Here is a 269,827-nt window from a genome sequence, read left to right as displayed (position 1 = left end):
GAACCTGTGACAGCCAAACGTAGCAGATTTCCTCACATCCTCGTAACTGCTACATGAAGAAATCTTGAATGAAGAATGTGTATCTGACAAAAAGACAACCTCCTCTAAAATGGAGTGATACTACATAGCCTACAGGTTCACAAGCACACCCACAAGCATAGTGCATGTTGATATATTGATGAAATACTATTAATTCCATGTTTTTGTCATCACTAAAGTGTGTTAGGGTTTTAGTTTTAAATACATTTTGAGGAAAAATATCTCAGAGAGATTAAAGAAGAAGGTGCATCTGAGAATGTGACTTTAATACAGCACAAGTAGTAAACTATGAAGTTACTTTACTAGCAGAACAAGTTGTTAATTTTAAATAAAGGGAAAATTTGTTTTCCACCTGTACTGAAAATTGTCTTAAGAACTGTGAATCTTATTTTTACACTGCTAAGCACCTGCCAATCTTACACGTTCCAAGTAAGTTGGATTATCCCACACTGTTGAAAAATGAGATCTTGTAGAAACATTACATGTGCTTTCAGTGAGTCAGTTTGGAGTAGTTTCAGTCTTTACTGAGGTATCAATGATTGCATTTCAAATATAGTCTGTCTTACCAACCTGCCTGTAGTCATAATTCAAAACTGGAGTCTGAATTAGTTCCTCTAAAGCAGCAAACATTATAACCGCCTCACCTCGAGAGGGGAGGCTAAAGGAAGTGTGATGAATAATAATGGAGGGCAACCCTTTGCAGCAAGAAGAAATAGCCACATCGTGCTCAAAGGCAAATCGTTGGCTGTGAAAGTAGACTGGGATGAACCCTGAACACTCCCCATGACCAGCTGAAATCCAACAAGCTTACTGAGGCAACTGAAAGCAGAATTTGGACTTTAAGACCATCAGCAAGCCATGGTTTCAAGACTAGCAGAAGCTGACTGCTTCTACGCTATGTATAGAACAACTGACTGTCAGGACTCTTACCTTCTATTTTAAGCACTTTTGTTGCTTCATGGCTGGAGCATATATGACCTTAGGGGAAATTTTGCCATTTCTACACTTCTAGAAATGCTGTCCCTCAGCTGTCTTTGTGCAAGGCTCTCTGAGATCCTTACAGGATAAAATACACTACTGGGGGAAGTAAAACCTACCTAATATAATCAGTACCTATTGTTTCATTTTCCAGGTGAATACAAGGAAATTCTTTACTCCAAGGGCGGTGATGCACTGGCACAGGTTGCCCAGAGAAGCTGTGGATGCCCCATCCCTGGAGGTGTTCAAGGCCAGGTTGGACGAGGCCCTGGACAACCTGGACTAGTGAGTGGCATCATTACCCACAGCAGGGGGGTTGGAGCCAAATGATCTTTTTAAGGTCCCTTCCAGCCCAAGCCATTCTGTGATTCCATGAATATAAGAAATGAATATTGATGTCTGTACTTGAAGGTTTAATGAAGCCATTCCTGGAACATTAAGGAAGGAAAAAACCTTCTCAAACCACAGATGCCTGAGGACACCTGATTAAAATGACTGGGTGAAGACATGACAGGTTAACAAAGCCCATGGTACAGACACACTGAACCAACCAATAATCTCTGAGGTGGAACACAAAGCCAATTTAGAATGGATATAAGCCAGCAGGTAGCTCTTATTTGGGCTGCTAAAATGTGTGACAGCCTTTTAATCCCTAGTCCCTAACCTCTTTAAGTGGGACATATATACCACCACAGCAAGGCACGTAACACAGCAATACTGACTGGCTTGAGAGAGACAGTCTAGTTACATGACAGTTCAGTTTACCAAGAATTCCCAGTACATCATAAAAAAAAGTAAGATTTTAAATCTGTGTGTGACAGGAAATTTATGATGTCATATGTTTCTAACAAGCATCTGTTTTCCCTGGGTGGCACCAAAAAGTTAGGATGTTGCCAAAGGAATGATTTTGTCAAAAAGCTAGCATGAGATCTCACAGCACTGCTTTTGCATGATACCTGTTACACGGGGATTAAAGAGTTTGGACTAGGGGCAAAAGAGGAGAAAGTGAGACATGAAAAATATGCAAAAGGTTTAACACCATATACCATAAGCAGATAAAAATAGATGCTGGAGGGCATTTTGAAGGCATAATATTTTGTGAAATTTTTGAAAAGTATGAATCAAGGGGATTTCAAACTAATCCAATGGTATATTACTAGGCAAATCTCTACATTGATTTTTTTTCATAAATTACTTTGGTTTCAACTTCACATTTTTCATTATAATCAATATCAAATAAAAAATCCAATCAATTTCCAACAAGATAGTACTTAGTCTTGGAAAGAATAATCTTGTGATGATGAGTTATACCTATGAACTTCACTGAGGTAGCCAGAAAATGCAATTCATATCAGTAAGAGATTATTTTCCAAAATAAGACTATATATTTGTTCACCACTTCCAATAAAATACACTTGTTGAAATAATTTGTGCATTTTCCCAATGACAAATGAACTCAAAACTCCTATAAACATTAGATCAGGGTATTAATGTTTAAAACATACCAATTGTAGAATGGAAATGACTGTGCTTGCTGCATGCTACATGGAACACCTACCTGTAAGAAAGCAGACCTGAATCTGTTCTTTAATTGCTGAGATTCAGCTGGTGGCATTGTGGTGACCTCTGATCATATAGCAGAAAAAACACATTTTTTTTTTTTTAATAGAAGAATGATCATAATATGAAATATGCTGCGCCATTTATGATATGTATGTCCATCTAATCTTAGACTATTCCCTTCCCCTGTGACACTTACCATAAGTACAATGCACTTCATGCACTCTGTAGATGTATGCTGGAACCACATTTCAGTTCCGTGTTACGTTACTTGGCAAATTCAGTTAAGAATATGATTATATCGTGTAATTAATATATTGTAAAATACATGCTTCTTCCATGATGTTAATTGGGTTTAGCCAGCTCTACTTCACACTTTACTCTTATTCTCTATCTTGAAAGCTGTCAGAAAAAAATGCTTCATTAGAGCTCATTACTGCAATATACAATTTGAAATTAACAATTTCTCAGGGAACAGAGTGTTTCAATTGATGCTAGTATGAAAACAGACCTTCTCCCAGCTTCAAACATATGTTGCTTTTATATTGGATGAAGATGATTTAGCAGAAGCAAATATGTGTTGTGCAGATCAGGTGGCTGAGGCTTTTGTACTATTTTATTGCCCTGCTCTGAGCTGAACTTACACTGAGCAGGTTAGGTGATGCTAAAGAAAACTAAACCCTGTAGGCAGCTGAATGAGTTCACAAGATATCACATTAAGGAGCAGGAAGTCAGGCTTCTGAGATGACAAAAAGAGTATCCAAGGGAAGTGAGATCACTAAGAAAAAGTGGAAATTCAGATGGAAGGCAGGAGCCTCTCTGTGGGACACAGGCCGGTGGAATACAAGATTTAAGCTTTTGTATTTCCAACCTGCTATCATAAATTGCACAGATTTTTCTGTATTAAAAGTAATTTGTAGTGCCTGTTCTAATAACACTGGTCTTTTTGGCCTTAAAAGCCTTCCAGTCATCCTTAGTGAGCTTGTTATAATGGCAGCTTTAGACAAACCTGCTTCAAAATGGTGGCTGCCTTGGTGTCCTGTCACTGGGGCATGTCTCATTGTGGCAGTTCAGTGCTGCATGTCAGAGAGGAGAGCACCTAGAATATTGCTTTTCTTCAAATACAAGTTTGTGTCATAACATATGACTGCAGAGTTTATGGACACTGCAAATATCGTGAACCATGAAAAATGAAGATACTACCACTTACAAACAGGATCAAAACAGAAATTATTCTTCACAATTAATGATCAATACAAAGCTTGCTTGCTGTCTGCTAAAAGTAAATGACATTTTCACCTACAAACTTTTGTAAACAAACATTTTTTTCTTGAGGTGAAATCAATTCCTTACTTGTTGGTTCAAATGTCCTGGTTCATTTCTGCTTACCAAACTCTGAAGTATGCTGTGAGAGGGAGGTGCATCAAATGAACTGTCACTGACTCGTGAAGAAATCACTCTCTGTAGGAAAGGCAAAAATTTAGAATCAATAAGAAAACAACACATAGCAAAAGGACTTTAATGCCAGGAGAACCTTAAAGTTATATTCTATGGACTAAGTAAGTCCTGCCAGGAGGAACATGATGTTGAAGCTGCTGTTTTCCTCCTTCTCATTCTAACGTCCTCTTTGGAGCATTTGTACACATTTTCCTTCATGCTTTAGACCTTGCTCTTTATCTTTGGTCTGTAACTCCACATTGCAACTGAGTTTACTATATAGAATATATCTTACATACATTGCATACTTATTTTCTATTTTCTTTTCTATGTCTATGCCAGTTTTGCCCTCCTTCCAGGTTCGCACTTAACTGTTGGCTGTGGAGCTGCTCAAAGCCCTGAAGCCTCCCCTGATGTCCTGTGCCAACTTCTCCTACCACCCTACATCGTCATGCCTCTCCACTGCCTCCTGTATCACCACCAGTGGGACCCCTGCTGCCAGGCCTGGCCTGTGCTCTCCTACACTGTAACGCTGTGCCAGGGCCACAAGCATTTCATTCTACACAGAATGACCACCCGCTACTCCGATCTCTGCAAAACTTCTGGTTATATCATGTCTGTAAAAACAAGTAAAACTAATCAGGAAATAGTCACCTGATCATTGAAAAAAAAACCTGCTGTCACACTGAAACCGGCTAAAAATCATTCCAGGCAGGCACAGGAGATTTGAAAAGCAAGCCTGACATGCTATACTACTGCAGTGTTAGTGCATAACTATCAATGGTGATAACTGTACTTATGAGGCTACAGGTTACATAGAGCAGGCAGCAGCATGATAGAGCTGCATTGGCTTCAGTGAAGTTTTTTTCCTTCATATCAAAGATCTATTACCAAAATTGCAGAAAAAACAAACCTCCTGCTTAACTGCATCTGCGTTTTTTTTTTCCCTGTGTGAAACTATGCAGATTTATTTTGACTGCTTTGAGGAAAGTGTGAGTTTCCTTTTAGACAATGCTTTTTCTTTTCACGCTCAGCTCCAACATCCACACTATGAAAGAAGAAACACAGACTTTTATCTTAATGTGTTCATATGAGATTACATAAGGCAGCACAAATGAGTGTAAAACCCAAGGCACTGTACTTTCATTCATTGTCTATCATCACATCCAAGAAATGGATTCTCTCTTTGTTCCATTTATTTAATTTTTGCTTGCTTTGCACAAAACCTCCAGAAGTTACAAGCTAGTAAGAATCATACCCCATAACTTCCCATTCAAGCCTCAGAAATGTTGGCTTCCTAAAACTTCCATTCAAATTGATGAGCTTCCTGAGTACTTAGCCACAATTAGAATTTAATCCTGGATTAAAAGAATACAAAACAGCAGGAGGAAATCACTGAAAACATAAATAATCTTAACCTAGCTTTGTGCTTCCTTCAGCTGATACTGCATAGTTGTTTACTGGTGTAAGTTGCTATTATAAAATATATACTATTAGATATTATGAAGTCTTTAATACTACATTCCAACAGATGCATCAGCAGATGTGTGAGCAGATAACAGAAGCCTCTTATAACAATCAGTCTGGGAGACTCGCAAAGAAGCCCTGGACAAGCTGGTTTCTTCTGCTCTCACTTTTTCTGAAGTAAACCAGAAAGAATGCATCCCCTCAGGATGCTGAAAAGGAAAGACATTTTTTGCAGCTGATGCTTGGGTACCTGCCACCGGGGGATGCGCAGACCCCAGACCAGGCTGCCCACTGGCTCTCACCTGGGCACTAACAAGGGGATGCAGAAGAAAGTCATGAATGGATGCTGTGAGGGGGAAAGACAACATGGTGGAAAAGAGTGCAGAAACAGGTTTCTGTGCCTGGAAGCTGATTTTATTACATCTAGTAAATAACACCCATGGACCAAAAACAGAAATAGTGGTAGAGGAAATTGTACAAAGCCAATTTCTCCTATTTGCAGTAGCATCTCTGGTCATCCTTTCCCCCTGTGAGGAAACAAGGGAAAAGTGATCAGCACACAGAGATCTGTGAGGCAGCGAGTCCCAAGGCCAGCTGTAGGAACTTCTGTAGCTTGCCACTAAAGAAAAGAGTCCTGGGACTCTGCTGTGCATGGGAGAAACTTGCAGGCTGCTCCTCCCCCTTTCTAGCCAGCGTGGCTACCCCAGTGTCAGGATTTGTGGCTTCTTTGCCTCTTCTTTTACCATTAAGGTCAAAATTTGCCCTTCCTGGCAATTCAGGTGGATAAACATGTTGATTAAATTCATCTTGAATAAACTCAGGCTAAGCACACCCGTCTCTCTGACCACAATAATAAACATTGTTCAGCACCTCAGCTCACTGCTGTTGATTACAAACATGATTTCAGCAAACACATTTATGAGTTGCTTCAAAGGAGCTACTTTTGGCCTGGTGGGATAACTGTGACTTGTGTAGGGATGCAAGATCACAAAATGTTATTTGAGAGAGAGAAAAAAAACACAAACACACAATAAACAAACAGAAAAGCTTAGCCACATCTCTGGCTGCAGATAGCCGGCAGTGTTCAATTAGCAAGGTCTCAAAAACAAAACAAAACAAAAAAAAAACCACCAACAAACACAGAGGGCACTTAGAGCCACATGCATTAGAACATATGGTAACCTTTAACTTCTGTAGCCCACCACAGCTAGGCCATTTCTAGTTTTGGCTGCCGGACACTGTGCTACATGGGACAGTCACAGTGCAGAGTAAGACATAGTGGGTGGAGAGGTTATTGCAAGTGAACACGAAGGCCCTGCTTCCAGCTGTCAGCAATGCACTGCCACTGACTGCGAGAAATGGGCATGCAGATGGGCTTGCAAAGTGCTGGTGCCTGAGAAGATTAAAAAAGACACCTGCCCTGACCACCACACCACTGCAGAAATTTAGACACAAGCAATTACCCATTCATTTAAGACTATTTGAAGCAAAGCAGGACTGGCAACAGCCTCTACCTTTTTTCTTCATGAGAAAGGGGGAATATAGGCAGAGTGCATCCGGAGTCATTCTAGCAGGAAGATGTGCTTTGGAGAAATCACTGTGGTGGCAACTCTGACTGCAATGCTCTTTCACAACTTTGTTTATCTTTCCCCAGACAGCCCATCTCATAAGAGATGAAGAGAAACTTTGTTTAAATATGACTAAGATACTTTAAGATTTGAGATGTTTAATGAAGTACCACAGCCAAGTATATATATTTTTTTTCTTAAAATAGACTTTTTTTTTGATACATAAGAAGACATTGAACTGAAAAGCTACTTTTCTCCACATAAGAACATCATTGGGAATCTTCTAATAACTCCTGTCATAACTCATCACATTGTAACTGATAAAAAAGTAAGCTACTATTCAGCAATTCCAAGGTCAGCATTAAAAACAAGCCAATTTTTCCCCAGCTCTGTAGAAAAAGCTTTCTCAGCATCTAATAATGCCAAGTGAGAGTTACTAACATGTTTTCCTAACCTCTTTTGTTAACAGTACACAAAGGCAGGGCTATAATTGTATCTGGCTATGTCCTTCACCACAAGGTTGGATCAACAGCTTTTACAGAAGACAGACACTATCATCTCAGCGATCTTCAAGATGTCATCACTGTATGAAAAAAGTGTAGATGCCAGCCTTTCTCAAGGTAAATACTGACGCAAGGCATATCTAAAACCAAAAATATTCATAAGATATATATATATGTATATTTAACTTTCAAGTATTTTCCATTTATGTTGATCTACTTAACAAAAGGATATTTTCACTGCAGCTTTGAATGAAAAGACCAACAACAATACCACCTGAGAATTACTCACAGTACTTTGCCAGGGTCTTATTTAGGGTAGGTCATAGGTATCAGTAGCTTGTGCTGAAGAGCCATACAGGGCTACAAACAGCTCTTGAATGCATCTGTCTGCCAAAATAAAGTTAGCATTGCTAGAAGAGAGAAATACTCAGCACAAGACAAGCCCTACAGAAGGGAAAACATTGTCTCTTCTTACTCTGGATGGTTCTAAAACACCAGTACTGTTTGCAGGCACTCTGCTTGGACAGCGCTTTAGGGAAAAAGAAGGAAGCAACTGACTTCTCAGAGAAGAAGCAAGATGAAACAGCTCCAACAGAAATTTCAGAGTGGCTCTCCTGAAAAATACAGCCTGATCTTGCAAATGAATGGCAAAGTTCTTCAGTACTTCAAAAGAAGCAGCATCAGCTTCTCAGGGATGTTTGCTTGGCGTATAAGTAAACAGGCCGCTTATTTGGGTGAGGGCACATGCTGCCAAGCAAGGTCAGAGGAGGTGAGTTTACTCACATCACAAATGCACAGCCTGACACAAAGTCGAGCGGTCAGGCGCTGCACTGCATTGCCCACTTGTGTTCATAATCCTCCAAGGAGGTCAGCCAGGGCTGTGTCTGCTGAGAGGGAAAACAGAGCCTGTCCCTGTTTGCAGATGCACAGAAAGTGAGCTTTCAAAATGCTGTCAGCCGATCCTCGGGTCACTTTACTGATGTAAACTGGAAAAATAAAGCCTAAGATTTGAACAGCACTTTTCACCATTAGAGTGCCAAGGCATTCCACAAAGGGTATTTTATTTGCCCAGGAAAACCTAGCAGATCCCTGCCAAGTTCAGGGCTTGGTCACACATCACCCGAATGTCCTGAGCCTCCTTGGCACATATGGTGAGTTTGAGAGAGATCTTTCTGGATAGTAGTCCAGAGATCAAATGTATTTGCTTCCTCATAATGTTTTCAATCATATTCTGTCATTGGAGAAGGAGAGAGGATCAGGGATGCTGAGGATTTTCTCTAAAAGCCTACCAATTAATGACCCTTTAACAACCTGGCTGGAAGGAGAACCTAGTAAAACTGTGTTAATGATACTCCTTTTCTTCTCCCAAACATCAACTGAAAGCTTTTATTCCTCAAGTAAAAGATATGCACCCCACCCCATCTTTCCATGTGCACTGAAAGGGTGAGCAGCTGCCTCTGTGCATGTTACAGGCACTGATCTGCAAAGGGGGTGCAGGGCTCTGAGGGCATTCTGAGACACCAAATTCCTCCTATTTGGATTGGAAGAGACCGCACTGTGAAGCTGGGGCATGCATCTGCAGTGGTGGAGATGGAGATCCCTGGCTGGAGGCAGCAGGAAAGGCTGTCTCTGCTGGGGTGGAGAGCTTGCTGCTTGGAAATCCTGTCACACTGCTGCACTTTGTTTTCATTTTTAAAATTGTATTTTCTAACAAAAAGGCTCATCCTTTTTGTACATCAAAATCCTACATATAGTAGGACTATATATCCTACATACAGTAGGACTTTCAAAAACCTGTTTCATTTCACTAAAGTCCTCAAGAGGTGCAAGGCTATAAATCCCCTTCAGCTTTCACGTAGTCTTACTGAACACAGAGCTATCAGTGTGCAGTGCTGGGGCAGGTCATTGTGATCACAGCTGATCAATTACATTGACCACACAATCAACCAGGGACCAGTAGAAGCAACTTAAGAATCCTTGATGTAAAAATTTACAGCATTGTTACAGGTGAGATGACACCAAACTAGCTATAAGCAAATGTATGTAAATTTTAATATGCTGACTGGCTACAGGCACTGAATTCTAGGGAAATCCAAGGTATATCATGGCAGGGCATTGCACTGTAGTGACGAGATCATTTAAATGATCCTAAGGCACTGGAAATCCAAGTCTAAAGGTAGTAAGAATGAAATAGGTATTTACTGGGGAGCATTAAAATGAGATTACATACTTCACTCTTAGTATTTAATCCCCCTTCTCCCCAAAATGAACTCCTATACAAAGAACTATATATATTTCTCAGAGCTCACTCCCTGGGCAAGCTTTTGTGGCTAAGTGGTTTTAAGTAGCAAATTATCATATTGTAATACATTATGTAAAGCACTATTTTCATTAATAATGGATAAAAATACACAAAGGCTTTCCTGTATTTGTCGTATCGTCAGAGTGATCTAGCTTGGCCTTTCTTTCATCATGGAATGTAATCCTAGAACCGAGAGAGGATGCTTCAAACGTGTCCCCTTGCTGCCATCCTGTGGCAGGCACATGCATTTCAGCTCGACACCAGAGAGAAAATGCTCCTCTAAGGGTGTTATTTTACAAAGATCTGTTATCAACTCCTACTACTAAATGCCACAGAAGGAACGATAGTCACCTGCAAACGGTAGTTTTCAAATCTTAGAAAGCCACGGGCCATTGCAGCAATTCAAGCAAAGGTGACTCTCCTTAGCAGAAAATAAGGATTAGATGTCAGGGGGCTCATGTTTCTTAAACTGAGAGGCACTGCAGCATTCAGTGGTCTAATCCAGAAAGGTTGCTAATGCTATCTTATCTCTAACCTTAACCATGCCAGACAGACAATTCCAGAATAAACAGGAGGATACCCCCTGTTCCTCACAGAAACTCTTGTAGTGCCTTCAATTGGAAAAGCCAACAGATGGCTGCATCCAATACTAACACGGTAGTACTGGTCCCAAGTCTGCATACAGAATCCTGCCTAAGCCACACAACACTCACCATAGAGAAGATTTGAGAGGCACATAGGTGGGATGACACAGTGCCATCTTTCCCCCAGAAGGATCAGGGTGGGTGAGAACTTCCTTCGGTGCCCTCTGGTGCCCCATTATGCCCTCTGGGGAGGGAGCAGGCATCCCTCAGAGACTGCCAGAGCACCACCTGTGGCTGCTCTAGCACAGCACACGCGAACATGGTCTGCGTTGCCTAGAATCTCACTGCCAGGCCCTTACCAGCGATCAAGCCTTTGGCTTCAGGCCAACAGGAGAGCTGTCTGCAGGATTTTGGTGGAGCTTGCAATACCACTGCCCAGTTTATCTACGCACAAACTGTTCACTTTGGCAGCATTGAAGAAGCCATGAAGCAATGCACAATTTAGCAACCTTTGCAGGACTCCTGCTCTCGTAACACAGCCCTCAGACACCACCAGGAACAACTCACAGGCACCAAGGTCTGTACCAGTCCTGCCTTTGATGCCAGTCTGAATGCCCCAACTTCCAAGAGCAAGGCCAGAGTCTCTTCCATTCTGAAGATAACAGGTTCTGAGGGAGTCCAAGTGCCAATTCACAGCAGAGTAAATACCACTTTACCATGCTGCCCAAATCCTCAGTGGAAAAGGTATTCAGCCAGATCATTAAACATAAGGCAGAGGTAGGCACTAGGAAGGCTGATATGGCATGTGTCATCTCTGTACTGTGAAGTCTGCACAAAGATGATGAGAAGCCATTCTAGACCACGGCAGTACCATGCCCACATATACATGTGCAGCCCAGACTTATTTTCCTCTTAGCATGTGACGACAGAGAAGGCAGAAAAACACCCAAATCCCTCTGTACTCAGCTGAGAACTAGATAACAGCCTCCACAAACCAACCAACTTACTCCAACACAAATCAGGAATTTCAGTCCCCCAGCACCCGCAATTCTACTCTCTGAATCATGCACAACCGCCTCTTTAATGCTGCTCTCTTCAATAGACCCTTCCCCTCTTCTGTGCTTTGTACTCAACAGCCTGAGCAGCTGCGCAGACCACATGTCCTCCCTTCAGCCTCCCACCTGCTCTGCCAGCTCTCCTCAAAGCTAGCAGCTCACCTCAGCCTTGCTTGCCCTCAGGGCCAGCAACCCCAACACGCGCTCGCTGAGTCTGAGCCTTCCTTGCTTATTCATCAAGTTTACCTAACATCCAGCTCCCTCATGCTTTTCCCTTCTTCAAAGACATGAGTCTTAGCTACTTATGTTCTATAGGATATTTAAAAGACAAGGGGCTTACAGCTTGTTAATAACTGAAAAGCCATCTGGGCAGGTTTGGAAGAGCAATGGAAGCTGAGTGGACCTGCCATGTTGTCCTTACTGAGGCACTGAGCAAGCATGAGCCACTGAGGTAGCCTCAGGCACGGGGGCGCGAGCAGGCATAGGAAGGAGCATAGGCAAGGAAAGGGGCATGAAGGGCCACGCAGAAAGAAACATGGGTGAGGGAGGGAAAGCAGGCTACTGTGGGACTTAGTCCTGCCCAGGAAATACAGGCTGAAAAGAGGTATAGGCCCAAACAAACAAAAATGCCTTTTTGTCTGTCCTGCCACTTCATCTTCTGAATACTGCTGTGTGTAGCACTGAGGATTTAATCTTACCTTCTATCCATCCACAGCTGATCTCCACAAAGTCCTGGCTGGGCACATTCATAGTGGCAAAGAACACGTCTATCTTCTGACATGCTGTGATGCCCAGGCTCTCAGCTGTGAGAAGGGGACTGCTTCTCATTTCCAGAGAATGAAGTTTTTACAAGAGAACAAGTGCCTATCCCAGAGTGGCGTGCTCTTATCTCAAGTTCCTGAGTTCCTGATACTGCTCTGACTACCGCATTGTATAAGGAGAATATGGGTGCTAAAGGCAACTGTAGTGCCACAGGGCCTTCTGGTGCTGGATCTTCTTTAATCTCAGATATGTAATTAGAGGGAGCAATTGCACAATTTTAAGTGGTTCTGGTGACAACGAGGTTTAGATCAGGCTGATAGAACTGTTCCCTTCACACATCAACTGTAGCAGTCAGATGTACGTAGAAGGAAGCAGCTCTATACTCAATGGTTTTCATGCTGTCAGTGGCAGACAACAATAACTTCTTCTAGAACTGAAAGTGACAGAGGTTCTGCATTTGTTTTTCTCAAATTTATCTCAAAGACAATTCTTATTCCTCAGGTTATAAGGAAGTGAATGTAGGTAATACTGTGGAGATGTTTTCTGATGACGAAATAGCTGTAAGGTGTTTTAAAGGACTTCCATGCTAATTTAGGTATCTTCCAGCCCCAGTTTCCGAAACACACAGATAAGCAGCATGATCTACACGGGGCCTACTTCACACAGTTTTTCTTATGAATGTAATACAAACAGAAGGAGAAACATCCCTGAGAGCAGTCAATGATTTGTCTATGGAGAAAAATATGAACTGACATTTTAACAGCACTAACACCATTCCACCCTACAGACTTGCTGTACTCCAGCCTACTTGAGCTGTGCAATGGAATATTCTTGAATGTCAAAAAGGCAGTCACTGGGAAAATCTGGATTGTTTTCTTTGACTTGGTTAGTGCCCAGATTACTGTCAAGCCCTAGAATTGTGCATGTCTGCCTACCAGGGGAAATGTATACAGGATCAGAATTTGTTTTCCCTATTTTTGAAAAAATGTGGGCATTCTCCAGACATACTCCCAATTAAGAAAACCTAAATGTTTTACCTCCTTTGCAGAGTTTTTCACCCTGTTGTGTTAAATTATAACATACTGTTTCCAAGAAATACATACTTGAATTTAGAAATTTGCATGCAAGACTAGGGAAAATTAGAATTCATGTTTTATTCCATAACGTTAACATAAAACCCAAACACAAATACTGGTTTAAAATAAACAACAAAATAACTATGAGGTCTGTTTCAATTAGCATCTAGTGCAATGAGAGGATTCTATTCAACATCTGAAGAGTATAAGGGGAAGAAAAACAAACAGACAAAATTCAGTAGCTAATTCTCCCAATTCATAAAGCTTCTTCACCAACTATTGTTAGGACTGCATGCTGATCAGCTGATAGAATTGTCACTGATCAATACATAAAACCAAAAGGAAGTCCTCAATTAGATCTTGGTTAAAGGAATGCAAGCAAAGGAAAAATATACTTCATTTCACCATCAAGGACAAAACACTTAAAAAAAAAAAAACACAAACCCCATCCCCGACCCCACCTCCCTCAAACAAAACAAAAACATAACAACAAAAAAACAAAGCATTCCTTCTAATTCTTCAGTGATAAGAAACTCTCCACAAGGAACATTACTAATGCTTCTCCATCATTAGACATGCCCTACGTAACCTTCCTAAAAGTCACTGCTACCTGCAAAATTGTAGACACCTTGAAAATAAATTGCATTATCTTAGTATTACAACAGGTAGATTTCCTTTATAACAATTGGAACTTAACTTTAGGCTTAAAGTAAACAACACTGTGCCCCCAAGAGATGCAGGAAGCAAAATTCATCTGACGTGATTCCAGATCCACATTATCCATGTTGTACTGAGATTTCATTTTCTACGTGATCAATTTCTGGTTTCTTCATATATTATGGTGACTTCATATCAAGGGATAACTTGGAGTTAAGTGTGAAAACATCAAGGATTAATATTGCTATCAAAATGAGAAAATGGTACCAACCAGGCCCACAAAGATTGTTTTTATTACAATACAGCCCCATCACCCAAAATAAAGGACACACTTTATAGAATGACAGGACAAGTCAATAAATTGAGGTTGTGGTGCATCAGAGCTAAGAGTACTTCACTAGAAAGCTTTGTTTACAGGTCCTTCCTGACTGAACTGGGTAGATGCTGTTTTAAGTGAAGCTGCTGACCTCCACCGCCCATTACTGCCACAGCTGGAGAACCAGGCTGTATAGCGCAAAGACTCTGTACCCCTAAGAATTTCAGGAATTAAACCCCACATCTTAAAACGTCCCTTTGGAAATGAGGGGGCTGTGCAGAAGTATCAACACACTTACCAACACTGTTGGAAGCACGCACAGTGCCATTTTCTGCGCTAGCTGTAGTTTCTAAGCAACACGCATGCAGAAAAAATATCCAAGGTAATCTGGTCTGAAAGCAAGAAAGATGTGTGCTACTGCTATAAAATGACCAATCCAAAATTAAGGATACAATTACCTGGCATGGTCAACAGCAGATATTCTTTACCACCAGTTTCCTATACCAGCTAGGTCCTTATCTTCTACTATAAAGGAACCAGTATTGTCAAGTTCCTTTCCTTAGTCAAGAAAACATACTTAAGGATTCTTCACTACCTTTGACATGCTTGCCAGGTAGCCCTTCACTCAAAATTTCATTCTATCAGTAAGCAAATGATCTTATCAAATGCAATAGCTGAATTGCTAAAAGAAAAATGAAAAAGGTTGGATTTAAAAAAGGCTATTAAATTATACAAATACCTATCTTTAAGTAACTTGTAATTCACTGATGTTGAGCAAACATTGCTTCTAGGACTCTTCATATTAAAAATTGAACACACTTCGGTACAAATGCATTTTTTCCAAATCTCAGGTATTTGCCAGCAAATACTCTTGTGTGACCATCTTCCAGCTATCACACACAAACTAAAAGGAATGAAGTCATCCAGCTCACTGAAAGAATGCAAGATTCAACAGAGGATCTCAAAAAAGTATGCATTACAGAGAATCTGAAGTACATAGCACTCAGCAGAAAAGCAGGCTTGCTCGGTTCTTTTTACTCTTATGTGTTGAGATTTAATTTTATATAGATATATATATATATGTATATATAAAATATTTGCCATGTAAAACATGGCTTTGGCAACTGTTGTTTAATGCCAAGATTTTATATACAAGGAAAATGGGTCTTTTTCATAAAAAGTACCTGTTCAGATTATAAGTCTGATGAACGGCGTAATATACCCAAGCAGATGTTTCGCGCACTGAAGCTGGTGTTGGTTTTTAGCATTTAGTTTTCTTTCAAGTTTTATTATGTATTTTGTGATTAAATCACAAAATGTGTCTCGCTGCAACTAACACCACAAAATTTGTCCATACTTTTTGCAATTATTTTTTTCCCCCTCATTCCATTTAAAGATGCTTCAGGCCTCAGAAGCACATTAAAAAAAATCTCTGACGATATCTCATTTGGAGACAAAATGTGTTTCATAACATACACACCATTTTAAAAAAAGGTGAAAAAAAATGGAGTCATCTCCCTTAGTCAATTTTCAGGTATTGATAGTAAAAAGCAAGCATTTCTGTATAAAAACATGCCATAATGAGCTTCTAACACATGAGCTACAGAAATAAATGGCTTCTTTCTTGCTACAGAAACCACTAAGGAAAGAGAACGAAGGAACGATAAAACGTTCCTCATGTATGACACACTTACGTAGAAGACCCATTACTGCCGATTAGGCTGGCAAGATGGCCATCAAGGAAGAGGAGATGGAGGGAGGATGAAAATTTTAAGATCTGATAATTTTGGTAACAGAAAGAGGGACAAAAGAAAAATGCCAAGATTTTTAGGAAAAAACCCAAAGCATTATGAAACTATTTACAAACTGACTGTGTTTTACTGACCAAAATGAATCAGCTTAAAGAAAGACAAACGATGATTTTAAACAACTGTTTGAAGAAAAGACATTTATCTCTTTATAATCTTACCTGCCAGTGTTTTCACATATACAGTACTAAAATCTGGTATAGAATTAATAGGAATTCAGACTAGAAAATAGCTTTTTTTTTTTTTTTTTTTTTTTTTCTCCAGTAGTAGTCCTTATATTTCAATCTAATCTTTAAGACTGGCAAAATGGATTTGTGACAAATATTTAATATTGAGATTCCGGGGTATGTTTCTTTTACAGGATTTGCAAAATACATTCCCATCTGTTTGAACGCAGATACATCATCATAGAGGAGACAGTGCATACAATTTGTAGTAAAGTTTGAAGATACACAATGACCAAGTCTCAAGATAATACTAACTTGGAATCCAGGTGCAAGGTTTTTTTTTTTTTTTTCCAAACTGTACATGTATTTTTAAAAAGATACAGCCTTTCAAAATGTTTATATATTGAAGCATATTCATTAAGATAAAACACCTATTAAAAACAGTAAAATAATAGCAGCAATATGGGAGAATATCTGAGCCACATGAACATTAATAAAATAAAAACAATTAAATATGACATATTACATTACACTGATGTTTTTGTTAGGTAACAATGATACAATTACTTATGCCAAATCATTAAAGAATGCTGTTCATAAGTTCAGTATGAGAGCAATAATGGTGCATACTTCAATTTAAGTTACTGTTTAAAAAGAAGTGTCAAAAATGAACTTCCACCAACACTGTTCTGGAGTGCTTCCTGAAGAACACATCTGAATCTTTTTTTCAGGTTTGGACTGCGATCATTTTTGCCATAGGAACTGAGGATGGTTTTAAATATTAATTCCTTAAAACTAGTCTTATATTTTATTTACATTATTCAAAGTTTTCTTTTCCTTCCAACAACAAAATGTGCAGGAGGATTTACTACATGCTATACAATGTAAAAATAGACTTTAAAAAGCCAGAACAATGTGAGTAAAACTGTACAGTGTTTGTTCCCTGCTCCAGTTCATTGCACTATTAAGTTAAAATGGATGAGTTGTCATGCCCAGAGGATGTACTGCAGGATCAGAAAATCCACACACACACAGAGGAGGTAAATGCCTACTGGTTTAGGTATAGTACCAAATGGAAAAACAAAACAAAACAAAAACTATGAGTTATATCCATGGAAAGCTTCTCATCATAGAAAGGAGCACGGTTAATTCTGAAAGGCAGCCCTCTTCATGTAGGACACAGAACTGCAAAAGACCACAAATACATTTGGGTAAATATCAGCGAAGTTACTCTGTAAAAGAAGTATATTGCTTATACTAAAAACAATTAAGTGTTGAATCCTACCCTACCAGTAACACAATAAAATCTAGAAATTAGTTGAAATTCACAATTAAGATACCATCTTCTTCTTAGAAGGGAATTAAATGACACAACCCACTATTTTTAACTAATATTATCCAGAAATGAGTTAACTAAAGGTCATGTCTTAAACAGTGCTTTTTGTGGCATCCTATTAGAGAATGGAACATTAAATACAAGGTGACACATGCATTTATGTTTTAAAATATGCACTGACAATTTGGGATTCTAACTCTAGTTTCTAAATCTGGTGCATGTACTTGAATCACACACAGTGGGAAGACAAGACATGTCCTTCACGTGCTTCTCATTCCTGTTTCACATACATGACAAACCTCTGAGCAATCCAGCTTTCAAACCAATGCTAGCACAACACAAAAGCAAATAAAGAAGTCAGGTGTAACAAACAGAAACTTCAAAAACAAGAAAATAAATATTCCTGTTATATGACATACTTGAGTACTTTATGAATAGAGCAAGGGTTAAGTTCTTGTTTTATTAATTTAAAACAATAAACCTTTATGTTTGTTTGCTTGTTTGTTTTGCCCTTACTAGAAGCCTAAAAGATCAGACAAGTAATAGGAAAACAAGCTGCAAGATGAAAACTGATTCTACTTTCAAGACATCTACATTCAGAAGAAAAACCTAACAGAAAATAATATTACACATTTCATTTATGTTACTCACTGGCAACATATAGCATATTTTTTTTTAGCACTATATTTTTACATTGCAATTAAGGACAACTGGACAAGAACACAGAGCTTAGTAATAGATCTATCTTAAAGCAGTTTACTGTCAAGATACATCTGATTTCAAAAGCATTTATTTTATCTATCGGTATGTGCATACATATATATATACACACACACACTAATTATGCTTTAAGACTGTCACAGTTATTTACACTTCACATTTCCACTTGAATCGAGGAAAAACAACTTTGCAGGGATACAGTGAATGATTTATTCACAGTTTGTGTACTGTACTGGTAACAAGTTCTATTCCCACATAATCCCACTTTATTAAGTTAAAGCTGCAAATGTTGAAAAATGAAGTGAAAACTAATAATCCTGAAATAATATGTCTAGACGTGATACCAGACAACTTATCCCTAAAATTTTGATCATGTATATGATATGTATTGATCTGCTTCTTTAGTTCAATTTAGGTACTGTGGCTTTCTGCAGATTTCCTCAGATATCCCTCCTTACCTCCGTAAAAATAAAATTAGCTAATTCCCATTCCCACTATGCCTTCTTCAGCTTCTATTTTAAATCTGTTGTGAACCCCAGCAGGTTATCCCCATATTGTTCGTTCTTCTCATCATGCCCCCCAGATCGATAGGAGCTACTGTGTGTATACTTACTGGTATGCAAATACTTAAAAGCTAAGTGGCCAGCTGGATGTTGGATTTGAAATGCCAGTAGCCTTTAGCCCAGTAGAAACAGTGATTTCGGTCTTTCTTTTACATATATGCAATTCCATAAAGTATACTTGTGAAATGAATATTTTATTTATTCCTGCATCCCTTCTCCTTGTCACATGAGGATGAAATTGGCAAATATTAATCATGAAGCCAAAGAGACATACAACACAACTGCATTAAGGAATTTTCTTCAGAAAACAACCTGAACTTGGATACTCCGAGGAGTATAATAATAGTGGCCCGAGGAGTATAATAATAGTGGCAATAATGTTACTATTTGTTGCATTATTGTTCTTGACAGATAAATCTTAACAAACAAAAGGATTACACTATATAGGTAAGAAGACCAATAGCTTCTAGAAAAAAAAGAAAATCAATGGATATAGTCAATAAAAACATTCTTTCATGTAAGGAGCTAGCACATTCTTGTTGCGACTCCTAAAAAAAACAACAATGCAACTACAAGATATGACAAGAATATCTCCATCTGTGCTCCCCATTCTACAGTTAATTTGTGCACAAGTAAGTTTGCTTGCATAGGCCTTTTAATAGAAACAGATGCAATGTTTTCAAAGCACATTGCATTTGCTAAACTATCAAAAAAGATCAGTCGAAAGACGAGGATAATCAACATTTAAATGCAGTCAGCTATCTAAGCTGCCAGCTCCAATCTGAAAGCAAGCTTTCTAAGATCAAGAATTGAACAGTGCTGGTTTGACTTCATTGTCAGCAAATGCACCCCCACCCTCTTTCAAATCTCAGTTTCTACTTCACAATCCCTAGTGATAAAATATAGTAATAATATTAATGTATTAAAGGAATCATATTCAGAAAAATGCAAGGACAATTACAATTGCTGATCAATTCCACATTAACATCTATTTCTATTCTAAATCTGTAAAATGTAGTATGAACAACACACTGTTGGGAGAACTACTACATACTTGCAAAGCAAAGCAAATCACTATTCTACACTGAATGTGTACATTGGCCAGCTTTCAGAAACGTACCTCTGAAGAGGTACTCCGTATGGAATAGATCCAGGGGAGAGCTAATTGATCACTGGAAAAAAGGGACTTACATATAAGGACAAAATTAAGTGGAATACATATATATATTTATTTTTAACATTTTGGGGGACACAAGGGGGCAGCAGAAATTGGGAAAATATGCTTAAAAATTAAAAAAAAATAAAAAAAGCAGACACCTGAAATCATTTGAGAACTAGTTAACCTGTTCAGAAATGCATATGAAGTTTTCTTCCTTCCTAACATAAAAAGGGTAATGCCTCAGCATAAAGAGCTCTGAGTTGCGTTGGCTTTTTTCATTTCTTTGTTATACCTCATTTGCACAGCCAATGTTCTGCGTATTTCTCCATCCAGTGTTTCAGATGCATTAGGTGCCACTTTTGCATATCTCAAGTTATGAAAAAGAAAAAAATCCACGGTAATACAGAAAGTCAAGAGCAGATCTAGTTGCAGATCTCTCTCTCAGTTTGCAACCCCATGCCCCAGCTCTTGACCAAAATGCCTTGCCAAAACAAAGTTACTCAATCATCATTAAATGAAGATAAAAAGCATTAGATGACACATATGGTGGGGTTGGTGTGTCCTCCTACATGATGCAAATTTAGTCTTTCACAAACTTTATAATTATTTTTACATTTAGTTCAAAATATTCAAGATAACACTTCTATAGAACGCTTAAATTATGAAAAAAGAAGCAAAAAGAAATTGAAGCAAATTTATATCAGAACAGCAGCACAAAGATTCCTTGTAAAATTAACACTTACAGCTCGATCTTATGATTCCATTCACCTTCCAGGTTCACAGCATTCTTCTTTTATTAGTCCCATTATATTATGCCAACAATACTACAGAAATTGTTAGAATCACTTTTTCACTGATACTTGTTCTTCAGCTCTTGATTCTAAACAATCAAAGTAACTTTTCAGTGGTAACTGACAATATCTGGGTGTTTATTATTATTTCTGCAGACAGATACAACACCCACGTAAAACTAGCATGTTCTAATTTTTTTTTAAGTAACAAAATAATTTAAGAGTGCCGCTTTAGGAAAATCATTAAGGGTCTTTAAAATATTTATTTGCTGTGTAAAATGTAATATAGAGCTGGAAAGCTCATAACTATGCAGACAAATTCCACTCTAAATTTCCCATAAAGCTACACAATTCCTATTGTCACATATAATTTACTGCCTGCTTTTTGTTGGAAGATTGGGGAAAATAATCCTCAAATTAAAAAAAAAAAAGTTAACAGATTTTAACTACACATCTTTGGTGATATAACTCACAAGCTTCAAAAATTCATTTCTTGATTAAAACTTAATAAAAAGAGATGAAATCCATTCAGTGTAAGACAATAGCTGGCTCACAGAGTAAACAAAGGCAAAATGGATATAATTATCACTACACCATACAGGCGATTACTGGGTCCAGAACTTGTTATCCTCCAATTTCTTTTGGAAAACAAGTTTAAACCCCTAAATCCTTATAATCATTTTCACCTTGCCTAATACATTTTTAATCCTTCCAGTGAAGGAAACAGACTCTTGAAAAAGCAGGTCACTCCTTTTATCTTTAAATTCCGGGGATAGGCTGGAATTTCAGATACAAAAGCTGAGCTGAAAGTTCTTTCAAATGATTATTTAGAATATCTGATCTCCCTTTAATAAGCTCTAAACATAACTTTTGGACAAAAGGCAGGTGTCTGGAAGTACTCTTCCATGTATGAAGTCTCAGTGAGGCTTCAGGCCAGAAGCATTAGCAGCAGAAAAAGAAGAGAAACAGATCCCAATTATTTCTGAAGTTATAAGATTTTGCCAGTTCTACAGGATACATCTACATCATAATACAATGCTGCCAGGTGAACTAGAAATATTTAACAATCTAAACATAGCAATACAAAGCTCAGTTAAGGCTACAGTCACAGAAAGAAAGATTCTGTGCTGAGTAGCTCTGCTGGCCACTCTGCAACCAGACCCCCAGAAGAGTGAGAAAGCCTTAGCTCCTGATTACTTAATTCAGTAATCATGATAGCCGAGGGGAAATCATCTCCTCCTTTCAGTATGAGTAATGTGAGCATGAGATTACTCTTCAAACTCCAGTCGTTTGTGTTCTACAATTTAGAGATAACAATGTTTCCTTGAAAGTATACAAAGACCTGTTTGATCCAACACATTTAATGTGAGCATGATATTTTGTTTTTGGTGCAACTAGCTGGTACGACACTCCTGATGACTTTGAAGTCACAAGCATGCAGAAGTAGGAATGAACCTCAGCATCAAGCTTCTTAGATCATCCTGCCCTATGTCCAGCTAATCTGTTTTTACAAGTCTTCTATGCAGAAGATTCCTGTTTCCCAAGGCATCCATTTCCTTCTCAGTATCCAAGTAGTTAAAAAGCTTTTCTAGACAGCTATTCTTTAAAAAGAGGAGATGCTGTAATGAACACTATCCATTCAGTTTCTACCAGATGTATTATGATGAAAAGCAAACAGCTTTAATTACTGCCAATGGGTCATCATCTTGGGTCAAAAATTCTGCCTCACAGAACTAAAGCTTAGTGCCATCACTGTTAAAAAAAAATCTTCAGCCTAAGTGGCGCTCAGCTCATAAGCAAATACGTGTCTAACACAAGAAAGATTTTTAGAAAGGCTAAGTAAACAACGGAGAAATCAAAGAAATCAACTGAAAGGACCTCAGCGTTCTTTCCATATGTGGTAGTTCTGCAATGCTACACAGAAATTAGTAATGAGCCTTTTTCAACACAAAGTCTGTGGAAGCTTCTAGAATACTGTGTGGCTCTCCTTTCAGTTTTTCTGAAGCAACAGCACACTAAATTTCATCCATAACTTTAACCTGAAAGTATTTTCAAATCTCTTTGAGATGTGTGGTTACCATCTTTGTAAGAAATAGAAAAACCTTTTAAAAGACACATGGGAGAAATCAAGTCAAATTTTTATATTTGAAAAAAATAGCAAGACTTGGAAAGCATGACACCAAAAGAGAAGAAAAACTTTGCAATGTATGAACTTGAAGTAAAACATTATATATGCTTGGGTGGCAAATAAAATGGCATCCATCATTCCTTCAGTACAGCTGTTTGTTTAGATCTTGGGAGTTTGATGCATATTTAAACACTAAAGAAGATGGGACCACGTACATGCCAATGATTAAATAAGAACGTAAACATTTTTAAGATCTTGGCAAAAAATCTCAGAAGAAAAGCGTTTAACGACCTGGAAACTACCTGGAACAACTCCTTAGAGCTAAAGCAAGCAATGATTTTCAATGTCTGGTATTCCGTTAATAAAAACAATGCACTGGAGGCTGTAAAATAATCCATTACTACACAAACTTTAAATAAACGTTAAATAAAAGGTGAAGAAGTATAAACACATAACTGTAAGAAATAAAATAATATTGATCAGAAGGTAACACTTTTTTAAACAAAGCTATAAGCACTTAATTTAGCAAATGCATTATGATACATAGTTTGAGTTCACATTCTGTATCACACAGGTTTTTAACTACACCCATTTAAGTTTCTAAGCCATACTACTCTGCTCTTGCTGATGTCATTCAGCTATTGAACATACATCACATGCTTTGCTATACTGTATTATCATGAACAAAAGAAACACTTTTTATTTATGAACTCACCAGCCCCTGACATAATGAGAGCCTTGTGTGATAAAGGAGCAACATAATTCACGATTGCTGCACAACTGTTCTTTTCAACTGCACCTTGTATGTTGAGTAAGTTCATTTTAAAAAAAAAAAACAACAAACAAACTTTGCTAGGAAGCGTACTCACCCTTTAAAATATAGTCTGTTAACAAGCCTGGCACTTTCTCACTATCCTCTTTCATGGCATGAAGGACTGAAGAATGAAAATAAAACAAAGAACATTTCAGATATTTAGTCATAAATTAAAGACAACACTCCTCAAAAAAACAGTGAAGATGTTTCTACTACTCTAACAGGTATTACATATTACACTAGGAAGAAAACCCTCCACCTTTCACTTGTGTAATTCTCACTGAACTCCACAATAAATGAATACTAGAGACCCATTTTACATGGTTAATTAATTACAATGTCATCAGTCATAACAACAAAAAAGCACACCCCCATGAAAAATGTTGCCTAAATAAAATCACCATATTCAAAACCGAAATATACTAACAATACTGGAGGGCTGGAGATCTTAGGTTAAAAAAGCATGCTTCATTACTTAATTTCTCCTTTTATTCTTCACCCGGAATCATGCAGTAATGCCATTATTCTGGAGAAACACTGCTGTAAATGACTGGCTGAAAATGCTCTCCCTCCAAAACAGTGAACATTAACAGCTGAAACCTTGAAAAATCATAAATAAGACTGAATTTGAAGATTTTTGAGATTGATAACAAATTTAAATTATACATCCTTGCGTATTTCTGAAGAAATAAAAGTGTTTGTAGTAAATCACAGGGAAGGGCACAGTCTCTAATCAAAATGTTCCACAAAGAATCAAATCTCAAAGAGAACCTGTTGGAATGATAATCTAAAGGATGAAAAGAAGGAACAAGTTTTATGACAGGTGTATATTTGTGCTAAGTTATATAATACATGTAGTTAGGTATCTAATATGTTTAGCCTAAGCTGCCTTCTTAAAACCCTAATCTCCTCCAAAATAGCAAGAAGGAAACTGTTTTCTAAGCTTTCACTCTGAATTGCAGCTGAGTTAGATATCTGAAGCAGATTACACAAATATTCTCCTAGATGACGAGGAGTTCGTTCCACAGACCTTTCCTGATCTTTTCAAAGACTTAAAAGAAACTAATTCTGAATGTGAGCTTCCTGCCCAAGGTTGTATCTGCATAACATGAGGAAAATCAGAATATTTAGGGCTATATGTGTTAGAGTAACTCATGGCTTTGCCTACTTTTTAGAGCTGTTCTTTTTTTCCAGGAATTTAGTAGATGTGCACTGCAAACAAACACTGTCTTAGTTAAGTAATAAAAATGTTTAGAAGACATTGGGTTCTTTTTTACCAAAAAGGATGCTGCATTTACCTCAGAGAATTCCCAATACCCTCAAAGTATTCTTATTCTGAAGCTTTTAAAGCTCTTGCCCACTCAAAGTTTACAAATACTTTCTCCAATAGCTGCTTATTAGCTACAAACAGTAACTTTCAGAAAATTACTGCAAAGACTACGCTGAAGACTTAAGTAGCCCTCAGATATTTAGGCATCAAGAGACTCTTAAAGACTACACTAAACAGCTTCCTGGTAGACAACAGAAATTTAGCTGCCTGTTACAGGTTTGAAGGCTCAGGGAAGGATCTCATCAGTGTATTTAAAACCCTGAAGGGAGCATGCAAATTGGATGCAGCTGGGCTCTTTTCAGTGGTGCCCACGGACAGGACAAGAGGCAATGGGCACACAATGGAGCACAGGAAGTGCCACCTAAATGCCAGGAAACGCTTCTCTACTGTGCCAGTAACAGAGCAATGGCATGGGTTGCCCAGGGAGGTTGCAGGGTCTCCCTCTTTGGGGATCTTCAAAAGCCACCTGGATGTGGTTCTAGGCAACCTGCTGTAGGTGGCCCTGCTTGAGCAGGGGGTCCCGAGCTCTCCTCCAACCTCAGCCATTCAGTAATTTCTCTCATTTAAGTTTAATACCAATCACTGTATTCAATTAGAAGATTCAATTTTTATGTACTACATCTCTATGTAGTATGTAAGTATGTAAGAATGTCAGGAATTTTTTTTACTGCTGGCTTATGGTACAAAATTTAAAAATTAAAACGGCACAAAATTAAGCAACTTGACACTTCTAAGCTTGTCTGCTACTCCATAATCAAAAGCAATGACAATTCTTTAAGCGCTCTTCACACGATTGAAAGAACCAGAGCACAGAATTATCCTGAATAGCAGAATTTCATAAGCTCCAAATTCTTCGTGTGAGACTGAACTCCAAATATAACGAGTGTTTTATTCCAACTTTTATGATGAAGCAAAACATGATTGTTTATAACTACAGAATAAGACAAAGTTTTGGACAACGCTTTCCAATATTTATTCTCTCTTTCCAGGAAATGAACAACCAGTTTCTCACTATTCTTCATCCACCTATGCAGCTGAAAAGTAGCTTCAGAAGTCATTAGATTCAAAGCCCTGCAGTGTGATATGCTCAACCTTTGGGCAACCTGACTTTGTGAAATAAGTCCCTGCCTACAGACAGGTGGTTGGACTAGCTGATCCTAGTCCTTTCCAACCCAAACCATCCTGTGCTTCTATCAAATATATCAGGACATTTTACCATCTGTTTTTAAACTGTTCCTATAAACTTTAAATGAAGTAGATGCCATTGATTCCCAGAGAAGGTCTGCTGCATTTCATCATTTTAATAATACATATATATATTTAAAGAAACAAACTTAATTTTCATTTAAATTAGAGTAAAACACAGATGATTTAGAACTGATAATTAAATTTGAGAATATGGCCTAAAAAAGATGGGAAGAGAGGTCTACTTAGAACACTGTTAACTCAGGCTTGGTTTACACTTCCTAATTACTAACGTTTATTAACCAATCTTCACTCCCCCCTCAAATCACCAACAGAGAGTAGCAGGCTATCTTGAAGGCAATCAATTACAATTAAACTATTAATCGTAAGTGTTCCAGCATTCAAATTTTTCTTTAAAATTCACTACAGTAACCTCAGCAAGTTGAAACAAAAAGGGGTATTTCAGATTCTATATGGTAGCAGAAAGACATCACTGTTAATTCCATGACATATGGTGAAGTATTTCCATAAGGCTCCATCTGTGGAAATAATATGCAAACCTTTCCTTTCTGATACATGCAAGTTTTTAAGCCTTCAGGGTTTCAGAAAATTGCTAGAAAAGCAATATTCTACGAAGGCTCAGAAGACCTCAGAAGATGAGGAAAAACTGGCCAAAATGCATGGTTAAAAATCATGCAAATTTACATAAATGCCATAGGGAGAGAGGGAAAGAAATAACTGATTCACTGGTTGAAGTAACCACGGTTCGAAATAAAAGGAAGATAACATCAGTGAGGGGAATTTCATATGCTCACTTTTGGTTAATGTTTGAAGATCTTCAACAGATGGGGGTCCATTCTTCTTCTCATATGGAATGACGGTCGTTAAATACTGTCAAATGAAAAACAGAGTTACTTGAAAGTCCTTTAATGCTATTTCTGTTACTTGACTTTTGTGAATGCTGTAGCTATTAAAATTGCTAGCCGCAAATAAAAGCTTTTCAAAAGATCATATTTCACAAATGATTCTACCTCTCATACCCCAAAGCTATTATCACAGAAGCCAAACTTTTTTTTCCAAATTACATAAACATCGCTTTAAAACCCCTGCAGCTAAACACTAAACAAGCAAAAAAAAAAAAAAATCCAACAAACAAAAAAGCTGTATATAATATCCACTGGGTTTCTTCCTCTGAACCTAGAGCACAGCAATAGTGAAACATAATAGCAAACATCTCTCCTCTCTGCTTTCAAGAAGTCAACCCCATGTCCTTCATACATTTAAAGCACTTCTTACATTGAAACAAAAGCTGGAAGAACAACTACCTCAGCCCTTCCCCTCAAACAACACTACAAAATGCAGATGGATAATTTTCACAAACCATTGTATAATATAAGCAAGTAACACCAGTCATATCAAAAATCAGAAAGTAGTTCTTCCCAGTAACTACATTTAAAAACAATTAAAACAAAAATAAATATTTCCAGGTAAATATTTATGTTGCCTTCAAATCACTTGCGAAACTGATAGCCATCAGCTTTCCATCAGCTTTTTAAAGGATTCCAGAGCACAACTGATGGAGGCTGCAGGGGATACATGAAATAAGGTGTTCAGGTTTGTTCAAGCGTGTTAACAAGTATTTGAAAAACTCTTCAAACTCAGCATATGCTGTGTTTGAATAGTCTCAGAAGAGCCAAGGGATTTTCCCAGTGACCGCTTAAATCTAAGTACATGAAACACTCCCAGGATCTTGAACGTTCCCAGCTCTGAGGTTGATCTGTCCTCTGCACAAAGTAAAATAGTCTACACTACAGTTAGGTGAAAATGAACAGACACCTTTCACCTTCAGACCTTATATACTTCCAACCAAAAGGAATAGAGCAAGCCTAATTAAACACGAGAGCCTGTAATTTGGATTTTTATTTCAACTCTGTTTTACTAGTAAAGTATGTTAGCAGATAATATTAACCCAACTCCACGTTTCTTCTGTTTACTCTTTATTGAAATCTTTCATTCTCATCAGCTTTTCAACAAATATAATTCATATTTTTTTCAGGATTTTTGTATCTGGAGTACAATCAAGACTTCCTTTGAAATCCTTGAAGTAACCCTGTTGCTCTAAGACTTTTATTAACTGAATTTAGAATACATCCTACTATGTAGCCTATATGAATGTATATTCTTGAAGAGGTCTGCATTTTAAGAGTAGTGAAAGCACTGGAATTTTTCCTAATGAAAAAGCTTCCTGAAATCTCCCTCAGATCGATTTTGAAGAATTTAATTGGAAGCTTTTTCTGGGTTAACAGATACATCGTAGTGGATATAACAAGCTTTAATTTCATTCAGTTTGAGAGATGTGATTCTCCATGTAACAGTGACAAAATACATTGTATACCAGGTCTCCTGTAGCAGCAGCAGCACTTCAGCAAGAGTCGAATGTAACTCGGACTTTGGAGAAGAGGTTTACTTTGCAGAAGGACTGTTTATGTTGCCAAACCCAGCTACAACCATTGCTATTTTTACAGTGAGATCAGGTACCTCATGTCCAAGCATATCCTTTGCCTAAAAGCTGGACAGACTCACTCCTGTGTAACACTGTATGGGCTGTGCTGACACCTCACCAAAAACTTCATGCAAACACAGAGCACTTTACTCCTTCCCTACTACTGTAGCACTTTCTCACATCCACCTTGCACAACAGAGGAAAGTATGCAATGTTTCCAAAGTAACCATCCAAGAGACAATTTTCAGTTTTTATTCCATCAGATGTAAACAGGTATCATTAGAGACCCGCATTATTCCTAAAAGTAAGAAAATCAATAGCTAAATATCAGGCTGTTAAATCTGCATATGACAGAGATGAAAGTAGATACATCAACTCAGAAATCAGATCTCAGGCTGTCATTTCCAGCCTTCAGAATAAAGCAGTGTTCTACCCTTTACCTACACAGCAAATTACTGCAACATGTTTCACTGGACCAAATACACAGCCCGTTCTCCTTCCCCTGTAAACTCTACCTACCAATTTTCCTTTACAATGAAGAAATCAATGATTACATAATTTGTTTCCTATTTTCCCCAAATCACCTTGTTTTTCTCACCAGTACTTTCCTGCTGTCCTTATGACAGCACTATTAAAATCCATTCATTGAATTGCTGTGTGAAGGATGACATGTTTTGAAAAGGAAAAAACAATGTCTCAAGTATAGCTTACTGACAAGCCCAAGTGTTAAATCTACTGTGACCTGTACATTTTTGACACAGATTTGACAATATGATAAGCAGCAATCCCCACTGTAATCCGTAACCCCACATAAAAAAATGTTCAAAATGCCTAAAAAATGAAATGAAGATGACTAGCCTGAAATTCCTTCTGGAGATATGATCACAGAAAGAACTGCCAACATTTTGATGCTTTTTATGCAGTATTTTTTTCCTTCTCCAACTGCACTATCAGATGGGAACTGGTGGTTCTCACTGGAAGTTTCTCTTTAAACTCTACCATCGGTAAAGACACTGAAAAATTCTAAGTCATTTTTTCTCAGGTCTCAAAAACAAAAAGAAGAAAAGATTAAAGTTTTTAAAAAGGAAAGTACCTGCCTTACCTGCCTACCTGTCAGAGTAGTACTACCCAGAAAATACTAAAGGTGGCAAAATGACTGAAGAGAGCTCTGAAATAACTGAACGTGTCAGGAGCTTTACGCTGTGATTGAATGGGTAGGAACTTCTACCTTGTAAGGTGTACAAGAAATTGTCTGCCCTTATGTTTTTCATTCAACACAACTCCAGATAACTCCTCCCAGCTGGCAGAAAACACCTGAACTTGAGTTTATAATGAAAACCCTGAAAAACCACTCAAATGTTCTGAGATCTGCACTAAACAGAATTAGATTAAACTCAGCCATTATTGGGCATATAATACTTTTTCTTCTTTCTAATTTGCTGCAGTAAGAAAAAGACACCAGCATTTTAAAAGCAGGGCTGCAGTTTGGTAAAATGACAAAGGAAAAACAAACAAGTGAAAAAACGGTAGGTATTACAAGCACAGGAGCTGCAGGCAAAGTTTCATAGCATTACCTAGAAAGCATTTACAGAAAAAGCTCTCTCAATTAACAGACTTTAAACAAATGCCATAATAAAAATGGGCTTCCAGGACTAAATCAGGGAAGAGCTAGTATCACACTTTCCTACCATTCTCCACTGTTTTTCATTTTAAGCTCTTGTTATTTCCATGATTGGCTTTAGGATGAGGGAAATGAAAACAAAATATATCCCAGCTAACAAGGCTATAGTATAAGATAAATCAGGGGAAAAGCACAATCATTGTGATGAACATTATTAGTAAGTTAACTGGAAGTGTTAACCCATTAGTGACATTGTAAATAAATGAGTAAGATACTTATGCTTAGAAAGTTAGGAGGCAGTCAAAGAGAAAAAGGTGAAGAAGTCTGAGAATCAAGAGAGGGACTAGCACAGCTGCATATGTTCACTTTAGGAAAATATATTATATTTAAATAGCTAAAATTCTGCTCTTCACCTGTATCTTTATTAGTAATGGTAAAGACAGCAATAATAGCAAAAAATAAAAATAAAACCAGCACAGCTGTAATGTGACCAGAATTGAGATAATGTAAAGTGACAAAAATTCTATTGGGTTAGTCCTATGCATGTGTTCAAGATACTCAAAGCAGATGATAAATAGCTCCATCTATGTATGCATTCATGATCTCTTATACATATACACCTTGCTAGAGAAAGAGGTTAAATCCATGATTTAATCTCATGATTCAGGAATGACTTTAGAGCTGTCTAACCTCCTGAACCTATCTGCAAGATACGCCAGCCTTCCAGACAAAGGCTTAATCAGCCACAACTCCTAAGCTACTGGTCAGTTTGTTGCCTGAATGGACTTTGGACTTCTCATGAGGAAGAAAAAAAAAAAAAAATCTCACTTACCCCTCTTACACAATTACACAAACTGTAACAAGTAGGGTATGCATTAAATAACGCAAAATACCAGCATTTCATAACTTGTGCTAAATACAAAAATGTTATAGTTTTGTAATATAGTTAAGTATTATTACGGAATAAATAATAAAAATCTTAGTATTTAGGTGTATGTAACATCTACAGTGATGCCCACTGAAGCTGGGTTGCTGTGCTGTACACTTCAACATTGAAATAGTCATTGAAAATTTGCCTTTGGCTTATGTGCTTTTATATCAGTAATCTGCATTGCATACATTTAACATCATGCAGTTAAAAGCATGCTGCTTTTAACATCATGCAGTTTTCAATGGCAAAAGGACATACAATATAGTTTGTGCATTTTGCAGATGTTACTCTGTTTTTAAACATACCAACTCTGAACATTAGAAGAAAAAAACAATTTTTATTCCATTGTAGACGTTACCAAAGTCCTTAATGCTTAAGGCTGAAATAGTGTTTCTAACTTGGTATATATTCTTTTACTGGATATTAGAATTTTACAGACATGCAATAAATCTGAAATACGTGTTATGCCAAAACAGACTTTTAGTCTGGTGTAACAAATATGGGTTAATATTTCAGTGCATCAGGACTGAACTGTCTCAAACTGTTGAGGAAAGGAGAGACTGTTGGCTGATCAGAGTCCTGAGGCAGGGAAAGACTATGATGCCAACGTTTTTACCCTATTTCCTCTGTCTTGGCTTTCATCTTCAACTACTGGCAATTTTCAAGATCTCTGCTCCTACCAAAAGTGCAGGCAAAGAATAAGGAAATAGAGGATAGCCCAGCACCTGTTTCTCTCCACCCGAGTTTCCAAACGTGTGGCGGAAGCCATTCTGTATGACATTTGAGATCCCTTCCATGCTGAAGCGCTAAAGGTAGTGAAAACATGGCAGAGAGAAAAAAAAAAAAAAAAAAAAAAGGGACAGAGAAAAGTTCAGAAGACTATTAATCAGCATTTATCAAGACTGTAACAGTAAGACAAATGACAAAGACAAGCTCTAAGGTGTATTTCAGCACATTTTTGATTTTTCATTCATCCACTAAGTTGTTATTAATAAAAAGCAAACCTTACAGTATCAACTATAATGTACATCCACATAAAAACATTAATTACATTTAAACAAATCCTCACAATGCAGACTTTTTCTTTAGATTTGAGACTTGTGTTTTAAGGTTCGTTGTTTCGTTTTTAAATGTACAAAGCAATATTTTTTCAACTTCAGTTCATGGCACAATCTCCTTTATTTTTGTGTTTGAGCGATATACTTCTAAAACTACTGATACCATGATACCATTTTTTTTTTTTTTTGAGATTTTAAGCACCTATCAGAAATATTGTTCAGAGGCAATCATTTCAGTTTCTACCTCTTTAAAACATTTTATGCCTTCATGCTTCCTTTTCCACAACTGAAGCAACAATTATTTGTCAATTGTATTCCCCATTTTTTGTCATATGATAAAATGTACACAATTGGTTCAGAAAAAATATTAATTTCGAGCTCCATTACATAGAATCCAATTGAAGGAAAATTGATATACAATCCAACCACATTTTTCCTCTTGCACTTTGTGATTCTTTTTCCTTGCAGAAGAAAAGCAAAAAAAGAACAACTTTAATGTTTGAAGTTAAATATAACATTCAGCAACTGGCAAGAATATAAAAAGAAGAAACTGCCAAGCTGTTGACAGAGAGCAGTATGATGTGCACACTTCAGCACACTGAATGTGTATCTTTATGAAGAGGGGGAATAAAATGTGCTGGAATACCATATTCATTTGCTTTCTAAAGCACAATGAGGTCAGTAAATAAAGACACAGATGTTACCAAACCTATCTTAACTCTTCCAAGATATCCTGCTTAAAGTAATTGGTATCTTCAAGACCTGAGTATTTTTAATTACTCCCAAGCTTGCCCTTGTGAAATAAGCCAAAGTTTTGGAAGTAGAGATTGGAAATTGAGAAAGCAATTTACCCAAATCCTGTATCAAAAATAACAAACTTTAACCTGTATTTATTAAAATCTAACTAGAGTATCTACAGAAGAACTGATTTTCTCAGAAAATAGTAATTTAATCCTATTCCCAAGTACTGTATTTAAATGAGACTTCATTATAGTTTTAGTGAATATATTATTTTATTCACCAAAACTCTTCTTAGCAAGGTCATCTGAACATACAATTACTTGTACGTGTATTCTTTGCACTTTAAAAAAATGTTGAAGGAAAGAACCTTGCACCTTTGCTTCTGGATGAAGGTTCCCAAATCTACTTAATAATAGTGGAAGCTGCTTTCAAAAGAACCACACATGCTAAGCCTTATTACAGTCTTATTTGGCAGCTAGTTTGTTCAACCCATCTCAGGAAGCAATTGGACACGTACATCTTGAAGCAACTAAACTTGAGAGTGTCTTGCATTGGGACCACATGCATTTATATTTGAAAGCATCATTCACGACTCTAAACTTGAAACTAAGGTAATAAATCACTTGACTCAAGTTTCAAAACCAAGTACTTTTCTTTCTAGTTAGAATAACTTCACTGTATACACAAAGGATATGAGTTTGGATTAGAGTTGGTAGATTTTTCAAATTTACATAAAATGCTCCTAATAGAAGTGATAAAGATTAGCAGAATTCCACCTGCAGATACGAGTGTATCAACTAAATATTTTAATTTAGTAAACATTGCCTAGATCTTAATATATTGTTTAATCAAGTCTGTCCACATTATCTTTCCCTTTCCACAATTTAAAAAAAATAAATACAAAGAGATCTTCCAGTTCAAGACCAGAATGAACATCAGGACTGTTTTCTGTCAGGACCTGTCTTTCAGACAAGATCAGAATTATCTTTGCGTTACACTGCAGTTATCTTATTCTCATAAGTTTAGAAATGAATTCTGAAGAAGAATGTTTCATAACAAATGTTTATCACTTAAGTTTGGAAAAGAAACTTCTGAAGCAAAACTGAAGCATTCTTTCTGGGATTAAGCCAAGATCCCCAAAACATTAAGCATGTTTTCCATATCCTATAGGAGATGCTTAGAAATTCTAACAACATCATCCCATGTAAAATTACACTGGACAGATAAGACAGACAAAATTGCATTGACAAGATAATGACCTAATTTCTCATTCTCTACCTCCTATTACTCAAACTCAGTTTGAAAGACGTTTTTGCTTTTGTTGCTATGTTCAGCAAAGAACAAACCAAATTACTTCCTCCATGTACATCTGCATTAAATGTTGGCCTCACGCTGTCTCTCATTGGAGACAACTTTACCACGGGGTTCAGAGGTACAGGGTAAGACTTATTTTTCTAGCCCCAAATTAACATGATTAATAAATATCTGAGCAGCTACAATAACAATACTGATTGTCCTACAAGCCTAATAGTGGTACACGTCTTAAAATTTACCCTAAACCCAAACAGATTAATAAATTTACTTAGTCTGATAATAGAACACAAAGCAGAACATCAAAAGACAGTATTTTTTACAAGAAGTGCATTTTGATTCCAGGTGAATTTGCAAACATCAAAATTCCTTTTCTGAGTATGAGAAGAGTATAGTATAGTATATTAATGCCTCATACAAACTTGAGGAAAAAAAATATCTGTCTGTGAATGAATGAATGGAAGGTATACCAGCTACCTTGTTCTAATCTAGGACTATTACTTTTCCATAAGGAAAAACAAAAGTTATTTTGAATGTACAAGCAGTTATAAAAATATTCTTACTGTTCCGGGCATATGACCTCTTTCTTGTTTCCCATTCTGGGGGCTACCATTTTTCAGCTTCTTTTTCTTCTTTGCCGTCTCTTTGTGCTCTCTCTGTTTATTTTGTACTTCGATGAGGACAGAAATGAAGCTGTTTTTCACTTCTTTCTCAAACTCCAGCTCATCTCGTAGTGCCAACTGCTGTACAAGTTCCTCAGAATAATCCTTAATAGCAGTCTCAATTTCTTCTAGCAGTTCGTTTAACTCAGCAACAGACAATCTTTTTACTCCTATAAATAGTTCGTATAAAAAGCAATCTGTCAAGATTTTAAGCATATGAATATATTCAGGAATTGCATGAAAAAAGCACTCTGAAATTTTTCTAAACAAAAAATTCAGTTCTAAAGCTACATAGAATAAAACAATATTCCTAAGGGAATAAACTTATCACACAGGAAACTGGATTAGCAATAAGGTTTTTTTAAACTTTCTGTGTATTTCTGAGAAATTAGAGACAATCTGCAAATAGAAAGGGAATGCCATAGTTAAGGAAGCTGAAGTAAGCACTAAACTTACAATACTAATATCTTTGTTATTATTTTCCATTGGCACTCACTGTTCAAAATAAAAGATCTCCATATTTTCCTACAAAACAATCAACAGTTTGACGCTGCTGGAATCCTTGGATACAATAATACAGAAACTGTGAACACTCTGTGAGGGAATCTTCTTAGAGATATTGGTAAGGTGTGCAAGCATATTAATATAAGATCAAACTTTTACAGTAAGCTCTTTAAATGCCTTTAGCATTAAAAAACAAAACAAGAAGCCTCCAAGTTTCCTTTGTCTGGGGATTGTGATCAAAAGCATGGCCTCTTATCACCTGAAACAGGGGGCCTAGAGGCTGATAAGCTCATTTCAAGCAAAAATAAGTACTCGTAGTTCTGAGAAAGCATGGGTCTGCATTGATCAAAGATATACCAGAAGCCTGTAAAATGATGGTTTAGAAACAAAACAAACCCTCTGGATTTGCATTTTAAAGATACCATTTAGTAACACACTATAGACAGTGAATTAGGACCATGAAGAATCTTCTGAGGCTTGCTTGGGTACTCGCTCCTTCAATTACATATGGTGTACATAGGGAACTGTTAAGTTCCAGATGCTATGTCAAAGGACATCATTGGCATTTGAACAACAGATAGTCCTGGTTACACTGGAGAGTACAATCTAAAGATACTGCATAAGTGTTTGTGATTATTTTGGTTATGTTCAAATTTTATGTTCAAAAAAACTGTTGTAAGGAAAAGTGCTCATGGGCAAGTATTAAAAAATACAGATAAGCCCAGGGAACTACAATAAAATAGAGCTCTCAGAGAAAAAACAAAACAAAACAAAAAAAACACACATTAAAAAAGGTAGTAGGTGAAGTGTTTCTCTCTTAAATTACAGTGGGGAAAACTAATTGGAGAAAGACCTCCTTTTCCCTTACCAGAGAAGCGACGAAACCTGTTAGGGCAATTCTCCGGCAATGAGACATTTTTTGGGGGGGGTAGCTTAAGGCCTTAAACTCTATAAACTAGAATACTGTGACAGTACAGTATGCTAAAGGCTCTAAGTTTCAAGTAGTTTGAACTGTCCACCACCTACACTGTTGCTTAAACCATTCTAAGCATGCAGTGTGCGGGTGATAAGTCTCTGTGCCAAACAGCATCTCAGCTGTGTTCACAGTCATTGCATACCACAGTAGGTCTTAGCACAGCGCTAACTTTTTGCAAAGTCAACTATGCTTGTCAGGACTTGCAAATAACATCAACTCAAACGTAAGGAGGAGAAAAAAGGTAAATACAGGATTATCTGGTGTATGGGGGTGCAAGGGACATAATAGGCCCTACAGCATGCGAAACAGAAAAAAAAACATAACTAAATGTAATATGCATTCCATACAGAGGACAGACTTAAAAAAATATTGGTTGCACCACTGTTTTATTTTATGAAAAAAGAACAGTGAGAGCACCAGTGAGTCCCAACACTTAAGAACCAGCTTCACAGCCAGAAAACAATTGTTCAAAACCCAAAAGAGAGGGACATTTTACCCAACCGCAATCTTGACTTAAAATTGATCAGTTGTCATGATCAAAGGCTACAGAGGTGCTACACAGAAACTAGTCACCTGATACGGGTGAGTGAAAACAGAGTAATTCAAATTCAGTAGACCACCTGGATTAAATCTTAGATTTGTAAACTAGGGGACTAATCTGTGTAACCAGAATCATTACATTCTATTTTTGGACTGTCTTAATACAAGTATTTCCCCAAAAAAAGAGCAAATACAAACTTTGATTTCTTTCTTTTTGTCCTAAAGAATAACACCTCTGACTTGTCCTACAAAGGACATACTCAGTTTCCAGGAAAAACCTGCAAGAAATGTGGAGATATGCAGACTAATTCTAAAGTGGCTTTGCACATAAAAAAGGTAGCAAGAGCTTTCCATAAAACAATGATCTGAGAGATGTGTAAGCAGATTCTGAGAAATTGGTGAAGCAAAGTTAAATTATCTGCCAAAGTAACTCAAGGAATTATTTGGTCAAGGCTGACCTTTAATCCATAAAGATGCAACAGAGAAGATGAGCTCCTGAGGCAAAGCAAAATAAATACGATATGGAATACAAAGCAAGCTTGATTAACTCCAAACCTAAGGACATATGGAACTGTCAGAAGAGCAGGAAGCCCTGCTGAGCAAGATACACTTTGCTTTCACATTCGTAAAATTTATGTGTTAAGACAGCTAAGAGACCAACCATGAAAATGGAATCTCCTCCATAAATCTGAAATGTAGCAGAAACTGTAAGTCATGTCACAGAAGGTCAGCCAGTTTTCTGAATCATCTGTAGAATTTATACTGCTGACCCAGACTACAGGAAAGAAAGCAGCAAACTTGTAAAAGGTCACAAAGTAGTAGGACGTGCTAGCAGATACGTTCCTATCACCTTCTAAAATAGATTTTGACAAATAAGCAGATGAAACAAATTTCCATCATGAAATTGATTAATCACAGGTTTCTTTTGCAAACAAATACAAATTTTACACTTAAGCTACATATGTAATTACTTCTTTTATAAAAGGAAGAGCAGATTATTTCCTCTGTGTAGAAGATGACACAAAGTTTTTTAATTCTTAAGTTTTCTGAAGGGGAATGGAAAGGGTGGAGAGAGAAATGGTCATGGCTTTAGGTAGGAAGAAAACTACGGTGAATCAAGCTTCAGTCCATTATAGATGTTAGTTTTATTTTTATTCTAAATTATGAGAAGTCTTCTGTTTACATTCTAATTCTAGTTTCTCCTTTTAGAAGAATTTAAACATTTTGAAAACATTGTTGGATGCAGAAATTTCATAAGAATGAGTCACTATAGATCAAGTACATAGCAATCTTACCCATTAAAGTATTTTCAATAGACAAAATACTAAATAAATATCACTTACTCTCTTCATAGCTGTTGTTTGTACTGGATCTTTTGAGTGTCTGAATTTCCTGGGAAAGTAAGGAGAGACGATCAGATTGAGTGGGCGTTTCATCATCTTCTGGATCTGGTGATTCCTGCATCATTTCCTCTATTTCTTCAATGACCTTCAAAAAAGAAAATTCTTATGAAAATCTTCACTGCAAGAAGAGAAACAGCCTGCAATTTGAAGCAAATCTATTAAGAGCTTAAGTGTTTTTTTTACTTTCAATTAGTATAGATGTTGCTGGACGAAACTCATACTGAGACTGGATTCAGAAGAACAAACAAAATTATACTGATATTTCCTCCTCATTCTCTGAGGATATCTTTTCCTGGTGTGTTGGTGATCTCACTACAAGCAGTGTGTTGAAACCATACAACTATTTCCATATGAAGGTATACAGAGCTCTGCTTAAGAGAACTGAACTGGAATATGCAAGCTGGACTATCTCTCCAGAGCATTCAGTTGAAGGGAAAACAAAACAAAGTCAATTACATTTTTTTTCTCATACCCCCAAATTTCACTATACTTCTCTAAGCAAAAAACGGTTGTGTACTTCTATAGATACCTCTTTTACAGAAAATTCAGTACAAATGGAACAAAGATGACATTAAAAAACATCAAACAAAGCCATCTATTGCAAATGGAATTCTCTGTTCTCAGTTCTTTAAAGTCCGAATATTTTTCTCTCTATTTCTTCCAACATGACAAAATCTTCCTGCTAATCTGGTACTTAGATCAGAATGGAAAAGTTCCAAGATATGGCTATCAGAAGAAATAGTACTAATATTTCCTCAGGGCCATCCAAACTACATCCTCTTTATTATTTTTTTTCTTTATACTATATGGCATATTATTTGTTCATTCAGATCTGTATTAGTTTATTGTTCTCATAATTGTTTTACCATTAATACGAAATTGCTTCCAGACAAAATGAAAATGTCAGCCAGAACAAGTTCTGTATAACCTGATAATCTGCTGTGCTTATGTGAAGTTTTATGAACTGATCCATCATAACCTGAAGCTGATTCCCTTCCCTAGGGATAAGATCTGAGCCAGATAGAAAGTACAAGAACAGAAATCCTGCACATAAAGAACCTATGTTCATTTTTATACTGAAAAGTATGTCTACAGGCTAAATTATTAGCTGAGAATAACAGATCAAATTCTGCAAGTTTAATGGCTGTAGACATTGTTCAGATGCACCCTGCAGTAAAAGGGCAAAGACAGCTCAAGCAATCCCAGCTCTTGTACTCTGAGTATCCATGCTCACGAGAATTCAAAGATAACCACTAACAAGAACATACACTCTTGCATTTGCTTACTTAAGCAGGATCTTAGTGGACAGACATTAACCTCACTCAAAAGAGCAATTCTCTAGAGGGCTTAAATCTGTGGATTTGTAACAGAAGCCTTCAGTCACCAAATGCTTAGTAGAAAAAGTGTTGATCTGCTCTCACATTAGCCAAAAGCTTCAGAGAATTCTCAGTAACCGCAAAGCCATACGAGGATATGAATGTCCATGCTGTCAGGCTGGAAAACTACAAGCATTGCAACAATGCCACCATTCTGAAAATATTTTGTCTTCTTAATCCATAAATTTAATTTAGTAGTATTTCTGACTAATTAGTGGTAAGAAGGGTATAAACACTTCAAAGACTCTGACTATCAACCTCACCTGAAGAACCAGAAGTTTTTCAAATCTGAATGATGTTAATGGTATCTCACACATTAGTACAACTCTAATAAAAGAACAATTAAGAAGCTTAGCTAATGTAAACAGCAAGGAAGAAGAAAAAAAGGTAACTACAGATGAAGAGAAAGTACTACACGAACAACAGTGTCTTGCTGAACACTTTACCTGTTCTGCTGTGAATAGTGGTTCATCATTGATGCAGGAAACAATGATGGAATGCATATCCAACTGTTCCCTCAGCTCTTCGTCATCTGACAGATCAAGGTTTAAGTTATCATTTACCTAGAAAGCATGAAAATTTGTATTGTTATATAACCTAACACACATGCACGTTTATATGTATAAATATGTGTATACAAATTAAAAAAAGGGAATCTAATACTGAGTTTCACACAAACGATACATATTCCCTGCCCATAGTAATGAAATCAACAATTCTTGCTGTCAAGTACCTGGAAACTGAAGTGCCTTAATAACTGAAATCAAAACTGTAAATGTAGAAAGTTAAAATAGCTGTCACTTTTGAAAGATTTAAAAAAAAAAAACAAAACAAAAAAAAAACACTCTCAGCATTTAAAGATCTTGTACATGGTGACACACTTATATTTCCAGGGAAAGCTGTCAATCCAATGTAGGTATTTAAATCAGGTAGTTGTCTTAAATGAAGACACAGGTTTCAGTGTGGGGGAGGAAAGCTACATATAATATCTAATATTATACAAATCTGTTATTTTATGTGCTTTTATAGTTCTACTTTTCCACATAACGAAATACACTTTGTTGTTGTTTTAAAAATAGAACATGTTTATTTAAGTCTGTGCCTTAATCGGTCAGGTATATTTTACTCTCCCACTGACATATTACAGCTTATTTACTAAGTGGTTTGCTTTTTCTGCACTTTATCTGTTACTGGATTCCAGCCAAACCAGCCTAGAAAAGCTAAAGTCATCTGAAAACACAAACTTTGTATTCCTTCAGATATCAGAAGGAAGTCAGATGTCCCAGATTCTGGACAAAATTGAAGAACAATGCAGTAACAGGGCTCCACTAAGAATCTTTGTTCACCTACCACGTGGATACATTTAAGTTTTGTCATTCTTTAACGTCTGCAGTGCTGACATGGTTAACAACTATGAGATAGTCAGCAAGGATAACAGCATAGCTAGAAGGAGGTCAGTTCCTCCTTCTCCTCCTCCTCCTTCTCCAAAACAATACAGTGAGAGACTACCAGAATATATTCTGATAATATAGGCTAATAAACCTAAACCAGCCCAAGCTACAGCTGATACCCAAAGGACCATCCAGCCACTCTCTGTGCCTGTTTCTGCCCTCACACTCCTACTCATTGTGCTGGCAGTAACATTTTTTGCAATCTAGGGGAAGATCTGCCTAAAAGTAATCTAACAGAAATATACCAAACAAGCAATTGCGCAATCCTGTTCCTTGTACTGCTGTACAAGACTTCCACCCAGCTGCTCCTTTCACTGTCAGAGCCATACAAAAATATTCACAGGTCTGTGATGTGAACCAACAAAGATCTGATGAATCAGCCTCATTCACCTGACATTTTTCTTCCTAGAACAGGAAGAGAAATACCTCAAGCACAAGTCCAATGGCATATTATTAGTTTCAAATGCATCAAGGAAACGTTGCTTAGCTGTTAGCATTCATTGTAAGGAAGTTAAAACAAGCTACTAGCTGGTCCATATGTGCTGTCATATATCCAGAAATACTGCTGAAGCAGACAAGTAGAAAAAAAAAAAAAGTGTGCTGAATGCTTCCAAACAGATGGGCTTTACACATCAAAAGACCTGCCAGGTGGAGTGAAAGCTGAAAAAACTTGAGCTATATTTAATTCATAAACTAAAATTTCCTCTACTGGCAGCATACCTAAGATTCTTTCTAATTCATCAAACCAACTTTACATTCATGTAGTTCCATCATAATTTCCCACAAAACTTACAAGAAATATATTAAATATTTTATATTGTAACTAGTTTCTTATCAAGAAAGCCATGCAGTCTTTCAGTCACATAATACAATTACAGCACATGGGACTGCAGTTGTTTTTACTTCAAATGTAAGGATCTAATTATTCCGAAACCATTTAGACAATCTGAGCACTCTATTAATAAAAATTAGAACCACGAGTCGAAATCAAGAGATGATCATCAGACTCAGAGAAAGACAAAATGAGTTCCACATTGCCATCTTCCCCTGAAGAACCCCTAAGAGTCAGTTTTCTTCTGATATCCTTTTCACCAGAACAGCAACTACTGTGGATTTCTAACGGATTTCATAACTGTGGATTTCTAACGGATGGCAGAAATCAAAGCATTAATCTATTCTCACGTTAGACACCAAGGCATTTTTACAACATAATTCAGCTTCACCACTTTTAAAGATAAACAACTAATTTCCTCAGAAGACCTGAGATGAGAACTTTTCCTAGCTTTTCTTACCGAAGTGTTTTAATCCACTTTTAAGAATATCAGAGGACAAACCCTTCTGTAAACATTGCTCTAGCTCTTCCTTCTCTAGAAAACTATTTCACTTGTTAAATTAAAAAATACAAAACAAAGCATTACACTTCAGTGACCCCTGGGTTATCTTTTCTGTTAAAGAATCTACTTCAGTCTCCACCTGTCTGCAGAATGAGATCAGCTTTGAAAAAGTCCACAATGGATTTACTAAATCAGAATACTCCCTTTTTCTCCTCCCTTACACAGAACATTGTTCAAGATAAAACAGATAGGAGAAAGATTTGTACAATGAGAAAGCATTTCACATAAATGTTACCTCTAATGCTCTAATCTAATTAACATTGGCCTCTAATAAACGTCCATCTAACCCTGTATTACTCCAAGCCAAACAGAAGCAAACATATACCAATGACTATCTTTTTATTATTTTTTAAAATCTCATGTCTAATGTCAAGCAAAATATTTTAAGCTATTTAATAGCAACACTCCCTAATACAAACGCTAATTGCTTTATTTTCCTGCTGAGTATAAAAGATCCAAGAAGTGGTATTTTTTACTGGTATCAGAACTTACCCCTTTTTCTGAAAGATTCAGTGTTGGCAAGTGCAAAGCTCTGGTGTGGGAAGATTTCCAGTCAACTGGCATTACGTTACCATAATTATCAGTCAAGGCATTCCAGATCCTGGAAAGAAGAATAAAAATGAAGACGCAGAACTTAAACAATAACTGATCAGCAGTAAGTGCATCTGTAATGATAATATATTTTAAGTAATGACTACTAAACATTAATCTGCAAGTTACTATTTTTTATCAAGCTCTGAAGTCAAGTGACAATGGTTTTCAATAAACCTCATTTATTTCTCATTTTAAATGCAAAATTTAAGCACAGGAGTAATATAAAGCAAGGTAACAAAGAGACGACCTCACTGCTAATTATATAACTATACTCAAAATCTTCCTAGGGAGTGGGCAAGCCCTCCCCTAATGAAATTTGATCTCAGCTATAAATTCTTTTCCTAGTATTGCTCTTGTTTTCCTCGCATTTTGCAATTTAAAATTAGGAACTAGCAGAGTAGCAACTAGCTGAATAGCAACATCTGAGCCAAACTTCTATTTTTATGGCCTGCTTTAGCTACTTTTATCATACTTTTTTTCCGCTCTCTGTTTATCACTGAATAATAAATATGCACAACTTATGCTAAAATTTTACAGTAATTTTATTTTATCTAGAAGTACTTTTGCTGTTCCCAGTCCATCACTCTTGTTCACAGTTGATCTTAATAATGTCTACAGTATGCAATGGACTCTAGGCTTGCAAATGCAGTCCTGTTCTGGTACACCAGTTCAGATTCTGAAACTGAGCAGCCCCGTCAGGTCGTCTCAAGTCAACTAACAAACCCAGCCTCTAACCCTGGCAACAGCAACTTGCTGTTGATGCTTGTTTGGTGTGGTTGCCTAGCTAGGATCACAGGAGGTCAGAGGAATGCCTGAGCCAGAGACAGAAGGGCAGACAGAGCCTCCCGCTGTACCACATCTCTGATTCACAGCTCTGTGTACTTACCTCACTGTTTATACCAGACACCCAGTCATTTGCTGAGTGGCTTTTCCTTTTCTTGGAATGAGACATATAATTTAGTTACCTCAAAGTAACAGAAAAGCTGCAGTGTGACTGTATAATGAAGGCAAACAGCGTTTCTAATGATTCTATGATTGTATAATGAAGACAAGCTAACAGTGAAGTTTACTGTACGAGAGAATACAAATACTAGTAAAATAAAAACAGGAAGGCAGCAGAGGTCAGAAGTGGTCTATTGCTGAGGGGACACAGTAGTTATCACCGCCGCAACTCGGCGATCCCCTTCTCCATCAGCTTTCCATCCCTCCCCGGTTCATCCCCCGGTGGTGAAGCAGCGCAGCAGGCAGCCGAAGGCACAGCACCGCCAGCCACCCCGCCAGCCGGAGCGGTCCCCTCTGGGTCGAGGGGCACCCACCCAGGCGGCTGCAGGCCCCAAGGCCGGGCCCCGAGGCCAGGACGAGCCGCAGAGCGCCCTGCCCCGCCCCGCCCTGCCCCGCCGGCCCCACGTCCCCGCTGTCCCCTGAGGCCTCCCCGGGCACCGCGGCTCCCCTCTGTCCGTCCCCCCGCCCGCACTCACTCGTCGTCCTGCAGGGCGCTCTGCTCCGTGAGGGGCCGCAGCGGAACGCGGCTCTCGCCGCCGCCTCCGCCGCCTCCGCGGGCCTGCGGGGGCTGGAAGCAGAGGGACAGCCTCGCCCCCAGGTCCCCCCCGGCCCAGCCGCCTTTGTCGCGGCCGGCCTCGGCGGCGCCGCCAGCCTGCGGGGGCTGGAAGCCGGAGAAGTCCTGCCAGTCGCCCGGGTCCCGCTGCGAGGCCGCCGCCGCCGCCATCGCGGCACCTGGAGGCGTCCCCCTCGCCGGCTGCGCGCTCCCGGCCCCGCGCGCCCCCGGCCGTGCGCGCTCCCGGCGCCTCCCGCAGCTCCGGGGGCGGGAGGGGGAAGGAGGAGGAGGAGGCGCGTGACGGGACGGGGCTGCCCAACGGCCGCTCCCAGCGGCCGCGGGGGGCGGAGCGCGGCGCGCGCGAGGCGTTGGCGGCGGGAGGCGGTGTCGCGGGGCGGCGCTGGGGCCGCCCGTCAGCTCCGGCGCGGTGTCCGGGCTGCAGGCGAGGACCTTCGCCCCTGGCGGCCTGCCCTGAGGCGGTGTGGGGAGAGGGATCCGCTTCCAGGGCAGGTGGCGGCTCCTGCCGGTGCCAGTCTACGGGAGCGGAGGTGTTTTAAGGGACGCTGCCCTAATTTTGTGATAAAATAAAAATGGCCAGTCGCTGCGTAATTTCATTGTTGGGCTTTGGCTGTGTAGAATCACAGAGTCATTAAGGTTGGAAAAGAGCTCTAAGATCATCTGGTCCAACCATTGCCCTACTGCCACTATCACCCACTAAACTATGTCCCTAAGCACCAGGTCCAGCCTTTCCTTGAACACCCCCACCCCCAGGGACGGTGACACCACCACCTCCCTGGGCAACCCATTCCAATGCTTAACCATTCTTTCTGAGAAGAAATGTCTCCTCATTTCCAATCTGAACCTCCCCTGGTGCAGCTTGAGGCCATTGCCTCTAGTTCTATCGCTGGTTATCTTCAAAAGGCCAACCCCCTGTTCTCCACAACTAAGTGAGCATCTTTGACTTGCGCAAGCAAAGAGACAGCCACAGGAAAGCCCTGAGGCTGCAATAGGTCCTCATGAGGCAGCAAGTAGTGGCTGAGCACTGGGAACAGTGGGACCTAGTAACTGAGGCACAGGGTTGTTTTTTTTGTTTGTTTGTTTTTGTTTAAGCCTACTACTTTTATTTATTTATTTATTTATTTATTTATTTATTTATTTAAGTCTACTACTTTTATATTCCTCTGTAAGCTTTTGGTATCCCAAAATGTATTGTATTCAGTTCCAGGTTCCAGATCCCTCCCTACCAGATGGGTATTGAGTGGCTCAAACATATGCAGAGAAGACCAGTGAAGCTGGTGAAGGGAGAAGAAAGCAAGACTTGTGAGGAAGGAGCAGCTGAGGGAACTGGGGCTGTTTAGTCTGGAGAGGAGAAGGCTGAGAGGAGACCTCATCACACTCTGGAACTGCCTGAAAGGAGCTTGCACAGAGGAGGGTGTTGGTGTCTTCTCCTAGGTGACAAGGGATGGGATGCGAGGAAGCAGCCTCCAGTCATGCCAGGGGAGGTTTAGATTGGATTTTGTGAAGAATTTATTCACAGAAAGGGTAGGATAGGCATCTGAACAGGCTCTCCAGTGACATGGTGATGTCCCAGCCCTGGAGGTATTCAAGAGCCATGGGGACATGACAGGGTTTGGTGATAGGACATGGTAGGTCCTATGGTTGGGCTAGATCTTGAAGGTCTTTTCCAACCTGGATGATTCAATGATTCTAAGTTTCTCTGCTAACCTTCCTTTGTTTTGAGCCTTAAGTTTTTCATTCTTCCCACCTGATGTTTGAAAAGAGACACAGCAGACAAAAAAAAATAATTCCCTGTTAAGCATTTTTGTGTCATTCAGGTAAAGACCTTTGTCTTATCCTGCTCATTTACAGCTTTTTCAACCTGTCAAGCCCTAGTCTGTATGGGCATTCCAAATAGAATCCTTTCTGATGCTGGTAGTAGGGCAAAGGAGGTCAGGACTACTTAGAGTGTTCAAATGTGGCTGCACCATCATTTTACACATTAGCATACAGTTGTTTCCTGTTCTGTTCACATGAAAAACCCAAATGTTTGTCAGTGACAGTCTTCCATAGACATATCAGGAAGGAACAAAAATGCTGGAACAGTTAACTAGAAAGGGAAATTTCTGCAAATTTAGCAGATAGAAATGTAAAGCAATGCCCAAAAATAACAATCTGTCCTAGTCAAAATCATTTTGCAATAACTACTATTGCTTGGGCATTTGAGATTATTAAAGCTAGCTTTCTAAGAACATGGACTCATTTTCAAGTAGCAATCAAAACAGCAAATATGATGCTAGTTCTAGGGTGTACCACATTTAAACAATGAGGATTTTTTTCTGTTCTTTTGGCCTTGACATCAAAAAGGTAGAGTAAGAACTACAAACAATGGCAAGATTGGCCAAAAAGTGTGGAACAGCTCTTGGGCTTTTTAGAAAAAAAATGAAGATGCAGGTCGCTAAATTAATGGGTGGTATGTAAATGATGATCCACTGCTTCTTTGAATGCAGAAAGTAAAGGGTATGAAATAAAACCCTCAAGGGGGTAGGATCAAAGAAAGAAAAGGAGGCCATTCTTTCCACACAGGAAGTAGTTAAGCTGAAAAACTCCTTCTCTCAGAAAGATACATACCAGAACTTTACATCAGTTCTATTAACTTACAAATTAATTGAAGAAAAACAGAACAGAACAAAAAACCACAACATTATAGGCTAATAAGTAAATGAATAATCTGTGAACCAGGAAGTCCTTGAAGTGCCAATTATGATTCCTGAGACCTTTTAATGACAGGACAAGGGGGAAATGGTTTTAAACTAAAAGAGGGAAGATTTAGATTGTGGGGTTAGGAGGAAATTCTTCACTCAGAGTGTGGTGAGGCTTTGGAACAAGTTGCCCAGAGCGGTTGTGGATCCCCCATCCCTGGAGGTTTCCACCAATCATAGAATCATTCAGGTTGGAAAAGAGCTCCAAGATCATCTGTCCAACCATCCCCCTACCACCACTATCACCCACTAACCCATGCCCCTAAGCACCAGGTCCAACCTTTCCTTAAACACCCTCAGGGACAGTCACTCCACCACCTCCCTGAGCAACCCGACCCAATGCCTGACTGCTCTTTCTGAGAAGAAATGTCTCCTCATTTCCAACCTGAACCTTCCCTGGCGCAACTTGAGGCCATTCCCTCTAGTCCTACGAGAGTTATCTACGAGAAGAGGCCGACCCCCAGCTCCCCACACCTTCCTTTCAGGTAGTTGTAGAGAGCAATAAGGTCTCCCCTGAGCTCCTCTCTTCTCCAGACTAAACAACCCCAGTTCCCTCAGCTGCTCCTCATAGCAGTTGTGTTCAAGACCCCTCACCAGCTTCGTAGCCCTTCTCTGGACACTCTCCAGAAGGCCTTGATGTCCTTCTCGTACTGAGGAGCCCAAAACTGAACACAGTACTTGAGGTGCAGCCTCACCAGAGCAGAGTACAAGGGGACAATCACCTCCCTAGTCCTGCAGACTACACTATTATTCAAGGCCAGGTTAGATGAGGCCTTGGGCAACCTGATCTAGTGGGAGGTGTCCCTGCCCATGGCAGGGAGGTTAGAACCAGAGGATCTTTAAGGTCCCTTCCAAGCACAGTCATTCTATGATTCTATAGGACAAGAATTAGGATTCTTGTCACAGCACTGTAGGATTGCCTGTGGCTGTCTGTTACAGGTATGACTAGAACAGATGGATTCAATGTTAGGGCAGAGGCCTAACTGTGTGCTTGATGGATTGTGCTTTATGGAATGCTGAAACTATTTGGAATTCCACGAACCCCTCCAGTGCAAAAATTCTTCAGTGCAAACCCCAGAACATTCGGTAACCGCAAACTGCCCTTTACCCACAGTATTTTCTGAACTGTTCTGATATAAGTTCAGCATGACAAGCGTATGACTTTGTACTCAAAGGGGAAAAAAACACCTCACCATAATATAAAGATATAAACTGTCTCAAATAAATATGAAGATTTAAGAACACTCACATCAATAGGTTTAAAATTTTTTATTGTGCTGCCAAGAGCCAAATTACAAGAAACCGCCTTACAGTTAAAAAAGTAAACAAGCAATCTGCTGAACCGCAGTGCACTCCGAGTGCCACATATGCATCTATTTTTTCAGAAAATTATATCTGCATTTCTCTTACAAGAGCACAACAGGAACCAAAGTAAAAGAGTGTAATGGATACAGCACATAGGATAAATCATATCTTTAAAATAATAATAATAAAATAATAATAATAAAAAACATTTTACACCATGTCCTATATCCTGCTAATATTTTCAGAATATGGCCTTGATTGTAAAACAAAAGCAAGCATTTACAATTTCTGGATAAAGACTGCTTACTCTTATGCAAGGAATGGATGTCTTGTCTTGACAAAATCTTTGTAGTAACTGGACAGAAACATCTCTGTTTCAATATCAGATTGAGTATAAAACACTGGGGAGACTACATTTTTTCTTATTGGTGGTTGGAAACTGAAGTTATATAAGCAGAAAAAATGTTGACCCTTAATGATACACCTATTTTTTTCTTTGATGCAAACAGCTAGAACACCTTTTTGATATTCTAAAACAAAAAATTGTTAATCTTCAGATTAATAAATTAGGTCATTATAATAATAAATTAGTTTTTTTTTTTTTCAGTTTTAAAGTTCAGCAACCTCTGACCAAGTATTTACAACAATACTTGAGAGTTCCTTTACAAAAAATACATTTTCTTTTCACATTAAGCATACTGGGTATCTGTGTCTCTTATGACAAGCATTTGTAAAAGAAAAAAGGCAATGCACAAATGGGTAATTAGTATAAAAGTGCCAAGACCTGTTTGGAAAGTTAACATTGTATTATACAGTCAGAGTTATAAATGAGGCAAGCTACAACAAAATTCCAGCTTAATGTGGACAATATTCCAGTAGTTGTTTCAAACAATTGTTTGAAAAAAAAAAAAAAAGAAAAGAAAAAAAAAAGAAAGAAAGAAAAAAAAGAAAATCCAGGAGCTGATGGTGTTATTCTATGGAGCTGATTAGTGCTGCATGTATATTGTCATCAGTGTCTCTAGCCAATGCATTCATTAAAAAGCCTTTTTAAGGCTAAGCAGGAAAAGAAAAATAAGAAACACCCTGAAATGTAGCAAGTAGCAAGAGCAACGCTTACTGCTATAATCGTGCACGTACTGTACACACGCAAACACAAGAGTGCACACACACACACGCGCACACAAACACTTTCAAATCAAATCAAACTGTAGGTAGAATGAGATGCTCTTTTCTTGTCTTTTCTAAACTCACAAGCGATTAAGCACTGATATGGAATGCCTGTTTATCTGTTTCTGCTCTGGGTAAAATCTCTCTCAGATAAAAATACATTCAACAAGAAAAAAAATAGAAAAAATATATACTGTATACATAGTATTTTATATATACAGTATATATATGTATAGTGCATATACACATGCATGTATATATACGTATGTATACCTACATGCATTTGTATATACATATATATACACAAACATACAAATACTTTTTGTTGTTTTTAGCATAATTATATTTACATAAATATTCCTATAATGCTAAAGTTTAAAGAAGCATGATCTCCTTTTTTTTCTGAGCTTCAAAAAAGGTGCTTGAGTAATATACAATTAAAATTAAGCAGCTTCCTAGCATGGAAGTAGTTTCTAAATCTGCATACCAGTAAATAAGAACATCAACAGGAAAAAAAAAAAAAACAACAACCTTAAAACAGTCTCTTTTTTTACTCTCTTTTAAGCAAGAGCTTTGTCCAACAAAAAATATTTTTCCTTCTCCTGTATGAACAACCAGAGATTGATATAAAATAACAAAACAAAACCACAACAGACAAAACAAACAAACAAAAGCCCCTGGAACTGCATGGTGTTCTTGACTTTTCCTTCCTTCAATACTGCTGTCAAAAGATCCAGTGCTCATATCAGGAATTACTTAGGCCTCAGTCATTTGCTAACTCTGCCAAAGTCTGGCTAATCTAGCCAATCAGCTTTGAAGAAAACAAAACTAAAACAAAAACAAAAAGCAGCACAAGGTATAATTTTATACATCCTTAATAAACCCACCCTTTATTTTCTGCTATAACCTTTTCCTTGCTATTTCATTAACTACTGCAGCTTCTCATCATATAGAAAAATATTTGCAGCTACACCACACCTGTGATGTGACAAATTCTGTTCTATGAGTATATTATTGTAGCAACAGCTGGAAAAAAAAAGACCTTTTCATATTTTTTCACTTGGGGTTAGGATTTGCTGCAACAGATGCAATTTCAGAGCAACAAGAAAAGCCACTATCCTGCTGCTCGGCAGTATTCTTTATTCATTTTCTCCACCAGCCAAGCATGACCAGCTTTTCTTCTCTGAAGCTTCCTTTTACTTTATTGCCTACCCCTAGCCCCTGATTCCCCCTCCCAAAAAACCTCTATAGCTATGTTACAAGCAAATACACCTTAACAAGTTTTAAAACTTTGGTTCTAAGAAAACACTTGGTCAGTTATCTCAAGGAAAAGTGGGAATGCTTTTTCTGGCACATTGCAGGAGTCAGAGCTCATCCCAGTAAGGTCTTAGAGCTGTACATGTAGTCACAAATCCAATACAATCCACTAAGCAAGTGCACAATTCTAGTTTTATTTTAATAGCAGACTTAGTCTCTCTCTTTCTTAAATCCTCGGTAAGGGTGCAATTCTTCAAACTGTTTGATAGAAATTATCTGCCTGTAGGTTGTTCTGTTTTTGCATGCTGTAAAATCCACTGTATCTTGAATCTGGGTCTGCAATTCTTAGCATCCTCTGCGAACTGTCCACCTGGACCATGGTACCTTTCTTGCAGTCCACATATACCAGTTGATTGTTTAGACAGGAAGGCTGTTAAAACAGAAAGAGAACACTGAATCAGTCAAAAAAATATTTGTATTCAACCCATAACTTAATGTTTGTCGTCCATAAACACAAAGGGAAATCGAATTGGGAATGAAAGCCTGGACTCTTGCTAAGCTTGGTAAAGGTTTATGTCTGGCACAATAATATACCAACATGCTCTTACAAACCACCATTTTTCTTCTTCTCAGTGAAGTTCTGGTATTCTCTTATCCCACATGGACTGGTTAAACCATTATCTATCAGTCTACCAACACACAAGGGCTTCAATTTGTTGCCTTGGATGCGCAAGAGGTTGTTTCCAAGACTTTAACAGCGTCTTTATTGCTGATCATGTTCAAGAATGTTTTGTTCCAGTTTACAAATCCACTAAGATAATGGGAGAGATTTTTTTTATTTTTATTTTTTATTCATGCAACTGAAATCAGGTAGTCTCCCATGTTAAATGTGAGATTGTGATAGGAACAATTGTATGGAAACCAGTTGACTCAGAGGCGAAAAAACAGTTTACAACAAAACCAGGAATAAGAACACAAAATGAGGCCTCCTTTTTACAATATGAAAGGGATATTTTATGTGAAATGAAGGAGCAGTAGACAAGATCTCCCATTGCTAGGCTAAATTTGAGAATGTATAGCAGAAATGCAAAATCTCTCAGATAAATGTGGAAAAAACTGTCATTCTTGGTAGAAAAGGCTGGGCTTCAGCAGTATGTTCTCTTCAACAATGTACCTGTCTTCGAGTGTATCTTATGCATCATCCTTTAAAGACCACTTCTTCTAAAGCTCTTCAATACAAATTACCCAATTCTGTAGACTAGCTATTACGTATTTTAGTACCTATATGTTTACTTTTAGATTAACATTAAATGTCTTTCTTTCCTTCCTTCTTTCTTTCCTTATTTCCTTCTTTCTTTCCTTCTCTCTTTCTCTCTTTCTTTCTTTCTGAGAAAGCAGAAAGAAACTCTGATGACAAGAGTCAGCTATGGACGAGAACATGCAGCTATAAGGGCACAATGCAGCATGCTCCCTTCTGAAGAAATGTAGCTCCAATCCGAAAAGTCCTAGGAACCACTGAATGTGGGAATATATTTGCTCAAAAAACTAATTTATTTAATTCCATTAGCATCAGGGAGGATGAGAGAAATGAAAAGCTACATAATAGTGGTTAATGATTTCTCTGTTATTTCTGGAAAAAGTGAAAATCTGAAATACTATGTCTGGCAAAAAAGGGACAGCTTTGTGGGACTGTGTTATTATTGGATAGGCTGAACAACAGTGTTCAGTCTGTGGTATTTCTAGTATAAATAAATAACTGTAATAAAAACCTTTATTGGTTTGAAATTTATTGAACTTTTTGTAAATGGTGAACGTTACATTAAAATTATCCTTCCTTGAGGACTGAGGACTTGGGTATTTCTGCCCAGTGTAAGGAATTGAAGTTTTCATCTTTTTTTTTCCTTTTTTTTTTTTTTTTTCTTCATTTTCCTATAGGAAGTACTTATAAAAGTTTCTCTCAGTGTCATTCCAGTCAAGCGAATCACTTCTTTTATTCACATGCTGATGTAACAAGTGGAAACATCGGCCAAATGTAGAATTACTGATTATAGTTCCTCAGTTAATAAGTTGTGATTTTCACTTCAGCTTCAGACACTTTGTCGCATAACACACTTGGGTGGAGAGCAGCCTTTCTGAGAGTAAATCCATTAGAGTTAGAAATGAATTTTTAAATGGATTCCTTAAACTCAGAAACTAGCATCATTTACTTGGCTTGAAAGACTGGAAATGGAATAAAGTTGATTTTTCATGCTTTCTGTTTAACTAAAATTGAATTCAACTATATGGTCTGACTGTATTTGCCATCTTTTCAAAAATGATTTTTTTTTAAGAATGTTCCTCAGCAGTGAAAGAAGAATATGGACAATCCGTTTTTAAAACTACTGTATTACTCTTCTACCTGAAACCGAAGAAAAGATGCTTTCAAGAAAGACACTTCTCTCAAATGTGTTCTAAATTAGAAATATTAATATATTAGATGTATGGACAAAGCCTGTCTGATTAAAACTATGAAGTGTGAGAGAGATAAACTGGGGAACAGTTATAAAGGGAATTTGAATATAGAGTGAGGCCTTTGTCTGCTGATGGAACTATTGCTCAAAACAATACAATGCTTTTTTCAGTGTTCATTTCCAAGCTTCCTGCTTCTTCCCTTTTTTAATTTATAATTTTAGAACACTTAGTAGCTAGTTTTTTCCCCCAAATCTCTTCAAATATCAATCCCAGAACCTTATGATGCAATTATTAGAAAATGTGATAAACACTACTAGTACATACAATATCTGATGTTGGGTAGTTGCACAATATCTGATGTTGGACAATTGCTTTCTGAACTTTTATCCACTTTAAAAGTAAAATGTTCTCTCAAGAGATTGACTGCAGATGGGAGTTGCATGCATTTATGTATGCACACACACACAGGGTTTTTTTTTTTTGAGTAGTTTTTTGGGGGGTGAACTTTATTTCTATGTAGTGACCACTCATTACTGTGTAGTGCAACAAATTACTGCTTTTCATTTGACAGTGAAAATAATCCTTCAGGAGACTAAATAAATACTAACAGCCTGATGGGTATGACATGGTTTCAGGCATAAGGAAAAAATAATTTAAGAGAGTGATGTGAATTAAATTGCATCTCACAGAATATAGGAGTTAATCTTGTTTTTCAGAAAGGTGAGAACCTGGAAATAGGCATGAACATGGCACCTTTGTTGGAGCTTTGTAGCAGGACACTGGAATCCACTGCTTTTTCTGATTGACGAGCAGAAGGACAATGATCAGTAACAGTGCTATCGTGATTGGAATTGTCACCAAGGCAACAGAGCTGACTGATGCATCTTCACTGGGGTGCGGTCCACTTCCACTTCTGTACTCTCCCTGGAGATGATTCATGTCTGCAAGGAAAACGTGAGCATTTGTTAGTAATGATAAATAGGCCATGACCATAAAGAGGAATCTAATTATAAAAGTTCCAGTCACAAATCCTGTCATTCACATGAATTTGGACTTTTTCTCCTTTAATGTGATCTTATTTGGAACAACTGAAATTGGAACAACTGAAAGCTAGTACTTAGTATAATATATTAGCCTGGAAAAAGTAATCAAAAAGAGAGGAAACTGGATGAAATCTAAAGAAGGAATAAAAAGCAACTCCGACTTAGTTGCATTCACTTCATTTTATCTGATCACAACTGAATTCCCATTCATACAAAAATCAGGCTGTGTTTCTATGCTGTGGAAAAGCTGGAAGCCTTACAGTGATTTATTTTTTTTTTTAAAGCTGATAAGACAGTGCAGACATGTATTCTCATTTGCTGAGAACATATCACAATACTTGCACCACTCAGCCTGTGAAAACAGACTACTGGCAGTCTACTAGACTCTGTTTTTTCATGTAATTATAGAGCATTCCCACATAGTTTTCAGTGTGCGTTTACAAGTTCTCAGCCAGGATAGATGCAAACCAGCTACCAATGCCTATGAGAAATGGAAATGTTGCTGTTGAAAAGTGTAGCCTTCCTCCTAGCCATCAAACAGCAGTATGCTATGAGATGATCCTTGGTTATAGCAAAATAAATACAAGTTTTGGTATTGCTTCAATTAGAAAGAGTTAACAAAGACTGTGACATAGTGTTTTCCCCTATCCCAGAATAATGATTCCAGTATAGTTGTAAACAAGAGATGGTTTTACATTATTAGTTGTGCCATTATACCTAAAATGTTTTGTTTTTTTTTTTCCCCCATTCATTTTTCTGTGATATATATTAACTTGTGGTACATTTTCCTGTTTTTATTTTTCAATACAAGAATGGCATATGGACCAAATCAAGGCTTATCAACTCAAATGGCATGGTAACAGCCTGCTTCCTACTTTTTGTATAAAAAAGACACTGCAGAATCACTCCTCTTTCATCGTTTTATCATATCCTTAATTTTATAGAACTCCATCACACCAACACAGATGTCTCTTCCAAGCTGAAGATGTAATGATAATGAGATCAAATTGCATAAATACAGTTCAGTAGACTGACTCATTCTAACTCAAAACAAACTCATGTAACAGTTACTGCACTAAGGAGTATTCTGTATTTTTCAAAGCATTACACAGATGGTACCAGAATTGAAAAAGTGCGTTAAAACATGGGGAATAAACACAGACCTGAGTTAGCCCTGTTTATCTTAGATCTTACCTCTGTGAATGTGGATGATGTCATTTTCACTTGGTGTTGGCCAGTTTGGTACTTCTTCAATGTCTCCTCGATGATTTGTCTTCTCAATAGGGATGTTAGTAGGTTCAGGTACATACATCTCTGTGAAATCAGATAAATATCTTTCACAGGCTTCATAACTTTCTAGTGCTGCTCTTAATTCAGAAGATATGCCTGGCCATCTGCTTTGTCCTATGAACCTTTTCATTTGTTTTATAATTTTCACTACAACTATGGGATTTTGTTTTGTTTTGATTTGACATAACATCGTTATTTTGTGTTACAAATTTTCCTCTGTTTCATCCTGTATACAGAATACATGCCTGCTGCCATAATCATTATCCTAATGTTCAGCTACTGCTGAATCTCCCTGGGTGTTCTGCCAGTAGTAGTTACCTGCAGATTTAAGGGCAAAGACCTGTAGAAATATGTCAGGGCTAGCATTAAAAAGCAGTTGCAATTCTTATGTCCCCTGTGTCAACAGCTAAGAAAATTACATATACACCAAGGTAAGATGATAAATTAGGAATGTAATATTTGAAAGGTAGTGAGAGACTTAGAATGGACAGAAATGTTAATCACTGACAGAAATTGCAGAGGTGTAAAAATATTAATTTCCCTACATCACTGTTGTATTTTCATAAACGTGTAAACCAACAGAAAGCAAGGTCAAACAACTACTTTTTCAGTCTGTATTTCTTAGAATAAGTAAAATTCAAACTCAACATTTGCATAATATGTATATCTGTCATTTGCTTTCCCTGAAGTCTAAATGTTTGTAGTCTCCTGTACACCATTCAGTATGGACTGATGTTCAAAAACCAATTAAAAAAAAACTGATTATCAGTGCTGGAAAGCAGCACTACAATAATCTGGGTGGTCACATCACATTACCTGGACACATGGGACAGCAGCTTCCCTCCACGTTGATGGGTTCAGCACAAGGGAGGGGTGGGCAGCTGACAGTGGAGCAGAGCGTCTGACCCTGCAGGCAGTAGCAGTGTGTGCAGCTGTCAATGTCCCAGCGTTCCTCATCTGCATATGTTTTTCCATTGAAGTGGCAGACCACTTTCTTTGGTACTGTATCTTCTGTTGAAAGAGAAGAGTAGTGTGATGGTGTGGTGATGGCCAATTGCACACAGATCTGATCTTTTCCCCAAATACAAAAGTGAAGCAATAGCTATGAAGAAATCCCAGCTAAAATTAAAAGATGCTCTCCACATTTTTCAACAAAGATTTTTCAGAAGCAGTATAATTTCTGCTTCTTTATGAAGTACTGGAGAACAAGTCCTACGAGGAGCGGCTGAGGGAGCTGGGCTTGTTCAGCCTGGAGAAGAGGAGGCTCAGGGGCGACCTTATCGCTCTCTATAGGTACCTCAAGGGAGGCTGTAGCGACGTGGGGGTTGGTCTGTTCTCCCACGTGCCTGGTGACAGGACGAGGGGGAATGGGCTTAGGTTGAGCCAGGGGACTTTTAGGTTAGATGTTAGGAAGAACTTCTTTACTGAAAGGGTTGTGAGGCATTGGAACACGCTGCCCAGGGAAGTGGTAGAGTCACCATCCCTGGAAGTCTTCAAAAGACGTTTAGATGTAGAGCTTAGGGATATGGTTTAGTGGGGACTGCTAGCGTTAGGTCAGAGGTTGGACTCGATGATCTTGAGGTCTCTTCCAACCTAGAAATTCTGTGATTCTGTGATACTTAATTTGCCCAAGCTGCTGCTTCTCATTTTCCTCATGCAAAAGGCTAGAAGATGGATGACTGGGATATGATGATATCAAAAGCACTGTGAAAATTAAGAGAAACTTTTTTGTTGATGTTGTCTGATTAAGACTCCCAACTCCTACACTTCCTTCTCTTTTCCTAGTAAATCCTATCTAAATAACAACAACCACCAAACAAACAAACCGCTACCTACAGTTCTAATTACCAAGGTTCAAGACAGACAAACTCTGGAATACTTGAAGAAAAGACTTGGCAGGATGCTGAAGAGGTTGAAGCAACTCTCAGGTGACATAACTAGAAGAGCTCAGACTATTTATTATGATAAAACAGTTAACAAGTGTATTTGATTATTCTCTGTAACCACATCAATGGAAACCCCCAAGAAATTACACTCAGTATATTTTCTCATGGTTTGTATTATATAAATTGGAAATTGGTGAGATTTTAATCCTAAAAAGCAAGGTTCCAGGACACCTTCCAATGACTTTTTAGATAGATTTTGACATGTTGTGTAATAGAGACCCAGACATGATGAAGCAAGCAGGTCTTTGAGGTGGTCTCAAAGATGCAAGTCTTTCAGGTGGTCTACAGTGTATCTTCTGTTTCACCGAGAAGACAGTCATGAACTGTGTAGCCTCGGACATTTTTTTTTGCTGCTACAGCATTTTATACATTATCAGAAAACCCCAAAAGACAACAGCAAAGCAAACGAAAAACAAAAGCCTCACAATGCACAGCAGAACCCCCAAAAGACAAACAGCACCTCATTTTCATCCTAGCTTCTGTCTTTTTCTGCCAGATGCAGAAATTATGAAGAAGAGATATGGTGATGATATTGAATTTGCAGATTAAGCAGATGCATGAGATAGCAGAACTAAATCACAAAATAACTTATTAAGCTCTCAGAGAAGTGCTGATATAAGTTTAATGTTCATACAGATTGTCTATATAAATAGGTCAGCCAGAATTACCTCCCAAATATAAATATAAAGCCTTATTAAACATTTTGGCCATCGTTACATATTTTAATTAGTGACAACATAAGACACTGACATCCAGAATAACAAGGTTAGCAGTCAGCAGACCAGTGTCACAGATCGTAACACAGTAAATTCAAATGCAAAAGTAGATCAGTAAGAAGAGTAGTACTGAGAAAATACTAATGAAAGTATCCAAACATCTTAACTGTTCCAGAGGGCCTTGGTACAGGCATCCAGTGGCTTCCATGGGTTTAAGTATGGGTCTCAACCAGTGGAGACCTGTGTAGGTTAGAATGTAGGCTGGGATGAGGGTGAGGAGCACAGCCTGAGCAGTCCTCTACTTCCTACTATGTATGCAGAACTAAAGCTGAGCGTTTCCTGTGTGACTTCTTCAAGTCAGCAGCCTCGATGGCTGGAAAAGTCCTCTGAGTTGGTCAGGTTTTGGTGAGTTTATAAAGAATGCATGACAATTTAATACATACAGTCAGTGCTTTTTTTTTAGAAAAATGAACAAAGATAAACTCAGAGCAACAGTATTGCACCTGTGAACCTTGAAAGGAAAGTCCTTTAATTCCTAAGAAAGCATTATCTTGTGCATCTCTCCTGCTTGGTGTCCACCTCTATGAGGGTTTATCACTACACAGGATTTATCTCTAACACAGGCTAGACCACCAGCAGGTGCTCAAGGACAATGAAAACAAAGGAGAAAAACTGTAAGAAACCCACATACAAAAATGCAGTTCAAAAGACAGCAAAGCTCTACCTGTCTTTTCAAATTTCCTCTAACTTCAGTAGGAAATCAAACACATCTGGTAAGCACACAGTCAGTGCTGTTTTCTGCATAAGACTAATCTTCTCTTTAATCAAATGGATATCCCTTTATCCTTTCTAAAGTAAAAGGTTATCTTTCCAAATTAATCTTCCTTTGCACAAGAAAGAAGAATGTTGAACATACAGGAGGAATTTGAGGATTCAGAAAAGCAACAAAGCATCCAAGGCCTGCATGATTTTGAATTTAAATCTATACTAACTAGTTTGACATAAACAAGATCTGGACCCCAAAAGAAGAAAAACAAAACACAGTGCTAAAGCCAACATCAATCTGAAATTCCAAAAAATGAAGGCCTGTTACTATAGTTTGCCTACTTAATACTTGATCAGCTACTAATGAAAAGAGAAAGGAAGAATATCTACCAAGAAGTGCTTCAAGAAATGATGAGCAGAACAGTGAGAAACAGTACTAAGGCTCACGTTCTGACTACTGGTTTCATTGCCACACACTTGTATACACTCTATACCTTTCTATATTAAAACATATTCTGGATTAAAATGAGCATTATGGTTGCAAAGTCTATATCTGGAAGGAAAGCCTGCAGAGAGTCAGTTGTCAAAGGAATTTTAAATCCTCCCACTTTTGTATGCAAGCCATAATGAAAAGAGTAGTTATAGGGTAAAATAATGCTTTCTCCTCAAAATGCCTTCATCAGGAATCCAAGCAGGGTTGCATGGGCAACTGAAATGTTGATACTTCCCATCTTTTCCAAGCATTTCTCTGATGGAAGTCCTTACATATGCTATAGAATTGCATTACCTATTGTTAAAGATATATATATATATTTAAAAAAAAAAATAAATAAATATATATATATATATATATTTTGCTGCAGCAAATTAAAGATTTTGAGAGCTGTATCAATGGTACATATCTGAAAGAACTTCACCACCTTTCTGACACCTTTCTAATGAAGAATTGTATTGTTAATAGATGGCCAAGTTGGGTCACATGTTCCATTAACAAAACTCACAGCCCATTAATTTTAAGATATACTTCTTTACTGAATTATTATCCGCTTTTCCACCCCCATTACTATTGGAAATGTAGGCTATGGTAAATTCTGAATGCTTTCCAGCAACGCTACAGAAATTTAATTTCAGAAAGTTCATTATAGAATTCTTCTCTATTGGCACCTTTCATCCTTCCATTCTACAGCCACTGTACTTACTGCAATAACACTTAAAAGTCATCTGTAAATAAATACTCTTATTCAAAATACAACGAAAAAGTAATCAGTAATTTCAAACTATGCTAGCTTAAAAAATGCCTGGCTATTTTCACCATCTACAGCATCTACCATTTACTTCAACTTCTAATTCAAAACCAGTGTGTGGCCCCTATATTTTTTTACACATTTTTAGTATTTCAAAATCTTATTTCCCTTATTTTTTCTTAAATATTTGTTTTTGCCTCTTATATAACTCTCTTTAATAAGATAGAGAAAAAAACAAGACATTCAATTTCAATGCCTTAACACTTCTGCATTCTGTGACATTTCATAATGCTTCAGCTTATCATTTTATGCAGTTATAATTAATCTTTTAATAATGGTATTGAATATCTTGTATAATATATATGTTATCTGGTAGATATTCCTTTAAATTAAATACTTTTTGTGTAATGTTGTCATGCAGTAAGATAAAATTACCAACTAATTTTTCATGAGGATTTTCTCTCATTTGTATGTGAATTATGTTTTTATCTTCCTGCATGTGCACCTCAAAACTGCAAGTAATGATCCTCAAAGCTCCCTATGTAGATTTTATACTTTTCAGTTCAAAAGAAGGCACAAACTGCCAAAATAGGTGGAATTTCAATTCAGAAATAAATCTTCTTTCTTATTCCCAAGAAGGGTATAGCAAGTGATCAACTATTTTTATTTGCTCACCAATACAGTAAGGACAACACTGTCCCTTTCTCAAAACAGGTCTCTCACAGGATACTGGTGGGCAAGACTCAGAGTAGCATCTAATCACACCATCCATGCAAATGCAGCTAGTGCAGACGTTGGGCTTCCAGGACTCAGCTGTCAAAAAGATATCTCCTTCATCATTTTTGCAGTAACTGGGCATGCTCTCATTGCTTGATGAAGAGGGTTGAAGAGGCTCATCTGTAAATATAAACAGATTAAGTTATTTAACTTGCAGTAACTAACTTCTCTGATATTTCTTCTACATAGGGTTCAATCTTCACATGCATGCCTATTCATTCTCTGCACTTCTCATGCTAAGGTCTAGAATAAAGTTGATGTAGACCTTTATTGAGTTTACTAAAAAAAAAAGGGGGGGGAGGGCAAAGTTATCATCATATCGGGAGCAACCTCTCAGAAAGGGACTTTAAATGTTCTAAACTGAATGGCATACAGGAATTCACCCTTAAATTAGAGAGTAATTTAAAATTACTTAATTGTAATTTAAAATTACATTTCAAATCTAAAACTTGAATCACAGATGTGCCATGTCAGTTCAAGGCCTTGAATGATGCAAAGTCAAAAGCTGTTATGCTGATGTCATCTTCAGCAGACATATAGGAGCTGATTATAAGCTGTGGAGAAACAGATGGAGCTTGACCAGGCTTCATCTTAATGCCAATGGGTGTGCTTTAATTCTCATGCACTCAGATGGGGGGCTATTTCTCCAATTAATCTGTATTTTAACAGACATTATAAATCAAGAAATATGACTGTAGGTGCAGAGAACATGCAAGAAAGAAGAAAAAAAGATTCATAAGGGTTCTCAATCTAACTATGCAAGATAGGAGACTAAGCTTCTCATGTAGCCAGCGAAGAAAGATCTACTTCTCCAAACTGTATTTTGAAGGTAAGCAAAATGAATGTTCACCATTAATAATAAGAAAACAATAGAAGTCACGAGAACTTTTTCACTGAAAACACATAACCAGGAAAAGATTATCTCCCAAACTAACCAAAACCCCGAGGAAGAAGTAGCAAAACCTAACTTTTTAATTTAAAATTAGATGCTTAGATTTGTTTTATATAAAGACAAATATTTTCTGAGCAAGTTCACATACAGATCCTGGGTTTGCACTGCATTTCCACTGCAATAAACTCCCTCATTTGCTATGTAAAATAGGAATTCACATTTACTTATAATTGTATCTCTTTCCTCAGGGAAAAGCAAATCCTGTTACCTTCTAGACACTATGAGGCAGTCTACTGCTGGGCTGGAATGCTTTGATGTTAGTCAGTTGCCTTCAAGTCACTCTCAAATCACATCAGGTTAAGATAAAAGCAAACACAAGTACTTTTGTATCCAAATCCCACATGTCTAACCCTTAAATTATTGGATTGTGCCCTCAGAGATGATGTCCAAACTTCAGGAACATGAATAAAATATTAGGTAACTCTTGCATATAGTCAAATTTTGCAGCTGAAATGGTGACTGCGGACTTGCACTCCAAAATTCTAAAGACATGACAACACAACTGCGTACAACAACCATGTATGCACTGATACATTTAATATTTGTATCATAAATTCTAAGATCAAGAAATGACTCTGATGAAAGCTGGTTGGTAATACATACCCGGACACTGAGGACAGCAGGAGTCCTGTGTGCGGGTGGGGTTTTGACACAGAAGAGGAGGACAGACTTCAGTCTCACACAGGACTCGTCCACTGTGGCATGTACATTGTGTGCAAGAATCAATATTCCACGTCTCTCCTTCTACAAAGTATTCCCCACCAGGAGCATGACAGATTGAAGGACTGGTGAGCTCTGGCTTCTGCACAATTATTTCATCTGGAAAAAACAGAATTGGAAGATAAGCAAAAACAATCAAGACTCAAATGATTAAAAAATATAACCAACCTTTATTTGATTCTGTTATTATTGAAAATATTAGGATTAACAAAACTGGCTATTAATACATTCTTAATGAAGCTCTTTTGACTTTGTGTTACTTACCTGTGTCTTACAGAAAATGTAAAAAAAGAACAAGAAACAATTTGGGAATCAATCTGAATAAATGCAAGTTAATATAAATCAGAGATAAGCAAGTATTCTTGACATTTCAGAAATAAATCAAACTAATCTGTAACATAGGAATGCCAAGAAACAATTGTCATTTTCTGAAAATGTATACCAACTGGACAATTTCTAAACTGCTATATATTGCATAACTGCAATCCCTGAAAGGATGGATAAGTATGCAATCAGTCTGGGATCTGGGAAGATTCAACTGTGTGCCTTAAAAATCCTAATTGATTTGTGTCTGTAACATTTGGTGCCAGATTAAAAGCAAGAATAAAGAAATCCTGGCCCTTAAAAACTTAAAAGCACTTAACACTGGTAGAAATACATCATGAAAGAGGATTGTTCCATAAAAACAAACAAACAAACCAAAACAATGACAAAAAAAAAAAGTCTGCAGTGATAACTTCATAAAAATTGAGCCCAAGGTGAGCGAAGTGTATAGACTTTTATTTTCAGTGACTATGTCACCAAATTAATCTTAATTCCTTTCCACACAATTAATTACATTAAGTCTACAACCCTAGCTAAAGACTCATCCAGCATCTAATGTAGGCAGTTAGAGGCCATAAATTTTGGCCATGGACAACATCTGCACAGCCTGATTAAGAAGTTTCTCTTCCACATAAGGTATGAGCTTCAAAACAACAACGCAACTTTGCAATCTACTTTTTTAATAAAAGAGTCCCATATCCTTTTGAGGACTATGCTCTTACCACAGGGTGAAAATTGGATTAGAGATTGACATTTGTTGATGCAATCTAAGAACATACATCATCTTACAGCCTAAGGAGGATATACTCTTGTGTCATATTCAGAAAGAGTATTTGGGTACTTATTTTGTCTCAAGGATTTCCTGTTCTTTCCAAAAAAATTAAAACTGTTCATAATTGCTTGAATCCCGATAGTGCTTTTTTACTATTGTTCATATCAGCATCACAAGCCTCGCTGGTCCTACCTGTAACATGACTTCCAATGAAGCCAGAGACAATATCATTATATTACAAACAAATCTATTCAGCACATAAAATATTGTAGGAATCAATCTGAAGTCAGGCGATATTACTCTTTTACTCTTTCCACACTGTAATAAAGGAAAGTTCTTTCATAGATGTATTCCATATTATCACTTCGTATTACAATTATACTGGAATGCAACATTTATTGTACTTGGCTGTCCCACCTAAAGAATAAAAATAATTTCCTCCTGCTGGTGGCATAGGAACATTCCCTCAGAACACACAATCATGATATTTAAGTGCTTAAGACGTCTCTTTAAATGTATACTTCATTTATACTTAAACTGAATGAATTTTAATGTATCATAAAACACCACACACACATGAAATGAAGCCCAATTACAAAGAATACAGAAGAGGTCACATTACCTGGACATGATGGGCAACACTGCCCTGGATGTATGGTGGGGTTGCCACAATTAGGAACAGGGCAGGTGATCAAGGCACACATTTCCCTTCCGTTGTGACAGTAACATTCCCTGCAGCCATCATGCCAGCTCTCCTCATTTTCATGTCGGCGCCCATCCATTGACAGGCAAGAGCCTGTTTTAACTGGAGGCATAAGAGAAGCGGTTGCCTCTGCAGGACAAAAGGAAAATGTTATTTCCTAAAAAGCTTAGAAAAACATATACTGTATACCTGGTTTGCATTTATTTTTAAAGCACATATAAGATCAAGTGATTAATAATTCCATCATTTACACTTAGAAATAAAGTAAACTTTAGACAATGCAAAGGTATACTGAAGGGGATGGTAAGCCATAGTAGAACTTATTTCCTTGAAAAATTTGGTACTGGCTAAATAATGTAAGGGGAAAAAATGAAAGGTAGCAGAAGGAAATGGTTGAAAGCACAGTGCATATTTAAAATGAAACAGAATATTTTTGTACCTTACAGTGTATTATATTATCTATAATGTGAATACCTGATAGGTGGTAGAATATGGAAGTATTTAGAAGAGCTAAGAATGGTCCCATACATACATACATAGTGAATGTAAAAAGAAAATTACAATCAGGTTCTAATGGGATCAAGCCAAATACTAGAAATATTTCATAAAACACTACCCGCAAGAAATTATGTGTTTTAGTTACTTATAAGTGATGTTTGGAAGATGACTGCTCTGACAATTTTATCCCTCATTCCTGGGTTTTACTGCAATGAGAATGCAGCAGTTGGAATGCTGTGGTACTTGCACGCAGCAAGAACAGACAAGCTTTCGGTCTAGGGAGGATAAAGTCTCATTTGTATCCTAAGGGGGTATTTAAGTGCTGAAAGACTCAGCCTCAGTATATTCTTTGTTAATCAGCAGAGTGAATTTAGAGCCTAATAATCCCTCACCCACATCATTATTATGATGAAGGATTTTGGATCACTTTGTCAGTGAGCTCTTTTTCAGTGGTACATCAACACTTATATATGTAAGGTTATTTGTAATAAAGATGCTTGTGCATCTTTCTGTTTAAAAAAATGATGCAATATGAAAAGTAGTAGTGTTAAAGTGCATTTTTTATTAGTTTTCTTTTCTCTCTTTTTATTTATTAACATATAGGTGAGCACTTTATCTGTGATGGATCTATCAATGGTGGCGTAAGAACAACAAGCAGATGTTATGAAATGGTTTGATACACATTATCAGAATAAAAACCCGATAAACAGAAATTACATCAATACACTATTTTGTGAATTAAAAAACAAAAACAAAAACAAAAACCAAACAAAAAAAAAACAGAAAAAAATTAAAAAATCAAAATGGTATTGAGTAAAATACTTCTAAAAACAATTTTAATCTTATTTAGTGAACAGAAACACTATGAAAAAGTTACATATAGTTACTACACATTTATACGGTATAATACTGAATTGTATCACTGGAATACTGTCTTACATTAAAATCATTATTGATACATGTAGATCATGGATGAGAATACTCTTCCTTAATAAATATTTTAAATTTTCTGATGAACCCATCTCTTGGTTTTAATATATTCTTATGTATACTCCTAAATTTGGAAAAGCAAACCATGCATATAGGCAGATACTCAAGATTAACTCAATAAATTGAGATTTACTTAAAAATTGAAAAGTTAAAACAAAGTTGCACAAAGGAACACTTAAAGTGGAAACCAGATGTCCAAATACAGAATAGGAATAACTGCGTGGTGAGCTATGGCTGAAAATAATCTTGGAATTGTAGTAGTTTACAATTAAAATTCAGGTCACGAATGTGACACTACTGAAAGAAAGGGAAGTTCAGCTTTAGATATCATACAGGGGTGTCATACATTTAAATGTAGCACTACTATCTCTACTATTTGGGAGGTTATGCTGATGCGAAAGTGAAATATCTAGCTCTAGAACTGCAATGAAAGATCACAAGAACTGGACTTATTTAACTGAAAATAATATATTTAGGAGGCTCTAATTGCAAAAGCATTAAGTAATTAAGTATTGCAAAAATTCTAAAGGGAATGGTGATAATCCCTGAATCTGCTGATTTTAGCACAAGAAGTAACCAGTTTAATTCTTTAAAAGGGAGACAGAAATATTTTAAAAAATCATTTAAAAATGCCACATATTTGTAGCCACTGAAAAGCACAATTTAGAGTTTGATGTAGATTTTTTTTTTTCTTTTGAGATTGGAAGTTCTTAAGATATGAAACTTTAGATAAACATCTGTCAAGGATTATCCAGATGCACTTGACATTATGCAAGGGCAGAGAAATGGACTCTTGGTTTTCCAGGAGACTATCTCAGCACTGTGTTTATATGCTTCTACTTTTTTTTAACCCTAGCATAAGTTATTTCCAGGAGCAATTACCTAAAAAGTGAAGCTATTTCACAGGCAGATAATTTACCAATCTGTACCTCCATTCAGCAGTTATCCTTTCTTACTTTTTTTTTTTTAATTTCCAATTAAAAATTAATAATTTTTAATTTCCAATTAAAAATTAATAATTGGAAATTAAAAAAGAAGTCATATTTCAGCTTATAACAGTGAAATCTCTGCTCTGCATTGATGCAAGGCATACTTCATTTTTTTTCATTATTTATTTGTTGATGGAGGTCCTAAGATATACCTTCTTAAAAAGTTAAGAATGGAGTCATTACACAAAGCAGTAGGAGGATATTCAAACTTACTTGTCTATAGCCAGAAATCAAAACACACAAGCAAGAATCAAAGAAAGCAAGCATGAAAGAGCAGTTAGGATGAGAAAGAGCCTGAGTACAAACAAGAAGTTATTAAATGCGACACATGGAGCTGAGTAATGAAGGAAGTCTAAAACTAACACAAATCAAGTCAAAAATGATTGAATGTTAGATCACTGAAATGAAAAAGACATAAAACAAAAAAGAGTAGTTGTTACTTTAATAGCTAGCAATGGCAAATATTTCACAGAAAAATTAATTGATTTGTTGCATGAAAAACAAAATGTTCCTATGGCTATTTGAGACAAAGGGGAAAAACAGATGCTTTCTTCTACTTATAAAAAGAACATTAAACAGAAGTTGCTATTACTTTGATTACAAGCTATTTAATAATAGCAACTTTAAAAAAAATGATCTCCATTATATTTAAAATCAACCACATAGATTTTTAATGGCAACTATTTTGATTTATGCATGTAGAATTCCTCTAGTAAAAAATTAAAACAAATAATAATGCTTTATGACAGCTATCATGACACTTTTTTTTGCTAGTATGAAATCAAGGAAAATATGAGAGCAACACAGATAAACTTTATGTGCAAAAGACACATAAAGAGACACATAAGAGACACTAATTTGAGTTTTAGGATACTGAGTACATAAGCTAGAAGAATTGCTACCTCATACCTTAGTCTACCTCATTTGAGTCCTCTGTAATTTGATACAGAGCAGGTAGGAACCTTAATAATCAATGAAATATAAAATCTATTAGGATTTAAAAATGAAAATATTTTAGGACATACTGTTTTGCAGTACTTTATCCTTCTAAAAGATTCAATGCTGTAAGATGATACACACAAAATACAGCATTTGCTGCCTGTAATGAACTATTTTGCCATTACATATGAGTAAGTTAAAAAAGAATATTAATAACTTCACTAAAAATGGCTTGAGACAGTAAAAGATGTATTGACTACATCGATATTGGTGCCTGCTTCACTGCTTATACAGAGGTGGAAAGGGCTAATGGCCATGGCAAAAAACAAGAAAAGCTAATCTGCTCACTTTTATGACTTCACCATTAACAAAAAAAAAAACAACTTGAAGATAAGTTAAAATATCCAAATTTCATTAAAAAAAACATATCAGTGTATATATAGTGTATTTCCATATATTATATATTAATATATTACTATTTATATATATATATAATGTACCTTTATACAGAGCTTATATGTTCTTTAAGTAGTCAAACCACTCACAATTAATGACAGAAGCATTCTGAGACACCTTCCCAGCAGTAAAGTACTCTGGGGTGATCCAGAAGATAACTCCTTTAAAGCTCAGGGGTCAAAACAGTTTCAGAGAACATCTGTGTAAACTGATGATTCTGATGCCCCTCATAATCTAGGTGAATCTATATTGATATCCTTCCAGCCTGGCCACTGCAGACACCTGACTCTCTGTTTTACAGAGGGTAAAGAAGAAATCACACATAATCTGAAAAATATCTCCAACTTGTTGGTCTTACAGTAGAATGGACCTATCTCTGTGACTGGAATATGCAACAGTGTATTTTGTGCAGACAAACACAAACTATTTCACTGGTAAACTTCTCCCAGTAGCTGTTCAAACCACTTTTGGCACTGCATTTCACAGAGAATGTGTTACTGAACTGCTTTGCTTTATGCTATAGACCCTGGAGTTCCCCCTAGCACACTTTCTATTATTTTTATAGTAAACCTATTAGATCTATTTTATTGTTAAGAGAACAAGGCATGCATACATTTTTGTTTTTACACATAAACAGAATACCTCCTAGGGACACCATGATTATTATTTTTTTTAAACAAAGGAGCAGCACATACAATTATCTCCACTAAAGACAGAAACTGCAAGAACAGAAACCAGATGAAAAGCACTTTTGGGAAAATTTCAGAAATTTCAGAAGTTCTTAAATTAGACTGTTAGAATTTTACATGGATTTATGGTACATATCTTTTATTAGGATAACCTCCCAGACAACGAGCAAAGCAACTTTCAGACTTGCTTATCCTTGAGCAGACTGACCAACACATACTACTTTGAGCAGTGGCTCCTTTGAAGAAAGTTGAATAATCTCCTCCACCAGTTACCATATTTCAATTCTTACAAATTCTGTGGAGTATTCCTTTTCTTTTGCTCTGGCTTCCAACAGCTTTGAAAACAAGTTGTAATTATAGATGGCAATGCATTCACACCTACCTCTGCACTTGCAGATAACACACCCATGGTTGTTCTGCTGGAAGCCCATTGGGCAGATTTTACCACAAGGCATTTCTGGGCATTTCTTACACCGACAGATTTCACAGCCATGCTTGTTCTTCCTAGACGGTGGAATTAATTTGTAAAAGGTCAGCAGGACATTTTACATGTCTAAATGTCATGATTAAAATAAAAGCAAACTCTAAAGAATTGTCTGAACAAGAAAAGAAAATTGTCTTTAACATTCACATTTATGTTCAGTGAGGTATGCAGGTCTCCATTCCCTGCATGTTCCCCATTCCCCATGCAGCTGGCAAAAGATCTGCATTTTGTATTTTCAAGCCATGGCAGATAATGAAGATGTATGTGCTTATGACTGCTACTGATGATCTTTTTTTTTTTTTTTTCTTCCCCATGGGAAAAGTAGAAATAATTTCTAAAAATGTGAAGAAGTTGGAGAGGCAAGTGGGATTATGTTAAATCACTATGTTTTTATAAAACAAATTATTGGTAACTTTTTCTCCATCAGTAGGTAACATATAGTAGATTTCCACTCCTGCATCTTAAAACTGAAGATATTTCTGAAAAGGTTAACATTTAATGCTAGAAAAATAAACATGACTACTTCTGATTTTCCACCCCCAGTACAGTTTAAAAAAGAAAAAAAAATCAACACACTTTTTTCTTTAGTCTTGAATTAGAGACCAAAGATTTAAATTCAATTAGAGACTTGTCTTCTATTAAGACCCATGCTTTCGATGGTTAGAACAAGCCTGGAAGTTAAATAAGGCTTGCTATTTTAGAAAATAAATTGGCATGGTAGCAATAAAGAACAGAATGAATGTATTATATAACTGCAAGTCTAAATCATTTTAGCACTGAAGTGAGATTTGAAGTGAAATGATCTTAAAATACAATTTTTACACAATTTTAGCTCTTTATGCTACAAAATATTACATACATGGTTTTCTTTAAATATTACTCATTTCATTAACATCAGTGCCATTATTCATATATTTTGTAGACAATGACAAGTTTAGGGTGGCCGTATCCTTTCTTTTTTTTTTCCTTTTCTTTTTAATAAAAAAGTACAATAGTATTACTAAAAACTTAACGTTTAAACATAGCAACCAAGCATTGTGTATAATTAAATTGCATTTTCTATCTAAAACCAGAATTTCAATTGAAGAGGATTTTCAAATTAACTTCAGAAAACTTTGAGTTCAGTTTCTTTTATGCATACAAAAATGCAGGTGAAAAACCATCCTCAAAACAGGATTTCGAAATCACTAGCATCAGCTTGAAAACAGTTTACTTTTAAGGCCTCTTTGTCTTACTCCTAGCTTCCATTCTGTGCCTATTAATATTTGCAGTGCCTTCTAAAATTATTTTGCCAGATAGTTCAGAGAGATTTACTAATATAACCATTTTATGTATATTTTAGTTAAAAAAAGAGGAAAGAAGTATGCATTTCAGATTACTGAAGTACAGAAAGCACACAGAAATTTTCCTCTGCAGGTCAATATATTAAGTCAGTAATAAAAACACAGTAAAAATTACTGCTCTTTATTGCAAGCAGCATAATTCTGTGAGACACATAACATTATTTTTATGATGCCTTTTATTTGAAGCTGAACCATGTAGTGCCAGTCCATGGAGCAGTCATGAAGGGCATGACATTTGTTTCTGATCTCAAACAAAGCTTGCAGTTGCAGACACCTTCTCAAACCAGCCAAATAATATCATGTATAGCACAGTATCAATATCTTAAAATTGAGGGCCTTGTGCAGTATCAGGATCATATATCATTCTCTGCTTGCTAGTATAGATCACAGTTCAACACAGATCATTAAGGTTTCCAGTATGTTCCATTTAAAGTTATAAAAATACTGTCCAGTTTGCTTTAAACAAAAAATACAGTTTATGTAATGAAACCAGACAAACTTACTCAGTATGTAAAAGTATTTCTTCTCAAATTAATTTTACTGGGAAAAGTATTCTACAATAAAATTGAAGAATACAACAGTAAACTTAATACCTTCACGTAAACACAATACATTAATCGTAAATGACTCTGATAAGTATAGTTCAGAACAATACTTATCAGCAGTAGAAAATCATTTTTAACACTTCAATGTGACTTCTGGGTTGAGGCTTCCAGTGAGGAACATAGTTGGAATGAAAGAACATTTAGACCTTGGTTCATGAATATATTCAAACTGTTTGTGTATGAGCCTAAAAAGCAAATGGCAATAGACACTAAAGAGACCTTATCTAATGGTTGTCTCATATTATATTTTTTGAATAGACTAAAGTAAATGGCCTTGAAAATAATAATTTATTCATACACTTGCACTACTAAAATTAAAAAAAAAGCTTTTCCTGTTCCAAGCTGAATGTTATTCAATTGCAGTGAGTAAAAAGTTTTAAAATACAAATATAAAAGAGAAATAAATGTTAAGATATCCATTCTTTTCAAAATAAAGGCATTATCAAATCAATCAGACTATCAATATTAGCCTCATCACTCTTAAGACGGTTTGCAAAAAAAAAAAGTTCTATTACTGAAGCAGGAGCAAGCCTGATTCTGTATCTCAGGTAACAGATATAGGATTCTGCTAAATGGTATTTATTTTCTTTGTTTTACTACACTGCTATTCTGAAGATATTTTCAAATTATGCTAGGGATGCCTCAAGGATACATTTGAGCATCCTTTCTAATGTAGTTTCCTCTGAACTTCATTAAAGCTGTGTACTAAGAGGAGGACACAGCACATTATAGATTACCATTACAAATAAAAAATCTATAGCTTTTATGAATGAATGACAAACATAACTCTGAAGTGAATCATAAATTCATAAAAATGCATAAATTCACACAGTAGTATGTGAATAACACTTTGAGTTACTATGTTAGGAAACTTCAATACAAAGCTTAAGACAACAAATTATATATGAATATACTTTGAAGCTCAGCTATTATGAGTTAGAAATTAAACTTATGAAAAAGCATGCAGTAACATGGAACTGATCCGTCAAAAATAACGTATTTTGGTAAAATATATATAGAAGCCACCAAGCTGATTTCAAATATATTTCTGTGACAAAAAATTTGCCCCGTTTTTGTCACCTGTTCCAGAAGTAAAGAAATACAGGAAACACTCCCTTTTCTGGATAAAGAACTCTAGCAGCCATATGGGTTTTGAGTTCATTTACAAAAACTTAGATAAGAGAGACACTACTGTTCTTCACAAATCCTGTGAAGTAACTATCAGAAAAGAAACAACAATAAAACTAGTCCACCGTTATGTTAACATTAAAAAAACACCTTGAAACATTGTAAAATCAAGTGAAGAAAATCAATGGGATATAAAATGAAAGGCTGTCACAACAAAACATACCAACAGAATTTCAAAAAGCTGCATGCAGGAGACATCTCTTTTAAGTAGCTTTTTCATCTTGTTCAACAAACATTCTTCAAACAAATTTAAGCACTGTTTTGCTTCCATAATCTGATCCTGTTTGTAATCTAGTTGCTATTAATTTGTTGATCAAAATCTATTTCCATAAATTCAGTGCTAACATTTCACATCAAGTACTGACATTTCTACTTTCACACATTTTCCTCAATTTTGGATGAAGTAAACACAACTCCATATTCCTAGATTTTGCATACTTTCAATATGCATGGAGATTATTAAATATGCATTCAAAATAAGAATACGTACAAGTATCCAAAGGGACAGTACTTGTCACATACAATGGGTTTGCATTTCTTAGGCCGTGGGCGGCACTGACAGATTTCACAGTTGTGGGCGTCAGTCTGGAACCCAAAGGAACAGTCCAGGGAGCAGCCTGATATGAGGCCGGTACACAGCTCCTCTCCTGTGGAGAACACAGAGATGATCACAAAATGAATACCGTTTATACCAGACAAATGCATCTTTGGCAGGCTAAACCTTCTGTTCGTCTTTTCTCACAACTTTTTATTACTGCTAATCATTACCTTCTGACTGACCTAAAATATTCGACTGAGTTCTACAGTATCAACCCAAACCATGTGAGCAGATACATTGAGATGTCTTCAGTCCCAGTCAAGAACTTGGAAAGTATAATCTGATGCCTTATTCTAACTTGATTTTGTGAATTTATGCACATCCAACCAATACCTGTGACTATAAGCTTTTAATAAAGCATTTAAAATAACATATACTTTTGACACGTTATATGAATTTAATAGGTTTCTTTTCAATATAGAACATCTTTTATTTCTACTCTCCTTATTTTAACTAGAATTGAAAGCCTGGAATATCTTAACCATTATTCCGTACTTAGAATGTTTGCTGTCACCTGTTTTGTGACTAATACTTTTTTTTTTTTTTTTTTTTGAAAATATAACTTCAATACCAGTTATAAAAGAGGTGATCTAAGCTTAGAGATGTTAGTCTGAAAGACCTGCTTCCTGAAATCCACCACCATGTTTTGTTAGCTTGTATGGCAGGGAGGGAGATGCTGGATTTTCATTTTATCCATTACAGAGATACATAATGGTCATTATGTTCACTTTCACTGGTGTTTAGTTTAGTCTTACTGAGAATTGTTAGTTTCTTTTTGTTCTTTGTGAAAGAAAAAGTTCTGGAAAAATCACTCAACACACTTAGTTGTCAGACTTAACCAAATGTAGCCAAGTGTTTCATAATTTGTTCTACCAGGTTAATGTTCATTTGGTAAAGAAGGCATGGAATATATCAAAAAATAAAAAAATAAACTCGGTTATAACAACTGATCTGGTATAAATTATCACATCATCTACTAATGCTCAGAACTGACTGGTGAATAATTCTGGAACTGCACAGGTTGCATTGATTCATTTTCTTAAGTGTACTTTGCCACAGATGAAGTGTTCAGGTGGCTGTGTATATCATCAGGCTCATGGAATATAGGTCAAGGAACAATAAGGTACAAATGCAAGGGGATTGGAGAAATGGGTAGGCTTCTCAAAAAGAAAAAAAAAAAAGGAAGAGCTAGAAATAGAAAAATAAATTCAAAGAAGTAGAAACAACAAGAACATTTTTTTTTTTTTTTAATATTCCTTTATTTTGTGTCCAGATTTGTGTTAAGTGTGGTTCACTGTCAAAGTGTGGTTCCCAGGTTTGAGTATGAAGTAAAGATAGCAAAATTATGAATGTTGTGAAAATCATAAATGTTGTGAAAATCATAAAGTAGATTCTGGTCTGCTTTCTGACTTCACATCTAACCATTTACATTTCTTTTACTGACACATTTTTAAAAACATGAAAATTACATGCAGTCTCAAACTGAAGTACCATCTGGTACACATACACACTATGTCTGATGCATAGGTCTCCTGAAAACCCTAGTCCACAGCTTTAAACATGTTATTTTTCCAGAAAACAGAGCAAACCTGTCAATTTTACAGAAGTAAAGTTTAGCTGTAAAGGAAAGAAAGAAAAAAAAAAAAAAAGAGGAAAAAAAGATGCCAGGCATAAAAATTCAAATGTAAATAAAATTCAGTGCATGTAACTGTCACCCTGACAATATCTCTATAGCCTTAGCTATATATTTAAATTCATTGTTAATAAAATAATCACAAGTTCATTAAGAAGACAAGTAAAAACAGATTTCCTACCAAGATTTTGCATTTCAAACAAGAAATACTAAAGAATAAAAAGAACTGTTTCATGAATGTCAATTGCAATCATCTAAGGACACTTATTATTGAAATATATTAGGAGGTTATTTGTTAGGGAAGCTTTTTCCAACTTTGCTTAAATAAATTTCATCTGGAAACTGAATCCCAAATTATGGAACATATTTGCAGAAAAAAGATCTAGCCCTAAATGGGCTAATAACTGCTTCAAGAGCATATCCGAAGCAAGCAGTCTGAAGGAGAGGAAACACTTCAAAGAAGCTAATGCAGAAGGAAGACTGCCTTGCAGAGTTCCGGAAAGCTGCATTATGTGCTTACATGTTACTGTAACTCCAACAGCATAGACAAGCTTCTTGATTACAGAATAAGCCATCCTTCTTTCTCTGAATGATTAGTTATGAAAACATCACCTAGGAAACTAAACTAATGGTTAGACTGGGGGTGGAAGACTAGAACAGAAATGAAATGATGAGTAGGAAACTGATTAAAGAGAAGGCACCTCTCATTATGCTGCTTAGAGAAATATGTGACTGCAGAGTAGAGCTCTGCTTGAGAAGTAGAAACACAGTCATTGATTTTTCTTAGGAAATGTGAAATGCCAGTGGGGTAATATCTCTACAGAAAACAATCCTACACAACGCAATAGGGGGGCTAAGGGTGATAAAATAATAATAGCAGGATGAAAGGTAATACTGAAAACGTATACAGTTACTCTCCCCACTGAACAAGAACTAAAGCACTAAACAAGAATTTGTGCTGTAAGCTGAGAGTTCAGACACTGGAGATTGGTTGATCTCAGAAGGATGCTGACATGATGTGACCTTAGAGAGAGATGAATGTATTCCTGAACATCTCAGACTAAATATGACTGTAATATAACTAATATATAACTATATATAACTATAACATAATGGTACTTTTAACATAAATATACACACACACATATAATGTGAGGACTGGCTTTAGCTGAAATATAAAAAAAAAATATGAAAAAAAAATTCAAAAATTCTGAGAAAATGTCAACTGAATCACTTACAGCAAAGGCTAGCACAATAGAAAAGGTATCCTCATCAAACAATATCAAAATAACCTGCTGCTAGGAATGAACATGCACTTGAGGACACACATGCACTGAATGCTTATAGTAGTGAATCCAGCCAATAAAACTCCATGCAATGATTGCAAAAACAGCAGCAAAGTCAATTGCCTATGTTCTATGTTTCTAGTCAGTTTTTACTAGACCTCACAGTATATTGTCAAAAGGTATTGCTTATAGACTTTGACCCTTTCAAACACTGCAATTCTAACAAAAACTCTCATTTGTAAATAATGTAATATTTGTAGATAGTTAAATGTATTATATGCTGACATGGATATGGGAATTTCAAATTACTAGATTCATTTGGATCAATTTAAGATGCTGCTAGAAAAAAATAGGAAGGGAAAGAATAGCTGAAGATGAACCAATCTTCCAGAAAGATCTGAGGATTATTAATGAAGAAACAGAAATACTAGCACCAGTTTCTAGGTCCAGTCACTACTGCCAATAAACTCCTTTTAATGTATTAGTTTCTTCCCCTTTTCTTCACCCACTACCAAACATGGTTTCACACACACAGACAGTAATAAAACAAATATTAGAGTTTCAGAAGAGCATGATGCTGTTTAAGGAGAATCTGATTGGGATCTGTGGGATGGGACAAGACTGTCAGAAGAAGAAAATCTTGTCTTAGAAACAGGTGATGAGACTCTTCACAGTGTACTGCATGCAAAAGAAATGGTCTTTTCTTCTAAGTATCTTATTCTCAATACTAAAAACAACTCGTCTAAAATGTTTGTCCAACACTGTAAGACCTAGTCACATGCTGCCAAAGGAAAGACAGGTAGGTATGAAAATCAAAGCGTAAGAGAGGTTGATATACTGTTGTCACATACAGCTAACACTCTGCAAACAAGATAACAAAAATTCTGTACCAGGATATGTAATGCTATCAATCTTTGTATTTGTGAAGATTCACTCAGAACCCAGATATTTCAGATACACCGCAATCTCTCCTTCTCGGATATGAGACCTCAGAAGCAGCATATCTCAAAATGAATCACAATTCTTTGGCCTAATTTCAAACCATCTGATGCATGATGTATTCCTGAGTTCATAGTACTCACATCCCCACTTTGCATGAGCCTAAGAATATTTGGAATATTATAAAAAACTTCTCAAAAATCAAACTGTTATGTAGACCAAATTTAATTTCATGAATTACATGTTTGGGTCTAAAAATGGTCTTTCATTTGAACGTCTAACAGCTTGACTGTAATTCCAGCTAATTCTTATTTCAAAACAGACTTCTCAGTTTCTTTCTTCTAACATATAAGTGGCACATAAAAAAATCTAAGCTCTAAAACTAAGATATTAATTTTTCTCCAATTTATTATTTCACATATGGACACTGAAAATCTTACTCTGAAGACTGAAAGTCACCTTAGTCTAAAACTTTTGAAAATGCATTCCAGAGATGCATAGCCTTTTGAAATACTTTTAGTTCTTAACCCCCTAGTTCACAGAGAAGAGAAAATAACTGCTGGGAAATATTAATAGATATTTGACAGAAATTATGTCAGTATTTCAACTTGCCTTAGGTCAGTGTCCTTTTTTTTTTTTTTTTTTTTTTTGTAGCATGGCTACAGAAAGCTATCTACATACCTTTACCATCATTATTTTCTTGACGCTGAGGCTAGATCATACCAGGAGAACTGTTTCACAGTACCTTTATAATTAAGCACTCCTCAGCCGTCCTCTCGGTGTGGATTGCTACTGCTGGTTAATCTTCAGGGGTGGGGATCTGGGGAGGCAAATTTATGAAGGAGAAAACTAGGTTACTTATCAGTAACTGGAATTCTCTGAATATATTGCCTCCACAGATCCACACTAACCCTCCCTCCTTTCTTTAGAATTAAATCATGATTCACAATAGCTGGATAAAAATGAAGGGACTGGGCACTGTGATGCTAGAAAAAAAATACCTCATGAGTCCACTGAGGCAAATTACCCACTTGGATACCTACTCTAAACAAGTCTAGGATTCACACACAACACATGAATTCATGAAAATGGATTTGTAGCAGTGACATCTCAAAGGTGGAATTACTGGAAAATGATTAAGCTTCCACAACCCTTTGAGCAGCATGTTTTTTTTCCTTCCACAAGTCAAGAGAATTTCTTATCTGCTTTTATTAAATATATTGTACGCATTACTAAAACCAATACATTGTTGTAATCTCTAGAGATCCCCAGCAAAGTCTTTTATACTAGCGAGAAGACAGTAATATTTATTTGGCATAAGCTGTTCATCATAATTGCATCTTCTTCAGGGAGTACTTCCACTATCTTTCACATGTGCACTCACAGTTAGGATTTCAATACTAACTATTTCAATACTAACTAAAGGACTATGTGCCTTTTTTCTGATTTAAGTGGTAATTATTATTATTATTTTTTTTTTAAGAAACATGCTCTGTCCCTGATTTTCTTTGGCTGTATTTCACTAACTGATGTCTAATAGATATTCGTTTTCATGTCATTACAGGAGGGTAATCGAACAACCTTTTTCTGCCAGGTCAACTCTATTATTCAAAAATCCAACATACTCTCTCCTTGCACTAAGGAAGTCTAATGGACTTTCCCCCCCCCCCCCCAGAATTTGTTGTTAAATGTGACAATGGGAGAACATTCTTACTAAAATAGAAGAATGTTACTTCATTCATATTTTACTTTTCTATTTTCAAGAACTTTACATTGTCTGAAGCTTTCATTTGTGTGACTGATGTGTGACTACTTGTCTCACCTTATGTCAATATCCAAATAAATATAAATTATATATCCATTATTTAAATGGACAAAATTAACACTGAGAGAGCTTCAAAGTGCTCAGAATGCGTCTCTGAATAAGGTGAATAAGGTGTTTTGTTGTTGTTTTTATTTTTATTTTTATTTTTTTACATAAACAGATTAAAGGAAGCAAATATTCAAATTTTGGCTAGGAAGAGTGGGTTAAGAAAAATTATCCAAAATTCTGTAACTACTGAATGATGAACACAGAAGAGACAAATTGAGATATATTCTCCCATTGTAGCCCCTGCAAAAATTTCCTAATTTTTTCCCTCATCAGCACACCATACATTTTTTAAAAGCTTTAACACTGCTGTTTAGAGACAGGTAGATGCACCCACCTAACTTTTCTCAAACCTTCTAATTGTGTGCTCCAGTTTTCCACAATTTCTTCTAAAGGTCTCACACCAATTCCCAATTCACTGTTAAACCCAAATTCTGCACTAAAATTCCACTCCTCTCCATCAGCTATGAAAGGAAATGTTATGACCCAACAAAATACTGATGTTCATGCTGCAGATGCCTGCTAGTAACAACTTTTTCACTCCATGATAGGATATGTTCTACACATTTAAGGTATCAGAAATTCTTCAAAGATATTTCTGTATTTATACGGAATGTATTTGGATGGGATGGCTTGTTTTATGTCTATAGAACTGTGCAACCATATAACTTAAAAAGAATTCTAATTTTTGAATACTGATTTCACCGATTGTGTTGACAGACAAAACAGACCACAACACAATGTGGATGATGATGATACACTATAATGTGCATGGAAAACAACTTATCTCTACAGCCTTCTAATTGCATTTGTCCAAAAGCAATTTGCAATTAATGAAATTACATGACTACTGCATCCTGTAACTGCAAAGGTAAGCCCTTCTGTATGAAGCCAACTAATTTTAAAATTTACAAAAATACTCTAATTTTAGTAAGACCTGAAGGGTTTAAACATACTAAAGCCAAGCATGTTTTCATTTATACCCTGAATAGTACTTCACATTTGACTCATTTGGGGGTAAAAGATTGTAGTCTATCACAGAAATCACAGGAAAGACTTTAGAGGGCTTTTTTACTTTCCATGAATACATTATAGGGAATAGACAAGAGAAGATAAACTACCAGCCCTCACTGCAGGCTCTCAGTGACAAATGATATACTGCTCAACAACAACTTACAGGTTTTAAATCTTAAATTACTACAATTAGCACATATTATTCAATGTGCTGGTTAGTACTCTTTGGAGCAACAGGAGTCATGCCTTGAAAACATCTGATTACTGGCTTTGTTTTATTCTCCTAAATTATTCTCCTAGCCTCCTTCCAAAGACATTGCAATCCACTCCAGTCCTCTCTATGAAAGCACAGGCCTAGACACTCCAAACACAATGGCAACTGCTGCACCTATGATGCACAATGATTATTTTTTCTTGCTTACTTACTTTTTTTCTACTTAATTCTTATTCTCATATCTTTTTCCCTAATGCTGGAATACTCTTTTGGTTTCAGTGATGGTGTTCTGCAGCAGTGTCTCCTATTAACAGGATTATTTTTTTCCCCTTTTATATCATGTAGTGCTTCTGTACATTCCCACTTAGTGTTATCATTCCTTTTCCTCAATCATTTTTGGTTTCATCTCTACTCACTACAAGTTTTTTTTTCCTTATTAATCTGTGCTCACTCTTGGCTCAGTGGTCGTTTTTGTTCCCCCTCCCTTCTCTAACAACCGTGGTCTGCCTCTGCTTTTTGTATTTTACCTTGAATGTTTTCATTGCATGCTTTCACAGCATGTTTTTGCATTCACTGCAAAAACAAGAAAGAAGGGTAAATTACAAAGTAAACTTGTATTAAAATCATTGTGTTCTAGAAACGTTACCATTTTCTTCTTTCTTCCTTCTCTCATTCTATAATTACGGTATGAGAGAAGGAAGAAAGAAGAAAATGGTAACGTTTCTAGTTCACTTGAGTCAAGCTAGATAAACTTGAATCTAAATTGCAATAAAGCACCAAAAAAGTTTTGTGATATCATACTTACATAATTATTTCAAATAAATCTGCTGTACTGATTTCTGGCTCTAGGAACATAAATGAAGGTAACAGTGAGGAACAATTTATAGATTTGCTGCATGTTCTTCCTTTTTTCTTTGTCATTTTGGTTTTATTTTGACTGAAATAGCTTGAAGCATGTATATTGCAGAGGAAATAACTAAAGAGAAATTGGCAAGAACAGAAACTTAATTGGAAGGAGATTAGTGGAACTAGGAGAAGGTGACTTCAAACGGTAATGAGAGGTACCTTCTTTACTCAGACACTTTAAATCTGACTCATTTGAACAGCTCAGACCAGCAAGGAAGATGTGGGTGCAGTGTTAAGATACTGATGTTCCCAATTTAAACGTAAGTCCACATGCATCTACATGAACTTCCACATAATTCTTACATTTTTAGAGAGCCAAGATGCAACTAAACTAGTTTGGGCTTGAAAGTACAGAGAACTACCACAGTACGTTTTCAGCATATTTGACCTAAAACTGTTTTCCTCTCACTCCTCACTCACATTTGTCCAGAGCCTTGCAAGCGAGAAACATTACTTGACAGAAAAATTCTATTCCTGTCATTTTGACTGATATCCCCCAAGTGATGAAGATTTCCAAGCTGTTATTTTTCTTCATTTCTTTAGAAAATAAAGGTTTCCCTTCTCTGAATAACTTGGGAGATTTTTAAGCAATCTATAATTCAAGTTTTTTAACCAAGAAAAAGGATGACAGACAAATGATACTATTAGGTTTGCTCCTGACAGTTTGCTATTGCAAAATGAAAATAATTGCAAGCAAATCCAGCACAAGAAAAATTCCCTTGAATAGGTTCTTAGGCAGTATTTAATCAGAAACACTTCAAGCAAGAATAGAGGTGTCCTGGGATGTGGTAAGCGTACACGTGTGATCTGGTAATCTAGGACAAAAGAAACAATCCTTTGGAGCGACGGTCCTCCTGTGCAACAAACTGGAAGGCAGGACTGCATGCATAGGTGTACATGTTGACATTTACTGAGTATGTCCATATTCTTTTTTGTGTCAAACTCCTGTTAGCAAATGTTCCCTGTGACCCCGGTTAATATATCAGCAATGAAAAAATAAAGGAAATTCAAATTACCATGGTAAAAGTAGAACTTTCTAAATTCTGACTAAATTCTGATTTTGTAAGTAAAGGCATTTATGTGATAGTCTGGATGCAATAAAGTATGTGCCTTATCTAATCTTGCAGAAGATATTTTCTTTTCTCTTAACCTCTGGTATTTTTGATGGATCAACTTACGATTTCGTTTCAAGGCACCATTTTTGTGTTGTATGAACATTTTTAGTTCCTGTGCCTGAGACTGATCATTGATCCCAATGATCCTTAGACAAATTTTTTTACCCTTCTCTAGGGAGGATGTGCAAGGTGTAGCATAACTGCTATTCCATTTAGTCAAGATGCAACACACTGGCAAGAAGCTGGCTAAATGGCATAGTGGAGAAATCAGAGTAAAAAGGATGTGTGACAGCTATTTTCCAAAGGCTTCAAGTATCACAAATCCACCTGATCTAAAAGCTGTTTTATTCATTTTTAAGACCATAGCTTGTTAACAATGAAAACCAAGGAGAAATGAAGTGAAGAAAAAGTTGTTCTGTAAAAATCCAAATCTCAGCTGGGCTGGACTGATGTCTCTTAAAAACAGGCAATTTATTCACCAATCTCTTTATCAGCCTTCCTTTCCACATCTACTGATGAGGGATTTGCATATCCTTTTTCTTAATTATAGGATGTACATTCAGCTTTTTTTTTTTTCTTTTTCTGTTCTGATTTGTTTAAAACACATTCACTTCTTTAGATCAAAAGCTAAAAACACATTTATCAAAATCATTATTCTCAATAATTTTTGTTAATTTACTTAATAAAATAAGACATAACTAATAAATCTGAAACTAATGGCATAAACAGCACTGCGTGTTTTATAAACAGGGGAAACTCCTATCCATATTTCAAAAGGTAGGAAGTAGTTCCTCTGGAAAACTGTGAAAAGTCACCCTTACCACAAATACAACTCATCATTATGGTAATATGGAAATAATATCTTTGATTACTTTATTGCTTACCATCTGTTTATTTGTTATTGAGATGTCCTGTCCTTTACCTTATTGAAATGGAAAAAAACCGCACATCTTCTCAGAAACAAGTTAAAAGTGCCAGGACAAAACCTTTTATTGCTCCTTAAGCAAAACACCAAGCCAATCTTAAAACTCACTCGCTCAGATCAACTAATAGTGTTACTTTGATTGTTTCTTCTGTGGATTCCTAGAATGGTCACACAGGTTTAGAAAGTGACTGAGAACAAATGGACTGAAATAAGAAGAGGTGAAATGGCGTAACACTTGAACTGTGGAATCCTCAGAGGTTACAAGGAAGCTGCAGAGCTACAATAAAATTACACAGGAAGTTTGAACCAACACCTAGGCTGGGCTGGTGAGCACAGCAATACGTCCTCCAGCTGAGATGTCCTCCAGTTCTCTGTTTGGCAATTTCAAGAACAAACCTGACCTTGCGTTATAGTTCCTGTGTAAACATTGAATTCCTAAAGAAACACATTGAGAAAATAGTTTTTTGCTACTTTACTATGAAGATGCATCATTGATACATGCAAAGTTCTCACAATCTCCAATGATTTTCATTGGGGAAAAAATAGATGTTGAATTAAAATTTGCATAAATCTTAATTCAAGCGTACTTTAAGTTCCAGAAATAAAATTATATATGTATATGTTTGTATATATACAAACACCCCCTAAAAGTATCATTTTCAAACACTTTTGATCCTCAAAACCAATAAGCTTAATATAAGTTAAAACAATAAGTTAAAAAAAGGCTGTTTGGCAATAAGGAGTTTTTGAAGTGCACAGGCTTGGGACAGAGTGGCTGGAAATCTGTGCAGAGGGAAAGGATCTTGGGATATTGGTCAATGCTTGCCTGAACATGAGCCAGCAGTGTGCCCAGGTGGCCAAGAAAGCCAACGGCATCCTGGCTTGTATCAGGAATAGTGCAGCCAGCAGGAGCAGGGAGGTGATCGTCCCTCTGTACTCAGCCCTGGTGAGGCCACACCTCGAGTACTGCGTTCAGTTTTGGGCCCTTCAGTACAAGAAGGGTATCAAGGCCCTGGAGCCTGGAGTCCAGAAAAGGGGTATAAAGCTGGTGAAGGGCCTGGAACGCAAGTCCTATGGGGGAACTGTTTTTTTTTTTGTCTGAAGAGAAGGAAGCACAGGAGAGACCTTATTGCTCTCTACAACTACCTGAAAGGAAGTTGTGGGGAACTGGGGCTCATTCTCTTCTCACAGGTAACTAGCGACAGGACAAGAAGGAATGGTCTCAAGTTGCGCTTGGGGAGGTTCAGGTTGGAAATTAGGAGACATTTCTTCTCAGAAAGAGTAGTCAGGCATTGGGACAGGTTGTCAAGGGAGGTGGTGGTGTAACTGTTCCTGGGGTGTTCAGGAAAAGGTAGGATGTGGTACTTAGGGACATGGTTTAGTGGTTTATATTTGGTGGTAGGGGGATGGTTGGACCAGATGATCTTGGAGGGCTTTTCCAACCTTAATAATTCTATGGTTCTATGATACCTAGATGCTCTTGAACTCTTTACAAACACAGAGGAAAATGGAACATAGAAGTCTAATAAGACTTCAAAAGGGGACACTATCATGAATGTTAAGTCCCAAATTATTCCTTTTTTTTTTTTTTTTTTAGTTTAGCTGTTATTTTTCCCTGATTTCAGACATTTGCATTTTTCCTCCAAACACATTCCTAGCAAGCAAACAAGTAGTGTCAGAAATCAGCAACCTGTCTTCGCAAGATGAACAACTAGAAAGCACATGTATACTACTATTACAACACTCTAAAATTATGAATGAAGAAAACACCAGAATATTAACATTTTCACATACAGCTAGATATAAAACGTATAAGTCATTTTATTTTTGCATACTCACTAGTTTTGCACTGACAAATGCGGCAACCATTTTGATCCAGTTTGAAATTATAGATACAGTCTTTTTCAGTCAAAGTGCAGTTCACCAAAATCTCACAGGTGGGTGGACCTATTGTGATGTACGTTGGTTCTAAATGTAAGAAAAATAAAACAAATTTGAGATCACTTCAGCATTTTTTTTAGTTCATAAAAAGCAGACATGGTGCAACAGAAAGACAATCATTTTTAACCAATTTTGCTTCTGAATCATGAATATTCTTGGCACTTAAAAAATTCAAGAAACAGGCTTTGTTTTGAAGTGATATATGCATTACAAACTATAAATCTGCATAAAATAGAAAATAGGAGACAACCAACACAATGTTTCTGTTCACTATGAAATCAGCATTCTTGCATGTGCAGTTTAAAACTGAATGCAAAATACCTATTCTGCCCATTATTTTGCCAGAAGTATTTCACCAAAACTCCATGTAAATTCTTAGGAACTAAGTAACTGGAGCTTTCCACAGTGCTCAGTTGATTGATACTACCAAGATGCAAATCAAAGCGTTTGACTCAATAGCTCATAGCTTTCCTTATGTGAATAAGATCACTTTTACTTAAATTTAAAGCACAAGAGACTGAATACCAAATGGGAATGAAAGATACACAGTGTATGAAAGGTATCTTGAAGCCATATACCACGACCATTCATTGAAAACATCACTTCTTACACAGCATAATTTGCAGTACCAAATTGCATTTTTTTTAAATTGGGGATACTATTGTCAATTATTAGATATTTATGTACAGTCTAATGCTTTATTTTGTACACCATTTAAACATTTTGGCGTATGAAATTGTTTTTGGTACATACAGTAGCCAGAAATATTTGTGCATTTTATTATACAATGTTACTATAATAAAACAAAACCCAAATATATGAAAATAGCAAGCAAGCTCAATACTACCATTAGAAAACAGGATACAGAAAGAATGAAAAATCTGGTTTCTGAAATTCCTTCTTGCTGTATGAGACTGATTTTGTCTATCTCAAGGGAGGCTGTAGCGAGGTGGGGTTTGGCCTGTTCTCCCATGTGCCTGGTGACAGGACGAGGGGGAGTGGGCTTAAGTTGAGCCAGGGGAGTTTTAGGTTAGATGTTAGGAAGAACTTCTTCACTGAAAGGGTTGTGAGGCACTGGAACAGGCTGCCCAGGGAAGTGGTGGAGTCACCATCCCTGGAAGTCTTCAAAAGACGTTTAGATGTAGAGCTTAGGGAAATGGTTTAGTGGGGACTGTTAGCGTTAGGTCAGAGGTTGGACTCGATGATCTTGAGGTCTCTTCCAACCTAGAAAATTCTGTGATTCTGTGATTCTGTGAATTTAGTTATGAACATTATTAATATTGTACTAAGCATTAGGAAACACAAATTGCACAACTTTTAAATAAACAAATGTGAGCTTTCAATTCACTGTTTCAATTGTTTGGGTTTTTCTTGTTCTTCCATCTCAAGAGAAAAAGTCTTTAAAGCAATTAAGTTTTAAATAAATTCAAATAGATAAAGTGATCAATTGTGAAAATATGGAGAAGTAGTATACAAATTATCAGGACAATAAAATACTGTTTTATATAGATTTTCATGGACTGAAGATTGCCATATCTTACCACCTGCCATCCCCAAATCAAATACATTGAAAGGCAAATTTTGCTATCCTTAGAGGCTGATAGTCCTTACTCTCAGATTGAGAGTGAAACAATACTCAACGTTTATGAAGTTGCTAGAGTTGCTACACAACCAAAATACAAAATTCCCTGCTTATTGGTTCAGCATCCAGCAGGCAGCTTTTGCACCCGTGCTTTCCAGTGAAGTGAAAATTACCCCATTACAAGAATGTGCCTTTCTGTTTTCATTGTCTTATACAATTTTCTGCTTTCATAGCTTTCCCTCATCCCTTCTCTTCCCTTCACAACAGTTTATGCAGTGGCTGAACATTTTTAATCCTTTTAAAATTAGGTCAGCTAAGTACAGAGTTTGAAAGAAAAAACTGCATGATAGGCACTAGGGGGAAGTTGGAAGACTTCAGTCTTCTCTCTCAGAGATCATAGTTCAGGTTCCTCACTTTTCTGAAAGTTTTGAAATACCATTCAAATTCTGATCCTTGGGCAATTTTTGCAGGAGAATAAACATACACGACACATATCACGTGTATAAACACCAACAGCTCTGTTTAAATACAGGCTGGGAATTTGCATAACAGCTTCTATGTGCTTTTTGACTCTAATCACTTCTAATTTAAATTATTTTTTTCAGATTTTTTTTTTTTAATTTTTATTTTTTCCATTGTATGGCTCTTTGCATGTACTGCATGGAAGAGAAACCATAATGAGCATTTTATTTTAGAATAAGTGAATTCCCAAACTAAACTTCTTTTAATCTCAGTGGACTCTGTTTTCAAGCTCATTCAATAATCTAAAGCACATTCATGCCTAATATCTAATATTCACAACTTCAAAAAAACATTAGTTTAGGAATGAAGAACATACCAATATACAGAAATAGCATGATATACTGCAGAAATTCCATTAATTAATCCAGTCTGTTTAGAGCAGAATATATAAACTACCTTTGCAAATAAACTAATTCTTAGCATCTGGTGCCTATTTTGAAAATCTTCTTTCCTACCTCACTGTTTTCTTTAACTAAAATATCATAAACAAGCAAAAGACCAGAACAGATTCCCTGAAGCTACACTGGTTAATGGCCAGACGGCCCAAACCCTATACTTAAATGACAAAAATGCCACAGCACTGCTTATAATCAATGGTAGTTAAAAACACTACCAATCATTGGAGCACTAATGCTATCCAAAGCAAAATTTGTGGATGTAAGCTGGAAAAGTGAAGCAAACAGTAGCCTTACTATTTGATTTTTTTTTTTTTTTTTTGGTAACTTTTTGAAGTTCTGTTTTGTGTTTTGATGCTCTTATGTCTTGGTTACCAGTACACCAATTTTGAAATTTTGCTACAAGCAGCAATATAGTATTTCTTAGCATGGACAAAAATAAACTGTTGCTATTAATTTTAAAGATTTTTGTTAGTCTTGTATTTGTTGGAGTTTATTTTGCTGTTACCTCTCACTTTTGTTTCTGCTTTCAGCATCCTGAGAGCTTCCAGGCAAGCTTACAAATCTGTTTTTGCCTTCTGCCCCTAAAGGTAAGCCCTGAGATACAGTAATTTTATATGCATGCCTGCTTCTCAATGAGCTGCAAGTACAGGACAAAAGAAATAATTTAATTCCCTACCCCCACATGTGCAAAAATGCAGTCAGAAAAAAAAACTATCAAACCTTTTCACTTCGCTAGACAAGACTCAACAAATAAAGCCAGCTCTGCTGCTGCCAGGCTGCTGGTTATTTGAATAAGCAAGCAGTAGTTAGGCTTGAAAAAGCATGTATGGCCACATGATCCGATTTAGGCTTTCACTGCTGCTCTCAGTAGAAAGTGCAGAAAAAAAAGATCTAGTGCACAAATGAACAGACAATGGTGGGAAAAATGTGTGCTGTTTCTGTCTGTGTGTTTTTACAACAATAAAGCTATATTGTAGAAAGAGTGAAGAAGAAAATAAAGAGAAAGGGATTGAAGAGAGTCTGGATGATTCTTTTTTTTTTTAATAAAACAGATTTTGCTGATGTGAAGTATCAGATTAAATGCAGATTTCTATTAGAACATCTTGTTGCCATATATACTATCTCTGAGCATGAAACTTTCTATGCTGAATTTAAGTGCAGGGGATTATTAATTTGCTTGCTATAAACTTGATCAACATTTTGAACATTTATTTTTTTTTACACTTTTCACTTTGCTATAAATACTCTTCAGCTAATAACTGAAATTATAAAATTGTAAATCAAGGAGGAAAAACAAAATCATTGTCTGCATGTCCCATCCCAGAGAAAATTTTCATTACATTAGGTTTGAGAGGAGTAAATAGACAAGACAATTTTATTGTCACACAATCTGTTAACATTTAATCATACCATAGTTGAGTTTGCTATGTGACATCACTGCACATTCTCTTCCTCCTCATTTCAAGATGAGAAGTGATGCTGCTCTCAGGCTGAAGGCAGATTTAAAACATTATTTGAAATCCAGACCTATCTGAGGCACCAAACAGAGCATAAACAAGGATACAAGGATCTGCCATTTTATTTACAAGTCACTTCAAAATTTTTGAAATCCATAGTAGATATTTCAGCTGCTGTTTGTCTATCAGTCTGCCCCACTGAACCAACTCTACAGTATGTGATCAAACCCCTGAAGGGGTTGAAATCAAAGTGCATATTTACAGGGAGAGAAGGGAAGACAGTGACATTCAAACAATACCTGGAACTGGCTTTATCAGTGCCTACATTAGCAATACTGTCACAAAACCTGGCCATCAGAAAAAAAGGGAAGTTGTCAAGGTGGAATAAGACCACTTTCATTGACATTTTTCTACCCAGGATATTTTGCAAGAGAAAGAAAAACAGTCCTCAAACCTCTCTTTTCTGCTATTTTCTGATGTTTGAGACCATCCACTTCTCCCATGAGTGATGTGACATACCTTTTGTCACAAAGAGCAGTTTCTTCTGTTGAAAACGTGAAATAATATGTGTATACAGACACACAGAAGAGCATGGGATGGTGCATCTAGTCTAGAACTGTGGCTCTGACAGTGGCAACAGCCACTGTCATATGTATATGTTGTTACACTTGGATGAGTACTGGTATGCTAGGATAATGCTCTGCTGAAGTATTCAGAAATTGAGAAAAACTGATGTATCCATGTTTCAATGACACGGGGGGGAGGAGGGGGGAGAAGTTTCTAAAGATTAGAATTTTATTATACACACAGTTTGAGCATTTAAAATTATCAGAAAATAAAGAAATAAACTAAAATACACTGTTGATTGTTGAAGTCTTGGAAAAAAAAAATCCAAGACCATTTACTGCAATCTTCTTGAATTCTATTTTTTATCTGAATGGCAAAGTGAACAATTCATTAAAGATTTCAATTTTCCCTCTAATTTTGGAGATTATCTTTACAAAATTGTTTAGTTAGTTTTAGGAGAATTAAAACAAAAACAAACAAACAAGCAAAAAAACCAACAACCTCTACAGCTGATATTGGATTGAAAATTATACAAATTTTCCTATCATCCCCTTAAATTATATAAAATTTGAACTTAGGACATTGAATTCATATCAGCGAAAGGATTCCACTGATATGCCATGTGTATTACAAGAGAGCACCAACTGTTCAGTTTTGGTTTGTGTGAAGGACAAGACGTACCTGCAGAGCTTGGCAAGTACATTCGGAGAAGTAATGCTTCCCTTCTATTTAGGACTTGTTCCACATCTGGAACAAAAGAGAGGCTGACATACCAGAGCGAGTCCACCACAGGGCCACCAAACTGGTCAGAGGCTGGAACAGGTGGCATAAGAGGACAGGATGGGAGACTGTGGTTGTTTGGCATGGAGGAGAAGGAGGACAAATGGGGGATTCTTCTGCTGTCTTGTAACTTCCTGATAGGCCAAGCTCATCTTGAGAGTGGTCAAAGGTATGATGAGAGGCAAAAAATACAAGTGTGAACATGAGAAATTACAACTTGAAACAAATTTGTTTGATCCTCTTCGACACCCATGTGGGTGGTCAAAGGCTAGCGTACTGAGGTTGTGGGATCTTCATCCTTGAAATTCCTTGGAACAAGGCCCAGAACAGCCTGCTATAAGTGGACCTGCTTTGAGCAGGAGGTAGATAATCCCTGGTCCTTCCAACCCGCATAATTCTAAGAATTTCAATTTCACACAAATTCAGGACATCTCCAGTGAAAGCAGAAATATCCTTGATGGATCGTAATCAGGGAAATACATACAATCCATGGATTAACAATTCAGTTTCTGATTGTTTTTGTATTGCTTTTACCAAATACTGATTACCTTTCTAACTCAATAAAAATATATGCTTGTCTAGTATCATCTCTCTGAAATTTACACAATGACTTAAGGAGTAGCTCTCTATTCAAGAAGCAAGATTTCTTCCAGGCAGTTAAAACAGAGCAATTCTCTCTGAAATGTTATTTGCTGACAGCAGCAACCGGCTTTAATTGGTGCCATTTTTTTTTTTTTGTTCTCTTTTATGTTAATACCTTAAAAACATCTTATTTAGCCTATTATTATTATTATTATGACACAGAGAATACTTAGAACAAGCTTTTTTGCTTTGTTTAATTTGGAATGTAGCATTTAAAATCAAAACATGCTTTGTTTCAGACTTTGAGTCAGGGAAATTTCCCTGTGTCAAGGAAATATCTACTCCTGGCTTTTTCAAAATCGGTTTAAAGTACAGAAGTAATTGTTGTGTTCTTTTTTTTCTTTTTCTTTTTTTTTTTCCCTTCTGCATGTTGTGAAATTTTCAAATTCGCCAATTCAATTGCTAGATTTACATTATTAAATATGAATGAATTTAAAAGCAAATACAGAACTTTTACTGCTGCTTCTAATTGACCATTAGACTGGACTGCTGTGTATCTTAACCTCAAGAAACTAGACATGTTAGGACAGGTGTTTGACACTACTGAATCAGTCCAGATTTTAATTCCACTTGCAACAGTTCTCCTCTCAAAAGAGAAGGGAAAAAAGCTGCTATTATGATAAAACTATATTTCCTTCACAAAGAAGTACAACAAAAATATAAATCAAACATGTTCATTCAATTACTTTGTTTGATTCAAGCACAATGGTTATCCCAATTAAACAGACACAGAGGGGTCTGATTTCTTCTCTTAATCATCTTCATCCATGCTCCCTGTGCAGCTCAACTCAGTATTGCTCTAAGCACACATACGCTTGAAAGCTACTAAAGTTTGGTGTAAACAGTCCCAAACATATCAGAGTATTATTTACATACGCCTATATGTAAATATTATGTTGTTTATATAATAAACTACAACACAGAGTATGGTTTGATATCAGTCAATAAATACATATCAAATAAAATATGGCAAAGAGAGGATACTTTAGACCCTGAAACTGCAAACATTTTATTTATATATGTATCTATATGTATCTTTTTTTTTTTTTTTTTTCTGGTTACATTTTATACGTACATTTATCTATACAAAACCAGCATTTTCTGCTAACTTCACATTAACAAAGACATTTAAATCTGCATCATAGAAACATGCTCCATCAAAACATAAAATTATAAGCTCTATAGATACATTATTACAGAGCTTTAAAATTATCTCCTTTGAATACCCCAAACACAAAAATTTAAATGCGATAATTGTAGCATGAGAAGTGGGATTGTACGCTTCAACACTCTACGCTAGAACTCCACAGCCCCATTTTTCATATTCCCATCTTGTTAATGTGAACTGGTTTATAGTATAGCTAAAGGCAATCAGATAAAATAGATTAACTTATTGTGTGTATTATTAAAAAGGCTAGAACATGGAAACACATTTTCAGGGTATTGCACAGAGAAACTTTGTATCTACTGGTGAGCTCTACAGTATATTCCCCCCCCTCCCCCCTTTTGGACCACAAAAATATTTATCGATCACAAAAAATAAAAAAAAAAGATCACAAAATCCTTTGAGTATAAATGGGAAAACAAATTAATTAATTCCATAAATGAATACTGCCCACTGATACTTCCAGTACTTCTAGCAATAATTAACTATTAAGATATATATATATATTTTTTTTTCTTCATTACGAAGGATAACAAGAAACTTTGCATAAAGGCCTTATTGTGATCAGCCACAAACTCAGAACATAACTCTGAAGTGTATGCATTTAATTTACAATGACTTTTAACCCCAGAGAGACGACTCATAAAATAGCAGTGCGTTCAGATTTGGCAGTGACCAGCCCTGCAACACTTGGAGAAAGTGTTAGCTATACATGAAGAGTAGTCAGCTCAGCATCTTATAGTGAGTATGAAATGAAAGCATTTTCTGGGGAAGGAAGGGAGGGAGGAAAAAATGAGTCAAAATCACATTCTATACGTGAAGAAAGACCTCTAACACCAATAATAAAGGGCATGCTTGTATTTGGGGAAAGTGAAATAGCTCCCTCTTCTGTAGTATTTTATAACACAAACTGTCTCTAGAAGGATTAATCCTGGAAAACCAGCATCAACTGATTTACAGAAATATAGTGCATTCAAATATTTACTACAAAAATTAAGAAAAAAAATTGCAAGTGAACAGCAGTCTAACTCATTACTGAACGTTTTTACCTGTTAACTGGCTAAAAACTGTTCCTGAAGGGTGTGCTGCTCAACAGCCTTTCATTGGAGTGTATATACTTGTTTAAATTTTGTCTGCTGTCCAAAAAAGTTAACTGCAGCCTACTAAGCAGCAGCATGTGTGTTTACTTAAGCTTCCTGTAAAAACATTCATATCATTCCAAGAGTGACTAAATGTTTTCCATCCTCATAGTTAGAATTCCAGGCTTCCCCGCCCCTTCAGTCCATTACATGAAAAGTATCAGTCCCAAGTCCAGAGCAAGAGAATTTCCTTCCTGGGTTTGAAATCCTTAATGCCTTGAAGGATTTCTTTTTTTTTCCCCTCCCAATGTTTAGTTGTATTCAGTGCTCAACAACTCAGCGTTGAACATTACATTACATAACATAAAAAGTATTCAAGGACTTAATAAGATATGAAAATTTTCTAATGTCACAAAGAAGTAGTAACTTTTAAAATATATTCATTGATGCTTCCAAACATGGTTTGATTCATCAGAAAGACTACTAATTTCAAATTTTATTAATACAGTTAACCTGTGTGTAAAATCATTTTTTCCCCTCAAAAGTAACTATTATAGTCCTAGATTATTTTTATTGTTGCAACTTGAAGAGGCCTCCCATGAATCTATGCTGCATGTGTGTGAAAGGGTCTTTTTTTGCAGGAATGTAACCAAAATATTCACAAGCCTTCTATTCCCAAGATGATAACTTAAAAACTTTTGACTGTTGTAATCAGTTTTTCCAGTTTTCAGTTTAGTAGACAAGTATTACCTTCAGATATATTTTGATAACAGTTTTTTGGACAACTTTAGGTGGATTGAAACTGAGAAATAACCACAGTGATCAAAGCAGAATAAATTAAGCTTATTTGCTAAGAAACAATCATGAAGGTAAAAAAGCCATTCAATTATCATTACTAGGTGGGCTTACAAACACTAAATTAGTGTGCATCTGGGCCAAGTCTATGAATGCTACAGGCACTGAAAAGAATTAGATGATCCGCAAGGTTCTTTAAAAGTAAGACATCCTTAGCTGCATTGATACATACATATATATATATTCACTAGCATTCCTTGATTGTTCGTCCTTTCAACTGTCTTCAGAAACAGTTCTTTCAACAGTGATGATATATCACTGAAAACTAGAAGATTTTTGTATACCAGTCTAGTGCTCTTGACTTTCTTAAACTCAGAAAGACTTTTATTGGCAGTAGGTTTCATTGCACCCCGGGCTGTGTGATTTGACAGTCTCAGCTGTCTTGTCTAAAAAAGCTACGCTAAAACATGATCTGGCAAACGTAAGCTCAATTCTCTTTAGCACTGTGTTTGCGTCTCTTAATTGATTTTGATTACAAGATGGGTCCAGACCTACAGTGCTGATTCTGAACAATAACTTACACTTCACGTTCTAAGTAGATGCCTGGGCCCAAATCTTACACCGGTGAACACTGTTCTTTACCACTGACTTCATCATGAATGAATCAAATTTCTTTTCACGGGACTGTGCTGCCTGTTTTTACTTAATGAAGTGTTGGATACGCTAAAGGAACTGAACTGAATTATGTCTCAGCTAGAGTTTGAAGCCCTTTATTGATGAAAATGTTAATTTCTTTTTGTGAAGATAAAGTGTCAGCCATAATGACAGCGAAGTAATGCAGGCCTTATTCATGAAAATCCTCTGAGAGGACCTTGTCTAACACTTAATTTCTCATTCACAGTTTATGCTGGAACACTTCCACCTGTACCTGAGGGCTCTCATGCAGAACAACTCACTGGGAGATGGCCAGCTACTGTACATCAACCAACTTTGCTGCAACTTTCCATATCTATAGCGTTAGTCTGGGGGAGAAGCAAGGAAATGTAATTGACCTTAGTCTTTCCTAGGGGACGTTTTTGGCATCAATGGTAGTACTGAGCACTTGGATTTATTATTTTTGTTTCAAAGAACCAAGCATTTTCCTACTACCCTACCCACTATTTATTTCCTGTGAACAGGACTGCTACTCCTATTTGCAGATGACTGCAGATGCAGATGGCCTGAGGGAGACATGTTTTTTTCTATCTTTGTAGCTTGTTTGGTGTTATTCATATGCTATTACACATTGACACTTAATATCTATTTGAAGTTCCAGTATCCAATTTTTCTTTTTTTAATTCATTAAAAATGGAATTGCTACTAGCATCCACATCCATTTTATTTAGGAAATGAAGCAATTTTTAACCCAACAGAGAAGCAAACGGTTCTGTGATCATTAGCACTAACTAAAAACTGATTTTCTATGGATCCATTTCATGTAGTAGCACAGATAACCAGACTGGCTACTGTGAAGAACCTGAAGAGAAATGAAGTACAAATGCATACTAAAGCTTGGCAGTCCCTTGTGGCACTGAAGAATCACTTTGTCCCCTCTACCTATCTGGCTGTTTTCATCAAATCTTAGAAATGGGTTATCTTTGAGACTACTGTGTGTTGCAAGAAGCTATTGGCTGTACTGTGGGGAGAACACAAAGGGCCAGTATGATTACCTAAGGCTTGGTTTTTATGAAGACAGTCTAGAAAACAAAGAAAGAAAAAACAGACTAAGTAGGTAATAGATTAAGTAAACAAGGGCAAATCCCAAAGGACCAATATCATTACAGCAGCTATAGAAGCTCTATAGAAGCATCCATCAGAAGCTTAAAACTAATTCTTTGTGCTTTTCCCATCCCTCACCAGTGAAGGGAGGTGCCTGCCTTGAAAAACAATATAAGACTGAAGGGCTCAAGAATGGGGGTTGGCTGACAAAAGGAAGAAATGGCACAGAAAACCTCTGGGGTTTGTCTAGAACTACCACTTTTCTGCAAGGGAAGAGAGTTCCCTTTGCCAGAAGGAGAAGAATGCTGTTCAAAGCATTTTAGCAAGCTTATGGGCTTTTTCTTTAAGAGCATTCTGATTAAACCAGCTTTGCAGCTTCTTATCCTCTGGTCTCAGTGTCTGACATTGCCCTATCTTGCACCCCATCCTTTCCCCCCCCATCCACATGCCTTATTCCACGGCCCTCACTTTCTGCCTCTCCCCCTGCCCAGACATGCTCTCCTCTAGCCACCCCCTGCTCCCATCCTGGGCTTTTATCTGTACACATCTTGCACAATCACAACCCATGTGCATTGCTGTGTCAGAAAACTGGCAAGAAGTGACACACGTGGACCTACTCTAACCAGAGGTCTTGCCAAAAGCCCTTTGATCACTTTGATGTTTACTTCAAGAAAAGACAACAACTGCATATTGTTGAGCAACAGTCGTCACCTGCATAAACACTGAAAACTGCACACAAATTATTATTACTCTGTTCAGTTATGTATGCAATTTCCTGAGAGCATCTTCTCTCACTGAGGCTGAAAATACAAGCTGTGATTCCCTGAATGAATCAAAATGACAATCTCAGTCAAAACATTCCACAGAAGGAATTTTGTTTTCCTCAACTTTCTGCCTTCCTCTAATACACATCTTCCCTTTTGCAACAAAAATTATTTTTTTCTTGTCTTATCTTCAGAGGATACTGCAAAATATACTGCTTCCTTTCTTTTTGCACCAACCTTTTAGGTACTTTGAAGACTGCTGTCTTCTCATTCCAACTTCATCATTTCCTCTTTATGCTAAACCAACACAACTCAATCTGTCATCCTAGGACATGTTTTTCAGAGCTTGTACTGTCCTTATAGCTCCCCTTCAGAGTTGTCACCTTGCTTGAATGCTTTTCAGAGGAACAATATCCAGAAAAGGACCAAGGGCTAGAATATCACACTTACCCATAGCAAAGAGAGCAATACAATTACTTCATGTCTTGCAAACTGTACTTGTGACCATAATTTCAGCTTGTCATTTGCCCTCTCAAGGCTCTAGTTCAACTTCTGCCCCTTTTATCACCAAACGTCTCAGGGAAAATGTTAAATGGGGTTTTCAGGAGTCAGGACTCATGAAGAACTTCCTCCAAACACAGCCCAGCTGATTTTTCCCTGGTTGAATTCATTCAATATTTTTCCACCTAGTTTCTGCTTTAAAACAAACAAATTCATACTCCGCTCTCCAAGATACTGGCTGCCATTTCTAGCTTTGTTGTCTGGAGATTACATAAATTCAGCTTCTATTCAATTCCTGAGTTTGTAGGTTTGCTAGTGAAAACATCAAGCAGACCTGGTCCCAGCACAGGTGCTAGCAGATGCTAACCACAGTGCAACTCAAGAAAGGCTGTCCAGGGACTTGAAGACTAAAGCCATGCATACACAGCCGGAGCACTGAACTCCTCCCCTACAGAACCCTACGTTCCTGCCATTCCTCCCAGCTGGTCTCTGCTGGCAGCTCCAGTGTAAAGGATTTGCAGCCCCTCACTCAGCCACCCGCTCCTGCATCAGCATAGAAGATGCAAATACAGGAGGGGCTGGGGGCAGCTGAGTGATTACCACCTTTTGCAAGCCCAGCGAAGCCCAGACAAGCTTTTGGAAAGTTACACATTTCTAACTGCTTGGAATGCTATGTCCAAGCAACACTGAAAAATGTATCATGTGCATAGATAGCCCATGCTATGGAAATGTATGCAGTCTACGAAGACTAATTAAAAAGGGTTTATTGCAGAAAACTGAAAAAAAACTGGAAAAGAGACTCTCCATTCTAATAATTTGTATTAAAATTGCCATTCCCTTAGATCTTTAAATTGGAAACCTGTATATATATCTGTATGTCTTCAGTGTCTCCCATCATTGAACTCCGGTTTTCTCAGTTCTCATAATTCACCATAATTTTCTTCATGAAGTAGTGTGAATGTTCTAACAGTCTGGATTTATTGTGTTCAAAGGACTGAACACATTCATGTGCTGACATTTCTCGGGATACTTATGAAAGCAGGTATCTAACATTTTGTGATTAAACATTTTCAAAATATGAACTTATCTCCAACCAAACCAGGACACACTCTGATAAAACACTTCAAGAACCTACGTTCACAGAACTTCTATGACATTGTACTTGATCTCAACTACAAATTTTATATGAAAGTATAATTCAGGAACTTCATCCTTATGCAGTTGCAGGAACGTAAACTTCTCTATAGGAACAGATATCTCTTTTCATTTAAACCGATTATAGAGCAGCCAGCAAGTAACTGAACTGGCAAAATTGTTGGTGCAGCAGTATTTGCATGAAAGACAGGGGAAAAGTCACGAGTGGCTGATACTAATAAAGATTTGCTCTAGATGACCTGTAACCAGGCCAGATCCACAGGCAGCTTTGATTTGAATTTGTCAGTCAGTTCTATGGCCAACAAGCCATTCTATCCCTCAACACTCAAAATAAAATAAATGATAGAAACATCTTTGACTAAATATTTTGGTTCACATGCTAAAGAGCTAATATCTGGCATACTTAAAGTAAGCTCACACAATTGAAGTCAGCTGCTGGCATGCTCGATTTGTTTCACTTGTAAACAAAAGCCTGATGAGAAATAAACGCATACTTTAAAAACAGTGGTAAGCATATTAAGTCTCTGACTTATTATTCTTGATACGATGGCTATTTAAAAAAATGGAAATATGGGCTTTAATCAGTCCATCATCAACTAAACTGACAAAAATAATAGAAAGTTTTCAATAGGCATCATTCTTTCTTCCTGCTTTAGAGATGAAGCATAATTAAGATTCTAGCAGAAAAATATTTGTTTCCTACAACCTGTACAAGTCCTCAGAAAGTGAACTAGTTCATGTAAAATAAGCTATAAATATAAGAGAAGAAAAATAAAGTAAATTTATGATGAATTTGCAAAATACAACTTAAGAATTATTACATATGGTCATTTTAAATCGACACATAAAAAGAACATTATTTCACTATGGTGTACTTTTGTTGACCAAACATTTTCACTGTGTGTGGAATGTGAGTGAGAACTTGGAGGCAATAAAAGGGAGGTCTAAAAGGAGGTATGTTTACCCTTACAATGACTGGTAAACTGCTGTCTCAAAATCACTTGCTAACTTTACATTCATTTTATCCATTTATTGAATATAAGTTATGCTGCATTATGCCTTGCACCCCTATCTCAAATAACTTGCAAATATGATACTGAATAGCATCAGTGATCCCAGAAATTAGCCCGTATGAGATATGGATTTTGGTTTTCTACACTGAACAGTAGGAGATAAGAGATGTAAATGGATGGAAAAACAAAATAAAACAATAAACAACAGAATGGGGAACACAGGACAATGGGTTTAAGCTATTAGTGCAACATTTGATGCTTGAGTTTCTATTCAGTAAACATTTCTGCTCATATACTACACTGCAAAACTAAGGTTAAGCTATAGTTATGCAGATTTAATGGGGTATTATGCAGAGAAGCATCATGGCTGACACTTAGGGGATTTAATTTGGAATATGCTTTCAGAGAAAAAATTTAACAAATTAAGACAGATATTCAATCTTACCCCTTGACTGTTTATGTGGGACTATGTGCTATCAAAGTAACAAGTAAAATGTGGTGCCTTTAAGCTAAAAATTGCTGAAAATACCATTCAGTATTACTCGCCTCCAGATGATGCACTCAAAACCAGATGACTGCAATTAGGCATACAGCACAGAACAACTAGCATGACATTATAAATAGCGAAACTCAGATTTTCTGAGACAAAAAAAATAATTGACACAATAATCTAATTTAAATATTGATTCCATTACACTGTTGTAATATGTCAGTTAGATTAGTTCAGCTGGAAGGGACCTTCAAAGATCACCTGACCATTCCAGAGCTATCCAAAAGTTAAAGCATATTACTGAGGGCATTATCCAAATGTCTTTTGAACACAGACAGGCACGGTGCATCAACCACATCTCAAGGAAGCCTGTTCCAGTGTTTGACCACATTTGTGGCAACAAAATGTTTACTAAAGCCTAGTCTGAACCTCCCCCGGCTGAGCTCTGTGCTGATCCCACACATCCTGCCATCAGTGACCAGGGGGCAGAGCCCAGCACCTCCATCTGCACCTCCCCTCCTCAGGGAGCTGCAGGGAGCAGTGAGGCCACCCCTTGGCCTCCTTCTGTCCAGACTGGACAACTGGTAGAGTGAACCTGTTTACCTCACAGTTGGACAGTTAGGCCAAAGGATGCCGTGAAGGACAGCATCAAAGGCCTTACTGAAACCCAGAAAGATTATGTCCATAGTCATCCCTTCATCTACCAAGTGGGTGACCTTATCACAGAAGGGCATCAAATTACTAAGGTAGGACTTTCCCTTGATGAACCCATATTGACTAGGTGTGATAATAGCTTTGTTCTTTAAATGCCTTTCAGTATCCCCCAGGATAATTTTCTCCATAAATTTTCCAGGGACTGATGTTAGACTAATAGGGCTGCAGCTTCCTGGGTCTTCTCTCATGCCCTTTCTGTAGATGGATGTAATGTTGGCTAGCTTCCAGGCAGCGGGGACCTCCCTGGGCTCCCATGAACTCGCACAGATGCCACTTCTTCCCTGTTTTCACAACCTTCATTGGCCACACCCAGAGCCTCATACCTATTCTGCAGTGGAAACTGAGCAGGCAGACATGGTCTCCTCTTGCAGCTCTATGCAGTAACTTGCATCCACTCCTCCATGTCCCTCAAGTTGCTGCCTTTATCCTGACAGAGAGCAGGTACTGGGCCTGTCTCAGTAGTAGCCACACCAGGTTGGTATGTGCATATTTAAGGCATAGCACAGCTCCATTGATTTATCAAATTTTTGGGCTCCCAGATGCTTCTCAGTCTCCCCACCTCTTCCTGAAGCTTGGCCACCAGACAGAGCAGTTCAACTGCCTCATGCTGGTGTGCTTCCTCTTGCCCTCCATCTCAAGGAGCAGTACCAGGCACAGCCCAAGAGCTGGGTGGTTGCATGAGCTGCTTGGAGCTCCATCTGGTTGGTGGCATTAGTTCTAATGGGTGATGGAGGAACAGAACTAGAAGACATGGCTTCTGCCGAGTGGTCACCATGTGTTTAACGTGTTGCTGTCAGCCAAGAAGGCTGTCAGGGCTGCAGCCCACACCTGCTGTGCACAGCACACACAGCCCAAGATTGTCAGGACTCAGAAACTCCCTCAAATACCCCCTGGGACCCCATGAACCTTATGTTCTTCTCAGAGTCCTGAGAAAGCTGCCATTACAAATGATGGCAAACAAACTTTTACAGACTAAAGTAGACACTACATTTGCTTCTAGGAGGAAAAACTTGTCATAGTACAGAATTACCTAACCAAGTCCAGACGAGCTACCTTGCATACTCTAAAAGCACTAGTGGCACTAGTGTGGTACATTAATGAAGTGTCCGCTTGGCTGCATTGGGACATCATAATTATCTCAGTCTGCTGTAGATATGCTTTTAATCCAATTGTCCCTCATCCATTTTCTCCAATCTGGAACGGGAAAAAAGATATTTGTCCATTCTCACTGGAGAAAAAAACTCAACGTATTGAAAATACTTCCAAAAATCTACCTCTCCATGCTACCTTCCTAAGCTTGCACTACTCATAAACACTAAATAAGGAGTGGTGACAGCACATAGTCTTTGATACCCATCTGGAGAGGATCACTGGGGATTAAAATCTGTTAAACCGCTTCCTCATCATAAAATTAATTCAGTGTGAAAGTAGTAACTCTTTATACTTCACATGCAGATTTTATACATTATCAGACACCTTCTTCATATCCTGTGATGTGAATTTTGGCATGAAAAAGCACCAATAAGAAAGCTTTAAGCTCCTCAGATTTCTCCTAAAGAGCAACTACTCAATGAACTTGGATGGATACTGCAAACCAAGAAAGGCCACAAGAAGTTATACAAAATTAATTTCATTCTATCAGAGATGGAACAGGAAAAATAAGTGGCAGCTTACTAAGCCTGCACACCTGAAAGTATTTGTACACTACGAATACAGCTATGAAGACAGATCTAGAATTCTGATTTAGAAACTGAATGATCTGGTATTTTTCACAATGAGCAACTACCACAGAAAATGCAACTCTGAACATATATGTATTTTAAATATATAAGTTTGAAACCTCTCACATTTTCATGGCCAGGCTGGGCAAGTGTTTGCAATATAGTTAAAATCTCAGTCTGTTATATCAGGCGCATCTATTTCCGCAAAATGTAATTACGTTTTAAACTCTAAACATTAAAATCTATCTCCCAGTTAACAATCATCCTTTGTAAGCTTCAATGAAATAACGATGCTTTAATTTGTACTATAATTATGCCCAATGTCCAACTACATTGTGCAAAGATCTTGAATCGTCACTACATGATACTGATGAATACGAAATGAGGAATAACTCAATTATCAGTAATACCATTTGATGAACATTTTGATCCACTAATTCCTCCTATATTTATTATTAAGCTGTAAGCATAACTAAGTAAAATTAGTTAACAATGCTGAACTTAAATGACCTCTTACTATGCATTATTGCACCCAAGGCATATTGAGCATGGGCACATGCCATTGTGGTTAAACCACACTGTAGTCACAATTTAAAAATTAGCTACCTTCCCTCTAGCCCCTGTGCCATTAGTTTATTAGGTCACGGGAAATGCTGTACCAAAACTATAAAGTAAATTAGGAACTAGTAGGTAAAAAGTAGCCATGGCAGAATAAAGCATAATAGGGAAATACAGATCTCACCTTCACATACTGGGCAGCACTCTCCAGGGACTTTGACGGGATTCAAGCAGCTCTGTCCACAGGCTGTTGCAACACAGTGAGCATCTCCATTGATACACTGGCAGAAAGTACAGTCATCCTCTCTCCAGCGGTCTCCATGAGCTTGGATCTGACCATTGGCATAACAGCCAGCAGGGTTATTTACAGGGTAAACTGGGTCTGAAATGAGAAGTTGCAATAGAACAAGAAGTTTTAACACATTTTTATGCCTAAATTTTACATGCGAATAACTGCAATAACAGGATATTATATTAGTTAAAGAAGATATGTGAAGCCACTATCAAACACTAAGAACCACACTGTGGCACACAGAGATTAAATAATATAGGTAACAATTTAGATATTTTAATATTGATATTTACTGTTGAAAATGTTAAATTAGCTTATACTGAGCATTCATAAATTCAGTGTTCTATTTTTAAACATTTCAACTCAAATTTTGAATTTAACAAGAAGATCTGGAAATGAAAATGCATGTACAGATGGCTGGGTTTTATTTTTTAAAAGGCTCAGTTTTTGATTTTTCTGCTTTTGTTTTTCAAAACTTTTTTTTTTTTTTTTTTTTTAAACTGACTCCACAGATTCAAAATGAAAACTGGAAGCATCTCAATGAACTACTGCAATGACTCATGTCAACATGTCACTGAATGTCAACATTGCATTTTTCCTACATGAAAAAAAAAAAATCAACGAAACCTGGGATAATACTCTGAAGTTTAGTCAACCATCTCTGAAACAAAGGCAAAATGAACAGCAGTTGCTAATAGCTTTTGTCTTATTATAAACCATTGTTTCAGTTTATGACACTAACAAACTCTGAAAATTCAGAGTGAATCTGCACACAATTTCTATCTGGCACTCACTCTTACACTGAATTTTAGTGACAATCCCCATTTTATCAAAAAGGGTTAAGTTATTTCAAAAGCAGGTAGCTTGGGGAACATAAGACTTTAAAAACTAAGATGTTTCTTAATCTCTTAACTTCCCAACTTACATGTTTTGAGATTTCCTTGAATCTATAATTAATTATTTTGACCTAATCAGAAATGAAATCATATGCAATCAAATGAAGTGAACTTTGTCATACAATTCATGTGTGGGATTCTGATTAAGATGTCACTTATTAAGATGTCTTAATAACGTGAGGTATTAAGAAAGAGATCAGAGCGTTTTTGGTTTTTTTTTTTTTTTCCCTTTTTAATTGCTTAAAGGAACCAGGAAAATTACAATACATTAAAAGGGAGCCAGTTGACTAGACTTACTTAAGAGAACGCATGTAAATCAAATAGGATTTATAGTAGAATACAACAAATTTTACCATTCAATCATTCAGAAGTGAGAAATCAGACTCCTTGATTTAGTGCTACAAGCCCTAGCACAAAATCATGCACCAGAAATGTCATGATTTGACAAAAAAACCTGCAATTTGGCCTTTTAATCACCTCAGCAGAAATTACATCACAGCTATTACCTGAAAAAGGAAGTTGTACTAAATAACTGTAAATTATCATCATTATTTTATCTACCTGTCTTAAAAAAAAAAAAAAAAAGCTTTAATTGCAGGTACAATACTAGTCTTATTCAAAGGTCAAAAGATATGGAAAAGTTGACTTTAAATACTGTATGATACAGCAGAACAATGTAATGACAAATAGTAAGATTGTTGACTATTTAAATCACGAAACTAAGAGGATGAAGGATATACCTAGAACCAAAGTCCAAATCTAGACAAAAATTTGAGTATATCAGAGTGCCCAGATACAGCACATATATAGATATATTGTTTATTCATTTTACTGTCATGACGCCCAATCTCAGAAGATTTACATAAGTGAATTACAGGAAATAAAAACAGATTTTATATATATTATAAGCTCGGCACCTTATAGAGCAATTCAGCAGTGAATCTGCACTTACTCAGAAAAGGTTTTACTACATCAGACATGCCATTGCTAGACTTTTTAAATCTTTCATTAAATAATGGTATAGCACTGAATCTTCATCATCCTGGTATTTCATTATCCAGATGTTTTTTGATCTCTGGAGTGTTCTGTTAGGCAGTAACAATCTAAGCTGCCAAAACCTCCAATAGCATCTTTCAAAAGTATCCTTCCAAGAGCCCCCAAAAGTATCATTCACTATATGCTGTGCTTGTTGAAAAGATCTAGCTCCTGTAGCTGCCTCTTTTAGACTTTATTTATTTTTATTTTAACACAAAGTTCTTAATTTTTATCGTTATCTATGTGGAATTAAGCACAACTACAATGGATATTTTGGCTTATTTGCTCCACAAGGAACTACAGGAACACTGAAATTAAATTCATAGAAAAGTGTTTGAAAGTGACATTAGCAGCTAGATTCTTCTATTAGATTTCAGATTTCCAACTTTTTTTTTTCTCACTTTTTTTTTTTTTTTTTTCTCTCGCAACTTATTTTTGGGACACCATTCCCAAGTTTACATTTAACCACACAGACCAGGCGTGTTTCACAGGCCATTGTCTACATTGTGGCCATACCCAAACCCACGATGGGGCAAGATCCAAGTGCACAGCAACAGCCCTTCATCTTCCTACCGTGGATTCCTGTTTGAATTCTGGCAGAAGATGTGTCAAATACTTTCTAGTGTAAGCAAGAGGGTCAATGTGAAATTTCCCACATGATCTTTTTTTAGGAGGACTGCAGTCCTAACATGCAGAAGAGCTGGCTGTCAACAAGGTGAAGGAGGAAGAGAAAAACACTGAAGCCAGATTACTGCCTTGGTTCTTTGCTATAATTGTATACATTTCTGTAGCTAAACAGAAGAACAATGACTGGAAGAAGCAGGCTGCAAAATGACAGATACAGTCTTAGACACACTGCTGCTGTTTTGGAGGGGTCTAAATATCTCATGCAGAAATTAGCAACAGCTTCTGATGGCCTTTGGGAAAAAGGCCCCCAAAAAGTACAGCACATGTGGCCATGTCTAAGAATGTTCTAATCCAGAAGGGAAAAGAAACAGCTCTATAGGAAAAGGACAGAGTGTCAACATCAGAGAAACACCACAAAAATATAAGATATTGTACTCAGACACAGCAATCAAGAAAAGTAAAAATAAATTGAATTAAGAAACAATTGGCAAATTTTACAACAACAACATGAAGCACTTGCTGGCTTATTTTCCTTGAAAGGACAAAATAAAAAAAAGCAGCAGAATTAATAAATAAAAAGTATTGAAAAGATAGTGTACCTTCACACACTGGACAGCACTCTCCTTCTGGCACATAATACCTGTCACAGTGTAGCTCGCCACACTGGGCAGAGAAGCAAATAGAGACTCCACCTTGACACCGACAGAAACGACAAGCATCCATTCGAAACATGTCTCCATCGTAATATTCCATGCTGTTAAATATGCAAGTTGGCTTCACTTCTGAAAGAAGAAGAGAAAATAAGCAATGTCTTTTATGGATATTGATAAAGAAGAAAGTTAAATTCAGTTTGCTACCAACAAAACCAGAGAAGGAGAGAGCTGATTTTTTCCTTAAAAAAAAAAAAAAAAAAAAAAGGCACACAGTATATTTTATTGTCTGTTTAAACAATGGAAAATATAAAATGACGGAGCATTGATGGAGCATTGGAACAGGCTGCCTAGGGAGGTTGAGGAGTCTTCTTCTCTGGAGATATTCAAGGCCTGTCTGTACGCCTACCTGGGCAGCCTGATCTGAGGAACCTGCTTTGGCAGGGGGGTTGGACCCGATGATCTTTTGAGGTCCCTTCCAACCCCTACAGTTCTGTGATTCTGTGAAAATGCTTTTCAAAATTATTTTCAAAGTTATTAGTTGTTTACAGTTAAAATTCTGAATTTTTAAAATTAAAATAATGAGGGAAAGTTAAGGCACTTGTTTTCTACATCGGTGCTAATTTTTTTTTCATTCTGGATGAGCCAAAAGTTATTTCAGCACAGCTTTTTTCATATTTTAAAAAGCAAGTTTCTGATGTTTCTTAAGTGTAACTACCCTGTCTACAGGACTCTGGTACACACATGGATTAATTGCATTAGAACTGTCCAATACATAGTTATTATTATTATTTTTCTTTTATGATTATGTTCCAGATTTTGAAACTGATCATGGACACCTCACAAAGCCTCCTTAGTGCTCTTGGACTTTGCAGCTATCTGCACACATACAAACATTCCTACACCTTCATCACCCATTGCCATCAGAGCATGTTCGGTTCAACCAGCTATGGATGCACACAGAATGTTGTACAGCTCCACAGCCTATCACTAAGTCACTGAATTGTGGTGACTCAAGACACTGTAGAACAACTATTCCACGTTAGTCATTAAGAAATCATTGTGTTACAGTTTCATCATTATATTATTCATTGAAGCCTCCTCGCTCTTTCCTACTATGGAATAACTACTAATTTTTTGGCCTACTCTGAAACTAGCCCAAGACACTTGAAAAACAGTACCTGAAGTAAATTAGTACCTATTAAACAGATGTATTTGTACAGAAGCTATAAATCTATCAGCTTCAAAAGCCAAAAGTTCCTAGAACAGGCAGTTACTTTTTTCAGCAACAAAATAAAAATTAAAAAAAAAAAAAACAAAAACAAACACAATCAAACTGTTGATAAAAACATTAAATTTCATTACATCTGAACTAAACATAGCAAGGGAAAGAAAGGAAGAAAGATGTATAGTATATAAAGAATGATGAAGAGGAAAGATGGAAGTGATGAAAATAAGTCACACAGGAAGGTGAAAGTAGATACCTATGATTTTTATTATTTCCTGAGAAGTGCCAAATTTCTGTAGAGAACAAACCGTCACTAAAAGCCTGAACAACAAATGTCAAAACCGTACTGAAAAATCCCTCTTCAATATGTTAATTTATAGTTTTACATACGAATATCCAAACCAGAGCATACTTAAAGCCATTCCACATTTAAAAAAAAAAAAAAAAAAAAAAAGCAGGCAATTAGGCAATTGCATATTATTAGGCAATCGTTGATTCCCATAGAATACACGGAAACCTTACATGTGTAATATCTAGCCACATAGGGCTCAAAATTATGCCCACTTTGAGTTCAAGTGTTTTTTTGGTTTTTTTTTTGATTTTTTTTATTAGTACTCAAATCTCACATGGGATATGAAAAAATATTCCAAATTCTAAATTTGCAGAATCCCTTTGAATCCTCAATTCTGAGGGCTGCAGACTCTTCAGCTAAGTTGCTCTTGACATTACTATAGATTTTCTTTATAATTCTAAAGCGGTTCAGTGACTCTAGCATTTTTTCCTCACACACCTATGTTGAGCTCAAGTCTCAAGTCATTTAATGATTGTAAAATGTTAGGGTTGAAATTTAAAAGTACCCTGAGCAATGTTTGATTTTATATGCCTGTTCTGCCTTTGAGGCATAATGTAGAAAGCAGTGTTAAAAAAAAAAAAAAAAAAAAGAGTAAAAAGAGGAAATACCACTGTGTCCAGGAAAACAGCTATGACCTCATTAGAAAGCTATTCACATAAACAAACACTTGAGAAATATTTCAAGTTTATGTAGCTCAAGCTGCTAGTCTAAAAACCTTCTCAAAAAAGGAAAAAGTGCCAAGAACTCAAAAGGCATTTAATCCATTTACTCCTGACTTAACTCTTTTGATTGCAGCTTTCCAGATTTTTACTTCCCCCCTCCTCCAAAGAGTAGATCTGAATTCCTGCATAGTTAGGAAAGTAGAATTATCATTTTCCATTAATTAACATTAATTTTTAAAATGACCAAACAAGACCAAACAAGTAATCGTAAATCCTGAAAAGATACAATATATTTACTCCTATGACAAAAAATGCCATAGAATGTCACTACGTGTGTATTTTTACAAATGATACTTATGCTAGTATATATGCACACTTATTAAATGACTGAGCTACCCATATGCATCCAGCTATGAGACAAGGATTACCGTTGTTAGATCTGCACGGTCTAAGGACTCAGTCAAGCCAAAACAAGCACAGTAAGAACTCTAGCTTTAAATATTCATAAAGTAAAAGCTTAATAAAAGAGCTAGCATCTTGCTGTGTAATTTGTACCAACACATTTCTTTTAGCAAGATATACTGAATGATACTCTCAGTTCTCTCTTGCTTGTTTTTGCTCTAAACGGCACTAATTTTATTGCTTTACTGACCTACATATGGCAGCCACGAAGGAGAGAAAGAATATAAAGCCATCATTAAACAAATGCATCTTTTCCTGAAAGGCTAGCAACCACGAATTCATTATTCTATTAATAAAGAAAATGCTGCAGGTAGAATTCTTCAAGTACCTAAGTTTCCCCACGTGACAAAGTGATTGCAATCATCTTGCACAACACCAAGACCAAGCAGTTAAAGCTGCCCGAAAAGCCAAGTCCCTCTTCTGATGCCAGCTAATACAATGACACAGTAGGCATGAGACAGCCAGCCAGGCCATGGATTCGTGAACACAACCTCAGTGTTTGCCAGCTATCACATAACCCATGGCAGAAGACTGACCCTGAACAAGCATGGGTCAACCTGTGACAGGAGCTAGAGCAGAGCGGATGTGACCCAGCATGATGAAGAGTTCATGCTGCCTTTTTGCTGGTTGTGATAGGACAGATGATACCAGATCTCTGCTCTGATATAAAGTTAAACATGACTAAGAGAGCATACTTGATTTGGCATTGAAACTCCTGTCCCAGAGTTAAATCAGGAAGAATTCTGGCACAAATTTAGCTCTAGAGATTGCCTCAGTTAGCCACAGCTGTTTTGTTCAGGAGCAAGAGCCCTGAAATCAGACTTGCACTGAGCCATGCAGCCTCACACTACACAGACACAAACAGTGCTCATTTCTGAAGACTTTTATCTCCAAACTGAACTGCAGACAGAAACAAGTTGTTTGATCAGATCAGTGTTCTATGGCATTTTACCTTTTACTTTTAAATTTAATAACGTTCCATAGGCTGAACTAATCCAAAATAAAACTTCTGTTATTGAGACTTGTGTAGCTTTCTGGTACTGGTAATTTTGACTACAATCAGAGGGCAGCTCAGAATCATGTGCGAATTTTGCAACCCACTCTTTGCTAGACAGTAGCTCTGCACACAGTGAGTGCATGAGATTCTCAGGCATCAGCTGTCTCTAGGCAAGTTCAGGCATTTTCTTCTGTAGGGGCAGAAATTCCAGCCTGTCCGAAGCGGAAGAGAGATTCAAAACAATCTTCTGTTGTTTGAAGGATGAGAAGGTTTGTGATTCCAGCACTTTGGACATTTCTTTAGTACACAGAAGGATTTGTACCAGACTCCTGAAGGGAACTGGTGCAAGTGCTGTGAACTTTCCATTAAATGAAAGGGAAGGAAACTGACAAACTTTATTCCTGTCAGTATAAACAAAATACAGAGAAGCTTTCAGTTTTTCAAAAGCTGTGCTTATAAGGAGCTTAGAAAAGAAAAGGATACAGTTCATTTGAATTTGCCCATAACAATGTTAAAGGACAACACATTGTACGCTTTTGTTTGCCTGCAAATATATTTAAACAAGTTAGGTGGAAAAAAATATTTGGCTTCTTACTCTTCGGACTGTATTACTTTGTTCAATAAACTTCCCATTAAACACAACTGCAGGACCACTCTGGAAGTCCTTTGGTCCTGCATATAGGAACAGTGATTAGGACTAAAACAAATCTGTAACTATTATTATAAGTCAGTGCAATTATTTATACATGATTTTATGTGATTATATATATACAATTGCACAGTTTGAAGGAAAGAAACACTATTTTGTGGCACCTGTGGTCTGTAAAAGATATTAAAAACCGTAGGAAACTGATGTATAGTAATCACAGAAAAACAGATTTACGTAGTGAGGCATCTAGTAGAGAAAGTCCATAGCATCACATTAGAAACCACTTCTGTGTTCAGATTCCACAAGTTACACACAGTGGCTATATTCAGCAAGATTTGTTTTCTCTGTCTACCTCACCAGCCTATCCCAACCCATTAATCTTTAGACAACTTCAGAGGAAAGACAGTTATGCAGGTTGATACCGCTGTCTTTTTATCATTATTTAAAACACAGTAGACAAGACCTTAAGGTATAACCCTGAGAGACAGAAGGCTTATTTCCAAGTCACCACATAGGGTAGAGGTGAAATCATGGAAAATAGCATGGAAAGATATCCCAACAGAAGCAGCTCTACCTAAAACATGCCCAGCTTAATATTTTCTTTAAAAACATCAGTAATGGAGGAACTGCAACCAACTAAACAATTCTACAGTTCAAATACTGTAACTAAACTCAAATTACATCATGGGTAATTCAGGTTAGACAGAAACAGGAAACAAAAGGGAGCGTCCTAGGTTTTATTACTTTTCCCATCTGTAGGGTATATGTGGGTATATGTAATACAGTTTATTACCTTCCTCTAACCTGCAAATTTGTTGCTAAGAGGACCGATTCTGGGTGTCCCTGCCACCATCTTCTCCTGCAGACTAAATACACTCATTCCTGTCAGATTTTATTTTTCTTGATAAGTTCATGCCATTAAATGTCTCATTGTTTCTGTGGCTTTCCTCTATGCTATCCCCCTTTTGCCCATACAACCTTCTAGAAAAGGAACTTTTTAACACTCAGCATTAAGTTACAGCCCTAGCACAGAAAACCACCTGGATGGCCAAAGGAGGAGCTGGGGCCACCAAACACTGTGGCTGTGCTCTAAACACCCTGCTACGGTGCGAGATTTTCTAGATAAAATGCCAAGAAATTCCTGGAAGCAAGCCATGTTCTTTGTAAGGGAGGAATACATTTAAATCCCAGTAGTCTCCGTCAATCTATCACAGAGAAAATACATGCTGTGATCAGTTTAGCCCTAGGCATGTTAATAGGACACAAACATCTGCAAAAATCTCAGCACCATTAAAAGTACTGGCATAGCTCATCATTCATCACAAGTCCATCTGTGTGATATGCCTCCAGTGTATGAGAAAAACTTAATATTTCAGGAAAAAAGACCTAAATATGTTAGCACAAGGCCCTGATTTGGCATTATTGCTAAATGATGATGCTCAGCAGTAGGATTCTAGCACAGGTCTAACCATCTCCTCCTGTCTTAAAAAAAAAAAATTAAAAAATTAATTCTAACCTTGTCCTCCAAAGTGTTGGTGACTTTGTTGAGGTTTAAGTGTGTACTGAGAGTCAGAACATAACTGGAGACATTAGCTTACCAATAGAATTCCCTTTGGCAAAAACAAACAAACAAAAAATATGACTTCACCAAAATAAATACTAGAAGTTACTTTACTGTAGTTTTAAAACCATACCAAACTGCACCATCTAGCATTTAATATTCTTTGTACATGACATACCATCAGTTCCACAGAATATAAGTAGTACCTTGGTTTTCATTAATAAATGAAGTAAGTTAGACTTGGTATTTGACTGGCCTCCAGTTTTCTTCACCTTCTTTTTTCCTTCAATTTTAAATGTAACTGGTAATGGCACATATTGTTTCAGACACTTTTCCCAATTTGGCTACAGCGAGTATAATCCAGGTTCAGAGGATCTAAAACATTTGACATAGCTTGGTAGACTAGCCTGCTTTTTCAGTATACTAGACCAAATTCTCACATGACTGTGGCTGGTGATTAACCTTGATTTGCAAATACCGCTAAAATGTTCTGAGTCAAAACAAGCAAACGTGAAAAAACAATAACCCGCCCCACAAACACTAATTCTTCATTTCTTTTTGGAATGATGTTATCTTCCTTTTATATTAATCTTCCATTTATTATTTACTTCTCCATTTGTTTTCTTTTGCTCCTTGAAAGCGATGTTTTGTGTCTTGATTTTTCTTACAGATTATCAATTCTGTGCTACCTGTACTCCCATTTTAGCAAGGTTTGTATTCAACTACTGTTTTTGAAGAAAAGCACAATTCTCATTAATACCATTTGTTCATTCTTTGCTTTACATACAAACCTTCCAACTCTTTGACAGCTTAACCAAATAAAAACCTGAACTTCAAGAGAGCAACTTGATTATCTCTCCTGCTCTACAAAAACAAACAAACAAACAAACAAACCGCACCATTTCACAGTTATGTTCTATCTTTGCATTCTCACGTAATCCCCTCTAGTCCCACTGGTATCGAGTCTAGAACAGTCCTTCTCGATTTGATGTCAAAAATATCCTGAACATATCCCAGTAACTAGCTGGACAATCTCCATGGTTTTTGTTTTAAAGTAGGTCTCTATTTAAAGTAAAAAAAAAAAACAAAAAACAAAAAAACAAAAAACCAGCTCCTATGTTTTTAGATGCCTAGAAAGAAATATGCAGCAATGTTTAATTAGGCTCAGGATTATATTTAGTTCTTTGCTCTAGGACAGACTCTTGCCCTGGTCGAATCCTTATTTCTTAAGAGTAAAAGGCAAATAATATTTTTCTTTGTCACGTAAGTTTTGTAAAGATTAGTGCAATGAATAATGAATGGGATCCTGACAACTGATGCCTGTGGGGTGTTCCACTTGGACTCTAGTCCTTCCTCTATAGTGGAGATTTTCCTTGCTGACACAGTATTCCCCATGTAAGATTCCTTTTAGTATTCATCGATGCTCCCTTTAGAAATAGGTGATTCATATTTCCCTTTAGAAATGACAGCATCACCTTTAACCTTTTCCACACTGTGAGCTTAATAACAGAATAACAACTGCTGTGAGGAGTAATTGCATCAACAGGTGACAAGAAGTGCAATTAGAGAGGGATTTAATTTCTCCTGCAACACAGTATCAGTACCATACAGACTCAAGAAAGCCAAGAGGTTAAGAGAAAAGAAAAATGGCTTATGTCACTGGTATTTTCTCAAATGTGAAAAAAAAATAAAGAAGTGGCTATGGAACAGAGGTTGTGTGTCACATCAGGTGAGCGAGCATGATGATTTAGGAGCTCACTTCCATAACACCATATGATCAAGGGTATAGCCTGAAACAGCAGTATACATGTAGAAATGGTCACAGTTTCAAGTCCCAGTGGAAGTTGTCATCCTTTTTTCCCCATATCAATGCCTGTTACTGTTGGGCATGCACAAGGTACTCCCACTCTCAATGTACAGGGCAATGGAAGTCCGGAGCTCACCTCCTGGGGCAATGGAGCAGCAGTGGCTCCACAGCCACTCCTGGCAAGGTCAGATGCTGAAATCATTGCTCCTACATGGCTGTGGCAGAAAGCAGTCACCTTGGACCAGTTGGATGCAGTGACTACCAGGACCACTCTCACACATGCAATTTGTTGTCTTTCATAAGATCAACCGAGACCCTTTTAAACTAGCTGCTGCATTCAAGGAAACTTACACAAAAGTGGAAGCCCTGACTGACAGAAGCAAGCAGCTGCAGGATGCTCTAGCAATATGCTCTCAAATTTCTAAGGCACAGCTCAGTCACTATGTGCTTTAGCGCAACCTACATTCAAGAGGCCCATGCGTCAATAGCTAATTAGAGAACAGGCAGTTTGGATGCTCTCTTGTTTCCAAACATTTCCACTCTCGCTGCACATGCAGCTTTCAATCTCTTTAGACTCATTTGTTGATGCTTGTAATTGAATGCCGAATCATTTTTTTTTCCTTACAACCTCTCCCATGAGAAAAAGCAGCACACCACGATTGGCAGACAAAAATAAATGAGTAATAAATGTTGAGTGGATCAGGAGAAACCTTGAATTCATTTCAATATAATGCAGGCTTTGAGGAAAGGCTGCATCTTGGGAATCTCTTCCTCAGTTTTCCCCCATATTTGTAAAATATCCTATCCAGGATCCTCTAGAAGGAAAGCAGATTCCAATACCCATGCATTAATTGTAATGGTGCATTACTGTAACCCACAGCAGTGTTTTAAAAAGCATAAAATTATGTCTCCAGCTAGTATAAAAGCTTAATGTAAAATATTCTGTTTTCTGCATATATTCATAATGCTTAGAATCTAACACAGAATTACTAAGAAGCATCCTCTTTCTGTAGTGTATTTTTTGCTTATCACCAATGAGAAAGTTTTCTAAGCATTTTCTAAATGCTGAACAGCCAGTAGGTAAAACTTATCTCAATAACAAACTCCAGTTCCAATAAATTGAAACATTAGAACTGTTTCCAAGCAGGATTAAGCATTATTTTGGTGATAAATAATATATACACAATTTTGTGACAAACTACAAGAAACAGAAGATTACACAGGATGGGGAGCACAAGGACATACACAATATAAACTGGAAGCAAGAAAACAATGATGAGCGTATTGATTGACTGCTGTTCTTATAATGAGGAATAGGGTCATAGGCCAACACTTCCAGGTTGCCCAAAGCCCCATCCAACTTGACCTTGAACACTTCCAGGGATGAGGCATCCACAGCTTCTCTGGGCAACCTGTGCCAGTGCCTCACCACCCTCATAGTGAAGGATTTCTTCCTAATATCCAATCTAAACCTACCTTCTTTTAGTTTTAAGTTAAAGTAAAGATGTCCTATTAACAACACTCCCTGACAAAGAGTCTCTCCCCAACTTTCCTGTAGGCCCCCTTTAGGTACTGGATGGCCTAAGGTCTCCCCAGAGCCTTCTCTTTTTCCAGGCTGAATAACCTCTGGTTTTGTCTGTATTTGTGTTAGGGATTGCCTCAGTGCAGGTGCAGGGCCTTGCTGAACCTCATGAGGTTTGCACAGGCCCAACCTCTCAAGACTGTCCAGGTCCCTCTGGGTGGCATCCCTTCCCTCCATTGTGTTGCCCATGACACACACACAGCTCTGTGTCATCAGTAAATAACAGCTCCAAGATCTACAAAGAATGACTGCTGCTGAGGTTTCTGTCACCATCAAACAACATGCTTTTCTAAGACAAACTGACCTACCGTTAGTTTGAGACAGACTGGTTACAAGGAGAACCACGCAGAACCTACAAATCTTTCACGGAGCTTCCAAAGAAGTTTTATATTAAATTCAGGAAAAAAATGTTTGTGAAACAAAGACTGATCTATCCACCAAATGCTAACAACAAAGACAACCTACTGCTAATGGGGTCTCTATGCTACATGTGTTTTGCTGCCCTTACACAAGATCTACCCCCTCAATACCAGCCAGCTGCTCTGCAACAGCAGGCTCTTCTCTACCCTTTCCAGGCTGCCTTCCCAACCTCTCTCTGCTATACCACCCCATTCACACACACTTGTAGTAAGTGGTACAGAAGGCTGACCTGCTTCAACGCAGCACATCATTAGGCTTACTTAAAAACACAATGTAGTTACCCTACAATACACAAACTGGATTATTTTTTTTTATTATATATATATTTTTTTATTCCCCCCACCTCCCTAATTCTATCATTAAATAGATACTATAACAGCAGGAAAACTATATGAATGTCACTGCACATGTCCTATTTTATTAAACCCTCTTGCCTGTTTACAGAGGTCTTCAAACCCAAGAATTAATTGAATTAGTTGGTAACACTGATTATTTAATGTATACCTATAAATCTATAAATCCATTAACTTGGATTTGATTAAAACGCGCTCTTTAAAAAGGCAGCAAAACTTAATTGGAAAGGATGAAGATAAGGAATTCAGTATCTCCCTGAGTTTGTGCCAACAGCTAGCCACCCTCACCGCTGAGAACAGTCTGTCCTAGATCTTACTGATTTGGCTCTCATTACATTGTTTAAAAAAAAAAAAAAAAAAAAAAAAAGCCATCAAAGTGAAGAAATTGATTTAAGCCTATCATTGTAAAGTATTTTCTCCATGTTGTATTAACAGTACACCTCTTCTGCACTTGTTCGCATTTCAAGACCCTTCTGAAAGCCATGAATCAGATTTTAACATTTAAATGTCAGTCTCATGAACAAAATTCCTGCCTCCTTTTCTTTTTAAACTAAGAAAAGTAAGGGTAGGGATATACATATAAAAATATATTTATCTTTATATAGAAATACATTAATAATGTTATTATTATGTATTATTTAATATTATATAATATATTTATAACATATCAAAATGAACCTGAGCACTCTAAAATGCACTTGCAAATCCCCAAACTATAAAGCAGTGCAAATTAAGTTTTATGACCATTTTGTCTTTTTCACCAAGCATCTGCCACACAGCTCAAATGTGGCACAGAGAACTCTCCTAAGCAGGAGTTTTAGAGTTGTTCTCATCTTGTTGACATATATATATGTCAACAATATATATATATATGAATATATATATATATGAACATATATATATATATAAAGGTGAAAAAAAAATGAAGGTTTAATATATATATATATATATTTTATGGAAAGAGGATAGTTGTAGGCCTGAAGGTTTAATATATATATATATATTTATATTTATATTAAATTATATATAAATTATATTATATATTTATAATTTATATATATATAAATATATATATATATATATTAAACCTTCAGGCCTACAACTATCCTCTTTCCATAAAAAAGCATCATTGATAACTGCACATTGAATATTCTCAGATCTAAATATACTTAAAGCACTCTCAGGTCACATCATACAGCGTTATTTTTAAAGATCTGATTGTAACACTAGGAACCATAAAGAAAAATACCCCTTAAAACAAACAAACATATTTAACTGACCAGGTTTCTCAGAAAAAAACAAAAAACCAAAAAAACACAAACAAACATACAAAAAAAGAGGATTTTTTTTTTAATAGTTTTCATACTTTCCCATAATATTTTAACACTGATGATTTAAGGACATAAACAAGACAAAAGATTATCCTTTTCTACAAACTCTGGTTTCCTTCTGTTTCACCTTTCTGCTTCCTTCTCCTCTTTGGCATCAGCTTTTTTTTTTTTTTTTTTTTTTTTTCTCCTTTCAATTTACACTGTCCTCATAGGCTAATCAAGCCTATGAGTCCTTGGAGTGAGCTACAGGAAGGAGAAAGGCAGTGATACACAGGGCAAGAGTGCCAGGACAGTATAAATGAGTATAATCAATTTCTCCTCAGAAATAGGGTATGGTAATGATCAAGGACAAAGAAAAGTGGGCAACCGAAACAGCTCCATCTAACACCTGATAATGAGGTATCCTGCAAGAACTGTGACAGCTGTACCCAAATAACTTGCTACCTGAAGAGAAACAGCAATGCTAGCAAGGCAGTTGGTACCTCAGAGACTGTTTAATGCCGGTAAAGACATCAGAAACTGGCTTAGCATTGCTCAGAATACCAAGTGCTACCTTGCAGTGTGCCACACAGTAAATCAAGTGCTAAAAACCTCAGAAATTAAAATGTTTTTAATAGAATGCCAAGAAAATGGAACAAAGGAAAATTAGTATTATTTTAGTATGACAGACAATATATAAACAAGCAAATTAGGTAAATTGCATTTATTTCTATAGTATCTACAGTCCTAACCCAAGCTGATTAAAAATTAGTCTGGAAGCTAAAGAATTTGTGATTCTTTCTGATGTAAATTATTTTATTCGTATGGAAAACATTTATTTTTATATATATAATGTAGCTTACAACTACACAAACAAGGTAGGTATTGTATGTGCTAAGTATTATTTTAAAACTAGTACTTAAGTGTTTATAATAAAACTACATGCAAATATTACTTTCTCCTGGAGAACTACATATATTTTATACGAATGTTTTTGTGCATATGCAGCGAAGAATGCAAAAATAAAAGTTTCAAGCATATGATACATGCATTACTCAACAATATTAAATATTACTTAATAAATATTAATTAGTAAATACTGAACCAGCATGTAATTTCTTATGCTCAGAAATTATCTGAGCATGCAACATTTCAGAACGGTTTTTCTCCTTCCACTGATCAATAGCAAAATACCTAAGTCTTTACCCAACTCATCACATACACCACGGAGCCATCCTGAGATACAGTCATTTGCATGACAAATTAATTAAAAAAAATATATTTTTCTAAAAATTTACATCTGTAAGCAAAAAAAAAGAATCTGTCTATTCCTACACTTATTTACAATTTCAAAAAGTTTTACATCTAAAAATTACTTTGCAAGTGCCTTTTTTTTTTTCTTTTAGGCAAGCCCAACTGTCTAAATAGTATGCACACGTTTACAGTTCTGCAAAAAGCACTTCCAGTGTTTAGCAAATAAATAAATAAATAAATAAAAATGTCACTTCAAAAAGAACTCCAGTGTTTGCTACTGGCAAAAGAGCACTTGGAAAACAAGCAGAAAGGGAGACTTTCACTAAATTTCAAATTCCCTGAGGTTATAGGGAAAAATGCTTTAGAAATTGAAGGAACATGACGACTTACAAATGATACATTTTCCCACTTAAATATCTTCAATAAAACTTCAAATTCCTTCTTACTGAATGAACTTCAAGGAAATTATCTCTCTCTTATATCTTGACAACATAATAAAAATAACCAAATACCCAGCATCTCCCACAGACATAAAATCCTCCTCTCCAGGTACAAGAGAAAACTTCACGTACCATTGACACATTCAAAGACATCACAGCACTTGCCAGGTGTTCCATCTCCACGTGAGACTATTTGGGGAACGGAGCCTGCCTCGCACATGGGGAAACCACATAAACCAGAGAGACACTCGCATCTGAAACCAAAGAAAAGTAAGGAAAAACCCATAAGTAAATGAAGCCACACATAAAGGAAAAGAATAAGCAAATGGAAAACGGAAAGCTATAGCATAAGTTCCAATATTTATATTTTAGAATCATCTCTTTTCAATCTAATGACCAAGATCATTTATCAACCTAATTTTTTATTTTTATTTTTTAAATAATTATTTTAATCATTGGAACTCTGCTGGGTCAAGCAAAAAAAGGTTGTATTATACTACTTCAATACTCCAGTAGCACAGGTAAAAATTCAGGAAAATATTGTTTCAAGATTGTTTGAAAATAACAATATTCTTCAGATTTGTAAAAGCAGGCTTCTCCTTCAATTCCATGAATAATCAAACCTGATGAAATACTAATAGCAGTAACTACACCTATTCAGAAGAAATAGCATCCTCACATTAGGAAACTGTATTATGCCCAGTTTTACATACGGAATAATTAAAGACATCCTGCAGAATCATTACATTTAAGCTAAATGAAAATAACTGCAGGTGTCTTCTCCATGCAAGTAAAATTTAGTTATTTAAGAAAATAGCCTAAAGAATTAGAAGACAAAATGTAGATAAACAGCAGTTGCATTTATTTCCAGATTCTTTGCTTTATGATTACCATAATTGTTTAGAAGTCAAACACTTTAAATTTTCAATGAGTTTACATTTAACACAGTCCTTGCCCCAAACATTGGGCATACTAATGGAATAAAACAGCAATGTTTCCATAAAAATGAACACAGTGAACAAAAAGAAATATTCAAATATCATAGCCAAGAATATCATGGTATAGCACTTAAATTTTCAATTGAAGTTGACAGGATTTTTATTTAAAAAAAAATGTAGGTTAATTTAGCTTCCTACAAATACATACAAACTTCAAAAGGAAACAAAAAAACTGAGCAGATCTTTTAATTACAAATTAAAGAAATTAAAATAAGAACTCTAGCTGTTAATAACTACTGCAAATATATTTACACGTTCCAAGACAACCCCCAAATTAAACCATCCATAAGAAACACCATCAGTAATTATTGGGCTGTCTTATTCTTTTTTTTTTTTAAAGTAAGAAGATTGATTCTCCTCTACTTTGACTGTCTTGCAAATTGCCCAACAGCCATTGAATCTTAGACCACGGCTCAATGAATGACAAAGGTTCTCTCAACGAAGGCTCTCCCTTTAAGTCTCATCAGCATTGGAAAAATGTAAAATTCTACATTGAAAAGTATTACTTAAAAGGAAATTTGCATGGAGTACAAGTAATCTCAGAGGACCTTTAACATACTATCATAAAAGTATTTTTTAAATATTTTATTAGAGCACTATGTTTTAGAAAGGCAAAAATAGCTTTATACCTTTATATACCTATAGCTTTTATACCTATATACCTATATCTCTTATACCTATCATACCTTTACTTTTGACATTTTTCCCCAGAACTTATTTGTAAATTTAAAAAAAAAAGTGGGAAACTTTTATTTTCTGTATGTCTTTGTCTTTGTCTTCGGAGAGGTAGAGGGAAAAAAAAAAAAAAAAAAAAAAAAGAAGCAACATTGCTTCTGCTGTATGGGATCAAAAAAAAACCAAAGGATTTGTGACAGTGGCTTCCCTTTAAGATAACTCAGTCCCTCCTCTCCTCCAGCATGACAATGAAGGTTTAGGGTTGGGATGGTACAAAGCACAAATGAAGAAAAAGATGTGGGATGCACACCTGTCAGAAATGTTTCTTCAAATAAAATTACAAGAAAACATTTATCCCCCCTTTGTTTTCCCTTTTCCTTATCCTACAAAACCCAGCAGATATTAGTGGAAAATATTTTCAAGAGTACCAGCAGAGGAAGGCTGGCACCCTTCCTCTTGGTGCCCTTCCTCTATGGCACCCTTTGGCCAAAAGAAAGGAAAAAGCCAAGAGTACGCTAAGACATGCAAGTAATCTTACAGAAATCCATACTATCTAACCTTTTTCTGCCCCAGTAAGAAGAATATAGTTATTGAGGAAAAACAAAACAAAACAAAACAACAACAACAAAAACACCCCTCTGCACCAACAAAACAAAACAAACAAACAACAACAACAACAAAAACAAACAACAAACAAAGCAAAAGAAGCAAAAAACTCAGAAATCAGCCAATTAGCACTGTCAGGCTCAAGAAATTGGTATCTTAACCCATCCAACAGTCATTGCTTTGGAAGCTGCTTTTCATTTCCAACAATAAAACCCTGAAATAAGTGCCTACATATTCCTGATGAAGAAAAAAGTGTTTTAAAATACATATAACAAAACATGTACAGACAAAATCAAAGTAATTTTATAAACCTTGATAAAAAAAATAGGTTGCACTTCAACCACCCTATGTTGAATACACAAATAACCACTGGGAAAATACACAGATCAAACTTCATATAAGTCCACGCTTTTTTTTTTTTTTTTTTTTTTTTTTCCACAGAGAAAATGGCATACATCTTGTGAGCTGAAAGTACCGCTCAGTCATATCACCTTCACAATAACCTTTACCAGACATGACTGTGTCCTCTCTATTGCTTGCCTCACAAACTATCATGAATGACTTTTGTTCCAGGATAATAGAAATGGTTAGATTATTAACTTATATCATTTTTGTTCTCAGTCAACTGCTTTTAAAAATTATCAGCCAAAAGTAAACCCATAAAACTGACTAACTTATGATTGACAATCTTCTAAAACATGTGCTGAAAAAGAAGTTTAGAAGATTGTTGGGAGCCAATGTTTCTTTTTTGCAGAAACAAATCCCTTCCAATCAGAATAATCAAAACTTAGCATACTAATTCAAAAACAGCAAAACAAAACAAATATAACAGTGTAAGCAAAATGAAACCCCACCCTCCAAAGTTTTAATAAATTGACTTCCCATTTGGATTAAAAAAAAAAAAAAAAGTCCCTGCATGGGAGAATGTCAAAGCAGATGGACTTAAATAGTTTGCATTCTTTTCAGCCAGTTCTGCTAGGAAAATCTTTGACCATCTTCCAGGCTATTAGCATGGAAAACATTGTTTTGGAGACAGAAGTCTTTCAGTAAGAAACCCAAGGAATTCTGGTAGCTGAGCACAGCTGTAGCACTGCCAGAACAACAGCATCTGGAAATTCTGAATAAGTGATCCAGTTCTTAATAAGAGAGCAAAATCAGCTTTATAGTACTAGATTATTTCTGAAGTGCTTTTTGGAGAAGAGGGACGGAAGAGAAGTTGTATTCCAGCTTTGTGCATCATCACAGGCAGCTATCCATGTGCAGGGTGTATCTTAGCCTTGCTACTGAGCATTATGTTTGGAGAAAGGTTAGTAGGCTGGATTTGTTGTAAGTCTGTTGATAGTAACCATGCCCCCTCCCTAAATAATTTCTGTAAGATTCAGCAGTTCACAATGTTGCCTCTGAGCTGCTCTTTCTGTAACCATAACTTGTCTAGGGAAAGCATGCACAGCTTAAGTTACTATAAGAAAAGCTTCCAGGAGAGAAGGCAAATTTACATGTTGCCTAGTTTCTTTACAAAGAAACTAGGCAACATGTAAATTTACATCTACACTACTGTAACATGAAATAGCACAGGTACATAGACAAACTGCAAGATTAAAGAGAGGTCAGTATTTGAGGTACTAAGAATCACTCAGTATCTCCCCCTCACATACCTTATTAGCAAAGACTGTAAAGCAAACTCATACATCAGAATACCAGCAAATACCCTAAAAGAAGTAAAGTCAGGACAGAGGAACATGTCCTTTTAGCAAGTAAGGAGGACAGTCCTGTAAGAGAATACAAAGCATCTTTATAACGGCCCAGAAAGAAAAAGAAAGAGAATCAAAAAGTCATCCAAGAGATGCCACAGAGCACAACCTGAAAAGGTGGCAGGAGAGCCACGAAGAAAGCAAGATGCCTAGCTAAGAAGTCAACTTTACCAAAGTTTGACAGAATTTTTGAAAAAACGGACTGAAACTGTCAGGCAAAAAGAAACTGTGTCCAGTTCTTCAGGTTAAAAAATAAAAATAAATAAATCCTAGAAATTTCAAAAACAGCAAGAAGAGCTTCAGTATATAAAGGACCAGACGCAAAACTACTCTCAAAATCCAGCTGTGTCCATTAACCAATGCTTTACAGACTGAGAAACATAACAGCTTCAATAATACAAATGACCAAATGTTCCATTTGAATTTCCTGCAGTTTTTAAATTCTTCAAAGCAGAAATAATTTTATCACTTGTTTTTTGTTTTCATTTCTGACATAATTTTTCATTTTTTTCATTTATATCACCAAAAATGTAAAAATTAAAAGGATGAAGAAAAAAATAATCAAACAGAGCACTTCTAAATGACAATTTTTATTTAAAATCTAATTAATCTTGGTTCATTTACTTCTGTTATTGAATAGATGAAAAGAGAGAAGGGCTTAGTAGCCTCAGAAAAGCTGTTTTGATGGTTAAATCAAAAGGGTTCTCCAGGCCCAAGGCATAATGGCTATGAAAATATGAACAGGCACTCTAGAGAAAAAAAAAACTTAGTACCAGTGTATGGGAAGGTTGGAGTGGGGGTTAGGTGGGGAGAGGGATATTTATTTTAAGGATCAAAACAAAATCAAGTCTGAAGCACTGAGACTGGAGAAATGCATTCCTGAAACATACGTCACATTCCTTTGCAGGTCTTATCACAGTCCTCTGTTTTTGGTCCTCGCAGGAATCTAATACAAGTTACATTACTTTTAGTAGCACTTGTGTTAGCTAAATGTAAGAGAGAAAACTCCCACGGATCTGTCAATAATACTAACAACTGAAAGATACTCTAAGAGAGGGAATATTCAGAAGAGAACATTCAGCATTATCAAAGGTTGGTGAAATGGTGGCAAGGAAAAAGATTAAATGCAAGAAAGATCCTCCCTACCATCAAGCATATGGTATAAGAAATGATGTTATAGCAAAATGAAATATTAACATGACAATCTCATGAAATCAACAAAGGATTCTGTCCATATTACCTGCACCTGAAGCCACAATGCCATTTAAGTAAGCAGTATGTTGAGTTTTAAGCTGGAGAAGTTACAGCTTAAGGAATCAACCAAATGCTAGCTTTAGAAAATGTTAACTCTAGTCCTAGACAAATGCATCACTGCAGACGAAGCCATTTGGACACCTCCATCCAATGGGTTCAGATAGATTTTTTTTTTTTTTTAAATCTTCAGACATACAATTGGAGAGTTTTAGCCCATAAGTTCAGGGTCACTGCTTTATACATTTTGCATTTTCAGTTTTGAATATATGACTAAGTAATTAAAATATTCCTTCTTCTTGGATAGCTTTTAGTATTTTATTTTGGAGATCAATAATTAACCCGCAGAAGGAGATGACAGATGAACTGTGGAAGGTGAATATAAGAAGTATTATTTGACCATTTCCAAATGCTCAAAAATATTTCATTGCTTTTATATCAACTAGATGTCTCATATGGAAGTGCTTCCTATTCTAAGTCTCCAGGGGGGCTACTTACCTAGAAATCATACCTAGTATGCTCCCAAGTAAGAATTCTCTTCCAAAATTCTAGATATATGCATAGATACGAGTGTTATTACAAACATATACCCAATAAAATAGTGCATTTTTCCATTAGTATAGTGTATAGATATATATAGAAGTATATTTATTTATAGGAAACATTTAGATATTACAAAAGCTGATTATCTAGCTTTTAATTAAATATACTGCAAAAAAAAAAAAAAAAAAAGGAACAGATTTCATGCATATTTTCTGTATTATTACTGTTAGGAACTAGGAAATGTGCTAAGGAGGGGAAGAGTTGTAAAATCATCATTCACATCAAGTAGATTATAATCTTTCCAGGGTTTACTAGAATGCAAACAGTTCATTTGACCAGATGACTTTATTTCATCATTTGACTAACATTAAATTGTCTGTTTTCCAGACAAATGAGAAGGGAAAAGAGAACGGTCACAAAAACGTCGTATCGTGAAACAAACAGACACACAACCACTGGCCAAGTACACTGATATATGTATAGACCTTTTAGAATTCATCAGTACATGAATAAAACAACATAAGCCAGTCCAACCTTGCATTTTTCTCGTATTTTACCATAACAGATTATATTTTTATCTTAGATTTTTTTTTTTTAACCACAAGATTACTGTTTCAGTCACCGTTTTCTTAGGTTTATCAGCCTCACCTTTCATAATATCATAACATTTCAAACCCAACGATTGAGTATACCTAAAAATTGTTTCCATCTTCCACTTAAAAAAGATACAAATTATGAGGGTCTGGAACTGGATCAATTCACAGAAAGGACATTTGTATCAACTCCAAGCATTTATTGCTTTACCAAATTAATAATGTTTTGTTATGGTACAGTGCTCTTTCTGTAACATATTAGGAAATATAATTCCAAACCCTCCTGGCCACTTCTTTTTCTCATTTAAATAGAGTTAAATAAATAAATAAATAAATAATATTCCTTGGTATGTTGCTGTCCTGAGATGATTTCTCCTCTTTGCTCTATGCTGCTTAGCAGAATAACTTTGAAAAATCATTCTCATATTTAAGTCAAAAAGGAACAAAAATCACTCAAATATCTCTCAATTCTTTGTCAAGCTGAAATACAAATGAACACCTGTAACAAGGCAGGCTGAAGAGTCATCTAGCACAAATTCCTGGCTCAAAATATTTGAGCTCACTGGCTTGTACTAAGTAAAGAAAAAAGGTTTGGAAAAAGGAGTGGCAAGTACCACTACAACCATTTTTCCAGGACATCAATAAACTGCTTCATCAACATAGCATGAAACATAGCTCTGGGTTCCTTCTGAGAAGATCCGTGAGGGGCTGAAACAGTTCCAGCAGAACACATCCCAGAATACACTAGAATGACAGTTGTGATCTTTACAGACATGGTCTATGCTCTCAAATATCAGGATCTTGGTAAGTAAGTTAGTAATTTATTTCCTTCTCCCATAGACAGTGGTCTATTCAAGATACCCAGGAAAGAATATGTCTCCCTAAAACCAAGTAATATCTTGCTGACTCAAGATAAGCAAACAACCTCCACACCCTCAAAACAGGCAAACAAACAAAAAACAGAAACCAAAACACATATTATTTTTAAATTTATCTGATGATAATTTGAGGTCCCCCCTTTCTTCTTTGAAATAAAAAAATAAATAAATTATTCCACATTTAGCTTCTCCATGTCCTTTACAGTAACTTTTTCATATCCCTGAATGCAGCTCTGTACAAGTTTAGGAAGGATACATCAACTAAGACTCTATTTGGCAACTGTTCCATGCAGTGATCATGCCTACTGCCATTCTCTTCACTAACTTCACTGTAAGTTTTCATGTAAGATGGGCCAGAAAGCTAACTGTTCAGAAGGGGCAAAAGTAACCTTGGTAAACGTGGTAGTTTATCTTCCAAATGTATTCCGTTAGGAACTTCATTTAAAATCTAGTCCAGAATACTGCTCCAGAATCCCAGCATTTCTGAAACCAAACTTCTCCATTCAATTAATCAGATCTTATTCATGTAGCAGGAGCCACGCATGCAAGAAATGTAACCTTGTTCTAGTAATAAGTTTCTCGAAATTCCACAATTAAAATTTCAAGGAAGAGTAGTTATTTTAAAATGGTTCAGAAATCTTCAGTTTTGCTTCTCAAAAATTAAACAATTTAAGAAGGGAAAAAAGAAACAGTATTTTGGGGCTGTTGAAAATTATCACAGTTCCCTGCTGTTTTCTAGAGAAAACAGAACTTCAAACTTTTTTGACACAATCTCAGTAACATTAACATTATTTCCGGCTCTGAGTATTGTCAGAAAACTGCTGGGAAATTCTCATATCTATATCCCTTCTAAACTGCAAACACACAAGTGATAATTTTATTGCTATTTTATGTATATGGGTCTCCCTGGACATACAGTTGTGAGTTTGAGAACAACTGTCAAATACATTATTGATCTTTGTGTTACAAATACAAATTTGCCTGTTCGTGTCAGCAACTATTCTGAACTAAATCACATATTCAATTACCAAACAAATTAATCAGCTGAGTAAGTGGAACCAACAGAGAAAAATGGTGTGGGAAGTGAGCAGAGGAGGGAGCAACATTTAGAGTGTTCAAGGTATACACTAATCCTTAGACTGACCAGTGAAAACTAAGATTTGTAACAGAAAAATGTCCACCACCTTGCTTATTGTAAGCTGTCTGAGTTCAATGACCAGCTTGCTTTGCCACAAAAGAACAAAACAACAGATTTTATAGACATCAAAATATCATTCTGCTTCCAAGCATAAAAGCAAATTAAAGTAACTCTTAATTTTATCTACCTGGATTAAAATTTCTTTTTAAATTGAAATGTGAAGGAATAAATGTAACATTAACAGGAAATGGTCAGAAAAATTACTAGCTATACTTTTTCATAAAAACTGTTATATAGAAAAAAGCAAGATGCTTGTATACCTATTATCAACACTTCCTTCCCCTGTGCAAAAGCTGTCCCTCTCCACTCCCACCCACTTTAGGAGTAACAGGCACCTTCCTTTAGGCACCATTTTCTTGCAATTCAGTACTTTCTTGGAGTTGATAGAAAGAGTGTGGATGTATATTTATAACCTATAAAATACAGGTGCAAAATGCTGATCTTATAAAAGATGCATGCAGTGATCCTTATATTTACAGTTTACAGCTTCTCCTGCAGATTTGCATATTTCTTCTGACAATATTCTCAAGTTTGACAGTTTTTGACACTCAGAAGTCAGCCATACTCATAAACACTCAGCCTCCATAAACATCATTTCATTGTCTCAAGAGCTTCTGTTCAAGTTTTACTGATGAGGCTTTAAATTTTATTTTATTTTATTTTATTTTATTTTATTTTATTTATTTTATTTTATTTATTTTATTTTATTTTATTTTATTTTATTTTATTTTATTTTATTTTATTTTATTTTATTTTATTTTATTTTATTTTATTTTATTTTATTTTATTTTATTTTATCATCTTTGTCTCATTTGTGGACTTTAGGAAAACATGGTTCCTTGCCAAAACAGCCCATATTGTGAAACTGGATGCCAGAGGTACAGTAACTACCATCACTCTGAGAACATCTAGGAATTGCTGAGACAGCTGTGCTAAGTGAGGAAGAAGGGGATTGCTCCATCGTTGAATCCAGCAATTCACTACATCTTCTGAGAGGCCAAAATGGAGAAGATGGACCTTGACAATGGGCCTATATAGGTCACGCGTGCCCTGCTTTTATTTGCTCATTGTTTGTGCAAATAAAATGCACAAACAGCAAATGGCACTGAATAACACTTTTTCACTTAACATTTGATTGAAGAAAAATGGTTTTCCTGGAAAAAGTATTTTCTGTCTCCTAACTTTTGAGGATTTCTCTTTAAAAAATAAAGTACATTAAATTGCCTAAACTCCTAATTCTGGATATTATGAAGCTTCACAAAACTGTAGTGGTACATTTAGACTTTTCATCAACTCTGTTAAAATCCAATTGCAAGCCTGAGCTTGATGTAGGATGGCTTCCACTAGCATCAATGGAAGCCTTTCCTTTGACAAAAACTACCTCTTCAGTAAGGAATAATCTCCAAGTCAACACCACATATTACAACACCATAGTACTTCTATTAGTAATTCAGATGGAAAAATGGTCTGATAAATTTAAAGTACAGTAGGAACAACCTGAGCAAGATGGCCATGATAGCTAGGAAAACGAAGTTCCAACACACTGATGAAAGAACTGAAGGCATGGCAAAGCTTCTGCAGCACCTTAACATGCTTTTGTTAGACCTCAGGTCCAGCTACAAAGGTTATTCAGAAGTCAAATCCTGAACAGAAATCTCAGGAAGATACAGGTGCTTGGATTTTGTCTTACCAGTTCCAGCAGAACTTTCCTGTAACAAAAACTGGGATCCACAACCACTTTCTCTTGGATACCATTTCTTGATGGGTGGAGGAGAAGGATCTAAAAATTCTAAAACAAATACAAGGGAGACCTCTGTATCAGCAAAAAAATGCTTAAGAGAGGTGACTGGTACTTGGGGAAGAGAGAAAAATTACATCTCCTGAAAAATCATGACTGCTCTATAAAGAAGGTTGGTGAATCCTGTACTGAACACTCAAACAAATGATATTTCATAAAATTAAGGTCTTCCAACAGTAGGAAGACCAAAAAAAAGAATACAGGCAAATATGAAAGAATCATGTTACAAACAGGAGCAAGGCTGAAAAATCTGGTCCAGACAAACAGTTGAGAAGAACTAACCACAACATCTCCTACAGAATGGGACAGATGCACAGATGATCGGGGACTCAGAGGCCACCTCTACAGTTGCTTTCAGAAGAATAACACTATCCAACCAGCCATGTCTCATACCCTCAAATATAATGCAAATAATAGCTCAAAAGAAAACTTACAACTATAGAACGCCCAGGTATGGCTCAGGTGGCCACCATAAAATAAGAAGAAAAGGACCATGCTGGTTTATGTCTAGCTGCTACTAGGATTCCCTAGACACTGGTATAACAAGAAACACAGAATACATACCAGTGGCTGGTAGATCTAATACAGTGACAGGTTGTGGACACAACAGATGTTACAAAACAGGATAAAGTACCTTAACAAGCAATTGCTTACTGGTTAAAGCAATCTAGAAAGATAACAAAATAATAAATTTATATCTAAATGGCTTCTGAAGAAATATTATTTTTGTAGAAACAGTTGCCATAAGATCTGCTTCATTTCACTACAATGAAAGGACAGTCAAGTTGGCTTGACTGCTATCTACAAGTTTTCTAAAAAATAAAATCAAAAATGCTAATTATAAATTTCTCCAGTGGCATCCATGTTGTGCCCAAGACAGCTAAGTTCAATTAGAAACAAAAGGCTACAAATAATAAATCAGGTAATTTCTTCCTTTAGAATCAAAGTCAATCTAGTAAGGGTATACAAAACTTAGAGACTGATATACATGTAAATTACTACTATTCTTTAATGTTGCCTTCAGAATTGCTAAATAAAGCATATGATTATTATTTTTTTAAATATATAGTACAATACAGATACAAAAGACTGTTTCTTTAATATTTTATTATTATTATACATATATTTTACTTTAGGTATGATAATAAATTCTGGTTTTGTACTGTTTTAAGTAGCATTCAATTTCCACGTAAAACATAGCTTAAAATAAACCTTGAGTAAATAAATGATTGGCTACCACATGCAAGTATCACTCATTTTCTTTAGCTGTAAAAACTGTAATTATCTGAGAATCTAAATGAACTGTTGTTTACTTCTCTTTACCAAGATATATCTTGATAAATTAAGTACATTACCTGGTACCAGCACTAAAATTTACATTTATTTCCAAATCAACATTTTTTAATGTTTAAGCTTATAAATGAAATCAAAATTCTTCTGAAAAATTTATATGTGCAATTCAAAAAATGCAAATAAGAATGCTAAAAGTTTGCTTTAAGTTTTATCATTTGTTCAAGAAAAGGATCGAAGTAAATTTTTGAAAATCCTCGTGTTAATAACAAAAATGTAAAACATAGCAGCTTTCCTACTCATCAAGTATCTACAGGTTACTTTATTTCTTTCCTAGAACCATATATTTTAAATGGAAAAATCTCTCTTTATATTGGGAAATAAAACCCAACAAACAAATATTTACTGTTTGGGATATTAGATTCAACTTTAAATGCAGACATATTAACTGGTATCCCTTCTTATGCTATTTAGCTTAATTACTCTCTAATATTTTTCTTCAATATGCAACTTGAGTGCAACTCAGATAATTTTATTGCTTTTAAAGAAATGTAAAAGTTTAAACACAGAGTTAAATACTTTGCAATGTAAGTAGACTGACTGAATTCATTTGTGGCTATAATTTACAAATTCTACACTACTGCATACAAAATAAAAGTGAAAATCTGTTTTCTTACACATTAACAGCTGAATCATTGACAAGTACTATATAAGAAAATGTATCTTGTTAAATTTTAGTGGGAGAGATCAAATTAATTGATCTCTTCATAAATACTGTAGAATATCATCATATTTTCATTAAATTGAGTATATTCGTGTTTTAAACACATACATTTTAGAATTGTGCTATGAAACAAAGTAGTATTTTCTTGGAAAATTAAACAGCTGTCCTCATACTATGCTTTTTATTTATTTATTTATTTTTAATGTGGCAGCGTGGGCTTTCCAGTTAAAGCTTTAGGAATGGGGAAAACAAAATACGCATGTGAATTGCCCCCCCAAAAGTAGTGAGTAATTTCTACATTGTAATCACTGGTATTTTATACTACCATCCAGAGAACTAACACTTTTGCTAGTTTTTTTGTTTTGTTTTGTTTTGTTTTTTTTTTCTTCTGTTTTTGACACTGAAAACCAAACTCTGGCATTGCCATTCATAGCAGCCACAGATTGAGACATTTTAATTGCATATGAAGTAAAACTAACAGGGCAAAGACTATTCAAACATAGAAAAAAATCTATGACTAATTCATTGAAGAAACTTTTTCAGAGGTTTTCTTCTAAACAATAAGCCTATAGTCCTACTCCTCCACGCTACTCTATCCAATTGAAAGTTCTGCATTTGCTATGCTATCCAACCATCTGTAACTAAGCGATGGTGAATTGGTCTGAATCAAAAAAATCTTGATTCGCTCATCCCTCAAGCCTTGGAGTCTTTTGGACTCCAATTTTGCAAGAAAATAATGGAATCTGTCAAGAGCCCTTCTTCAGTTTTATCTGAAATATGAAGTGATTAATCATCATGACTTATATTCCTGTTTCATTTAGATAAATTTAACAGCTCACTCCTCTTAAAGTTTGTTTGCAATTTGTTATTTGTTTCTGCTGAGGTTCATTTGCATGTTCTTTCTCTTGTCCTTCCACTGCAACCTTGTAGCTTCTTTTCTGAAGCTAAGACTGAGACACATGACACATGACTTGAGATTTTGATAGACAAACACATACCAATTATTTCTGAGCCTTTTCTAATCTAGAACGTATTTGGGCTTTTGGTGTGATTTTTTTAAATAAGTAGGTCAAGCGAACATCTTGCTGGGATTTAGTGAACATACTCCTAAATGTTTCTTTCTTCTCAGGAAAACATGTTATATTATCAGCAAGATGTTGACTCATTGTGACTGATTCCCTTCCAAAATCTGGGGAAGATGGGTGTGGGAAATATTTTTCTTCAATGTTAAGGAGTTTGGGAAAGTGGAAACATTTCTATTTTGTAAAAGTAAAGCTTGTAATACAATATTAATTAGACCCCTCTAACTCCCCCATCCTGCTTTTTTCTTTTTTAGCCAATACAAGGAAGAGGACTAGTGAGTACAGAGCACAGAAATTGAGGGGAATGAGCTCATATGGCCAGATTTTTAAAGCAAGTTTAATATCTTAAAGACAGAATCAAGTTTCACAAAACTGTAAGAGCAACACTGGCTGTATTTATCTATAATTGCATCCTTTAATCCTTATCAATTCAATTTTTTATCATTTTTTTCCACCAGTTTTCTCAGAATTGATATCAAGATAACCAGGCTTTAACTAATTGTTTTTTCTTCTTTCAAACATTGGCACAGTACTAACACCTCTCTTGTTCTCTAGAATTTTCTTGGTTTACCTGTTTTTTATTCAAAGCTTGACCAAGAAGTGACAGGAAAAAAAAAAGATCTTAACATGGAGACAGAATGCAGAACGCAGTAGCAGGAATATAAAGCTAGAACAGGGAGAAAGGAAACCCACAAAAGAATCAGTTTACTAATGACTGTAATAAAGAGAGCAGTCAAAAGCATAATGAGGATGTAAAAATATTTAGTGTGATGTTACTTGATCGTACTATTTACTCTTCTGCATATAATTCCATGAAGAATGTATAAAAACACGGGAGCAATAGAGACAAAAGCCAGTAGCAATCAGAAGACAGGCCCTGTTACAGGCCATTCTTCCTAGATATAAAAAAAGAAATTTTGATAAAGAATTTTGCACTTACAAAAAATTCTCAATGATCTGAAAGATTTGAAGAAAATTCATTCATGTCATAAAAAATGGATACATTAATAGGATATGAATTGTTTTCCAAGCATATTGCAAATAAGAAGTTAGACAGGAACAAGAAGCAGGACATACATTGATCTGCTCCTGTTGTATGTGAAGTTGTCAACTGTTAACTGAGTCAGTGACAGGCACTCATTCATCATTTACCACGATACTCACTGCTCTCCACTTCTGTTGTTAAGCTGTATTTTAGTAGTAGTAAACGAAAACTGTAACTTTTGAAAAAGTCCTAATAAAAAGTTTGATGAAGACTAAAAACTATGATTTTATGAATCACTCTTTCCTTTAAATTAATTACTCTTATATGTTTGCAAAAACATACAATGTCACTCCTTTTGAATTTAATTCTAATGATTAGAAAGAGCTATGATACGGATTTACGTGGTTCTGAACTGAATTACAGTCAATGCATTGCTAATATTCACTATGTTTATTAAGAAATTCCCAAATCAAAGAAAAATGCCTTCTTTTCTATGGGTAGAGTCATTTATCCATGAACATCCACTTCCACTTTTTCTATAGATTTGAAATGAAAGGTTCATTAGATATTAAGATCTTCACTTCAGATATAAAGGTCCAATGTTTCCTCAGATCCTATCAGTTTCTAACCGGAATTCAAAGAATTTGATTTTCATGTTCAAAAGTAACTGAACTTAGTTTCCCTTTCTGCTCTCTTTTCATACATATGCCTCTCTTTCTCTAATCTTCATCTGCTCTTTCTTTTTGGCTGTTCCTGTGTCCCCTGTGTTCCTTTATTCACCCACACTTCAACTACTGTTCTTACCACCAGCACATGAATGATCACTGCTGTGCTTCTGAAGGAAGACAGCTTCTTATAGAAGCTCATAGAGCTTCTAAATAATTAAATAAATTGCCAGCAGGTACACAACATGTAAAACATCTACATGGTCTTAATGCTGCTAGATTTGTCTGTCCTTCTTCCCTTCCCGCTATCTACTAACAAGTGTGTTATTGGTTATGCTGAATTAATACACTCCAAAAATCTAGAAACCTGCGTAACAGCTCTATCAAGTAACATAGGCTGAGACATAAGATTAAAAATAAGAGTACAAGACTCATGTAATTGTTTCAACCTGCCTGCAGACTAAGCTATGCTAATTATGTTTTTTTGCAGTTTTACACATCAAGGAGGACGGAAATTTTCACTCACACACACAACAAACAAACAAACAAAAAGCACACACACAAAACACTCAGAAATTCTGACCTGATCATAAGATTTCAGGAGCTCAGAACTCATCTATCCCAGTCCTGATCCCCTGTTACGCTCTGATCCCAGTAATACACAACAATCAGATTTCCAAGTGGTTTCAGGGCAATTCAGAGTTATTTGATAATTCACACACTCTGAGCCTGCTTGTACAATTGCGGTTTTGGTGTTCAAGAGACTGTTTTTGTCACTTACATAACATACAAGCAAATGTTAGTTATCACATTTAACACATAGCAAAACAACTGGCTATATTTTTAAATATTATCAAAGAAAGAAAAAATGACTCTTTCAAGGACTTGTTTGCTCTAAGTGTTTTATGTAAGATCAGTTCTCAAGTGTGCCCTAGAAATTGAAAATATTTTCAAATGACCATTTTTCTGAAGTAAATGAAGTTTGATTTTCTTGGTATTGTGTTCATTAATAGAAGGAATGCTGATATTATTATCTACAAAGATGAAAGTGGATATTGTCCATTTCTCCCACCCAAGCAATAAAAAAGTAAACCACAACTTTTACCAATATATTACACTGCAGAAATATAAAACCCAATTTTATTTTTTGAAACAAAAACAATTTGACCTATCTACCAGCTTTTAACCCAGCAAGTTAAAAGAAAGTTGAAAGTACTAATTTAACATTAATGTAAATTTTAGATTGTGCAAAATCTGTGAGTGTTAATCTAAACTAGAAACATAGGAAGTTTTGTTTCGTTGACTTTACAATCTACCTTTCTGAATACAGTCCTTACAAGCATTTAAGTCCAGTTTTAAACATGCTTAGTTGTATTGGTGTCAATACTGGCGAAAAATACCGGCTAGTTAAGATCTACATTCTCCTGTGCAATCTTGACTAGCCAGGTCAGCTCTGAACTAATACTGTAATTACAAATTACATGTAATGTACAAAACTACTGTAATTCCTAAGAAGTTTAATGAGAATATCTTAAACAATAAAGGGAGAATACTGAGAACTCATACCATGTTCTGGTCTAAAGTTAAGAAAACAAAGGAAAGAAAGTAACTCTGAATGAAAGAACATTAATAGTATTCAGTGAATAAAAATAATAATTATTTTGTAAATAGCAAACTACTACGTATCTTATACAATTACAAATACAATTTATCAAATTTAGAAAAATATTTTCAAATATTTATAGACAGGATTACTGCATTACACAAAGTTCTTCAGATTTCTTCTCATGTCTTTTTTTTTTTAAATAAATGCGTTTTTAACTCTGCACATAGTATGAGACCCTCATAAAACAGTTGCCAAGAAATCACCATATTAAACATATACACAAAGGGTACCGAGTGGGGAAGATCTCTCATCCATTACACAACTTCTGCTGTTTTCTTCTTTCTGAATTCTTTACAAGTTTATCAGTTCTTTAAAATCTCACAGGTAGATAGGGATATGACAGATTATTATGGTGTGAAAGATTCTCATAAAAACAAACAAACAAACAAACAAAAAACACTAGTTACACATCTACAATAAATATTTTCTGTTTTGTGCAAAAATATTTTCAGTAATGGTACTTTTTGCTTGAATTAATATTTATTGGGCATATTGCTGAATTAGATTTTGGGAAGTGTGTTCTAAACTCATAAACTGAAATTATGGTTCAGAAGTTTGCAACAAAACCAGTTCAAAATTGTCCAACTTTCCTGAATTTGTAGTAAATTACTCCTACTTAAACAACAGACTGAAGTATGATGGAAATGATTATTTGAGATTTATGTTTCGCTATGGTTCCACTCAGCCATTGACTGTCAGCTTATTATAACAGTTTTCTACACACAAAAATGCTTTATTTTCTTTAACTGAGAAATATTTTCTTTGGCAAATCTTCTTCCTTTTCCTTCATTTAATTCTTTAATGTCAAAGTCCTTCAGAAATTTCTCAGAACAATTTACTTCTGTAAAATGAATTGAATACACTGGAAATCCACTTAATCTAGAGACACAAGCCCTTCAAAGTAATTTAGTAAAACTGTATGCATTTGCACCGAGAAGAATCTTCTGCTTCAAAAAGATGGATTTACTATTTCTATGAGCCCGATAAACCTTTAACCTACCTCATAGATCTTCTATTCTGTAGTGCCTCAGAGGTATGCCTTCTAGTGCCTCAGAGGTATGAAATGTTGTCCTATTTTTATAGTACTTACAAATTTTAAAAAATATACTCAGCCATCCAGACACAAACCTTGTGGGCAGGGTACAGCAGCCATCAGCCGTCAGCCTGACTTGGGTTTCATAGCTATCCAGTGGGCAAACCACTTGCTGAACAGGAGGGCATTCCACTGTGCTGCAATCCACACTGAACACTAAAGAGGAAGGGGAGAAGAAAGTTCCTTTTACTCATGCTTTCGAAGTTTTTGACAAATTAATTCACCTTAAGCAATGAGTTATGCATCAGACTTCCACCCCAAGTCAGAAAAAGCATCTGCTGAATGCATGTTTGGTAGGTGACATTACAAAATGACTTCCATTCTCTTTAAGACTCAGGAAGCAACTGAAGTATATTTCTTAATAATAATAATAAAAAAGTCATACAGGCAACCTTAAGCAATAATTAATGTAATGAATCATATTAGTTACTAGAAATATACTATGTTACCAAGAATGTATTCTCCGCCCCCCCCCCCCCCCCAAGTTTTTAAAGAAATCAATAATAATATTCTTTCATTTTTTTTTTTACTGATTAAAACCTGTTTAAAGAGTAAAATACCTAGGTTATAGAAAATGAGAGAGCGAGAGAATACACCGTGGATTTGTCTGTACATGTACACTACATTTTTACAGATTATTCTATTATGTTGTGTTGTTCAGGTATTTTTATATGATGAAACAGAAATGCAGACTACCAAATCTATCTTCATTGACAAGTTGAAGAATTCCACAGAACTAGTAAGACTAACCGACTATTTTTAGAAAGAAAGAAATGCTTAGAAATGCAAAAAAAAAAAAAAAAAAATCACGTTGAATATACATTTAATCATGCTCAGGGAAGTTGTAACATGGCTTTATCCTATTTAGTCTTAAATCTCCCATGTTAAAGCAAACAATACTAGCTCAGGCACTATTTGATAGTCCTTATCATTATTATACTAAGAAAGTACAGAATAAAACAGGTTTTCATTTTTATAGAAATAAGCTACCTACAGACTGAGTAAGCAGGATGAGCTGAATGTTATCAGACTGAGTATGATACAGTAAGATATTACTGATTAAACTTCATTTCAGTATTGACGTTAATGCAGTGATACAGCAGCTTGACAATGTCATGCCAAGCTTTTTGCAAGAGCTGATCATTTGCTAAGTGTCATTATCTGAGTTACAGTCCAATGTTTTTCAGGTTTGATTCTCAGAGGTACATAGCCGTAATAATTTAATTGATCTCAACAAAACGTCAGTCTCAGAATTACCCCTACTTCACATATTTTGATAAGAATCTAAATGAAAGCACAAATTCAATGAAACCAGGTTTTAGCTCATCAAGATTAGGGCCAACAGCCTTGTCCTCAAGACCATTAATTTTCAAAGCATGTGAGTATCTGTGCAAGTGGTATTCAGAATCTGCCTTTTTCCAGGTATTTGGGAAAAAGAGATCTGCTAAATCAGGGCAACCTGACAAGTTCAAGGAAGTTCTTTCTGATAAACACAAAACTGAATTCAACTCCATTTTGTGGAGCAATGCAGGAATTTACTAAATTTAAAGGGAAATATATTTGTTATCAATCTGCACTACTATGACTATCAAGTTAACTTTTCTCTTTGTAAACCTACAAGGGTACTTACTTTCTTTTATGACAGGAATACCTAACTTTAGAATGTTTTGCTTGAAAGTCAAGTTTCATGAATCTCAGCTAGCAACCTTTCCAATTCTCTGGATACAAGGCCGCTACTGCCTCATACCCACTTTGGGAAAAAAAAAAGCCAATGAGTTCTATCAATGTTCTGCTACTACAGAGCTATTTCTGTGTCCATCTTTCCATATTCCAATAACGTCAGTGAAAGGAAAACAAAACCAAAAAACACTAGAAAACTCTCTGGTCATGCCTTCAAGTCTCAACAAAGGTGCTGTTTCTTGCTAAGTATTTCATATTCTTCCCAGTGGTTACAGTGTGCTAGCACATGACTCATTGACACTGAAATATAGCAAAAACCATCCTTTAGTAAAAGAAGTACAAGCATAAGAGAAATTAAAAAACAGACAAAACCCCCCAGATCAAAATATTCAAATAGAAAATTCTCATGCAGTGAAGCGGCTCTAGTCACTCAGTGGTTCTTCTGTCTGGTTTGACTTACCCCACCCTGCAACTACATTTATTGCATCATCAGAATATAAAGAAATGTCCTACTGGGTCAAAACATTACTTTATCTAACCAGGAGTTTATCTCCAGCAGTGGCAAAAAGAGATGCTAGTTAGGGGCACATGAGTTTTGCCACTATTTATGACATTCCTTCTTATTCCAGCAGCCTCCAAAATCATTGAATTTGAGATGTTTTAAAGTATTTAAAGTAAATATAATAAAGTAAATATAGTAAAAATATTAAAGACTCAAACATTACATTCATGTACCTGTTGTACATTAACTTGTCTATTTAAAAAAAAAAACAAAAAACAAAAAAACTTCTGAAAAAGGTTGCTCTACCATCTCCTGCAGCAGCAAGATCCCACCATTTACTACCTGCTCTACTTGCAAGTATTTTATCTTACACTGACCTCTTGCACCAGAGTGCCCTCTAATTCTTGTAAGGATTAGTAGGATTTGGCGAACAAAGGGCCTACACTGAGTTTATCCACTACCCTAAGAATTTTATAATCCACACTCATACCTCATCTCAGCATTCTCTCCAGACTGAGAGATCTCTGCTACTACATTATTAGGTTAATCACAGAATGACTGAGGTTGGAAAGGACCAACAAAGGTCATCTGGTTCAACCATCCTGCTCTGACAGGCCAACATAGAGCAGGCTGCCCAGGACCATTTCTGTATATTGATGAGGTCTCCCCTGAGCCTTCTCTTCTCCAGGCTAAACAGTCCCAGCTCTGTCAGCCTTTCCTCATAAAACAAGTAAAGAGAGAGATTAGAAGCAGCAAAAAAATGCTCCTGCTTATTTCAGATTTAAATTGGTTTCTCAAACTTGAAAAAGTATTTAGCCTAACTTTCCAATAAGCAAAAATATTGTAATGTAACAGAACGATCTATATTCATATTCTTTATTACTTAAGATTTCCTTCACATCAGCTGTACTGCCATTTTAAAAAATGATAGCAAATATTTGCCATTGATATACTAGTTTTGTTTTCACGTTGTTTGCTTTGTTTTCACTTTAGCTCCAATAATTACATAAAGTGTGCATTTCATGAATAGGTTTATTTCTAATAAATTTATAAAACTAAAAATCCAGTCTAAATTAAAATTATCTTTGTCGTTCCTAGAAACATTAAGCTTTAGATGTCTAGTTTGACTAATAAATCACTTAAAAACCTCATAAACGTGTTGGAATTTCCTATCACTGAAGATGTACTTGATCAACATTTGTTTATGAATCTTCAAGAGCTGTCTCATGCACTGAATTTGTAACTCTTAATTACTTTTTTTTTTTTTTTTTTCCCTATGAGAATGTAGGGGAAAAACTAACATGTCTACAGACCATGCCCCAGCCGTAGTAGTATGCAGCCTCTTCTGTAGACTACTAAACCTAGGATCTCCGATCATGAAACCATTAATACTTACGAGAAAATAACTTTACAGTTATTTAAATATATTTATTTAATTATATTTTTATATATTTACATAGAATATATTAAAATAAACATATCAAGTTTCACCTTTATGTATAGTGATTGCTTTTTAAAGAATAGCATATGCAGTTCAGGGACAAGATCCAAATAGCTGCCTATGGATATAAAGGCCCAGGATCAAGGCAGTATTTGCAACTATGGTGCAGCACATTGTCTCAGCACAGGAAAGACTTCCCTCCCCATCAAAAATCAAAACTTTCTGAATGTCTCATGCAAGTACATAAAGTAAGTTTCTACAGCAGCTAAGAAGCATCATATAACATCCTTTCAGTTCAAGATGCACTTCAGATGGTTATTCATTCATCACAGAATGCAAAGTGACTACATTAGGAAATATTAATTTCACGTTTTCCTTCAGGAGAAGGAGAAAAAAAGTAAAGCCCCCACCTCCTTCCTCTCCTCCACACTGTTCCTTGGAAAACAAACAAAAAAAACCAACAGGATCCTGGAATACTTTCAAATATATTTGTGATTTAATTTCTGTTTTCTTCTCTCTATGACAAACAATCATCTTTTTTATATTCCTTCACATTTTGGATCATACTAAACACAACAGAAAAGATAACATTCTCAGACTTTCAATGCAGTTGTATCACTGTCCAAATCATTTAATTACCTTTCCTACTACAGATGCTTCCCAATATGGACACTGATTTTACTTATTTTTTGTTGTAGTTTTGGCAGTTTTCTCCCTCACTGTCATTGTCAGCTTATTGGCCACTGGCTTATTGGCCTCAGAAAAATATCCGAGAATTTTTTCTCATTTATTTTCTTGAGTCCTTTCCCAATCTCATCTCCTAAATCCTTGCAACATCAACTTCTAACAAAGTATCCAGAAAAACAAAACAAAACAAAACAAAAAACAAAAACAATGCATGCACTATTTTTGTAAGTAACAGAAGAAAATAAATTTATATAACTGTACTTCTCTCAACTATATATATAAAAACTTGATTTTGTTGACCCTTGTCCTTAGCGCAAGAATGTAAAAATTGCAGACCCAATATTCAGTGCTGAAGCAGTGCCATGGTAGAGCACAAGTTACTTCCCTGTGCTTCCATTGTCTAATACTACTTACTAAATTTAACCGCTGAGCTCAGACTTTCCATCAGGCCTTGACTGCATGGGCTACTCAACTCCCAATATACAAAAAAACGTTATCAATAAAGGAACGAGAAGTATCTGTTGGATAACTGCCAAAGTAAATTGTTTGCCTTTCTTTATTCAGAAGTGGCAGTCAGAGTTGCTATTGCAGCTTCAGCAAGATATATTTTCGATTAGATCTTGACTCTTAAAAAAAAAAATGTTTAAAACAAAACAAAGAAATCATTAGTCAGTAATGTTTTAGCTTTCTTAGGAAGTAAGACAGATACTGCCTCAAACTTTTTGCAGGTTATTTTTATTTTTACTGTTAGCATGTTATGCAAATCCATTTAAGACCATGATGCTGGGGAAAAAAAAAAAAAGTGACCTTTTGAGAATACTTTTTAAGGACCATAACATCCAACTTAAAACTGAATTCCATGCTCATTCACTGAATTAATTACTCATGAAAAACTTGTTATACACACCTTGTAGGAAGAAAGTAGGTTGCTCATGGCACCACACCAAACCAGTGTCAGTACTGAGGTTAGGAAGAGGATCAAAATAAAAGGAACTTTTGTACTGAGCGTACCTACACTCAGTAGGTACCACAACTGTCATGAGAGATTTGGAGCAACACTGGGTCAAAACATTTAAATCAAATTAATCTGTCTGTTAACAGACAGGTATTACTAAGCTACTACTTCATTTAAACTGTATAATAATGCTTTTCATCACTGTGTTATTTCTAATGAAAAAGAGGTGGAAAAGTAGGTGGATTTCAAAATGCAAGATTTTATTTTTATACTAGTATTTAGTGTTAATGCAACCACTTCTTATTTTCCTTTCAGTAACTCAATGATTGATGAGCAATCATCAATCATAGTATTTTAACATGCAGTTCTCAGCAGAAGAGTCCAAACAAATGCCATTGTGAACTGGAAAGCAGTGACATCTTATTTAAGGAGCAGAAATAAACACAACAGATGCTTTAATTCCACAAACCCTTTCTATTGGCATAAAACAGCACTGCTGTCATACTAAGCAGTGCTCCCAGCCTCTGGCAATCTGTTTCCACCAGAACCCCTTTGCTGGTGCAAGACCCCTGTGGAGGCTGGTTATGGAGATACACATGTGAAGGAAGAGCGCCCTGATAGTACCACTTAAGAATAAGATCAACAGTACAGTATGGAGAACAGTTTTCTCTGTTCTGCATGTAAACTCCATAGATGTGCTGACACTATTCAGCAGAATGGGTGACATCAGTCCCATATGAAACTCTGCTGCAAACACTTACCTACGAAGCCTTACACAGTCCTTTGCCCCATTCATCTTCAGCAACATAGTATTAAAAACAGAGGAAAAATGAAACAGAGCACTGTTCATTCAGTTCCTCTCTAACTCTTTTTTTCCCTACAGTTCTTCAGGATACCAAGTCATTTCTAAAGGTTCAGTGTTTATTATCAGGCTTACTGTGCACTCTATAAATATTCCTGCCACTTGAGGAGCATTATTTGACTCACATTATGACCACTGTTTTAGCAAAAATACATATAGAGAACTGTTATATCCTACTACGTATATGGTAGTACATGTATATACTCATGTCCGTAAATGGCACAAAATCGTATAGGAGAGGAAGAATGGACTAGATAGTTTCCAGAGGTCCCCTACAACCTAAATTACTCTAGAAGTCTGTGAGCCTATGAATATACAACCCTAATAAAACAAGATATTTTACTGACTGTTTTCATGGATTTAAAAAAAGAAAATTAAAATAAAAACTATAACATCGAACATGACAGAACAGTTTAGAAACTCTGAAACTTGTTGTTTTTTCTGACTTTCAAAGTTAAAAATAAAAAAAATCTGAACTTTTCACAAAGAAACATTACAAAAAATATTTCAATATTTGTTCAGGCTATAATTTTCTTCATATACTCAGTACAAATTATGTTGTTTGTACAAGTGCAGTTTACACTCTTTGAAAACACGGTTCCTGTGAAAACTGAACAAAGGTTCAGATTTGCCATTAAAAAGAAAAGCAAAAAGCATTCTGTGGTAAGGAATCCGTAGTCTACTAACATTTGTCAGTATTAACCTACTCTTTTCTCCATCTTTCAGTCTTGTGTTGACTTGTTTTTCCTTTATGATCTTCCCACTACCCCAAATAACCAACAGAATAAACATCTAGATCAAAGTTTTTTGTTGTTGTCATTGTCTTTTTTTTTTTTTTTTTAAAAAAAAAAAGCAACTAAGATAGCTACTGAAGTCTAACTTGACAAAAATCAGGCTACGTAGTAACTAATAATTCCATCTGTAACAGTACTTTTTTTTTTTTTTTTTTTTTTTTTTTTAATTACTAAAACCAAGGCACCATTAGCAAGTAGAGGCCCCACTACTGCAGTTTATAGCAAATTACATCTTTCATCACTCATCTTCACCCAGACACACAACAGTACTCACCTACACTCCTCAGCCTCTTACCCACACTCCAGTTCCAGCTGTCATCAGTCCTGCTGGCCTCCTTCCCTATCCCCCCAGCCTCAGGCTTGTGTATGCACCCAAGATACTACCCTTCTCTTTCACTCTTCCTTGATCCTTCAAGGATTGCTGCCTTCTCTAGCCTCCTACTGTACACCGCATAAATCACTCAACTCTGGGATACAAAGGAAGTGTTTTTGTTTGGTAGCCAAGGACTCAAACTCTCTGCTCTCCCTTAGCCTCTGTTTCTAATCCCCACTCTATACTTCCCTTAAATTCTATTAGTTTCCTTCTCCAATCTCTCCAAACGCAATCTCTCCTTTACCCTTCTAACATGCATCTTCCTACAATTAAAACTACAAAGTACTTCAGAAAACTAATATATAGTCATATAAACCCACTAAACTGAATTAAGCATCATATACTCAATCCTAAGATTGTAGAAAGCATGCTACAGAAAGATCTTGGGATCACATTTCACAAACTCAGAAGAGTTACCTCTTAGCATGTTGTATGAAATACCAAAAGTAATTACTCTACCGTATTTAGCTCTGATGAAGACTCACCCAAAATACTACTCTGCTTTAGGATATCACATTTTAAAGAAGTGTGGATAAACTTAGGAAAACTTAGAGAGGAACAGCATAACAGTAAGTCCAAGGAAACTATGCCATAAAGAAAGTTTACTTGCTAATTCTAGATGAAATGCAAGTTAGATTGATAAGATATTCTGGAGCAGACTTTTTATGAAGACTTGTTTGCCACATACTCAAGACAGAATATGAAAAAGTTCCCTTGAATTTTCACACAGGTAGATTTGCACTGAATTTTAGGAAAAATACAAAAAAGAGAAGCACTAGAAGAGACATAGACTGTACAACCTTCTTCTGAGGAGGATTTAAGAAAACATTTAGCAAGCATAGGAAAGGCATAACAAACTCGAACCTGTTTGCAGATGATATTTTAGATTATACTGTTTTATATCCCTACTTTTATTACTCATCTTTACCAAAGCCTGGATCAAAAAGCACACTAAATTATATCTTCCACTTCATCAAGAATAAGTCACAAGAAAGGGTTATTTGTGTTCCCATGAAATGGAAAACGGGTAAACACCAAAAATGCTGTAAAGTGTTTCACTATGCTTCTCCACAGTTGTTTAACTCTCAAATTTTTAAGGGTCATCACCTTGTAATCTAGAGAAATCTTAAGGTTTAAATTCTAATATTTATGCACAATATATTCCTACTGTGAAAAAAAAAAGTATACCCTAATCTTAACAAAGCGTGTCATTTTCATTAGTGTTGTGTTTTGAAATATAGCACTCTCACTAAAGATTAATTTTCCCTTGTTGCTCAGTTTAAATATTATCTGAAGAAAAAGAGAGAGTAAAATTTATTATTATATTTATCTTTTTTCTTTTTAAATGGGCATTGCTCACAAATATAATTTGAATTTTGAAGAAGAACTAATATACTATGTGGGCTTCATTATATGCAATTACACTAGTTGTGCATGTTAGATAGAAAAAAAAAAAAAAAACAAAAACGTGTCCACTTTTACCTGGTTTGCATTCATAGAGATCACAGCATTCTCCTGGCTTTCCTGATGCCTTAGAAACCAATATATTCAAATAGCCAGGCTGGCAAACCTTCCTCAAGCAGCCTGCAGGGTTACACACACAACGGCTTGGGAGAGGACAGCATTCCCCAGGAGGAGCATAACCTTCAATCAAGATGGAATCTTCTGGACAGCGAGGAGAAAACTGGACCTCACAGCGGGCCTTGGAGCAATCAGGTTTCTCTTCTGAAAGGGAGAGAAAAATCAGCATGCCACATATGTCAGTAAAACGCTGTTCTGAAGCTGTAAAGGTGGGCTCAGATAAAGATCCTTCTATTCTTCCTCCCCCAAGTCAATAAATAGAAAATTTCTGCTTCTGGACTGATTTTCAAAATTAATGGAATATGCTTCAGAACATCTTGGTATTTGCAAGATGGCAAATATGTTATAAAGTATCATACAAAAAAAAAAATCTAATTTGTGCTATCTGCATGACTGCTGAACTCACACATCAGAAACAGCAAAGAAACTACACATTTGGCCATGACATTAGGAACCAACTTGTCTCATCATGCACAGCCCTGATGTTCATGCCTACACCTTCAGCTTCCTAAGGTTTTCCATAATGAGTAACTGGTGCTAGCTGATTGATTTATTAAATTAATTGACCTAAACCAAGACTTCACATACTCAAAAAGGTATTTAAAAGTTTAACAGCTAACATATTTGAAGAGTTCATACATTAGCAGATTTTTTTTCTGTACATGCTCCTTGTGCTCATATTCAAAGAGTTCCTACAGCTTTAGTGGCTTGAATATCAGAAGAGAAAAAAGGTTTGAGGCTCTGGCTGCAGACACAACAATTAAAGGAGTATTGAGGAACAAGTTCAACAAGTTGGTGGGAATAGTGACAGACTGGACAACACCAAGATTGGCAAAGAGAGAATGAAGATGGAAGGAAGTATTTGGAAAATTAGAGAACAGTCTTCCAAAATTATCCCATTATCAAAAACAATAACAACAACAAAAACTCAATTCTGGCAGAAAAGTTGTGTTGTACTCTCCAATTTCCCAAGCTACACTAGAAAAAATAAATAAAAAATCATTCCCATGACTGGTTTACTCCATAATGGACTATAAAAAAACACTTGTTCATATCCAAGAAGACACCACATTGCTCAATGCAACTGAGTGTTTTTAGAGAACAAGTGGATAAAACACACTCAGAAAAGCAGTATTTTTAGGTAAAGACAAGATAGTGACTTAGCATTTTAAGTATCTGTATATACTGCAGGCATCCTTTGTGGGCCTAACCAGAAAAAGAACAAAGCAGAAAACCAAGACCCAAAATTATAAACTGTTTATAACACTCCTTGGTTATCTGCAGGTTTATACACTAGATGGTTCTGCTACAAATGCCACCAATTACCCTTATAAATTAATCAGCTACTTTGATTGTTGTCATTAAAGTTAGATGCAGAATATTAGAAAGAATAAAAAGAACACTAACTTTATTAATCTGATTATTTTATGTCATTTTCAAAGTTAATCTCTAATGAAAATATCAATGATTGAATACGACATACCAAGTATGAGCATCCATAAAAAAAGTCAAGAATATCTTCTCCAAGAATTTAGTAACTCACTGTTTTGGACTTTTATTTTATTTTATTTTAACTGAAATTAGTGGACATTGCAATTAAAAAAAAGAAAGCAAAAGAGCAAATGTGAAATTCTGTTTCCAAATATACACTAATTGTCAATAATAGCTTTTTTTTTTTTTTTTTTTAAGGATCATTTTTATACTTAATTTTAGTATATTCTTTGGACTTCAATTGATGATGAAGAATCAGAACAGTATTTCATATGTACATGGCTGATTGTTTTTTTAATCTAGTGTCACTATTACTTTTGTTCTTCATCATCTCCCCCCCCCAAACAAAAAAACAACAAAAAACAAAACCTTCCTTACTTCTACTCATATAAATCCCACTTTCATACAATATTCTCAACCTACATACAACGTAAAACATTACCATCCTAGTATACAAATGAAACTGAGCAACTGGAGTAACAAGTAAATTCACCCAAGTCAACAGACAATTTTCATCCAGGTTCCTAACTCCAGCCCACATCTGAGTCAAGGGCAGGAAGAGCCCTTTTTCCCAGACCATGACATGATTCAGTATTTCAAATATAATGTGCTTTTTTCCTTTAGCAGAAAGGAGCAAATAGCCAGAACAATACGCAATTGGCAATATTTAAACTGTTTTCTTGTAGAGTCCCTACTTCAAACTTCTGGAAGCAGTCTGATCTAAAACGTGAAATTCAGCAGCTCCCGAATCAGTATCATTGTATTTTTGCTAAAACTTTATAATCAGTTAGCACTACACTTGCGTAACTGTCATGAGCCTACTGGCAATATTAATAGGTCACAGTTCTGTTTTACTACACTTCAGTAAAAGCTGATGAGGGCTCCTCATTTTGATACCAAGTCTGAATGGAAGACATTACCTTTAAGCAATCATTTAAAAAGTTTCAAGGTTTTTCTGCCTGTTATCTTAGTAACTTTAAGCTTGCAAATATACCTATCTTCCCTATTTACAGGAATAAAATTTTCTGCAAGGCATATTTTCAAAATTAATTGTACTCCATTAACTTAATAGCTTACCTTTTCATTACTTAATCTAAAGAGCAATCAAAATAATATTTGGCATTTATTTTGTAAACAAACTCAAAAACAGCCATAAATGCCACTGCTTTAACAGGATTCTTAATTTAATTCCATTATGTATGGTTACTTAAGATTCATCAAACCAGAGGAATCACTTAACAACTCTCTTCTCATTTATTACCAAAGGCTTCTGGCTCTTACAAAAGGGACATGTAAGAAAATATCTGTCAGAGAAGAAAAATTTAAAATATAACAGACTTTCTCAAAAGACTAAAAGCAGCATTCCACAGAAAACGACTGTGAAATATTTTGCTACATTACCCCTTTCATACACCAACCAGGGACTATTTCAAAGTGGCTTCTCAATAGACCACAACAAAAACCTGTTCCTTATCCCTCAGCATGTCCAGAAACAGAAGAACTTAATTTTTCAACATAGTGTATCAAACATAAAAAAAATCAGATTTTCAAGGAAATGAAGGACTATATTCTTGTGATTTTTGATTAAATAGATCAGCACAGCAAATACAGAAGATATATATTCCTCAATAAAGAAATGGCATGACACACAAATTACGTGGCAAGAAGATACGTGTGGATCAAATTCTCCTAATCCATAAGTCCCTCACAAGAACAATTTCATATAACCACAACTACACATAGAAAGAGAATACAATTCTATGTTAAAGCAGATGTCTCATTTTATAATTCAGAGTTTGTAGTCAGAACAGTTATAACATTAATTAAAATATATATTCATAAAACATTGTTTGATCTCCACCCTTGAAGCAGCTGATAACTGGATGAATATGAGCCAGAAGTGTTCTCAGGTGGCCATGAAGGCCAACAGCATCCTGGCTTGTATCAAAAATAACATGGCCAGAAGGACGAGGGAAGAGATTGTTGCTTTGTACTCGGGCACTGGTGAGGCTGCAGCTGTATTCAGTTTTGGGCCCCTCACTAGAAGAAGGACTATGAAGTTCTCGAATGTATCCAAAGAAGGGTAACAAAGTCGCTGAAGGGTCTAGAGAACAAGTCTTAGGAGGTAGCTGAGGGAGCTGGGGTTGCTTATCTTGGATGAAAGGAGGTTTGGGGGAGACTTTATCGCTCTCTACAACTACCTCAAAGAAGGCCGTAGCCAGGTGGGGGAGCGTCTCTTCTCCCAAGCAACAAGTAATAGGACAAGAGGAAATTGCCTCAAGTTGCACCAGGGAAGGTTTATGTCGGATATTGTGAAAAAAAAATCTTCACTGGAGGGGTTGTGAGGCATTGGAACAGGCTGTTCAAGGAGGTAGTTGAGTCACCATCCCTGGAGGTATTCCAAAGATGAGTAGATGCAGTGCTTTGGGACACGGTCTAGTGGCAGAGTTGGCAGTACTAGGTTAGTGATTGGACAGGATGATCTCAGAAGTCTTTTCCAGCATAAGAGGTTCTATGATTCTATAATAAGGTAACCATTTTAGTAAGAGCTCCTAGAACTCACAAATTAATTTAACAGAGTGAAGAGCTGTATACACTTTTACTGTTTGCTTTTCACAGAATCAGTTAATAGAAAAAGCATATACAACTTAACCGCATTTCAGTCTCTCCTTTAAAATGAGGGGAAGAGGGGGGAATTAAAAAGGAGAACAATGAGTTACTTGTCAAGGATGCGTCCATCAAACTTCTCAGAATTTATGTCTGAACAGATAAGCCACAACCCAGTTAAAAATAAATAAATAAATAAATTAGTTGCCTGCAAATGTTGCTTTCATGTTCAACCAAGCAGCATTTCAAATGACTACACAAAGAAGAGACACTATCAGTTGGTTTGCTGATGAGCCCTCTCCATGGGACACATTCTCTTTATAGTCTTTCATCAAACACCACTGAAGCTAGAAGCATTCTGTAGTGCTCAAATCTCACCAGGCTGAGCCAACAAAAAATCTCTGCAGAGATAAAGGAAGAGTCTGGATCAATCAATCTCAAAGTTATACAAACTATCTATTCAGAGACAGTCAATCTTCCAAAGAAATTTGGAAATGTATCTGGAAAAATAACATTAAAAAAAAAAAAAAAAAAAAGACCAGAAAATCAGACAATCAGAAAAACTCACGTTAAAAAGACCAATAAATATCCTATCCTTGGAAACAAAAATTCACTCAAAAAGGCAACCTTAAAGACCATTTAATAAAAAAAATAAAATACCAATAACAGTGCTATTTTAAGGTATAAATTAATTCATATTTCAAGACAAACATAGTTTTCTGTGGGTCTGAAGGTTCAGTCTTACTTCCTGTTACTTTGGATTACCCTGCAAAAAGATCCTGCCATTACTAAGTATAGCACAGAGGACAACCTAGAAATAACAAAATAACAAGAGAAACCAAACCACCTAAGTTACAACATGCTGTGTGCTTTTAAAATTAAGAGGGATCATACATTAAAAAAAAAAAAAAGAATTTCTCAAAAAACATTTTTCATTTTAATTTCAAAAACCACAGGAAAATTGTAACACTTCCCAACTCAAAGCATAGTAACATTCAGGCTGCCCTTTTGTTGCAGCCACAGTATATCTGTTGTAAAGTGCATGTAGCGGAAGGGGAGCAACCTTCAAAGAACAGAATGAAAAGAAGAAGTCAAGATAATAATTTTTTTTTTTTTTTTTAATTAATACTAGAAAGAGTCAGTCATAAAACAAGAGCTCTAAAGCTGGAAGCAAACACCCAAATTTCTCAGTTTCTCTATATCAAAAGCACCTATATATTTTAATATGTTTCCCATGAACTTATGAAGTTGCTGTGGGGAAGTGAATGTACAATGGCAACTTACTGGAGTCTTTATTTCACAGTCAGCACTTAGACAGAAGGCCTTTACCTTCCTGAAAGGTTTATACAATACTGGGCATTCAAACCGGCCACTAGTTGGCAGTATTTTTATTAATACTGCCACTGAATACAGGAAGTATAGATCTCGGGAATTTTGTTTGTTTGTTTTGTTAAGTACAGCAGTTGTAACAATCCTCACAAGACACATAGTACATACACCCCCGTCTCCCAAACACATCTTGGCCAACACCAAAGTGTGGAAATCAAAACGGTTCCTGAAGGAGAATTAAAAACATAGCTTTCACCTCTGTATCAAATTCTTTTCCTTCATTATATTTGCATGCTCTGCTTTGACACGCAGAGAAAGTATATGCCAAGTTGAGTTAATGGGAAAAGCAGAGCAGTGAAAGCATTGGTCAGCACAGTGAAAGGATCTTACGGTACTACGTCATGTGGGAGAAATGGAGAAGAAAAGCCACCGCAGGGGCAGGAGGCTGCTCTCCTTATTCTTCAGGTGAAGTGAAATGGATCTGTGCTTTTCTGGAAACCTTTTCAGGGAGTGATTTTTATCATATTGTCAAAAATTCATGTGACCACAGATGCCTTTCTTCAGTCACCATAGAAACAAGGACAGGGTGTTTTCATAGAAGGAGAAGGTTAAAAGAGAACTGTAGGAGACTTGGGTCCTAATGCTTCCACAGAGATACTTCAACTGTGCAGCTGGTCTCTAAAAAATAAGTTTTTAATATGTGCACACATGCATACAGATAAATATACACATAGAGAGATTAAAACTTACTTTTTCTGTTCATCCCTAAGATGCACATAGTATAAGAGTTTTGGAATAGTTAACTTCATATCTAATAGTTTCATCTTTCAGGGAAGTTCAGACCAGAACGTGGTTCATTAAAATGAACACCTTGTATGAGTAAGCAAAGTGACGCAATAAGATCAGCGTACGTGCTTTGAAGACACATGCTGTGCAGCTTTGCTTTTTTGTTTAGTTGTAAACTGGTTTTGTGAAATCTAGGCTAAAATACAGCCAATTTTACAGCATAGCCTTACAGCCGCCATTGAAACGCATCACAAACAATAGGCATACTGTACCGTTACACAGTGGCAGGAAGGAAATATTAAAAGGATTAGAGATAAACAAGAAAAATGATTACCCAGCTAAAGCAGTCAGACAGACAGGGATCGATATCGGAATGCAAAATACCCCAAAGGATTTTCGAGAATCAAAAGGACAGTTATAGTAGATTAAAAAATGAGATTACCTTACACATACAATATGCACAGTCCTGTATACGGATGAACTGCTACAAATAAAAAAAGGAACAAGTGCCTGACCTTTTACCTAATACTGAACTTTATTTAAAATCCATTCTGTTTTGTAAATGAGTTTTATTCTCTTTCGAGCATTCTGACACCCTGGATTTTACATACCACATGATTGAACAATCTGTCTGACCCATATTATACCCTAATCTTGTGATTTAACAGCAACAACCAGCATTAAACATGTGCTAAAAAATACAGAGACACAAATTTTACTAAATATACACTTTTCAATGTACATCTTTGCAACATGCCATCCTCTATGGATTTTTCAAAGATGTTTCATTTCAAGGACCAAATAACCATAAACATGGCTCATACCTTTCAAGACAGACAGAACCAGTCAAGTAAGGCAATAATCCCATTTGGACAGCAAAGCTATAAGGATGTTATATTCCACTTCCTCATTTTATTTTCCTCTATTTCAATACTGAATATATATAGATAGTATATACATATAATATATATATAAATGTATACATAAATATATACGCTTACTACATATATATTTATATATTTTTCATATATATATTATATTTTATAATATCATATTATATAAAAGTTTATAACTCAAAAAAACCCAACCAACCAACCAAACAAACAAAAGACACCAGAATGGCAGTCAAGCTGTAACTCAAGGTGTTGTCTGCCAAGGAAAGGGCTTTACCAGAATCAGTGCAGATTTATCAGACATCAGACGTCCTTTCATCGAAACCCAACTGCAAGTTCAGTGAAACCAATCTTGCTTGTGGCATAATTCACACTTGGGTTCATATCTCCCAGTTCAAAGCACTTCTGTGTTAGACCAAGACCCACACAGGACCCAAGAACTATTTCTGCTGTTAGTCCATTTCATGTAAAACCTCTTTCAATGAATGCATGTTAACATTTTAAATTATATACAGGAACAACTTGACACTGGAAAGTGTGAATCAAAATATGTTGAGGGTAACATTAGCTATTTGACTCAACTGTAACAAGCAATACATAAAGAGAAGGAAATGAGTCCAGCCTGCTCCACACCAGACAGGGAAGCATGCAATTCCAGGGATATGATCCATGCTACCAGCAATTGCACTGCTATTAATCAAGTCAAAGCGCTTTTGAACTTCAGTATTGAAAATCATTCTGATTTCAGATGGAGAGATGAGTGGATAGATACCTGTAGTCAGATTTACAAAAATGAAGCACAATGATGTGGTTACAGATTTGTCGAGGTACTCAGTAGACACTGAGCTGTTGGGTTACCTCTGCTGTTTAAAAAATAAAAAATTAACACCATCAGAACTGAAATAACATTGTACATTATTTCTTTATATAAGAGAACAATTTATGCTGGATGAATGATACTACTACTACTGGCCAACGTATTTAGTTGCAAATCAATGGAAATTTCAAAACACAGAAAGAATATGTAAACAGTAATTAGGTGGTCTCAACTACACAGCCAAGACTTTAAAGAATGCCAGAACACTTTGGAAGTTAGCCCAAAAAGAATATAATAAATTTTCAACCAGTATAAACCACATTCACTTCAATGACTTACAAAAATGTACACTATGAGTAAGTTTACCTAAAGGTAATTAATAAAGCAGTAAGTAGTCTTTATTACAATGATAAAAGCAGCTGCAAAACAGTTCTGTATGGGTACCAAATTGATGACAAAGCACAACTATTTGGAACAATTCCGCTTAGTATAGCTTAAAAATTTTATATATATATATATATATATATATAAGCTAGGTGACATCTGGAAAAATAATCACAAGTATTCACCGAAGGAGAAGGACTACTACATGCAACTTGATGTGACAAGAAGAAAGGGATTTAAAATTGAGCAGGCAACTTATACTCCACAAAGGGCAACAACCACTGGAGGTACTTCTGAACACAAAGAGAATAGAATTATGTGTTGTACCCACACTTGTAATTGCCCACACCGAAGGCACTATTCTCAAATCATCAAGTTTGCTTCCTAACCAAAGTCAGAAAATGTAAGCATAAGAATGACCCAGAAAACACTTACGCTTGTGATGTTATCTACAATTGAAATAAATAACTGAACTTATCAATAAATGAGAATTCACATGCATAAGAAGTTAGCAACCAAGATAAAACTCGTAACAGCAAGAATTAGACTCTCTAGAACTAGATTTGAAACAAAACAAAAAACAACTGAGATGTGAAGATTAACTTAGAAAAGAAAGTTCTGATATGAGAGGAACACAGCTTTCTGGTACTACTGAAATTGAATCAACTGCTATATTTTTCTTTCTTTCTTTTCTTTTTCTCTCTCTCTTTTTTTTTTTTTTTTTTTTTTTTTTGAAGTTAATCATACTCAATAAATTTAGGATATGTGGTTTCTTCACATTCTCTGGTCTCTGCTACTATTCAAAAATAAACAAACAAAAAACCAACCCCCCACCTCAAAATAAGGACTTAAATGCCTTACAATACTTTTCACGAGGAAACTCCACTATGCAAACTAGCTTTCCTAGCTATTATGTTCAAAGAACCTCTGTATGCTTATAACCAGCTTAACCACATATTTCTGAAATTCCTTTACAAAAACACTCAAGATACATAACACTGGAAAAATGAACTCTGTGCAGCATTTCATTCTTTTCTCCTCTTTAATATTCTAAGATGCTGTAATATCAGAAAGTAAGAAAAGAGGCATAGCATTCTTATTTTAGGCAAACAGAAGCTGCCTACTTTCAAGAGCGAAGGCCAATGCCCAAGTATTTCAAGACATTTTTGTTTCCCAGTTTCTGTGCTTCATGTCTTCTCTTAACTTCTCTAAGTTGGCTTTTAAGTTCTTCTAAATACTCTTCTAAATTATAGAATGTAGCATTTCTATTCTATACAATGCTCTATACTACCAGAGATCTTTCTGAATTCTTATTTTTTACTTTTTTTTTTTTTATGAGTATTTTTGAAATGTTTGTCTCCTAGAATGAATTAAAATACTAACTACAATAACTATTACTTTGCAATTCATGAATTACCAAACTTCCAATAATTTACCAAACAAAATTTCTTTGTATTAGGACTACAGAAAAACTGCTCTATATACCTTAAGAAATGTGACAGCAAAGCAGAAGGAGCAATTACAATTTAGGGTAAAATCTATACTGGCACAATGAATTCTTATGCAAAAATCCTTGGTGCCTTGCAGTGAAAAAAGTCTCCAATATTTGTAGTTTGATTCCAATTACATAAAAAAAAAAAAAAAAAGTTTGGCAACATGAAAGAATTTTCTAAACAGCTCGGTCCACCAGGAAAAGCACATCTGTGGGGTTTCCTTTCTAAAGAAATATAGATTTACTTTTGCAGAGAAATGACACTTAACAAAACTGCAGTTAAGATTATTTCACAGAATACAGAGATGGTAGATATTCCACACAAAACATTTGTCTCTAAAGACGAAATCTTCTAATAAATAACACATCTGAGACTTCAGATGTAAGAAGAACAATTAAGCAGTGAACAATTAAGATTCAGTTGTAAGAGATGTTAAAACACTTTGGTTTTTGGGAGGCAATTTTTTATATTCAATGTAAAAAATAGGGAATATTTGAAATACAATATTCTATGCATATAAACTTTCTTGAATAAAAGGACCACATGAACTAGGAAAAATAATGTTAAGTGCTTAAATGTTACACAGCTAATTTTGTTAATTTCTAAACTACTGCCTGCAATACCTGTTTTAAGCACTAGGTTTTATGGGTTTATTTTTTCATACCTACCAATCACACAAATGCAAAAACAAACAAAAACCCTTCTTTATTACAAAAAAAAAAAAAAAAAAAAAAAAAAGAGAGAGAGAGAGAGAGAGAGAGAGAGAAAGAAGCACACAATTTTATTTATAGCCTAGGACCTACACAGTTTAAGGTTGAGAATACATCTGTCCTACTGCTGCACAAAAGTTTTTTAGAATCAATTGGAAAAATAAACACGTAACTGCAAATTTGAGAATCATATTACTCTGCTTCCAAAATGCAGTAGCATACAAACCAGAAATATATACGTATTTAGGTTTAAAAGAGTCACATGCACATGTGTATATATTTATAACCAGCCCTCAAACAGAATCAAGTCCACAAAGAATCATAGTATGGGGAGTCCAAACAAGTTTCTCCATTCTGCAATACTACCATACAAAACCCAATGTAAGAAGATTATTTTTAAAACAAACTGAAAAGCACGTAATAGCCACAGTTTTTATTCCACACATAAACATGTCCATAAACATGTGCCTGCAAAGGGCTGTTCAAGTACCTAAACCAAGTGCTCAGAACAGACAGTATGAATGAAATACAGCTTTGTGTCTACCCTGTATTATATACCCGCTGCCAGATATCTCCAGCCTGTTGCAGCATCCCTTATTTTGCCTCAAAGTAGCGACATCACAGAGGGAATTAAATGACAAAACTACAAAAAAGCAGAAAGTTAGAGCTTACGCAGCACTGAGCTTCTGTGAGCACCAGCACAAGAATTTTGCTGACTGATGTAGTCATTAAACTTGGACCCCTGTATTTCAAGCTGGATGAATGCCATCACCTTTTATTATGAACAAAAGACAGCGAGTCTGGAAAAAGATCAACAATACTACTCCAAATATATAAAAATATTCTCTCGGTTTTAGGATATTGTCGACTGCAATGTTCTTTAATTGGATTCAATTTCTGATCTCATTTAACGATACCGCTGAGAGCTAGAAAGCTCTCTTCCAAGAACTTAAAGGGGAATCATCTAGAAGACTACAGGTGTGGCAAATAGTTTTTTTTTTTTAAATTTATTTATTTATTTATTTATTTTAAGTGGGAATACCAAACTACAAGAATACCACAAATTATTATTTCATTTTGCCTCTTTTTCCCGTGCTTTCCTTATGTTTTTCCTCCTCATTGTCCTTGCCTTTTAGGGTATTGATTTATTGTTCATGGTCTTGTTAAAGCAAATCCCCGAAACTATCTACTTCACATCTTTTCTAATTTTTTGCCTTACTTACTATACATCTTTAATAGCATAAAACAGTAACACACTTGGATCTGTACAAAATATACATACATACAATATATACATACTAAATGCTATTTGCTCTTAAACATCAAAGAAAAGCTTATTTGTGGCATTGCGCATAACAACTTCCACTATGCAACTAGAAAAATCAAAACTGAGAAATTCAGCTGCAGAAGTTTTCAGTTAACACACTTTCCTAGGGCAGTTTGAACCTTTGAGTGTAGTGTTTACAAGAACTAAAATGCACATTACACACCTTTGTGAAACATGATGCATAGTGATGATGGTTATTGTTAGGAAACTGCAGATATGGGTATACTTCGTAAATGCAATGAATCAAGTTAATATTATTTCTTGTAAGGTTCCCACGACTGTATTTCCTGCACAGGTTTGGGACTGTCACGCCCAAAGACCAAACTTTGTGTAGTGCATGTTTCAGGAGCTGGGCAAAATCAGTGTACATTACTCCTATGCAGAAGTTTGCAGAGCATAATATTCAGTGATCAGAGACAAGTCATACCAGAATGCACCTTGTGAGACACCAAGCTGGGAAAGTAGGATTTTCTGCTGAATTAAAGAACTATTCAGAAACTAGTCAGTATGAGACCCTGATCCATTAAAGTAATGCTAGCATCTCCAAAACAGAGGAAAGCAACCCATTATGTATCTGAATAATTGACAGACTCCTCACAGAAATCTGGAAAACCTCTACAAGAAGGAAATGACAAATGCAGTTTTGAATGAAAACTGCAGAGAACCCCAAGGAAGAGACTGCTTCTGCCAACTGTTATGTCATGATAGTGATTCTACCTGGTAAACACACGCTGGGAGGTAATGCAAGAAGGAAGGCCAGAGTTGTAGTTGATAGCTGTGATCAAAATCATTCTATCACCCAAACAAGACTAACGAAAAATGGGGAAGAAAAATATTTGAAGTTACTTGCGAACACTAGGAAATTATATCTCAAAAGATGTAATAACTGATACAGACACTGGACTACTCGTATAACTTGAGGCAATACATTTCTTTAAGAAACCCAAAAGGTTAAGAAAACATTCCTTTCTACAGGCCAAGCTAAGAACTGGTAATGCAGAAGTCAGCAAAACCTGAGCAGTACTAGAAAGAGAAGCCTGCTGACATCTAATGAGGCAACTGCTACCAAGCATCTCTTGCTAGAATATCAGACTTTGACGCATGCATTCCAGAGCAGAGTTATACTACTTTAAACAACACTATTTTCATTGTTTTTCCCTGTTTGTCTGGAAAGAGACATCAAAGATAATAAAATCTAGTATAGTTACATGATGAGGTATCTCACATGTCAAAGATACCTCCTCCACTGTACACCTCACTAAACAGCAGTCTTCATTGCTTTACAATAAACCAACAGACACTGAAGTAAAATAGGAAGAACAAAAAATCTTTCTGTATTAAATTGTTCCTACCTGGTGATATTGATTTAATAGTTCCCATTCAAATTTTTCCAAAGAAAAAAATTGATGTGAGGAAAAAACAAACTTGAACTCAAAATGCTACACATCACCAAAAATAACTGAGAAAGTCAGCAACATTTCAAATCCATGATATAATGGGAGCAATAGCAGAAAAGCCATTGCAAAGTTTTGGATTAGTGCTGAACTTCCCATCTGAGCTTCATCCTGTTTGTTATAATTTCTTTTCTCAAACTAGACATCAGTCTAATTTTTACTGAAATGCTTGCCACTGTGTATTTTGCATTACTCAGACAACGATACATTATGCCTTTTAAACACCAGAAAGAATGGAACAAGTACCTAGAAGCTAGCAGACATTTTGTAAGAGTGGTGGTAAAACAAAAACACAAAATAAAACAACAACCAAATTACTTCTCCCCTCTCACCCCTCCCCTCCCCCCAAAACAGCACTTCCTAAAATGATTTATCATTAAAAGATTCTAATGCTGCAAGTGGCTCATCTATTTCAATTCCTCCTAGCCAATACTAATTGAACAGTTTTAACATTCATGAACAGATCTTTAATTGAAATGATTGTAGGTGTTAATTTTTAATAAAGGTGGTATTAATTAGCTGAGTTTTAAACAAGATTTTTTGTAAGCACAATTTAAAACACATTTTCAAGGAAAATGATTTCATTTATTCTCTATTTCATTTATTAGTATTCGTTTATTTAATTTATTATTATTCATTTCATTTATTCTTTTTCAAGAAAAAAAATAAATATTTTTTTTTCAAGAAAAAAAGAATAAATTCAAGAAAAAGAATAAATGACATAATGTACCATTTAAGTATTACTGCTGATGATCAAACGTTTATTTTCTAATCTTTCTCCCAGTCTATGCATTGAATGCGTTTTCTCAACACAGAATAAATATTTGCTTTCATGGAAGGCTGGATCAAGACTTACAAGATTTATCAGAGATCTCTGCAATATAACCACATAAGATAGATGATTAAGTAATGCTGGTATTTCAATAACACCAAAATAGGATGCAAATATTTCAACTCTGTCACCTGTGAAGCACACCTCCAGAATCTCACCAATGTAATGTAATAATCGTAATTTAATAGGAAAAGTTAGTTATTTTACTCTACCTTTCTTATACATGCATAACCCTCCCTCATCAATGTCATAGGTGAATACTTTAAAGGAAGCAAATGGAAATCACTTTAATTCCAGTGGGACTGAGAGCACACTCAGTAATTTTGCCAATGACACCAAGCTGTGTTGACATGCTGGAGGAAAGGGATGCCATCCAGAGGGACCTGGACAGGGTGAACATCAGGAAGTTCAACAAGGCCAAGTGCAAGGCCCTGTACTTGGGCTGGGGCAATCCCAAGCACAAATAAAGGCCAGGCCATTATTAACAGCAGCCCTGAGTAGAAGGACCTGGGGATGCTGGTTGATGAGAAGCTCAGAAGGGGCCAACAGCATGTGCTTGCAGCCCAGAAAGCCAACCGCATCCTGGGCTGCATCAAAAGAAGCATGGCTAACAGGTCAAGGGAGGTGATTCTCCCCCCTCAGCTCTGCTCTCATGAGACCCCACCTGGAGCCCCGTGTTCAGCTCTGGGACAACCAACATAAGAAGCACAGAATACAGAATTGAAGTGCTCCCCTGCCATCCCCCCGGCAGAAAATAAACAGATTATTGCCCTTCACAGTGACCTTCCACCTATTCTGTGGGGGCTCAGTAAGGCTTAGAACAGATTCTGTACAAGGCAAGCCCAAGCTAATAATAAGCAGTCTACAATTGCTCTCAAGAACTATAAATGTTGTTACATAAAATTTCTGTGCATTTATCCTTAGGTGAGCTATTTTAGAATATGCAAGGTAAGTTTGAATCCCTCTGCTACCTTTTATGAGGATATATATGTAGTCCCAAAGCTGGGAAAAAATCCTTTCCAAGTTTTCCAGTTGCAGAGTAGTAATACCAGTCCAAAGGGACCTCTGGAGGTCACCTGGTCCCATCCCTTGCTCAGAGCAGAGCTGATGGTAGGTTAGCTCAGGTTGAAGGAATCTTGGACAGCCCCCAGGACAGTAGTCCCACCCTCACTGAGAAGCCTTATCCGCTGGTCTGACCACCCACCCACATCTAACTGGAGCTTTCCTTATTGCAGCTGCTGCTATCTGATGCTTCTCATCCTTCCTCTGCACACCTTTGAGAAGCACCTCGTTCCACCTTCTCTGTAACTTATTAGGCAGCTGAAGACAGCAAAGTCTCTTCTTCTCCAGCTTCCTTTCCTTAACACCTGTACACCACATGCCCCAGCCTCCTACTCAACCATCCTTCTTGTATTAGGGAATCCCAAACTGGGTACTGTTCTTGAGATAAGGTTTCTTGAGAGCTGGAGGGTATGAACGTCTCCCCTCCTGGCCCTGCAGTACAACCCAGCGTGCAGTTGGCCTTCTTCACCGCAAGGGCACACTGCTGACTAATGATCCCCTTGCTGCACTATCAGTCTAGGTCAGGCTTAAGTCATTATTCCTGTCTGTGACATGTAAGATTTTTTACTCAAGTCGTCATGAGACTAGAAATGTCTACAGCCAGCAACATCTTGCCCGCAGCCCAGTGTGGCCTTTCTGTTGTTAAGAAGAATATCTAAGGTAGGTTTTTGTGTTCCATCATTGACATCTGCTATCCAGCAAGCAAATAGAAACTTCAAAAACTTGACCTTTTATTTATTTATTTATTTATTTATTTATTGAGCTAGATGTTTAAGACCGACAGCTGTGGTAAGGCAAGTTTTAAAACATATTTTTTTTTTTAAATCTAGAATTTGTTTTTTAGCCTTCTTCCCTCCATCTTACATCTCTCAAAGCTGTTCAAACATTCTGAAGTAGCACTAGTTTATGCATTGAAAAAAAATTAATTTTGTCTTCCATCCACAAAATACTACTTCAGAAGGGAATTTACTTCCTCCTAATCATTGCCTAAGTTCAACCTTACCTGTAGTAGACATATTCTGATTAAACAAGAGAAAATTTTCAGAGAACTGTACTGCATTTATTACTCTATTAATATAGAATAATTTATTATTTTTATTAGGAATTTCAGCTTGCTTGAGCTATGCGGAAAAGAATTCTGCTTAGCACTTCATCATCAAGCCTGCTCAGTGTGCAATATAGTCTTCATACAGTCAGATCAGATACCCTGTTCCAATCTTGATCTAAATATTAACTCTAAACTTAGCTTAATTTGACATTTGTTAGCTAAGAGAGTACCATATGGACACTAATGTGCAAAAAAGCTTCTTTCTTGAGTGGACATATACTCTTGAATAATTTGCTGACATAATTTGATCTGGGAGGATACTGCCAGAAGAATTAGAGTGAGCTTCAATGACCATCCCTCTCATTTTGGTGTTTCTATTTCCAGTATTTGTGCATGGGGTGGAGAGCAGCTGTAGGGGGGAGTATCTGCATTGCATAACAGCTGAAGAGAAACACAAGCAACTCTTACCCCCAACTCCAATACAAATCTGTCACAAAATATTTAATTTAAATTTATTTGAACTTTATCTGCTTCTGAGCCAAAAAAAAACTAGACACAAGAATTTGGCATTGTCTAAGCATTATCCTCTCCTCCATCTTCCTTCAGCCAGTTCAGACCCTCTTCAGATGCACGCTCTTGTCCAGACATGTCCAAGACCACCATAGCCTTGTTTATACAGGTCAAGCACAAGGCACATCCTAACATACCAAGCCTTGAAACAACAGGTTACATTCTTCCACGTAAACACACCCACCTATACGAACAACCCGGGTTGAATAATCAGAAACTTCTTTTTACACTGAATGACAACTTCACCACACATGTTGTTTACACATCAAACAAAAATGACCACACAGAATAATTAACAGATACATATTTATTTATACCTACATTGGGCTTGAAAATATACATAACAAGCCTATAGCATGTCACCCCCAACCCCTCAACAACTCAATATAAGTAAGACTTCCAGTATGAAAATATTTTCACTTCTGCTACAACACACTTGCCTTCAAAAAGACTTGGTTGTGATGGTCACTGAAATAGAACTAACATGCTGACATTCATGCTCAAGCTACCTGTTTGCCTGGTAATACCAGACGTATATATCAACTTTGCATACTGGTTCTCCAAGAGTGAATACAGTTGATTGTTATACAACATAGCAACGTAGTAATGATTTGATGAAAAAGAGAACAATGTATGTTGCACAGTAGCCAAGAGTAAGTAGGAAATAGCTGCTACACTCAGGTAGCTCTAATGTTATAGATATATCAGTTCTGTGCTTCAGGAACACTATCATATTACAATTAAATAAAACAAGTGACATTTTGTGCCAGTGGTGCAGAATGGAAGTTCTGCTTCGTAACTTTACAATGCAAAGCTGTTTCTTTTAAAGATATCAAATACTGTTTGTGTGTGCATAGATGTAAATAAGATTCAGATGCAGACTGAGCACAACCAAGTGTGTAATGCACCAGACTTTCTTCCTCCTGAAGAACAAGAACACTGGAACCTTCTCCCCCCAGCTTTTTGAAATCAGAATTACTTGCAATATTTCTTAAAAGATAAAATACATATTTATTGCACTTTACAAGAAAATTTACTGAGGAGATATTGACAGGAGAATAGAATCCTGTCCATTAGAAATAAATACTTTGCATATTAACCAATACTGAAACACCACCTTCCAACACCTATGTGGAGTGGAAAGATTGCAACTGTAGCAGGTTCTTTGCAGTCTCAAATTTACTAGAGTGATACAACTTCATGAGCAGTAGTACCAAAAGGATTTCTGTAGTATTTTAGATTCCAGAGCAAAAAGTCAAAGCAAAATGAAGAAGCAAAATGTAAAACCCAACATGCATACGGTGCAGTCTTAAACTAAGAAAGACAGGTTTTAAAGCATGCATGAAGGAAATAAATCAGAAAGTCAATGGCAGACACTGAAAGCCCATAAGAGTCTAGATAACTACCTCACCTTAACCTGAAATGTTCAGCAGACAAACTTTGCAAAGCTTTGTTTTGATGAACCTTCATAAATGAACTGTAGTTAATATCAGAACTCAGTTTACAAGGCACATCATTCTGCTGAATGTTTATGTGGAGTACAGCTTTATCCACCCTGAAGTACACAGTTTTAATAGGTTAACCTTCCCTCATTATTCTGAGATATTAAAAAAAGGATTAGAGTTTATTTAAATACCATGTTTCCCTATTAGAGGAATGTTTTTGCTAATGTTGTCATACCAGCTCTATCCACACCACATTCTGGATATCAGCTTATACATTTCCAAACCTCACTACAGCTGACTAGTATAGGAGTAAATACAGAGACATTTAAATCTATGATAGAAGTAGGAAAACCTTTTAATATATATATATGTTATTTATTTACATGTCTTGCCTTAATGTTAACTTTACTTGTACCACATGTAATTCAAAGATTGTTGAGATGACACTTCTTTTAAAAAGCTGCATTTATTTTGAGCATAGAAAACAAATCTGATTCACTTTGAATTGAAATATTTAATGGTATTTATTAGATTAACTACAGATTTACAATGCTACAAATAACTTCTAACAGTAATATTTTGCAAGCTAGAGCAACTTAGAAATTTCCATCTGGACAAACATTGTAGTGAACCAAGACCAGCTTATTGGGTATTTGTTAACAAATAAGTGAAATTTGTTAACTATTCCTAGCTTGGATTTCATAGAGGGAAGGTGCAAACACCCAGACCTTCCAGAATCTTCCTCTTCCCACGTCCTCTACAAATGCGAACCCCTTATCACCCTTATTCCCATTCTTCCTTGGACTTCTTGCCACTGTTTCCTTTATCTTCAATCACATTTGTGTTCCTCATCATCTCCCTTTTCCATATTTTTTTTTTCCCTTCAGATCCCATTCCTGTTTTATTCTGTTCAAACAAGCTCTTTCGGCATGTTGTACGGGCATAAGTAGAGCAATGAGAGCACAGAAGTCTGCCCTTGCTTTCAATCCTTATACCTGACAGCAATGTGGAGCTACAAAACTGCATGAAATCCTCCTTAGCTTTCACATATCCAAAGCACATTGAATCCTCTGAGAACTAAAATGGGAGCCTTTTTCTTAAACCTGTAATTGGAAAACATTTTTCTTAAATCTCTGCTGAAGCTTTGTGAATATTTGTTCAAGGGTTTATAGCCCGTCCAACTACAGTGTCTCCTTCGACAGTTAATGTCTTATGAAAGAAAAAAAGGCAGTTGATAAGAAAAAGAATATGACTATAATGAATACCGATTCTCTATCAATTATCTCCAAGTATGAAAATCATGAATGTCAAAGTTAAATCTGATTTACTGCATACTGGTGGCAGAATGTTTCAGTGAAAATACTGCAGGAAGTTTTTAACATGTGCATCGCAATGTATATAGAATAAACACACTGGATTGGCCATCTTATAAATGATTTTAGGTGATAAACTTGCCTACATTTAAAGGCACAAAGCCCAGAACGCACTGTTAGCTGAAAGCATACTTGAAAGAAGCAGAAACCAGAGAGACAGCCAATACCCTGTGATAATGGGGGAAATTGCTTTAAACTAAAGAAGGAAGGGCTTTAAACTAAAAGAGGGGAGATTTAGATTAGAGGATAGGGGGAAACTCAGAGGGTGGTGAGGCACTGGCACAGGTTGCTGTCCAGAGAGGCTGTGGATGCCCCACCCCTGGAGGTGTTCAAGGCCAGGGTGGATGGGGCTTTGGGCAGCCTAGTCTGGTGGGAGGTGTCCCTGCCCATGGCAGGGGGGTTCAAACTAGGTGATCTTTAAGGTCCCTTCCAACCCAAGCCGTTCTATGATTCTATGTTTTATGATTATCTAATTTTTAGAGACAGTGCTATAACAGAGAGTTAGCAATAGCAAATATGCACCTGAAACATGATATAGAACAGAGATCTGACTGAATTTAAGGGAATAAAATACCCAGTGTATGTGCATTTTTGTTCCACTCAGAATGTCTGTACCTCAAACTGAATGTAGCAGTGCTTTAATGGCCTAATACACCCAACTTCAAGTAGCTTTAACTGCCTCTGTTCTCTTAACTCCATCATTATCACACTATTAAAACTACCCATAGTACTCACACAACTAGACACTTTTTTTTTTCCTGAGTCAAGTATACTCCAATATATAATCCTTGTAGTAAGTACTTTATAATTGCTGTAATGCTTCAGCAAGAAACTTGAAAAGAAACAGGGCAAGTTTACACTGCACATCTTATCTCCTCAAAAGAGAAATGTAATTAAGAAAAACTTCTGTCAAATTATATTTTGAAAGACTATATATACATGCCATGCCTCAGTGTAATGAACTTGACAGTCTGATATCTAGAAGGGTTTTGGCTTTTTTTTTTTTTTTTTTTTTTGCATATGCCCCAGAAGGAGTGCAAAAAATCTGGATGAGGAAAAAAGTATGACATGGTGATTCTCACAAGTGGCAAAGATCTTCATGAAGGACTTTGGCTCTCAAACTTACCCTGGAGATTTGCATCTAAGACTCACCGCAGAATTTCACAGGCAATTTTTCCATTTAAAAATTGAAAATATTCAAAATTTTTGCTATCCATTAACCATTAAATGTTATCTGTAAGTACTCTTTAAAGCCAAACATGGGTGCTTTAGAAATTGAAAAATGGATATGGCCAACTGGACATTGAAAGGAATGCACATAAATACATAGATTAAATGAAAAGACTTTGGGTGCCACAAAGTAAGAGAAAGAATGGTTTGATAGACCTGAAATGCTGGAATACTACAGCTGGAACACTAAAACTGGTAGGTCATTTTTCAGTGTAAACATTAAGGAAACTGTCATTGTATCTATTAATTACTAAATCAAAAACTCCAAGTATGTTTATAAAGAGCAGAAGGAGACAACAGGGAGAATTTGATGCAGGATGAGACTGGATGAAATCACTTCCCTCTAACTTTAGTAGGAAGATGTATGGTTTAGGACATGTTTTTGGTTTCTTAGCTTCACATTCAACTTAAAAATAAATAAATAAAAAACAAAACAACACATGCACACCTATTTTGAAATGAAGACATATCTTACTTCTACCTACAGGGTAAAATAGAAAAAAATACAGTAGAAAAGCATGCTGTTAATAGACTAAATCAAATTTTAAATAATGAATGTCAAGTTTAAACTTTGCTGGTTGAAAATGTGAATTAGAAATGAAATCTTTTATTGCACAACATCAGCTTAATTATGATGAACATTAACTCAGGTTTCATACAAAGAAATTTTCACGGAATAGAAAAGGACAGGATTCAAAATCCTGATTAACTCCTTAGTGAAGAGCACAAAGCCATAACTATTATAAATAAAACTAAGGTTTTAGATTACTGTACACCTCAGATATCTCACCTGTCAAGAAACATACAGAGTACTCTTGAGAAAAAGTAAAGGCAGGTTAATTATAAGGAGTTTACGTCTCAAACAGCATAAGCTAGCCCACAGAGTGCCTATGACATGGGTACATACAGGTAGTCGCATTCTAGCAAGGATCCTCTAAGTAGAAATACAAATTTTCAAAGATAATCAGTTGGAAAAATATTTAGTATTTCAAGCTGTAATAAAAGACATGCAAAGAATGCTTGGCACCCTACTCTATAATTGAATCTGGGAGAAAGTAAAGAAATAGTTAAACGTTATTTTCATACAAACGTTAATGAGCAAAACTGTCACACCATTTACACAAACAGGAGGTTCAGACAACTGGAAAATATCAATAGCTCAAAACAAGTTTATTTAGTCCCTTCATAGTCACTACACAGCAGAGTCATTCCACTTAAAGGAGTCTTTCTTAACATTACAATAGAGTTAAAATATCACTGATTAAAGGGAAAGAGTTAATTGCTACATTTTAAAACTGGTAGACAAACTTTGGAAGAAATCTGTTAGAACAAAGTGCATTTTTTCTCAACAGAAAGCATAGTTTTGTTCCATGTATTTCTGACCATGATAATTATGCATAACAGTTGAGATGACACACACAGTTGTACTCTTGAAACAATGCAGAAATAAAGCACTATTTGTTTTCTTTAAGAATGTACATAGTAGGAAGAAGATTTCAAATATAAATAAACTGAGACCAAAACAAAACACTATACTGCTTATTCTGAAAGAACTTTCCCCTGCCCTCTCAAACACAAACAAATCCTGCATTCTGCAGCCTATTATGTCCCTGAACTTCCCATTATAAAATACAAAGGCTTTCAGGAAGCAGCTGATACATCAGGGTTATGAACCAGTGCTACATCAGACGGCGAAATTTTAGTCTGACAGGTGTATATGCATAGTTTAGTTTATTATTATTATTTTAACATTGTGTCATCCTGGAAAATCCACTCACTAAAACAATCACTTAATTTGCTACTATATTATTTGTGTATCTTCTACTACTGAAAATATTTATAAAAGTTGTTGGAGGATCTTAGTACTGTTTACTATTGTTGGTACTAAATCACAAGCATAAAACAATCTGGAAACAATGTAAAGAAAGAGCTAGGAGACCTTTAACTTCAAAAAATAAATAAAGAAATCACTGTGAAGTATATATTTATAGAGTAATCAAAGCTGTCCAGGCCTTCAATGTCATTCTAACTCTGTATCACCACAAATGTGAATGAGAAAGAAGCACACATGCAGACTCATCTAGAAAGCATCATTGTGCTCAAAAGAAAAGGTGTTTCTTATTGCATTGTATGTAAAGAGGTAGACAAGAACACCTCTGTCAAGGGGTATTGCTGAAGCAAGCAACAAGTAAATAAACAAGGACAGGTGGAAGTTCTATTTTTGTCTGAAGACAGACAAGTTACTCAGATGTAAAATGAATTTATGAAGAGTTAGTTAGCTTTGATACACAATGAGGAATGATACGACTACAAAACAGCAAAGACTAAGGACAATCCAGATCTTCAAACAAGAAATACTGCAGAGCAAGCAATGTTTGCAGTTACCACATCCACTCTCCTTGCTAATAGTGCTTTATCTCCTAACAGGGTCAATGGCATCATGGAAGTTACATGAAATCAAGCTAGAGTCATAAAAGCATTGTCATTTTAAGGAGACGGCTAAGTTCACTGAAGCACCAGATATCATCCCTGACGACGACGAAAAACAGGTAATGCGTTGATAAAACCACCAGAGCACCCGGTGCTGAGGAACAGGTTGGCAGCAGCTAACCTTGAGCACAATAAAATGGCAAAGGGGCTGAGGCCAGCCCAGCTCCCAGACCCACCACCTTTTGGCACTCCTGCTAAAGGTGCACTGTGTGTATTAAGTATTACTGATGGACTATGATGGACTCCTCCGTTTTGTCCATAGAAGGACGTACAGGAGGAAAATAATCCAAACCAAGTTTTGCTATTTTGTATGGTGCTGTTACAAAACATGCAAAAGTTACTGGAACAGTAAAGAGCCCAGGACACTAGTTTATTGAGTAATTGAAGAGACTGTTAAAACTCTGCACGCAGTTAGAATCAACCACAAAATTGGTGCTACCAACAAAATTTACCATCAGAAATGCAACAACTTAGCTTGGGAGAAGGCTAACAGAGTGGGGAAAGGGATAAAGTCAAGAAGGAATATCATGCTGTGTAAACAGGTTTATTCACTGGTGCAGTCCAAACAAAAATCCTTGCTATAAGAAGTACACAGAAAAGAGTGAACACTCCAGTGCAGATCTTGGACAGAGAGCAGGGACAGGCCACAGCAGGGGACAGCACAATGGGGACAGCAACCTGGCATTGCTCTCTTATGTACCCCAACAATCTCAAGCTTGACATAGTCAACATCCTGGTCCTCAGCGGCATCTCAACAAGCCAAGAGGGCTTTGGCTACCTGTCTGATATCATTCCCTGCAACAGGACTGGCTACTGTCACAGCAGGTGAAGCACACACGGCAGACTGTCACGCAAATTTATGCATCTCATCACACTTGTCACACATAGGCTGCAAGCATCCCGCTGCGCTCAAAAACTTCTGCATAAAAGGTAACTCAAACAACATGTTCAGTCTCCAGTCTGTGAGTGAAAGTGACAGTGAAAAACATTTTCAAGATATATTTGTGAGAAATGTGTAATATTTAGCTTCATGCTGCAAAGATTTTACTGCAGAGTAAAGGGACAAAACTATGTAGTGCCATTCCAAAAAATCTTCACATTGTACACTTAAGGTGGAGAGGGCTTCTTTCCTGGATATGAAGTAGCTAAATTATGTGGATGTAGTATTTGTGCATTGATCGTGTCAGTTATAGCAGACAGGCATTTTTCCCTTCAAATCTTGCGTCAATCTAAAGTTTAATTCAGCTACCCAGAATCAATAGTAATGTATACCTGATTATCAGGGTTTCCTTTAACTGATTTGGTAGGTATTATGCAATGCTTAAGATCTACAAAACAGACTTAGATGCTACATCTAAATGCATCTACTTTCAATTGGTATCTATTGTCAGATTAACAAAAGGTCTCTGCCTTAATAACAGACCAAGTACAGAGAGGAACAAATTGTAAACATCAACAAAACAACTGATGAAAAAGATGACAAAAAATCACTTGAATACAGATAACATTTAATTTCTTGCTCAAAAGACACATACAACAAGCACAAAAATGTTAAAATATTAATCAGAGGGAGAGCGTCCCCACTCAGAAAATAACATCAGTTACTGTTAAACCAAAACAATGCTACTGCTATCTGCAGAAATTATTAAAAACCAAAACATTAAAAAGAAAGACACAAGCATCTCTTATATCTCAAGATATCCTTTACTGATATCTCCAGTATCTGTTACAATTTATGACTTCAGATGTTATCAGAAACCATTTTTTAACCTACTGTATTTTCTAAAATATTAAAATGACAGCTATATATTTAACAATGGATGATACAGCAGTCTAAACAGCGCTTGTTCAACACATTTCTCTGGAAGGATTTTTCATGTCAAAACTAAGTACAAAGCTAAAGTAAATTATAATAAGATGTAATGTAACAGAAGGTCAGGATAGAGATAGTGAGGAAGAAACATCAGGCACAAGAAGCTTCAAGAAACTGAGGAATAAATTTCAAAACTTTTCAAAGGAATTAAAACTTGATGTAAGAAAAACACCAAATTACCATAAAGCTAATATTTGTAAACGATGACATTTGTTTTTAATCTGAATTTAACATAACTTTACCTGCATTGCCCTGAGAAAGAATTCATAAGTCTAGTTAAACCAACCACAGACTTATCTGTAACGTGCAATATTATCATGTTCCCAACAACTGAGTAATATCTGATCATGCAGAAGTACAGATTTTAATAAGTAAACTACTCCTAAGAATACTAGGAGACTAAATCTTTGTATAAAGTAAAACAAAATACTTGTAACATGCAGAAACCCTGGAAGCATTCTCAACCTCAAAATATGTTTACTTCAGAAGCCTTCACTTGTTCTACTGGAACAGTAATGGTCCTTTTACCACCACTTTCTGCAGACTTTCATTTAGTCATCTTTTCAGTCCCCACAAATTACCACTGGTGCTAGACACATGGGCATGCCATCTCCACAAACTTAAGGACTCACTGATGGTTTTAACAGTAACAAGATTACTGTTACTAAATCACGAGTGTATGACTCTCTCAGACTCTCATTTAGTACTAGCCACTACTACACAGATTTTGAACTGCATTGATCTATTTTAAAGATGGTGTTATGTAAATCCTAAATGGTGTTATTAACAAGCCAAATAACACCTGTTGTAACAGTGAGATCCAATATCACCATTTTAGGAAAGAGAAAAATTGTTTATTTGAAAAGTTTCAACCAACAAGAAAAGCTTGATGACCAGTGATTAATTACCATGTTGAATTTCTTCAGAAAGAAGATAAGAATCACACAGAAACTGGGCTTAAAAAGGTTAGAACTAAATGTAGTGTTTCCAACCTGTGATTTTCTTTTGACTAACTTCACCTCCAAAAACGTTCAAGTTATGGGAGTCCTACATACTGTTTTCTTAAAAAAAAAAAAAAAAAAAAAAAAAAAAAAAAGGTTTTGTTTGTTCTTCCCTCTCCCACTCTTAAGTAGCAGTCCTGCTACTAGCTTTCCAACAGTTTTTACTAACAAAGCTGAATGTCATCTGAGACAGATTCTCCAAAAAAGGAGGAAACGGAGGAAACAAAGTAAGTACAAGAATACATTCAAGCTACAATCTACAACAGTTTTTTAGGTCTGTGACCAAGATGGAAGGATGGAACCACAGAGACTGAAAGACACATGAGAATGGTAGCTTCTTTCTCAGTGCAAGGACAAGAAAGCAGTTAATGGATTAACCAGGAGATGCAGGAAGGTCTGATAGCCCCATAACTGGGGGAGCTAATTCATTTTTTTTCCAGATGAAAATGTATGTCAAAGGACCGCTACTGCACCTGTAAACTGGACTGAAATACAAACGTTGTTGCACACCATACTGTTGGAGCTTGAAGGGAATTCATGTGCTTCCTGAGAAGAACAGAAGAGGAGGAGAGGCACTACTGTCCCAGACTCTTTCCCAATGCCCTTTACTCACCCTCAGAACTGCTGAGGCTGCTCCTCCCACAAGGAATCCATCTGGGACATCAGCAGCAGAGTGGGAGAAGTCCCACTGTGCAACCAGGAAAGTGGAAAGGGGAGACCACCTACAAACAAAATGGAACAAAAAGTAAAATTAAAGGAAGCTGAAAACACTCAAAGTCACCAGATCCTAAATCCTAAGAAATAGCTTGAAACTTTAAAGGAAATTAAATTATTTTTCCCAAGCTTGGAAACTGTCATCTAGTTTGTTTTTAATAAAATGGATGATTCTACCCCAAAGAAATGCCTGGAAACTTTCCAACTATAAACCATTGAATAAAGAATTTAGTTTAAATATGAACCAATCTCATGAACAACAGACAAATGAACTAGAAGATGTTGTAAGAAAGCCACACCCAATAAGTTAATATTTTATGAACTAACATTTCCATATGCATGTCAATCTACAGCAAAGCAATGATATCTATGGAATTACTCATGCCTTCTAGGGTTTTCAAAATAAAAATACAGATGCTACAAAAAAAAATCTGGAAAAAGACAGGACTTGGGGGGAAAAGCAAGTGACATTTGTTTACATGAAAACTTTCCTCTGTTTTCCAAGCTCCAATATGTCAGAAAAAAAATTATAGTCTTACACTGCAAAACAAAGTGACATCCATTATGTCATACTATCACAATCTGGGTCTTGAGAAATATCAACAGAAAGACAAAGATGCATGAAATTACCAGTTTAAGTTCTATGGTAAGGAACATTGGAATTTGTTTGCAACATTTGGCTTAAATGCAAAAACAACAACAACAACAACAAAACACCAAACTCAACTACTAATCTTTTTTGTCTGTGTTACAGTATAAACCTTCAGTAGATCAATTACCAATGTCTACTATTAATTAAACAAGTGTACAAAGTGAGTATATTTACCTCCACACACACACAAAAAATGACAGCTGGATAGCAACATCTTAATCAAATTCTATATTATGCATTGGGAAACATTAGAAGAAAAATGTTTTACTCATATTTCACAACTAATCTCACCATAGATTTTTAAAATAGTTAATCATGTTGAAGACAGATGAGTTATTTAAATGCTGCAGTCATAAAACAGATAAGTTGTCATATTTATAGAGCTATTTAGAATTAACACAAAGGCATTTTTTGCATGAATAGTTCCTGCAATTTCAGAATCCTAGGAATGCAATTTCAGTTATGAGACCAATTAATCTGAAATTACTTAATTGTCTCTCTGATCCAACAAACAGGCAGTTGTAAAATACAAAAGAAATGTGAGGCAAAAAAAGGGAATTTGTAACTACTACTTCTAATCTACTTCAGAAGAACAACTATTCTTATAAAGTGACAGTTATCACTATAAGACAAGAAGCAAAACATCTGCAAGCACAGGCCACTCTAGCTGGTGTGCTTCTCAGGTGTCTGGGTATGGTCCATAAAAGATTTACATGTATTTTCATCTTAAAAGGTGAACGTGAAACACTGTTAATAGCAAGAAGCACCTTAGATTCAGATATCAATAGTCTCCTTTCAATTTTTCTAGAGCAGAAGGTTCATCTGTTTCTTCTGTTTTAAGGTAGACACAGTAATTTTTCCTTATGTACAAAAAACACATATATGTTCTTTAGGAACAAAATTTAGGTCTTTTTCTCCACTACAATTTATTAGATTTATTTTGATTTAGCACAGAACACTGCTGAGATAATTTTTACCCATTTACTTGATTTTGCTCATTTCCTCATATTTTGTCTCAGTGTATTGAATCCTTTTCACCTGGAGAAGCTTTTCCCCCATCCATCACTGTTCTCAATGTTATGTGCATCTGCTTCATACTCTCAAAACCAGTGTACTCTACACACTCGCCTATTACAGGTTCCTTACCTATTTGCTAGGCCTGCAAAGTCCACCTAAGTTACTTTCTTTTGCAAATGGGAACAGTGCATTATTCACTTCTTCGAAACAATCTATGTCAAGATAATTACAACCATTTTTTTTTTTTTTTTTTTTTTTTTTTAAGAAGCAGTGGTATATTCCCTTCAAGACAAAGTTTTAAAACAGTTTATTTTCTACTGCTTCCACCCAATCGCTAGTTCTAGAAGCCCACTCAGCATACTTCAACTCATGATTTCAGGCACATTTCAGATATATATATTTGTGGTTTTCTTTGAAACCAAACCACAAGCGTCATAGATATTTCCCAGAGTTTTAAAACAAAAAGTACATGGTGTTGGAAGACTATATAGAAAAAAACAACACAACAACAACAAAAGCAAGATAGCATCAAGTCTCTGATTTGGTCATGATTTCTAATGATGAAATGTAATTAACACTGTTTACCCATTTCCCTTTGAAATCATATTTTCATTGCTTATAACTGAACAACTGAGCCCTTTAACCTGGAATTTTCTGCATTTCATCCTTAGTTTTCACTATTAAGGAGAAAAAACACCATGTTTCAGCAATATCAGCTTGGATTTCTTCAAGGGAATTAAGGAAGAAAAGCAATACTGGCATTTGTCACCAGGGTTGAAAGCAAGCTGATTTTTTTTTTATTCTGGTTTCCCAAGATTACATCATCTGCCAGTACCTCTACGTAAGAACTTTTTAACTTGTTTTCAATCTCAGTCATATAAGGACAGTTTGAAATATAGAAAAAAAGCTCAAAAAAAAGTGAGGTGTAAGGAGGAAGGCATGGTAGAGACAGTATCAGATTATTGCCATTAACCTGACAGATTGAAAAGTAGTGTGCTTTTTTTTTTTTTTATTAAAAAAAATATTCAATACTTTTTTGCCTTGTTAAAATAGTTAGCAGACAATTGTTATATGCATAGTTGTTGATTACATATGGGGCATCTTTCTTTGCCTAGTGCAGGTACCACAAAAACTGCAGAAAGAGATGGAAAGAGAAGTGTAATGATGAGCAGTAACTAGAAAGGGGACTTGCAAAATTTTACCACTTAGATGCATTCAACTTCAGGCATTCAGCTGAAGCATCTGACCTATGAACCCAATTTCTCTATGCTGACATAATGTAATGGACAGGCCTGAATATACGCAAAGGCAGTTCAAATCTTTACTGGCCTGGATCACCATCCCCAGCCTCCCCTCTTCCTCCCCTGTTCACTGCAATGCAGAGTCCAGACTTTTGACAACTCGAAAAGGGGCAGAGTGTAACAAAATTCCACCTACCATAAACTGATCTGATCCAAATCATCAAGTAAAATCTCCAGCCCTTTCAAAGAGCAGGAGTACCACTGTATTTAACTATATATAGCAGTACTCTGTTACAGTATAAAATGAGAGGTAGGTCTTTCTGTCGGAAAAGAAGGAGACGTAGGAAAATAGAATGAGGTGCAAAGACAGAACACTCCAGAAAGATTAAAGATTAACCTGTTGCTTAGATTTTCAATATTATGAGTAATTTCTATACCAAGTCCATGTTTATATGCTAATAACTACACTAAGACTGAGAGTTAGCTGAAGTGTTGCTAGACACTGTACATAAACTGTGCTATGAAAATAGTCATGTTTTAAGCAGGCTAGAAGTAGGAAGAAAGAATATAGCCAAAACTATTATTTCTGAACTTTGCAGTGCCGTGATTGGGAAGAATACAGGATAAGGTAAAAGTTGCAGCATTAAGAGACATTGGTGGAGGGGTGGGGAGGTTAATCTGAATGAACAGTTCAAAGTCAGGGGTGAGAGGAGCTGAAGCCATTCAGCCGGCAGAGGGAAGAAACTCTCCAGAATGGAAGCACCTGGACTTAATTGTCAGATGGTTTAAACAGTTCCTACTCCTGGTTTGAAGGGTCAGCTTTGAGCTCTTTATGGCTCTTCTACAAAGCTGCTTTTTGAAGCCCTCTTGCTTCAGGGACAGAAGCTCAAGTGCCCTCATTAAATGAAGCAGCAGCTTTGTCAGTCTCCAAACACACTATAACACAGACAAGTGGCAGATGATTACTCATTTATATACACTAAAGTTATACTGTGAACAGCAAATGAAAGAAGTGAGCACAACACAATTTGCACACATTCTTCAGTGAGACTTTAGGGAGGCCAGTTAGAAAATGGCTTATTTTGTCCTGTTGAAGCAAACTAGTGGGACATGAAAAAAACAAAAACAACAACAACAACAACAAAACTGTATTTTTGTGAGATTTAATTAGCTTTCAATTAGCTCCATGAGTTAAGGGATTAAGCACTTCATGGGGCAATGGAGATCACTCTGGAAATACTTTACATAGTATCTTTCATCTTTTTACATTTAAAACTGCTACCATGATATTAAGAGAAAATTAAGGCTTAGTCTACTGTGCAACTCAGGATTTTCAGTGTCAAAATGATAAACTCTGTAGCATTTTCAGTGAACCAGAAAAACATCAAAAGATTGCTGAGGCAAACCAGGACACTTATGGAAGTCAGTGGGGAAAGAAGTACAAAACCCCAAAAGCAGAGAGGAAAAAAGCAAACAAACAAAAATACCCTTTTGCCTTAATTCCATATTTGTTTGCCAAACAAATACATGAGAAAAATAATATTGGATGACATTTGCTCAACTTTTTTCCTCCCCAAAATGTAAATATATGCAGAGATTAATAACAACAGCTTTAATCGGTATTTTCAAGTATTTTGTTTTAATAATAAAACTTTAACTACTGCATTTCTTCAAACAGCACTTCATGGCCACTTTGGTTCTGAACCAAGCCAAGTGTGTCTCAATCAGACTTTAAAATGAAAACCTTACCAGTATGAATGGGGAACATATGTTAATGAATGTTGCATATGAACTGAGAGACATCACCACTACTTTCTTCCAAACTGAAATGATAGAAGTGGAAAAATCCAGCCACACTGTAAGGTTTATTTCTCTTCTTCCTGGTGGAGACTAGAGGATGAAAGATTGCAATACCCATTAAAAATATATGAAAACTCTTTTGGAATATTGCAACTTTCCTCCAAAACTGCGATATGGTAGTATTGCTATTAAAACTTTATGCAGAATACATCACTGACTTTTATATAACAGAGTACTTCCAATTTAATGGAGACATACTAAGAAAATAAAAGAATAAAAGAAGAAATTCAAACATTTGATCATTTACTATCACAATTTCTGAATTGGATGCTATTTCTATCAGTCCATAATTCTTTGAAAGACGCAAAACCCTTGAGGCTTTATTTTAGAAGTCATACTGACAGCAACGATTAGTCTTTATGTTCAAAGAAGAGAACAGCATGATCCAGGCAGTGCCTTCCTGTCTTACATGCCATTATGACCACACCCTGGAAGATTTCTCCTACAGTAAACACTACATCTTTTTCAGCCAAGCAACAGATATTACACATCATCCTTATCGAAGATCTATACAGAAGTTCACTGTTGTGGAAGAAGGCATAAAAACCTGTATTTGATTGCAAGCAGGCTTTTTTTTTTTTTTTTAATAAAGGAAATTAACTTTTTTTCCCCATAAAACAAAGTCAACAATAGTTTGTCTAAGGCAGGGGTGTGCATTGCTGAAGTACTACCATATGAGCAGAAGTTTTGTTTGCAGCACACAACTAGCTTACTGACAAGCTGTGCTACTTTGCTTAAATCAGGAAAACAGAAATGCACAAGCTCCAATTACAAACCTTAAGGACTGAAACCCCAGAACTTTATCTAAGTATTACATGCATATAATAATATACAGAGAGCCTTCTCTTTTCTAGGCTGAACAGTCTGGAAACCTGGCCTCTCTCAGCTTTTCCCTACCTTGGAGAGTCAGCAGCCTGCTAGGCTTTGTGGCACTGATCACCACTCTCTGTGCCTGGCCCTTCAGCCAGTTTTCCACCCCCCTCACTGTCTGTTCATCTGTAACACTTCTTCATTTGCTTCTCTCTAAGGATCTTATTGGAGACAGCACCAAGAGCGTTACTGAAGTCAAAGCAGATAATACCCACTGCTCTCTGCTCATCTTCTGAACCTGTCATTTCATCATAGAAGGTTATCAACTTGGTCAAGCATGATTCCCCTTGGTGAATCCGTGCTGACTAGTCCTGATGACTTTCTTGTACTTTGCAATGTAGCTCACGTACATTATTCCAGCCTTTTACACTCTATTCAAATAAACTTTCAAATACTTCATGCATGTGCATCACTGAACTATTTTAATACCAAGAGGAAGAACTGGTATTATACAATCTGACCTGTACAGAACAAAAAATACCATACAGCAATTGTCTCCAGTTAATATTTTTTCTAGAAAGATACTCAAATATTGAGTAATTTGATACTCAAATATTTGAAAAAAATAGAAAGATACTCAATATTAGAATAATACTCAAATATTTGAGTATTTTCTGTGACTGGCAGAAAAACTACAGCTTAACCAACCTTATCATTAATGAGATTTATTTATTTTTTTTCCCTGAGCTTTAGCTTGCAGGTTCTAGATCTGTTACATCTTGATATTACAAATCCATGTGCCATATTTGATCTTAACTTCCCTGAAACATACTCGCGTTTCCCAGTTGGAAAGCAAAACTGAGAAAGGCCACAGTACTGAAGAAAGCTATGGATATACAGCAAGTCCAAAAAAAAGTCAAACAAAATGGAATGCATGTTAAGCAAAAACACTTAAGAAAATTAGGCTTAGATATGGTACTCTGAAAAAGCAATCTATGCCTCAAGCTGATCTGTAATTAGCCACTGCTTATCAATCAAATAGTAAACATTCAAGCAGCATATCTATCATCCAGATACATTAATTCTGTCCTACCATAACCATAATCTAAAGAAAATTTGAGAAAGTGAAGGTGATGGTTGAACAGCAAGGCTGAAGGACAAATGGAGCTTTTAGACTCTCCCTTCCAAAATTAAGTTCAACAGTCATCCTCAGATTACTGGACTGTCTCACACTGTCATTATCTAGACACTTATTAAGTTCCTCACAAGACACCAAACACAAATCTTGAGAATACTAATGTCCAATGCTAGTCTCCATGACAGTCAACTTTTTGCTGATTCTTTGTACTTAGATATCTGGTGGCATCCATCATTTACTTTCTGTGTAAGTTGGACTGAAAGGTATTTTTGTTTTGCATTTGTATAACCATTAACACAACTTAATCCACTCAGCCAAGCACACCTTATGATTTCCCTCTAAAAACAAAGAAAACCTATCTATATTACTAATCACATTGATCAATCTATTTAACTGCTGCACTTGATTACTGCAACTCACAACAAAGAGTAAATATCTATTTTAATACATAATATAGAGGAAACAAAATGAAAGCTATTCATGAGCATGTGATTGCAGTATAAGACTATGTTGATGATGTATTGAATTTTGGAAGATAACATTTTTATGATTCATGCTTAGCTAAATTTCAATAAAAATTGAGCTGTCAACCCACTGCAATTGTAAGCATGCATTTTGATACAGTCTGATGACAGGAGGGAGACCAGAATGGCTGGCCGTGAAAGTGAAAGGAAAACCTCAGTGGAAGAGGCTGTCAAGTCGTGGTGGTGGTGTCTCATGTTTAATTGCCAGAAGAAAAATTCAAGTTTTGGCCAAAGAGGATGATTTCTTATGAAAGAAAAACTTCCTCCAGAAATTATTGGAAATAGAATATTTGGAATGCGCAGCCATTACTAAGCTTCCCAGAAAAGTCACAATGCAAAATCCTAAGTTTTAAATACTTGATTTTGAGATTTAATTTTGTTTTTCCCTTTCTGTGTTGTCTTTACCAGCTGCACCACTCTGCATTAGCTCCACTCCTCTGCCACCGTTTGAGCTGTACCAGCACTGAGAACAGCAGCTGATGACAGTCTCAAGCCAGACTTCCTCTGGTTCACCACAAAGTAACTACCCTGTGGTGAACCGTAAGTTAAAGTGCCGTGGGGCTACCACAGTAATGAAAGGCAGACCGCTGGTTGCTGGGGAGTTTTCCTGCCAATTTCCCAGACGGACACATCATAGGAAAGGCAGAGACAACACCACAGATTAGCCTGTCAAGAGCTCACTAAGACAGCTACGCTCTTACAGTACCCACATTAGATAATTCAGAGCACACGAGGGTGTCCCCATAGCAATGTGCTGTACTCGTGGGCATACTGCTAGCACTCACGGCTGAGCATGTTGTTCTTAAGCTAGGAATGCTCTGGTATGGCTGAGTAGTCATGAGAAAGGTTGCCAATCTACGTTGTCCAGACTTTTGAACTCTTTCAGGTAAAGTCTTAAAAAAGAAGGGAAAAATGCTCCTTTCCCTGGAACCAGCTAACCATACTGAACCAGGGAAACCGCTGTATGGCCAGGAAGACACGGCAGGCAGTCACAGACACAGAAAGTCAGGATCCTGATGCACAGGAGACCCCTGAGAAAGCAGAGAACAGGTCAACAGACAAGCCACAGATGTGAGAAAGATGACAGAATTTTCTGAGGCTCTAAGTGGGGATTTGGTAATATTTGCTCTGACTGAGGAAAACTGAAAACTGCCCAGCTGGAAAGCAAAACTGAGAAAGACCACTCTGCAAAGACGGAATCAGTTTTGATTTTAAACCAGTAACCTTGGTAAATCACCAAGCAGGTGTGAGTTTCTATCATACACAAGCTGACTTACCTAGGTTAGTATTTTATATTCTTATGTAACCTACCTTCAAAAGAGAAACAGTTAGGTATTTAGGGACACACACATTACCATGGAGCATGACACTTAATCAATAGGATCCGAATCAGCAAAGCCATCACAGCATGTACAAAAAAGATCCTTGGAATAATTTCCACATTTTGGAAAGAAAAGCAAAGACATATTTTGGTGTTATATGAAAGAAATTCTTTATCTAACACACTAGTTTCATTTATACACTCAGAAAAAGCATTAGTTTGAAAGCTTATCTTGGTCTTCAAATAAGTTCTGAATTTTAATTCAAAGTTTCTGTTGCAAAGAACAAGAAACAGTGCTATGGTTTAAGGTGTGTACATTTAAATATTTTCACTGGTTATTGCATCTTGCTATTAATCTTTTCAATGGAGTTTCACTGGCTAAAATTATATAGATCATTTTAAACTTACAGGTCAGATTGAATGGCATCTTTTCACAAATGACATGAACTTGCTGCTGTTTGGAAATGCTGTAGCCCCAAAGTACCCTGAATTCTACCTACTAAAATTACTTGTTAGATAAAGAGTAATATTTAAGCCTCTTGAAACAAATACTCCAAGGTTTAGAGCTTTTAGAATTCCCACTAATGTATTAATTCCCCTTTTCTACAAAAATATCCAGAAAACAGATGCCTCTCTTCCAGTAGTTTCTATTTCAGAGTTAAATCTGCTATCGCTAGTACCATGTTCTCCATACATTTGAACTGTACGTAGCTTAAGGTGAAAGCTGACATGATTATCAAAATAATCAAAAGCATTTTCTCTACTTCTTCTTGGCTCATCTTCTCAGAATAATTCCACTTAAATGAAAATACTTCTCCTTTCATTCCTGAATATTTTTCTAAAAAATTCAGAGAATAAAAATTGGAGTATGATTTAAAGATGACAAAATACCAATTAAACTCTGAAGAACTCCTACTAAGAAATAACAGAATTGAGAATTTATAATTAGCAAACAACAATGCTACCCGAAAAATAAATAAATAAATAAATAAAATTAAGGAGACAGTGAAAATAAAGTGCCAAATTTCCCTTAACGATGTGTTTCCCGGGATGTTCTTTCATTGTAAGTCACTGCTGGATCAGACTATGTTACAGCCTGAGTCAGAGTTTTAAGAGATAAAAACTGTTCTTTTTCATCCCAAAAATATGACTAATACCTAAAATTGAACACAGCCATTTTAAAAACACCAAGAAAGACATGGGGTTCTGAAATCTGCATATGCTTATCTGCACACAGAAATCACTACAAGAGATACTGATTATAAAAAGGAGTGAAATGAAGTTTCAACAATTGTGTTACCAGACCTAAAATTCCCATTCATGAAATTTCAACAGGGGCACAAGTTATATATTTGAAGTAGAAAGATCTAGTAAAGGAAGGAAGGTGAAAAAGGTGATGATTCTCCTCAGAGCTTCAGGGAAGATTTCTTATTCCTGCTTCAGTATATGCAGTATACACTATTTAAGCAGCTCATCAAATGACCTAATTATATTCTTGCATCTGTGTCCCAATAGACTTTCATCCATTATATTGTTCATTACTGTGGTTATTAACTATATATTAACCACCAGCATGTTTGTTTTTTTTCCTTTTTCTTCCAATAATTATTTCAATTTTCTTTCTCTTTTTTGCACCTACCTGAAATATAAACAGTATGGACAAAAAATTTCAGGGGAGAGAGTCTTACACATTTCTAGTTTCTCTGGATACACATAAGATACTTCTTGCAGTAATTCAATTCATTATCTTTGCTTTAATATATATACTTATTAACACTTCCACAGCATTGACAAACAATACAAAAACCTACTCTATCAACATGAAGCAATATCCCAATATACATCTGCTCTTATTTATAATATAGATTTTATAGCATTTAATATTGCCCTTCATTATACTTACGCTGCTGTCCAATGTTTGTATTTATATTCCAGCTTCAGATGCATCTGAAATGCTGCTTTTGTTACCCACTTAAAATGCACTTACAAACTCCTCAAGTGTTCCTCAAATACAAGGTGAATTGATAACTATATAAAAACATTTAGGTTAGGGAACAAACTTCATATTCTTGTCACTCATTCTTTCCTATTTTGCTTGATATTATCCAATGAATAAACTACCTATACAACTCCCACCATTTACTTAATACAGTATGAAAGGTGTGACATTGTAATAAATTATGGCCAACAAAACAATGAGGAGGCTATCAATACATCGATAAGTCAATGAAGAATTAAAGGGCTGAGTAGCTAAGAAGCACAAAATCCTTTTTTGGGCATACAGTTAAGGTGGGAAATCTCCATGGGAGAAGCTTCAAAAAGACACTTCTGATCAGGACCTCCTGCAAAGTTACTGACTGTAGGAAAGACAGCTCTGGCCAGCGGTGGTTATTGGCCTCAGAACCAGACACAAGAAAACATTCTTGCTTGACTTTGTTGTGTACAACACATGTTCTGTACCAAACATTTAATATTAAAACTCCTGAGTGTTAAAATTTACTAGGAATGTATGAAGATAGAGTTATAGACAATCATTATCATGATCTTGTAGATTTTTCATAGCCATACTGGAATAAAATTGATGTCTCCTCAGCACAAAAATAAACTAACAAACACACACACACCAATTCAAAATAGCAGTGTTATTAGGGAATAACCCCCAATTTCTCATCATCTGGACTTCAGGCTTTACATAAAAACTTCATCAAATGCTGATTTTCTAAAAGTTTCTGTAATTCAACTATTGTTTTTCCCCATACACCTTCATCAAGGAAAGATTGTAACACTTAATACCTTGGGAACAAGGGCAGACAATGATGCTTTTCATTGAGTTTGTCATGCCAAATTTTGGAAAAACCCTCTTTCCTGATTCCTTTGTACCTGAAAAATAATTAATTTAAATGCTGCAAACTATTTCTTAAAATCTGTTTTCCTTGTAAAAAGGTTCGAGGTTTTCTTAGTCTGCAGAGTATACCATATATAATACAGAGCATTCAATATACAATAGCCCAAATCTGTGAACAGCTAAAATAAACCCAGCCTTTCCCAGATGCTTCCTGAATGAGAAATTCCTCACTGCGAATTCAAAATATAGTGTATGTGAGTGGAGTTCAGCTACTCTGGAGAAATACAGAGACATTGCCCAGGCACATGGGGATGAAATTCAGAAAGCAAAGCTTGGCAGGATTTGAAAATGATGACTGAAACTGGAGGGGAGAGCTCTCTTTCAGAAGGATCCTTACAGGCTGGAGAGATGGGCTGACAAGTTCAGTGAACACAACAGCACTGCTGCAGGGATGAAACAACTCTGTGCAGGCTGGGGCTAAGTGTGTAGAAAGCAGCTTTGCACAAAATAACTTGGTGGGTCCTGTTGGATGACTTGCATGTAAGTCAGAAGGGTGGCCTTTTGGCAACACAGGCTACCACGTAGTAGCCTGAAGAAAATGTTTATTCCACTTCATCTGTGACTTTGGCAAAAGTCACAGATGAATACTTGGCAAACAGCTTGGGGAGCTGCACTACAAGGTACTGACACATTGGAGCAACTCCTAAAGATCCACCAAGATGAACTGGGCCTGAAGCACATGGCTTGCAGTGAGAAGCCAACTGAAGTGGTGTTGTTCAGCCTGCAGAAGGAAGCCGAAGCAGATCTCACTGCTGACTTCAGGTGCCTGATGAGCAGCTGCAAAGAAGGGAGGACCAGACTCATCTGAGAGGTGCCCACTGAAGGGTGAGGGCAGTAGGGTCACAAAATGCAGTGTGGAACGTCCCGGTTGGATCAAAGGAACACATTCTTCATAGGAAGGGTGGTCAAATACTGGATCTGGCTGCCTGGAAAGCTGCCTGGAACTATTACACTTTAAAATGTATTACTTCATTTACTTTTACTTCTTAGCTCTAAACAATCCTTTTGGTTTGGTGCCATATTTCTCTTGAACAAAATGTTCTTTCAGCCCAATGTACAAATCACAGTGGGCATTTCTGGTTTCTTATGAAGTTGATTGTACAGTTCATTACAGATTTTTTTTTTGAATTCAAATTGCAGTACTACTTCTCATTGCATACCATTTACCAACTGTTTCATAGCTCCTTTTCCAAAATATCTGTTCATCTTTGATTCCAGAAGTTTTTTGGTTGATTTTTTTATTTTTTTTTTGATAATTGATCATTTGTCTTTTTCCCCACACTCACAGCATACTATACATCTAAAACAATTTCTGGTCTTGGAAGGTTTTTCTCTCTTTAAAGTATTTGAGTAATTTGTAACAACTGTCATTAGCTATAATGACCTAAAAACTGTAAGTTAACAGTCAGACGGCTGTATTTTTCCCTGAACACAAGTGGAGTATCAGTAACTATGGTAGTTCACATCACATCATATACTATTTCATATCTGATGTCTTTTGATCATCTCCATATGGGACATTTCACACACAAGTAGAAGGCATTCATCAAATCCATATAGTTCCTCTGAGAAGAAAAATCACCTGTTGCCAGAGAGAGGAAATACAGCTTTTTCTGAAACAAGTGGGCACAAGTGGAATAGATAGGAAAAGCTGCACAGAAACCTGCGAGAACATTACCAGTACAATTCTGTTAAGGGGAAAAAAAAAAAAAAAAAAAAAAAGGCAGGAACAGGGAGGAAAGTGATTGAGCACACTAGGTGTTTTCTAAGCAAGAAAATGAGGACCTCTCACTGTCTTGCATTGATTCTGTTTGCTCCTTTTTCCAGGTGACAATCATGCCCTTTGCTTCCAATTAGAAGTGGTAAGATGATATATGTCCTAACTAGATCTGTGAAAGCAAAGTCTTTTCCATGAATAACCACTACTGGATATCCTGACAGTAGCTTTACTGCAAGATACGGACTGTTTGTGAAAAGGACACTGTAGCTTGCAGCAAACTAAGGACTAAAGGCATATATGCCAGCCGTTAACACATATTTCAGTTGACATGTACAGCCAAAATGTTTCTCCTTCCAGGGATTTGAACTGTATACAAATTAATTGCTTATGACTCTGAATAGCTCCAACACAATGACAATAGTTTCTTAGTACTAATTTGCTATTTTCTATTCCTTGCAAAATGGGTCTACCCACTGAAATCAACTGTGAGATTACAGTTGAGTCTAGTAAACCTGGCCTTTTAACCTCATCTACTTCCATTATTGGAGATACTGTGAGCATCCTCTAAACTTCATCAAACTCCACTGAGACACATAGTGGTTTTCAGGTTAAAAAAGAAATAATAATAAAGAATCAAAGCCAAAAGAACATTTGTTTTTTAACAAGCTCAGAAGGAAGTCTACAACATTTATGGAGAACTTGATGTTCTGACTTTCTATGCACGCTGAGCTTCTAAACTACACTACAAATATCCAGAGTTGAAGTAAATAAAGTCTGATTAACCATTAAAATGGTTTCAAGGCATTAAGGATAGAAATCCATGGTAACAGAATAATATCACCAAAATTAACTCCAGTTTGGAAATGACAATAAAAACAAGGGAAGTATTAAATTCTTAATTCATCAACTTATTTTCTTTTTATAGAGAAAGCATTATGAATGCAATGTTCCCATGTAGCTGAGGGTCAATAAAAAGTTTGATACATGCAAAAATTATAAGATTAGTTTATATTCATGCATACAAAAAAAAAAATTAACAAAAGCAAGCATCCTCCAGTTTTTCTGATGCTTGATAAAACACTCTTGAATGATACAAGGGATAACAGTTTGATTTCATAACAAGCCTTTCTTTTTTAGTTATCCTGTACAAAGGAATAATTTATCCTTGATACCCTAGGCCCTAAGATCAATATAGGTGTTAAATCTATACCCCTGCTTGTTCATAGTCTTTTTGATTATCATGCAGATTTCAGCGAATAATGTAAAATTTACCTCTCCTAGTAAAATTTCTTCTCAACATAGATCGTCTTACCAACTGTTCAAGGGCCTCTGAAGGCTTCCGTACTGCTTACGCAAATTTATCCCAACTTATGGCTACTCAGAACAATGACAAACACCATTAGATGAATGAACATTCTGCAACATGTTTTAGTGATTACACTTGCAAAACTATTTTTTCCTATGAACTATTTGCACCCTCTAATACCTTATGGAAGGTATAAGAGAGCCGGGGCAACGTAGAACCACATGATCAAGATATTCTTGAAGCCTTTCCAGTGATTTTTGTGTGTGTGTGTGTGTGTCTGTGTGTGTGTGCGTGTGCATGTGCACTGGCTCTAACACAGTAACAACAGTCATGTACTTTCCTTTGAAAATAAACACTTAGAAAGATCTGTAATGTTGATGCTGGGTGTAAAGCTAATAGTCTTTATTGCACAGCATCAATATTTCATTACAAAGTTCCCTATTCTTCAAGGCCACAAAAAGTGACAGAGAATGAATATAAGTATCATTACTTATTTTTCTCATGAACAGATGGACAAGATAAGTAGCTGTCATTGTTTTCTCTTCCACAGGCTGCAAACAAATTGGCTATGGCTTTCACAGATGCCAATATGTGAACATGAATATCTCTTTCTTCCTCAGGCCTACCATACTATCACACAGAAATCTTCAAGATTTTAAAAGAGTATTGGAATGAAACACATAATCCCAAATGTGTATGAAAAGCAATTCAAATAGCAATAATAAGTTTGGCTAATACTTTAAAATGCTATATAGCCACACACCAAATAACTTTCCACAGCCTTTGTGCCTTTTAAAGAGAAATCATGTTCTTTCATCTGATTTTGTCACAGAATTTTTGCTAAGGGGAGCTTTGTATTCTACGACACTTCTTAAGACTGAATTTGAGTTTTTCTGATCCAAAGAATGCCTGGAAATGAAAATCAGATTACAAAGCCTTGCATACTCCAAGTGCCCTTAGCACCACCACTAACAATTTGGAACAACTTATTCTTAGCTTCTCTGACCCCCTGTCATCTTAGGATGTGACACTAAGTAATGCATTACGTTTCCCGGGAAGCTAGAGAAACAGTCATTTTCCTCTAGAATAAATCACTTTTCCAGAACAACCACCATATCCCTCTGAGGATTTTTATGGGATGGCAGGAAGTATTACTTACCAGTAGTTCTGTTTATTGCAGTCTTCCTCTTCCTCCAGCCTACAACAGAGTCCTTACACTAAGCGTTACGGCTCCCACCTACCAGGAAGCAAAATAATTGTCAATCAGGGTCATTACAGAAGTACCACTCTGTCCACTTCCATCTCAGTTACATTTCCATAGCATGGAGACCTAAACTACAAGTAAGAATTTACAAAAACTTTATCGCCATACTGTAATGAAGAAGAAATTTAAGGAAAGTAGTTGCTTGAGGCATTAGCAGGCTGGTGAGAAGTCATGGTTTGTTGATGATTTTTCTCCCCTGCCACACATTTCTTAAATATGAGCCACTGTTAAAAAAAAAAAAAAAATCAGAAAGAAAAGAAAGGCTGCTATAAACACTGGAGGTGAAATGCACGCTGAAGGCATGCATCCAAATCTGTGCAGTCTAAACACAAGGAGAACCATCTAAAACCTATCAGGGCATAGCAAGTTACACAAGAATAGAAATTCATTGCTATTATGGACACTTGCTGTTTCTACTCTGCTGATAAGAGGATATGGTACTAGGCCAAAATACTACAGATACTTGAAGATTTTAAATATGTTTGCTACTGTGCTTTGAAGACAAGAGCTATGAAAGGACTTATGTTTCTTTTTTAATACAACTTCCACACAAAAGACTGTTCTAAGGATAGATGCACATAATGCTCCACCTTAAATTACTCTGTCTGTACCTCTGTGTAAGTTTAGTTGCATTATATGCACATAACTTTAAAAAGTTGTGGACAAGCATTTTATACTTACCTATTACTTTGAAAAGAAGGCTCAGGGGAGACCTTACTGTACTTTGCAATTACATTAAATTAAGCTGTAGTGAGGTGGGGATTGGGCTCTTCTCCCAAGCTTCAAGTGATAAAACATAGGGAAACAGCCTCAAGTTGCATGAGGGATGGTTTAGGTTTGATATTAGTTGAAATTTCCTTATGGAAAGGGTTGTGTGGCACTTCATTAAGCTGCTCAGGCAAGTGGTTGAGTCACCACCCCTGGAGGTCTTCAAGAAATATGTAGACATAGAGCTTAGTAGTATGGTTGAGTGGTGGACTTGTCAATACTAGGTTAAAGGTTGGACTAGATGATCTTAGAGGTCTTTTCTAACCTGAATGATACTATGATTCTATTCCTTTTGTTGAAATTTATGAAAAATATCCATTAAATTAATCTTTGTACAGAGGAGAAAAAATTACTTATCTTGAAATTCTGAAAAGGAGGAATGTGAAATGTACTGACTAGAGCAGAACAGTGTTGTTAGGAACTGTGTGAGCTGATGTAAGACAATTTACCTGTATAAAATAAGGATGCATGGCAAAGCTGTTATAAGATTTCATGCCTTTGACATGTTTTTCCCAAGTATTACAACTGTTTTAGCAAAAACAAATAAAAATTAATTTAGATGTAAAAGAGGCATCTCAGCTGCCAGACTTATTGGCATTATCACATTTGAAACTCAGTCTCTGTGGAACTCAAAGTTATAAAAAGCTTATCTACAGACAAAAGGTTGATGTGATCTCATCAGATAATGAGATAAAGTAAGAATGCAACTGTGTTTCTAGTTGAGGTTCACCATTCCCTAGTACTAAAAGGTAATTATTATTTAAAAAAAGTTTCTCTATATGAAGTTTTTGAAATTGCAACTTTTAGGAGCTGAGAAACGAAAATAACTCACTGATCTCATAAATGATATGTTTTCAAAGATAGTCACATATTAGTACCATTTACAGAAACTATTTTATAAAGCTAGAAAACAACAGAAGCTTTTTTTTTTTTTTTCCTATTTTTCCTCTGACAACATTACATGTACTTGTGAACATCCAGTAACTACAACTACTTAAGAAAGGTGAAATGAGAAATATTAGTAAATGACAAAAAGTGTCATTATGGACAAAATAAATCAAACCACAGAAAGTGGCCTGTCTATCAAACAAGGAATCCAGATATAAAGTCAGCACGTCAGTGAAGCAGTATCTGTATGAATTATTCATTGTAGGTCACCCAGCAAGCTCACTACACTTATGTGAGTATGACTTATACACCGACTTATTAAGTTGTGAATCTTGAAGGAATGGCATCTGTTCCTTACGGACTGTCAAGGACTATTAGAGTATTCTCAAGGAAATAACTCAAAATGATACAATCTAATTTCTCTACAAGAATGGAGTCAGATGTTGAGATCTGAGTATCTGTTTCTTTTTTGATGGTGTTTTAAAAAGTTACTATGAAAATAGAAGCATTTTCTTAAAAATAGTAGGGAACATTAAGTAGCATATTAAATGAGATGGAAACAAGCATTTAGCTTGTATAAGAGCAGAATTACAGAAGCAGTATCCATTCTTCCTACAATTAAAAACAAAACAAAACAAAAAACCAACAAACCAATACCTCCAAGAAAGGTGAGAACTTTTGAAAGTGGAATTATCAAGGACAACCAAACAGGACTCAAAAGTTCCCAGTCTGAAGCTAGAAGTAATATACCTCCCCAACTTCAAATTAAGATACTTCTGATTAAACATGAGGCCCACAGCTTAAACAAACAAACAAAACCAACTCCACTAGAGCAGGCAGTAAATGAGAATCACTGGATAATTGCATAAGAACACCCTCATGGAAGTATTCCCCGCCCATACAATTATTTACAATAACTGAATAAGTGTTTGTTCACACAGATGTGTTGACCCAGGAAGACAAGCTAGTAAGTGGGAAATGCCATGGTTCTTCACTCTGACAAATGGCACCTTGCCACTTCTTAGTATCTATCTTATCAAATGCTTTCTGAACGCATTTGTAAACCATCAGGCTGCCAAAAGCCCTTCAACAGGTATTTAACACTACAATGACTTTCCAGGATGGTGATATCACTTGCTTCTACTGCATGTCATGTCTCTGTCACAATCAAAAGAAAAAATAGCCCTTAAATTGCCAATCCACAGCTGATCTTTCTGTCTCAGAGAATTAAGACTCTTTACATGCCTCAATCATATCTTCTGTACTTTCTCTGACAGATTCATCTGAGCATCCAGAAAGGCAATATTCTCTTTAAAAAAAAAAAATGCTTTTTTATTCCACACGCAGGGGCAGGCACTCCTAAACTTCTCCTAAGCAGTGCGCAGCCTGTTCTGGGGTGCTGGGTTCTCACCTAGCACCACAGACAGCTGGAGGAGGCCAGGCCTCCTTCAACACAGTTGCCTATTCTCTGACCTCCACATAACTTCCGCGTCTGTTCTCCATCACCCTCTTCAGTCACTTTATCAAAGACTCTTGTTACTTCTACTCCTACACCTTTCTATGTGCCATACCAATCTCATCTTATATTTCAACCTTCCCACCTTCATTGCTCAGGCTGTGAGCCTTCAACTTGTTTACTTAGCTCCCCTCCTGTTTCCAAATTAAGAAAAAAAATCCAACATTTGGCAATGTCACATTTTCTTTCTTTAATCAAATATCCTCTGTTAGCAGGCATCACAACATTTCTAACTTGCCCATTTCGGTTTTCATCCCCTTTACACAATATTAACTAAAAAGCACATAAACACACTGACAGTTGTGTGCAATGTCACTCTACATCTTGAAGGAAAGCTTTTCTGTACAGATGTTTTCAGACAGAAGCAGTGAATAAAAATGAAGTTCTATGAAGTAACTCTCCCTATATTTAAACAGCAGCTCTTAATTTTTCTGCTCTTTGAATTTTGCCTTCTTGTGGCTAAATTTTGGGTTTAAAATTAATGTGGAGTGAAGGAATCCCTTTAAAGCCCTAACCTCCAAAATACTATCATGAGACAGAATCTCATTTACTTCAGTCCTTAGAATTAACACAGATCCCCATCCATTTATTTAATAAAAAGTTGCCTAGAAAAGCTTGCTGGCTTCTCAGGATTCATTATAACTACATCAGTAACTGTAACGTGGAGGAGTTGTACCAGGAATGACAACACCAGAAAGTTTGAACTGAATAAAATGTCATTGAGAATGTTGAATAGCTCTGAAGCAGTATGGACAACTAGCACTTAGCATATTTGCATTTCTTATTGCAAGCAAACTCTATGACACAAATAAGCAGCTATCTGCTTAAAATTCAGGCACTCAAACCATCAATATTTGTGTTTGAAACTGATGAAAGAAAATAATGATTCCAGCTCTACTGACAGAAAGTCCACAATATGCAGTTCTCAAGGGGAAAAAAAAAATAAATAAAAAAAAAAATAAGAAAAGACCTTAAACACACAAAAGTTCTATGTTTTGCCAGTTTAGTCATTCTGGGTCTAAGCAAAACTTTTCAGCCCATGAAAACGAAAATATAATACCTAAACGTACTCAGAGTTAAGCATTTGAATGAATTTGGAGTCAACAAAATTAATGAAAATGTGTTAGGATCTTCAGGGGAAAAAAAACAAAAAAATAAAGATGAACTCAGACTCCAATGAAATAACAAACAAAACCCCAAGCATTTGAAAATATCAATGTAATTTTTTTTTTTGTGAAATTACAAAGAGAATTTATTTAAAAGTTTCAAATATCTGTTTTATTGTTTAAATGACTCTTTTCTGACTCTTTTTTCCCCTTTTTTTGTTTATAGCAGTATTGTACTGAACTACAGAACAGAGCTGAAATCAAAGATGGATAATACTAGTCAAATTTCAAAGTTGGAATACTTCCATTGATGTTAAGTTTGTGAATACAGTGTCTAACTATATTAATATTTCCTTGTATTAAGAAGCTAGTGCTTATGAGCTAAGCGGTGACAAGAAATAACAGGGTGCTTACTCTGTCCCAAATGCAAATTCTAACTAGATTAAACTAATGAATTTAAATTTGCATTTGTAGCAACCTAAGCATATGGACAAGAGCATTAGTTCAACTCACTCAGCTGACACTCAGCTACCATTAGAGATTGCATCCCCACATCTTAGATGAAATAAATCTGATTACAGGATTCAAAATTCGTTAACAAATAATCAGTAAGATTTAAGTGCAGATCTAAGACTCTTTCATATATACTTTCATGGATGCTTCATGAAACAACTGCCCCCCTCCTCTAGAAGAGCTGTACTTGAAGATAACATGTGGGTAAGTAAAGCTGATGAGAAATATTCATACTGTAAAAGAAACAGGAGAATATGCTGTAACAAAGAAAGCCAGATAAGAAAGGCAGCAGCCTAGGGTAAGTAATTTATTGGATTATCTGAAAGGAATGGACAACTGTAGATCCAAGACAAGAAAAGGGAAGAATTAGAGACAGGATGATTAACTCAACACCATTCAACTTGAAAAGCAAATATACATTTTCGTCTAAACACTGTAGTCCTATTACAGGACTGCTAATATTAAAAGATCATAGACATTTTTTTTTATTTTTTTTTTCAGTTCATTTAGTACACTTACCAGCATTTGCTGTATAGAGAATTTCATTGATGGGTCAGCTGTACTTCCTCTCTAAAGTGCTTTGAGGGGAGCTCAAGTGCATCCTCTTCCTCAATCTTTGAAGTGTTTACCTGTACCACCAGCTTTGAAAGTAAAAGGCAACAGGCAGGCAATGCAGAGACAGGAATGAGGCTAAGTACAATATTATATTCCAGAAATGTTTAGAGTTGCTCTTCAAATCTTACAGGGACAAAGTCCATATATATATATATTTTTTTTCTTAATCAAGACTTAAGATACGATTTAAAAGTGCTTAAAGAATTGACATTTTGGAATTAAGTCAGCAATATATCAGTTGACAAGAATATAAGAACAGATAATCTGAAATCATATACATTATATACACATATACATAAAACAAAAAGGATTCTTAACAAATAAAATTATCCGTGTGCTATAATAAAAAGCAATTGGAAGAATCTCAATATTAAGTAACACAATCACTACTGGAAACTAAAAACTAACAGGAGAACCTTACATTAGGAATGTTGATGACTGTGGAATTATGAAACATACTTCTGTTTGTATAAATGCATCAGACATAAAAGAATTCAAACAGTGGTGGAAATACTACTAGAGGTGAAGGCCAGAACTGGCAAAGATTTGTTCTCAATGCAGGGGGGGGAAAAAAAAAGAAAGAAAAAAAAAAAAAAAAAAGAGTATTTAAAGGATAAAAATTGCAATACTTTTATTCAACATTCACATCAAATATTGTTATTTCAAAAGTGACTAGCAAAGATGTTGTAACTCTGCAGTGTCAAAATTAAGTTTAATTTATTTCCAACCCCCCAAAAATAAGTTTATAGGATGAAATGGTTTACACAGGAATTTAAAAGAACTGACAAAGAGCCAATTTAGACTATTTCTCTTTATGTTACTCATGTTCACAGACAAGAAAAAGCATTCTGCAGAAGTATCTGAAGGAGTTTGCCTCTGAGCAGCTAAGAAAATTTCCACCACCCTGAAAGGTTAGGAAGCTCTCTGATCACTTGATTTTCATATTATAACTCTGCTGACATAGCAAGATTAACCTGCTTCTTATATAACTTGGAATTTAGAGAAAAAATACGAACAATTGACTTTCATTAAAAAAATAAATCTAATTGGCAGAGTGGCTGCCTAACACTCAAGGATCTAAATATGACTATTCACAAGCAAAATACTAAGAATTAGTTCAGTTCAAGCTCTATCTCTTTACACAGAAGAACTTGGCAATCATACAGAAAAAGGTAGTGGTTTTTGCTTCTCCTACCTTCTCCAACTGTTGTTGTTGCTTTTTTTTTTTTTTTTTTAATACTTTTCTTCTTTTAATATTCATAAGTAAACTAAAAATAGTTTAAGATATATTTTTTTCCTCTTGATCTTTTAAGGGTAGAAACAGAAGCATTATAAACACTGGTAAACTTCTTATTCTTTACTTCCACTTGCAATTAGCAAGGAGTAATTCTGGCATAATATTAAAGTAAGAAAAGTTCACTTTTTTCAGGGGGAACACAGCACAGGATAAAGATCTTGACTGTAGTGGAGGAAGAATTTTATTATTGAGAACAGTGATCTCCTCCCTAAAATGTTAACCATAAGGGTGAATTAAGTGAAAGGTAAGAAAATGGAGCTTCCTCTACAAGCCGAGAATAGGTCAACACAAATATTAGTATGTAAAAGAAAGGAACTACTGGCAGAAAATGGTAACAAATGAACAAGAAAACTAAAGGAGATTCCTAGTTTCCATCATGTTTGTTGCCTAGCCAAGAGGAATTTTCCAAGTGAAACTACCAACAATAAAACATTGATTATAATAATCCTGTATTTACTACAACAGAAACTTCAGAAATGAAGACCATAGTGCACCATTAGCAAAATTTGCACTGAACAACTGCACCGAGACAAGATTCATCACCGGTCTTCCACACAAAAAAAGACAGAAATATGAAAAGACAAAAATTCAGTATCCTCTGCAAAGATGCTTCAAGACTGTGCACACCAGAAACCTCAAATCTCTCATTACAAATGCCTAGAAAGCAAGTTAGTGATAGTTTTCAACACATAACTGCCTTCCCTGATTCTTAAGTTTATCATCCGTCATAATTTTATTAAGGCTTTAACCTGGTTTTTAACTGTTATTTCCCATTTTATAGATTAGGAATTTAAAAAATTAGTGTCTAAGGTGAGAGTAGGTGAGTGAGCTCATTTAGACAGTGGTCATCTTTGCTTCTACTTGTACATGAGGTTTACTGCAGCATAAGAAGAACTGAAGAACTACAAATATCCAAATATCTTCTTAAGCCACAGAAAGTCAAAGTCTTTACCATTTCATCTGGTTTTAAATATTACAAACCACAGTGCATTTCTTTTTGAACTTTTAAACATGAATAGTGAGGAAAATGTATGACATGACTTTAAAGGAGACACTTGAAGTTTTCACGGATAAAACATCTGCACTTTTAGCATTCCTTTCACCAACTCTAAATGGGGCGGGGAAGGCGGCAACCACTTATTACGCATGAACGAAAAGAATTCCACCATCACCCTCAGGGAACGAGGTCAACGGCTCCGTACGCACCAGCACCATTTCTGAAAACTTTAAGTATGATTCCCTTTTGCCTCATTTGTTCATGCACATTTCTTTGTATGAGCTGCAGTTCCACTACGGCGGACCTAGAGGAGCAGCTGTAGGCCTATCCCCCTCCAAGGAGAAGAACGGTTGTTGGCAGTTTCTGCAAATGCTTGGGGACAGTTACAGCAGGCTGTTCATCTTCCACCCTGGCAAGACTCAGCAAAGCAGGGCTGCAGGAGGAAGAGCCACAGTGTTGCTCTTCAGTACTTTGAGATCCCCTTGGAGGCCAACCAAAACTTTGCGAGCCTCGAAAAGCCACGCTGAGAAACACTTCATTGCAAGAGTTACGATCACAGCATGATCTCTTAGCATGTGCAGCATAAGTGATGGACCTTTAATAGAAAGTGGATTACAGGCAGCCTTCTCAGGAAGGAAACTCATTCATAAAGGACTGAATACACAACACAAAACTTTCATAGTCACTTCCTCAAAAACTGGCTAAAAGTGATGCTTTTTTTAAAAAAAAAAAAATATTTTTTTTTATTCCAAAGAAAATTCCCTTATAAGGGACTTACCTTCTCCTGTGCCAACGAATCCATAGACTCAAGACTGATGGAAGCGAGGAACTGCAGAGCTGATAGACATAATCCACCTGCTAAAAAGGATCATGCTGGAGCTGGTAAGAACCACTGACTGCACAGTCCAAATCTAATTCACTTAACCCAGCATGAAGTCCCTACAAAACTTTATTCTTTAGCTTCTTGACCATGCAGGGTCACAGAACAGATTAGAAACCAACAGCCCAGGGTGGCACCAGTCCCTAAGGGGGACAAAGGGCGAGACCAAAGTATTGCTCCCCAAAGGCACTCTTGTAAACAAGCAGAAAAAGAACATTCCATAAGCTATATTGTGGAATTAAAACAAGTACAGCCCAGCTGGTGATTACATCTACTGTGAACTAGAAGAAGAATTGCAAGGCTGAAACTAAACTATTTCATATGGAAGTTGACTTGAAACTCCAAAGGCTGACAAGACTACAGACGCAATCTAGATATACAAGAGCACAGTATCAGTCTTCTGTCTCCAGTTTCAGAATGACTGAAGGATCATCATCATTTCAGGAATTCAGAAACACCATTTCTAAATAAAGCCCATTGCACTAGTACAGTATCAGTACAATCCTGTGTGTTTGGACAAAACAGTGTTTTAAAGCAAATGTGTGTCAGTATTTCATAGGCACTGTATTACATTTCAGTCTCCAAAACAAGGAGATAGATCTTGATAAAGCCGAATACATTTCCCTTCAGTGTGGATTCCCAACTCCCCTCTCTATACAGCCAAAAACCCATTGGGATCCCACGTAAGCCATCTGCTGCAAAAGAGGACTTCTCAGCGTTTGCCACTCCCTCATCAACAGAAGAGAAATACACCTCCAACTCTAATGCTTTTTCTCTGAATGTATAATTGACAACAATCTTTTGCATTGTACTTGCATTGGGACGTTATCAGTAGAATTTCCACATCTTTACATGCCCACAACATTTTTTTCCAGTAATTGCCCTTGACAACACTATATACCGTGGGATTCTGAACTCCTCATCACCTTGGGCCTGGCAAGGCTTGCTGTGCCACCTTAAGTTGTTCTCTCTCTGTATCTCCACTATAGCTTCATCTGAAGTCACCACCACACTACAGAAGAGTCAACAACATTGGGATGTTACACCCACCCATCACTCTTGCACACAGTTTATTGGCTTCTTACATACTTGCTTTCAACACCAGATCAGTATGCCAGGTTGTGTACTGACTGAAACGACCATATGAAAATCACCAGGCATCACATACACCTCACATATCGAAGCTTTTAAAAAAACAAGGTCCACCATCAGCTACTCTCAATGATGGCACCAGGAAGCAGAGTCAACATCTATAAACACATTTCTTTCTGAAACTAAGGATTCTTCTGCACAAAAAGCAGTCTTCAAGAAGCATCAAGTTCTAAGAATCAAAGTTTTGCAATTCAAATAGCTGTCAGTGTAACAACTAACCTCATCACAAACCTTTAAGAAACATCAACTTAAAAATGTTACATGAAGTAGGAAAGTGATAACTTCAAGTTAGAAACTTGAAGGCATACATTACAGCTATGTAACCTTCAAAAACAAGCCTATATTTTATATATATACACACATACACACTTACAGTTCTTATACCACAAATAAAACCTGCTGAATGACCTCTTATTAGTTTATATGCAGCCATTATACTGAGTTGGATGACATGAACAGGATAGAAGACTGAAACCATGCACAAAATCCTCAACACCCACATACTTCAGGCATTTCTGTCAGCATATGAATATATATTTAAAAATGATATCTTATTAAAAACAGCTGACAAATAAAACCCCAAAAGATGACATCTGATGATGATAAGCAAACCTACACCCAAAGTAGGTTCCTATAAGCAGACCAAACTGTTGGCTGAATTTCTTTCTTCCACAGTACTTCCTTTGACACTCCCTTATACATTTCATAAAGACTCTTCAGTCAAACACTGATGACTTTAAAGGAATGGTAGAGATAAACCAGCTTCAGATATCCATCCATAGAGAGCTTTCCAAGGTAGGCCACACTGCCTGCATTTGGAAGCCTCTGATTTCCTTTAAAAAATAAAAAAACAAAACACACACACAAAAAAGAAATCCACCACACTGTCTAGATTAGAACACAAGTTAATACAAGTTATACCTAACGCTAACTAGAGCGGAATGTCCCAAGTATTAATAACACATCCTGAAAGTGGTACTGCAGAGCTGGATGGTAGCTGCAGTAACACTTGCACTTATTGATTGGCTGGTCAGAGCAGATCCTGAGGTGATGACGTGAGGAGCAAGGTATGATGAGGTGTGGGCATGCCCAAGATCATCATCAGAAAAGAAGACTGATTTGATGTAAGGGAGCTGGAGAAAAGATAGTTAGGAGTAGGCAGAGCAGATGTGTTTCAGAGGGGAAGCAGTAAGAAGGCTGTGCACAGCTGACTGTAGCACTAGAAGAAAATCTTTTGCATAAAGCAAAAACTCTTGTTTGGACTTACTGAGAGATAAGAGACTTGTACAATTCCTCCAAATGCTACACATTCTCATTCATATAATTATTCCAGAACTGCAAAATTAAGTAGTAAACTAACAATCAGGAACCCATTAAACAGAAAAACTGACATCCCTTCATATTTCTTCATAGATGAACAGAAATATCTATATTAACAAACTGTCCTGTTGTATTGGAGTGTCAACTGCAACAATATTCAGAGTAGATATCACATTCTGGTAAGTAAGTAACCCTTTTGAAAATCTTCATTAAATCACTGAAATCTGACACTTCCATATTAATGAGTATTAATACTTTAAGTTGAAATAACTAAAATATGTCTCTAAATTACAGCCTCTTTAAAAAAAAAAAAACAAAAAAACAACATACTACTCCTTTGGATATATTCTTCAGTATTTATCAGATTCATTACTAGGCATCCAACCACTGAGGTCCTTATTAAACAAAAAACAGTAAACTTCTGAAGTAGATCAGAAGGATGTGGATTTTCCAGTGTATCTCCAAATGCAAGATAAGGACTACACCCCAAGTATTACAATATGAAGACATAGAAATACATGTATAGTTGCAGAATTTATTGTCTCTACACCTAGAACCTAGATGGACTGCTACCAGTAAGTGCAGGCAAGCAATAACCCTGTTCTCAGCTTTCTCCCCAGCTCCTTCATGAGTCAAAAGAACAATAAAAAGAAGTTAAGATAGTCTGACACTGGGTGGATGACAACCACACTGCAACCGCAGACTAGCACTAAGAGAAGAACCCCAATAAAGACTGTCAAAAGAGGAATGAAAACTATTGCTTTGAATTGCATTAGTTTTCAAGATGTAGCTTCATTCAGCTACAAACACCTCACCAATAGGGGTGAGTTACTTCACAGTACTTTAGGATTCCAATATTCAAAAACTGTGCTTTCCACTGTAGGTTAAACCCAGATTCACCATCTTCATACCCCTGCCACTTCGGCTGGTCCTTAAAACACATTTCTTTTAAATATCACTTTGTCATTTCTTCATTTCTGATCTATTAACCATATGAAAAAAAATAGAGCAGGGGAGAAAAAAAAAGTCATGAGGACAACTTAGGGCAATTAAATGCAAGCTACTGCTTTGAGTAACAGGGCATAAAGTTTGAACAACAAAGAAAGTATGCTGAGAGCATTGCCAGCGACAAGAACCAATCTGAGCCCTATTAAGATAGCATCTAAGCACACCACTGATGTTTGTTCTCATTACACTACAGATGAACAGCATCATTGATACACTCACACATGGAAAATAAAGACACTGAAAGAGACACAACAGACAACAGAATAGATGCAAGGGTTCTGCCACCTAGTGGCATTTAGAGCCTCAAATTATTGTTTCTATTATTGCTTCATTATTACTATTTTAATCCAGAAGCATTTAACAGCACAAAACAGAATACAGAGCATTGAAACTGCCAATCCTGAAACAAAGCCACAAGGATCCAGAATTGGATTGTGTAGCACCTAAGACGACAAGTTTCAAATGAAGCTTTTCTAGCTGTCTGGATATTCACAATGTCTTTTCATCCCACTTGCAGCTCATGTAGATTCTCTGCTGCCTAGTACTAAAGTTGATTTCGTTTCTTATGGTCTCTCTCATAGTCAATTGTCAATTTCAATGGCTGCGGTATTATATCATCTTTGAGATCCCTACCAATTGTCATAACCAGTAGAATCTGATAAATCTCAAAAATTATCATGGCCAGGAAAAAGGTAAAGGCAGAGGCTGAGAGCAAAAGCAGCAGTCATTAAAGCCTCATTTCCTCATGATACCACCTGAATTATAGTTTGTCAATAAAGAGTTTGTCAGTACTATCAGCATAAGGAATTCCCCTGCTCGGTTTACAGCATGGACCCACGGACAGTTATGCCAAGGCAGCAGAGGCAGGGCCTCTGGAGCACAGAGGCACAAACTCCATAAGGCAACAGGCTAGCAAAAGTTCCTCTTTTCATCAGGCCAGGAACTCAAAAGCCCCCTTTCCCCTTTGGGATTCAAAGCCAGAAGCATTTTAATGCCTAAACTAGGTCAGTCTTTGTTTACACAAAACAGATGAGAAAGGAAGGATCACTCATTCAACTTATTCAGGATCAGACCAAAACACCAGACTACAAAGCACAGAGTAGTATACCATACCTTTCTTTGGGTTTGTTTGTCTTAAAACAAACCAAAAATCTTATCAAAGATATTCAGAGAACACGCTTCACACAGACATAGCCAGGTAGCAAACAACTCCATTCCTTATCAAACAGATACATTTCTTCCGTAGGAGTTTTGAGAGAGTATTTTGAAATGACCTCAATCTTACTAGGCTATATCCCTCAGAGATACTTTAGGTTCCACCCCGACTTTATCAACTTCCTTAATCCTAGTAATCCATTAGCATTTCTGGGCTACATCTGCTATAGATGCATAGTAAATAACACTGAGGTTTGAGCCCCGGAGAGGACACAAAAACAAAACAAGCAAACAAAAAACACACACCAAAGCAATATCATTAACACAGCTCGAAGTCTTATCCTTTGACGTTCTTCATTTACCTTCAAAGTTTTTTTTTCCCCTCAAAGTCCATAAAGATCCCTTCACTCTTCCTGTAGATGCTTAGCTGAAACCTCTATTACAATTATCCCACTTGACAGTAAGGGGAAAAAAGTTTAAAAAAATAAAAAAAAAAGTCTGCCACAGGAGACCACAAATAAATTAAGACTACAAAACTAGCTGTAACTTACAGATCTGTGATGGACTTTAATCCAAAAAACTGAAAAGAAAAGGTTTAAGCAAGTTTCACTTCTTGCTCTGTATTCCACAGATTTGAATTCAGCTGTGTAAGGTCTAGCTGTAAAACAAGCATGTAAAAACTACCACGGTGATGAAAAGCAGTGCACGTGTAACCGTGATGTGAAACCACGTTTGATCACTCAGCGATGAGTTTTGTGGACTGCAGCTGTAAAGACATGCTAGGTTTCTGCTAGAAAGCAAAGCTCGCTCTCCCTTGTCAACAAGCTAGCAGCTTTCACAGCAATATTCCCTAGGATCGAGAAGGAAAACAGAGATTGTTGGAATAAATGTGTTGGCAAAGCAATGCCGCACAAGTGAGTAAAAGCCAGACAAAGATTCTTCTGTCTGCAGCTGCCTAAACCAAACCAATTTTAGCTCAGCACATTTAGGCTTTCTTACAGTGAGTGTTCATGCTGCAGTCTATGTGCAGAAAGCTACTGACATTATTGAAACATCAGGGTATCATTGAAAAGAAGCTGGGGATAAGGTATAGTGAAGGTACATCTTTGTCGTAGCTTTCACTTAATCTCCTTGCACATGTTAGCACTGAACAGCTCTGACCAAATTCAGCTGTAGTATAAGGAACTTCCAGAGCACAGTAGTAAGGTAAAGTCCCTAACACAAGGACAATCTCATATGGGACTTAATTAGTTGACAATATTATTTCTTCCCATTTCACCACCACCCCCTCCCCAAACACACATGCTCCAGTTCAGCCTTTCTTCCGTTCACTTGATATTTTCAGGTACTAGGGAAGACAGGATAAGTTTTTCCTTACTCAGATCTTATTCCAGATTTCTAGTGGCTGCAAATACCATGTTCAGTGACAGTTGCAGTTCAAAGTGACAGCATTTATCTCCTAGTACCTTTGTAGCTTTGGCAGGTGAGTTCCAGGCTCAAGGTGTTTGTCCATCTACCAAGTGTGCCTACTTTGCAACAAGACAAAGCCCTAGCAGCAGGTAGCCAGTTATTCAGGCTGGAAGCTGAAGGCAACGGCTTACACGCAGAGGGTGGGTAAGGACTGGGCACTCAGAGCAGTGAACCAGACTAAAATATATGCTGTAATGCTACAGCAGATGCTGGAGCAGAGTTCAAATCTTTTGAAAAGAAGCAGCATTCAGATCATGATTTTATTTTTATGTCAGATGTGATCTTCCTAGGTAAGGTACACCCACATGCTATAATAGCAAAATAATTTAAAAAACTGTTTAACAATAGTTACTTTATTCTACACTTTGATAAATCATACTAGAACTCTGGATAAGAAACCAGTCACAAGTTTATTTATTTTTAAAGTGTTTGAAGTAGTTTTCTTCAGAAGCATCCAAATCTGCTTTTCAAAATGCATTATTTTTATTTAATTTGTAGAGTCTTGATTCTTATCTTCTAGCCACGCTTCTACGAAGCATACAAGGGATTGGGATCTCATGTTCCCAACTCTCATAAAACAATTAATACATATTACAGAAAGGCAAAACAGGTTGCTTTTAGCATTACTTTGTCCCCTATTCCTTTCTGCAATGACAACTGAAGAGGGAAAAAAAAAACAACTCAGACCTATACACGTAAGTGTGCCAAAGAGCTGGAAGCCCCAGCTCAGATGGCTAGAATGTCAGGCATTTCCTCCACTACAGTATGTGACTGTATCTACTAGCCAAAGGTCAAAAGCACATTTAAGTTTCCAGTATATTTTATTTTTCTATTTATTTATTAAATCAAGAATGTGTTTTCTTTGCCCTTCTAAAATTTCATGCCAGTACCAAACATGTTTAACGTTTAAAATATTAATTCATTCATTTATAGAAGCTGAGATTCTGGCATATGTATCTGACAAGTCATTTAAATTCCAGCACCTTAAATTATGTAGATTGGTTTGTCACTATGACAACAATTTTTACATGTCTCTAGAACAAAGTTGATCATACAAAAGTACTATATGTTCTTTTCCCAACAGAAGTTAAAAGTTACTGAAAGCTTTGCTTCATCTGGATAGAAGGGCAGAATTTACTTCTGTTAGCATAAGTTGATATAATATCTATTTCTAGATGAGCCATTTAATGCATGTCATGCACGTTACTTTATGAATGAAGGAGGAAGACTTTGTGGATTTAAATAAGCTTTTTTTTTTAAAACAAACAAACAAAAAAAAAAACTCAAGGGAACCTAGAACAAAAGGTAAGAGCATGCACTGGGATTCAGGAGGGGGCAGAGCTATTAATTGTCTACATTGTGGCTAAAAATGCCTGCTTTTTTTTTTTTTTTTCTAATTATTTTTTTGTTTGTTTTTTGAGATCACTCAACCTCAAGGTCAGTGCTTCACCCCAATTACTTGGGTAGAATAATCCATCAGTGACCAGGAGTACAGAAGTGCCAAAAATATATTTGGAGTGAATATACACCCCAGTATTCAGAGTGCAAATATTTTATTTTTAAGTATCCATAGAGGGCACACATGTACCATCTACACTCAAGTTCAGCTTATAAGGATACCAGCTAGAGTACCATTTCATTTCAATGTCACAGGGGAAAGGTACTGAATCGTAAAGAGCCCATTACAATTAGGTAATTTCCTAAACACACATTTGGACTTAGTTTACACTGGGAGATGTACCCCTGCTAATACTCAAGGGTACAGTGAGAAATTTGTAACAGGAACTTATTAAAAAAAAATTGCTTTTTTTTTTTTTTTTTTTTTGGAGGGGGGGAGAGAGAGAAGGGCGATCAAGCAGCTCTTGCTTACACTTTTTTTTTTTAAATGGGATTTCAGACAAACAGAGACAGATTGAGGCAGTCATAGCTACAAAAAAAAAAAAAAAAAAAAAAAGATATTTTGCACACCCCCACACCCCTTTATGAAAGGAGAGGACATAGCATCAAGTAATAAACCAGAGAAGAAAGGTTAGCAGTGGGGAAAAAAAAAAAACAAAACATCATTCCACCCATCCCAATGGGCAGATGAGAGAAGTAGCTAGCCACACATCTGTAGGGATTCTGACGTGAATTTTAATTGTTATAATAGCAGAGCCCTTCTCTGAGGGTATACCTCTATCAGAGAAATTATTACACCCAGGAACATAATGACAGGGCAGTTTCCTGGAAATGTGCTCACAGACAGACCCGATGCGCTATTCAGTTGACATAGAAAGAAATGTAGGCTTTTCAGCAGGATGAAGGAAGAGGAAAAGAAGAAGTCTAAGTCTCCAGTTTGAAATGAGTCACAATGTATAACCAAAATCGACTAACCAACTGAGCAAGTGGTACAAGTATGAAGCACGTCCCCAACACTTCCACTGAATCTTGAAACAAGCTAAAGCTTCTTCCCCCGCAGATCAGCACTGCTGCTGATGGCAGTGCTGAGAGGAACCTTAGCTTGAAGATTGCTAAGGAGGCAGCTAGCTATATCCCAAAAGTGTGATCAGCAATAAAAATATTGGTAGATTGCATTTACCAACATAAAAATAACAGTGAGGAAAGCAAACCAAGTCCCATGTTAAATAAGTTAATGCACAGAACACTTTAAATATTATTACAACTTTTGGAAAAACAACATTTTTAGTAGGGAAATAGTTTTGTTTTTCTTATTAGACTAATATTAGTTCTATTGCAAATATTAATCATTTGCTTCCTTTCAGAGCAAGATGTTCACATTTGCAAGTTATTTGGTAGAGACATCTATTACTGCATTAATTAGCAAATGCTTTTGTATGGAGGAGGGGGAAGAAGTGCTTCATCTTCGAGCGGTGAATACAGATTAAAAACAAACTCACATTTTTGGAATGTTTAAGTTGAAAAGCATTCACTAAGTTAAACTCTCAAGCATCTTGAGAAGTGCAGCTGGGACAGCTACATGAGTATCCTTGCTCTGCTTAACATCTGCTGGGGCAAAAAGCAAGCTTACTAAGCATCCTATCTGCAGGATGTTCTGATGTAGAGCCAATGGCAGTTTTCTGGAAACACTGCTCTTACTTGTCTCCTTTCCTCTCCTACCGTCCATCCTCTACAAAGGATCATTCACCTTTCCTAAAGTTTTTTCCAGAAATAAACCGGTTCTTAGGACCTTGCTTAAACTCCTGTTTGTATCCCTACATCTTGTCACAGACAAGCAGTTTTGCAGGTAACTTTCATCTGTTGCACATACTTTGTTTCACACCGTCGAAACTGCACAGTGTGCATGTGGGGGGAGAGGTTGTGTCGTCATCCCCGTCCCCCCTTCTTCTTTAAAAAGAATAACCTTCACAAAATAACTCAAGGCTTAAGATTGGAAATTGGGAACTGAAATGGCTTGTCACTTTGATATGCAGCTATTCAGAACTTACAAGGGTTCTGAGACAGATCTTTAAGAAAGAAAGAAAAAAAGGAAAGGGACAACTATGAAGTCTACTGAAGTGATCAAACAAAAAAGCTGTTATTTCCCTCCAAAGTGTTTCCTTCTATTTATAGTGACATAACCATTGTATTAAAATTGTCTTAATGACCAGTCACTGATAGCGCAATCACTGGCTGTGTTCATCTAACACTCACTCATCTCTACTGGCATCAACACCACACATAAGCAAACAAGCCTTGCCCTGTCAGAACAAGACCTGTGACCCAGCACAAGCACCACAGGAATATAGCTTCCTGCTGGCATGCAACGTTAGCCTGATGTTTACACACAGTTTAATTCCAGATCTTTGCTCAGGTCTCTTCTGTCACATGTAGATAACTTCTGATCATTAGAATCAACACTGTACCTGGAAGTTTGTGTTTCTGTACTGTGTCACTGTACCTGTTTGTGTTAAGAGTCACCTGCTCCATTTGCACCCTTCCCCAACTTAAACAGGGGTTAAGGTTTCATTAAAACCTGTAACTTGCCACTGCAGTAAAGACGGATGTCGTTCAGCACAGCCTACATGCCAACAGGGGAAAGAACATTTGGAAGGCACTGAAAGCAAGATCCTACCAGCTATAAGACACCTGTCCTGTTCTTTTTCTTAGAGAGGGTCCAGGTACAATCTATTACTTTGTATTCAGTTTCAGATGAAAGCAGGTAAGCATCTGAAGCAGAAAAAGGTAAGACAAAGAAGTATTTGTCTCCAGGAACAGTGCTTTGACCATCAACAACTGATTGCTAGCTTTGTAGGATGCTGTTATCACACAGACCTAACTCAGGGCCTACAGTTAATGTTACACTTTGTTCACAGTAATCATGGGAGCTGCAAGTCTGAAGGAAACTTAAGTGTTAGAAAATGATGATCCAGTATCTTTTCCATAAATGTTATATACTCAAGGGATTTGGATGTGCAAGAAGGAAAGGCAAGAGTGGCATCTGCACAATAACCCAGACAAACAAGTGTAGCACAAGGAAAATAAGTTCAGTTCCTACACAGCAGAAACACTTACAAAAAGTGGAAAAGAAAAAAAAAAAAGAAATTTAAAGTTACAGCATACAATAAGACATATCCAGTGATAGCACTCCTCTTTTTTCTTCCTTTTTTTTTTTTTTTATAAACCAGCTGCCTTTTTTTTTTTTTCTTCAATCTTCCCTCCTAACAGTCTCTGCAATACACTGTTTCCCCATTAATATGAACAGCATTATTTAAAATTAGGCTTAGTTAGAATATAAGTATCCAGACATCAATACGGAAATATGAAAGCCAGTTTCTGCTTTTGGTATGTTTCTCAATCTTCTGTAAAGTTTTCTTAATGTTAGCTTGAAATTTTGTGGAACAGATGTTGTGTCACAACTCATTAAAAATAGGCCAAGATTAAAAAAAAAAATTCAATATATTAGGAAAAGATTATAATTCCTTGATCAGGGAGCAGTTATGAGGAGTTAGAGTCGAGAAAAGTGAGAAGTCCTGCAAATTTAAACTGTTCAGTTATGCTGTTAAGTCAGCTGCACTGCCAGATGTCCTGCTTTCACGAGACCCCTCATGAGTTCATTTAGTTCTCCCCCCCTTTTGTTCTTTTTTGTGTGGAGAGGGAGGGTTTTTTGTTTGTTTTTTAAATATTCACTTTTTTAGTCAGCATTCCCAATCTGTATCATTTCCACATCAAATGATTTTTTCCTCCTGTATCTGTGCATTCAGAAAGAAATGTATGGTGCTATTTTCCTCCATATTTTATGAGAAATTTTGCCTTCAGATGCATTTACTTGGCTCTCAAGCACATTCAATGGTAAAATCTGGACCTCTGCCACAATCACATTCCTTATTGCAAATACATGCCAATCTTCAAAGTTCAGTTATTTGAGCAAAAACATACGTTAATTGTTATGTGAGGGGAGTGGAAAGTGCATCTGATTAAGCACATTTGAAAGTATTTTGCTCCCCTCCTTGCCTGATAATTCAGCATAAAGCTGGATTTACTGTTCTAGTTTTTCAATGCAGCATCAGACATTAAGACCACACAAGTGAAGTTTAACACAAAATCAGATTTAACAAGCAAACAAGCATTTAGAACGAAATTACCTTCTCATATTTGGTATTCCAAGACTGGTCTGACAGGTACTGCAACATTTGCCAGTATAAAGTTATTCAGTTACATGTAAAAAAATAATGGAATGCAAGGAGTATGTTGCAATAAAACAGCTTAAAAGACACCAGCAACTTTAAAGCCTTTTCCTTTTACCTATGAAGGACAGCAGTGAATGGCTTGGGAAGGTGCAAGCCAAGTAACTAAGAAGCAACTGTCTTAAAGTACGAGTTTCAATGCCAATATCAGCAGATTTTACACGCACAGATGCAAATGGTGTTCTTTTACTGAAAGTGTTAACCACATCTTCCATCAAAAAACTGCACAATTTTTATTCTCTACGTATTCTGAGAAAAGACTGGGTTTAACTCTTCATGTAAAATAAGTAAGTGGTAGAGTACAAAATGATAAAGAAAGTCAATTTGTCTCCCCTCTTTGAGGGGAACTTTACATTAACGTAACTTAAAAAAATACTTTTCCTATCACAGGTGGCTGTTATGCTCTCTGTAGTACTCAACAACACCTCTGACTTTGGCTAATATCAGGTAGTGATGTGACACAAACACATACTGCCGTCAAACAGTTTTGAAGAAAAAGGCTAATACCAGGAAATTTCTCCTCTTTGAAGCAATGGGCAGTCTGACATTTTCAGTCAATCCAGTTGAAGAGATCCAAACCGAAAGCACCACCCATCTATTGCAAGACTAGATGCCTTTGACCTGTGACTTCCCCACACACACACTTCTCAGAGGAAGAGAAAGCCGCTGCTTCAGTAGCGAACATTCTTTAGAGAGCAAATTATCACTCCCAAAGAATTGCCACTTCCTCTGAGTGGGAAAAAGGGCAAGGCACGTTCCCTTTCCATGGGCAGTACATAGGAACACAGATTCTGAACTGCTCTGGCAGAAGAGAAGGAACAGGTTCAAGAACATCCTCAAGTTCCTGGACTATCTAAACTTCTGCCATAGCCTGGCAGAGAGGGAGAAAAAGATCCCATACAGTCTTTGAAACTGCTGAGACTAAATCACTTCAGACTGACTTCCTAGTGGCTCTTTGTATGTTCTATGCAAGATTTCAAGACAACTGGTCTGACACTACACAGCAAGCTTTCAATGCTACAATACCTACCAATGCTCTACAAAAGTATACTGAATAAAATTACCTCTTTTTCTCCCCATCCCTACTCCTGATCACACAGAAAAAAACAAAAGAACTGCCTCTTCTACACTACCTACAGTTAACTCTTAGCAGACTCTTAACCACTCTTGGGGCTGCACGAGCCAGTCGATGCAGCTTATTGGACTTCTGCCTGTGCCTCAGCAGACAGATGGCATTCTCTGTACTTTTTGTCTGCTGGTCATATTTTCCACAATCCACTCCAGTGGTCTAAGCTCAACTAAGCTGCCGTCATTATTAGTCCCTTGAATAAAAACAAGCTTTCTAAGCTCAAGAACACAGGATTTCCTTAACTATATCAGAGCAGGCACTCATCAAGACAATAACCAACCACAAAAGCATTTTAAACCAGCCACAACAAACAGCATGAATCTATTATTTAATTATGTGATAGCTTTTCCAGAAGTTTCTTTCTAACACAAAGTGTGTGCATTTCCTCATAATGGGATGATTCATGACCTCTATCAAACCTTTCATACAAAAAGTCCATGCAGAGAAGGCATCCTGGTAATGGGATTGGGAGACATCTATGGCATAAATGGGCTTTCTGCTATATGATACTGTATTCGAGTAGAAAGCCTTTGAACAGTTGCAGTATATCTACACTAAGGGATCAGTTGTCAGTAACTAAGTTCAATAACAGAACCAGTTATTTCACATGTATTCAATCCTACCTTTCTTAGGAAAACAAGGGCATGGAGTGGGTATAAAATCTTTCTTCAGTAACTGCATTATTGAGAACCTATATTATCCTCTCAGGACTTCCTTGCAAATGACTATCAGGACCCTTAGAGAAGTTACATGCATACACTAGAAATTAAAAAGACTCTCCCTATTTATAGGTTCCTCCAGTTCAGGACAGAGCAAGTCTTTGGGAGACAGAACAAAGATCATGTTTTTTTGGTCTTGTCAGTGACATTTAAAAAACATGAGGTTAGAGCCCATACAGTCTAATTTGGGGAAGGAAGGACAGATGCACAAACCACACCAGGCACGTGAGACAACTTCAAGTGAGTTGAAGGTGCAGAGTATGAAATAGGTATGCAAAGAGAGCAAGAAAAGAAGGCAGGGCAAGATGAATAGAGAAAGTAATATGAGGAGCCCAGGAAGGCAGGCAAACACGAGCTGATAGGGAAAAAAATATTCTGTGTAAAGCAAACGGGAAAACTTTGTGTTAGCTGAGTAAGCAAGCTACAACTGACAGCAAGCCCAGAAGGGAAGACCACACACAGGCTGAAAAGCTTAAGTAAGAGACAAACTAGATTAAAAGAAAAAGACAACTATAGGAGGCATTTGAAAAGGAGAGTGCAAGTACAGAAGATACAAGAAACCAAAGTACATGAAGGAGAACCGACTCTTTAGCACATACCCTTTCATATCTGGAAATAGAACTCCTGATTTTGGCTCACTGCTTGTTAGTTGCCAGAAAGTATTTATGGTCAGATTCCACATATGCAGGCAAAGTAAGCTTTAGTTAGCTGGACAGGTTGATAGAACTGGCAACTGCATGTGAGCCCCTGCATTTCCTGTGCATGAACCTGCACACGTTTAGTGCCATTGAAACAGCTTAACTACAACAATTTTTTTTTTATTTTTTTTTATTTTTTTTTAAGGAAAAAAAGGCCTCCCTCCCCAAAAGCCACAGAACTAAACTTTAGTTGGAACAAACAAGTCACATTGACTGAGCACTGGCCTCTGTGATGCCATTACATCAACTGTGTAGAAAGATGAAAAAAAGGTCCTCCATTAAATGAATTCATACAGCCCAAGATTAAAGTTGCACAACAATGAGAGAGTTAATGAAGTTACTTGATGCAGAGTTTATCTACATGTCATTATATACTTCTTATTTCCTTGGTTCCAATTTGTTGAATATTCTGGAAAATTCTAGATGTTTTTCAACTGTTTTGAAGAGCAGTACTACCAATAAAATAAGTTCACTTGATAGGACCTTCTTCTTTTCTTGCCCACCCTGATCATCTTCAGGATTGGAAAAATTACTATAACAGTTCTCCGCTCAGCAGGAAGGGGTTAAGAATCTACCCTTGCTTCAACAGTGTTATGGATGCTTATCAACATTTGTTATAAGCTTGGGTAGCACATTAAAAACCTTGCAGAATGATGTATGTCACTGAACAACACAAACCATTCTTAGCTGCTTAGTAAGTATCCAGAATCCGCATGGAAGGAAGTAGCTGCTTAGCTGGTACTTTTCTTCTGTAAGATCTTTTTCAGAAACTGTATGGTATATCATTCAGGTCCTCAACTTTTATCTTCTTAATCACACCATATCTTTAATTATCCAAACAAAGTGTGGTGAAGAGAGGGAAGTTAGACTTCAAATACTTAGTCTCAGTTTGTGGCAGACTATTAATTATGGTATTTCAACAGCAGGAGGATATGAAACCGGTCACTTAAGTGTTATCTTTAGCAGAGAAGCCGGAGGAATGAAGTATACATCAGAATATTGGATTCCAAGAAAATCTTAGACATACTTTGGCAATTTTATGAATCCCTTTTTGCATGGCCCTACAGTTTAAAGCTCGGTTTGCCTTGAAGGAACTTAGATAAGATTGCTCCATTTTCAAATGCTCAGAGCGCTCTCTGGTTTGTACACTACCTAAGCCATATTTCAAGTTGACTTTCCCAATAGCCAAATTCAACTTCTAGACTATGAACTTGAAAAGCCTGAAAGCCTGAAGCACTCAAACAGCAGATACCACCTCAAGTATTCCACTTACCAAAAATACCTGAGGCACATACAAGGGGAAAAAATTATTCCTCTTTTCCATTAGCTTAGGTGTAGGACAAAGAATACATTTTAAACACAAAGACTAGAAGATACACCAGAAGAAACACACTCCATAAGCAGCTAGCATTCATTTCTTAATCCTAGCATAAGAACCATGCTTTCATGTTCCCCAGTTAGTATCTTTGTGTGCATATTTGCAGAAAAAAATTTACACACAGTAGGCAAGAAAGAAACAAGAGGTTCCTGAGGGCAAGCCCCTCAAGAAATCAACCTGCTCTATTTATGACATTCCACGAACTAAATCAATTTCTTCAGTATCTGAAAAAAAAAAAAAAAAAAAAAAAAAAAAAAAAAAAAGACCAAAGACACCTGCAGCAGATTCTATTGGCAAGTTAAACACTCAATGAATTGTCACAACAATAAATATTCAGCAATAAATATTCAACAATAAATATTCTGAACTGCTACAGAATTAATCACATACTCACAGGTAAGAAGGGAACTGGTTAGTAGGGTTACTTAAGAACCCATATATGCTGCTGCCCTCTACTTCAGCAACAACAGAAGGCCAACATTATTTGCGCCTCTCTTGTTCCTTTTCAAACACAAGTCACACCGAACAAAAACAACACAAAAAGCATTTGGACCCCTTTAGGGATCAACATCATGAATTATGACAAATGACTATATTTCTGCCAGCTACATTTTCTTACAAGTGCTCCTTATCAAAAAAAGGAACCTTGATAAATGACATCAGATCACACTCCCTTAACTCAGAGAAGATAGCAACTTTAAATATGGCTAGTATCCTTAGAAATATGTTACTTTTGCATATGACTTTCAACGTTGATTTAGAGTAGACTAATTAAGTGGGTTCAAACTACTAATCAGCTTTTGCATGTTTCCAGACACATTGGGAAATAAGCAGTAATTACAGTATCACAAAAAGGACGTGAGATCAGACCTTTGACAGCTGCTCAAAATCCTAAAAGTACACCATGTGAATTTCATTACAACTGGATATGTTTGAGCCACTTCATTTTCAGTTCAGCCATAAGCAACAATCAGACATGTACATGTGCAGAAGCATAGATATACGTGACCTAATACAAATCAAAGGAACAAGGAAACTGAGAAGTACTAGCAATAAATACTATACTAGGTAAACCTAAATAAAACAGCAACTCATGCCTTCACGTAAGAAAAGATACAAGTATAATGAACAACTTCTACTCCTCTTTTTACTCCTTTGCTATTAAAACTCCTTGCACTTTTCCATGCTTCAATTGGTTGTATCAATACTTCCAAAGAGAGTTCTCCCATACTACCTTACAGCTCAAGATCCACAAAGATAGCTACCACAAACTGTACACTCACGTACAGAATGGCTTCAGACTTAAAACTGAAGTTCTCTCTTTCTTTAAAACATATAATTGCTTTCTGAAATGTAGAAGGCCACAGATACCTGAAACTAACCGAGTCATTCTAAAAAATATTAACCTGATTCTAACTTTTATTAAAAGGCACAGAAAAATTAACTTGGAATTACTGAAGACAAGTGCTTACCTTCAATCCTTTTTAAGGCTGACAGGCAAGTATCCCGGCTTGGAAATTCAAATGGATTATTACAGGTCCGAATGGTGTCACATTCACATTTCCCATTGATTATGTTACAACCTGTTATAAGGTTTTCGTTGCATGGTTCAAATCCAAGGAGCTGATCATCATCCCAGTTTTCATCTAAAATAAACAAGCAAATAAATTCAGTATTGATTTCAGTTACAGCATAAAAATTCAGCTGCTTTCGGGTTCGGTACAATTTACTTCAAATTCAACATTGAGCTAAACAAGATAGGTTCAAAAATAAGAGATTAATCTAAACTATGGGATTTGCCAAATATCTTGCTTTGCAGCTGTTCTATTGCCCATTTTGCTATAGTTACTGGCATTGTTTACTTCCATCTGTATGAAAAACTATCATGTCTTGGGGAAAAGCATAGCTGTAGTACAAATGAGTGCTATTCTAACCAAAATAACTTCTGCAGATACTCGAAGTTATATTTATCATGGAAGTGAGAACACTGGAGAGAACCTGCAGCTGTTACACAAGTCAAAACTGAGTCAGAAAGAGGGCATAATTAAACACAGTTTAAAAATGCACCACAGAATTCACTCTAGAGAGAAAACTTTTTACTACACAAGTGCTGCAAGATGCCAGGCCTTTGATACTGTAATATGACCAAAAGTGAGTTTCCCAGCACTCCTGGAAGAGCATTATCACTCTAGGAGATCTGCTCAAACACATCATGCTCCTTGCTGTCAAGTTGCAGCGGGGTAGCTAGGCTAGAATGAGTCTGTTCAAACAATTCTGCTACTTTTGATTCAGTCCAGTAAACATGTGCAACTCCCATGTTCCCACTGTGCAATGTTCTCTGGTTAGAGGGATACATGCAACGAGATTTTTTCCCCCCTTTCCAGAAGGGAGAAGTCTCTCTTCTGAGAAAGAGAGAACCCTATCTAGGGTTCCACCACAAGTGCAAGTTCCACAAAGTCTCAGCTTCCTTAGATCAATTGCACAGACAGCAACATCCCACAGACTCCAACATTTAAGCAAGATACACGCTTTTATGCAGGATTGAATAAAATAAGCCAGACATTACGTATTTTTTGCTATGGAGTGCCAGATCATTTTCCAACCTGGCCAGTCCACCAAATCAAATGCTACAAAACAGAGATGCTCTGAAACTTTTACTAATGACAAAAGGAACAAAACTACTTTCCATCTTTACATTAATCTATATTCCCCTGCAGCTTTCATCTTGTGAAAACATCTAGTAGTTCACCCCAATTTTATATATCCTCAACATACAAGTTTTCAATATGCATTCTGCTAAAAAGCAAGCAAACAAAAAGACTTTCAAAAGGTTAAAACATCTTCCAACTACAAAGTTTTGTTGCTGCTGCTCAGGTTTGTTTAAAAAAAAAAAAAAAAAAAGATAGCGACTGAAGCAGACAGTCTACAAACATTCCCTGCTCATAAGATGCGGGATTTCTAATGCTGAAATGGAGTTTGGAGAAGTAAATGAGGGAACAAAACCCTACAAGCACTGATAAGACAACCCTTACAGAGACCCCCTCCATCTTAGGAGAGGAGGGGCAAACACCCCATCCATTGCTTAAGTGAGCGAGCTGCGTGGTACCAAGTGCACTCACAGACAGATGGGCTGCCACGTTTCCAGGCAGAACACATCAGATCTCAACCACTGGTGTGCATGGAAAGCAGATACCCAAATGTACTCGAGCCACCCCACCCACAGGCACACTGACTAGGCTGGCCATTTGATTGACCCCAGGGCACAGCAGCTACCTCTGGACCAGGTGCTGAATGAACCCCAGGCACACAATCAGCCACACAATACTGACCCTGCCAGCAATAACAGGGAAGGAGGCATTAATTCTTGTCATATCTGCATTTAGGTATTGTTCAAAAGGAACACAGGTCCTTGGCTGACTCATGTCCCCTCCCCAGTCAGTCCTACTGACAGGAAGAAAAGAAGAAAGAAGAGTTATGATGTTAACAGATCATGAAGCGGCTCTTAGTCTGAGATATTCAACAAGCCTCACCTTGGAGAGAGCATCAGAAGCTGCTCTCCAGTACAGGAGGTCACAGCCAAACACAAACTGCTTTGTCACCTGTCTGACACTGAATGCAGCCTAAAAATTGACAGCAAATAAAATGTGCACGCTGATGCTGATGTGCAAATCCTTTCCACTCATGGAAACATGCAGTATATCAGTTAATCTGCAGTTTTCCCTGTTTGGGTGAAGAAAAAAACAGCACCTGGAAAGAGCTTACCAGTTAAGGTAAGCCCAGTTTGTGACCTGGAGAGGCCATCTCTCACAGGTATGTTTCTTCCCCTGCAACCAGCTGCTTCTTTTCTGTCAGCAGAGCACCTTGCTGACAAGAACACCGAATAAACAACAAAAACAATTTTAGATACGAAGAAGGGAGCCTCCATGGGAACCTTATGGCCGTTTTACTCCATAAAAATAGCAGAGGAAGAATAGTCATTAACCCCAGGAAGTAATTTATTTATTAAGTTGACCCATCATCCCATAGAGCAACTGTATCAATAAGAGTCAAAGGAAGTGGAGAAGTTCCTGAAGAGAAACTATTAACATTCTTTCAAGGGAAGATGAAGCTTCAGTAATTTTTGGGACACTTTCATGGTTAGGAGGCCATGCAAGCACAGTGAAAAAAATTCCCTGAGAATTCTGAGAACAATAATACATCCTGTTTTTGAGAAGCCGGAATACAGCCTGGACACTGTGTATGTTACAAATCACGGCAGTAACCCACGTAACAACAAGAACAAAAGTGGCAATAGCTGCGCTCTGAGACTCAGCGTGCCAAATTCCATAGCCACAGGAACCACGGCTTGATCCTTAGCAGTCTTAAGAAACAGACGGGCTCCATTTGTTTGCAGAATCATTCCTTGTTTCTGATGCACAGGATCTCTGCCCCTGTCTGCAGCCCAGACCCAAAGAAGAGAACAGCCACCCTCACCTGTGCGGCTGGGCAATAGCCCTCAGCTCCTGTAGCTGTGCTCTCCCATCAGGCTCTGGAAACAAGCTCAGTGCAGATGGACGGGGCACACAGACCGTGATGACAGCACACTTTTTTTTTTTTTTTTTCCTCCAGAGCTCCAATTGACAGCACTTGTGTTTTTTTTTTTTGTTTGTTTGTTTATTTTTTTTACCCTGCAGCATTTCGGCACTGGACTTTTGAGGTTGACAGATCAGCAGAAGCTGCAAGCAGCAGGGCTTCTCTCAAATAAGAGCTGCTTGTCCCATGTGAGGTTGAGGTGGGACCCACCTAGAGTGAAAAGCAGAGCCCTGCCTTACTCACAGATGAATACTTTGACACAGACATACCACACACCCCATTACTATCCACAGTAGTGCCTGCTTTCCATTGCAAGACATCGTTTGACATCTTATCTGCCACCTCTCACCATCATTTTCAGATGGGAGTGGAAAAGGACACACAGTGTTTGGCCCAGTACTCGGGTGTACCTAAGTCAATATCACACCCCTCAAAAGCAATATCAACAGTAAGATGGAAGAGAAGAGAAATCCCTCGTGAATACTTGCAGACAGCTTGTCTGATATAATGAATCTTGAACCAAGGTATTTTTTGGTACTGCAAGTGAATATTAAAAAGTTGCATTCAAATAGGATTAATGCAAAACCAGCTCTAGCCCAGAGATCTTTTGCCAAACTGCTTTTCACACATTTCAGAAACATGATTCCCATCAATGAAGCAGCAAACATGTAAGGAAAAGAAAGAAGAAAGATAGTTTTTGTTTAGTAAATCTAGTGTGATTTTTAACACAGGCTTAAAGACTCCTTTTTCTAATTGATTTTTAAAGGTTCCGTTGCATGATTCCTTGTTTACCAGTTAAAGTAAACTCTCACAAGTCACGCTAATACAGGCAGAACAAAACTTAGAATAAAAACGTGTAACCATATGAAAACACTTGAATAAGCTAGAAGGGATGAATCCAGTGTCTCACTTTGATTCAAACCTTTAGTTACTGATGTGAAAGTATCTGATACTGTTTGATGCAGACATATGGTGGTCCATCACAGAATGCTTCTTCCTTCACATGTCACCAGTATTTCAACTGATACAAAAATACATCTTGAATAGTCTACCCACCATGATTCACATTACCTAGGCCCTATTTCCAAAGTCATTGTGTCCTGCAGGCTATTCAAAGAAACCAAACCTGTACATGCTGATGATTTTAAATCCTGGGACAATTCATGAACAATCCTAGACTGCTGCACGCATTTTCCTGAGTTCTGTTTAATCTCCTCTGCAAATTCCTTTTCATGCATACCTCTCAAAAATCTGGATTATATGAAAGAAGAAACTAAGATACAACCATTTGTGAATGCTTTACTTCTCCACTTGGTTTAAGTCTCTAGCAGGGTTAACAAAACCCAAGAGTTTCTCAAGCCTTGGTATGTATATCCAGTCCACTAGCTGACTTCTAAGACACATAACAATAAAAAATAATAATAATAAAAAAAATCAAACAAGTGTTTAACATTCTTGAGTCTTTAGAAACAGTCCAGCTGAAAAGCAGCCCAAAAGTAAATGGTTGTTTTTCATCCAGACTGATCTTAGTTTAGCTGCAATTTCCACCACCTCATTGTGCTGGCATGGTCAGGTAGGGGCAGGAAAAAAAAAAAAAAAAAAAAAAAGGAAGTGGGCCAGTCTTTTTAGCAATTAAGTTTACACTGGACTGCTGCTATACAGTCACTCATCCATCTTTTACACACATGCCTAAAGGCAGTTCAAAGGCCTGAAGCAGTCTGATAACCACAGCTTGAAAGTCACTCTTTCAGGTCATTTCCATCTACATGTTCCTCATGCTTTCCAACTCATTCGGGCAAACTCTCTTTTCAGACATTGTAGTTCTGTGTTTACTCAGACCAGAGTAAGTCTTGGACATAACACATCTTGAATTCTTCCAAGAGTGCTCTCATAACATAAGGAAGCCATAGAGGGGAGGAATCATTAATTCCAAACCTTTTTTATTTTCTTCCATCATTCTTATATTTGCTTCCTGCAAAGCAAACAACCTAAGTGCAGCTCTGGGTCACTGAACTCCCAAGTCCTGTCTTGTGTGCTTCTATGGTAGCGAGGAGAATTAAGGCATTAACAACTTGAGTAAGAGTAAGCAAGCAGTATTCCGTGACTTCTTTCATGCCAAACCCTCCATACAGGGGCTCACAGCACTGCAACACAGCACCTGTTTGCAGAATACAGGTTTATTCATATTTTCCCCCACAAGACTGCCCTCATTCTTGAGGAGCTTGTAGACCTTAGGACAAGGAGCTGTTATCAGACAAATGTGGTATGAATCATGGTGCACGATACAGATACAGGGCTCACATCTTGGCGTTGGTAGAATTAGAAGATTCAGAAGGAAGTCTGTGAAAAAAAACACTTGAAAAAAATTAATCAACTGTAAGATCATAAAGTTCAAGTGAGTCAGTAGCTAGAATATACTGCTCAGACTAACATCTGTTTCCAGAAATATGCAGCTACTAACTTGGAGCCTTGTTTCTAAGGTACACAGTAGCTCACTATAGCTGCACTCATTGTCCACATGTGAGGAAGAACATCTTGAAACTGCTGCAATTAGAAATATAAGGAAAGACCCTTTTAGAGGCTTCTTCTCCATTCCCTTAACATTTGATTTCCCTCCCTTCAAGTTTCAGTTACTTCTGGCTGTTACAGGATCTTCTCTTTCATTCCTCCTCTTCCTTTCTGGACATTTACTGAATGTTAGCAATTATTTGGAAAGCCATATACTGTTCTCCTTTACAGCTTATAAAGATAATGCACCACCTCAGAACAGCAATCTACACACTAGAATTGTCACTAAAGCAACACTGTTGAGAACTCACGAAAACATTATATTTGTAATAATCCTAAATTACAATCAGGGAGGGGTAGGGCACTACACATAGCGAGTGAACTCACATTCTTTACATTTAACCATAGCATGTTACTTAACTATTTCTGCCTTTTTGAAGCACAACGGGTAAGTTCTTAAAACACTGAAAGAAGAAGGAGACCATCAGACACATTGCCAATCTGAAAAAGTAAGTCTGAGTCACATCTTACAGACTTCTTGTATCCTTTTAAGACCTGCATTTGAAAGAGAGCGAACACATTTCATAGAGACACAGATGTGATCCTTCCTGAGACATCGACTGTCCCCTGGGAAAAGGAGGGGGAACATGCCAAAAGCTTCTCTTTCAAATCTGATCCAAGTTCTGAGCCCCCATCACTCCAGCACACTGTTACACAGAAGTATTTGCAATCAGTGGTATTCATTAGGATGGTATGAGGCTCTGAAAGCATTCTACAGATTTTCTAAAATAAAATAAAAAAAGGAAATACTTCTTGCCAGTAGGCTTTGGCTTCACTTTGAACAGGAAAAAAGAACGATGGAAAGGAAATTCATGTTTTGGAGGAGCTGAACAATAGAAGTGACTAATCACCACTAAAGAATGCTTGAAACCCAGCCCCAAACCTTGAAAAGCAGAAGGAAAGGCTAGCCTTGAAGTGAATTTGTGCTTATGTACTGGCGGCAGTCCTCTCCCATCTCGCAGCTTGTTCCTTCAATGAAATCATGAGTCAGGGACCACAGCCGACACCATTCTGTGGTAAGACACAGCTAACAGTTTTACGATAAAGCAGTTTTTCCACCTTTTAGAAGGGCCTACTTTTCAAGATCAAATCTTCCTGTGGAATGTGTGTTAGCACAAAAGGGCTTTGTAGGTTCCCGATAAAACTTCTGGCCAAACCTAGAGAAAGAAACCATACGACAACATTCAGACAGTTCAGGAACACAATACACATAAGGCTTGTCCCAAGTGTGAGTGCCTGCTTTATCCTGTTCGAACTAGAACTTGTATCTCAAGTGATCAAATCCCCAGTACAGTGAAAAAGATTTTCACTGCAGCAGCTCTCCACGTGTCTCAAGGCAGTTATTTCATCCTGAAGAATGCAGAAAGTATTTACGCAAACCAGCTTTCCACTCAGTTATCAGAAACTCCACAGAAGCCATGAGGAAAGGAAATAAATAAATGGAAGTGTTAAGTAAAGCATACAATTTGGCCAATTATTTTAGTTTTTAAGTTTTTCCCTTGTCTGTAGTGCCTACAATGTTTCAGACCTCCAGGTACCCTGTGCTTTAAAAAGCAAAGAAAAAAAAAAAAAAGAACCATAGACCTTCACTATTTGTGCTCCCCCTCCAAAAAAAAAAAAAAAAGATTGAATTTTGATATTTCCATCAGCTTCTGCCCCAAAGACGGCCTGAAATGATGAAGAATTAAAGCTGTGAGATTTGACTCCTAGACATTTATGTACCTGAGAAAGAGACCTGCAAATTATTTATTTTAGTCTTATGGACAGAACTACAACTTGTTTGTAAACAGTTGACTGAAAACACTACAGTGTACTAGGGCTTAATCTATCAGACAGAGCCTCTGCCAGTACTCCTCTGATTAGGGTGAGCATGGATAGCAATGTTTCAGCTGTCCTAGCAGATTTTTCCTTCAGCTCTAGAAAATGACTGAAAAAAATAATGTATTGGTAAAGCCACAGGAAAGGGCCAAACCTTTATGTCCATTTTCCAAAGGAGGTTGAAGTTCCAATGTTTTTCAAGTTGCACACCTTGCTCATACACCTCGGAAGCCGGCATGCGCAGCCACATGCTGTGACTTCATTGCAAACAAGCAGCTAACTGGCAGCTTGCTGACATTGCTCTTCAAAAGCAAAGACAAAACTTTTTCTCCAGTTGTCTGCTAAGACAAATTCTGGATCAATGCTATGAATAAAGCAGCCTGTGCTCAGAAGAGTACACGCTATTAGAAACGAGCTGATATTCCAAGCCTTTTGTCACTTTTGCCCCCAGTTACTAACACAGCATCACTGAACACCAGAATTACATAATGTTTCACGGGAATTACAAAAGTGAGAAGCTTGCATCCAATTACTTAGTCAGAGAAGACTACAAAAGAACTCTGAATATCCTGAATTTAGAGTTAGCATCAAAAGGGTTTTTTTCTTTTTCTAAATACCAATTTAGAGATAAGACATCAGCTTGGCTCTTCATACTATCAAAGCAGCACATTTTACGTTAGCACATGTAACACCACCAGGATAATTACTAGGACAGCAGGTTGACCACGAGCCAGCAACATGCCCTTGTGGCAAAGAAGGGCAACGGTATCCTGAGTTGCACGAGGAGGAGAGCTGCCAGCAGGCTGAGGGAGGGGATCCTTCCCTTTTGCTCAGCACTGGTGAGGCAGCACCGGGACTACTCTGCTCGCTCAAGTAGCCAGGCTCTTTTCAGTAGTGCTCAGGGACAGTATGAGAGGCAATGGGCACACACTGGAGCACAGGAGGTACCATCTAAACACCAGGAAACACTTCTCTCCTGTGCAGGTGACAAAGCGATGGGTTGCCCAAGGAGGCTGTGGAACCTCCCTCTTTGGGGATCTTCAAAAGCCACCTGGACGTGGTCCTTGACAACCTGCTCCAGGTGGCCCTGCTTGAGCAGGGGGTCCCAAGCTCCCTTCTAACTTCAGCCATTCAGTGACACCCAGCTCTTTATCAACAGCTTATCAGAGAGGGAAAAAACACCTCTATGCACATACATCCATCCTTCCTGGAAGGAGATGCAGACAAAAACGAAAGCCTGAAGAGAAGACAGCATATGCTGTAGCACAACTTCTAAGTTTAATTAGTTGCAAGAACAAGTGATCCAACAGATCAGGCATTTCCAGATTCAGAAGCATTACATTTGGTAATTAAAAAAACTATTAGAAATTCTATCAGTGCCAAGGTAGCCAGTAATACAAAGACATAAAATTTCAGAAGTTAGTAACAACATGGGAATGGGTGCATGCCTATGAGTCAGTGCTTTTCTTCCTGTCCTCAACCCTATGCTTTCCTGTTTGCTTTCTGACTATAAGATCAACACCCTCATGACCTACACAGAGTTAACATGATCTGCAGATTCACAAGTACCCAGCATAACCAGTGAAAGCTGCTGGAGACTGAATATTGCCTCTGGTAAAGGCGTGAACTGCTTCCATTCATCTTAATCCATTGCTAAAGGCTTGCATCCTCCAAACATGGCAAAACTAGTCTGTTTAGATAATTCCCTCAGGGACCATCTTTTAATCATCTGTATGCTTATGTGGAATTTAATCTAGATAGCCTTTATACAAAGTTATCTTTACATCTTAGTTTATATTGGTAAGTTTCTCCATACATACAAGCTTTCTGTCAGTATTAGTCATTTTCCAGATTATATATACATATATACCAAAAGACAGAGTTAAAATGTAATTCAGCCAGGCTGTACAATTGCTGTCACATGACATCTCGGGCAAAACTGTGAACTCACCATTACCATGTTTATGTTCTCTGTGGATTAAACGGATTCTCAAATGAAAGCAGTTTGCAAGTCACGAGACATTTAATAGGTCATTTCTACAATGCATTTAATCCATTAAAACAGAGAAACATGTGGTCCTTCCTGCAAGATGCTATAAACTTTATTCATGGAGATTAAGAATACTTGGGGGAGGGAGGGGGTGGCGGGCAAGGAAAGGATGGGAAGAGGCAGGCATTTTGGAACCATATTAATGGAGTAATTATTGCAAAATATGCCTGTCAGTCAAATGGCATTTTGGTTGACTAAACGCTATGTGAGAAGTTAAATTATGAGAGTGTTCTTGCATCAGCTACAGGGTACTTAAAGAAGCAAACATGCCTGGGGTTACAGAAATTACAAGTAATCATTCTACTAGCTCCGGCCAAACTATCTAGTGAATTTGAAGGTATTTTTTTTTTTTTAAATAATCTTTATAAGAAGAATGATTTGGGGGAAGCTGAAGAAACAACCATCTTCTAAAGGACAAAAAACATTAATCACCAGAGGATGCTTGAAGTAGGGTCAAATGTTTTAATTTTTTGAAGCCATTTCATCTCAAACAAACAAGAAAAAAAAAAAAAAACAAAACAAAACAATAAAAAGAACATTCCTCCCAGCAGAAGTTAAGAGATTTAGCCATTCAGTCTATCCACTGAAAGATTTCTAGTTTTAAACTAACTGTGCCGATACAAAACAGCAGAAGTCTGCCAATTCCTGTATCAATATCCTTCCACATATCAGTTGGGCTTCTCCGTTTCATTTTTGTTGAAATACAGAAACCAAGCAATTCCTAAAATTGAAACAATGCTCAGAAACAGAGAGGAAATGATTTCCAAGTCAAAAAAGCACCTGACCTGATTCAAATTCCATGACACACTCAGCATTACGTGTTCTTACTGATGTTGAGATTTCAGTATGGACACAAACCAGAGTACAAACAGCTTGTAAATTACCCAGTCTTTATATAAGAAGTCAGTATGTGCCTACATAAGCATTTTCTGGGGACTGAGGAGAGGGGACTGTTAAGTATGGCTAAGACTGGCACATCAGAAACTGATATCAGGGAACTACCACTAATTCCAGCCACATATGTTCAATAATTTTTATTATAATTTCTTCGATACCATGAATAATTTAAGTGCCATCTCCCCCCAACCAGAGCCTGGGTTACTGACAGCCTTTGAACCTTGTGTTTTGTCTGTCTTCATGCCAACAATCATCCCGTGCACCACTTAAGTCCCCAATTAGATCTGTTTTGACATGAAGTTAGTGGAAGAAGTTCTCTGCAGGCACACAAGCATCAGGACTATATGGGTATTTCCCCAGCCATTCACTGTGTAACAAAGTTAAACAACAACAAAAAGAGGTAAGAAACCTGGGCAACACTGTTTCAATCAAATGTATATAAACAACCAGGGTACTCATATACAGCTTCTAAATATCCCAAACTTAAGTAACTTCTACTCAAAGCAAACAGTCAGGTGACGTTTAGGGGTCTGGACTGCAACACAAGAAGCCAAGCATGTTGTATGGAAGTCATATGGAAACAGAGTATTATGTTCCTGGCTATGTGTTCACTGCCCCCATTAGATACGGAGCACAGGACTGAAAACAAGGTTCTTCCAAGGGTACCAGCTACACAAGTTACAAGTAACAGCCCTCCTGGTGTTAGACAAATACTAGCAAGCCACTCTTACTGGACAAAAACAGAGGCAGAACTCCATTTGCATTTGTGAAATTAATGCTCAAATAAAAGAAGCTTAGCTCCCCTTCTCCCCGTTTTGGGATAAAACAAAACCACCAACACAAGAAGAAACATTTTCAAGACTATCTTCTCATCAGCTTCTCATTACCTATAAAATTCTCTATCACAGGTTTCTAGGGGAGGAAACTGTAGTCCACTGTAAGCTCAAATGTGAGGGGTGCAGAAGACACCAAAGCTTCCCTCTTCTCCCAGAAAGGGATCAAATGGACAATAATGCTCCCAAAGAGCTGTAGATATGTGAAACAGACCAGGACAAGGCACAGGAGGGAAAATGTCTACCATCTTCCTACGGGAAGAACTTGCATATGTCTCAATGCTTGCCTAAAATCAGTGACAGCAGCTTCTGAACCCCTGCTCAGAAGCTATGCACTAGGCAGCCAAGCCTCAAGTATTTGCGACAAGCCTTAAATTGCCTACAGTAGCAAAAAGAAAACAGCAGTAACTGTACACACCCCCAAAATAAAACAAACAAGCCCTCTCTGCTCCATGCTATCAGTAAGCTACAGGAGCAAATATGTTTTACAGCAGATACCTAGGGGCTAGCTCGTATGGAAGTATGGTCTTAAAGGGAACGTAAGACCACAGTAAAACTAGCAGTTTTGTTAACTTCTCATTTCAAGTGTATCATAAAAACTTAAGCCATGCTTTTATTACACAGTTAAAAATAAAGTAATTCCAGCTCATTTTCAGTGTTATTTCATATGCTGCTGTTATGCCTTAGAGCAGCTTAGCAAAGCAATCAAGGCCTCTTCTTCCAAGAGCACCAGAAATTGTGGAAGTGTCAAAACTTAGATGAGAGAAGAGTCATCACAAGAAATGCCTTCAAAACTAAACTCCTACATCAGAGATTTCCCAAAGCTTTCTTATTCCCCAGAAAGAAGGAGCTCTGCACAGCCAGACAACTGCTGAAGCCAAGGCCAAGGCCCTCCCAGGGAACTCTCGGCTAATTAGGAGGTGGCTCCAGGTCCACCCCCAAAGGCAGACAGCAAGAGTGGTCCCTGCTTTGAGCTCACAGTTTCTCAACGCTAAGAGCATTTGGCTCTTAGCCAGCTCTATGCTCTCGACACCTCATCGATCCAATCCAACAGCTCCCCTGCAAAGTCAAAAGAGGCTGGAGGTGTTCAAAGTCTCTCAAGGTTGCTTTCAGAAGAAGTACGCAGCTGTGCCTGGAAAAACTGACCTAAGAAAACTTTACCAAGAATACAACTACAGAAGTGTAAAATAAATGCAGGAAGGGCATCTGTAGACATCACGATAATGCCACAAATTAAGCCTTAGAACCGCATGAAGGCCTGAACAGTTAACATGGGAAGGTGACTAGGGAATTTCTTCAGGCCTTAAATGGGTGAAGAAAAGAACCTAGAAATAGTAACAAATTTCATCAGTAAGTGATGATTTAAAAAAAATAAAAATCAATTACTTCTAGTTTCAGAAACAGTGGCCATCAGTGGCAGGTTCCATGGAAACTTCTCCATCAGACATCACACAGCTCACTTAAGAATGTTAATGCACTTGCCATATTTAATACTAATACCAAATTAACATGCAAATATTTTTACCGGGTGTAATTACAGCTTTGAGTTTTCTGTAGCGAAATATGCATTGATATGCTAAACTACGCTAGAGCATCACACCCAAGATTAAAAATTAAGAAAAAATAATGCTTATAACTGTAGCCAGTAGGGGTCATTTCAGTGTAAAAAATTGCATTGAAATAGAAGGCTAGAGACGGGAAGGAGAGTAAAACCCATCAGTTTCTACTCACACAGTTCCGCAAATCACTTTAATTTCTTCCTCCCTGAACTGGGGTAGGTACCATAGGGCTTACACTCCCAAAAGACAGGATTAAGAGAAAAGCAGTCTTCGTTTTTTTTTGTTTGTTTGTTTGTTTTTGTTTGTTTGTTTTTTTAAGAGATAAAGGAAAAACACTGCTTAGTATTACTGATACCTCACATATCACCATCCCATTCTGTTTCACATGTGCATGTAAACTGCACAACTGTCAATTGGTCACAGCAATTAAAAACACAGGGATAGTCAGCCTTATTTCAGCGAAGGGAGGTAGTACATTAAGTCCTCCCCTCGCTGTGAAGCCTCATACACAATACACGCCATAAAGAACAACACAGTTGTTTTTGTTGCTTGGAAAGAGGCAGTTTCCTGACTATTCACTAATAGGTATTCCAGTACTATTTATTAGGCTGACAGTTCAGCTCAGTTGCTTTTCATTTACGAGAATGAAAATTAAATAGATAAGTTATCTCCCCGACTATTCCTATAGGGACAGCTGGAACTAGTTTCTAACCACAACACTAATTGAAACGCGGTCTTGCCAACAAATGCTTCATACTATTTTCAACAGTAGATGGGACGTGTTACGAGTTGAACTACAGCAACGTACAGATTGCATCACTTCAAAGGAATGAAATACTCCTAAACTGCCAGAGACGTCCATACTGCGATACAGTAAGGGAGCTGGAACATTGAGACAGTTAATGACTGTAGGCTTTTATTTCCTTTAACCAAGGGAGGGGAAAAAAAACACAACCCATTTAAGACAGTCTTTTGCTTAAAAACATGTGAAAAGAGAAATTCATCCAAAACAAGGTAGGTTTTTTGAAGAACCTTTTCTCTATATACCTGAACTTTTCATTTAAATATAACTTTACCAACACGTCAAAAAAAAAGAAAAAAAAAGTCTACAGCAACATACACAATCAGCCTCACAGACTCAACGAAGGTCTTCAAAGCAGTTCAGAGCCATATTTAATTCTTTAACGGAGCTTTTAACCCTGAAGCCAGCCCTATCCAAGTGACAGCTACAGATAGGATACCCTGGCTTGATACAATTCACTTGTGAGCAAGGTGAACGGAGCTTCAGATAATAACCTGTACCAGAATAAAGGTCAGATAATCACTAAAAAGGATCAGTTTTAGTTCTCTCAAAACAGTATATCATTTTAAATGCAAGTTTTTGGACAGATGCTGTCTCAACAGCTTTCTGGACTTTCTACTGCCCTCTACCCGCCGAGAGAAGCAAGCCTTGCTCTTATTTTCCAGAATTGTCGAAGCTTGCACTCTAAGTCTCACATACATTTATACATATCCCAAACTACTGGTTATTTGTAATCTCTTTACAGCGCCATGTTTTCCCTCGACTTGGGGGAAGAGAGAGCTGGAGGGACAGGGCAAAACAAGGGAGACTAAAAGACTTCTCCATGGCCTTTTGTAAAATAGCAGAGAAGAAATTTTAAGTACTCCAATAGACGCACAATTTGAAGAGGGGGTGTGAACAAACTTCTCTCGCACTCCGTGCTCGCTCATCACCTCGCAAGCAGCGGGAGAGCAGCCGGGGAGACTTGGGGAAGAGCCGGGCCCTAGGGATCCTTCTTGCTGTGAGAGCAGGGAAAAGCCAGCCTGCCTTATCGTGCACCCAGCGTGTGCGGGCGGGCAGATATTAAGTGACAGGAACAGGAAGGAAAACTTCACAACAGATGATCAGCCTTTGTGTTTCCTTACAGAGGAGGAATCCGGAACAGACATCATGCGTGCAGCACTGACCTCCCCTGATCTCAATCTGGCAAGCCGCTGCCAGGTCCTCTCTTATCGAGCAACCCGAGCAGGGGATCAGTAGCTGGCCGGCTTGATGCAAGCTACCGAGGAGCCAGCGAGCTACTAAGGAGGGGATAAAACTGGGAGCACTCGACGTTAGCTTAAGCTACTAAACTAAAGGGTAAAAAAAACTTTTCAGCAGTCTGTCGAGCAGAAGGGCCCGAAAGCCGCACTGGCGGCGGCGGGCGGGCAGAGCAAAGCAAAGCAGGAGCGGAGCAGGGGCCGAGAGGGACGACCCCGGGCTCCGCACCTCGGGCGGAGCGGGGCGGCCCCGCCTCGGGTCCCGCCGCCGGGGGTCGGGGTCTCGGAGGAGCCGGGGACCGGGGGGAAGGAGGGCCGGGGGAGGGGGTCTCCGTCCGCCTCTCACCTTCGCAGACGCCCACTTCGTACTCGGTGATGGAGTCGCCGTTGAGCGGCGGGCGGATGACACAGCGCAGCCCCCGGTCGCAGGCGCCGTGCAGCCCGTAGACGCCCCCGCAGCTCTCGTTGCGCTGCCGGGCGCACATGAAGCAGCAGCCGCAGATGCCCAGGACGATGCTGCCGGGGCAGCTCTTGGGCTCCTCGCACTTGGACTCGTCGCAGGGCAGGCAGACGAGCGCCCGCGTCCCCGACTCGCCCAGCAGCAGCGCCAGCAGCAGCAGCCACCCCGCCGCCGCCAGGTGCCAGCCGCCGCCACCTCCGCCGTCTCCGCCCGGGCGCCTCCTCCCCGCCGAGACCGCTGCCAGGTACATCCCGGCGCCGGGGGGAGCCCCGCCGGAGCCCCCGCGCCGGGCGGCGGACCCGAGCGTGCCGCGGCTCCTTCCCGCCGCCCCCGCCTGCGGCCCCCCGAGGAAAGTTTCCTCGCTCGGCGGCGGCCGCTTCAGCCAAACTTCTGCGCCGGGCGGCGGCGGCTCCGCCCGCTGCCCCCTTCGGGAAGCGGCGTCCGTCGGTCCGGCCGTCCCGCGGCTCCCGGCCCCGGCGGTCCCGTCTAAGGCCGGTGAGCGGCAGGCGCCCGCGAGCCCCTGGGCGCTGCTGCTGCTGGTGCTGCTGCTAGTGGTGGTGTTGCGCTGCGCTGTGCCGTGCTCCGCCGCGCTCCCCGCGCTGCGCCCCGCTCGCCGCCCGAGCCCCGACTCGCCTCCTGCCTGCGACTCGCCCCGCTCCGAGTGCGCCCTCTGCCCTTCCCCCATTGGGCGGTGATCGCCCTCTCCCCGCCCCCGATGCCCCTCCGCGCCTTCCTATTGGCTAGCTGCCCGGCGGGCCCCGCCCTCCTCCTCCTCCTCCTCCTCCTCCTCCTCCTCCTCCTCCTCCTCCTCTCCCTCTCCCCCCAGCTCCCGGGGCCGGGGAGCGACGCAGCCGAGGCGGGCGGCGGCAGCAGCCTGGGCCCCACGGCGGCCGCCGCCTCCCCCCGTCCCGCCCCTCCCCTCCCTTCCCCTCCCCTCCCCCGCCCGGGACTCCGAGCGGGGCGAGGCGGGCGGGCAGGACCCCGGGGGGACCCCGTGGGCGGAGAGGGGCCCCGCACCCCCCCCCCTTTCTCCTCCTCCTCCTCCTCCTCCTCCCCCAAGTGAGTGGTGCGGGACGGGGAGCCCCCCGCGCACCGCCCCGTCCCGTCCCGTCCCGTCCCTTCCCTTCCCGTTCCGTCAGCGCCGGGGCTCTGCGGACCGCTCCCCGCCGCCCCTCGCACGGCGGCCGCGTCCCGGGCTCCCCGCGGCCGGCGGCACCCCCGCAGGGCCGGCAGGCGGAGGCGCTCCGTGCCCCGCCGCACGCAGGGAGCCGCCGCTGCTGCTGCCCAGAGGCTGCCCCCGCCGCAGCCCCGCCGGCAGCTCCGGGAGGGAAGGGCAGGCTCTCCGCGGCGGCCCGGGGGGCCTGAGGGCTGTGCGGGAGGCTTGCTCCGCCGCCAGAGAGTGACGGAGTTGTGGGGATGGAGGGGACGAAGCGGCTCGCTCGGCAGGTGGGGCGAGGGCAGCTGCGCAGCACCGAGCCCGGGGAGCCGTCGGTTGCCCGCACGGGTGCCAGCGATGAGGGAGATTTTAGGAGGGAGGCTCTGGAAACTTAATCTAGGTGATTCAGGAGGGTGCCAAGGCATGGCTCGCACGGTTCCCCCAAACGCCCGCTCTCTGAGAAAGGGCCACTTGTGGTGTCCATGGGAGATCTGCTCCGTGGGGGCAAGGTAAAAGGCAACTTGCTGCCAGCAACAGGAGCGCTACAGTAAAGCTTTGTCAGCAACGGTGTATCTTTTTTGCTGCGGAAAAAGCCCTGTAAATCACCCTCATGCATTCCAGCCGAAGTGTCTCTTTGTAGCAAAGGTTCCTCATCACCATCATAGGCCCTTTTCTAATGGAAACAGTGCAGCTGTGTAACCCGACGGTGAAAAATAAAGCGTTTTCTCTATTAAAAATAATGACGTCTTCATCATATCAGAATGGCTGACTGTATTCGGATCCATTCAGAATTTAAACTAAGTTTCAAAAGTTTATTTTTCAAGAGCTACAAATGTTTAAATTCGCCCCAGTAGCTTGCAAGGCACTTGTCTTGGTCTGTGTTTTTCAGTACAACATTATTGTGATGAAATGCCGCCCATACAGCATGCACTACATGGATTAGGGCCATTTAGCTGACATATCTCAAAAAGTAATGGACAATGAGAAGCAACCATCTACCAGGCATCAGCATTTGAACTAATACAATACAATATTTTCAAACAGAGTTGGAAAGCAAATGATAAGGTGATCTCATTAAAGGCCCCATGTTTTGGTATAAACAAATCCAGCGAATCCATTTGAGAGGAAACAAAACACAACACGGTTCATTGCTGTGTTCTGTAAAGCAGTAAGACAGGAGAGCACTGGAGGTCGTATTAGCAAGCCAAGCACTCAGGCTCTGAACATTATGGCAAACTGGTGATACTCCTGGGCATATCAATGCACCGAGCAAGACGTTTTGTAAAATGTTTCTTCAAAAATTCTGGTCTGCCAGCCTCAGGACACTCACATCAATCTCCCAAAGCACCTGCAGGGGTCAGAGTACTTTTGATTCACCAGAAGTTTCCACCAAAAAAAAACAAAAAACAAACAAACAAACAAACAAAAAAACCCAACCCTCTGTGATTTGGGTAAGAGCAGTATGTAAAAACATACCTTCAGTATGTAGCTTTGCTGAGATTGGTTTTAGAATGAGGCATACATTTCCTGTGGCTATATTTTTTAAATACTATTCACGAATCTAAGTCTGTGCAGACAGGAGTTACAAAAATGATTTCAGTGCTGGAGAGGATGCACGATACAATAACTAACGAAGAATTTAATTCAAAGTTCTTAGTTTATCAAATGATGAAAAGTGATCTGATTACAGAATGTTAATACTTCTGTGTGGAAAAATCAACTGGCCTATGAAAAACATGTAGGTATTTTTTCCAGGACCTGTGTGCAATAGGTTCAATATTTCCCAGACGTGCCTGACCTACCAGTCCTGTACTGTACTGATGTGTGTTGTATTTGAGGCACAAAGAATTCATAGGACCTACTACATCTTTGCATGTGTGGGAACAAAGAAGTGCTAGAAGCAGTACAAAACCAGATGAAGAGGAAAGCTAGGAACAGCTCAGATAAGAAAGTTGTAGGGCCCTGAGAAAAAGAGAGCAAACTTTTGAGCTGAGTGCCAACAGAGAGAGGCTTCAGCTGTGAGCAAGATTAGAGCCCTGCGTCATAGGCTGTTTACCCCATAATAGCTTCATGTAAGGGAACAAAATGCAGAAATATTTATGCTACAAGTATAAAATGTAGGGTTCTTGTCTCCTCAGGCCTTGTCCTTTTGGTGCAAGTCATAAACTACTCATGTACATACTCGTATTTCCCTTTTCTGGCCCCACTAAATATTTCATTGCACAGTGGCACAGCTTCAGCAGGAAAGGTAGAGAAGGCTCTTGTCCCAAACCTGAGAGGAGTCCATAGGGACAATGAGGTACTCCTTGGAAATCAGCAAATCTGATATTTGATGACTTTACTGGGAAGGTGAATTTCACTGTTTTCCCCAGCAAGAAACAGTGAAGGATTTTTACAGGGAAATTGACTGGATTTACTGCCTCTTGATTTACTAAGGGATTTAGATCCTAAGATCCAAATCACTTAAGAGTAAGTAGATTCAGCTACTGAAGTGAGATCCAGCTCCTAATTTTCCCTAGAAACAGTTTAGTAAATACTGCAAAATTCAACTGTGGGAGGATGAAAAACATTCTGATAAACAGGCTGTAGCAGCTAAATTTTCCTGGGCTTGTTTTTCTGTAATGTTAGTGTTGTATTGAAGCCACATCTAGGCTGGATGAAGTTGCAGCACTAATAGGAGTGGAACAGTAGAGCTTGCTTGGTCGTCATGTAATTGGAGCTTTTACAAAACCAGGCACTGCTAATGAGAAAGCTACTACCTCCTTCACTAACTCCTCCGCCCCTCACTCTTCTCACTACTGGTGAATATCCCTGTGTGAAATATAGATGTTTGGCATAAACCTCCTGATAGGTCTAATAGTCACAATAACCACAACTGAAATACACATTGCATTTTCTTGACACAGGAAAAAATAATATCTATAGTACCAAAAATTAAAACTTTTTTTTTTTTTTCTAACAAGAAGCAAAATATCAGAATGTCTTCATTCTGATTCCAAAGTTTGTTTTCAGTAAGTTGATATACACCAATAATTCCTTATGTATATTTGAATTCTGTAATAATGGTGATTTTAATTCTAAGGTTATAATTTATTTTTTTTTTTCTGTGCTAACATTTTGTTTCTTTTCTGTGCTTCATGGTGTCTTTGTTGCACATTAAATTTCCTTTTTATTCTTTAGTCAGTTAAGATCACTTGTGTCTCCTTTGCAGCAGTCTCTAGGTATAAACTTTTCCGTAAACAGGTTATACACATGAGCAATCTCTACTCGCAGAAAAAAAAAAGAATCAAGATGAAACCTGTCACTATTACAAGCAGTGCTGAATCAGTCTGAACCACATGAGAATAATTTCTCTCTTCTTCACAGAGATATCATAGACTTATTTTAGTAGTAGCTGCAAGGTGTTTCCAAACCTTTAAATGGAAAATACTGTGAAATTGGAAAACTGAATATGAGAATTCATTTTAATAGAAACAATCTTTTTAAGAATTGTTTTGAACCAGTTCCCAATAAATATATATCCCACCAGGTAGTCTCTGTTGTTTTTCAGTCCCATAAATCTTTCCTTTCAGTTGAATTCCTAGCTTGGGACAGCTCAGTGGTTCAATATGTAAGTCCGGAATAACTGACAGACAGAAGCATTTGCAGATTTTTCTAATACATCTGGGACTGCTCATAGAGAACATACAAGTAAAAGGACCTGCTTTTTTAATGGACCCGAAATCAACCGCATAAGGAATTTGAAAATGCAATTGCATGACTAATTTATTTCTACATGTTTTTTTAACAAGCAGAAGCTATAAATTAATAAAAATGGCAAACAAATAAGCTATAAATGAATAGGATTGGCCATCTGTGGATGCAGTTCTTCACGTTGCACTTAAATCACTGAAATCATTACACATTCAAGTTAAGGATTTGCTTGGATCTAAGCATTTTATAATATGTATCTTACAAATTGCAAGGTTAAAGAACTAGGAAGTCAATACCTGTTTAAGGCTTGCTACCAGGAGGCTTTCAGGAGAAATAACTGTTGTGTCTAAAAATGCAATTTTGTATTTAAATTGATCACCCTCAAGGTCATGTTGGTTCTAGCTTCTTTAGCATGAAGAAAATCTTTTTAACAAATAAGCACAGTTAGCACAGAAAGACAATTTGCTGTCAGTTTACGAAAGAAAAGTAGAAGTATTTTAAATGGGTATGTCAGTCTAGAAAATATGTACATTTTTGTTACCGAAAATCTGGCCACCAGAAAGGTAGGTGGATTAGATCATCATCTACATCCATTTTCATAATGCTGCATACTGATAACTGATAAGATTTTAAATGTTAAAATATAAAACTGAAAATTCTGTGTTTATTTCACTGCAATCTGCTTGGTATCGATATCTACAATATAAAATAGATAAAATCAGATAGCATAAGGGATACATTTGATGTATCTAGAAGCTATCATAGCTAATTCCCCAGCTCAATATGTCCAAAGGAAATTATCTTCACAGAGTCTCTAGGCAAGGTATTTTTTCTCAAACATGGTTTTGAGCTATTGAAGGAAAAGCATGAGAGGCTAAAGTTAGCAGGACTAAGCTGATGGGTAGCTGCTTATCAAGGTAAGTCAGGCCCCAGCAGTAATACTCTTTATTTCTGCTCAAATTCATCAAAACTTGACTGAGCTTCAAACTCTTCAAAATTTGACCTGGCATCTATAACCAATTCAAACAGGGACAAAATGGCTTGTCTTTTGTTTTGCTTAAGACAAATGCTACAAGGCAAAAATGTCAAATTATGAATGAATTACAGACTTATTCAGAGAACACTATATAAATTGATTTTTTTTTTTTTTCCAGGAACAACTTTAAAATGTTTTTTAATAACACAATTAATGACAATCTCACATTTCTCTTTTCCTAAGAGGATTATATCTATAAAATATCTACAAATATATACCTTCTGTGTTAGAGAAATTTTACTTCATCAATACATTTATATGTGCGGGCCTAGTCAGCTCTTGATTATCAAGAGTATCCTGAAAAAAAAAAAAAAAGTACCCATAGGCAAAATGTATGCAAGTGGGAACACACAATGAGAACATAACGGAGAATAGAGTAGGTTGGTGACACAGCTGGCTGGAGAGGCAGGGACCCCTGAGCCAGCCCTACCCCAGTGGGTATGCTCCATCCAGGTCCCTATGCTCTTGCAACATGCTTAATCCATAACCCAGAGAAGTCATCAGCAGTTAATTGGGAGGCAACTCTAGCTGATCCTGCTCTATGGCAAGGGGGCCATATAAAGCCCTGTGAGTTTCCTGACATTATTTTCTATAACTCTTTCAGGCAGCATTTCATATTCTGGCTACATTCTGACTGTCTGAACTCATGTAAGCCTGTGGTTATTAAGACAATCTCAACCTGGCCCTTTACGTATTTAGCAAATTAATACTATTTTTGATGTCTTTATTAAAGCTGGATAAAGCTTGCACTCCAAGAAATCACAGAGTATTTCCAGTGTTTTTCCTAACACTTTCTAGATTTTAATGCTGATAAATGTAACTGGCCATAAAACCACCAATCCCTACTGACTTGCTTCCATGCATGTCTCTAATCACCTTCTCGGTTTCTTTGGATGATGATGTGGGTTAGCAAAAATGTTTAGGACAAAGTCAAAGGCTCTTCTGGTTATTACAACTTTATGTATAACAAATTAAGAAGTTTGGCTTCTGATATCTACCACGTGTGTTGACGAAATCAGATTTTCCTGGTTTCTCCATCCTAGGAAACTAGCATTGCTTATGAGAATAAAGCAGAGACATTTTCCCAAATTAAAACAGTATTTCTGTAAATTGTCTGAACTTCTTTATTTCTCTTCATGGATAGCAAATAGTTAGTCTAATTGTTCAGTTTCTTAACAGATCGGTTAGAACTACGCACAGCTTGGATACCATTTGCAAAGCCCATATGTCTAGAGTTACTGTGGTGTGCTTACAGTGAGAGAAAAAGATTAGTATAAATCAGCATTTATACAAATTATTTGGTCTGCATTATTTTTTATAACATCTTTGGGCAAAAACTGGGTAAAGATATTATTTCAAGATCAACTAGACCTTACTCCTTCCATCCTTGTTTCCTTTTAGTATTTCCTTTTTTGTGTTGTGATAATAGTTAGCCTCCCTTGGCTGATTTCAATATATTAACAAGAATTATTCTCTAGCTTTTGTCATTATTCTTTAAATTATTAGAAATATGGTGACTTGTCTTTTAAATTGCTAACTAGACTGAGAGACTTTGCCAGTCTGAATTCTGTGTAGGCTTCAGCAAATGTTAATGCACTCAGCCTATATCAGAAGATGCTCAATATCATGCAAGATCACATTCCCTTTCTTTCAGTATGCAGGAAGACATATTCAGTAGATTTCCTGGTCCAGGTTGCTTGAAAGAAGCAAATGGATGTTGATGCATGCCCAATGTTTTGAACACCATTCACCTTCTCAAGTTTGAACTGGGAATCATAATATAAGGGACACAGGTAGGGTTAAGGAAACAAGCCAGAAGGTAAAATGACTTGCTTATAAAAAGGGCAGCAACATAGTTAGAAAAGGAACACAGCATCTCCTGCCTCTTAAAGCATTTCTGCCTCACAAACTCATCATTTCAGATAATGCTGAGAAAATAGTGGTGCAAGGAAACAAGCCCTGAACAGCAGAGAAGCCTTAGCAGTAAGAAGAAAGGAGGCTGGTTTGATTTGAATGGACCAATAGAGAGGAGCTGGACAGTGAAGTTTTCTCAGTCCAGGGAAAAGATGGGATGGATATAACTGTGTGGAACAGCTTCCTACCATCAGTAGGAACTTGTCAGATATTGGCAGTTTCCTAGACATTTTCAGTTCTCTCACTTCCTAGCAATAAGATACATGACATCATCAGTATTATTCTCCAGACCTTTGGTCTTTGCTAACAGGGGATTAAAGTCAACTGCCTAAATCACCCCCTTTAAGGTAAAAGAGTTGTCCTCCCATGAAATCTTCAGGTCATCATTGCTTTTCAGCTGAAGCACATCTCCCGTTCTAGGAAAATCTTTACTTATGGGTTTTTGTGAAAGAAATAACTACTCTCTTCTTTCCTTCACAGCTCATTTCAGCCTTTTGTAACCTGCCCCCCAGCTTAACTGGGCTCTAGGTTGAATAGACAGATTTTTAGCATACTTTAGCTGATGATGGTGAGTTTATCAAAAGTACTTTCTAAAGTTTCATATAATTATTGTGTTCTCTTGCGTGCTTCTTTGACTGACACGTTTTTGCCTTTTTGCATTTTTATTATAAAGATATTTTTTTTTCTTCAGAAAAAAGTAACAGAGTTTGGGTAACTAATTTGAGAAAAGGGCTGATCAAATCTTACAAGACAATCTTTACGATGAGAAACTCTGCTATTGGGCTCCTATTATTTCATGGCAGTGAAGCTGTTAGAATTCTCCTAGTAAGGAGAAAGTCTTACTAAGTAAGGAGAAATTCTTACTTATAAGGAGAAAGACTTGTTATGCTCACCACTTCAAGCAATGCAGACTAGCAGCAATAAGGTATTTTTTACAAGGCAGTTAATCTGGCTCTATAGGTGATTTTTTATTGCTAGATTTCTAAACAGCAAATAGCTAACACCTGGGATATGGTACTAGACATGTTCAGCCTTTTAACGTGCTGTTTTAGCTACAATCCTTCATCAGAAGGTGTAGCATTGTCACCATTTTGACTTGAGTTTTATAACTGCTATTCTCAGCGTTCAGATGGATCTCTTGATGAGGCTGAGACCAGAGTGCTGCTCCAGTTCTGTTGTCCTCCTACACTGTGTAGTATATTTTGGTAGGGTAAAACCACTGTTATTAATAGTTCCTCACTGATGCTCTCTCAAAAAGACAAACAGGTGAGCAGAAAGAGGACAATTGTTCAGTTTCCCTGACATACTTGAGAGAGAGAGTTGAGAGAACAACTGGAAGCAGGATGTAATCAAACTTCAGGTCCTTCCTACACCTTCTGAATCATTTTTTATTTCAAGCAAGGGCAAAAGCACCTTGAGCCACCTTCCTTTCTTTGGTCATCCAACATAGGCTTTTGCAGATCAACCCCCCAGTGAATTCCTTTCTTAATAACATTTTCCTATCTCTTAACTCACAGCATTTTCATTTTCTTTCATACAAGAAAGGGTATTCCTTGATTCAGCTTAAGTCATGAAATTGGAATCATATCAGTTTTTAATTTAGTCTGGTGTTTTATAGAGAACCTATTAAAATGAATACAGAAATATACAGATGCACTCTTCCTTAATTCTTGAATTTCTATAGGTCTTCATTCTCAATATAATGATTTTAAGGCCCAACCATTATTATTATTTTTAAGAGAATGTATTTTCAGTTCTGTAGCTGAAGCTAAAAAAATGACAATTATGCAGTATGCAGTATTTCAAGTCCAGCTGGTTATTTGCTACAATTTTTACCATAATATCCTTGATATTTTCAATTTGTTGTAAGAAAGGAAGGCCTTCACAGTCCTACACTGAAAGCTACACTCAAAGCTGTACTTAGTAACTGTTGCTGTTGAATCAGAAAACACCTTATCTGGAGAATCTAAAGAAATAAAATTAAGAGATTAAGAATAAAAAAGGCTTATGCATTCCTTTCTTCTTTATACTATCTACAGTGCTATGAATAATGAGCTGTAGTACTTCACAACATTTATACTTCCATTCACCACAGAAATTGAAAAAGAGTATAACCCCCAGCTTGAAGCTCCCACTGTGATTTATCTAACTTTGATAATGGTCAGGTGTGCTTCTAATGTACAGTATCAACTAATCAACACATCCCCCTTCCATAAATTCACAAAGACATTTTTCCTGAGTTCTGCTGAGTTTTTCATTTTAGTTGAAGTTGTTGCAATTGTTATGCCTGCTAGTGACCTCCAGAGCTGACAGCCTGAATTTTTATAATGCCTGCTGAAAAGCCAGACTCTTCAGGTGAGGGCTGCCACAAACTGGAACTTCTCTGAGATGAAGGCAGTGGTACATGCATACACATAGTGCTCAATTTGAAAGGAAAATGTGCAACAAATAACTGAGAAGTTTATCCGGTGGCTCTCACTATGGTTTGGTGGTGATGGGTGATCAACCTTGGCTGATGGGTGATCAGCTTTAAAGTACATTCTTAAAGTTTGGACAAAGCAATCATTGTAAACTCTGTGGCAGAGTTAAATATTTACCTTCCAGATAATAATTTTAAATATCCACCCCTTCCTTCCCCCAGTGTTACATAGATTGTTGGGGTACTGTCAAGCTCATTGCAAAGCAGTTATAAAACTCTGTGATTTGGTAGAAAATTCTCTAGTGAGTTGTATATCTACTTAATACTTATCATTAGCAAACATATCAAAACATATCAGTAGACCTTTCCTAACTGTATCTAAATGGCAAGAGTTAGTCTTAAATAGCTCTTCAATACTGGAGTTTTTGTTTTTGTCATAAAAGAGTATGAGGTACATGGGTATTTTAGATAGCAGCTAGAAGTAGTGAAAGCTGGTATTTTTCCTCCTAGTGTAGAAAATCATCTCTCCAAGTTTCTAGGGTATTAGGAAAGTCTTTTTCTTTTGTTTTGCTTTTCTTTGTATTAATGGATAAGCCAGGGCAGATTTGTCACTGATATCTCTGGGTTCAGTAGAGATCTCTGGCTGAGTAGAGAAACATACAACAAAGAGAAAATGTGTTGGTTCAGGAAAGGACTTGAAGTAATTTAGATTTTTTTTCCCCCTTTTTACAAAATAGGCAAAGAAAAGTGAAAATTATCAAAAGGAATACTCCTTGGACATTTATTATTCTCTCTGTATCAATTATTTTTTCCACATCACCATGAATAATTCAAATACACATCTTAGTTTATATTCCGTACTTTGTCTTTTTGCTACTTCAATGCAATTTTTAATAAGTGAGATTTAAAGCTTGACAGTGACAAAAACAGTATTGGTTTAACTACGGATTTCTGATGAACATGTTTTTAATAGAAAAATCCACATCTGGCTTTCTCATAGAATTGGCTTTTTCTAGTCACAGAAATACAAGGCTGTACTGCTTACTTTCATTCTAAATCTAACCAGTCTCAGAATTTTTGTACTTATGTATTGCTAATTTATCCAGACAGTAACCATGACAGTACTGATAACATTTTTAGAATAAATAGGACACAAGACCTAGGAAGAATCACCATTTAGAATATTGTCAAAATACTTGGAAGTCTTAGATGTAGACTAAGCTTTAGGCATTAATATTGCCTATTGTACTAAAAACTATTAGACCTGAACTTATTGTTACTGAGAGATACCGGTTGCTCAGAATTTTTTTAATCTTCAGAAAGGACTGAAGAGGCTCTAACGGATCCTTCTTTCCCTTGCTATGCCACAGACATGGTTGGCTGGCTGTCCATCTGATCTTCTGGGTCTCTTGGGTGGAGAGACCAGAGTTATGGTTGTAACTGCTGTTCTGCCACATGACCATAGCTGTATTTCTCCATTTTTGTTTACATTTTATTTTTCGTCTGTCTTGGTTGGATAGCTGGAGCATCCTCCACTACATGCATATGTGGTGTGTGGCAGGTTGGTCTTAAATAAATAGTTAATAAGAATAATTCGGTGACTTTTCTTGACATACACTAAGAAATCCTATAAAGAGAGGATTATAGAGGGGTTAATAAATATCTTCTCTTTTCTCCCATTTCAATCCAAGTTAATGATAATTTGAATGAACTAAAAGGAGGTTAATTTCTTCTTTGTTCTTTTCCTGTTGTATCTTTTTCTATCGATACTGTATCCTTATAATTATCATTACATGTATTGAAGGTTAAACCTGTCAGTTGTTCTTTAAATTGCATTCATTAATGTTTAAGTTATTTAATCCTTCTGCTGGGGAGAATATTCATTGGGGTGCTGTGCTGACTTGATCTCTGATACTTCTTAGGCTTTGTATTGAAGCCTGTGGAGAAATGTTATCATTCAGAGCAGCCAGGGTTGATTTTTCATAACCTGGGACCTCAGTGCAAAGCACTTCATTTGTGATATAGAAAAATTTGATTATATTGCTACCATACTATCTGAAATCATTGTTTGGAGTTCAAATCAGAGCAATTAGATGCTCTGTCATTTGCAAAACTTCCCATTCATTCCAAAATACAATTTTATTTGTCTGTTTCCTGAAACACTTTCCTCTTCTATGTTTTATAGTTCAGAGCTTTGACTCAGTTCAGCCAATAAAAAGGTACAACAGGGCCATAAAATGAGCTCTGTTGACAATCTGGGGACAGTGCAGATGGCTACCATTGCTTGTTGTGGCATGTATTTTAGATGAGTCAGATCAGAGCTGAAGTTTGACAGTACACTGGCAATTTCTGTCAGGTAAAGCAGATTACTGATGATTTTTACTGCTGGATGAAACCTAAAGGAAACCAGAAGCTGTCAATATAATGTTCAATATAATGTTGGGAGAGGGCTGGCAGAAGCAAGATTCTTTGGTAGTCCTAGGTAGTCCATTTAGATGTTTTTTTCTACTTCTTCAACAGCTATGTTGAGTATAGACTTCGTTTCTCTTTATTTCTATTGTTAGAACAACAATAACAAATGAAGTAGCCAGTGTTAATGTTAGTCAAACAGCTGTTTCTGAATCTTCCAATCATATTTGCAGATTTTCCTTCAGGATCTACAAGAGTCACTATTATACTGTCAAAGTATCCCAAATATCAAAGACTGAAAACTCTGCAAGTACAAGGGAAAATCATTGTCAGCTAAAACATGAAACAGATCATTTCTCTGGGCTGCTAACAAATCCCGGGTTTCAGAAAACAAATAGCTATTTTCTGTCACAACTGCATGATAGGATTTACTTTGTGCCTCAAATAAAATTATAGTCAATGCTGTATCTAACTGAATATGAAAGGGAGTGACAGCAAAGGAGAAGAGGAGGGCTGGTCATCATTATATCAGGTGAGCAAGAAGATGTAACAGGGAAGTTAGTGCCTGCTGATTCTGTACCCTAGCTATCTTTATACCTCAAAGTACCATTGGTCCCTAGTTTCAATTGTCAGGTACTGGGATCTTTGGGGGAAAACACTTACAGGTAATTTTCTAGTTAGCGGGAACTCCCCTGTGGTCTAAGAGAAACCTTGCCAAATACAGACAAATAATAATAATAAATATCACGAAGACCCAGGGAAGTATGCTGTCTAAAGCAGTGGAAACTTGCACATTTAGGGGAGCTGTCTGTAAAGTGCCTTTGCAGCTCAAAGACACTTCTCGCCTGCGTCAATATTCTCCCTGCAGCCTCTTCAACCTTCTTTAGCGTCTTGGCTTGAATTTTTTTCTCTGCTTCTCTCTCTCTCATTTGTTTCTTTGTTTTTAAGGTCAACAGTTATGTAGGGGTTTGTGATAGGCAAGCATATGATTTTTACAGGTTTCATAGATCTTGAGCTATGTCTGTTCACACAGTCCTATGAAACAGAAACTGAGTCTATATTAAACCCATGGAAAAAAAAATGCAAAATAGTACTGTAGTTTGGACATTTCAGAGAGCTCACTTCTTGCTCAAGTTAACTCTGCTATGTTATATGTAAATTCCCCCAAAGATTTGGGGAATTATTTGAAGCACTGGCTTTGTGCATTACCACACCAGCTATGACTGTCTCAGGAGCTTTAACTAACAGCCACAGGATAAATTCTCTAGGGCAGCAGAGTTCCTCCCACACCTTCATATCTTTGAAATTAATTTCCTTTACAATTTTGACAGATCACAAGTTTTGTTAGCTTCAGAAGGCAATGAAAAAAGCATTTAAGTGAACTTTTTTGATGCTGTACTTTCCATCTAGACATGGAAACCTAGCCCAGACTCTAAATGCAGTCTTTGCAAAGTACAAGGATTTTACTGTGCTTTCATAAAATAAATGTAACTTCAGTAGAGAAATTGAGGTAATACACAAAGGACATACATAGCAGCAAAGGAAGAAAATACACTAGCTCAGAACAGAGACTGAAAATGCAGTCTGGTATATGGCATTCTCTGCCACCAAAAAAATAACACATAAAAAGATGGAGAATTGATGTTGCTTGTTGATGAAAGTGGTTGATGAATAGGCCAAATCCTCTTTTAAGATGGATGTACCCATATGATATCAGTGACAGATAGCATATTCTCTCTGGGAAGAATAGACATTTTATGACATTCATTAAAATTTACTATTAATTAAAATAATTTGCTCAAATGTTGCTCTTGGTATGAAGCACATTTTGTAATAGATTATATAATTAAATCACCCAGACTCATGGAAATAAAAGCATTTGTGCTCAACAGATGACACTTTTAATTTAAGTCTTCTCCTTTGATACAATAGCAAACTGCAGCAAATGCGACAATAACATTCTTCTAAGATATGGGAGGTATGGCAGCAATGATAATATTGTGCCTCAGTGACCATTAACCTACATCAGCAAATGTCAGCTGGAAATCTAAAGGGTACTGAGACAATTTTTCACAGTCACAAAAATGCAGATGAGAAAACTGAACATATTTACATGTACCCAAATATGCATTATATGATCACGTGGATTCCTGACAAGTCAGAAGAACTACATTCAACCAACAGTTATGAAATTCAGTCAGAAAACAGATAACAAATTATTCAACAAAATCTGAAAGAGTTTTTCTTTGAAGGGCAATACTCATTTCTGTTGTATTACACAATGAACCTTGGTTTGGAGCAAAGATTCTGAGTTTTATTTTTTCTTTTTTTGGGCCAGCTGTCAAAGAAAATAAGTGGACAATAAAGCTATTAGGATATTTTTATTACCAAGATTAAAACACAGAAAATGAAATGGAACTCAATTCTTCCAAACTAGGGAAATCTTACTTATGAGCCTTCAAAGCTGAAATGTCTTGGAAGTATTGAGGTTAACTGTTTCCCATTTCCAAAGTATTTCAGTTTTCAGGCGCATACTGATAAAAGTCAGGGAAATGTAGGATTAAATTCCTGCTGGCATTACTGGCAAGATTTATACTCATATCAGAAAGCCCAGGAAGGAGGGGAAATGGTGAGGAGATCCTTTCTCTACCTAACAAGACTTGAACCTGCACTATCCCTCTCCCTGAGCAGTGCTTCCACAGCATGTCACTGATTGCTCTGGGCAGCCCCTCAGTCTCCAGGTGATGTTCCATTTTGTATTAGACCACAGAGTTTGAGCCCAGGTATTTCATGTCTTTACCAGCCACCAACCACTCTCTGCTTTTTTTTTTTTTTTTTTTTTTTTCTCCTCAATAGGCCATTCATAATGAACACTGGCAATTAAAGATAGTATATAGTCCATAGCATATTAGAGGATAGTGAGAGGTTAGTGCAACTCTTGGTAACACCAGTTCAAAACTTCTCAAGAAGCTAAAGTGGAACATGAGTCTCACATTTCTAATCTGAATGGTTTAACTACAGAGCCTAGGCCTTCTTTTCTTTGACTTTTAAGTTACACAAACATTGATATGTGAAACACTTCATTTTATATATGTTAAATGATGCTTTTTGATATTTTAAAAGCATTTCTTCTAAAATTACTTGACAGACTCAGACCAAACTGGTGAACATCTTTTATTCTCAAACTGTATATTTTTGGTGACATACTCCCGGAATGTTATTGATTACTTCATTGTTTCCTTCCCTCCTTCACAGGGAAGGAAAGAAATGATTGTAAATTCCTTTGCACTAAAGCTGCTATAGGAAGTCTAAATACATTCTGAATGATCTATAGTAAACAAAACTTTACAAAATGCAAGGTGAAAATATAAGGGGGTATCTACAAACAATAAGCTGTATTGAGTTACACTCTTATTATCCAGGTAAAGTCTTTCATTAAAGTACTTTCAGGTATTGTTGGGACCCTGCATAAATGAGGATTTCATAATGCTCCAGAGCTATTCCTGCCTCCCTCAGACAATTTGCATTCTGATAATCTTTCATGATAGTCTTTCATGATAAATAGATCTGTTGCTAGTTACTCACAGACATGGTTAACAAATAGCAGTCTGATTTCTTGCTGTTTTGCTAATAAATGTGATCCAGTTTCTTTATTTTCTTCTCTTGTAGAAGGCAAGAACTCCTCTGCAGTAGTCTTCTCTTTTCTTTCTGACCCATTTTGGATAATCCAAACTGTAAAGCAGCTGTCTATTTCCTAAGCACTGAGTGGCATGCTGTCCTCTTTAGTGATTTGCAGGACATGGTGATCCTCTTATAAAAACAATTTTTCTCAATATTACTACCAAAGCAGAAAAGTAAAATAGGAATCTTCTTATAAATATTGTAAATTAAATACTACTGATCTACAAAAAATTAAATACTAGCTCTACAAAATCCCCTACTCTGAATTCTATTCTCCAAACTATTGGATCTCAAGCAAAATTAGCAATGAGTTGATGTTATTCTCTTAGATTAGACATCTCAAATGCCAGGTTTTAAGCAAAATATCGCACCATCTTTTATTATTATTATTATTATTATTATTATTATTATTATTATTATTATTATTATTATTATTATTATTATTATTATTAAATTATGTTATAAATGTCATTTAGTAAACCAAGATTGTCTCAATAATAATAAAAAAAAGAGACGGGTTTCATTTTATTTCAAGACATACACTTAAGTATGAATATGTTTTCATTCCTTCTTCCAAACTTGGTACTACAGTAATCTAAAGCAGTGCATGGAAAATATTTTAATGTTTAATTTTAAGGATAAAGAAGTTAAACACTATATGTTGTGAACCTGGAAGGATTTCAAAGACATACTTTACTGGAGAAATCATCGTCCAAAAATACTTCATATAGCCAGTTGCCCTATATAAGAGGAAAACAGGTAAGAAAGAGGAAGCAATTTACTAATTTTAAAACAAAGTATGTCAAAAAGGAAATTTATTATCCAAGTTGGAAGCAGTCTCAGTCAGTACCTGAAAGTTTACGAAATTTTGGTTTATAGTTTAAGTTTATGAAGAAAAAAAGTTAGGGAATGTGAGTGCTAATTCATATTTAATTATGCTAGAATAGACTGTGTTCTGTTAAAATTGGCAATAGCATCTCTAGCTTTGAGAAACAATAGATCTCTTATCAATGATAAATCTTTGCAGAAGAAACAGCATTGCAAACATATGTTGTGGTCTGTTTTTGGTCTGCTTTTTTACTGCAGAGTCACCATTTTGCTGACAATATGGATTGCTCTTACTTGGTTTTAAGTTAACAAAAAAAATTAAATAAAATATATTGTCATTAATGCAAATGGATTTGGATCTCAAGACTGTCTTCTCTGAGAATTCATAGACTGTGGTTGTATCACAGGCAATTGAATCATAAATTCATTAACGGAAGTGAATTCATTCATTTTCAGGGACTGCAAAAAGTATGCTAGCAGTGAAATATTATCTAAAAATTTCTAAAGTGCCCTGGTTAATTAAGGTGCTTATGTTCTATGTTCAGAAGTCATAATCCTATTGAACAGACTACATCCCATGTGACTTGGAACAAGATACAGTTTAGACTTCTGTATGTATATAAGTGATTAAGGTCCTTTCAGGAAAATCCTAAATGCTTTTATTGATTTGAAATCAGGATTTCAAATAAATAAAAAATTCCAAGTCACTTTGGCTCTGTCAAGTCTTACTAGTGCTCTGCCATGTGCCCATAATTATCCTGTTCATCGGATGTGATGGAGAATGCTATTGTTTGGCCTATGCAAGTCCTTTCTTTGTTTTCTGTTCATGGAGGAAAAAGCAGAAATATGAGAGAGGAAGACTAACTTATACACTTGGCCTGCTATTTGTTCAGGATCCAGAAAGGGCATATTCCTGGACTGGAAACTATTCCTACAACTATAGTTTATATTTAAGCCTCTTTTTTCCTCTCAAAAATTATTTGGTGAGCACACATACATATTGATACAATGATCAGCAGCATAATGTAGGCTTAAACAGGCCAAACAGTTTCCAGTAGCAGAAAAGCATAACCCCAAGATGATTTCTATAGATGGAAACAGTATTTCCTTTTCAGGAACATTCCTCCTATTTTTGGACACTGAGGATTTGCCATTAAGAGAACAAAACCCACGGACACAGGTCAACAAGCAAAATGTCTTCATTGGTGTTAACTGCCCAGACCACATTTAAACCATATATTTTTCTATGACCTCCCAAATTTTGCTTCAGGGGCAGTAGTAACTAGTGAGGGAGTCCTTGATAGTAGAGTTCTTTGGGAAATGAGGACCCAAAATGAAATCTGAAGACACAGACATCATGTGTGCTTGATCCTAGATCCTGATGAAACCCACAAGAGTCACTTGGACTGCAACCATTGCTCATTCTGCGGGAATACAACCCTTCTTTTCTCTCTAAAAGAACAATACAGTGGAAACTCTCTAGGAGCACATCATGGAATTTCCATTTCCCCGTGCAGGATTTTCCTGTAGAGGACTAATCTGAACATTTAATGGTTTCTTAGCTGAGCTTTAACGTAGGTTCAAAAGCATATGAATGCTCTCATGGGTGGAATAGCAGGCTACTGGAGGATATGAAATATTTCCTCAATGGAGGCATTTACCAAAGCTGCTGTAGGACTTCCATGATTCTATGAAAGCCAAGTCTGCTGAAAATTTTCATGGTAATTTATATAGATTTTTTAAAAAAGGAGTCATGGAATTCCATACCTCATATACATTAATTTTCCATCCAACAGAATAACTTTGGCCATCTTGTACTTCAGTGAAAACCACCTCTGTAAGCAGAGTGTGACTGAACAAGAACTAGCATAATGGAAAGTTTCATTTCCAAAATATAATAAAGTTGCAGTAGTAGCAAAGGAAGTGAACATTACTTGCACTTATGGTACACTCATTTATGCTTTTATGAATATGAATTTATGTTTTCCTTTTATGCTGCTGTTTGCATAACTGAAATCTATCATGGCATTTAAAACTGGATTAAAATGTTTCTTTTGTTTCTGCTTTTGAGCCTCTTACAGAATAACTTATATTTTAATATTGCTATTATAAATGTTTATGATGGGTAAAACTATGCATGGGCCTGGTCCAACTCCCACTTAAGTAAGTAGAAGGATTCCTTTGATGTTGATGGGGGCTGGATTAGGCAATTGATATATCTTGCTGTTTATATACAGTAGTGTACAAAAGTGTTAATGCTCTATAAATTAGCAAAGACATTATTACCATCTGAATTTCCAGTGCAGATATATTACCTAAAACAAGCAGTTCCATGAGCAGTGGAACTAATGAAGTCTAATTTTCTATGATTTGTATCTGAGGGTGAATTTCCATGTGGTTTCTCTGGAAGCCTTTCCTGTCATGAGAGCAATGAATGGATTTCCCTCCTCTCCCTGGCCACTTATTTTCATGAGATTTGTAGAAAATGAATACAGATGAGTCTTCTAGCTCTCTGTTGAATTTGGTTAAAAGTAGACAGGAGGTTTACTAGAGGCTGGCAGATAGGTGACATAAAAACTTACAAATGTTATAGTTACAAGCCACGTTCCTGAGGAAACTGGACTAAAAGAAGTAAAGGAATGTGCACACTGGACTTTGTATCATCAGACTTTGATAATATGCTAAAGGAACAGTTAATAAGAAACCACAAATGTAGATTTAAAAGGAGCCAGAAGTAATCTGAGTTTTAATAAGCAACAGAGAAATCTCAGTTATCCCCTTAAGCACAGCTATGCATTACATAACCTCATGACTTCCCAGGGGACAACAGAGGCATCTTGTTCCAATGAGACCCAATGCCTCCTGGAGCTTCCCAGCATGCAGACGGTATTTGAAATATTTATGGTACTGCTAAATGCCTTTGGGACCAGGTGACTCTCCCAAGAATTAAGAATTGCTTTGTAAGCCAGAGCAGGAGAACATAACTTGCCTTGGTTCTTCACTCTGCCCTTTGGTAAATGAAGTAGGGAATAATCTTACTTCATTCCTGGGGAATGCACTCCAAAGAACCAGGGAACAGTCCTTAAGTGAGTCAGAGGATGGAAAAGAAGAATTCACAACATCAGATTATTTTTTTTTCCCCATTATTCTTTATTCTTTCCATCCTCTAAATCTGCATCCTTGACAAGTGTGTTGCAGAAGTAACAATACAAATTTAGCTGAAGCCATATGGATCATTAGAATTGACTTTGGTTAAGTTACTCCTGGATAAATTTTATCCTCATAATTGTTTTTGTTTGCTTTTTTGTTTTTATCTAATTACATTTATACTTAATAATTAAGAACAGATTATAAGGTACTACATAAATGTAACAATCTTCATACCTACATATTTACCCACTAAGGAGCACACTAAATAATATAGAAATCAATGTATTTTAGGTGGAATCAGTAGCAGCATTCAAAGTTAACATTGCCTAGTTCTTTTGGTTACAATTGCCTATAGCTTTGCCAATGTCAACAACCTGAAATGAAAATTTCTACACTTATGCTGTATTCCAAACAGATTTTATATTTTAACTTAAATTAAAAAGAAATCAAAATAATGAATCAAATGTAACAAAATATTTGTGCAAATGACAGTCATCTTTCCTTCTCAAAAATCAATGTTTTGTAAAGCTCTACCTGTCAAGAGTATCATACTCTGTCACGAGTATTCTGAAAGACAGAAAGAGCAGTCCTGAAACATGTGGATGTTGTGATCTGTGGAACATCCTGGCAGAACTTGCCAAATTGTAAACCTTTACGTTCATCATTTGTACATCCTCAGTGGAGTTTGTTGAAAGCTTACTGATAAATTCTCAAAACTTCATATTTATACTTTCTGACTAAGATCTTTGAGTTACTGGCATTAATTTTATGTTCACCAAATGTTGTGCAACCTTTGTTAGGCTTTTTTTTTTTTTTTTTTTTTCCTAATTTGTGGTATATTCCTCTCCTTGCCTTTTAGGGTGTGAGATGGAGGATGGATGAAGCACAAGAGCCAGAAAGAAAGAAATGTTCTCTTTTATTTTCCTGTACCAAAGCGGGATCTGAAAAAGCTTTACTTTGCCAGGAACTTTTGTGCACTGTAGAACAAGACTGTTATAATCCATATGTTCAAGTAAGTCAAATCAGAGATGTTTTCATTGTGGCATTTTATCATTTGTCTACTTTAGGATTTTCTAAGACCATTTTGATTTTGATTTTTATATGTTTTATGATCTAATACTTCAGTTAATAAAACATAGTTTACCTGTGACTAACACATTATTTGATAAATTAACTGCTGTTTAGTAAGGCATGTTCATTAAGCAGAGCTCAAGATGCTCTCAGGAAGTACCCTTCTGTATCCTGTTGGCTGCTCAAGAAGATATTTTTTCAAAAACTCTAAGTATGTCAGTATTTTTCTTGCAAATCTTTTGCTGGATATAAAATGTAATATATACAGTGTTGTACGCTGAATATGGTGGTTTGTTGTTCATCTAGTGGTATGTATCATCTTATGAAATTAATCCCATATTTTTGTGAATGTTTATCCATCCTGTCGCAGACTATCCTCTCAAATCTATTTGTTGTATGTTGTTTCCACAACATGAATGTCTAAACAGTTTGAAATCAATCCTGCATGCTCTGTCATGTAGGTGGTATCCAAAAATCTCTTCCAAATTTGGCTATATGTTTCATAGCACCTGTTTCATGAGTTCTTAGCACCTGCTCTCCTCATGGGAGTATTAACACGCACTTCAACAGAAATAACATCCGGTCCCTTGTTTGTTGATATTCTTGTACAATATCATCAGCTACAATGCTAGAAGAAACAAACAGTGTGCACTTCCTTCATCAGAATAGATGAACAGGATATACTAGCCCACAGGTCTTCCTTTTCTTAATAATATAGCTATTTCTGCTGGATTCAAGAGTTGTCTACTACAGGTAGACACTGTAAACTACTAAAGACAGTGTAAAACTTGTACTTGCCTCTGTGTTCTGGTGAAAACAACATGAAATAGAGAAAGGGTTTACAAAGCATGTATTTCATAGATGCTTTATGCAGTTCTCAGCCTTGCTTTTTGTACCACAGCATGGCACTGATTTGGGAAAGGGCAGCGGGTGGACAGCAAATTTGTACACAGTCTGTCTACTTCTGGCACTCCACTGTAGAGTGCTTCATTAGCTATTAGTTGGTCAGGCTGTGCGTGATCCATTCCTAGGTCCTGATACCAAGTCACAGCATTTGACACTTAAGCAATTAACTGTGTTAATAAAGAATTGCAACACTTACCAGGGCACAGGCCTTCGCATATGAATGTTTGTGCTTTGCCACTGTGACCATTTATGTGATTAGAATAGTTTCATGTGGAAATTAGCAGTTGGATGTCTCTCTTCTGCATATAAAATGATTACAATGTGGTGAGGGCTACTAATTGTGCCTTCTGATTTTCTGCAGTATTTCGCAATTCATGTATATCATGTCCCTAGGCAGACCCTGATTTGAGAGATCTTTGAGGTTTAAATTTTCAGATTCTTCTCATTTATTGGAGCAGAATATAGTTTTTTAGCATAAATGAGAAACAGGGACAGAAAGTTGAAACTTTGCTGGTACATATTGGATAATCATTAAACGGATTGTCAGGCATTGCTATTTAAAAGCAAATGTGCACTAACCATTACTAGTGATCCTGCAATCGTTTTCTATCATTTCAATTAAAAATGAAGATAAACAACGCAGCATTTTTATCAAACATTTCAAAGCGCTTTACAGAAGAGGTCAAAATACTAATCCCTTTTGATTAATCAAGAAACCAAGGAAGAGCAAGAAACTGAGGAAGAGAAAGAAAACCCATAATTTTCCCAGTATTTCCAGGTAGGTAACACAGGCAGTACATGCAGATGCTGTGGGGCAAGAAGGGACAAAGAAGAGACAGGTACCTATTACCTTTACAGCCCAGTGCAACATTAAAAATTGGATAGCATGTCCTTAGGCTGTGGAAGAATGAAGCAGCATGTGCAATACCTCTTCCCCCCCCAACATCTCAGGATGGAAACCAGGAAAAAATGCTCTGTACTTACATTTTAAAGGTATAGCCTAGTCTTGTGTGGCCTGACTTTGTTGAAGGTAATAGCTTATTCAAAAAACTTAGTTTATTTCTCTCTCTCTCTCTCTTTTTTTTTTTTTTTTTTACTCACATCTAAAAAAAAAAATCTGAATTCTTAGTGTTGCATGTACAATCACTATTTACTGTTAATATACCTGTATGCTTGAACTTGTAGTAATGTTAATTTTAAGTGAGTGGCAGATGACTACAATAGTTCTGCAGAGCAATTAAAAGGGAAGGCCCCTGTTTTGCTGAATAACACATGCTGATTTTTATTCAGATAACACAGACCAGATTTATATTGTTGTATTAGAAATACGACATACAGTTTTGGCTAGAGTTTTTATGGGCCTTCCCATCCGATCCAGAGAGTCACTGATTTGGTATAAGCATTCATTATGAAAAAAAAAAAATGAATAAATCTGAAGCTAGATGACCAGATAACTGGGAGCTATTCCATTCATTCTTTATCTTAAAGGCATTAAGGTAAGGATAGTACCATGTGTATCTTTAACTGTAATCCTGGCAAATATCTGAATTTCACTGGCACAAATTGACTGTACTCAATAAATATTCTGTTCTAGGTTCTCATTACCTTAGCTATTGAACTTTTGCTCTGATTCAAAAACAAACAAACAAACAAAAACAAACAAAAAACAAATGAGTGCAAAGGCAACTGTTTGTCAAGTGTTTGTCTGACAAAGCTGAAGAGAAGTTTTGTCAGAGTAAGAAATTCAGGATTTGACCCTCTGAGTAGATTTTATTTTCAAAGCAGGTTCCCAGAAGCCACACAGAAAAAGGAAACAAAGCTAAAATTGGGACAAGGTCAACTGGATATAGAAGTGACTGTAACAAACCTAAAATAGTTCTGTTATTTTTGTTTCAACTAAAGTTCACAGATTTTTTATTAAGAATCTAACCCAGATATTTAGACAGCAATCAGACAGAACAACTTTTTAATGGTTGCCCAGCGGGAAGGTTATATTCATAAAATAGTGTTAACTTCATACTTGGATGTTGACAAATTACAGTTATTGCTTTAAATATTCAAAGACAGCAATATCCCTATACCAAGAGTATAGCATGTTACAGAAAATCAGAGAAATCTTTTGAGCATATTTTGTAATTGTTCATTGCTTGAATAAAAATATACATTATACACATGTATAAACACAGAGAAACACAGACATTTTATCAGGATAAGGCACAATTCTTTTCCACTTAAAGGGCTTTAAAACCAGTGTGTGTAGGAGAGGGATCAGGTCTTATTTAAACATGATAGAAATGCAGACTGCATATTTTCCAAGCAGAAATGCATGATTGCAAATCAATGGATAAAGTAATATTCATCTTAATTGAAAATGAAGGCAGTCTTTTTACTTTAGACATTCTTTTTCTAAAGCAAAGTTCTTGTATCAGAGATGGAGCATACTCAAGGTCTCCTCATGTGGGATCCACCACTACCACCACCACCCCTCTCCAAAAACCAAACAAACAGAAAACCTCTCAGAAACATTAGGAGTCAGATAACATAAGTCACCAAAGTACTCAACTTAGAATTCCCTCTGTTGCTACAACTATTTATGTTGTTATTAAAAAGAATGATTTTGTGTTGCTAAGAATTTCTACTACTGTTAGAGGTTTCTCTGAAAAGGTGTCTGTGATTTGGAATTCATTTCATGTCAAATCATTTCATTAATTTGGATCTATTCTAGATTTTCCTGCTGGTGTGAATATTCAAAGAATATTTTGTCATTCTGACTTTCATTTTTTTGTGATGCTTTTATAGTCATTTCATTGGTTCAACATGCATATATTATTCTCTTTTATATACATTTATGTAAATATTAAGCAAGTATATAAAAGACAAATATAAGATATTGGAAAGATAGGACTCTTTATACTTATAATGAAGGCTGTTGTCCACTATTCTGAAAGATGACACATGAGAATTCGTATGACATGGAAAATACAGAGGCTTTAAATAGCTGTACAGCTAAAATGCAAAACTCAGCCAAGGGCAGCAATATCCCTTCTAAACCGTTTTTAACCGCCACAAACTACCAAATACTGTAGCAACAGAATTAAGTCTAACTGGCAGCTGAGGAAAAGTGAACCTGATTTTTAGAGATAAACACGTATCACTCTCAGTGTCATAAAAAGGTATGCTAGACCTAACCTTCAGCCTGCATAGAGAACGTCATGGTACAAAGGGAAATAGTTTTGTTCTTTGTCATTAGCAGGCTGGCTAAGCTAGGAACTAGCTCTATGACTTTCTTAAAAATAGCAGTTAAAAAAAAAAAAAAAAAAGTAATTTACTAACATCCTAATCACAAAAATGCCACGGTAATAAGCATATTTTGTGAACAGTCTTAATGCCTTCTAAAAGACAGATCATACAAAGAGTAGCCTCAGTGGGACTACTCTCATTGTTAAAATCATGGACCTGTAAAATATGTTAACAAATTATGGTCTTTATTGTATAATTAGAACTCCTTGCTTAACGTCTCAGTAATGTCAAGAGGTGGGCAAGAAGAGATGGGCTGTTTTCTTCATTTTACAGAGGGTAAACTTGGGTGAAAGAAGACTGAATGTCCTGTCAAAGGCCAGGTGGGGAATCCTTGGCAAAGCCCTGAATGCTTAAATTCCATCTGAGTACTTTAACCTCAAAGCTGTAATTTTTATCAGCCTTCGTTTTACTGAAAAAGCTATTGAAACAGTAATTCAAAAATAATGTCAGCTGACTGAAGGATAATCTTCAGGTAACTTGAGAGAAGAGGATTTTACTGCTTTCCACCTTAAAAGAGCATGGGTATATTAAACAATTAGAACTGTTAACAAAGGTAAGCTAAAAGCTAAACATAATAAGAACTGTTTTCAGCATTTCAAAAGAACTAAATACATCAGCAGCTTCAAAATCCTTTTGAACAAATGCACCCAGAAACAACTAACTAGCAAACAAAGCTATTATGAAGATGACAGTGTGGTCAGTGAACTTTCAGCATGTCAACTCTGTAAAATGTAGGCCTCTAGAAAGATTTTCACTTTTGAGCAAGTAGAAAAGTGGCAGGTTTAACAACAGATACTGAGGACAGGGTATGATGATCTGCTGCTTTTTACAAGGTTTGATTGATGAGAATTGCCTTAAAAAGAGAAGTATATTCCTTATGTATTGTTGAAAGAATTTGGTTTTCCTTAAATGTTAAAGGATCAAGACCAATAAAATGATCAGAATCTCACACCAATGAGATAATGCTATCACATTACTTTACATTTAGCTGAACTTCTATTCTGCTTAAGCAACCTAGAAAAAGCTTAAAAGACTTCCACATGGAACAGTTATTCTATATGCTATCATATATCACAACTTACAGGTAATAAAGCTGATTTTATTGGACAGATAGATTAGCCTAGTCTAATAGTGCTTTTAATAGTGCTTTTTTTTTTTTTTTTTTTTTTTTTGGTACTGGTTAGATGGTTGGATGTAACTATGCACAAGAAGGTTTATAGTGGAAAAACTACTTCAACCTCAGCAACATGAAAAGTTATAAAAAACTAGTAGGTAAAGATGTCTCATCATCTTTGGGGAATGTCAGAGCAGAATTAATGTAGCTTCAGTGAACATACTGTGGGGCTGATCCTTTCTCACAGCTTTCAGAAGGACTGTTATTATTTCTTCACTAAGAAATCTTCGCTGTTTATGTAGGATTGTACAATGCTGGATCAGAATTTCAGTTATTAAAAAGGATAAAGGATCAGGGTGGTTTTTCTAACATGATAAACACTGCTTTGTCTAAAAAAAAAAAAACACACTATACGCTAACAAAATTGGTTTTCTAGGTTTGGATTCATGAAAGTGGTTAAACACATGCTTAAAGTTAACTTTCCTGAACAAGAAGCCTTTAGGAATTAATATGTGCCTCCGGAGATGGATACAGGATATTCTGAAGGATGTTAGACACCCAAATAAAACAGGACAGAAGGTATGAACAGATCTCCAACATTCTCTTTGGTAATGCCAGATCCATGAACAGAGTTACAACAGTAAAGGTGAAGCAAGAGCTGCAGTTAGGCTGGGTTTAAGCTCATGACAAGTAAGATTTTTTATTTTTTTTATATAATTATTTTTCACTGTTTTTGAATCTGCACAGGATTTTGGTTTTGTTTGGATTGTTTTGGCACTTCAATTTTATTGTATCTCTCTTCATAATTGCATACTTAAATAAGAGTTACACATGCTATTCATTTGATTCCTGGACATTTTTTTATTTTTATTTTTTTTTAACTTTTGTTGTATTCTTTAAACTGGAAAGACATTGTGTACACTTACAGCATTAGAACAGATCTGTTCAACATATTCCTTCATTACAAATGGATCTGTGGATCTGTTGCACAATTTTAAAGACAATCACTGCAATAGAAACTCTTGTTAGCTTTTCTCTCTCTCTTTTTTTTTTTTTTTTTTTGCTTTTGAGTTCCTACTTCTTTAGAGAGCCTTTTTTATGATGTCATGATTCTCTTGAAACCTTTGTAGGGTTGAGATATGTTGGTATTAAATACAAACAAAATACAATGTTGATGTAAAATATGACATACTGGTACAAAATGCAAACTATGGACAACTACTTCAGGTTCCAATAGTTATAAAAAAGAGATGTAGCAATAAATGAGTAAAAAAAAAAAAAATAGAAGGAAAAAGAATTAAGATAAGAGAACAAATAAAACCTGATAAAATAGGTTTAAAAAGGACAATCCTTTTTAACACTGGCATATATGGATCTAACCTAAATAACCTCAGTAGTCACTTTACTGGACATAAACATTTAATTCACAATAACAAACATAACTGGGTTTTCTGCTTGAGAGTTATCTGGAACAGACAATAGAGTCCTTTTAAAAGATCCACAATGGGGATGTATTCAACACACTTTTAAATTCACTTATGGGTAACAAATAATTTGGACAAATACCATTATTAGATATTTAAACTATGAGCTGATTCACTTACTTGAGTGAGCATGATAAATCACAAATATTCATGTTACTTGATTAGATGAGCATGCAAGCAGCTTTTAATATCTGATATCTAAAATCAATGTTCTGAAAGTCTATTTCTATGATCTCAAGCCTGCATTTTTTAAAATCAGCAAACAAGAATGCTACTAAATTTCAATAGCCAAATATGCACAGAAAATATGTACTGATATGCTTTTTTTTTTTTTTTTTTTTTTTTTTTTTTTTTTTTAACTTGCTGATGGAGTATTTGTGGACTGTTTCCACAATATCCTGCCAAGCTTTCATTCATTACATAATGTATATTTTTGCATGATCACTGTATTAGGCTCAAGCTCAAAAGTTACATGTATTTATGAGGAAAAAAAACAACAAGGAAACAAAAAAGAAGATTGGAAAACACAACATACAAACAACTCAATGTATTTTATACGATACTTTGAAAAACAGAAAGCAAAATAAATTGTTTAGAGTAATCCTATATTTTCGCAAATCTTCAAATACATTAAGGGCAGAGAAATTCAGGAAAAGCAAAAGTTGCTAGAAGTGTTGAATAACCAACAATCTGAACTATGTAATTCTTGTAAAATATGTACACATTCTTGGGGATGTAAGGACTGACTTGAACAAAAAAAAAATATAGAGAGGGAAATCTGTGACTTTCTGTGTTTAATGAAAAAAAATGTCATTTCTGGAAGGCTTTGTGTCATTGCTGTGCTATGTAGAAAATTATTTTTCTTTCACTGTAAAACTGTTAAAGAGTGGAGAGATATGTGTGGGAGACTTAGAGACTTCCTAAGCACTCAGAACACCTAAATTTGATTCCACGTTTGACTCTAGTAGCATTGTTTCATGCCTGGCTTAAGCTGATCTCAAACTGCTGTCATGGAAAGGAGCAGTCCTGCCTTTCCCATCTCCTTCCCAACCAAAACTTCCCATTCCTGCCATCTCCCTTGCATGAGCTCTACTGACTTGTGTAGCCATAGGGAGATCAGGTTGTCCCACTGATGTTGCTGAAAACTAGTAATTGAAAACTAGTATTTTTTTCCCCCAAAGGTTAATGTGGTAATTGAAAAGAAGCAGCAGAATGTGATGAAAGCTGGTCCATGCCTCTCAGCAACAGGTTGTTTTAGGTCAGCTTAAATTCATCATGAAACTGAAACTTCAGCAAGATGCCTAAAAAGATTATATGAATAGCCAGCCGGTCTTTGGTTTCTCACTTTAATAAAAAGTGCTGATAATGACAAATTTCTTAGCCAACTCTGACTTGGGCTTTTATTCACTGTTCTTGCCTATTAATGTTTAATGTCAAAGAATATATAGATTTATTTGAACTGTAGTTTCTTTTACATCTGTTGAACATAAGTTCCAGAGTCATATTTACCTCTTACTTCCTGTACTGTTTTCCTTATTTTTCCCATCTTACCGTGCTGCTGCACATTATATCATCAGTAGATATTACTGTCAAGACTTACATTGATATATCTATATACTATTTGTATCAGAACACTGAATAGAAAAAGAGATTCTACTTATGATGTTCCCAATAAAGCCTCTTATAAACCTCCTCGTATTCAGGCTCAGACATAATTCTCCATTCTTATCCAGCATGTTTTTCCCAGACAACAAACAACACCATTTTCTTCAGTGTGACACAGACCTGTAATACCATTCAAGCATCTCCAGAGCTATGCAGTAGTGCTGTGCCTAAATCTGGCAATTTTTTGCTTCATAGTGTCTCTGTAATATGCTGGTTCTCTTTATCCTCTATCTTGTCTTTACCTGTTATATCTCAAAGCCTTTTTTTTTTTTTTTTTTTTTTTTTTTTGCCTCTAAGCTTGACTAATGAAATCAGATCCATTCAAAACTCCACTGCAAAGATGGTTTTCTCATTCTTGTCTTCGACAGATTTATCCCTTCCTGTACACTAACACATGGGCTCCCTGTTCTTCATCGCCTGCAGCGCAGGGTCCCGCTCTTCCCACTCAGACTTCCTCCCACTTGTTAGTCCCACTCATCTCTTCAGATCAGTTTTAAGATCTTCCCTTCATTTCCTGTCATGTTAATATCTATCACACACCCATTAACATTTTGGAATATGCCTTTTTGAGCCTGCTTCTTACATTGTGTTGAGTTTTGAAGGCCTTCCCTGTGAACCTACGCAAAGTTACCATGTTAGCCCCCTGTAACCACTTCCTTAAAATTTCCATGTGTAAAATTTCCTGCAAATCTTTTGAGAACAGTTACACTCCAGACTGCTGCCAGTCCATCATATTGATCAAACTGGTTTTACAGTTCCTTTGTAGTTCCCTATATGTAACCACAGTACTACAAGATACTTGCTGTATATACCCTTAAATTTAAAGGTTTTGGCAAAAAGGCTATCTGTCTTTCCCTTTCCCTTTCCCTTTCCCTTTCCCTTTCCCTTTCCCTTTCCCTTTCCCTTTCCCTTTCCCTTTCCCTTTCCCTTTCCCTTTCCCTTTCCCTTTCCCTTTCCCTTTCCCTTTCTCCTTCTCTCTCTATTATTTATTTATTTATTTATTTATTTATTTATTTATTTATTTTTTACTTAGTGCAGACTTAGTGCAGTGAAGTCTTAGCCTATGACAGAGTTTACGGGTGACAAAGTAAGAGGAATATATTATGATAAATCAATAATAGTAATTTACAAGTATAAGTTACCATAACTGAAACTCTGCTTTTATTGCTTTAGTATTAAATGTGGGACCAGAAAATTTTTAGTGCTTTTTAATTTAAAAATCTCCTTATCCCTTTATAAAATTATTACAACAATACTACAATTCTGGCAAAGGTTCTGTACTTGAATGTTGTGAACAATGCAGAATACACACTGGGATAAAAGTCACTGGCAGGCATGTGAAGAAGTTTCCTTTTACGTCTCTTGGTACAGCCCTTGGTGACATAAAATGGTCATGAATGGAAGTGAAAGTTGCTGCGAGTATTATTATGGTGGGAATTCTATTCACTTTTCAGATTTATACTAAGGATAGGTTCAGTTATCTAATTACCTTAAAGCAAAAATAGAATTAATTTTAAATTTTAAGTGGATACGTTGATACAGAAGAAACACCAGTTTTCCAGGCTGGATTCATTTTTACTTCTGTCATGCCCCACCCTGAAACATATCCTTTAACGCATGTAGTCCTCTGGACGCGTACAAGCATCAGGCTGATTCTTTGCATGGAGGTCCTCAACCACCATTGTCTAGGAGAAGCTAGACACAGCAGGAGCAGCAACAGTCTAACAGGATGTTCCTTCCAACACCATCAGAAAGAGTTGCTGTGTGATTTAAACATTTGGGCAGTCTTGTCACTATGCATAGTATAAAGTATGAAATAATCTGTGTTTGTCTACAGCTCTTCTGTTTCCTTAGTTCAGGTAAGAAATTGCGACTGCTCCACAGAGAAAGCAAAAATAATGACTGGAAAAGATGCAGACATCCCATATCTTCATAGAATCATAATGGTTGGAAAAGACCTTCACGATCATCTGGTCCAACCATCACCCTACCACCAATGTCACCCACTAAAGCATGACCCCAAGCACCACATCCAACCTTTCCTTGAACACCCCCAGGGACGGTGACACCACCACCTCCCTGGGCAACCCATTCCAATGTCTGACTGCTCTTTCTGAGAAGAAATGTCTCCTCGTTTCCAACCTGAACCTGCACGTGCAACTTGAGGCCATTCCCTCTATCACTAGTTATCTGTGAGAAGAGGCCGATCCCCCGCTCTGCACACCTTCCTTTCAGGTAGTTGTAGGGAGCAATAAGGTCTCTCAAGCCTCCTCTTCTCCAGAATAAACGGCCCTAGCTCCTTCAGCTGCTCCCACAGGACTTGTTTTCCAGGCCCTTCTTCAGCTTTGTAGCCCTCCTCTGGACACATTCCAGAAGGCTTGATGTCCTTCTCGTACTGAGGGGCCCAAAGCTGAACACAGTACTCGAGGTGTGGCCTCACCATAGCAGAGTAGAGGGGGACGATCACCTCCCTGCTCCTGCTGGCTGCTCCATTCCTGATACAAGCCAGGATGCTGTTGGCCTTCTTGGCCACCTGGGCACACTGCCAGCTCACGTTCAGATAAACATCAATCAGCACCCCCAGATCTTCATTAGCCTCATTTTAGCAGAATAAAAATTTGCTGAGATTGAAGAGTAAATGAGCTAGATCCACTACCACATTTGTATTACTCATAGAGTTGGACCTGATTATGTCTTCTGGCATCAAAATCTAGTGATCCATGCAGACAGCCCTCACTCAAGGTAATCAGCCTTTTTAAGGGCCTTCTATTTTCCAGTGTCCTCTTCAATGCTAACATAGAGACACACCGCTTCAGGAGCCTGCTCAGAGCTCCCTCAGGGCTTCAGTCCCTTCATTCCGGGTAGGCCAGGTGCAGCCTATGACACAGAGACTTTTTGATGAAGCAGTCAACACCTACAACTTTAAATATTTGTTGAGGGGAAGCTTGGGGGAGTAATTTAACAGGTGTATTTGTGCCTGCAGAAACTTAGGGGCATGTTAATAATCTGTGCCAGGACTTGTGCTGCTTGCTAATATCCTTGCCAAAAGTCATGGAGCTCACATTTACACAGAGTATATTTGTCATTAGGGTTGGTATTCATCAAATGTAACCTCGATATCTTGTATTACTAAATGTTTTGATGTGAGTTGTTTTATTTTTTTCCAGAGATAACCCTGGATTTATCTTTAAAGCACTCAACATCCAACCCCCTCTTCTGTTTTCCCTTTGCTTAGCACCCAGCTCTCTGTGTTGAGTGTGATGGGTGATGGGTGACCTTTTTAAAGAAAGACATCATCAGAAAAAGTTTCCTGACAGCGTCCATGCTCTTATGTTTTGGAGGTAAGGGATTTTTTACCACCTAAAATACCATAAAAGTTTTGTATTCATACTGCTATAACACGATGTTTGCAACTTAAAGGGGTGGCCTTTCTATGAGTCTCCAGCATATGAGGTTTTATGTATTAAGGTCTGTAAAGGGGATACCACTTGTGAAGATTTACAGTGTTTCAGGACTGTGTGCCAGATGGTAAAAGCCATATGAGTTGTGAAGTCCTTAGAGATTTTTTTTTAGTTTGTTTTTGTTTATCATAGAGAATATGCTTCTGGGTTCATAAAGTTTCAGCATGTTCTATCTACTGCGTCATGGAGAAAAATATTAACTCTATCCTGAATCCAGGCCACCAGGAGCTATAAAAATAGTATTTAAAAGAGGAGGTAGGCAGGCTATTTCCTGGGAGAAAAAAATAGTTGTTTTAAAATACATTCTTGCTATGTTGATGCTAAAATTAATAGGTTGTTATTGTTATTCTCTGAAAGATCTATTCAGAAAATAAAGCAAGTTTCTTTGAAACAATTATATTTAAATACTTTGTTTAGCCTGTTTGCCTGGAAATGCAGTATTGTTTTTACTACAAAGAATTGCTCATATTTGGATCTGAGCATACATTCAAATATCGTTCCACGTACATTCAAAAAAAATACCAGAGTGGCTTTCCCAGTCAGAACGACAAATAATTGGAGATATTCAGAAAGCCATTGCCATTTGAGGTCAAAGGCCAGGCAAGTCTATGTAATTCATGATGCACAATGGGCTTTAATGAGATTCCTAAGTGTACCCTGCAAGGGAGTAAGGCCCAGTGTATATGGTAGGAGGGTTATAAACCCTTGATTTTTAGTACAGCAGATCTCCTGCAATAAAAGACACGCCATCAAATTATCTAACTGGACTGTTGAATTTCCATTTTCTTCAAAGCCCACCAACTGCTATGCTTGTGGAAATTCTTTCCAATGAGGAGACTGTGGCTTGAGATGAAGGCACAGGCCAAACTAGAGTCCTGTAGAGATCCAGGACGGAGGGCACCCTGAAGGCAGCGAGGCCCAGCAGGATTCAGCCCACTGAACCGTGCTCGGACCACTGGCCGGCGCTGGGAGGGCTTAATCAGTTTGAGCATCGCTTCCAGCCTGCGACCTGGGAGCTTCTCCTGGTTTCAACCCCCGCCGCTGAGGGCTCGTCGGCGGCTGGGGCCAGCCAGAAAATGGCGGCGCCGCCAGGTGGCGCCCGCGCGCGCCCCCGTCGCCAACGGCCACCGGCCGGGGCACGCGGCGGCCGGCGGCGCGCGGGCGGTGTCCCCCTGGCAACTGCGCGGGGCTGGCGGGGCGGAGGCGGGCGCCGCCGCCATGTTTTCCTGTTTATTGTACCTCAAATAGCTGACCTTGGGAGAGGCACGGCCCCGCGCCGAGCTGCGGCTCGCTCAGCCCGGCTCAGTGTTATCAGCGGTTTGTTTTGCTGGGTTGGGAGGCTGGGAGCCACGGGCCCAGGCCTCTGCCAAGTTCGGGATTTTTCCACCAGCTACGTTGGGTTGTTTCCAGTCGCTTTTCGTAGCGGAGTCTCCTGACACATGGGTTAGGCCCTGGGTTTAAAGTTTATATCCTCAGGGGTTCCTCAGAGAGCACAGTGCTGTGAAAGCGATTGGAGCTGGCCGCTAACAACACCCAGAATGCCACAAGTTTATATGAAAATGAAGTAATCTTAGGTTCGGCATGAATATGAAAATCCCCCCTTGAGTCTGAGTGTGCCTTGAGTCTGAGTCACTTCAGCTAGGCTACAGCTACCATTGACATACAGGCTATGGACGCGATCCAGGAAAACAAGATATTTTGAGACTGGTGAAGGGCACCTCAAGTTTGTGTTGTACACTGGTAAAATTACCCATTTTTATTGAAACCTGCAATTCCTGGGTGAACCATGCTGTGATAAATAGGGGTAAAATGTGGCTTGCTCGAGTATTAATAGTAGGCTGCATATGGCTTTGTGTGAATGAGAGTTCAGTGCTGCTTGTGGGGGTGTTGAGTCTAATCCCAGACATAGACAAAATTGACAGCACATCTATATGATAGTCATGACAGATGAACTGCACAAATGCTTTATATTAGTAAATTCAAAGTGTCAATTGATAGCTGCAATTCTGTTGTAGATGAGGCTGAAGTTTTAGGGTGCTGTTGGCTATAAGTCGCTGAAACTCAATAAAAGTCTCCTTTGCTTCTTTACTTCTAAAATCTGGGAAATGAACTAACTTGCAGTTTATTTGCTATTTGAAAAGCCAGTGTTAGGTGTCACCTGCCAATGCAAATACTTTATTTTTCTCTATTTCATTTTATTCCTTGACTGGGTCCTGGGCACAGCCTACAACAAAGCCTGGCACCCTGACAGCATTTCATACAGTTCACCAAAGCACCAAAGAGCGAAATCCTTGTGAACAGCACCAGAAGTAACCATTCCTTGTGCTAGTTTTCCTCAGGTTTCCCGATATATCTTAGTTCCCCTCTTTAAGTCTACAGTAAAGCATTGAAGCCTTCTAATCACCCTCTCAACTACTTCAGTGACTTTTTATTTTTATTTTGTGTGATACACCAACTCTTGAGGCACCTTGAGACCTGGACCAAAGGCAGTTCAATGGCCATGAGTACTTATGCCGAGAATGCAGTGATCCCCATTATTTTACCTCTAGGAGAAAAAATTGCATCACCTCTTATTTAGAACCAGTTTGCTGACTTAAATGCCCCATTTTACATACTTCAGTGATTTTTTTTTTTTTTTCTGTTCTTTGAAAACAAAGGTTTTATCAGCCAAAACCAACTATTTCACAAACATTAATTATTGTGGAAAGCACCTAGGCAACTCAGTCAGGTACTGCCTAAGAAAGTGCCTAAGAGCTTTGAAAGTGCTACATAAAGGAGGAGCTCCACACCTGCCTGTTGCAGTTTATCTGCATTTATCTTGAAATTAAAAGACACATTTAAAATTAATTGGGAGGCTTGAACCATTCTTGGCAGAGCTGAAAAAGAAGAATGATACCGACACAATAAAATAAAAATACTAAAATTAATGGGAACGATACAGAGCAAAAGCTTTGCAGAGGAACAGTGCCACACTTGTGGGGCCAGGAGAAACTGCTGGCTATGTTACTTTAAACTTATTTCAGGATCATCTGAAGTAAATGTAAAGATTTGTACAAATACTCCATGATTTTGATCAAGAATTGGCAAATACGAGATTTATCAGGGAACAGAAGTCAGAATTGTACTTGAACAAGAAAATGGGAAGAAAACTATCCTGTTATAATACTGTATTTTGAAACACAAAGAGAAAGGCCAAAAGAAGTCAGAGATAGTAGTCCAGAAATTTACCTTCAAGGTAAATTAGGTGTCCAAGACAGTTCATATGTGGAATAGTCATATATATATAAATGAATCACCACAAAGTAGCCCTTTACAGCTGAGCAAGCAGGTGTATCCTATATTTCCAAAAGGGAACAGATCCATAAACTGAGAATCAGTGCAAATCTTACCAAACAAATGAGATTTTTTATCCTTTTTTTTTTTTAAAAAAAAAAAAAAGAAAAAAGAAAACACAACTTAGGAGCTATTTTTCAAAAGTTTATACAGCTGATAGTTTAGTTGGCTAAAAGGAGGTTTTGGCTTAAAGGTATAAGGTAAATATTTGCAAGGATCAAAGAGGTGGCAGATGAGGGTGGTTAAGAGCAGGTTTTAAATCTGCGAGTGGGCTATTATCCAAGCAGGTATTGTGTCAATGTTTTTGTCTACCACACAACTAATGCCCCACCAATAAACGAAAATACACGTTCACTTATGCTTTGGACAAAATGAATAAAACACACAGAGAGACCAAAACTTAGAAGTTCATGTTTTCCTGAGCTGCTTTCTCCTCTAGACTTCAAGAAGTTCTAGCCTTCCGTTTTGGCACGTCTTTCTCCAATGACAGAAATGCTTTGAGCTTCGTTTGGAGGCATTCAGGTTAAGAGGTTAAGAAATTCTTCGCTTATGCAAAGATGAGCTCTCAGTCAGATCATTCTCATTCAACTAACTGCTGCACCTGGAGGTTTGTCTTAAGAGCAAGTAGAAGGAACTGTACGAGAGGGCTTTTATTAGCCTTGTTTGCGAAAAGGACTTTCAGACCTGAGTTGCCTCCCTGCAGCCCTGACAGCACTTGTCTCCCCAAAAGGGATGGGATTCCATCCCGTCCCATCCTGTGTCACCCACACTGCTGTTTTGGCAAGCTGCCCATCTCTCAGGTTGCCGTGTTGCCTTTTTTAAAAAAGTATTTGAACTGCCTTTCTCTGTGAGTTGTATCAGGATAGGTTCCACTGTGGAAACAGTAAACTAACTCTTAGGTATTGTAGTACCTCTGGTTTTGACATCTAAGTGCTTCAGAGTTTCTGGCCACAGATGTTCTGCAGGACTGTTTTCTTCTCCATGCCCTTTCAGGGAACAGCAACAGCGGGTTGCTCCCTAAGAGCAGGCAGATTGGGAGCTGCCTGCCTGCTGAAGGAAGTCAAGGCAATAAGGCAAGATCATGACCAGTGAGATGCACTATTAGGCACAAATGTGCAAAAAACACAGACACCTCTTGGGCAACAACCAAGAACAAGGGCCAAGATTGAATGCTTCTCAAGGCGAGGAGTGAAGGTCTTCCCAGAGGCCTCACAATTCTTTCCCCACGGCCTACCACAAAGTGACACCACTGCACCATATGATAGCTGACCTTGAGTACAGGTAGCCAAGCTCCTAGCAATTGGGGCTGGATGGAGTTTGTAGAAAACCTGGGTACCTTCAGGACCTGACAGACTTCAGCCATCATCTCTCCTTCCCTGAATATAGGAAAAAAAAACAACTGCAAGTAAGATTTTTATGCTGTTCCTCCATGTTTTCTTTATATGCAGCAAAGAGGAAGAATTGCAACTTGTCACTGGCACAGAAGAGGAAGAAAACATGACACTCTTGGTATGCCTAGAAAAGCCTCAGAGGACCTTCAGCCTGAAATCTTGACAGTTCACTCCCAATGGTGTTGCAATGACTACCTTGGCTTCCTGCCTGAACTAAATCCTTCATCTGGATCCCCATGTTTTATTGAGTCAATGTGCTGCTTTTTGTCCTATCTTTCAGGGTCTTTTAAGAGTTCCTAGGTCTTTTGTCTGTCATTGTAGCAGCTTTCATCTCTTCACAAACATTTTGCATTTGTCATCCTCTGATATAAATGTCTCTGTGCTTCGTTCTGTGCTGCTCTGTGTTTGTGGAGAGCCTCCCCTGAAATGGAGAGCTACTCATGCTCTCCTCCTTCAGATCTTCTGCCTAAAGATTCTTCCTAAGGAGGGTGGATTTAGATAATCAGTCAATTGCACTAATGATGGCTAACCTGAGGGTTAGGTTAGGTAGGAAAAGTTTTTTTTTTGTTTTTTTTTTTTTTTTAATTGTAATATTTAAAATATAGTTTTGTAGTAACATGTCTTTTAAAAATGGTGTAAGCTTTATGTTCCCTTTTTTTGCCACCCACTTACTCTGTTTCTGAATTTCTATTGATATTTTAGGTACAGTCTTCATTTGATTTGGCCTTAAAAACATTTTTCTTAACTAAATGAAAGAGGTGCTTAAGAACATCTTAATTATGACTCTGATTTAGAAAAGCTAGCAATCATTTACTAACATGCTTAAAATTAAGCATGTCCTGAAGAGCTTTGCTGAACTGAACCTAAAATTTCTGATGCACTTTCAATATAATTTTTGCCACTGTGATTTTGTTACCTTTTTCTTAATGTTAAAAAAGAAAAGGGAAGGGAAGGGAAGGGAAGGGAAGGGAAGGGAAGGGAAGGGAAGGGAAGGGAAGGGAAGGGAAGGGAAGGGAAGGGAAGGGAAGGGAAGGGAAGGGAAGGGAAGGGAAGGAAAGGAAAGGAAAGGAAAGGAAAGGAAAGGAAAGGAAAGGAAAGGAAAGGAAAGGAAAGGAAAGGAAAGGAAAGGAAAGGAAAGGAAAGGAAAGGAAAGGAAAGGAAAGGAAAGGAAAGGAAAGGAAAGGAAAGGAAAGGAAAGGAAAGGAAAGGAAAGGATTCCTTCTCTGCCCTTCTCTGCCAGAGATTTTAAAAATAAGAGCATTTGATTAATCAGATTAGGCTATGGGTCAGTTTTTTACCACTTGCATGGAAATTTTATTTCTCATTTGCCCTTATTTAAGCATTATCACTAACTTGTCATGAGGAAGAAGACAGGTCTAAATCACTAACAAA

General features: G+C 37.0%; 2 protein-coding genes across 3 annotated transcripts; both read right to left on the bottom strand.

Moving 5' to 3' along the window:
• Window positions 1–13,451: 13,451 nt before the first annotated feature.
• FEZ2 (fasciculation and elongation protein zeta 2) lies at window positions 13,452–45,176 on the bottom strand. 2 transcript variants are annotated; one of them, XM_084283323.1, is made up of 9 exons: window positions 44,849–45,176; window positions 43,269–43,377; window positions 40,378–40,494; window positions 38,496–38,640; window positions 35,034–35,302; window positions 32,086–32,166; window positions 27,121–27,196; window positions 23,846–23,911; window positions 13,452–17,464 (listed from the first exon to the last, which is right to left on the bottom strand). In XM_084283323.1, the coding sequence occupies exons 1-9, from the start codon at window positions 45,094–45,096 to the stop codon at window positions 17,448–17,450; spliced, it is 1,128 nt and encodes a 375-aa protein (XP_084139449.1). In that variant the 5' UTR covers window positions 45,097–45,176; the 3' UTR covers window positions 13,452–17,447. The 2 variants fall into 2 exon arrangements, with proteins under 2 accessions (XP_084139449.1, XP_084139450.1); XM_084283324.1 differs by lacking the exon at window positions 32,086–32,166.
• Window positions 45,177–48,947: 3,771 nt separating this feature from the next.
• On the bottom strand, window positions 48,948–231,062 carry CRIM1 (cysteine rich transmembrane BMP regulator 1). The gene is made up of 17 exons (XM_084285163.1): window positions 230,311–231,062; window positions 215,100–215,273; window positions 146,549–146,791; window positions 137,808–137,928; window positions 120,109–120,230; window positions 106,849–107,031; window positions 103,584–103,781; window positions 85,637–85,765; window positions 73,788–73,944; window positions 70,060–70,181; window positions 65,036–65,245; window positions 63,201–63,416; window positions 61,544–61,765; window positions 57,014–57,208; window positions 56,102–56,221; window positions 54,618–54,805; window positions 48,948–51,843 (listed from the first exon to the last, which is right to left on the bottom strand). The coding sequence occupies exons 1-17, from the start codon at window positions 230,672–230,674 to the stop codon at window positions 51,667–51,669; spliced, it is 3,141 nt and encodes a 1,046-aa protein (XP_084141289.1). The 5' UTR covers window positions 230,675–231,062; the 3' UTR covers window positions 48,948–51,666.
• Between the last annotated feature and the right edge of the window lie 38,765 nt (window positions 231,063–269,827).

Source organism: Netta rufina (assembly GCF_964035555.1).
Source record: "Netta rufina genome assembly, chromosome: 3".
Classification (NCBI taxonomy): Eukaryota; Metazoa; Chordata; class Aves; order Anseriformes; family Anatidae; genus Netta; species Netta rufina.
Note: the sequence above shows the minus strand (reverse complement) of the source record. Positions and strands in the feature narration are given on the sequence as shown.

Bases quoted from the DNA above. Each gene is read 5' to 3' on its own strand.
- FEZ2 (XM_084283323.1), bottom strand. From the start codon at position 45,096: ATGGCGGCGGCGGCGGCCTCGCAGCGGGACCCGGGCGACTGGCAGGAC. The intron at 35,303-38,495 runs GTAAGTGATATT...AACTATTTATAG, and splicing joins AAACAACAGCTATGAAGAGA to GAGTAAAAAGATTGTCTGTT. The intron at 23,912-27,120 runs GTGAGCATATGA...TTCATTCTTCAG, and splicing joins TCTTCAAACATTAACCAAAA to TCCTTCATGCCATGAAAGAG.
- CRIM1 (XM_084285163.1), bottom strand. From the start codon at position 230,674: ATGTACCTGGCAGCGGTCTCGGCGGGGAGGAGGCGCCCGGGCGGAGAC. The intron at 146,792-215,099 runs GTAAGCACTTGT...TCTCCCTTTCAG, and splicing joins AGCCTTAAAAAGGATTGAAG to AAGAGAAACCTGATTGCTCC. The intron at 85,766-103,583 runs GTGAGATCTGTA...TCTTACATTTAG, and splicing joins GTGCTGCCCAGTATGTGAAG to AACCAACGTACATCACAATA.